This window comes from Mustelus asterias, chromosome 1, assembly GCF_964213995.1.
Source record: "Mustelus asterias chromosome 1, sMusAst1.hap1.1, whole genome shotgun sequence".
In the NCBI taxonomy this organism is placed as follows: Eukaryota; Metazoa; Chordata; class Chondrichthyes; order Carcharhiniformes; family Triakidae; genus Mustelus; species Mustelus asterias.
Window position 1 is genome coordinate 133,316,284 of NC_135801.1, and position 257,667 is coordinate 133,573,950.

Consider the following 257,667-nt stretch of genomic DNA (forward strand, 5'->3'; position numbering starts at 1 on the left):
CATGTAAAATAGAAATTCATGGGGACCTTTGGCAGACACCAGAGTTAATGTTGTGGAAGCAGTGGTGATGCTCTGGCTGTGATTAAGTAGATAAAAATGAAACGAGGTGGATGCACACCCATCCAGCTGAACAATGATGGGTAGGCATTATCCAAGGATTGTATGATCAACCATACTGAACGCTGCAGATAGGTCAAGAAACACGAGAAGCGATAGTTTACCACTTTTACGGTCATTCAGGATGTCATATATAACTTTGATAAGAGCTACACATGATTGAAGATCTGACCATTGAAGTCCTGACTATCCGCCATGTGTCTCACCATTTGATTATGTTCCTGACCTTAGATGTCTGCTGCTATCCTTCTCAGTGTTATTACAGTTCCAATATTTAAAACACAATTCAATTGTGCAAATATTTTAAAATGAGAGAAATATAGTATCGTATATCAAATTACATTTTTAACATATTGCTATAGTAAGCTAAGCAATAAGCTTGAAAGATCCACCTGTAGCTTGCAAAACATTAGCTGGAGAATCTTGATTTGCCAATTCATGACTACAACACTAACCCACCAGAATTGTAGGCAATGAAACTAAAACTCTGATTTCATGTCTGAAACTTTTACAAAAGTCTGCAATAAATTACACAAGGTTCATAGAATCATAGAAACCCTACAGTGCAGAAAGAGGCCATTTGGCCCATCGAGTCTGCACCGACCTGTGTGGAGTTTGCACATTCTCCTCGTGTCTGCGTGGGTTTCCTCCGGGTGCTCCGGTTTCCTCCCGCAGTCCAAAGATGTGCGGGTTAGGTTGATTGGCCATGCTAAAATTGCCCCTTAGTGTCCTGAGGTGTGTAGGTTAGAGGGATTAGCGGGTAAATGTGTAGGGATATGGGGGTAGGGCCTGGGTGGGACTATGGTCGGTGCAGACTCGATGGGCCGAATGGACTGTTTCTGCCCTGTAGGGTTTCTGTGATTTCTGACCACAATCCCACCCAGGCCCTACCCCCATATCCCTACATATTTTACCTGCTAATCCCTCTAACCTACACATCTCAGGACACTAAGGAGCAATTTTAGCATGGCCAATCAACCGAACCCGCACATCTTTGGACTGTGGGAGGAAACTGAAGCACCTGGAGGAAACCCACGCAGACATGAGGAGAATGTGCAAACTCCACACAGACAGTGACCCAAGCCGGGAATCGAACCCAGGTCCCTGGAGCTGTGAAGCAGCAGTGCTAACCACTGTGCTACCGTGCTGCCCCGTTATGTTTCTTTTCTGAGCATTTTATCTCCTTATGGAATTCAGATATTGAAACTACCCACCTTTTATGCAGACCTTTAAATGGAGAATAAAGCATCAACTGCTACAAAGCTGGAGTATAAATATAATGTAACAACTTCCACACATCTCTGTAACTACAGAAACAGGAAGAGGCAATTTTGTAAGGTCTGCACTTGATATTCTGGCTCTTGCTTGCAAGCTGTAATATAAAATTCAATAAGTGAGAAAGATTTCAAAAGGCCAGGATTAATACTAAATTATAAGGGGACTAGAAAGAGTAGATAAGGAGAAGCTGTTCCTACTCATAAGAACATAAGAACTAGGAGCAGGAGTAGGCAATCTGGCCCCTCGAGTCTGCTCCGCCATTCAATAAGATCATGGCTGATTTTTTTGTGGACTCAGCTCCACTTACCCGCCCGCTCACCATAACCCTTAATTCCTTTACTGTTCAAAAATTTATCTATCCTTGCCTTAAAAACATTCAATGAGGTAGCCTCAACTGCTTCACTGGGCAGGGAATTCCACAGATTCACAACCCTTTGTGTGAAGAAGTTCCTCCTCAACTCAGTCCTAAATCTGCTCCCCCTTATTTTGAGGCCATGCCCCTTCGTTCTAGTTTCACCCGTCAGTGGAAACAACTTCTCTGCTTCTATCTTATCTATTCCCATCATAATCTTATATGTTTCTATAAGATCTCCCCTCATTCTTCTGAATTCCAATGAGTATAGCCCCAATCTACTCCATCTCTCCTCATAAGCCAACCCTCTCAACTCCGGAATTAACCCAGTGAATCTCCTCTGCACCCCCTCCAGTGCCAGTATATCCTTTCTCAAGTAAGGAGACCAAAACTGGACACAGTACTCCAGGTGTGGCCTCACCAGCACCTTATACAGCTGCAACATAACCTCGCTGTCTTTAAACTCCATCCCTCTAGCAATGAAGGACAAAATTCCATTTGCCTTCTTAATTACCTGCTGCACCTGCAAACCAACTCCTTGTGATTCTTGCACAAGGACATCCAGGTCCCTCTGCACAGCAGCATGCTGCAATTTTTTACCATTTAAATAATAGTCCATTTTGCTGTTATTCCTACCAAAATGGATGACCTCACATTTACCAACATTGTACTCCATCTGCCAGACCCTTGCCCACTCACTTAGACTATCTATATCCCTTTGCAGACTCATAAAAGGATCGAGAATGATCGAGAATGAGAGAGATTTAAAGTGATTTGCAAAAAAAGCAAATGTGATTTGAGAAGAAATGTTTTCTCATGAGTGGTTTGTGTCCTGAATGCATTGCCTGGATGTGTGATGGAGGCAGGTTCAATCGAGGCATTCAAGAGGACATTAGATAATATTTGAATAGAAACAATATGCAGGGATATGGGTAAAGGCAGGGAATGGCACTAAGACATAATGCTCATCTGGAGAGCCAGTGCAGACACGATGGGCTGAATAGCCTCCTTCTGCACTGTAACAATTCCATGATTCCGTGAATATAGTTGTTGAATTTACGCAATCCTTGGCGCTAGTGTATTTTGAAGTCAAAAAAATAACAGGTATCAATGCCAAAACTGAAATTCAGTTCACATTCTGAATGTCCAAACATTCTGAATTCACCCTTTTTAAGATGAAGAATGATTCACGGTTTCAACCTCATCCAAATTCAATATCTGCATAATAGCTCTAACAAAGGAACAAGGCTAAAGTTACTTGCCGCATCTGTGCCTGACTTTCTTTCCTGTTTCTTATTTTTAACTTCCTAAACTGAGCTTCCTATTTTGGAAGTTGCTGAGCTTCCCCTTTGTTTCCATGTCAGCTTTTCACCTCCTTGTAGAATATTTATTGTCTTCAAGGTGATGAAAGTCCACCAGAAGCAGCTCAGTGCATAAAGCGTGTCGGATCCCACTCAGCAAACTCACGCAAGCAATCAACTTCTGTAAAACACTTTTCAAATCTGCATTGTAAATATCCTTTACATAGTTAAATAATCAAAGGGAGCTTTAAGCAAAAATCTCAACACTTTCACAGAAGGATCCATTAGCTTCATTCCACAATCCTCTAATTTCTGTTATGGCAGAAAACAAAATCAACAGACCAAAGAAGCGCAATAGCATTGAATAAGGAAATACTTACTATATGGTGAAAACAGTTCTTTATCTAATGAAAACAGGACAGCTAGATCAGGATGAGCAGAGACCAAATACAACACCCAAAATATGATTTCATCTCAGTTTCCATTCTTCCACAATCACTCTGAGACTGTGAGTTTGCTTGATTTAGTTTTGAGGAAAGGAGTAAAATTACAGGACTTGACCTAGGAGATAAAGTGGGCCAGATAGAGATTGTAATGGCATGGGCTGTGCAAAAAAGGTAAAGGAAAAGGTTAAAGGTTAAAGATCCTTAAAGGTTCTTAAGGATCTCTCTGCTGACTGAAAAAGTTTGCTGCAAGGAATGGCAGGTCTACAGTCCAAAACTGTCTCTAATTGATCAAAGACTAACAGAGCAAAAATAAATAAATCATCACATTGGCATAGTAAGAAATGGAATTAAAGTAAGGGATAATTGGACTGAGATTTCAGGATCCAAGCTCCACCACTGGGAATTTCATCTGCTAAAGTGCCCTGGAATTGACCATATTCCAAATTGCAAAGGTGAGTTCATGTAAAATGTTGGCATGGCCATGCCTTTAGAGAGGCAACAAAGCAACCCATTCCAAAAGTGAATTGGAAACCGTTATAACACCTTGCCACTCATTTCGGGGACATGGGGCATAGACTGCAACTACAACATTCATTTTTGGTCCTCAAAGGAAATCCATTGTTATTAGTCAATGGATTTCCTCTGGGATTAACTGGCTTTCCTCCTCAAAATCCTTGGGATCTCCTTCAGGCCCAGACTGGAACTCATAACTATTGTCAATATGTTTGACTTCATGACTTTGTAGAGCAAAGTGTGCAGAGGGCACTGAAAGTCTGCAGAGGTATACAGATAGTTTAAATGAGTCGGCAAGGATCTGGCAGGTGGAGTACAATGTTGGTAAATGTGAGGTCATCCATTTTGGTAGGAATAACAGCAAAATAAACTTATTTAAATGGTAAAAAATTGCAGCATGCTACAGTGCAGAGGGACCCGGGTGTCCTTGTACATGAATTGCAAAAAGTTGGTTTGCAGGTGCAGCAGGTAATTAAGAAGGCAAATGGAATTTTGTCCATTGCTAGAGGGATGGAGTTTAAAAAGAAGGAGGTTACATTGCAGCTGTATAAGGTGCTGGTGAGGCCACACCTGGAGTACTGTGTACAGTTTTGGTCTCCTTACTTGAGAAAGGATGTACTAGCATAGGAGAGGAGATTCACTAGGTTGATTCCGGAGTTGAGAGGGTTGGCTTATGGGGAGAGACTGCGTAGCCTGGGACTATACTCATTGGGATTTAGAAGAATGAAGGGAGAATCTTATAGAAACATATAAAATGATGAATGGAATAGATAAAGCAGAAGCAGGGAAGTTGTTTCCACTAGTGGTGAAACCAGAACTAGGAGGTATAGCCTTAAAATAAGGGGGAGCAGATGTAGGACTGAATTGAGGAGGAACTTCTTTACCCAAAGGGTTGTGAATCTGTGGAATTCCCTGCCCAGTGAAGCAGGTGAGGCTACCTCATTGAATGTTTTTAAGGCAACGATAGATAGATTTTTGAACAATAAAGGAATTAAGGGTTATAGTGGGCAGGCAGGTAAGTGGAGCTGAGTCCATGAAAAGATCAGCCAGGATCTTATTGAATTGCAGAGCAGGCTCAAGGGGCCAGATGGCCGACTCCTGCTCTGACTTCTTATAATGAGCCTAATGGGAAGCTAAATAGGTGAATTCCCAGGGTAACTGCAGGATCTTATCCCAGAAATTTCCTCTTAAATATCTGTAGACATAGGGGAAATAGGCAGAAAACAGCCACCTGCTTACTTCCTCCCACATTGGAACTGAGAATGCTTTGTGAACTGGAAACCCAGAGACCCAGCTTCCACTCCAAATTTCTCATCAGATTGAGAGTTAGGTAGTTGGGAGGGAGGTTGATCAGCCTGATTTGCATCCTCTCCATGAATTCTGGTTCCAAAAAAAATTATCGATGAGGTTGTGTGACTTGTTCTATCACAGTAAATATATTGCTTACTACATCCCAGATCTCTTAAGAAGAGTTGCTGATCACTCTTTAATTAACTTTGTTTATGATTTCCAGGCAGTGGTAATTGGAAGGATTGGTGACTACCAATTAGTATAACGAATGATAATGGTTTATTTACAAGCAGATAAAGTTACTGAGTACTTTCACGATGTTAACACTTCCAGATCTAGCGTCTACTCTGGCTAAAAAAGGCCACACTTGGCACTGAGATCCATCTGTTTGTTCCCCATTGGACAATCAAGTCATATGACCCTCCCAGCGTACACCCCTTAAAAGCCAGTATTTGCATTGGTTGTAGTTTTCCAAAATTACCTAGATTCTGGAAAGGTCCCATCAGATAAGAGAGTAGCAAATACAACTCTATTCAAGAAAGTAGGGAGACAGGAAGCTAAAAATTGTAAGTCAGTTAGCTTAACATCTGTCATCGGGAACATTCTAGAATCCATTATTAAGGAGGTTACAGCAGGACACTTAGAAATCTGTAATAAAATCAGACAGAGTTCACATAGTTTTCTGAAAGCAAAATTGTGTTTTACTAATTTATTAGAGTTCATTGACGAAGAAACAAGCTAATAAAGGGGAACCTGTGGTTGTGGTGTATCTGGATTTTCAAAGGTATTTGTAGTAACGAAGGGATACTACACAAAATGAGTGTAAGGGTAACATATTAGTGTGGACAGAGGATTGGTCAGCTAACAGGAAGAGGAGCACTGGGGTCATTTTTGGGTTATAAGAACATAAGAAATAGGAGCAGGAGTAGGCCATCTAGCCCCTCGAGCCTGCCCCGCCATTCAATAAGATCATGGCTGATCTGACGTGGATCAGTACCACTTACCCGCCTGATCCCCATAACCCTTAATTCCCTTACCGATCAGGAATCCATCCATCCGCGCTTTAAACATATTCAGCTAGGTAGCCTCCACCACCTCAGTGGGCAGAGAATTCTAGAGATTCACCACCCTCTGGGAGAAGAAGTTCCTCCTCAACTCTGTCTTAAACCGACCCCCCTTTATTTTGAGGCTGTGTCCTCTAGTTTTAACTTCCTTACTAAGTGGAAAGAATCTCTCCGCCTCCACCCTATCCAGCCCCCGCATTATCTTATAAGTCTCCATAAGATCCCCCCTCATCCTTCTAAACTCCAACGAGTACAAACCCAATCTCCTCAGCCTCTCCTCATAATCCAAACCCCTCATCTCCGGTATCAACCTGGTGAACCTTCTCTGCACTCCCTCCAATGCCAATATATCCTTCCTCATATAAGGGGACCAATACTGCACACAGTATTCCAGCTGCGGCCTCACCAATGCCCTGTACAGGTGCATCAAGACATCCCTGCTTTTATATTCTATCCCCCTCGCAATATAGGCCAACATCCCATTTGCCTTCTTGATCACCTGTTGTACCTGCAGACTGGGCTTTTGCGTCTCATGCACAAGGACCCCCAGGTCCCTTTGCACGGTAGCATGTTTTAATTTGTTTCCATTGAGATAGTAATCCCATTTGTTATTATTTCCTCCAAAGTGTATAACCTCGCATTTATCAACGTTATACTCCATTTGCCATATCCTCGCCCACTCACTCAGCCTGTCCAAATCTCTCTGCAGATCTTCTCCGTCCTCCACACGATTCATTTTTCCACTTATCTTTGTGTCGTCTGCAAACTTCGTTACCCTACACTCCGTCCCCTCCTCCAGATCATCTATATAAATGGTAAATAGTTGCGGCCCGAGTACCGATCCCTGCGGCACGCCACTAGTTACCTTCCTCCAACCGGAAAAACACCCATTTATTCCGACTCTTTGCTTCCTGTCGGATAGCCAGTCCCCAATCCACTTTAACACACTACCCCCAACTCCGTGTGCCCTAATCTTCTTCAGCAGCCTTTTATGGGGCACCTTATCAAACGCCTTTTGGAAATCCAAAAACACCCCATCCACCGGTTCTCCTCCATCAACCGCCCCAGTCACATCTTCATAAAAATCCAACATGTTCGTCAAGCACGACTTTCCCCTCATGAAACCATGCTGTGTCTGATTGATCGAACCATTTCTATCCAGATGCCCTGCTATCTCCTCTTTTCAGTTGGCAAACTGCATCTAGTGGAATGCCACAGTAATCCATGCTGGATCCTCAAGTATTTACAGCCTATATCAATGACTTGGATGAAGAGACTGAATATATGGTTGTGAAGAGTAGGTAAGGAGTTTGTAAAGATGGAATATAATTTGGGAAAATGGGAAATTGTCAACTATGACAGGAAAAATTGAAAAGCAATATATTATTTAAATGCAGAGAGATTGCAGAATTCTGTGGTACCGAGGGATCTGGGTATCGTGGTATATGAACCACAAAGTTTCATTTGAAGCAGTTTGGAGAAGGTTTACTCATCTGATTACTGGGCTTCAGGGGTTATATTATGAAGAACATTTGGACAGTTGGGCTTTTATCCATTGGAGTTGAGAAGAATGAGAGATGATTTTTTTTAAATATTTAAGATCCTGAGGGATCTTGACAGGATGGTTTCTTAAAATGATGTTTCTCCTTCTGGGGGATACTATAACCCAAGGACACAGTTATTTAAAAAATAAGTCTCCCATTTAAGATGGAATTCGGGGAAAAGATTTTCACTAAGAGGGTTGTTTGTCTGTGGAACTCTCTTAGAAATCATAGAATCATAGAAACCCTACAGTACAGAAAGAGGCCATTCGGCCCATCGAGTCTGCACCGACCACAATCCCACCCAGGCCCTACCCCCATATCCCTACATATTTTACCCACTAATCCCTCTAACCTACACATCTCAGGACACTAAGGGGCAACTTTAGCATGGTCAATCAACCTAACCCGCACATCTTTGGACTGTGGGAGGAAACCGGAGCACCCGGAGGAAACCCACGCAGACACGAGGAGAATGTGCAAACTCCACACAGACAGTGACCCAAGCCAGGAATCGAACCCAGGTCCCTGGAGCTGTGAAGCAGCAGTGCTAACCACTGTGCTACCGTGCCGCCCCTGAGAACAGTGGAGGCAGCGCTATTGAATATATTTAAGACTGAGCTAGGTAGATCTTGATTGACAAAGGAGTCAAGGATTAGCCCGGTAGACAGGAAAGTAGAGTTGAGGTCACAATCAGATCAGCCATGATCTTATCAAACGCCAAGGCAGATTTGAGAGATCAAATGGCCTACTTCTGCTCTTAACCTGTATGTATGTTCATATATCTATTTATCCATGATACCCATGAGCATCTCATGTGTTTTCTTCATTCTTTTATGCTTTATGATGCTCCCCCTTCATTGTTTGGCTCATGTTTCTGTTAGTTATTAGATGTGCTCATGTTGTCCTAGTATTTGATGTGCGTTCTCAAACACGAGGCCAGATGCTCGGGAAATAAAAGGTTTTTATTTACTGTAATGAAGCAGCCAATAATTATATACACTATCCCAGACTGAAGGGGTCCCAGCCAGAGCAGGGACTTTTATACCTCTCCCAGGAGGCGGAGCCCGACTGGGATGTACCACAACACTACAGTACAAAGGTGTAACAACCCCACCCTAACCCCAACAGCAACAAGTAGCACAACCCAACAGTAACATATGTACATCCTTGTAGTACTGGCCAGACCCTGGCTCAGTACTATCCAGTGGGAACCAACGATGGTTCACCACAGTATTCTCCGTTCTTTTAACCACCTATTAATCTATTCTTAAATGTTGACATGATTTCTGCGGTACTAAGTACAGTACTATATTCCATAGCCACATAAATCTCTGTGTACAAAGGTTTCTCCTGATCTTTTACATTTATTTTATATCCATGTGCCTTCATCCTAAATTGCTTAACCACCCCTACACCAACTACATCAATTCCCAGAAGCAGGCAGCAGTGTGGGCTGGTACTTGCACAGCATTCAACAATATCAATGAAGTAAGTTGCATTGATAATGGCCTGCACTGCTGCTTGCCCCTGATGAATCAACGTTAATTTCTGTAGCACCATGAGATGCGGTGCTATACAAACAAATTCCCCCATTGAGTGCCTATCTATTTTGTCCCATCCCTTCATTATTTTAAATATTGCTTTCAAATCCACTCAACTTCCTCTGTTAAAATGAAAATAGGTCAGTTTTTCAAATCTTTCTTTCTCTGATAAGTAAGTTTATTTATTAGTCACAAATAGGCTTCCATTCACACCAATGAAGTTACTGTGAAAATCCATTTCCTTGTACCAGGTAGCCCTCACGTCTCATCATCCCCTCTATAATGTGGAACTCAAAAAGGCACACAGTTCTTCAGTTGATGTCTGACTAATTTTTATGGAGGTTCATCTATATAAATTGACCTATTAATTTAATTATGTTTCCCATTACATATCAAATTGTATCTGTTGAAATACAGATGACAAACCTAACACTTCTGAAGTTTTATATTTTGGAGAAAGAAATCATTGTTTCCTCGACCTATTATATTATATTTGACAACGTTTCATAATTCAAATCTTTCATAAAAGCGAACTCTCATTTGTTCATCAAGGTGAGTATTTCTAATTTCAATGTATTTGGGTTTTCAGTATTCATTCTTAAGTAAACTATGGAAGTTTATTCTCCTTTGATAGTTTATGTTGTATACTTAATTGGTTAGGTTATGAAAAAAGATAGTTCACAAATGGCCCATATTACTGCGTTGTTGACATTTCTCTAGAGAACCTAGATGTCAGGAGTTTACATCTAAACAATAGCAAATCAAAAACAGGAAACTGTTGGTGAGAAATACCCTTTATCTTCCTGCAAACTCGCGTCACCATCGTCCTCGGAGACTGAGATGTGGGAACACCAGGGTAAATAATCAGGATTTCATAGGAGAACGTGCGATGATGTTTACAGCAACATAACAAAAAGGAATTGTTAACTTCACACATCCACATAACAGGAAATTATGCTATGTCTGGCTCTTTCGCAGAAAACAAATGTTTAGCGCTAAATAAAGTCATTACTTCTCGTAAGCAACTATTTACAGTTCACAAAGGGATATTGGAAAAAAGGGCAATTGTTTTGTCAACTGATGAAGAATGAGCCAGGATTGACCTAACTGCTTATATATAAACAAAATAATAATCTAAAAATAATGAATTGAATTTACAACATTCGGAACTATTTTTTAAAAAACATTAGAGGTGTTTTAAGGCAACATTGGAACTACAAGTCTAACACTGGTGTCTGTTGATTACAATATGCAGTCAGCAGACATTTGTTGCATGCAGCACTCACCATTTCCAGATCTCTTCACTGCTAATTTTGGGAGAGCAACTTCCATCGTTCACTTAAGAGTGAGTCCTAAAATCCCGAATACATTGAAATTAGAAATGCTCGCCTCAATGAGCAAATGAGAGTTCGGTTTTATGAAAGACTTGGATTATGAAACTTTATGAAATATAATATGATAGAATGAGGGAGAAATTACTTCTTTCTCTAAAATATAATCCAGTGTAAAAAGTTTCAGAAATGTTAATTTTGTCATCCATATTTCAACATATACAATTTGACATGTGATAGGAAAAATAATTAAATTAATAGGTCAATTATATTGATGAATCTCCATAAAACTTCAATAAGAGCACAAGTGAAGAACTGAGTTCTACATTAGAGACGGATGTTGAGACATGAGTGCTACCTGGTGCAAGGAAAAACCAGTAGAAAGAAAGATTTGAAAAAACTGCCCTATTTTCATTTTAATAGAGGAGATCGAGGGGATTTGAAAGCGATATTTAAAATTATGAAGGGATGGGACAGAGCAAGTAGGAATAATTATTTTCTAATATGAGAAACACACATTTTTAAGTTCTCAGGAGGCTTGAAAAGGTTTTAAAGCAGAGGGTAGCATTAGAGGGGTGCTTTTCTGAATGGAAGGCTGTAACTAGCGGTGTTCCACAGGGATCAGTTCTGGGACCTTTGTTGTTCGTAGTATATATAAATGATTTGGAGAAAAATGTAGCTGGTCTGATTAGTAAATTCGCAGATGACACAAAAAGTGGTGGAGTTGCGGATAGTGAAGAGGATTGTCAGAGGATACAGCAAGATATAGACCGGTTGGAGACTTGGGTGGAGAAATGGCAGATGGAGTTTAATCCAGACATTTGGATGAGAATATAGAAGGCATGGTTAGTAAGTTTGCAGATGACACTAAGATTGGTGGCATAGTGGACAGTGAAGAAAGGTATCTCCAACTGCAATGGGATCTTGATCAATTGGGCCAGTGGGCTGACGATTGGCAGATGGAGTTTAATTTAGACAAATGCAAGGTGATGCATTTTGGTTGATTGAACCAGGGCAGGACTTACTCAGTTAATGGTAGGGCGTTGGGGAGAGTTACAGAACAAAGTGATCTAGGGGTACAGGTTCATAGCTCCTTGAACGTGGAGTCACAGGTGGACAGAGTGGTGAAGAAGGCATTCGGCATGCTTGGTTTCATCGGTCAGAACATTGAATACAGGAGTTGGAATGTCTTGTTGAAGTTGTACAAGACATTGGTAAGGCCACGCTTGGAATACTGTGTGCAATTCTGGTCACCCTATTATAGAAAGGATATTATTAAACTAGAAAGAGTGCAGAAAAGATTTACTAGGATGCTACTGGGACTTGATGGATTGAGTTATAAGGAGAGGCTGGATAGACTGGGACTTTTTTCTCTGGAGCGTAGGAGGCTGAGGGGTGATCTTATAGAGGTCTATAAAATAATGAGGGGCATAGATCAGCTAGATAGTCAATATCTTTTCCCAAAGGTAAGGGAGTCTAAAACTAGAGGGCATAGGTTTAAGGTGAGAGGGGAGAGATACAAAAGTGTCCAGAGGGGCAATTTTTTCACACCGAGGGTGGTGAGTGTCTGGAACAAGCTGTCAGAGGTAGTAGTAGAGGCAGGTACAATTTTGTCTTTTAAAAAGCATTTAGATAGTAACATGGGTACGATGGGTATAGAGGGATATGGGCCAAATGCGGGCAATTGGGATTAGCTTGGGGTTTTTTTTAACAATGGCAGCATGGACAAGTTGGGCCGAAGGGCCTGTTTCCATGCTGTTAACCTCTATGACTCTATAAGTGTGAGATAATGCATTTTGGAAGGTCCAATGCATGTAGGAATTATACAGTAAATGGTAGAACCCTCAGGAGTATTGACAGGCAGAGAGATCTGGGCGTACATGTCCACCAATCACTGAAAGTGGCAACGTAGGCGGATAAGGTAGTCAAGAAGGCATACAGCATGCTTGCCTTCATCGATCGGGGTATTGAGTACAAAAATCAGCAGGTCATGCTGTAGCTGTACAGAACCTTAGTTAGGCCTCATTTAGAATATTGTGTACAATTCTGGTCGCCACACTACCAGAAGGATGTGGATGCTTTGGAGAAGGTACAGAAGAGATTTACCAGGATGTTGCCTGCTCTGGAGGGTATTAGCTCTGAGGAGAGGTTGGATAAACTCAGTTCGTTTTCACTGGAGGTTGAGGGATAACCTGATAGAGGTTTACAAGTTTATGAGTGGCATGGACAAAGTGGATAGTCAGATGCTTTTTCCTAGAAAAGTCAAGTATTAGGGAACAAAGGTTTAAGGCGCATGGGGAAAAATTTAGAGGAGATGTGCAAGGGAAGTTTTTTACACAGAGGGTGGTGAATGTCTGGAACACTCTGCCCGGGGAGGTGATGGGAGCAGGTACAATAGCGGCATTTAAGGGGCAACTAGACAAATACATGAATAGGATGGAAATGGAAGGATATGAATTCCGTAGATACATACAGTTTTAGTTTAGGCAGATATCATGATCAGCACAGGTTTGGAGGGCCAAAGGGCCTGCTCCTGTGTTGTACTTTTCTTTGTTCTTTGTTCAGATTCAATGGCAACTACTAAAAGGAAATTGGATAAATACAAAGGAAAAATATTTACCAAGTTATGGGTAGAGCAGAGGATTTGATTTGATCTATTATTGTCACATATATGGATATGCAGTGAAAAGTATTGTTTCTTGTGTGCCATGCAGACAAAGCATACCATTCATAGGATACATAGGGAGAAGGAAAGGGGAAAGTACAGAATATAGTATTACAGTCATAGCTAAGGTGAAGAGAAAGATCAACTTAATGCAAGGTAGGTCCACTCAAAAGTCTGATGGCAGCAGGGAAGAAGCTGTTCTTGAGTCAATTGGTAAGTAATCTCAGACTTTTGTATCTTTTTCCCGATGGGAGAAAGTGGATAGGTGCGTGGGGTCCTTGATTATGCTGGCTGCTTTTCTGAGGCAGCGGCAAGTATAGATGGAGTCAATGGATGGGCGGCTGGTTTGTGTGATGGACTGGGCTACGTTCACAACTCTTTGTAGTTTCTTGTGGTCTTGGTCAAGCAGGAGCCATACCAATCTGTGATACATCTGGAAAGGGTGCTTTTATGGTGCACCTGTAAAAGTTGGTGAGAGTCATAGCAGACATGTCAAATTTCCTTAGCACCTGATAAAGTAGAGGTGTTGGTGGACTTTTTTAACTGTAGCATCAGACTAATTGGTTAACTCTATAAAAGAGATCTCCTTCTGTACTGTATCATTCTATGATTCTATTCTACAAGGTGTTCTCTGAGGAGCTTCAGCTTGGGATTGAGGAGGTTGCTGGGAAGATAATGAGGGAACATGAGCTAGCTGACAACCTGAAAATGTCCCGATTCATATTGTAGAATCAGAAATTGCACTAGACAGGAGGGTGGCAGGGCAGCAAATATACTGTCCTGAGCGGACATAGCACACACCTCACTCACGGTGCCACTGCAACTTGCATAGAATGGAGCCCACCAGCTGTCAGAGAGCAGGTTTTAAGGCTGTTTTGACATTTGGAAGGTGCTTTCCTTTCACCTTAGTGACCTATAGGGAATGGTGGAACCCTGATAGCTTCAGTATATAAATCCCTGAGAGATTCTACAACTGGTGCCAAATCTAGGATAGCAGGCCCAACTGCAGTTTGTATTGAGATATGTGTGCTCACAGTGGACTGTTGTGCATCAATGCCAAGAGTGAACACTACAAACGAGTTGGATGTAGATGTCTGTTCTATATTACATAGCTTCGCCAAAAGGCAGTACCACAACATCTGCCACTTCCTGATAATAGTTATTTTAAAAACTGGTCCACGGAAACCATCATCCCTGCACCCTATAGCAGTGTAAGGATATGAGCTTGTATTGTGCCCAGCTGAGACCTGAGCCATACCTTCCATTTGAAACACCTGTGTTTGCTGAATAACTCAGTATTGATCCATCGATGTGATTGAATGGTGTGGGTACCAATTACTGTACTGATGCTTGTGAGTGCATGAATGACAAAGCACCTTCAGTTTCAATGCCCCCCCTTGCAATCGTCAATGGGCCTTGGATGTCATCAGGTCGTGAAAAGAGATAAGAGCGAATGGTATGCAAAATAGTGATTTCTCAGTGATGGCATCTCTCCTCTAATGTGGACACTCTCTCTCTTTCTCACACACATTAAGAGCTGGTTTGACCCATGAGAGGACTGAGAGGGTTTTAGCAAATGGTTCCAAAGATCTATAAAGAAATGTCGAGTATGTTCAAGGGGGGGAATTATTGTCAGAGTAGTTTGGATCATTAAGAAGTAGTATCAGGAAGGGGATCACTGAAGTGTGTTGCAATGATTAGATGAGAGGTAAGTGGGGTGATTGCTGGTACAAAATAAAGTACTGCGGATACCGGAAATCTGAAATAAAAACAGGAAATTCTGGAAAATGTGGGTCAGGCAGCATCTTTAGAGACAAAAAGAGTTATACTGTTAGAATTCACTGGTGTTGTTACAGTAAAGTGACGCAGGACTGTGCTGACAATGACAACAAAACCTTGAATGACTGACTTACCTTATCAGCCTAGGTAAGGCGATTGAACTTCTTTTTGCTTTGCACCCAAGTGTTGGACATTTACAGACTCGGCAGTCTCAGATTGTGCTTCTCCCATCTGATGTAAATTAAGAAATCCTTTCCTCTCCTCATTTACTCACCAAAGTCTCCAAGCATCAGTCAAATAATTTTGCTCCTTTCCCAGTTGGCAGGTTTGGCCCACTGGTACACAATCAGCGAGAAGGCGAACTCCACAACAAGGGCTGCACTCTGCTTTATGGAAGATGCAAGTCACCAGTAACTGGTGTTGAAACTGGCCAAAATGCACCCCACACCCCCCCGCCCCCGCCCCCACCACCTCTCTGAGGTTTAGCAGAATTCTATGTCACAACAAAAATGAAATATTTGTAGAAAGTTCAGAATTTAGATGGCTGTGGCATAAATTATAATTATTATATTTAACTGTATATATCTTATAGAAATATTTTTCCTTGTTGTTAAAGGTAGGAAGAGGAGTTATTTTCTTATTGAAAAGCAATTACTGCACTGTTTTAATGGTTATGGGTTATTCCACAAATGCTGTGGTTGTAAGGGCAGATCAGAGTCTGGGAATTCTGCAGCAGCTAAGTCAACATCTGATTCTCAGAGCCTCTCCAGTACCTACAATGCACAAGGGGAGGCAGTACTGTCGTGGTATTGTCACTGCGCCATTAATCCAGAGACTCAGGGTAATGCTCTGGGGACCAGGGTTCAAATCCCACCATGGTGTACCTTCCAAACTTGCAACTTCCATCAGTTAGGAGAACAAGGGCAGTGCCAACCTGTGCCGGGGGCAGTGCCAGGGGTGGACCCTAGTGGGAGCCTCATGGGAAGGAATTCACTTACTTATGGTGGTGGAGGGGAAAGCGGACGTAGGAGCTGGGAACGCTGGCAAGGGCTGTTTGGAGGGAGGGGTTGGGGGAATGGGGCTGATGGCAGCGTTCTTTTTATGATCAGCAAAACTCTTTTATTAGTTACACTGGCACATACAGAAAACATTTACTAATGTGACCTCTGCGACCTCCCTTTCTGCGAGTGCTGTCTGATGCAATGTGAGTAACTGGCTAATTGTCATCCTAGATCGAACCAGGGCTCTCAGAGCTGACTGAGCCCCGGGTCCAGGGGTTTCTTTTGCCTCCAGTGGCACGCAGTTTGGTGTCTAGTGTGGTGATGTCCAGCCCCTTGCATCTCTGAGACATCTCCTGAGTAGCCAACATGGAAGGAAGGACTCGTCTCTGTCCGCCTTCACCTTGATCTCCCAAGTGATGCGGCAGATGGTTTCCTTGCTAGATAGGACATGTTACATGGACAAAAGTATCGTTGAAGGAAGCAAAGATACGGTAAACTCTGAAAACATTCCATGGAGGGCACAGAGGTCACCAGGTCAGTATAAGTGCATAGGTTGGCATGGAGGGTGTGAGTGGCCAGTGGGGGTGGGCATGAGGTGGCAGGATTGGCATGGGTGGAACATTGAGAGTGCGTGGAGGGGTGAGGGAAGGTGAGGGGTTGTTTTTTAGCTTTATTCCTTTTCTTCATATCTTCACAAAGTGTGGGAGCATCAAGAATGGCCTTTCACCCTGACCCACCTCCACAGCCAGCAGCCTCCTAACTCTTTTCATGGGCGGCTGTTGGGACTCCCATTTTCACCCCCCCACCCCGCCCGGAACAAAAATACAAACTTCCGGGGCACTTTCTCCTGGGTTGTGTTTGTGGAGCCAGAAATTGTTCCAATGAAAATTCAGGCCATAGTGTCCAAATGTAAAGGTTTTCTTTTGCAAGCTGTTTGACAGTAAATATTATGTCTCCCTCTGCTGGTGATACATCAGTACTGTTCTGAATTTTTGAACCTATTATTCTGTGGGGCAACGTGTTACAAATTCAATTCAAAATAGAGAAAACTTTGTGTTAAACTATCAAAAGAATGAAGCATTACAAATGCAGTCTTTTCGTGCATTGTAAATAAGAAAGTTGATTTAGTATAGAGAAGAGGTTTAAAGTCATGAATAAGACCCACAACATTAAAGACTCGAGCACTAAAACCTGGCAAAAACTGAATGGGAAAAACTAATGGGTGGAAAAGGTTCTAAGGCTGAAAACACAATCCAATCATACTTCTTTTCAATTGAGAAACCATGATGAGCTCCATTTATGACACTTAATGAGTTGGATAATCAGCCATGATCATAATAAATGGCGGAGCAGGCTCAAAGGGCCAAATGGCCTCCTCCTGTTCCTATCTTCTATGAATCATAGAATCATGTTTCTATGTTAATCATGTATCTGATTTCAAAGCTATGTTCTTCAATGCAAAAATGTGTAATGGGCTTTATTCTGCTACTGAAAACACGTTTGATTTTTTAAAAATTGGTATAGATTTCAATACTTATTGAGGTAGTTTTCCCACAGAGCAAAAGACCACAAATGTTGATGAGACTTAAACAGAAGAGACGATGGATAAGGACGCAGCATTTGTGTGACAATATCTATTTATTCTTTCGTGATACATGGGCTGCACTGACCAGTTCAACATTTATTGCCCATCTCTAATTGGGTTTGAGAAGGTGATGGTGAGCTGCCTTCTTGGACCGCTGCAGTCCATTTGGTGTCGGTACATGCACCCATTTCCAGGATTTTGATCCAGCGACAGTGAAAGAATGGTGATATATTTCCAAGTCAGGACGGTGAGTGACTTGAAGACAGACTCCCTTGTTCTGGTGCTCCCATGTGTCAGCTACCCTTGTCCTTCTAGATGGTAGCAGTTTGGAAGGGGCTATCTAAGGAGCCTTGGTGAGTTCCTGAAGTGCATCTTGTAAATGATACACAGTACTGCCACTGTTTGCCGGTGGTGGAAAGAGTGAGTGTTTGTGGAAGTGGTGCTAAACAGGCAGGCTGCTTTGTCCTGGATGGTGTTTTGAGCTGCACTCATCCAGGCAAATGGAGAACATTGTGGACAGGCTTTAGGGAATCAAGAGAAGAGTTACTTGCCATAGGGTTCCTAGCCTCTTAGCGGTTTTTGTAGCTAAGTATTTATATCGCTCATCCAGTTAAGTTTCTAGTCAATGCTAACACTCTATGATGTTGACAATGGGGGATTCAGCAATGGTAATGCCATTGAATGTTGGGGGAGGGGGGTGGGGATTGGTTAGATCTTCTCTTGTAGGAGATGGATATTGTCCAGGTCTTTTTGCATTCGGACATGGACTGTTCAATGTCAGAAGATGCTCACCATTATTGTTGTAAAAACCCATCTGGTTCACTAATGTCCTTTCGGGAAGGAAATCTGTCATCCTTACCTGGTCTGGCCTATGTATGACAACAATGTGGTTGACTCTTAAGTGCCCTCAGGGATAGTCCAGCCAGCGATGCCCACATCCCATGAACAAAGGAAAAGAAACAATCTTCAGGCAGAAGTGTCAGTGGATGATCCATCTCAGCCTCCTCCTGAGTACCCATCAGCCTATGTGCCTATGACACTACTCTGAGGAACTCCTGCAATGATGTCCTGGGAGTGAGCTGATTCACCTCCAATAAGGGTCATCCTTTGTGCAAGGTCTGACTCCAACCAGAGGAGAGTTATCCCCGTTATTCCCATTGATTCCAGTTTTTCTTGGTCTCCTTGATGCCATTTTGGGTCAAATGCTGTCTTAATGTTAAGGACAGTCAATCTCGTCTCATGTTTTGATTTCAGTTCTTTTGTTCATGTTTGGATCATGGCTGTAATGAGGTTGGGGATTGAGTGGCCCTGACAGAACCCAAACTGAGTATCAGTGAACAGGGTAATGATAAGCAAGTGCCACATAATAGCACAGTCAATGACACCTTCCATCACTTTGCTGATGATCAAGAGTACACTGAATTGGCGATAGTTGGCTGGTTGGATCTGTCCTGCTTTTTGTGGACAGTACACATCTGAAGAATTCTCCATATCATTGGGTAGATGCCAGTGCTGTATCTGTACCAGAACAGTTTGACTAGGGGCATAGCTAGCGGCACAAGTCTTCGGTACCATTACCAGAATGTTGTCAGGGCCAATATCTAATGCCCTTATATTATCTGGAACGAACTAAATTGGCTAAATATCTGTGCTGATGGATACTCAGGAGGAGGCTGAGATGGATCATCCACTGACACTTCTGTCTGAAGATTGTTTTTTTTTCCTTTGTTCATGGGATGTGGGCATCGCTGGCTGGACCATCCCTGAGGGCACTTAAGAATCAACCACATTGTTGTCATACAGAGGCCAGATCAGGTGAGGACGACAGATTTCCTTCCCGAAAGGACATTAGTGAACTAGATGGGTTTTTACAGCAATCAACAATGGTTTCATGGTCATCATTAGACTTTTAATTCCAGATTTTTGTTGAATTCAAATTTCACCATGTGTCGTACTGGGATTTGAATCCGGGTCCCCACAGCATTACCCTGGGTCTCTGGATTACTAGTCCAGTGACAATACCACTACACCACTGCCTCCCCTGTTGTGACTGCTTCAGCCCTATCTTTTGCACTTACATGCTGAGCTCTCCCATCATTGAGGATGGGTGTTGTATCTTTCAAAGATGGATGACCACCAAGTAGATTAACGAATAAATGGTTTATTATGGTAAGTCACTGTTTACAGAGATTGATGTGAAGGCTTCTGCACTCCATGACTCTACATTCCTGACTAGCAAGGAAAACTCACACTCAGCCCCAAGATTCGCGCACTCCAGTCCCATTTGCCCTCTGAGAACTCACCCCTTAAAGGGGCATGCTACCACATCCCTTCCCCTTTAAGTTCCTGATTAACAATTCAATAACAATTAAACTATTTACAATATTATACAACAAATGGATCTCAAACACAATCCTTTATAAGGTCAATTGACCCGGAAACTTCCTGATCTTTCACAAGCAGGTGCTCAATCAGTAGAGGTAACTTCGCTTTGAATTTCAATGGGTTGACTCTCAACTTGTGGAAGTACGTCAGTGCAGACAACTCCTCCAGTTCCCACTGGAACATTACTTGGCTCTTCCTTGGGGTAGCTTGCTGCTGCATTACTTTCATCTATAGCAATATCAGTGACAGGCATAACAAAGGTGGATTGGCTGTCCTATTGGTTCCGTGTGCGATTCTCTTCCTCTAAAGTCGTCCAGACGTTTCTTCACCCTTTTTCCTTGGACATCTATTTCATACGATACCGGACCTGTTCTGGCCATGACCGTTCCAGGGATCCAATTTGAACCAGCACCAAAATTCTTTATGTATACCAAGCTGTCCACCTCCGATGCCCTCTCCATTTTTGTTGAGTCGTGATGTTTCTTCTGTGCATTCTGTTTTGCCTCAACCCTCCCCGTCAAATACGGAAATACAAGATTCAATCTTGGTCTAATACATCTGCCTATGAGTAACTCAGCAGGTGTAACGTCTGTGGTGACATGAGGTGTTGTTCTATATGTGATCAGCAAGCGGGCCAGTTTGATTTGTAGAGAGGCTGATGACTGTTTCTTCATGGTAGTTTTGACTGTTTGGACGTTTCTTTCTGCCAACCCATTTGAGGTAGGGTGGTAGGGTGCAGTTTGAATATGTTGAACTCTGTTGATTTTCATGAAGTGTTTGAACACTTCATTACTGAAAGCAATGGCATTATCGGATACTAGCACCTTGGGCAACCTCTGGGTCGTAATTTCTTGACTGTTGCTGACCGGGTCGTGGACAAAATTTCATGTATGTCCAGCTATCTGGAGAGTGCATCTATAATGAGCAGGAACATGGAGCCCATGAATGGGCCTGCAAAATTGACATGTAGTCACATCCATGGCGGACAGAGCCTCTCCCAAGGATGCATCAGAGCTGCAGACGGTAACTTTTTGCTCCATTTGACATTGGTCGCATTGCTTGACCAGATTCTCCATGTTGCTATCTATTTCAGGACACCACATGTAGCTTTGTGCGAGCGTTTTCATCTTTGTTTTCCCAGAACTCCCTCCCTAACAGCACTGTGGATTACCTGCACAATGTGGAGGTGCCGGCGTTGGACTGGGGTAAGCACAGTAAGAAGTCTCACAACACCAGGTTAAAGTCCAACAGGTTTATTTGGTAGCAAATACCATAAGCTTTCGGAGCACAGCTCCTTCGTCAGATGGAGTGGATTACCTGCACCCCAGAGACTGCAGGAATTCAAGAAGGCAGCTCACTACCACCCTCTGAAGGGAAATTAGGAATGGGCATTAAATGCTGGCCTACCTAGTGTTGTCCACATCCCATAAATGAAGAAAAGAAATTCTCAATCATTTCTGTTTACCATTTATTGACATAATGGGCCAAGATCTCCCAGCTCTGCCATCGCCAGGATTTGATTTGATTTGATTTATTATTGTCACATGTATTAGTATACAGTGAAAAGTATTGTTTCTTGCACGCTATACAGACAGAACATACCATACATAGAAAAGGAAATGAGAGAGTGCAGAATGTAGTGTTACAGTCATAGCTAGGTGTTGAGAAAGATCAACTTAATGCAAGGCAGATCCATTCAAAAGTCTGATGACAGCAGGGAAGAAGCTGTTCTTGAGTCAGTTGGTATGTGACCTCAGACTTTTGTATATTTTTCCCAACGGAAGAAGGTGGAAGAGAGAATGTCTGGGGTGCTTGGGGTCCTTAATTATGCTGGCTGCTTTGCCGAGGCAGTGGGAAGTGTAGACAGAGTCAATGGATGGGAGGCTGGTTTGCGTGATGGATTGGGCTACATTCACGACCTTTTGTAGTTTCTTGCAGTCTTGGGCAGAGCAGGAGTCATACCAAGCTGTAATACAACCAGAAAGAATGCTTTCTATGGTGCATCTGCAAAAGTTGGTGAGAATGTTGGTGAGAAGTTGGTGAGTTGGTGAGAATCCTCCAGCCCTGCCATTGCCAGGATCTTCCAGTTCAGGTGAGAATCAATAGACTTTTGACTGGCCTGTCACAACCACCAGGCCACCACAACAGGGCTGGAAAATTGTGGCATAATGGTCCATTCTTACATCATGCAGTGTAACCATCACCAGCTTGGAATACCTACAACTAAAAGATCAATGGATTTTGTACACTCATAAAGCACAAGGAAGAATAGATTGTAGCTAACTTTTTCCCTTCTACTGCGTAGTATTTACACACAATTAACAATCTTTATTGGTGCTGTACTTAGTTTTAATAGGCTTTAGTACTTCAAAGCTGATTGATCAACACACGTTTTGACATTTTGTTATGGTCTTCGTAGAGATGGATAACTTTTAAAAAATGATTCCAGCTTGCAGTTACTGACTCAAAGAATGACATAGCAAGAAATCACATTTTAAAACTTTTGCTCTGAAAATGACTAAAAAACACGATTGACTAAATATTTTTCTTTTCATAGAATCATAAAATCTCTACAGTGCAGAAGGAGGCCATATGGCCCATCAAGCCTGCACCAACAACAATCCCACCCAGGCCCTATCCCCGTAACCTCACACATCTGCCCTATGAGTCCCCATGACACTAAGGGGCAATTTAGCACAGCCAATCAACCTAACTCGCACATCTTTGGACTGTGGGAGGAAAGCAGAGCACCCGGAGGAAACCCATGAGGACATGAAGAAAACGTACAAACTCCGCACAGACAGCGAAACAAAGAAGAGTTTCCCCATCTAACTTTTAGCATGACCACAAATCTCCTGCTGCAGTGATATTTCACTATCACTCAAGTGAACACTTCATCCTTCAGGAACCAGTCTAAATTATTCTTAGCTCCCAATGGCTTGTTTTTTTTTACTTTCCCACCTGGGTAACTTTTGATTCCAGAACTGATTTTCTCTGTGAGGGTTACACTGGAGATGCCTTCCCTCTAGTCAAAGTTAGGTGAATCTTCCAGCCTCCTTTAAATCTTCACAACTCAGTCTCTTCAATCTGTGCAAGAGCTCATATCCACATTCAGCAAGGTAAACACAAGGTAAACATTTTCTTTGTTTCAGGACTTACATTCCCTGCTCTTTGCTTCTCAGTTGGCTGCAGACCACTCCAAAACAGCTGCTGCCTGTCTGTGATATATCCATTGATTTGATTTGATTTGATTTGATTCATTGTTGTCACATGTATTAAGATGCAGTGAAAAGTATTGTTTCTTGCGTGCTATGCAGACAAAGCATACCGTTCATAGAGAAGGAAACGAGAGAGTGCAGAATGCAGTGTTACAGTCATAGCTAGGATGCAGAGAAAGATCAACTTGATACAAGGTAAGTCCATTCAAAAGTCTGACGGCAGCAGGGAAGAAGCTGTTCTTGAGTCGGTTGGTACGTGACCTCAGACTTTTGTATCTTTTTCCCGATGGAAGTAGGTGGAAGAGAGTATGTCCGGGGTGTGCGGGGTCCTTAATAATGCTGGCTGCTCTGCCGAGACAGCGGGAAGTGTAGACAGAGTCAATGGACGGGAGGCTGGTTTGCGTGATGGATTGGGCTACATTTACAACCTTTTGTTGTTCCTTACGGTCTTGGGCAGAGCAGGAGCCATACCAAGCTGTGGTACAACCAGAAAGAATGCTTTCTATGGTGCATCTGTAAAGATTGGTGAGAGTCGTAGCTGACATGCCAAATTTTCTTAGTCTTCTGAGAAAGTAGAGGCGTTGGTGGGCTTTCTTAACTATAGTGTCGGCATGGGGGGACCAGGACAGGTTGTTGGTGATCTGGACACCTAAAAACTTGAAGCTCTCGACCCTTTCTACTTCGTCCCCGTTGATGTAGATTTGTAGGAAAGCCTGTAATCTGCTCTCAAAAATGGCTTCCTCTGCCCTCTTCAGCACCTACAATACCTTTCTGACATTTGGGAAACTCAAGATCTACTCAAAGCAAAATCAGAGACTGTTTCCAAGTGTGAATATCTTGCATTTTGTCTTGAATAAAACAACCTAAGCTTTCTTTTGATCTCTAACAATCAAAACATCAGGCGTACTGTCTGGCAGACTGCACAACAGGTCACATGACCCATTTTATTTATCCTAAATGTAAAGCTACAGTCCCAAATGTAATAATCTTATAAACCTCATAATTGCACCAATGCGAACAACTGGAGCTCACTGTCTCAGTGTGTCAACTGGGAAAGAGCTGGGTGGTACATCAATGTCAGATTTACAAGGCAAAGAGAATACTTAATGACCGCTAATGGGTTCTCTTTTTACGTAACTGTACACGTTATTCTCTGCAGGAAAGACTATTTGTATTAAGAGAATTTCATTCTTAACCTAGTGGCAAGAGCGGCTCTCAGCTATTGCCATGGAGTGGTTATGTTACAGAACTAATAAACAAGAATCCTACATAAATAATAAACAGATGTACAAGATCAAACAACACCATGAAACTCTGTGAATGAAAACATTCAATAAATCTGGAATGAAAATCTGGTGCCAGTAAAAATGACCATGATTGTTGTAAAAATCCAACTGTCTCTTAAATGTCCTTCAGGGAAGGAAACTTCCTGTCCTAATATGGCTGGTCTACAGTATGACTCAGCCCCACAGCAATGTGGCCAACTCTTAAATACCCCATGCTTGGTTGGTAGCACTCTAACCTCCGAAACAGAAGGTTGTGGGTTCAAGTCCCAGTCCAGGATAAAAATAAAGACCTACATTCAAGCATAATAGTGAGGGATTCCTGTGTTGTCAATGTCTGATGAGACATTAAGCTGATGCCCCATCTGCCCTCTGAGATGGATATGAATAATTTCAGAGCACTATTTTGACTAATATTTATCCCTCAAATCAACATCACAAAAACAAGTTTAGGGCAGCATGGTGGCACACTGCTGCTTCACAGCACCAGGGACCCAAATTCAATTCCAGCCTTGGGTGACTGTCTGTGTGGAGCTTATACATTCTCCTCGTGTCTGTGTGGGTTTACTTTGGGTGCACAGGTTTCCTCTCACACTCCAAAGATGTGTATATTAGGTGGATTGGCCGTGCTAAGTTGCAGCTTAGTGTCCCAAGGTGTGCAAGTTATGTGGATTAGACATGGTAAATGTGTGGGGTTACGGGGATAGGGCGGGGCAGAGGAGGTGGTAAGATACTCTGTCAGAAGGTCAGTGCAGCTCGATGGGCTGAATGGCCTCTTCTGCACTGTAGGGATTCTATGATTCTACGATCTGGCCATTACCACATTGCTATTTGTAGAACAAAGAACAAAGAACAATACAGCACAGGAACAGGCTCTTCGGCCCTCCAAGCCCGCGCCGCTCCCTGGTCCAAAATAGACCATTCTTTTGTATCCCTCCATTCCCACTCCGTTCATGTGGCTATCTAGATAAGTCTTAAACATTCCCAGTGTGTCCGCCTCCACCACCTTGCCCAGCAGCGCATTCCAGGCCCCCACCACCCTCTGCGTAAAATACGTCCTTCTGGTATCCGTGTTAAACCTCCCCCCCCCCTCACCTTGAACCTATGACCCCTCGCAAACATAACCACTGACCTGGGAAAAAGCTTCCCACCGTTTACCCTATCTATGCCTTTCATAATTTTATACACCTCTATTAGGTCACCCCTCATCCTCTGTCTTTCCAGTGAGAACAACCCCAGTTTACCCAATCTCTCCACATAACTAAGCCCTTCCATACCAGGCAACATCCTGGTAAACCTCCTCTGTACTCTCTCTAAAGCCTCCACGTCCTTCTGGTAGTGTGGCGACCAGAACTGGACGCAGTATTCCAAATGTGGCCGAACCAACATTCTAAACAACTGCAACATCAGACCCCAACTTTTATACTCTATGCCCCGTCCTATAAAGGCAAGCATGCCATATGCCTTCTTCACCACCTTCTCCACCTGTGACGTCACCTTCAAGGATCTGTGGACTTGCACACCCAGGTCCCTCTGCGTATCTACACCCTTTATGGTTCTGCCATTTATCGTATAGCTCCCCCCTATGTTAGTTCTACCAAAATGCATCACTTCGCATTTATCAGGATTGAATTCCATCTGCCATTTCTTTGCCCAAATTTCCAGCCTATCTATATCCTTCTGTAGCATCTGACAATGTTCCTCACTATCTGCAAGTCCAGCCATTTTCGTGTCGTCCGCAAACTTACTGATCACTCCAGTTACACCTTCTTCCAGATCGTTTATATAAATCACAAACAGCAGAGGTCCCAATACAGAGCCCTGCGGAACACCACTAGTCACAGGCATCCAGCCGGAAAAAGACCCTTCCACTACCACCCTCTGTCTTCTGTGACCAAGCCAGTTCTCCACCCATCTAGCCACCTACAGCATACAACATGGAAACAGATCCTTCAGCCCAACTTGTCCATGCCGCCCTTTTTTTAAAACCCCTAAACTCATCCCAATTGCTCGCATTTGGCCCATATCCCTCTATACCCATCGTACCCATGTAACTATCTCAATGCTTTTTAAAAGACAAAATTGTACCCGCCTCTGCTACTACCTCTGGCAGCTTGTTCCAGACACGCACCACTCTCTGTGTGAAAAAATTGTCCCTCTGGACACTTTTGTATCCCCTCTCACCTTAAACCTATGCCCTCTAGTTTTAGACTCCCCTACCTTTGGGAAAAGATATTGACTATCAAGCTGATCTATGCCCCTCATTATTTTATAGACCTCTACAAGGTCACCCCTCAGCCTCCTACGCTCCAGAGAAAAAATCCCAGCCTATTCAATCTCTCCTTATAACTCAATCCATCAAGTTCCGGTAGCATCCTAGTAAATCTTTTCTGCACTCTTTCTAGTTTAATAATATCCTTTCTATAATAGGGTGACCAGAATTGCACACAGTATTCCAAGTGTGGCCTTACCAATGTCTTTCACAACTTCAACAAGACATTCCAACTCCTGTATTCAATGTTCTGACCGATGAAACCAAGCATGCCAAATGCCTTCTTCACCACTCTGTCCACCTGTGACTCCACTTTCAAGGAGCTATGAACCTGTACCCCTAGATCTCTTTGTTCTGTAACTCTCCCCAACGCCTTACCATTAACTGAGTAAGTCCTGCCCTGGTTCAATTTACCAAAATGCATCACCTCGCATTTATCTAAATTAAACTCCATCTGCCATTCATCAGCCCACTGGCCCAATTGATCAAGATCCTGTTGCAATCCTAGATAATCTTCTTCCCTGTCCACTATGCCAACAATCTTGGTGTCATCTGCAAACTTACTAACCATGCCTCCTGTATTCTCATCGAAATCATTAATATAAATGACAAATAACATGGACCCAGCACTGATCCCTGAGGCACACAGCTGGTCACAGGCCTCCAGTTTGAAAAACAACTCTCTACAACCACCCTCTGGGTTCTGTCAAGAAGCCAATTTTGTATCCATTTAGATATCTCACCCTGGATCCCGTGAGATTTAATCTTATGCAACAACCTACCATGCGGTACCTTGTCAAAGGCCTTGCTAAAGTCCATGTAGACAACATCAACTGCACTGCCCTCATCTACTTTCTTGGTTACCCCTTCAAAAAACTCAATCAAATTTGTGAGACATGATTTTCCACTCACAAAGCCATGCTGACTGTCCCTAATCAGTCCTTGTGTCTCTAAATGCCTGTAGATCCTGTCTCTCAAAATACCTTCCAATAATTTACCCACCACAGATGTGAGGCTCACTGGCCTGTAGTTCCCAGGCTTTTCCCTGCAGCCCTTTTTAAACAAAGGCACAACATTTGTCACTCTCCAATCTTCAGGCACCTCACCTGTGACTATCGATGATTCAAATATCTCAGCTAGGGGACCTGCAATTTCCTCCCTAGCCTCTCACAATATCCTGGGATACACTTCACCAGGTCCCAGGGACAATTAAGCCACTCAGTCATAAAACCATAGATCATAATCATTTCAGTTACTTCATATTAAATCCATTCTTTTTTATTACAAATTCACTTCTCAGTCTACCTCTCTTCTAATTTTTTCAACTTTCAGAGCAGAGTGTAACATAGGCAACCTTTTCTTCTCTAATTTGACACTTTGAGAATTGGTACAAAGAATACATCAAGGTGGGCCACTCAGTTACAATGTAGGCAGCAGTTTCAGACACACCTGCCCTCCTCACTAACATCACAGGACAAGAGCCAAAGTTTGCAAACTATTCCACAAACTAGATAAGCAACAATCAAGGCCATCGATTTGAAATGTGGGCCAGATTTCTCCAGCCGTTAACATTGCAATGGATTCTCCAGTCCCGCCGGCAGTGCACCCCTGTCTGTGGGTTTCCCGCTGGCGTGGGATGACATCAATGGGAATTCCTACTGACCAGAGAATCCCGCTGCTAGCAAACAATGCGCCACCTCTCGTCGACGGGAAACACACGGCTGGGAGGCCGGAGAATGTCGCCTGTGATCTCTGTTCCTCTCCCCACAGGTGCTGTCTGACTTGCTGAGTATTTCCAATAACTTCCACATTGATTTCAGATTTCCTCCATTTAGTATATCTTGGATTTGCAGCAGCCTGATGGAGTAATGCTCACAGAATCATATCCATCAATCAACGTGTAAACATCTCCACCAGCATCGCTAGTGATCTAAACCCAGTATAAGAGGCCCACCAGAGATAAGGGCCGGGATTCTCCCAAAAGAAACTGCCCAACGGGTGGGAAAACGGGAGATTTTCCAGCCTGTCTTTTGGGCATCCTACCTTAACGAATCTTTGACATCACTGCCCCCGCCCTCCCATCACTGGCCTCCTGATCACTGGCCTTCCGTTATCTTCCCAACCCCTTCCTCTCCCGATTGCTGGCTTCCCGACATCCCCCCCCAGGTCACCAGCCATCCCGATTCCCCGCCCCCCCCGATCGCTGGCCAACCAAACCCCCGGGCCATCCCTGATCGCGCCCCCCCCCTCAATTGGCCAGCCATGATCAGACCCCAATGGTCAGCCCCAAACACCCTTGGCCAGCCCCGATCTCCACCTACCATGGCCAGCCCCAACACACCCACCAATGGCCAGCCTTGACCATGCCCCCCCCCCCCCCCCACAACGGCCATCCCCAATGAACCTCTTACTCCCTCCCACATTGCAGAGTGGCAGCGGGTCCCCTCCACCACCAATCAACCCTCCAGTAGCACCCCCACCCCCCAGAATGCCCCACTGCCTCTGGCCCCGCCTCTTTGGCACTGTTCGGTGCCCAGTGGGCAGTGCCAGTGTGCCCAGTGGGTAGTGTCATTATGCCCAGTGAGCCATGCCAGTATGCCTGGTGAGCAGCGCCAGGGTGCCAGGTTGGCACTGCCCAAGGGGCATTCCCCCATGCCACAACCTCCCGGGGAGGTCTCAATGGCCTCTGTACCCACCAATGAGGTGAGTACGCCTGTTCCTGTTGGCGAGGAGCAGTTGTAAACCCCAGCAGTGGGAACTTCTCCTGGGGATGATGGGACAGCGGGGCGGGGCGGGGGGGGGGGTGGGTGTTGGCGGAGGAGAGAATGAGACGCTAGCAGGCCTGGAGACAATCGTCCCGGGCTCGCTGGTCATATGGAAATATCTATTTCTATATGGTAATCAGCCCCATGCTGATTTCCAGTGCTGAGCTGATTATGCAAAAGAAAGGGCCTGGGAAACTCATGATCACAAGCTTGGAAGGAGCTTAAGGCTCCAAAAGCTTGTGGCTTTTGCTACCAAGTAAACCTGTTGGACTTTAACCTGGTGTTGTGAGACTTCTTACTGTGTTTACCCCAGTCCAATGCCGGCATCTCCACATCATGTCTACCATCAACTCGTGATCAGCCAGACACCAGTCGTGGGTCTCGCTAAAAGCTAATGTCTCCCGACCCGCTGCACTACTCGAGCAGCGCAGCAGGCTGGGAGAATCCCGGCCAAAGAATGTCACAAAATGGTAGGCTGTTATTAAAATGAATGTTTTTTTGCACAAGCTAAATCAAACTGCCATGTATTTATCAAACCATTTTTGGGCAGCAAGTAAAAGAAAGGAAAAAATAGGGAACAGGGTGTTATTTGCAATTGATACAATTAGTATTCAGAATGCTGTGAGCCAGAAATCAGCTTAGACACAAATGCGGCGTTGATGAAGCAGCAGCAAAGAGAGACAAAGAAGCAGCCATCCCCAGGAACAAGTTTGGCCAGAGATTCGGGGCTGAAGGCAGCAGAAGAGCAGGGAAGAGGGGTAGCCATCCTCAGGAAACAGCTCAAATAGGGATGAAGTGCTGGAAGCAAATGCCCGTTTGTGCAAAAGATTATTTTCTTCGCTGAACTGCAAACAATTCCCACGTCCTGGTCACTTAAGTTTATGGTGTGGTAATCACTGGCAAGATTTCAGCCATGATTGAATGGTGGAGCAGACTCAATGGGCCGAGTGACCTAATTCTGCTCCCATGTCTTATGGTCTTATAGTCTAAATTTGGCCAATAAGCTTATGGTTCAAAAACAGAAAATGCTGGAAAATCTCAGCAGGTAAAACAACATCTGCGAAGAGACAATAGAGCCAACATTTCGAGTCTGGATGACCCTTTGTCAGAGCTGGCTTATGGTTGCTGTTTGGGAAATGGGGTTGTGGCAGAGTTTAGGATTATGGGGGAAACAGATACAAAGAACAAACAAAGAACAAAGAACAGTACAGCACAGGAAACAGGCCCTTCGGCCCTCCAAGCCTGTGCCGCTCCTTGGTCCAACCAGACCAATCGTTGGGTCTTCAGTCTTTGAGGGACTAAGTGCTTATTGTTAATCTGCTGAAGTATAAGATTGTTTTTTGTGGAGTTTTATTATCTTCCATTTTAATTAAATGCTCTTTATTTGTTGTTTATGAAAGAGAGCTCTGAGTTCTCATTGCTCCGGAAATATTTCTTGCTCATATCCAAAATAAGAACAATGCAACATGCAAAACCAGTGTTTCAGGTTGGAATACTCTCACATATAACATCAGCAAGGTTTTGTAACAGGACACAGAGGTGTATAGACCACAATGGTATGGAGTCTTCAGGTGTGGCTTTGGATCCCATGCGGCCTCATGGCTGACACCACGTCGAACCAGTGAGAACATAATAAAGGGAGACAATGTGTACTGATATTGCTGCTGGACTAGTAATCCAGAGATCCAGGATCATGCTTTGGGCACCCAGGTTCGAATCCCACCATGGCAGATGGTGAAATTTGAATTCAATAAAAATTGGCAATGACCATGAAACCATTATTGATCATTGTAAAAACCCATCTGACATCTTCCCCAGAACGGAATCTGCCATCCTTACCTGGTCTGACCTACATGTGACTCCAGATCCACAGCAATGTGGTTGACTTTTAAATGCCCTCTGAAATGGTCCAGAAGCTACCCAATTCAAGGGCAATTAGGGATGGACAATAAATGCTGGCTCAGTCAGCAATGTCCACATCTAATGAATAAATAATAAAAAATGCCAACACTGGAATCAAAAATGGACTTTTCATGGCACTTGATGCACCTAGAATCACAATGAAAAAGAACACTCACAAAATAATTCTAATATATCTAGTAATTCATTACATAGTGGACTATTACTTCTGCAACTATACTGTTAATTGAAAAATGGGCTATGTAGGAGGCATTCATTCAGCTCTTTTACCTGCTCTGCATTTAGGTCTGGCTTGAGTTGATTTTAAAATCCCAGGTTCCTGGTCTCTCCCCACACCCTTCATATGTTTACTTATCCTTTATGCAATTTAACTAATCATCATTTGTGGCACACATTCCACACTTCAGTAACAATCAAATCTTCACTCCCTTTTTTGAACATAAAAACAATGTGCATTTATATTGCACTTAAATTACGAATCTAGAAAAACATGCCAAAGCATTTTACAAAGATGTAAGCAGTAAATGGAACTCAGGCCAAAGAAAGAAGCTGTGCTGGAGGAAGGTAATGAAGACTAGCACTACAGGCACAGTAAAAACAGGGGATGCGCAAAAGGCCAGGTTCGGAATAATAGATGGATTGCAGGTTGGAAAAAGTTGCAGATGTGGGATGGGATGAAGCCATTAAAGGATTGAATCACCAGGTTAAATGGATTAAATTAGAGGTGAATTTGAGACACTGGGGACCAAGTGACATGGGCCTTAGTGCAAGAATGAAATTCAAATGAAATTGAATGAAATTTACAGAGGGTCAGGGAAAAGAGCTGGCCCAGGAGAGCATTGGAATGACTGAGTCTGGATGTGACTTAGGCGCTGGTGAGAGCTTCAACAGCAAATGGACATAGTTAGGGGCAAAAGTGCTCAATATCACAGAGGTAGAAGTTGGTGCTTTGTGATGGAGAGGATAAGATGTCAGAAACTGGGGTTGTGGTCACACTGCTAAGGAAGTTGACAAGAGAGAAACTAGGAAATTATAGACCAATTAGCCTAACATCCGTGGTTCAGCAAATTACTGGAGTCAATAATTAATGATAGTGTGATTGGGCACCTTGGAAATATTCAACTGATCGCAGAGCCAGAAGGGTAAATGTAGATTATGCCTAACAAATCTGATTTTTAAAACATTTTCCTAAAGTAGTGGACAAGGAAAGTCTACAGATGTCATTTATGTGGGCTTCTAGAAGGAATGTGATAAAGTCCCTCATTAGAGACATTATTTGATTTGATTTATTATTGTCACATGTATTAACATACAGTGAAAAGTATTGTTTCTTGCGTGCTATACAGACAAAACATACCGTTCATAGAGAAGAAAACGAGAGAGTGCAGAATGTGGTGTTACAGTCATAGCTAGGGTGTAGAGAAAGATCAACTTAATGCAAGATAAGTCCATTCAAAAATCTGACAGCAGCAGGGAAGAAGCTGTTCTTGAGTCAGTTGGTACGTGACCTCAGACTTTTGTATCTTTTTCCTGACGGAAGAAGGTGGAAGAGAGAATGTCCGGGGTGTGTGGGGCCCTTCATTATGCTGGTTGCTTTGCCAAGGCAGCAGGAAGTGTAGACAGAGTCAATGGATGGAAGCTGGTTTGCGTGATGGATTGGGCTACATTCACGACCTTTTGTAGTTCCTTGCGATCTTGGGCAGAGCAGGAGCCATACCAAGCTGTGGTACAACCAGAAAGAATGCTTTCTATGGTGCATCTGTAAAAGTTGATGAGAATCATAGCTGACATGCCAAATTTCCTTAGTCTTCTGAGAAAGTAGAGGCGTTGGTGGGCTTTCTTAACTATAGTGTCGGTATGGGACAGTTTGTTGGTGATCTGGACACCTAAAAACTTAAAGCTCTCAACCCTTTCTACTTCATCCCCATTAATGTAGACAGGGGCATGTTCTCCTTTACACTTCCTGAAGTTGATGACAATCTCCTTCATTTTGTTGACATTGAAGGAGAGATTATTGTTGTCGCACCAGTTCACCAGATTCTCTATCTCATTCCTGTATTCTGTCTCATTATTAGGTAAAGATGAAACTCATGAATCAAAGAGAAATTATTGACCTGGTTAGGAAACTGGCTGAGCAGAAAGAGATAGAAAGTAGGGATAAGGGGCAGATATTCTAATCGGCAGGAGTGACGAGTGGTGTCCTGCATGATCTGTGTTGGAGCCTCAACAATTCAGTAATAACTTATAATGTGATAGAAAGCCATATATTTAAACTTGTTGCTGACACAAAAATAAGTGGAATTGTAGAAAGGAAGGAAGGATAGAATTATACAGAGATGTTGATAGATTAAACAAATCGGCAAGACTGTGGCAAATGGATGTCAATGTGGGCAAATGTGAACATCTTCAAGTTTCAACCTTGAAAGGATAGAACAGGCGACTTTCTAAATGACGGAAACAGGAGAGGTCCAAAGAGGGTGGGAGTCCAGGTACATTTCAGTAATTAAAATGTCATGAATAGGTTCAGAAAATAATCAGAAAGGCAATAGAATGCAAGCTTTTATATCTAGAGATATAGAATATAAGGGAAATAAATGTTATGGTTCAACCATACAAAGCTCTGATTAGATCACATTTGGAATACTGTGAGCAGTTCTGGGCATCGCATCTTAGGAAGGATATACGAGGGGTGCAACATAGATTTCTTAAAATGATGGGTGGGATTTTACGGTCTCGCTCATCCCGAAACTGCAAAATCCCGCCCGAGGTCAACGAACCTTCCCATTGTCCAGGGCAGGACTTACTCAATTAATGGTAAGGTGTTGGGGAGAGTTGCAGAACAAAGAGATCGAGGGGTACACGTTCATAGCTCCTTGAAAGTGGATTCACAGGTGGACAGAGTGGTGAAGAAGGCATTCAGCATGCTTGGTTTCATTGGTCAGAACATTGAATACAGGAGTTGGAATATCTTGTTGAAGTTGTACAAGACATTGGTAAGGCCACACTTGGAATACTGTGTGCAGTTCTGGTCACCCTATTATAGAAAGGATATTATTAAACTAGAAAGAGTGCAGAAAATATTTACTAGGATGCTACCGGGATTTGATGGTTTGAGTTATAAGGAGAGGCTGGATAGACTGGGACTTTTTTCTCTGGAGCGTAGGAGGCTGAGGGGTGATCTTATAGAGGTCTATAAAATAATGAGGGGCATAGATCAGCTGGATAGTCAATATATTTTCCCAAAGGTAGGGAAGTCTAAAACTAGAGGGCACAGATTTAAGGTGAGAGGGGAGAGATACAAAAGTGTCCAGAGGGGCAATTTTTTCACACAGAGAGTGGTGAGTGTCTGGAACAAACTGCCAGAGATAGTAGTAGAGGCGGGTACAATTTTGTCTTTTAAAAAGCATTGAGATAGTTACATGGGTACGATGGGTATAGAGGGATATGGGCCAAATGCGGGCAATTGGGATTAGCTTAGGGGTTTTAAAAAAAGGCAGCATAGACAAGTTGGGCCGAAGGGCCTGTTTCCATACGGTAAACCTCTATGACTCTATGACTCTATTGTCCACCCCTCGCCCACTCCGATTCCTGTGGTGGGCGGGACTGTAAAATTCCAGCCAATATCTGGTTAAATTATGAAGAGAGATTACACAAACTCGCGTTGCATTCCCTGGAATGTAGAAGATTAAGGGGTGATTTGATCAAAATTTTCAAGATAGTAAGAGAACGGCGGGTGGTGGGGGAGGGGGGGTTAGATTGGGAAAAAGTATTTCTTCTAGATGGGGAGTCTGGGACAAAGGAGCATAGTCTAAAAATGAGAGTCAGGAGTGAAATTAAGAAAACACTTCTTTCTGTAAAGGATGATAGAAATGTGGAACTCTTCTGCGAAAAAGCAAGTGATGTTAGATCAATTCATTATTTTAAAACTGAGATTGATAGACTTTTGCCACCAGAGATATTAAAGGTTATGGGACAAAGTGGGGTATATGGAGTTAGCTTGCAGAACAGAGTTAAATGGCCTACTCCTGTTACTATGTTGAGTCGGGCGCCAGTCTGGTTCAGCCTGAAAAAGAGGTGCAGTCAGGTGGGGTGAAATCAAGAACACATAACTTGTGGTAGGAGCCAAAAACAGCGGCACCATCAGTTCAATGTTTCACTGGATGAATTGCAGCTCATCTAAGGCTGAGTATCAATGAATGCAGGTGAACCAGGTAGCAGAGATGCTGTAACGTTTATCACTCATCAGTCTTTTGGCTCAGATCCCATTTCTAATGACATTTGGAAAACCATAGTTATCTCATTGTCCGCTCTATTTTCTTACTAACCTCCTTACTAACCTCTGGGCCGACACAGTGGCACAGTTGTTAGCATTGCTGCTTCACAGCACTGGGGACTTGGGTTCGATTCCCGGATTGTGATCAGTACAGACTCAATAGGCTGAATGGCCTCCTTCTGCATTGTAGGATTCTATGATTCTTTGACTACTCTGGGGTGCACACTAAGTCATCCTCGACGACACATCAAATTTAAGAATGATTTCCACATAAGTGAATACATTTGTCGGTTGCCATTTGATTTCCATGGACAGGCACAGTGGCATAGTAGTTAGCATTGCTGCCTTACAACTCTAGGGTCCTAGGTTCAATTCTAGCCTCGGGTCACTGTCTGTGTGGAGTTTGCACATTTCCCCGTGTCTGCGTGGGTTTCCTCCGGGTGCTCCGGTTTCCTCCCACAGTCCAAAGAAGCGCAGGTTAGGTGGATTGGCCATAGTAAAGTGTCCCAAGATATGCAGGTTAGATGTATCATAAATTTTTGGGCTATAGGGTGGGGGAAAGGACCTGGGTAGGATACTCTGTCAAAGATTTGGTGCAGACTTGATGTGCCAAATAACCTCTTCTGTACTATGAGGATACTATGGGTGGGATTTTCCAGCATCGCTCGTCAGAAAACCATAAATCCCACCCGAGATCAACGGACCTTCCCATTGTCCACCCCTCGCCTGCTCCGATTCCCATGGTGGGTGGGATGGTAAAATTCTGCCTTATGATTCCTCTTCCTTTGAACACCCTCTGCACACCGAACCAAAAACATTCCTTAAGCAATTCCACTGCCTTAATAATTTATAATGTAGCCATAATTGGGGCGGCACAGTAGCTAGCACTGCTGCCTCACAGCACCAGGGAACCGGGTTCAATTCCGGCCTTGGGTGACTGTGTGGAGTTTGCACGTTCTCCCCGTGTCTGCGTGGGTACTCTGGTTTGTTCCCATACTCCGAAGATGTGCAGGTTAAGCTGATTAAATTGCTAAATTGCCTCTTAGTGTCAGGGAGACTAGCAGGGTAAATACATGGGGTTGTAGAAATGGTGCCTGGGTGGGATTGTGATCGGTGCAGACTCGATGGGCCTAATGGCCTCCTTCTTCAGTGTAGGGATTCTATGAATTGCTACCCTCCAAAATTGCATCACTGGCTGTAAGGTGCTTTGAGAATTTGTGAGAAGTGCAGTATAAGTGTAAAATTAAAAGCGTGTACTATGTGGGTTTTCTGAACTGTATTCTCCCAATTACCTCTTTTTTAAAGAATGTATTTAGTGCCACTCCTTTGTGGTTATGACTGTTTCTTTGATGTTTAAACATCAATTTGTGAAGTGTGCGCCAGAGTTCCAAGGAGAGGAGGGGTGGGCAGCCCATCCCTGTCCAAACCCCCTCATTTGTCCCCTTGATTTATCTTTTGCAGCTCCTCACTTCCACTCCTCCCAGATGTGGGTGACCAGGTTAAAGAGCCATCAGACTGGAGAAATGACTGCGTGCAGCCCTGTTCCTGGCTGGTGTGGCTATTGGAGCAGGGGGCAGCTGTGCTGAGACAGACAGCCACAGCTGATGTGGGGCGGTGCTGCTGGGCCAGCCAGCCAGGCGGGACGCGCTTTGACGCCGTGCGTCGGTGGGGGACGGAGCAGGTACGGGGCGAGTGCAGAGTCAGTGCTGTGACTGACACAAACTTTTGATCAAAAAAAATGTAACAAAGCAAGTCGGAAGCAACTCGGCGATCAAGCATGGGCTTCTCGGGGAAGTTAGGAAGCGTCCTTTTCTCCTTGGGGATATGTGTGTCTGCGGTTGGACTTGCCTATGGAGGTAAGTGCATGCAGCTTTTCTGCTGTAAAATCAAGCAGTGGTTCTCCCCAGAGAATAATGCAGGCTTGGTCCCAGACCAGAAAGCAAAGCTTTCCACCAAATGAATTAATGTCTGCTGTGGCACATTTCTCTTCCCTCAACCTACTTGCTGGCCTTCCAATTGAGTTGTAGTTTGCATATTGTTGACAGATTCTTTTGTCCTGAAGGTTAACAAATCGACCCATCATCATTGTTATCAACCATTACCTTAAAAGGATATGGACAGCATGGGGTTAAAATATTGACCTTTATATGGCATTTATCTGTACTTAATGTTTTAAAACTCTCGAAAACATAGGGAGAAATGCACAATATGTTCATAAATACATGGTCCGTTGCTTGTTTCTTTTAAGTCTAGATCAGTTTAATTAAAAATGTACAAGGATTTTTTAATACTGGATTTTTAATGCAGGTGTGTATATGTGCTCAGGTGTCTGTGTCAATTGGTAAGATATGAGTTTGACTCCAGTAAATGACTCATTCAAACTTAGTTTATGGATCCTACAGCACTTGCCCTGCAGTTAGCTGTAGTTTCAGCAGCTGTCAGTCCAGTGATGTTTTCTGCTGTGATTCCTTTTTTAAACTATTTCTTCATGATATTGAGGATTCCGTAGAGTAATGAAAGAACACAATTCCGTTTTTGTAATCTGAATTATGGTGCATTTCATTGTGATCTATATCTTCCAAATATACAAGATGACAAGTAACATCTTGTCAAATGAAATTTAGCATTCAGAGTAATCTGCTGTCTTTCCAGTCTTCCATGGCTCACTGGATTGGATTGCCATTGCTGATTCTCATCCTGACAGCCTTTTATATCTTGTCACTTATCAAATCTATTGCAAAATTTTGGAATCCCTTAAGTGTCATTGAAGGAGGTGCTTGACCCACTAGCATAAGCTAATCTTTGAAAATGTGGAGAAGAAACTTTCAACATCTTAGTGACTTAAATTCTTGATATTGGGATTTTTTTGGAACATATTTGTTTTGGAGGGAGGATATTGGCGTTTTTTTATTGTTCTAATGCAGAATACTTTTTCACAAGTGTTTTTTTGACGGGGTGGGGTAGGCGGGGTAGTGAAATGCAGTGAGACAGAAGATGATTAAAATGGTTCGAGCTGGCTTTGAAATAGTTTCCCCAAGGCTAATCAATAAGCAATCCATTCGCTTGTCTGGGTAATTAACAAACCTCATACCTGTTGCATGGGGCGGTCTATGGCACTTGACAGGGGCCATCTGGGATAGTTGCAAACACTAGGGGGTTTTTAAAAAATAGATGGGTACAAGTCTGGTAATCGGGATTTTAAACAGAAAGCTGTGAGGCCAATCCCACCAGGCTTAAAAGGAGAATGCAAGACAGAACATGCATTTTTATTTCACCCTTTTCACATCTCTGGGTGTCCCCATGTTCTTTACAGCTCATTAAATACTTTTTGAAGTGTAATCAATATTGCAGCACTGAATCATAGCAGCCAATTTCCGCAGTCACGTCCTGCACACGCACTGTGATAATTACCAGATAATCTGTTTTTGAGTTGTCGATTGAGGGATAAATATTTGCTAGTACACCAAGGAGAATTCCCCAGCTCTTCTTTGCCATGGGATCTTTTACAACAGATGGGACCTCATTTTAACTCATTGGAAATATGGCACCTCTGACAGTAAACTTGCAGATAATGTCCCAGACACCATCATCACCATTCTTATGTATGTCCTGTCTCACCAGAAGCATGTACCTACCTGAGGTGGTGGTACAGTGGTGTTCAGTTGGGAGGGAATTGCCCTGGGAGGCCTCAACTTCGACTCTGGACCCCGTAAAGTCTCATGGCACTCGGTAAAATATGGGCAAGGAAACCTCCTGCTGATTACCACGTACCTTCCCCCTTCAGCTAATGAACCAGAACTCTTCCATGTTGAATGCCACTTGGAGGAACCACTGACGGTGACAATGTACTCTGGGTGGAGGACTTCAATATCCATCAGCAGGATTGGCTCAGTAGTACTACCTCAGCCTAGCTGACAGGGTCCTAAAAGACATAAAGGCAAAATACTGCGGATGCTGGAATCTGAAACAGAAACAGAAAATACTGGAAAATCTCAGCAGGTCTGACAGCATTTGTGGAGAGAGAATAGAGCCAATGTTCTTCAGAGCTGTCCTAAAAGACATAGCTACTAGACTGGGTCTTCAGCAGGTGGGGAAAGAACCAACACAAGGGAAAAACATACTTGACCTCCTCCTCACCAACCCACCTGTTGTAGATGCATCTGCCCATGACAATATTAGTAAGAGTGACCACTGCACTATCCGTCTTCACAGTGAGGGTACTCTCCATTGTGTTATCACTCTATTTCCAACTTCCATCGTGAAAGAGAAGAGTAATAATGACTTTTTGGACTCTTCAAAAACCTAAGTTACAGCCATTCGCTGATTCATTCCCCAGGGCAATGCCTTGAACAGTCAGGGTCAAGCTGCCTGGTTTAAATTTCAAACGCTTAGCAGCTATTGGTGCATTTTCCTTGGCAACACCTCGACCAAATCAGAGTCCACTTGCCAACCAGTCAGCATTCTCTTCTCATGCAGTATGAATTGTTGTTTTCTTGCAGAATGCCCTGATGAGTGTAAGATGAAAATCTTCGACACATCTCTTTTTTTTCAGTAACAATCAAGTATATTCTGCCTCTTTTGTAAACTATACATGCTACTTCTATTTAGTATGTATGTAGTCTTAAATTGTAGCTTCACCATGTTGGCATCTCGTTTTTTGGTATGTCTGATGCTGCTTCTGACATGCTTTCCTACACTTTTCATTGTTCCCTTATTTTAATAATGATAGTGAGGAATGTGCCAGGCCATAAGATTACAGATTATTGTGGAATGCAATTCTGTTGTAGCTGATGGTTTACAGTGGCTCATGAATGCCTGGTTTGAGCTACTAGATTTGATATGAATCTGTCTAATTTAACATTGTGGTAGAGTCACACAACACAATGGAAGGTGACCTCATTGTGAAGACGGGACTTTATCCCCAGAAGGACTGTATGGTGGTCACTGCTACTAACTGTCATGGACAGCAAGATCTGAGTGTTAGATGGGTGCGGGTATGTTCAGATACATTGTCCACTCTTGGTTCTCTCACCACCTGCTGCCCATTTTGGCTGATATGAGCTAGACTTGGTCGGGGTGGGGGGGGGGGGGGGGGGGGGGGGGCGTTATTAAGCAACTCTTTGTGATGGATAGTGAAGTCCCTATCCAGAGTAGAGACTGTGTCCCAGCTACCTCAATGCTTGGAATTGAATATGGGAGGGGCACCGATTCATCAACCATGGGGGAGTTTACTGGTAATCAGCAGGACATTTGATCTGGTGCCATGAAACTTCATAGGGTCTGGAGTCAATGTTGCAGACCCACTTAGCAATGCCCCCCTGTGTTATCACCTCTGGTGGGTCTGTCCTGCTGGTGGGACAGTATATATGCAGGGATTATGATGGACGAGTTAGGGCATTGGCTGTAAGGTATGATCCAATGAGTATGACTTTGCCAAGCTGTTTGTTGCTTGACTAATCTGTGAGACAGCTCTCCTCATGCCGACACAAGTTAGTGAGGAGGACTTTGCGGGGTCCACTGAACAGGGTGTTCCTTTGTCGTTTCCTGGGTTAACGCCAGATGGTTTGTCTTAACATTTTTGTAGCAGTTTGTTACAGTTGAATGACTTGAGAACAGTTAAGTTTCATGACATTACTGTGGGTCTGGAGTAACATGTTGGCTGACTAAGGGCTGCAGATCTTTTATCTTTCCTATCAGGTGTTTGTGGACAAAATGGGTTTGTACAATAAGCTTGTACTTTCATTATCATCATAACTGATACCACTAGCTTCTTATTCCAGACTTTGTGTTGTCTTTAAATTCCCCTGCTCCGGCAGTCGGATTTAATTTATGTCTGGGTTGCTGGATTACTAGTCCAGCAACATTCCCACTGGAGCCCAGCACATCAGTGCAAAAGATAAGGCTGAAGTATTCACAGCAATCTTCAGCCAGAAGTGCCAAGTGGATGATCCATCTCGGCCTCCTCCAGTGGTCCCCAGCAAGTCTCCAGCCAACTCGATTCACTCTACATGATATCAAGAAATGGTTGGAGACACTGGATACTGCAAAGGCAATGGGCCCTGATAATATTCTGGCAATAGTACTGAAGACTTGTGCTCCAGAACTTGCCGCTCTCCTATCCAAGCTCTTCCAGTACAGTTACAACACTGGCATCTACCCAACAATGTGGAAAATTACTCAGGTATGTCTGTACACAAAAAGCAAGACAAACCCAACCCAGCCACTTACCGCCCAATCAGTCTATTCTCGATCATCATTAAAGTGATAGAAGGGGTCATCAACAGTGCTATCAAGCAGCACCTGCTCAGCAATAACCTGCTCAGTGACGCCCAGTTTGTGTTTTGCCAGGGTCACTCAGCTCCTGACCTCATTACAGCCTTGGTTTAAACATAGACGAAAGAGCTGAATTCCAGAGGTGAGGTGAGAGTGACAGCCCTTGACATCAAGGAGCCCTAGCAAAACTGGAATCAGTGGGTATCAGGGGGAAAACACTCCGCTGGCTGGAGTTGTACCGAGTACATAGGAAGATGGCGGTGGTTGTGGAGGGTCAGTCATCTCAGCTCCAGGACATCACTGTTCAGCACCATTCACAACTCCTCAGATACTGAAGCAGTCCATGTTCAAATGCAACAAGATCTGGACAATATCCAGGTTTGGGCTGACAAGTGACAAGTAACGTTCGTGCCACACAAATGGCAGGCAATGACCATCACCAATAAGAGACACTCTAACCACCGCTCCTTGACATTCAATGGTGTAACCATCACTGAATCCCCCACTGGCAACATCCTTTAGGGTTACCATTGACCACAAACTCAACTGGGCTCACCAGATAAACACAATGGCTACAAGAGCAGGTCAGAAGCTAGGAATACTTTGGCGAGTAATTCACCTCCTGACTCCCCAAAGCCTATCCACCATCTACAAGACACAGGTCAGGAGTATGATGGAATACTCCCCACTTGCCTGGATGTGTGTACCTCCAGCAACACTCAAGAAGCTTGACACCATCCAGGACAAAGCAGCCCGTTCCCTCCACCACTGACGCTCAGTAGCAGCAATGTGTATTATCTACAAGATGCAGTGCAGCAATTTACCAAAGATCCTTAGACAGCACCTTCCAAATCCACAACCACCACTTCCATCTAGAATGACAAGGACAGCAGATACATGGGAACACCACCACCTGCAAATTCCCCTCCAAGTCATTCACCATCCTGATTTCGAAATAAATCACCATTCCTACGCAGTCACTGGGTCAAAATCCCAGAATTCCCTCCCTAATGGCATTGTGGGTCAACCCACAGTACATGGACTGCAGCGATTCAAGAAGGCAGCTCCCCAACACCTTCTCAAGGGCAACTAAGGATGGACAATAAATGCTGGCCAGCCAGCGACACCCATGTCCCACGAATGAATTTAAAATAAAGGCCACTGTTCTAATCTCTGTTGATGTAACATCTTGAATTATTTGACTGGTTAACATTTATACAAAAGAGCAGTAACATCCATTCTTGTATCAAAATATCTGTACTTTGTAACAAAACCTGGCATTTTTATAGTATCTCCTTTTGGAGGAAGACACCTAACAGGGTTTTACAAGAAAGAGAATAAATTTATTGGATGCAGTGCCAGAGAAAAAGAGATGATTAGAACAGCTAGCAAGTATTTAAACGTGAAACAAAAACAGTTACCAATTCTTTTTAAATCGGAACTTAGAATCATAGAATCCTTACAATGCAGAAGGAGGTCATTCGCCCCATTGAGCCTGCACCAACAACAATCCACCCAGGCCCTATCCCTGTAACCCCACGTGTTTACCCTTAATCCCCCTCTCACTAAGGATCAATTCAGCACGGCCAATCAACCTAGCCTGCACATCTTTGGACTGTGTGAGGAAACCAGACCACCCGGGGGAAACCCACTCCGGTGCCTGCTCGGGTGCACTGAGGGAGAATTTAGCATGGTCAATGCACCTAACCAGCATTCTTTCAGAGTGTGGGAGGAAACCGGAGCACCCGGAGGAAACCCACGCAGACATGGGGCGAACGTGCAAACTCCACACAGACAGTCAACCGAGGCTGGAATTGAACCTGCATCCCTGATGCTGTGAGGCAGCAGTGCTAACCACTGTGCCACCGTGCTGCCCACATGGAAAGCTTTTGTTAACAATTTTTCCCAAAAAGCCAGATAACTTAATTCCAAAATTGTTGGTAGGTTACTTGGTGACATCACAAATACAACTGTCAGGAAGACCACAATAAACATTGTAATATTTCCCCTGAAGTCAGATGTACTGCCCACAGCAGTGCTGTAATATAAAGTAGCATAAAATTTCAAAGAACATTACTCAACTTAAAATTACCATTCCTCAGATGCCATTATCCCAACAGTACAAGCATATAGTGTTCCATGGAGTATTTTAATACCTTTGCTAATATTTAATTATAAAGTCAGATAGGATCCTTCAACAGATTTTCAACCAGCCTTCTTTAAGTGTAGATAAGGTAGTTGCAGATGAAGAAGGCATTTCATCAACCCAAAATGTTCGTAAAGTTCCCCAGTTTTAGCTTCCAAATCTGAAATAATCCAGTGTTTGTCTCCCCAGTTTCTAGAAATCTATTCAATATGTTGATCACTTTTTATGAACAATTCCTACACCATTCAAACCATAAAAGGCAAATTTTGGATTAATGTTCCCTGTACTGCACTTATTTAATTTAATGATACCTCAGATTTATATTTAAAGTCATTAATCTAAGATCATTTCCCAGAAGCTTTTTCAGGCTGATGTTCTTAAGTTCTTCCAATTTTCCTCATCACTTGGACCTCTGGCTCTGGAGATCAGTCTTGCATATCTTGCACAAGGGTGGCACAGTGGTTAGCATTGCTGCCTCACAGTGCCAGAGACCCGGGTTCAATTCCAGCCTTGGATCACCGTGTGGAGTTTGCACGTTCTTCCCCGTGTCTGCGTGGGTTTCCTCCCACACTCCAAAGATGTGCGGGTTAGGTTGATTGGCCATGCAAAATTGCCCCTTCGTGTCAGGAGGACTAGCAGGGTAAACACGTGGGATTACGGGGATAGTGCCTGAGTGAGATTGTTGTCGGTGCAGGCTTGAAGGGCCAAATGACCTCCTTCTGCACTGTCTGTATGTATCTCCACTGAAATATGCACCAAGAGTTTCACTTCCGTCTCGGCAAGCTCAACAGGACTGGACACAATATTTGAGATGTGATCTGACCAGGATACTTACAGTTTAGTCTCTGCTTTCTCTGACCCAATATTCTACTGATTTGTTCAAAACTGAAAGATACTATGAATGTAAAGGAGCTGAACAAAAATGCAAGAAAATAGAGCTGCGACTTGCAGCCTATTTGGTAAAATATCTCTAAATCCAGATAACGAAAAAGTAGATTAAACAGAATAGAGAAGAGATTAGATTAATATGGATGAGTTGTGGTGTTTCTACTTGACCTCTGTTAGTATTGGTCCCGGATCTGTCCTCTCCAGTGTTTTCAATTGGTTCTGATTTCCTCAATCTGTACATCACTTCTTTCTGAAAACTACTGATAGTGACACCAAACACAAATTTTACTTCATCTAAAACTCTGCTTCAGATACCAACCTGCACCAAGGCCCACACATTCATCATTTCTAACATTGCTGAAGTACACTACCTCCCATCATGGCTTCATCCATCAACATCTCTGTAGGGTACTCACAGTTTAGTAAGTTAGCTCTATTTTCTTGCATTTTTGTTCAGCTCCTTTACATTTGTAGTATCTTTCAGTTTTGAACAGCCAAATCAGTGGAATATTGGGTCAGAGAAAGCAGACACTGAACTGTAATTTATAAACTATCATGTATGTGATTGTGATGTTGATCACCTCATACTAAAGCACATTATTTTTTCTTGAAATGATTTGGCTTTGATGCAGAAAGGCTGCACTAACAAAAGTCCACCTATTTTTGCTATCTGCGGGTCATTAGTCTGTGGGATTCTCTTCCTCAGAGTGTAGTGGAGGCAGTGTCATTGAATATATTCAAGGTTGTGTTAGATTTTTAATCAACAAAAGAGTCAAGGGTTGTGGGGAGGTTGCAAACATGAAAATGGAATTGAGGCTATGATCAGATTGGGCATGATCCTATCGAATGGCAGAGTAGGCTCAAGGGGTCAAATGGCCTATTCCTGCACCTAGTCCTTGTGTTCTTCTGCTCTTAACACTCCTGTCTACCTAATTACAAATTTCAAATAAAACTGTGCTTTATAGCTTCTTACTTTATAGCCTATAAACTCAGAAGCATGTTTCTTGCCTAAACATGTTGCAGGTTGTTTACATTCCAGTAAGAAAAATGTTTTAAGCTGCCGTGTAGTTTTCTCTTTGATTTTTTTCGGTCAAGTAAGTAATTTTGTTGGAATATGAAGTATTATGTCTAGACATAATCTGGTAATGTTTAGATAAATCTACCATATATGGGCTATACATTAAGATACCAGTCCTTGTTGATGGTGATAGAAGTCTGGAAGACCTGAGGTACATTGTTGGATCCAAAACATTTACAAGATGGAGAAGATAGAGAGCTGTGGATGCATACAATAACAATGGTCACAACAACTTGCATTTGTATAAAGCCTTTTACATCAAATTACCTTTGGTGATTTTTCTGAGATATAATCAGGCAAAAATGGACATTGGTCAAAAAGAGATATTAGGAGGGGGTGAACAAAAAGTTTGTTAAAGGGTTTTAAGGAGGGATTTCGGGAAGAGTATGTAGCTTCTGTGGTGGTGATAATTCCAGCAAATGATGGGCCAAAAGGGAATGCATAAGAGGCTAGAGTCAGAGAAAACAAGAATTTGTGGCTTGTCGGGCTGTAAGAGGCTATAGAGATGTTGATGGATGAAGCCATGATGGGAGGCAGTGTACTTCAGCAACATTAGAAATGATGAATGTGTGAACCTTGGTGCAGGTTGGTATCTGAAGCAGAGTTTTAGATTAATTAAAATTTATAAAGAGCAGAGGGTTGGAGGTCATTTGGAAGAGCTGAGACTGGAGGTGACAGTCTTGGATGAGATTTTGTCGTAGATAACAACAACAACCTATTTTATAAGTTCATAGGATATAGGAGGAGAATTAGGCCATTTGGCCCATCGAGTCCACTCCGCCATTCGATCACGGCTGATATGCTCCTCATCCATATTGCATCTTTAACATAACTACTGCACAACAAACAATATGTTTTATTATCTTGCACACAGCAAGATCCACATAGCCATGAGCTGAATGACTAGATAATCACAGACCTGAAAATTTCTAAGCAGAGAATTAAACAGACAAGTGGTACTGTTGGCCTCCTTGATAGTGCAGCAGGCTGATGCCGGTCTAACAGTTCCACTATTCCCTTGGCGTGACCTGCCTTAGGACTTCACAACACTATGGATCTTGACTGTGTGAGCCGAGCAGCTGTCGGGTATCAATCTGCCCCCCCAACCATTGACAGCCATCAGCACTATCTTAGTTTGTTTAAGTTGCACCAGTGATTTTATTGGGGGATTTAAAAAATATATATATACTGCCAAAGAATTTTGTCTTCTGTAGAACCGTCTAGCCTGATTTTATTACAAATTAAAACTCCTAGGATATTCTTAAAGGAAGGGACATAATTTTGTTGAAGATGAAAATTAATTCCACCAACAACAAGAAGCATTTAAACTCCACCTTCATCATTGGAAAACGTCCCACATGGGGTGTATAATCAGACGAGCATTGACTGAGCCGGAGGAGGAGATATTAGAAGCGACAATTAAAAGCTTGGTTACACACGTAGGTTTTTAAGAAAGGTCTTTGAAGGAGGAAAGAGAAATATGGAGAGACAGGTTTAGGGAGACAATTCAAGAGTTTAGGGCTCAGATGAGTGAAGTCATGTTCATAAATGATGTGATGAAAGTAGAGAGAATGTTATTGCATGTTTAGCATAATTCCTGACAGATTTAGAAAGTGTCCAAGATGCTCAAGGAGCCGTGTAAGCACTCCATTAAACCCAGGCTGACACCTCTGACACGCATTTTACCTCCAAGGAGTTTCCACATCATTTATCTCCAGAATCTGGCTGAGTCCTGATTCTAAATTTTTACAACTACTTTGGTGTTGCAGCAATGCTAAAATAAATGTTAAAATTTGCATTTGTACCGTGAAGAAGTATTACATAATGTCATAGACATGAAAGGAGCCAGGGAGAAAGAAAACTCGAAGCCAAACCCAAACTGCCTCTATGTTATTAAAAGTGATAACTGCTATGTGAAGCAAGCAGCTGTGCTATGTTATACTTAATAATTCAAAGACTCCCCAGTAGTTAACGGAAGAAATTACGCCTTTTGTTCATGCCCGTTTAATCTAAGGATCATTAAGAGGCATTCTTGGAGTAGATTATCTGTGGAAACCAACAATTAGTTGGTGTTGTGTACTTTTGTAGCGATAAATCAAAGCTAGATTTTAAACCTGCCAAACAGCTGCTAAACACATTGGGGGTAATTTTAATCTAACTCACTGGGTGGGAAACCAGTGGATTAGATGGAATTCTGATTTCACATCTACTCTTGAAAATGGCCATCTAAAAACAAACAAAAGGTACATTTTACTAAATAAAATTTCTGTGACTCATTAGTTGGTGTCATTCAGTATGATTTTGGCTGATCATCCAACTCAATAGCCCCCCCCCCCCCCACTTTGCCTCAAGTGCTATATCTAACTGCATAGAAACCCTACAATGCAGAAGGAGGCCATTTGGCCCATCGAGTCTGCACCGACAACAATTCCAACCCAGGCCCTATCACCGCAACCCCACACATTTACCCCGCTAATCAAAGAACAACAAAGAACAATACAGCACAGGAACAGGCCCTTCGGCCCTCCAAGCCCGCGCCGCTCCCCGGTCCAGGATTGAATCCTGAATCCAGGATCCCCGCCCAATTTTCCAGCCTATCTACATACTAATATCCTATCCCCGAGCTGTCCCTCACAGCTATGATGCACAACCTATTAACTCACCCCTACCCCCCCATTCCAGACCATGTGATCTCCAGGGAGAGGCGAAAACCCAGAGTGAAAACCCCTCTAACCTACACTTCCCAGGACACTACAGGCAATTTAGCATGGCCAATCAACCTAAACCGCACATCTTTGGACTGTGGGAGGAAACCAGAGCACCCGGAGGAAAGCCACGCAGACACAGGGAGACACCATTAAAAACTTCACACAGACAGTCACCCAAGACGGGAATCGAACCCTGGTCCCTGGAGCTGTGAGGCAGCAGTGCTAACCACTGCGCCATCCCAGGAATCAGTCTGGCAAACCTTCTCTGCACCTTTCTCAGATAAGATAAGAAGACCAAAACTTCTCACAATATTCCAAGTATGACCTCATCAAGGTCCTGTATAATTGCAACAAGACATCCCTGCACTTGAATCCTCTCACGATGAAAGTCAACATACCATTTGCCTTTTTTACTGCCTGCTACAATTGCATGTTTACCTTCAGTGACTGGTGTATGAGGACACCCATGTCTCGTTGCACATTCCCTTCTCCTAATTTATGATAGTAATCTGCCTTCCGCGTTTTGCTACCAAAGTGGATAACCTCATGTTTATCCAAATTAAACTGCATCTGCCATTCATTTGCCCACTCGTTCAACTTGTCCAAATCACACTGAAGGATCTCTGCATCCCCCTCACATCTCACCCTCCCACCAAGCATTGTGTCATCTGCAAATTTGAAGATATTACATTTAGTTCCCTCATCTAACTCATTAATATATATAGTGAATAAATGGATAGTGAATAGTTCTAGCACTGATATCTGGGGTACCCCACTAGTCACTGCCTGCCATTTGGAACAATGCCCATTTATTCTTACTCTTTGTTTCCTGAATGCCAATCAGTTTTCTATCCATCTCGATGCACTACCCCCAATCCTGTACGTTTTACTTTTGCACGCCAATCTCTTATGCGGGACTTTGTCAAAAGTCTTCTGAAAGTCCAAATAAACTACATCCAATGGTTCCCCTCATCAACTCTACTAGCTATGTCCTGGAAATTGTGCAGATGATTTGGCCTATATAACTCAATGTTTAAGTATGATTTTTTTTAAAGACTCAATCATTGGTGGATACAGATAGCTGAGATAAATGTGCTTGTTTTTAATGAAAAATTCAATAGATACCATTAAAAACAATAGTCAACAACTACTTTAGATGACTTGGAGCCTCTGATATCTATTTGTTGAAAGAACAAAATCCTGTTTCAACTACCTCCACTCACTTATCTGAAGTTTTGATGTGCTTTATGTGTTTCATATGCAAAACAAAATCTTTGTTTATCATGAAGACTAATGATAAATTAGTGGTTCTCAAACGGTTTTGGTTAAAATGCCCCTTTTCAAATGGATTTGTAATCACACATCCAAATTATAATACTATACGATGATCACAATACGAAAGTGTTGCATGTAAAGAATATAAGTTTGAGGTAATTAAATATTAAACTAAAACTTTTTCGACTTGAAGTAGACTACTCATTTAGCATCCACCACCAGCCTTGCAGGTCTGCCTGATGATCCTCCTGCCACTCCCCTCCATGCGCACTCCCCTCCTAGGTGAACTAGCCCACTCCGCACTGCACATGTGGCAGCTCAACTCCACTCCTGTCTCCCATCCCTCATCAGATCTGCCTCCAGCCTCTGCTCATTTGCTTACAGTTGGCCAGTTGTTTTACTGGCAGTCACCCATGTTACTCGTCTACTACTGACACATGTACATTAAAGGGTACAAACTAAGAGCTCTCTCCATGCTTAAGTCGGCGGCACGGTAGCACAGTGGTTAGCACTGCTGCTTCACAGCTCCAGGGTCCCGGGGTTCGATTCCTGGCTCGGGTCACTGTCTGTGTGGAGTTTGCACATTCTCCTCGTGTCTGCGTGGGTTTCCTCCGGGTGCTCCGGTTTCCTCCCACAGTCCAAAGATGTGTGGGTTAGGTTGATTGGCCAGGTTAAAAATTGTCCCTGAGATGTGTAGTTAGAGGGATTAGCGGGTAAATATGTGGGGGTAGGGCTTGGGTGGGATTGTGGTCGGTGCAGACTCGATGGGCCGAATGGCCTCCTTCTGCACTGTAGGGTTTCTATGTTTCTATGTTAAGTCAACACACATTTCAGTTCAACACCACACTGATGTCTGGGTCACGTGCTCTCTTGCATCACTGCATGGATGGTACTGTACGCAATCCCACATTAACCCTAAATGTGCCAGACCCTTATCTACAAGTTCTGAGCCAGTAGATTGTGGGTTCAAGGCACAGTCTGGAGACATGGACATTAAACTATAATTGATATCGCAATGCAGTACTGAAGGAGTTAGAGTTGTTTGTCCTTTGGAGGAGATGTTCTTGAAAGGTATCTCAAGGGCAATTAGGAATGGGCAGTAAATGCTAGCATTGTCACCAATGGCCACAGCCTATAAATAAATCAGGAAAATCCAAGGATTCCATCTAGTGTGAAATCTTTATTACACTGCTGTTTGTGAAGCCTTGCTGTGCACAAATTAGCTGCCACATTTCCCAAATTACTGGCTTAATTTCAAAAGTACTTAATTTGCTGTAAAGTGCTTTGGGATGCCCTCAGATTGAGAAAGGCACGATATAAAATGCAAGTGTTTTTTAAAGCAAACCGTCAAATCTTGTGCAGTTAATGGTGATTGTTTCTCAAAAAGTTTTATTTGGACACCAAACTTGTGTTACAAATGAGACTTCATACTCCACTCTCCTCCTGTCTGCAGCAACCTGCTGATCACCATTCTACTTCCTACCGTCATTATTCTTTCTGTAAGAGTCCTACTTTGTGCCCTGACCTTTTCAGTGGTACAGTGGATCCTTGACTATACTATCACCTCTAGAGCTTGGATTTTAATGTAACTAAATCTGTTGGGCTAGAAGGTTTTGCTGTTTCTAGCTCCTAAATTCAGTGTGCTTGGGTAATTGAGCGCTTCTTCACATGCACACTGGGGAGCTAAAGATAGGATTAGTTTTATTTAAAAGAATTAGGGGAAAAATCTTACTGATGCAATTGAACACTTTTCTACCGTTCAGACTACTGCATGTTTCTGGGGCAAAGTGGAAGCTGCAGGTGAACAAAAATCCCTCAAAAGAACAACTAAACTCTGGCTGAGCAGGTGTCATTTTGGGTGGCACAGTGGTTAGCACTGCTGCCTCACAGCGCCAGGGACCTGGGTGCGATTCCCGGCTTGGGTCACTGACTGTGTGGAGTTTGCACATTCTTCCCGTGTCTGCATGGGTTTCCTCCGGGTGCTCCGGTTTCCTCCCACAGTCCAAAGATGTGCAGGTTAGATTGATTGGCCATGTTAAATATACCCTAGTTTTGGGAGGATTAGCAGTGTAAATACGTAAGGTTATGGGGATAGAGTCGGATTGTTCCCGGTGCAGGCTCGATGAGCCGAATGGCCTCCTTCCATGCTGTAGGGATTCTATGATTTTTTATTTTGTCCTTAAACCGTGATCATGCAGGGGATGAGGCTAGCCCAGTGCACTGGGGGTGTGATCATGCAGATGATGCAGGGGATGAGGCTAGCCCAGTGCACTGGGGGTGTGATCATGCAGATCATGCAGGGGATGAGGCTGGCCCAGTGCTCTGGGGGTGTGATCATGGTTTGCCCAGGCTAGGGAAGATTAAACAATCAGCCCATGAGGTAAAACTGAGGCACTACCTGAAGCAATTCTTCAAAGCCATCTCGGCCTCTTGGCTAAGGTGAAGTGTCAGATCAAGCCCGGGATGGGATGCAGTGCCTCATCTTGTCAGCTTGGATCTTGTTTGATCGAGCCCAAGATAGGATGCAATGTCTTGTCTTGTCAGCTTGGATCTGGTTTGTCCCTCATGTGGGGACCATGATTGGATTTAATTTGAATTGGCTTTTTTGATTAGAAATAAAGTACCGAAATGTACCAATTTAAAAAAAAGAGGCTCTTTTGCAGTACTTCATCAGGAAGATTACATTGTGCTTTATAAACTTTCCTTATGAAATAATTGGCAAGATCTTCCGACTCTTCATACTGGTGGGCTCATCTGGGAGAAGACAGGGAATTCTGCCCAGTTTGTGTCATTTGACTTCCTAAGAGCACCAACATAGGAGTTCCAGTGCTCATTTCTGACATACAATGAGTGCATTCATTATTCAGTTCTCATCTTGTGTACAGACAAAATCGTTGAAATGCTCCCTATTTAATTGCATTTGCTGGTATAAATATTTCTCTGCAGAATATCTAATTTTACTCAGTATTATTCAGTATCTGTCATCACGACTGTTTTTAAATGCTTTCATTTAGTCTTTATTAGTGAAGAATAGGTATATATTTCATCTGTTCTTAATGCTTTATTGCCATTTATTTAATGAAACGTTTCAGACCTATCTCAATGGATTTAAGTCCAACTACCAATTGCAGGAACTGAGTTAATGATTAAGAGTGGAAATCATTTTAGGGTCAGAACCATATATGGGTCCCAACTCCACATCATTTTGGGAATAGTTATCCAACATGATTGTTGTAGGATTGGCCAATTAATATCCAGAGGGCATGCTTGCTATCCAATTAAGGATGGCAGGTAGGCTCCCAAAGCTGGAGGACCAATGGGAATCCCTTCTAGTCCTGCCAGAACAAAGAACAGTACTGCACAGGAAACAGGCCCTTCGGCCCTCCAAGCCTGTGCCGCTCCTTGGTCCAACTAGACCAATCGTTTGTATCCCTCCATTCCCAGGTTGGGGAGAGGATTGTGGAAGAAGTGATGTGGAGTGCTGGTCCCTCCGTCTGCTGCCAGGAGGCTGCCTCCTTTTACAAGGCATGATTCAGTCACTGAGTACCCACCTACTGACTGGAATATTCTGGTCAGTGTGGAAGAGGGGATTACTAGGTCTCTAACAGGCTATCAGCCGCTTGCAGCCAGGTAGCACCTCCGACCCAACCCTTGTGAAAATGGACCAGAGACAGGAAGATGCTAGCTGCCATGTCACATGCCAGTGGCTACTGTCCACCTGCCTCTGGTCCCACCCCCACCCGACTTCAGCAATCCTACTCCATGTTTCTTCATCCTGACCTTTCCAATTTTGTGGCTTTTGGCTGGCAGGGGTTTGATGCCCTCAGAATGAATGAATACTTTGGAGCATTATCCATCCTTTTACTGTTAAAATAGTTGAAGTTTCACTAGCATATTGGCTTCAATTTTCTTCCCGCAAAGTCAGTTTCAGCAACATAAATGCAAGGCTGGCATTTATTGCTCGGCCCCTAGATGCCCGTGAGAAACTGGAGATGAAATTTGATCCTCTGCAGTCCCTGTGGTGGAGCTACACCCCACAGCAGCACCATTGAATTGGGGGGGGGGTGGGAGCTGTTTTCTAGGATTTTGACTTTGTGCCAATTAAATAACTTCTGTGCGTGTGGTTTTAGGCAGTATTAGATTCTTTTTTCTCTTCTCTCACAGACATCCCCGAGTAACGTGGGAAGGTTAGATTTTGGTGCAGCCACACAAAATGTTAAACTGCGTTGCTGGCCTGTACAGCTGCTGCTGAGCATTGTGTGTCTAGAAAATTTGGTAGGCAGTGTTGTCATCTCATTAGTGTTCAAAGCACTGCCGCCAGAGTCCCCTGCAGTGGAACAGGAGTGTAAATAGTAATGTTAATTATTCTCTACATCTTTACTTTTATTACAATGGTGACTTGTGTTGCAGGTAGTCTTATCTGTTACATCAGATATCAGGGCAGCACAGCGGCAAGCACTGCTGCCTCTTATAAGCTCTGTTTGTGAACAGAATTCCCACTCACCTGAAGAAGGGGCTTAGAGCTCCGAAAGCTTGTGTGGCTTTTGCTACCAAATAAACCTGTTGGACTTTAACCTGGTGTTGTTAAACTTCTTACTGTGTTTACCCCAGTCCAACGCCGGCATCTCCACATCATGACTACCATCGACCTCACAGCACCAGAGACCCAATTTGATTCCCGGCTTGGGTCACTGTCTGCACGGAGTCTGCACGTTCTCTCTGTATCTGCGTGGGTTTCCTCTGGGTGCACCGGTTTCCTCCCACACTCCGAAAGAAGTGCTGGTTAGGTGTATTGGCCATGCTAAATTCTCCCTCAGTGTACCCGAACAGGTGCCTAGGCGTGTGGCGACTAGGGGGTTTTCACAGTAATTTCATTGCAGTGTTAATGTAAGCCTACTTGTGACACTAATAAATGAACTTTAAAAAATAACGTCTGTCGTTGAGTGCAGTGGCTCTCATGATATATTTTTATTTATTTCAGCATCATTTTTTGGAAACAGCTATGTCCATCTTAAAGTAACGGAGACCTCTAGCAAGACGTCATTGAGTTTACAATTTCACACCTCAGTGTCAAGTGGACTGCTTTTCCTTGCTGCTGGGGAAACTGACTACTGGTTGGTGGAGCTACAGTCGGGGCGTGTCCAGGTACACTGGTTAGAAAACTGGAGAAGTGTTTTGAAATGAGGCTCATTTACTCTTTTGCTTAACTTCTGATTTTGCTCTTTTAGGTGAAACTGGAGCTTGGTTCTGGTGAAAAGATTCTTCGGTCTGAAAGAGGAGTAAAGCTAAACGATTTGGCATTGCACACATTGGACCTATACCATGAAGGCGATGAAGTTACCCTGACAGTGGACAAGCACTTCCTAACTACTGTGAAGATGCCAGGGCCGGATCACGAGCTCGACGTCCAACATGGCATCTTGGTAGGTGGCACTGGCCCGTTTGACAAACCTTATATGGAAGGTGCAGCGAGTAACTTCCGCGGATGCATTGATGAGGTGGTATTCAACCAACACGACATCCTGTCATCTCTAAGGACATATTCTGGTTTTAAAGATGTGCACGAGGTTTCAGCAGGCTGCAGTGATGAATTCTTCGCTGAAGATGGCGAGCCAATCAGCTTATTTAGTTCCAAATCTTATCTTGAATTTGCTTCGTGGAGTGCAGAAGAGGAGGCAGTGCTTGAGTGTACTGTGCGCACCACTGAACCATTGGGTCTGCTGCTGTACCATGCTGGTCGACAAGGTGATTTTGTTGCTATGGAAATCACAGAAGGATTAATTCGAGTAATCATTGGAAAATCTGGAAAGAAAACACATCTTTCTTCCCTGAGTCACGTTAATGACAATAATTGGCATGACATTAAGCTGCGATTTACACCTAAGCATCTTCACCTTACAGTGGACGAGGAGACTGTAAAGGTTACTCTGAGCTTCCGCAGCAAAAATATTAAGTTAAGGGGCCCTCTGTTTATTGGCGGCATAGATGACAGCACTCGTGTCGAAGTCTTAAAGATTGGCCTTCTGTCCCTTGCAGGAAGAAAAGCAAGAGGAGGATCCTTCAGGGGTTGCCTCAAGGATGTGAAGGCTAACTCAGAAAACAAGAGTTTGAGGAATGCACTAGTTACGAAAGACATTTCAGCTGGCTGTGCAGCCGTGAGTAAAAGTTCTGCAACTGTTCAAACAACAACAGCTCAAGTGCTTGTTGTTCTGACAACTCCCATTTCTCAAACGACGGTTAAACCCACTGCAAAAGCACAGAGGACAACATTCCTGGCTCTCAATAATCTAGTGGTCGCAGAAGGCGGGCAGACAACACTGGAGTCGAAACACCTAAAGCTGAACCTAGATTTCAAGAAATTGGGAGTACGCCAGTCACAAATAATATTCAAGATAACAAAGCAGCCAAGCCATGGACTTCTGAAATTGAACACTGGTCCAGAACGTGAAGAGAATTCTTTCACCACGTTGGACCTCTGGTATGGGAGAGTTTTCTACATTCATGATGGATCTGAGTATTCCCATGATCAGTTCTCATTTTCTGTTTTTACCAGCAGTAAGAAGGTGGTCCCAGATTACCTGAAAGGAGACAAACAGTACCTGTTTAACATTACTGTTACTCCAACCAATGATGCTCCTGAACTTCTCCTTCCTGATGGAAATTTGTTCACTTTGCTGGAGAACTCCAAGAAATGTCTCACAACTAATGTGATTACTGCTGTTGATATTGACACAAATTCCACAGGCCTTCAGTTCTCCATTTTAGGTAATCCTAATGCAGATGCTGGATTTTTGGAAAATGCCATGAATCCTGGTACGGCTATAACTACATTCTCCAACACTGACTTGGATGAAGGAAATATATATTACGTTCACCACGGTGTTCGTACCTCAAGGATTGTGTTGCGTGCCAGTGATGGTGATAAAGTGAGCAACACTGTAGTTTTGCGAATAATGGCTGTACCCGTGGAGTATAAAGTGGTCAATAACACAGGTCTAATAGTGGAGCAGGGTGAAGCAGCCCTGATCACTAAATACAATCTGTCAGTCGAAACTAATGCTGTCAATCAGGAAGTAGAAATCCGTTATAATATTGCTAAAGCCCCCAGGTATGGTGAAATTCAACGACTTCATTCTCGTGCCGAGTGGAAGAAAATCACTTCATTTTCTCAACGGTCAGTGGAGCGGGGCCGCATCCGATATTTGGGCACTTTCCATGAACTTCAGTCTGCTAATGCAACTGAGATGTTTGTGTTTAAAGTTAATATAGGGAGCATGACGAGCGAGGAGCTAATTTTCCCCATTGTAGTGAAATGGATTCATTTCCAACTCGTAAAGAATAATCCATTAGAGATTGATAAAGGGAAGAAACAAGCTCTGACTTCTGAAAATCTCCATGCTGTGTTGGAAGGTGCAAGAATCTCTGAAAGTGGGCTGCACTATAGGTTGGTGACTGTACCTAGAAGAGGACAACTTCTGCTGAATGGTGAGGTTCTAAAGCAAAATTCTTCCTTCAGTCAGAAAGATATATCTGCATGGAAGGTGGAATATGAATTAATCAGAAAGCCTCATGAAGATATTGAGGATGTCTTCAGCTTTCAGCTTTTTTCCAAGCATTCAGTATCACTGATCCATAATTTCCATGTACTTATTAAAGCTGATGTTAACACCATTAACTTGACAAATAAAGGTCTTACCTTGATTGAAGGAGAAGGAGAGTTAATAACCCAGGCAGAGTTGTATGCAGAAACCTTGAACACCAAAAATGTCTTGTACACTGTTACGCAGAGTCCAAGATTCGGCAAGTTGAAGCGGATTAACCGCTCTGATTCCACTGACAGTAATGACAATATAACGACCTTTACGAATGAAGATATTATTGCACAGCGTCTCATGTACATGCATGACGATTCTGAGTCAACACGTGATGAGTTTGTCTTTGTTGCAGTTGCTGGAGGGGCCACAGACACTCCCAAAGCAGACCCAAACTCTGTTGTGGGAACATTTACCATATCCATTCAGCTGAGAAATGATGAGAAACCAGTCCGCGTGGTAGACCAGGTTTTTCATGTGGTTAGGAACGGCCAACGGCTGCTGACCTCTGAAGATCTGCGCTATCACGATCCTGATTCGGACTTCAATGATGCACAGCTATTGTACACACGCCGTGGTATTCAAAATGGTGACTTGGTTCTAGTTAATGACACCTCGGAAAAGCTTTTCCAGTTCTCTCAAGCAGACCTGGAGAAGAAGCGGGTTCTGTTTGTGCACCGGGGTGCTGACAGTGGCAGGTTTGTCCTGTTTGTAACCGACGGCAAACACTATACTTCTTCATTACTTGAGGTTAGTGCCTCAGATCCCTATGTTCGAATTGCGAACAGTACAGGACTCCTGGTGCAGAAAGGACAAGAAAAGCCTCTCACAACGGCTAATTTAAGCGTTAGCACAAACATTTTTATTGCAGATGACAGTGAGATTAGTTACAGAGTATTTTTGTCACCAAAGCATGGAGCACTGTATTTGAACGGTATACGCACAGAATCTTTCACTCAGAAAGACTTGAAGAATAGTCATGTGGTGTATCGCCATGACAACAGCAATAACCTTTTGGACCAGTTCAATTTCACAATAAAGGTGAAACATGTGGTGCTGGATGGAGGTGTGAATGTGCGTATATACCTGGAAAGCCATCAGCGTGCACCAACAGTCGTGCACAACAGCGATCTGTTGGTTGAGGAAGGGAAGCCTGTGAAGATCAGCAAAAATACTCTTCAGGTGAGATGGCTACAGGAAGCACAAATGTGCTTGAATATGTGCTGTTACCTTCTTCTTTAACTTTGCATCTCTGTTCCTTCTCCAAAAAAAACCAAAACATGCTTTTAAATTTTCTGAAATAATTTAAGGAATTAATTCAAAACTTTGCCTTATCCTGATGGAAATCAGAAGTTTTGACTGCCCACACAGTTTTGTCATTGAATAAGCAGGATGTTACTTATCTAACCTACTCACCTTTACTTCCAAGGCATTGAAGTATGATGTGCAGTGATGTGATGAAATAGAAAGGCTGGCTCCTTATTGAGACTATATTCCCTAGTTCTGGATGACTGGTTAAATTGTAATTGTGATGATATTGATCTAACTTTTATTCCCATGTTAACTGTAAAATTACTGGGCAGCAGCTTAATGCTTAACCATTTTTAAACAAAAATATAATTTTTATTAACAGAATTATAGAAGCACGATGGCTTTTTCTATCAAATTAACGCACATATTTTGTAAACTAACAAATGCTGTAATGTTTTAACATTTTATATGTACCCATGCATAGGTTATTTTAACTGTTCCTATAATCTGTTGCTTTAAGCATGTTACTTACAGTGAAGTACCAGTACAATAATATGAAGACTTAATGTACACTGCAAAAGTCTTTATCTAATTAGCAGCAATTTGGTTAGAATTGAAATGACCATTTCTTAACTCCTTTAACTTTGTGACATTTTTCACCAACTATTATCCATACTGATTCCAAACTCATGAGGAGGTGGTGACATAGTGGGAATGTCACTGGGCTAGTAATCCAGAGGCCCAGGCTAATACTCTGAGATTCTGCGTTTAAATCCCACAGCAACAGCTGCTAGAATTTAAACTCAGTTAATAAATCTGAAATTAAAAAGCTGGTCGGTAATCGTAAAAAGCCATCTTCAGACTTCAGACCCACAGCCATGTGTTTAATTCAGAAATATCTGGCAAGCCATTCAGTTGTATTAAACCACTACAAAGTCTAAAAAGAATAAAATTGGAAGGTCACCTGGCATTGGAAATGACAATGGCAAACCCAGCCCTTTCATTCCTGCAAAGTTCTCCTTATTAACATCCGGGGGCTCCTGCCAAAATTGGGAGAGCTGACCTAGTTACTAGTCTAGTTACTTGTCCAGAACTGTTAATGTCAAGTAACAGCTAACATTGCCCATTAGTATGATTCTGTGAGTATGACAATGTCTCAGATATCACCATGACAGAGATGGTGTTGGTACAATGGTATACAGTTGGGAGGGAGTTGCCCTGGGAGTCCTTAACATCTGGACCCCATGAAATTTCATAGCATCAATTCAGGGAGAAGAAAATCTCCTGCTAGTTACCACCCACCACTGACACCCCCACTCCCCCGCCCCCTCAGCTGGTGAATCCTCATGTTGAAGACTATATGAGGAAAAAGCACTGATGATGGCAAGGGCACAGAATATTCAGCATCATTTGTAACTCCTCAGATACCGAAGCAGTCTGTGCCCATGTGCCTGAACATTGGGTTTGGGTTGACAAGTGGCAAGTAACATTCATGTCGCACAAGTGCCAGTTAATGACAATCTCCAACAATATAAAATCCAACAATCTCCCCATGACGTTCAATTGCTGAATTCCCCCTATTAACATCTTTGGGGTTACCATTGACCAGAAATTGAACTAGACCAGCCATATATATATACTGCGCTATGAGAGGTCAGAGGCTGGGACTCCTGCAGTGGGTAACTCACCTCCTGACTCCCCAAAACCTATCCACAATCTACAAGGCATAAATCAGGAGTGTGATGGAATAACGTCCATTTGCTTGGATAAGTGCAGCTCCAACAAAACTCAAAGCTCAACATCATCCAGGACAATGTTGCTTATTTGAATTACGCCACATGCACCACTTTCAACATTCACTGCCCCCACCACTGGTGCATAGAGGAAACAGTGTACACCATCTATTTGATCCACTATAGCAACTCACCAATGTTCCTTTGACAGCATCTTCCAAACTTGTGACCTCTACCAGTCCAGAAGGAAAAGGGCATCAGATGCTTGGGAACACCACCATCTGCAAGTTGCCCTCCAAGCCACACACAACCCTGACTTGAAGCTATATCGACAGTCCTCACTGTCGCTGGGTCTAATCCTGGAATTCATTCCTTTACAGCACTGTGGGTATAGCTACACTGCCTGGACTGCGTCAGTTCAAGCAGCTCACCACCATCTTCTCAGGAGCGATTTGAGATGGGCAATAAATAGATTTTTTTTTAAATGAATGTTTTAAAATTGCAATCTGTCCTAGCCATATGATCAGGTAACTGTAATCCCTGCACCTTCTGTAACCAAATCGCGAAATTATTATTAGCCTCCCAAAGACTCTTTTCAGGAGTTTCACTTTGACAAGCACTTTTCTTGCCAAACTTGTGAATATTTGACATGGTTATACTGAGAGTTAATCTGATCTTTAAGCTGTACTTTGTTCCTGTAAAATTCAAGAGTTTCAACCGAAAGTACTGTTTTGCTTTCCTCTCATTTTCATCTGCATGGCATAACATTTTTATCCACCAGATGTCATCTAATCCTTTATATGTGAATTTTTGTTTTTGTGTTGCAGCTCTTTTTTTGTGCTCTGAAGTGATATGATCAGTGGGCCACATCAGAAAAAGAAAAGCTTTGAAAAGTCATGTGAATTTAAGAATGGAACAATGAGTTTGCATCTTGTTTAGATTTTGCATAGGTATTAGTGCAGTTTTAATGGGCGGATGAAGGCTCTGTTCTTTACTGCAGTCCATATTTAAGATACTTCTCTTGTGATAGCAACATTATTTTATAGCAATATATAAGTAAATGTCATGAAGAAAGATTATTCTGAATGTTATTTTACATTAAATGGAGAGAGGAATGACTGAGTTATACATGGAGGATGCTGGCTCATCCCAGTCAGTCCTCTAATTATGAGCCTGGGCTTCCATCCACCTTCCCGAGGAAGACCATCTCATAGAGCTGTTGAAGGCCAGCAGCCCTGTGCCACACCAAGATTGGTGGGCACTCCAGTAAGCAAGGGGCTCGGGTGGAAGATGAAACTTTTTTGCACTGAAACCCAGGTGCGTGTGGGCACTCAGCAGGGTAGGTTTAGCTGGCTGGTGCAAGAGGTTGGGGGAACATAAGAACATAAGAAATAGGAGCAGGAGTAGGCCATCTAGCCCCTCGAGCCTGCCCCGCCATTCAATAAGATCATGGCTGATCTGACGTGGATCAGTACCACTTACCCGCCTGATCCCCATAACCCTTAATTCCCTTACCGATCAGGAATCCATCCATCCGCGCTTTAAACATATTCAGTGAGGTAGCCTCCACCACCTCAGTGGGCAGAGAATTCCAGAGGTTCACCACCCTCTGGGAGAAGAAGTTCCTCCTCAACTCTGTCTTAAACCGACCCCCCTTTATTTTGAGGCTGTGTCCTCTAGTTTTAACTTCCTTACTAAGTGGAAAGAATCTCTCCGCCTCCACCCTATCCAGCCCCCGCATTATCTTATAAGTCTCCATAAGATCCCCCCTCATCCTTCTAAACTCCAACGAGTACAAACCCAATCTCCTCAGCCTCTCCTCATAATCCAAACCCCTCATCTCCGGTATCAACCTGGTGAACCTTCTCTGCACTCCCTCCAATGCCAATATATCCTTCCTCATATAAGGGGACCAATACTGCACACAGTATTCCAGCTGCGGCCTCACCAATGCCCTGTACAGGTGCATCAAGACATCCCTGCTTTTATATTCTATCCCCCTCGCGATATAGGCCAACATCCCATTTGCCTTCTTGATCATCTGTTGTACCTGCAGACTGGGCTTTTGCGTCTCATGCACAAGGACCCCCAGGTCCCTTTGCACGGTAGCATGTTTTAATTTGTTTCCATTGAGATAGTAATCCCATTTGTTAACATATTGGGCAGGGCATGGGGGGAGGGTGGGCACAGGGAGGGAGAAATTTCGGGTTTTGATTTGATTTATTATTATTGTCACACGTATTAGTATACAGTGAAAAGTATTGTTTCTTGCGCGCTATACAGACAAAGCATACAGTACATAGAGAAGGAAAAGAGAGAGGGCAGAATGTAGTGTTACAGTCATAGCTATAGTGCAGAGAAAGATCAATTCAGAGCAAGGTAGGTCCATTCAAAAATCTGATGGCAGCAGGGTAGAAGCTGTTCTTGAGTCCGTTGGTATGTGACCTCAGACTTTTGTATCTTTTTCCCATTGAAAGAAGGTGGAAGAGAGCATGTTCGGGGCGCGTGGGGTTTTTGAGTATGCTGGCTGCTTTTCCGAGCGGAAGTGTAGACAGTGTCAATGGGTGGGAGACTGGTTTGAGTGATGGACTGGGCTTCATTCACGACCCTTTGTAGTTTATTGCAGTCTTGGACAGGGCAGGAGCCATACCAAGCTGTGATACAACCAGAAAGAATGCTTTCTATGGTGTATCTGTAAAAGTTGCTGAGAGTCGTAGCGGACATGCCAAATTTACTTACTTTTCTGAGAACGTAGAGGCATTGGTGGGCTTTTTTAACTATAGTGTTGGCATGGAGGGATCAGGACAGGTTGTTGGTGATCTGGACATGTAAAAGCTTGAAGCTCTCAGCCATTTCTACTTCGTCCCCATTGATGTAGACAGGAGCATGTCCTCCACTACGTTTCCTGAAGTCGATGACAATCTCCTTTGTTTTGTTGACATTGAGGGAGAGATTATTGTCGTCGCACCAGTTCACCAGATTCTCTATCTCTTTCCGGGGACCCTCCAGTCGACACAGTGGAGGGCCTGGGATGGAGGCAACCACCCACCTCCACCCTCCTGTCACAGACCAATGGCCCACTGGATTACATGATGGATGCAAACCTCTCTCATGCTCAGTAAGTTGAAACAGCAGCAGGATGATGCCCTTATTTGGGCATTAATTGCCCACTTAAGGGCCTCAGTTGGGCTATGAGTGAGTGGCTCATCCCAATGTCTCCCTGCCACCTGTAAAATTGTGGCAAGGTGAGGGTGACAAGAACACTAACGATGGCACTGGGTTCAAATCCTGCCATGGTAGATGGTGCAATTTGAATTCAATAAAAAAAAATCTGGAATTCAGAATCTACTGATGACCATGAAACCACTGTCGATTGTCTGAAACACCCATCTGGTTCACTATAATGTCCTTTTTAGGGAAGGAAATCTGCCATCCTTACCTGATCTGGCCTACATGTGACTCCAGAGCCACAGCAACATGGCTGAATCTCAACTGCCCTTGGGCAACTAGGGATGGGCAATAAATATTGGCCAGCCAGGGACACTCATGGCCATGAATGAATTTTTTAAAAACCCTAACTTATGGGTCCAGCCACAACTGGCCAGTAAAATTCAGCCCTAGGACTCAGGTTCAAGCTCATTAAAATTATGGGGTAGAATGTCAACATTGTGTACCCCAAATATGCCACTATCATTTTGGTGACACATTAGTGAAAACTCCAAAAGAACAGCATAAGTAGCCATTCATTGTGTTTTGTTGGTTTCCACCTAAAATACAGTAGGTAGTCCTTAAGTCCCTTGTTACTGGCTCACATATTTGGAGGTTTGTGTGATAGAACTGTAACATGTATTTATTCCTGACGCAAAATACTGTGACTACTACAGATGTGAAATAAAAACAGAAAATGGTGGAAATCACTCAGCTCAGGCAACCACCTGTGGAAGACAGAACAACTGCTCATGAATATCGTTCTTCAAATGATGCTGTTACCGTTGTATTTTTTTTTTCTTTTGATTTTTTACTCCATCCTTACAGTTACAAACTCAATGCTCAGAGTGGAGTAGGCAATCCCAAATCTATTCCTTGCTTGCTCCAAAAACCAAATTCAAAATCCAATTGAATCTAATTCAAGCTTTCCACAAGACAGACAAACAAGATTCAAGCTGACAAGATCAATCATTGTGGCCCAAGCTGTTCCCCTGATAAAATACAGTTCCCAATATCGTACTCATTATTACCCAGTGGGAAGGCCATTCGCCCACCCCCACGCCTCAGATTGGTTGTGTTGAATGGTGCTAGTTTATTGACCTGGGCTGGGTAGACAGTAAGCTCACCTGAAACTGAAAAGAACATTTTGAATGACAAAAGACCACTCGATTAATCTTAAGTATCTCTATGACTGGCTGATTTAAATTCCCCTCTAATCCAACACGGTAAAAATCAGAAATGCAAGCCTACTGTATAATTTTTTCTTTAGTTATTTTAGTTAATGAATCATAAATGTTACATTCCACTAAGTGTTGATCTAGATTTAATTACTCGGCATTGATTATTGGCTTTGCAACTGGTGACTTTTTAAAAAAACATTACTAGTATCGGCCACATGCTGTTCTAAAATCATGTTTCAAAATTGAGTTTCACTAATTTATTCTCCTTCCTCATTCCAAGTTACTCTATTCTGAGTGTCTGTGGGGTTTTTTGTATTTGTAAGAATGTGGCTTTTCATAGGCATCTGCGTCATTTTTTCTTTTGCACAGTGGATCATTATTCTTATTCTTTGTTTTCATTAAACCTGCGACTATGAGGTGCTTCAAGCTACGCTGCTGTGAATTTTCCGGTGTTATTAAAGGTTAAGGCTCTTGTGCAGCCCTTCAAGGGCCAACCGCCACTGTTCTGCAGAAAGCAAAATCTGTTCCATATAAAATATACATCTTAGAAACAGGAGACCAATGCTGGTGTTTATGCTCCATTCAAAACTTCTTCCACTTCACTACTTCTCACATTTTCAACCTTTTCTTTCCTCTCTCTCTCCCGTATTTATTGAACATCCCTATAAATGCTTCTCTGCTGTTCACCCACACTACTGGCTAGTTCCTGATAGCTGCTACCTTGCTGGCAGTTAATTCTACATTTTAGTTGCTCTCTGGGTAAAATGGTTTCTCCTCAATTCTTTATTGGATTTACTAGTGATTATCTCAACTCTGGTTTTCAGTCCTCTAGTATTGACTCCCACACAAATGGAACTATCTTCTCCATGTCTGCTCCCTCAAACGTAAAACTCCAAAAATGTTTCCAAACTTCTAAAATGAGGATCATCCATCAGCTTCCCCATTTCTAGAGAGAAGAACCCTAGCTTGTTCAGTTTGTGAGAAACCTCATGAGCAGAACCAACCATACAGTCATTCTCTAATGGTACATTACCTTGAAGCAGTGCTGCTCAAGAGAACTTTGGCTTATTTGGCAGCAATGAATTAAGGTATGCCTGACATTTTGTAAATACTGAAAGCCATCTGAAGAAGTGAATTTCCAAGGGTATGTAAAGACCATAAGACAGAGGAGTAGGAGTAGGCCATTCAGCCCATCAAAACTGTTCTACCATCCAATGAGATCATGACTGATCTGATGTGATAATCCTCAACTCCTCTTTCCTGCCTTATCTCCATGACACTTGATTCCCTTACTGATTAAAAATCTGTCTGTCAGCTAGCAGCAATGTAAGTATAGTCTCCAGTCGTGTTAGCTGCCATCTTTTTCTGAAATACTTTGTCCTTCTAGCAGCCAGCATGTGGTTTTGCAATATCTGACCTGTCCTGAAATTCCCCATCTAATAGAGAAGGTCTCATGGCCAGAAAATAAAGTTACAAATTGTCTGCAGAGTGGTTTGTTTTGACAGTGCTGTAGATTCTGCCTTGCATTATAAACAGGGAGGGTTTCGTAACACTGGGAGCCAAGGCCAATAAACATCTGCTGATACTTGAAGAGTCCCACAAGAGAAAAGCTAATAAATGGTAGAATAAACTTAAGTTCTGTTTCCCACTTTTATTAGCATAATATCCTTAAGATCTGTCTCAGCTGCTATTTTGTGATGTTCTATTTCACTGCTGAGCTTGAAGTGGTCAATTTGCAAGCTAAATTTTTAGCAAGTATCAGCTGATTTCAGGTCTTTTGCTTCCAACCTCATCACTATATTTAAATGGAATGCATTGGGACCACATAAGACTGCAGAAAGTCACTAGTCATCTCATTATATCCATGCCAAAGCTTTGTTAGACATACAGCTTTTGCCACAGAACTGTACCTTCCTCTGCTCTGCATCTTTATTTTCTCTGCGATTGGTAGAAACATCAGTCTTTTTCTTAATTCCCTATAATAAAGAAAGCCATGTTCTTAACAATGATTGAAATAAAGGCACTTCACCTTGCTATCCTTGTGCCAATTTTAGATCGATAATCCTTTCAACGTTACTGGCCATTTAGAGGAAATAATCTTTCCTGGCTTCATTTTGTTCAATACAAATAGTGGCAAGTGAATTTGTTGTTGTTTTTTGACACTGGGACTTCCGTAGAGGTGTTCATATCTCCTTTTGTAACTTAAGGCCAGTTCACCTGAGTCTACATTGAATTTACATTAGACAATTGGGAAAACAGCTGCAGAAATTCCAGGCATGGGAGTTTATTTTCCCCGAATAAATATGTTGCTGATCTGAACGTTTTCACCTCTATTGCTATCTTTTGTTTCTTTCAGGTGATACATGAAGACAATCTGCCATCTGAAATAATTTACCGAGTGAAAGTTGCACCAACTCATGGCTACATTCGTCGCTTTGCTGAGGCAGAAGGATTTTATGTTGGAACAGAACATAAACCAGTTCAATACTTCACGCAACAAGACCTCAATGATGGCAGCATTCAGTATGTGCAAGTGAGAGCAAATCGGACAAAGGACAGTTTTACTGTAGATATTTCTAATGGAGTCGTAGAGCTGCCTGGCATTTTAATCCGGATTGATATTATTCCAAGGTTGATCCCAGTGGAAGTACACAACTTTACAATCAGGGAAGGTGCATCAAAGGCACTGACAGAGGACTTTATCAAAGTTGCAAGTTCACACTTTGCGGAGCTTAATTTTGAATATTTAGTAATGGAAAAACCAAACCATGGACATATAGAGAACTCCCGTTTTCCTGGTCTACCACTTCTGTCATTTACCAGAAAACAGGTAGCGTGAATATGTTCTAATTATTTTCGTTCTGAAAAGCCAATGTAGAGTTATATACTTAAATCTGTGTATATTGATAATAACACTGATTTTTTTTCTGCCACTTTGTTCATCTTTTTAGGTTGAACAAGAATTTATTTATTACGTTCATGATGACAGTGAGAGTCTCCAGGACAACTTCTCTATAATGATCAATGATACCCAACTGAGAAAAGAGAGTTTGCTTTGGACGGTATCTGTTAATGTCACATCAGTGAATGATGAACCTCCTATCATCACTACAAACAAAGTATTCAAAGTAAGTTAATCGTGTTTTGATATTGTAAAGGAGGCACAGAAACACCAAATGTATACAAAACAAATCAACTGGTTGATCTCCTTTGTGAAGCGTTGTCGTGCCTGGGGCCTTGTGAGGGTGGGGGAAGGGGCAGTCAACCTGATCCTTAAGACAGTGCTACAGCTGCAAGGGTGATCTGGGGTTGGAATGGCTGGAATGAATACAATCCAAGGACTTTACAATGACTCTCTCGATTGCAAAGTCAAAGTGATCATTGCTGGACTATGTTCATTCATGGATTTATTCAGAGAGGAGCAAGAGTGGATAGTAGATGGAAAGGCCATTGCTGCCTTTTTCCTGGCTATCAAGCAACTGAGGAGGAGAAGAAGGGCTCGTCACCGTCAGGGTGGGCAAAGGGGAAGAGCCTCATCCTGATGAACATGGTCCAGCTGGGCCCCCTCAAGGGCCTGAAGCTGAGGCTCACTGACCCATTCCATGGAGGTATTTGGTATGACCAAGGGTGTACTAAAGATGCTTCTAATAGTTGCAGATGAGCAAGAGACAGTACCATAGACACCTTCGCTTGTCAAGACATGTGGTGGCTCACATCAGCCACATTCTTCGGGAGGATCTGACTCCGCAGGCCCTGGGGGGCCTTCCATTGCCAGAGGCTCTAGAGGTGACAGTGGCTCTGCGTTTTTTGTGAATGGCTCGTTCCTGGACTCTAATGGGGACCTCTGTGGGATATCCCAAGCATCTGTGAGGTTACTGACTCCCTATTCAGTAAGGCATCCAATTATGAGCAGTTCCTGCTGGATGAAGCTAGCCATGCTGTCAGAGCAGTGGGATTTGCAATGGTCTCTGGATTCCCACAGGCACAGGGTGCCTTAGGCTGCACACAAGCACCTTTAAGAGCTCCCAGCCAACAGCCATGACGATTCATCAACAGGAAAGGATTCCACTCTCACCGTGCGGCCGTAACCTCCAGATGCAGATTATGCAGGTCTGTGCAACATACTTTGGGAGCTCCCAAGACTCTTGCATCTTGAGTCACTCACAGGTGCCACAGATGTTTGAGAGCCCTCAGCACTTCGAGGGCTGGCTCCTCGGAGACAGAGGCTACCAGCAAAAGACATGGCTGATGATGCCATTCCACGACCACAAAGTGCTTCAGGGTAGAGATACAAGGCTGCTCATTCTGCAGCACACTCCCTGATCGAGCAGATAATTGGCATATTGAAGCTGCATTTCAAATGTCTGGACTGGTAAGGTGGTGCACTCCATAACACACCTTGGCGGTAAGGTGGTTTACTCCATAATGCACCCCAGCAGTAAGGTGGTGCACTCCATAACATCCCCCAGGGATAAGGTGGTGCACTCCATAACACCCCCAACGGTAAGGTGGTTTACTCCATAACACCTCCAATGGTAAGGTGGTGTACTCCATAACACCCCCAACGGTAGGGTGGTATACTCCATAACACACCCCAGCGGCAGTTGATGTCATATACATGGATTTTAGTAAGGCGTTTGATAAGGTCCCCCATGGTCGGCTTATGATGAAAGTAAGGAGGTGTGGGATAGAGGGAAAGTTGACCGATTGGATAGGTAACTGGCTGTCTGATCGAAGACAGAGGGTGGTGGTGGATGGAAAATTTTCGGATTGGAGGCAGGTTGCTAGCGGAGTGCCGCAGGGATCAGTGCTTGGTCCTCTGCTCTTTGTGATTTTTATTAATGACTTAGAGGAGGGGGCTGAAGGGTGGATCAGTAAATTTGCTGATGACACCAAGATTGGTGGAGTAGTGGATGAGGTGGAGGGCTGTTGTAGGCTGCAAAGAGACATAGATAGGATGCAAAGCTGGCTGAAAAATGGCAAATGGAGTTTAACCCTGATAAATGTGAGGTGATTCATTTTGGTAGGACTAATTTAAATGTGGATTACAGGGTCAAATGTAGGGTTCTGAAGACTGTGGAGGAACAGAGAGATCTTGGGGTCCATATCCACAGATCTCTAAAGGTCGCCACTCAAGTGGATAGAGCTGTGAAGAAGGCCTATAGTGTGTTAGCTTTTATTAACAGGGGGTTGGAGTTTAAGAGCCGTGGAGTTATGCTGCAACTGTACAGGACCTTGGTGAGACCACATTTGGAATATTGTGTGCAGTTCTGGTCACCTCACTATAAGAAGGATGTGGAAGCGCTGGAAAGAGTGCAGAGGAGATTTACCAGGATGCTGCCTGGTTTGGAGGGTAGGTCTTATGAGGAAAGGTTGAGGGAGCGAGGGCTGTTCTCTCTGGAGCGGAGGAGGCTGAGGGGAGACTTAATAGAGGTTTATAAAATGATGAAGGGGATAGATAGAGTGAATGTTCAAAGACTATTTCCTCGGGTGGATGGAGCTATTACAAGGGGGCATAACTATAGGGTTCGTGGTGGGAGATATAGGAAGGATATCAGAGGTAGGTTCTTTACGCAGAGAGTGGTTGGGGTGTGGAATGGAGTGCCTGCAGTGATAGTGGAGTCAGACACTTTAGGAACATTTAAGCGGTTATTGGATAGGCACATGGAGCGCACCAGGATGATAGGGAGTGGGATAGCTTGATCTTGGTTTCAGATAAAGCTCGGCACAACATCGTGGTCCGAAGGGCCTGTTCTGTGCTGTACTGTTCTATGTTCTATGTAAGGTAATGCACTCCATAACACCCCCCAGGGGTAAGATAGTGCACTCCATAACAACCCCCAGCAGCTCTCTTGCATCATTGTTGTTTGTTTGCTGCATTCTACACAACTTGACGCTACAAAGGAGATGACCCGACACAACGAGAGATGGAGGAACTGCAAGTATCCTCTGATGCGAAGGATGGTGAGAGGGATGAGCTTGATGAGAGCGAGAAAGCTAAGGCTCCAGAGGAGGAGGCCATAGCATGGGCCAGATGTGCCCTTGAGATTTCTTTAAATACTTCTGCATGGGATGTGGCATTGCTGGATAAGGCAGCATTTGTTGCCCACCTCTAATTGCCCTTGAGAAGCTGGTGGTGAGCTGCCTTCTTGACCCACTGCAATCCATGTGGTGAAGGTACACCTGCAGTGCTGTGAGGGAGAGAGTTTGAGGATTTTGACCCAGCAACAAGGAAGGAGCAACAATGTCAACAGCATATTTGTTGGGTTAAGTGCAGTTAGCGATGGGTCCTCACACTCCTGACCTTTGGTGGACAGGCTTGGGGAGTCAGGAGGTGAGTTACTGCAAGATTCCTAGACTCTGACTTGTGCTTGTACTTATATGGCTAGTCCAGTTCAATTTCTGATGACTAGTAACCCTCAGGAGGTTGATGGTGGAGATTTAGCAATTGAATGTCATGGGGTGATGATTAGATTCTCTCTTGTTGGAGATGGTCATTGCCTGGCACTTGCATGACACAAATGTTACTTGCCTCTTGTCAGCCCAAGCCTGGATATTGCCCAGATCTTTCTGCATTTGGCCATGGACTGCTTCAGTACCTGAGAAGTCGTGAACAGTGCTGAACCTTGTACAATCATCAGCGAACATTCCCACTTCTGACCTTATGATGAAAGGAAGGTCATTGATGTAGCAGCTGAAGGTGGTGAGAATTAGGACACTACCCTGACGATCTCCTGCAGTGATGTCCTGGAACTGAAATGATTGACCTCCAACAATCATAATCATCTTCCTTTGTGCACAGAGTTTTCCCCGTGATTCCCATTGACCCCAGTTTTTCTAGAGCTTCTTGGTGCCATACTCGGCAAATGCGGCCTTGATGTCAAGGGAAGTCACTCTTGCATCACTCTGGAGTTCAGCTCTTTTGTCCACGGTTGAACCAAGGCTGTAATGAGTTCAGGACCTGAGTGACCCTGGCGGAACCCAAACTGCGGGTCAGTGAGCAGGTTTTTGCTAAATAAATGTTGCTTATAGCATTGTTGATGACCCCTTTCATCACTTTACCGATGATCGAGAGTAGACAGATTGGCGGGAATTGACCAGGTTGGAATTCAGATACGTTTGGTCTACAGGACATATCTGGGCAATTTTCCACATTGTTGGGTAGCCGTCCATGTTGTAACTGTACTGGAACAGCATAGTTAAAGGCACAGCTAGTTCTGCAGCACAAGTCTTCAGTACTACTGCCACAATAGTGATACGGCCCATTTCCTTTGCAGTTTCCAGTACTTTCAGCTGTTTCTTGATATCATTTGTATATAGTGAATTGAATTGGCTAAATACTGACGTCTGTGATGCTGATCCTCTGGAGGAAGAGGCCAAGATGGATCATCCACTTGACACTTCTGCCTGAACAACGTCCCAAATGTTTCAACTCTTATCTTTTGCACTCTCTCATCATTGAGGATAGGGATATCTATGGAGTTGCCTCCTCCACTTAGATTTCTAATTGTTCAACGCCATTCATGACTGAATGTGACAAGACTGCAGAGCTTGGAAATTATCCATTGGGTTGTAGGAACACTTAGCTCCCTTTACTGCATGTTGCTTTCACCGTTTAGCACAGAAGTAGCTAAACAGTAGTCTTGTAGCTTCATCAGGTTGCCAACTCATTTTTAGGCATTCCTGGTGTTGCACTTGATTTCCCCTCTTGCACCCTTCTTTGAACCAGGGTACCGTGGTAGCACAGCGGTTAGCACTGCTGCTTCACAGCGCCAGGGACCCAGGTTCAATTCCTGGCTTGGATCACTGTCTGTATGGAGTTTGCACGTTCTCCCCGTGCCTGCATGGGTTTCCTCCGGGTGCTCCGGTTTCCTCCCACATTCTGAAAGATGTGCTGGTTAGGTGCATTGACCTGAACAGGCGCCAGACTGTGGCAACTAGGGGAATTTCACAGTAACTTCATTGCAATGTTAATGTAAGCCATACTTGTGACTAATAAATAATCTTTACTTTAACTTTTTAGATCTGCTGGTTTGATAAGAATGCTAAAATGGGGGATAGATGAGGTTATGTATTGTGATTGTATACAATCCTTCTGTTGCTGGTGAATGCCCAGTTTTGAATTGCTGGATTTGTTTGAAATCTATCTCATTCAGCAAGGTGGTAGTGCCACACAACACAAGAGAGTATCCTCAGTGTGACATTAGGACTTTGTCTCCACAATGGCTGTGCAGTGGTCACTCCTACTGATAGTGTCATGGACAGATGCATCTGCAACAGATGGATTGGTGAGGATGAGGTCAAGCATGTTTTGTCTTTCTTTTGGCTCCTTCACCATCTGTCACATTCGAGCAGCTATGCAGTTTAGGACTTGGTCAGTAGTAGAACCACCTGGAATGCACCATATGAAAGTGTGTTGGACAGCGGTTCAATTGAAGCATTCAAGAGGGAATTGGGACGTTATCTGAAAACGAAGAATGTGTGGGGATACAGGGAGAAAGCAGGAAGTGGCATTAGGTAAATGACTTCAATGGAGAGCTGGAGCATACATGACAGGCTGAATGGTCTCCTTCTGTGCTGTAACAATTCTATGAATAGAAGCATGATTCAGAATCATTGTATCAACCAGCATCAAGTAGAACTTCCTTCAGAGCAGCCAGAGCAGAATTATTTAAGGAAACTGTTAATATAATGTTTCAACATTTAAGCCTGTGACCTTAGTATTTCTGGATGCAAGTTTGAATTTTCTATATAAAGACTCCCATCTAGAATGCTCCAGAAATGCAAATTTGATATAAGCCAAATAGGCACAGTGTCACCGTGGTTACTCCTTCCTGCTGTATTTATTACGATAAACATTTTATTACTCAAACAACTCGAGCAGTAAGACGAGAGGACACTTGGTTTGCACTTCCATTGTCCCTAAAAGGTCATGGGAAATTCCAGTCCACCATAAACCCGCAACTGAAGCAATTCCTCACATAGGAAATAATATTGACCTGTGGTCAGTGATTCAGCCACTCCATTTAGCTCAATGTAAACAACAGTGATTTATCATTGCAGTGGTACTGGGGAATGAGCCTGGTCAGGTCTTCAAAGTTTCGGTAGGGGAACATGTGGCAAATAGTAACCACAATTCTGTTAGCTTTAGGATAGTGATGGAAAAGGATGAGTGGTGTCCCAAGGGTAAGGTGTTGGATTGGGGGAAGGCTAACTTTAGTGGGATTAGGCAGAAATTGGCAGCTCTTGATTGGGAGAGGCTGTTTGAGGGTAAATCCACATCTGGCATGTGGGAGTCTTTCAAGGAACAGTTGTTAGGGCTGCAGGATAGGCATGTGCCTGTAAAAAAGAAGGATAGGAAGGGTAGGATTCGAGAACCGTGGATAACCAGGGAAATTGAGGGATTGGTCAAAAAGAAAAGAGAGGCGTACGTTAGGTCCAGGCAGCTAAAAACAGAGGGAGCTCTGGAGAAATACAAAGAAAGTAGGAAAGAACTCAAACGAGGAATTAGAAGGGCAAAAAGGGGTCACGAAATGTCCTTGGCAGACAGGATTAAGAAGAATCCCAAGGCGTTTTATTCATACGTTAGGAACAAAAGGGTTGTCAGGGAAAAAATCAGACCTCTCAGGGACAAAAGTGGGGAATTATGCTTGGAGCCCAAAGAAGTAGGGGAGATCCTAAATGAATACTTTGCGTCGGTATTCACAAAGGAGAGGGATGTATTGACTGGGAGAGTCTCGGAGGGGAGTGTTGACCCGTTAGAGAAAATCTCCATTACAAGGGAGGAGGTGTTAGGTTTTTTAGGGAATATAAAGACTGACAAATCCCCAGGGCCTGATGGAATCTATCCAAGGCTGCTCAGCGAGACGAGAGATGAAATCGCTGGGCCTCTGACGCAAATCTTTGTCTCGTCACTGGACACAGGTGAGGTCTCAGAGGATGGGAGGATAGCTAATGTGGTCCCGTTATTTAAAAAGGAAGGATAACCCGGGAAATTATAGGCCGGTGAGCTTGACGTCCATGGTAGGGAAGCTGTTGGAGAGGATTCTTAGAGATAGGATGTATGCGCATTTAGAAAGGAATAAACTCATTAACGATAGTCAACATGGTTTTGTGAGAGGGAGGTCATGCCTCACTAACCTGGTGGAGTTTTTTGAAGAAGTGACTAGAATGGTTGACGAGGGAAGGGCCGTGGATGTCGTCTATATGGACTTTAGTAAAGCGTTTGACAAAGTCCCTCATGGTAGGTTGGTGCAAAAGGTTGGATCTCATGGGATAAAGGGGGAGGTGGCTAGATGGGTGGAGAACTGGCTTGGTCACAGAAGACAGAGGGTGGTAGTGGAAGGGTCGTTTTCCGGCTGGATGCCTGTGACTAGTGGTGTTCCGCAGGGCTCTGTATTGGGACCTCTGCTGTTTGTGATTTATATAAACGATCTGGGAGAAGGTGTAACTGGGGTGATCAGTAAGTTTACGGACAACACGAAAATGGCTGGACTTGCAGAAAGTGAGGAACGTTGTCAGAGGCTACAGAAGGACATAGATAGGCTGGAAATTTGGGCAAAGAAATGGCAGATGGAGTTCAATCCAGATAAATGCGAAGTGATGCATTTTGGTAGAACTAACGTAGGGGGGAGCTATACGATTAGTGGCAGAACTATAAAGGGTGTAGATACGCAGAGGGACCTGGGTGTGCAAGTCCACAGATCCTTGAAGGTGACGTCACAGGTGGAGAAGGTACTGAATAAGGCATATGGCATGCTTGCCTTTATAAGTCGGGGCATAGAGTATATAAGTTGCAGTTGTATAGAACGTTGATTCGGCCGCATTTGGAATACTGCGCCCAATTCTGGTCGCCACACTACCAGAAGGACGTGGAGGCTTTAGAGAGAGTGCAGAGGAGGTTTGCCAGGATGTTGCCTGATATGGAAGGGCTTAATTATGAGGAGAGATTGGGTAAACTGGGGTTGTTCTCACTGGAAAGACGGAGGATGAGGGGTGACCTAATAGAGGTATATAAAATCATGAAAGGCATAGATAGGGTGAACGGTGGGAAGCTTTTTCCCAGGTTGGTGGTGACGTTCACGAGGGGTCATAGGTTCAAGGTGAGGGGGGGGAGGTTTAACACGGATATCAGAAGGACGTATTTTACACAGAGGGTGGTGGGGGCCTGGAATGCGCTGCCGGGCAAGGTGGTGGAGGCGGACACACTGGGAACGTTTAAGACTTATCTAGATCGCCACATGAACGGAGTGGGAATGGAGGGATACAAAAGAATGGTCTACTTTGGACCAGGGAGCGGCGCGGGCTTGGAGGGCCGAAGGGCCTGTTCCTGTGCTGTTTTGTTCTTTGTTCAGTCGCTACATGCCGGAGGGCGGCACCGTGATTAGCACTGCTGCCTCACAGCGCCGGCGACCCAGGTTCGATTCCTGGCTCAGGTCACTGTCTGTGTGGAGTTTGCACATTCTCTGTGTCTGCGTGGGTTTCCTCCGGGTGCTCCGGTTTCCTTCTTCAGTCCAAAGATGTACGGGTTAGGTGGATTGGCCATACTAAATTGCCCTTTAGTGTCAGGGCGACAAGCTAGGGTAAATGCATGGGCTTGTGGGGATGGGGGCTGGGTGGGATTGTGGTCGGTGCAGACTCGATGGGCCGAATGGCCACCTGCTGCACCGTAGGATTCTATGATTCTATCTGCTCAGGATAGAAAGCGAATAGAAACCATAGTTCAGTTGTGCCACTTTCAACATAAAGTGATCTTTCTTGTGAGTATAAGTGCTAATCAACTAAATTTTTCAATGATAACTTTAATGAGAAGAAATTAGATATAGCTCTTGGGGCTAAAGGGATCAACAGATATGAGGGGAAGACGGGATCAGGATATTGAATTTGATCAGCATGATCAAAATTAATGGTGGAGCAGGTTTGGAAGGGCTGAATGATCTACTCCTGCTTCTATTATCTATGTTTCTCGGAACTTAACAATGTGAGGTCATTTTTCTCACTGGTGACTAATTACAACAGATGCAAATTTGATTTCACTGTTCCTTTGTTTTTACTCACTTAGGTTTGGGTGGGCTCAGTTACAGAGATAACAAAAAATGATCTGAATGCAGAAGATAAAGACTCTTCCCCAGGAGACCTGGTGTATTCTGTCACTCCTCCTAGCAATGGCCACCTTGCTCTGAAGTCTTCTCCAAATAAACACATTCTGAACTTCACCCAACATCATATCAATAACGGCCAGCTTGTGTTTGTCCACAATGGTAAGTCTTCCTATTATTCCAACTTTCAAATTTGCTTTAGAAATGTTAAATTCTGTTAAGGGAGAACAGAGTCCTAGACCAAATGAGGAGATTCTTGATAATACCTATTTGGGTATTGGAGACCAGTTAGTTTGATATGGTTATCACAGATATGGCCGCCATTTCACAGGATTCACGCTGGGCACCGGGGTCTCCGGGTGGGTCCTAGGCACTTTTGTTGAGCGTAATCTGGTGCAGACCTGATTATCATATTGAAATGAGCATTTCAATATGATCAGCAGATCTGGGACGGTACTCTCCAGGCCCGCTAGCATCTCCCTGCCCTCCTTCCCTTGCCAGGAGTGGTTCCCTCCAGTGGCATTTACGACTGCTCCTCACCAACGGGGAACAGGCACCCAAAACCTGCTGAAGGGAAGAGAGACCATTGAGGCCCCCTGGGGGCTCAGGTGTAAAGGGGGGTGTCCCTAGGGCGGTGCCAGCCTGGCACCCTGATTTAAAAGTTTTAAAGTTTATTTATTAGTGTCATAAGTAGGCTTACATTAACACAGCAATAAAGTTACTGTGAAAATCCAGGAAACTGGAGCACCCGGAGGAAACCCAAGCAGACATGGGGAGAACTTCCAAACTCCACACAAGCAGTGACCCGAGGTTGGAATCGAACCCAGGTGCCTGGTGTTGTGAGGCAGCAGTGCTAATCACTGTGCCACTGTTCCACCCCAATGGGCGAACTGGCACTGCCCACCAGGCACTGGGCAGTGGCAAGAGGGGGGCCTACTGGAGGGGGTGGGGCCTGTTGGGGGCGATGATGTGGCGGGGGGTGGGGGACCTCCTGCCACTGTGCAAGAGGATCGGTGGTGGAGTGAGGCCTATCGGGGTTGGCCGTCGGGATGGGGGTCAGGGCTGGTCATCGGTGGGGGTAGGGGGGTGGGACTGTCAGGGGGGCATGGCTGGCTGGGTGGTGGGGGCGGGGTGGTGGGGCGTTCGGGGCTGGCCAGGGTTGGTGGGACATAGGGCCTGGCCCGGCGAAGTCCGGGAGACCAGCAATTGGGAGGTGGGAGGTTCAGAAGGCCAGCAATGGCGGGGAGTGCGGGGCTGGCAAGCATTTTGGAGGCCGGCAATGGGGGGGGGCGGCCTTTTGGGCAAAAATTGTCCCCACCCCCACAGTGAGTCCCGCTGAGGCACTCTGCAGTGCTCAGAGTTTCAGAGATCCGGTCTGGTAATCTCATGAGAAAAAAAGGGAGGGAAATACTCCCCATTTTCCCGCACATTGGGAACCTAGATTTTTTTTGGGAGAATCCCGGCCACGGAATATGATCACAGTTTGTCTTAAGGCCATAAAGATTGTTCCTACATCCTATGTTCTTATGAATAGTCAGCATTTAGAAGCTGTGACTCAGAAACATGCAGGGATGACTTGAGTTAATAAATGGTTTGAAATTCAGTGTAGCAGATATTCAGTTTTCAGGACATTTGATAAATTATAACTAATTGGATTCAAAATGAGCTCATCAACAGGGAGTGAAGACTATGTGCCTGAAGTTCCACTGGGGGGCAATCAGAGTCAGATTGTCACTCCACCCTGGGTGACTGAGCTGGAAATCCAGCTGCTGCTTTCTTGCCCGATCTTCCGACCCAGGCTGAGCAAGAACTGGGCAGTACAGTGAGTTCCCAAGATCTTTGGTCGACGGGCTGGAGAGTCGCAAGTAAAATAAACCACGCCCTGTTTTTTACAGCACTAGCTGCCATAAGGTCGATAGGTTTGAAGGTCCAACCACTCTCAGAAGCCAGGGAGTAGGCAGGTTTGTAAGGTGAGTGAGTAGGATTGGGGAGGAAGCGGGGTGGGGGGTAGGTAGCGTTGGGGGGTCGTCAGTTGCTAAGTAAGGGATTGTTTGTTGGTCAGTGAGGGTGGGGTCAGTTGTTTGGGCGTCAGGTGGTCAGTGGAGTTGTGGGATGGGTGGTCAATTGGGAAGTTGCGTGCTTGGGAAGATTGGGTGATCAGTGGGGGGGCGGTTTGGGAGGTCAGTGTGCGGGGGTAGTTGGATGTGGGAGGCAGGTGGTCAGTGGCAGGGTGGGGGGAGATGCATGGGAAAATCGGCAGGGGTTGGGGGGAGCTCCGTGGTGGGTTAGTACTATAGTTCCCCAGGAGTTGGAAGTGGTTTTAATTCTAACATTTCCTGGGTAATTTACTGTAAGGCAGTTGAAACCATCTGACATTTGTGATCTATATTGTACATTCGGATGGTACCCGTGGCAGGGCCGTTGCCCAACAGATGTTTGAACTTCCCGCGCAATTTCAAGCAATCCTTATCTGGGGACTTATGGGGTGGGGTTCCTCAGCGCAGCTTTGGGGAACCCCCACACAGTTATGACACTCGGAAGTTGAGTTGTTCTGGGCCACTGTGTGACTGAAAACAGCATGCTGGAGTTGCATGAGGTTTGGGTTCCTTGCTGTCGAAACTATTGACACAGCCAACATTGTATTTTCTGATCCATAATTTCCTGCTGGGTTAAATCTTTCCATCCATCTCCCAAGTGTAGAACGCACTGATGGCATTTAAATCTAATTCAACAGATAAGCTAAAGGACAGACTAATTTTAACATCCAGAAATTTAAGTTAAAGCTCAGGAGCATAATGAAACAACATGATTAGTTAGGGTGGAAAATTTCACGTGTAATCCTTATTACTCCTTTATGTTTACCTTTATGCGAGAAACGTCAGCAAGAAAGGAGGTTACTCCGTTCGTTGTGCCTGTATCATAAGAACATAAGAACTAGGAGCAGGAGTAGGCCATCTGGCCCCTCGAGCTTGCTCCGCCGTTCAGTAAGATCATGGCTGATCTCTTTGTGGACTCAGCTCCATTTACCCGCCCGCTCACCATAATACTTAATTCCTTTACTGTTCAAAAATGTATCTATCCTTGCCTTAAAAACATTCAATGAGGTAGCCTCAACTGCTTCACTGAGCAGGGAATTCCACAGATTCACAACCCTTTGTGTGAAGAAGTTCCTCCTCAACTCAGTCCTAAATCTGCTTTCCCTCATTTCGAGGCTATGCCCCCTAGTTCTAGTTTCACCCGCCAGTGGAAACAACTTCCCTGCTTCTATCTTATCTATTCCCGTCATAATCTTACATGTTTCTATAAGATCTCCCCTCATTCTTCTGAATTCCTATGAGTATAGCCCCAGTCTACTCAGTCTCTCCTCATAAGCCAAGCCTCTCAACTCTGGAATCAACCTCGTAAAACCTAGGTGTGGAACAGCACCTAGTATCGGTGCTGTTCCACACCAGAGATATTGGCTGGTTTCAATTTAGAATGAATGAGATAAGCTGCATAATAGGGTAGATCTTACATTAGTGGTAGGAGCGAATGGTTTGATAGGTCAAATAATTTTTTGGTCTTTGCACGTTTTATGTTCTTGTAATAGACCCTGAGCTGACAGAACAGTGGAAATGTCACAGAAAGAAAGGCAAAGCAGTAAAGGATGACTCATCGTGAAAGATTGGGTTTAGAGTTGTCACTTCGGGTGTAATTTGGATGCAGATTGCTCTCAAAATTGTTTTAATTTTCTGAATTGAATTTTTGTCAGGTATCTGCTCGAACTTATTTGTATATCACTGAGTGTAAATTTTTCCATGAATCAGCAGAATTGGACTGCATTTTAGACTATTCTTTCTAAAAAAAAAATTAGTTTGCATTAAGCAGGTGACCAAAATTGTACACCTTGCTTGGGTGTGATCTCATCAATCCCCTGAAATTGGCATCTATCATTTTGGTGGGGAATGGAGCGAGTTCCAAATGATGTACATAAGAACATAAGAAATAGGAGCAGGAGTAGGCCATCTGGCCCTTCGAGCCTGCCCCGCCATTCAACAAGATCATGGCTGATCTGAAGCGAATCAGTTCCACTTACCCGCCTGCTCCCCATATCCCCTGATTCCCTTATCGATCAGAAAACTATCTACCCATGATTTAAACATATTCAACGAGGAAGCCTCCACCACTTCAGTGGGCAGAGAATTCCAGAGATTCACTACCCTCTGAGAGAAGAAGTTCCCCCTCAACTCTGTTCTGAACCGGCCCCCCCTTATTTTGAGGCTGTGCCCTCTAGTTCTGGTTTCCCTTCTAAGTGGAAAGAATCTCTCCACCTCTACCCTATCCAGCCCCTTCATTATCTTATATGTCTCTATAAGATCACCCCTCATCCTTCTAAATTCCAACGAGTACAGACCCAATCTGTTTAATCTCTCATTCCTGGTTCACAGAGGCATCTGTGCATAGTTGTTTGGATGGGTGGGATACCCTTTTCTAGAAGTAAGAAATCATTTTAGATATGGTCTCAGTATGTCTTTGGGAGAAGTGAGATGTCCTTTGGGATTGTTAAAAGTAGATATGTTTGCACATAAAAAGTGCATAAATTCATTAGAACTATCAAAATGAACTGTAAACCGTCTACGCATTTAAAACTCTTGCCCTTTAAATATTGGGAAAATAGTATGTGCAACATTTTGGAAAAAAAACACTCTGTCTGTTGACATGAGGCTCACTGGATTACTGCTGCATGACTGATTTTACAATATTCAAATGTTGCAGTGGGGTGCCTGTCAGTACCCTGTTAGGATGAAAGCTCCAAGTAGTTATAGACACTTTGAAGTGGGATTATGAATTCTAATGCTTGTTTTTTTATATAACGGATTAAAGGAAGTTAAATATAATGAATGGGTTTTTATCAATGGGAGGGTTTTATTTTAAAAGTGACTTCTTCAGTAGATATTTAGTTTGATTTTATCCCAGCATGGGTCTGAGTTCTGCCCATGGTGGATACGGGGTGAGTAGGCATGGTAGGTGTAAAGGCAAAGAAAGATGGTTGGGGGGACAGGGGTTGGCATAATTCAGCACTGGGTCTATAAAGGGCCATCGGGGATGGGTGGAGGGGCATAAAATGTCATGGTGGGTATGAGGGGCCAAGGGGAAGTGAGTAGACACATATAGGTTACCAAGGCGGGCATGAGGGGGCATGAGTTGGCATGGATGGAGAATGGCTATTCCATGTCCTGAGGCAGAAGCAGTTAAAGAAAACATGGATTTTAGTAGCCCCAGACCAGCACTTCTGCACCACTGGGACCCACAGCGCTCTGGCTTCAGTTTGGATCTAGATTTTCAATGGGAACACTTGTGCGGGAGAGGGAAGCAGTGAGAGGGTGAGTCGGGGAATGGAAGACTTGGCAAGCGGGTGGGTATGGCAGCTTGAGAGGCCACAACTCAGAGGTTGGGAAGGGGCGAGGCTGCAACTTGGAGGGTTGGGGAGAAAGAGGATCTGCTGGTTTTTCTCTTTTATATTTTTAAACATGTTTGATTTTCAAAGTTATTTTAGTATAGGGGGTGTAGGAGTAGAGTTAAGAGAAAAATCAGGAGGGCAAAAAGGGGACATGAGATTGTTTTGGCAGATAAGGCGAAGGAGAATCCAAAGGGCTTCTACAAATACATAAAGGCCAAAAGAGTAACTAGGGAGAGAGTAGGGTCTCTTAAGGATCAACAAGGTCATCTATGTGCAGATCTACAAGAGATGGGTGAGATCCTAAATGAATATTTCTCATCAGTATTTACTGTTGAGAAAAGCATGGATGTTAGGGAACTTGGGGAAATAAATAGTGATGTCTTGAGGAGTGTACATATTACAGAGAAGAAGGTGCTGGAAGTCTTAAAGTGCATCAAGGTAGATAAATCCCCGGGACCTGATGAAATGTATCCCAGGACATTGTGGGAGGCGAGGGAGGAAATTGCGGGTCTCCTCGCAGAGATATTTGAATCATTGATAGTCACAGGTGAAGTGCCTGAAGATTGGAGGGTGACAAATGTTGTGCCTTTGATTAAAAAGGGTTGCTGGGAAAAGCCTGGGAACTACAGGCCAGTGAAACTCACATCTGTGGTGGGTAAGTTGTTGGAAGGTGTTTTGAGAGACGGGATCTACAGGCATTTGGAGAGGCAAGGTCTGATTAGGAACAGTCAGCATGGCTTTGTGAGTGGAAAATCATGTCTCACAAATTTGATTGAGTTTTTTGAAGGGGTAACCAAGAAGGTAGATGAGGGCAGTGCCGTTAATGTTGTCTACATGGACTTTAGCATGGCCTTTGACAAGATACTGCATGGTAGATTGTTGCATAAGGTTAAATCTCACAGGATCCAGGGTGAGGTATCCAGCTTGATGACAGAAGCCAGAGGGTGGTTGTAGAGGGTTGTTTTTCAAACTGGAGGTCTGTGACCAGCAGTGTGCCTCAGGGATCGGTGCAGGGTCCATGTTATTTGTCATTTATATTAATGATTTGGATGAGAAGATAGGCGGCATGGTTGGTAAGTTTGCAGATGACACCAAGATTGGTGGCATAGTGGACAGGGAAGAAGATTATCTAGGATTGCAACAGGATCTTGATCAATTGGGCCAGTGGGCTGACGAATGGCAGATGGAGTTTAATTTAGATAAATGCGAGGTGATGCATTTTGGTAAATTGAACCAGGGCAGGACTTACTCAGTTAATGGTAGGGCGTTGGGGAGAGTTACAGAACAAAGAGATCTAGGGGTACAGGTTCATAGCTCCTTGAAAGTGGAGTCACAGGTGGACAGAGTGGTGAAGACTGCATTCAGCATGCTTGGTTTCATTGGTCAGAACATTGAATACAGGAGTTGGGACGTCTTGTTGAAGTTGTACAAGACATTGGTAAGGCCACACTTGGAATACTGTGTACAGTTCTGGTCTCCCTATTATAGAAAGGATATTATTAAACTAGAAAGAATGCAGAAAAGATTTACTAGGATGCTACTGGGACTTGATGGTTTGAGTTATAAGGAGAGGCTGGATAGACTGGGACTTTTTTCTCTGGAGCGTAGGAGGCTGAGGGGCGATCTTATAGAGGTCTATAAAATAATGAGGAGCATAGATCAGCTAGATCGTCAATATCTTTTCCCAAAGGTAAGGGAGTCTAAAACTAGAGGGCATAGGTTTAAGATGAGAGGGGAGAGATACAAGAGGGTCCAGAGGGGCATTTTTTTCACACTGAGGATGGTGAGTGTCTGGAACAAGCTGCCAGAGGTAGTAGTAGAGGCAGGTACAATTTTGTATTTTAAACAGTGTTTAGACAGTCACATGGGTAAGATGGGTATAGAGGGATATGGACCAAATGCAAGCAATTGGGACTAGTTTAGGGGATTGAAAAAAAGGGGTGGCAGTGCCTGTTTGCATGCTGTAAACCTCTATGGCTCTGCTAAATTTCTACATTGTTAAATTAAATAATGTAAAGTATTTCATCTTGGAGGATGTAATGTTTGATTTTTTTTTTCTGGTAAGGAACGTCCTATAGAACCTAACTACAGTTTTAACATTGATTAATATGGGAACCAATGTTTCACTTAAAGTCATTTCACTTATAATTGCAATTTTCAGGAATGCAGTCACCAAATTAAGTGAGAAATTACTGTACTTCAAAGCATTTCTTGCTAGTTTTCTCTCATACTCCAGTTTCTTCTCATTATTTTTTGGTCATTGCTTGCTGTTTTCATAATTTTTTCCAGTCCTATGGCCTACCACTAATGCTTACAGAATTGTACTTTTTTTCAGTTTGATACCATCCTTAGTTATCCACAGACGGTGCATCCTTCTCATTGAGTCTTCCTCTTTGAGAGTTATAAAATTTCTCCTTAAATATCTGCCACTTTTTCCCTACTTTCTTCCTTTCAATCTATTTTCCCATTCCACTTCAGCCAATTCTGCCTTCATATCCTTATAATTGTCTTAATTTAAGTTTAAGACACTAATTATGGACCCACATTTCTCACTCTCAAACTGAATGTGAAATTCTGTCATGTTATGATAACTCTTGAGAGGATCCTTTACAATGAGGCTATTAATTAATTACACATTATCAGATCCATGATGGCCTGTTCCCTGCTAGGTTCCAAGCGTATTGTTCTAAGAATCTGTCACAACCACACTCTATGAACTCATCCTCCAGACTACTTTTGTCAATTTGATTTGTCCAGTTGATGTGAAGATTAAAGTCACCCATGATTTTTTTAAGGTATTCATATTTTTTGGTGACCATTTGCTCCTAGAATGTGTGGTAACTGCCATCAAATTATGGAAATGTTTCTGCTATAAGTTGAAAGGTCGCAGTACATGCTTTTTCTACCACCAGATAGCGCTGGTTTGCACTGTTTATGGAGTGACTGATATCAATCAGTTTTACAGTTTGACAAAACCTAGGAAAACGCCTTAAAATTTGAATGTTAACTTTGTCAGGTGCTCGACCGGGGAATAGCCAAACCTGATCCCACCCTTGTCCCTTAAGTAGTGCAGAAACTAGTAAGGTATAGCTAGCTTAATTTGAATAGATTTTCATTACCATCTGTCTGCTCTGTGCGCCAATGATCTGATCTAGTCCCAAGGGACTGAAGTCATTAGTTTCACAGCTGATGACCTAATGGTGATCTTTTGTCCTCTTAAGGGGGATGCATTATTAATAACTAATTTCAGAAAGAAACACTTTGCTTAATGTCCTCAGACAAGGGGATATGCGTTAAAAAATGGCTTAGGGATGGAAGGTAGCAAGTAGTGATATATTGTTGTATTTTTCATACTGGAGAATGGTAGACAGTGGTGTTCTCAAAGGCTCAGTCCAAGAAGCACTGTTTCTTCGCTACACATAAATGACTTGGATGTTGGAATAAATATTAACATTTCAAAATTTGCTGAAGGTTGGCAAACAGTAACGTTTACACTAATTAACAGTAAAACAGGATATAGATAGGTTAGCAGAATGACCAAGGAATGTCAGAGGGATAGGGAGAGGTGACATAGACCGAATGGCACAATTCTAAAGAGTGTGCACAGACCGAGATCTGGGGGTGCATGTGCATAGATCTTTGAAGGTGAAGGATAGTTTGAGAGAGTTAGTCAGCATAACATATTGGCTCTTGGGGCTTCGTAAATAGAGTTGCTGAGTACAGAAAAGGAAAATTATGCTGAACCTTTATAAAGTTCTGGTTTAGGCCACAACTATTGTATCGTGTCCAGTTCTGTTCAGCATGCTTTATGAAGGATGAGGTGTGGCAGAGAGTTACAAGAATGGTCCCAGGGATGAGGGTTTTGAGCTACAAGATGAGGTTGGAGAAGCCAAGGTTGTTCTTCTAGGAGATCAAGGGGAGATTTGATAGTGATATACACAATTGTTACAGGTTTGGACAACATGGTCAAAGAGAAGCAGTTCCTATTAGCCAATGGTCTAAGAACTAAAGAACAGATTTAAGGTTTTGGGCAGGAGATGTGGGGGTTGAGAGCACATAGTGATTTTCGGACAGTTTTTAGAGCAGCACACTCTAGAGCCAGCCAAGGAGCAGGCTATTCTAGATCTGGTAACGTGCAATGAGACAAGATTAATTCATGACCTCATAATAAAGACATCCCTAGGGAACAGTGATCATAACATGCTTGAATTTCATATTCGGCTTGAGGGAGAATGTGTCTAAGACTAGTGTTTTAAACTTAAATAAGGGAAGTTATGAAGGTATATGAGTTGGCTAAAGTGAACTGAGTAGTGGGCACTGCCAGGGCTGCAGAGAGAACATCCAAGAGGAACATGGCTGCCCCGAGAAGATAATTATTTAAAGTTAAGGTTTATTTATTAGTGTCACAAGTAGACTTACATTTACAATGCAATGAAGTTACTGTGAAAATCCCCTAGTTGCACACTCTGAGGGAGAATTTAGCTTGGCCAATTGACCTAACCAGCATGTCTTGTGGGAGGAAATCGGAGCACCCAGAGGAAACCCACGCAGACACGGGGAGAACGTGAAAACTCCACACAGACAGTGACCCAAGCCGGGAATTGAACGCGGGTCCCTGGCACTGTGAAGCAGCAGAGCTAAACACTGTGCCACCGTGCCGGGATTTAGGGCAGGAAAGGATCTCCGATCCCAGGGAGGGTGAGAAGCCGTGTTCTGTCAGGCAGATGATGTGGAAGGAAAGGGGGGTGAGGATGGGGACGCCCACAGCGCATGTTGGTCACACCTTGAAGGAGGTGCTTACTTTTGTTCATGCTGGCCTTTAAAAACCAGCCTGCCCACACTCACCTGATTGTCCACACCATCTGTGTTATGGCATGTGCTGCATAATAATCAGTCAGTAGGCTTGTTAAGTGGGATGGGGGAGGGATGGGGGGGTGACTGAAGAATTCCATCCCATGTTATCTTTGCCTTTAAGGACCTGGAGGCTATACATCTTAAAAGAGCCTCCCAGCCTGTTTCCAAAAGTCCATCTGTAAAGGAGTTTGACCTCCCAGCTTTGTGACCTGCTGAGTGATCACCTCTTCAAGGAAACCCACAGCAATCCATACATCTGACCTTGGCGATTGGAACCCATCTGAATTACAATGAAGGGTAGAAGACTCCATCCTTTACCAAACCTGCCAAAATAATTCTCCCACAAGCTAAACGCCTGAACTGTTATTGAGTTTGTGGTGTGTGAACGATGAAGCAAATAGATTTTCAAGATGTGTGTGAATAAATAATCCTCTTCATTTAAATCCAGGAAAGCTGCTGTTATTTAAATTGACCACACACTCTGGGGGCTAAAAGAACCACATATGTCTTTCTCTCCAAAAAACACGACGGTTGCAGACAACAGGGAAAAGGGTACGAGGTCTCTCCTTCCCTGTCCATAACAATGGGGTGGCCAGAGAAGGTAAGGGGGGCGGTTTGAGGCTGAAGTTGTAACTGATGGGTAGAAAGGCAAAGGAGTAGTGATGGGTTTGGGTAAAGTTTAAAGAAAGAAATTAAATGGAAGGCCAGAAATGGACCAAATGGGTTAAATAAAAAGCGATGGAAGTATTGGGGATGGATATGGAAAGGATATGGATATGTATTCACAAATGGTCTCTGAGGGATTTGGGATTCTATTGGCATGAATGAGATGAGAAGCAATGGGTGGAATTTTCCAGCCCCCTCCCCCACTCCGTGGCATATTTTCCAGCTGCATCAAAGCTGATGACAAAGAGTGGGTTTGATGCCTTTCCTGCCTCACACCCACCCAGAGTGGTCCCCCACAGTGGTTCTTGTTAGGTGTTTCAGCTTGAGGGACTGTGTTAGATTTGCCTATATTTATATTCTTTTCTGTGCCTTCAATTTCCATTCCCTCACTTTTTCCCTAGTTACCCTATTATCGTATTTGCATGTTCTTTTTGCTTAAGTCTTTGAATTGACTCATCATTGCAATGAAAATACTTCATTTTCAGCAGGTTGCAGGTCACTTAAACCATGAACCTCCAGAATGGAATATACCTGGTGAAGTTGTGAATCTTGCTTTGTGGTGTGCTCTAGATTTTGGTGAAGTTCTGTGCCTTTTGGGGGTGCTAACTGGTTAATTAGATATAGCAATATTTTACTGCAGCATCCAAAGTACCTGGGGTAAGGGGTATTTTCCGCTTTTGAACATTGTGGCTGAAGTTTTCCAGCCTTTCCCGCCAGCGGAATTTTCTGCTCCCCTGATGGTGACCCCACGCAACACATTCCCTGATGACGGAGGGTATGGGGCACACACAACCCAGTACACATCGGCGGGAGTGGAAGATCTCACTGCTGGCCAATGGCACACCACCTCTGCCACCGGATAAGATGCCATGGCGGGGGGAGGATCTGGAAAATCCCACCCAATGTTTTTCATCTCATTCATGTCAATAGAACCCCAAATCCATCAGAGACCATGGCCGGAATTCTCCCATCCCGCATGCCATTGGAATTTTAGTGAGTGCAATGTAAAACCCCATTGACAATCGGGCGGGAATTTCCAGCTTTTAGATCAGCGCGGCCGGAGAAGTCTGCCCCATTTGTGAATACTGTGACTCCCTTTCCACATCCAACCCCATTACTCCCATCTCTTTTTATCGAACACATCTGGCCCATTTCTGGTCTTTCATTTAATTTCTCCCTTTAAACTTTACCTAAATCCATCACTACTCCTTTCCCTTTCTATTCACTAGTTACAATTTCAGCCTCAAACTGACCTACTTTAACTCCTGGGTTCATTTACATCTTGACAACCAGCTGACCTCCCAAAACACGCAGTAAGACGAAGCTGGCCAGGCCATTAATGTATAACTGCCTCCACAGTCCTACAATTACCCTCCTTTGTCTGAGAAATATGTTATGATGAGGGTTCTATATCTGGCATGTCAAATTTCCTCCTTTCCCTGAACGCTCTCCGACCCGCCCCACATTCCCGAACTCAGTGGTTCCCAAACTTTTTTCACTGGGCCGCACTTTCGGAATAAAAATTTGCTCGCGCCACACCGAATTTTTTATTGATAAATACATTCAAAAACAAAAAAAAGCAACTCCTAGCAGTGCTTGATTCATAACAGAACACAACTACTTTATAATATGATCATGGGACATCCAGAAAGTATAAAACAATGCTTGTTTAAAACATGTTTAAATGTTTCTTTGATTGTCCTTGAATCTTCCCACCACACTTGCCATCCTCTCTCGCCGCACCAGTGTGGCGCGCCGCACCCTTTGGGAACCACTGCCCTAACTCAAAAAAATGGGCACCAAAGTGGAAGTTGCTTATGTTAGTGTCCAAAACCAAAGAGCTGCACAGTACTTAGGAGGAAAATGCAATCATGTTTCTGAAGCCTGGCTGGAGGCCAGACATGGAGAAATCAGAGAGGGAGTCAGAGAGACAAAGGGCAGAGAGGCTAAATTGCATTTGCAGACAAAACAAAGGTGTTCAGCAGTGGAAGGTGATGAACTATTTGGTCTTCCCATTTAGAGAAAATATTGCAGGGCCCAATGAATACAATATAATAGATTGGAACGAATACATGCAAATGTGGGGTTTTGGACAATGATGAGGGTAGAATTGAATTAATAGGTTTAGCACCTGCTAGATATTCCTGGTATTTTCTGATTTTGTTTCAGATATCCAGCACTTGCTGTCGTTCTTTCTCTTTAGTTTTCATGTTACTTTGCATTGGAGTATTTTCATTCATATACTTCCAGTTGAATTTCCAGGTATTCCAGGTACTCTCAGAAGGTATGACTACTCCAAGATTATTTTCCCCATTAGTTTGAAAATGCCTGATGCAAGACATGAACACAGTAAGAGTTTTAACAACACCAGGTTAAAGTCCAACAGGTTTATTTGGTAGCAAATGCCATTAGCTTTCGGAGCGCTGCTCCTTCCTCAGAAGGAGTGGATATCTGCTCACAAACAAGGCACACAGAGACACACACTCAAGTTACAGAATACTGATTAGAATGCAAATCTTTACAACTAATCAAGTCTTAAAGATACAGACAATGTGAGTGGAGGGAGCATTAGGCACAGATTAAAGAAATGTGTCCACCGTGTCCCGTGTTTGTCTTCTGAGGGTGTCGGTGCAACAGACACCTCCAGACGCTGAAAGATGCCCTCATAAGAACAGGATATGGCGCTCGACTCATCGATCGACAGTTCCGACGCACCACAGCGAAAAACCGCACTGACCTCCTCAGAAGACAAACACGGGACACGGTGGACAGAGTACCCTTCGTCGTCCAGTACTTCCCCGGAGCGGAGAAGCTACAGCATCTCTTCCGGAGCCTTCAACATGTCATTGATGAAGACGAACATCTCGCCAAGGCCATCCCCACACCCCCACTTCTTGCCTTCAAACAACCGCACAACCTCAAACAGACCATTGTCCGCAGCAAACTACCCAGCCTTCAGGAGAACAGTGACCACGACACCACACAACCCTGCCACAGCAACCTCTGCAAGACATGCCAGATCATTGACACAGATGCCATCATCTCACGTGAGAACACCATCTACCAGGTACATGGTACCTACTCTTGCAACTCGGCCAACGTTGTCTACCTGATACGCTGCAGGAAAGGATGTCCCGAGGCATGGTACATTGGGGAAACCATGCAGGCGCTATGACAGTGGATGAATGAACAGCGCTCGACAATCACCAGGCAAGACTGTTCTCTTCTTGTGGGGAAGCACTTCAGCAGTCACGGGCATTCGGTCTCTGATCTTTGGGTAAGCATTCTCCAAGGTGGCCTTCACGACACACGACAGCGCAGAGTCGCTGAGCAGAAACTGATAGCCAAGTTCCGCACACATGAGGACGGCCTAAACCGGGATCTTGGGTTCATGTCACACTATCGGTAACCCCCACAGCTTGCCTGGACTTGGAGAATCTCACTGGCTGTCCTGTCTGGAGACAATACACATTTCTTTAATCTGTGCCTAATGCTTCCTCCACTCACATTGTCTGTATCTTTAAGACTTGATTAGCTGTAAAGATTCGCATTCTAATCAGTATTCTGTAACTTGAGTTTGTGTCTCTGTATGCACCAAATAAACCTGTTGGACTTTAACCTGGTGTTGTTAAAACTCTTACTGTGTTCACCCCAGTCCAACGCCGGCATCTCCACATCATGCCTTGTTTGAGAGCAGATATCCACTCCATCTGACGAAGGAGCAGGGCTCCGAAAGCTAATGGCATTTGCTACCAAATAAACCTGTTGGACTTTAACCTGGTGTTGTTAAAACTCTTACTGTGTTTACCCCAGTCCAACGCTGGCATCTCCACAGCAAGACATGAAAGCAGTGTTAATTTACCACAAAATTTTTTTTTAGAATTCCTGCAGTGCAGAAGGAGGCCATTTGGCCCATCTGCACCAACAGCAATCGCACCCAGGCCCTCTCCCCTATTTACCTTGCTAGTCCCTGTGACACTAAGGGGCAATGGAGCATGGCTAATCAACCTAACCCCTATATCTTTGGATCGTGGGAGGAAACCGGAGCAGCTAGAGGAAACCCACGCAGACATGGGGAGAACGTGCAAACTCCACACAGATAGCCACCCAAGGCCGGAATTGAACCCAGGTTCCTGGTGCTGTGAGGCAGCAGTGCTAACCACTGTGCCACCACTCCACCAACAAAATGGTTACTTATCAACTCAGCAGATCGAGTTTTTAACTATCCTGCACTAGAGGTGAAGGAATTTTATTTTTTGTAAATCGCAGTTTATTTAAAAGAACAGAAGCCAATCTCTAATTCTCTTGATATATGGTGTAAATATCTTTAACAAATGAAATGAATGTTATTACTTCTACATTTTAATTACTGTGATAGCCTTACGGTGAGCTCAGGAATCTTGAGTAATTAGATGTGTTACATACAATCCATTGGAGTGATTCCTTTGTCCTGCGACTGCTGCAATAGCGAGTCTTGCCTTTTAATGAGGGGAAATTCTGACCCTAAATAGAAGAGATGACACATTTATGAAAACCAGTGGGAGAGGATTCATGTTCCACAAGTGCCCTGACTGCCGAGTGAGTTATTTTCACCCACTTAACAGATATGAATGGCGTTCCGTGGGTTTTCGTGGTATATTCTGTTTACGTTATAAAATGAATTTGACAACAGCATTTAGGCAAAAATATGACGGGTATAATGGTGTGCTATAATCAGTCACAGTGTGGATTCAGAACAGCTGCAGGAAGTATGAGTCAGAGTAAGGTGATGGTTGAGTAGCATGTGCCTAGAATGGTCACACTTTGACAAATTTCTTCAAAATGATCATTGGAGGGAACCACCTCCTGGTAATTGGGGTGTGATGTGTGTGCTCTCCAGTCAATATGAAAAATACTTAAGTATTGATAGAATGCTTTTATAGTTCTTCTACTGTCAGGCTTTATTTTCTAAAATGCAGTTAATGAATTATTTTTTTAAGCAATATTAATCATTATCAGTCTGAACTTAACGTCTTACTGTCACAATAAGCTTTACTCCATAACCTGCTGTCCTATAAATATATATATTATGTTCAAGATATTTATACCATAAATCAAGAAAAATAGAGGTTTTGCTGGAATCTGAAACAGAAAACCCTGGAAAATCTCAGCAGGTCTGACTGCATCTGTGGAGAGAATCGAGCCAACGTTTTGAGCCTGGATGGCCCTTCATCAGAGCTCAGGATTATAGATGAGGAACAGTCCTGTCAGGAATCTATTACTTTCTTATTTTGGAAATCATTATCAGTATTAAACAGTCTCAGGACAGTTACAGCACAGCTAAATTCAGAATAAATCTTCCCATTGCAGGTTAGGTGAATTGGCCATGCTAATTTGTCGCTTAATGTCCAATGATGCATGGATTAGGTGGATTAGCCATGGTAAATGCGCAGGGTTACGGGATAGGGCAGGGGAATGGGCCAGGGTAAGATGCTCTTTTGAAGAGTCAGTGCAGACTCGATGAGCCGATTGGCCTTGTTCTGCAATGTAGGAATTCTATGGTTCTTTGTTGAGCTCCAAAAGGGTGCCTTAATGTAAAGACCCTACTTGCAAATGGATCTGAGTGAATTTTCAATTTTCAAACCCAGCTGTTTCCCTGAGAAAGTGTTTCTTTTACTGAGTTATGGGAAATGTGCTCCGATTGTTTCATCAGGTGGAAGTTGAGGAAATTATGTTTTTAATGTATTTCCTTATTCACCCTACATTCCATTTTACTGTCTACTGTTAGTGTTAAAGATACGTGGATATCAAGTGCACAGATAAGTGTTTGGGAGACACACAATTCACACACGCGCGCGCACACACATATGTAAAAGAGAGGGGGAACGGGGTGGATCAGGAAAAAAAACGGAACAATAAATCTGGACAGAGTGACATATACACCACGGGAAGAAAAGTCAGAGAGAGAGGGAGAAAGAAAAGATAGAAGACTAAAATAGAATTTTCACCGCAAATAATGCGAGTGGAAAACATAGAACATAGGCCATTCGGTCCATCGAGTCTACACTGACCACAATCCCACCAGGGCCCTATTCCCGTAACCCCACACATTTACCCTGCTAATCCCCTAACACTAGCGTCAATTTAGCATGGCCAATCCACCTAACCCGCTCATTTTTGGACTGTGGGAGAAAACCAGAGCACCCGGAGGAAACGCACGCAGACACGGGGAAAATGTGCAAATTCCACACAGACAGTGACCCGAGGCTGGAGTCGAACCTGGGTCCCTCGCACTGTGAGGCAGCAGTGCTAACCACTGTGCCGCCCTGGTAGCACAGTGGTTAGCACTGCTGTCTCACCACACCAGGGACCCCGGTTCGATTCCCAGCTTGGGTCACTGTCTGTGTGGAGTTTGCACATTCTCCCCGTGTCTGTGTGGGTTTCCTCCGGGTGCTCCGGTTTCCTTCCACAGTCCAAAGATGTGCGGGTTAGGTGGATTGGCCACGCTAAATTGCCTTTTCGTGTCAGGGGGCCTAGCTATGGTGGATGCGTAGGGTTGTGGGGATAGGGCCTGAGTGGGATTGTGCTTGATGCAGACTCGATGGGCCGAATGGTCTCCTCCTGCACTATAGGATTCTATGAAAATGAGAGAGGCAGTTAGTTAAACTGTATATTCTTCTAGCCTGTGGCATTGTTCACTGACAATCAGCCTTTATAATACACTGAATGGTACAATGCCTCTGTAATTATAAATGAGCTTTTATTCCATCCAACTCAGAGAATCTTGCCACTGGAGAGGCTATAATTTCCATTTGCCTTTGGTTTTCTGAAGAGTATCGATGCCTACATGTTTTATGTTTTAGGGCAGCACGGTAGCACAGTGATTAGCACTGCTGCTTCACAGCACCAGGGACCCGGGTTCGATTCTTGGCTTGGGTCACTGTCTGTGTGGAGTTTGTATGTTCTCCCCGTGTCTGCGTGGGTTTCCTCCCACATTTTGAAAGATGTGTTAGTTAGGTGTATCGACCCGAACAGGCGCTGGACTGTGGCGACTAGGGAAATTTCACAGTAACTTCATTGCAGTGTGTAAGCCTTACTAGTGACTAATAAATAAACCTTACTTTTTTATTAAAGGGGGTATATTTCTCAGTATGTGATGGAAAAAGTGTAGAAAACCACAGGAAAATAGAAGGTGAAATTGATGAGTGGACTTGAAGTCCCAGTTCAAGATCATGACTGGTCTAAATGAGACAGATAAGGAAAATCTGCTCCCGTTGGGCGGAAGGGTTGAGATTCATATGATACCGATTTAAGGTGATTGGCAAAAGAAGCAACGGTCACATGAAGAAAAGCCTTTCATGCCATGAGTGGTTTAGATCTGGAATGCACTGCTTGAGAATGTGGTGGAGGTAGATTTAAATTTGGATTTCAAAAGAGATTTGCATAAGTTAACTAAATAGAAAAAAGTTCAGGGCCACGGGACAAGGGCAGAGTAATAGAACAAGCAGAGTTGCTCTTGCAAAGTTCTAGTCTGGACACAATGGGCCGACTGGCCTCTCTGTGTTGTAACTATCCTATAATTTTATGTGCTGGGTTTTCGGGCAAGCTTGCTCATGTCAGCAATTCTTATGTCCCTTTCCCCATAAGAAAACACCAATTCACATTTAGCTTCAAAACCTTTAACGCACACCATAATAATGTCATTAAGAGTTTATGTTAAATAAATTTAAACAAAAGAGTAACGTCAGTTTTATCTTTAAAGGTGGATTCTCGTGGTTAGGTTAAAAAAGCTAACATTACATGAAAGCTGTGTGACATTCTGTGCTTATCAGCGCTTACCCTCTGCAGAGTGAAGTTAGTTCCATTATGTATATACCTGGCCAGTGGAGTTAAGAACAGCAAATTAACTATGTGGGGATTTTAAAATGTAATTATCTGAATGCGAGTTAACAGGAGGTGTCTCAACTGGATTGCTAACCAGACACTGACAGTTTTGTGGGCTTAAGCGCTCTGATTAAGAAATTCAAGGGAGGAACCCTTAGGCTTTACTGCACTTCAGCAGTACCCATCTCTCCCAGTGAGGCTGCAAGCCTGACATTGCTGCGTGCCCTCTGAGTCTGCAACCTGGGGAACCTGATACCATCCTTAATGGGTGCAGAAGTAGCCAATCTGAAGGCACCTCCCGTTAACTCGCATTCAGATAATTACATTTTAAAATCCCCACATAATTAATTTGCTGTGCTTAACTCCACTGGCCAGGTCTATACATAATGGAACTAACTTCATTCTGCAGAGGGCAAGTGCTGATAAGCTCAGGATGTCACACAGCTTTCATGTAAGGTTAGTTTTCTTAAACCTAACCACGAGAATCCATCTTTTTATAAAAAAAACTCTTAATGACATTATTATGGTGTGCGTTAAAGGTTTTGGAGCTAAATGTGAATTGGTGTTTTCTGGGTAAAGGAACATAAGATTTGTATTGACAACAAATAGGTACTCATTTAATTTCAGCACTAAAGACATAGAGAGCATGACTTAGAAGAAACCATTACCATAAGTGGGAAGGTAGAGATAAGCACAGCATTTAAGAGGAGGACTAAACCATTTTAACATTAATAGGGACTAGGAAGGAGCAAGAAAAATGGGATTAAATATAGCTCTGGTATTGGGTTTACAGTGATGCAGGACAATGAGCTAAAATGCCTCCTTTGCACTTTTTATTTCTGTGGTTTCAACAGTGCAAGAGAACTGAATCAGTCACCGTCTTTGTTAGCCCTTGACACTTAATCTGTGTTCATTTTTTTTGTAGGCTCATTAATTCCTTCAAATAGGTTCCTCTGATATTGAGCACCACTGCATTCAAATACAGGCTTAAATAATCAGTAGAATGACAGGCAAAAAACAAAGACAACTAAACAAATCCTCTGTGTTTTCATTATTTTCAAATCTTAATTGAAAATAATTCTCCTGAGTTCCTGATGGATGGTATTGGAGAGTATACCAGCAGTGGCTGGGGTGAAATTTGGGACAGGATCTGATTGTAATGGGTCCCCAACCCTTCATTCCCACAAGCAATAGTTTCAGCAGGAGGGAATAGCTGCTTTTAGCATCTGCCTAGTGTTGTTGAAAGAGGCAAGAAAGGCAGAGCGACATTATCCATCAAAACGTTCCACCAGCTCTGCTTTTCTTGGAGTCAGTGACTGGAGTCAGTCAAGTATTTGTGTGTGACTGTGCAAGTAGAGCCCCAGTACCAAATCCTAAAGGCAATGGTGTCATCTATTGGGTTTGTTTTGAAGCAATTCCAACCATCAGTTGACCTGATTTGATGCTGCTCTGAAATCCTTAGCCTCATGTTGTGATCACCTAAAGAGCATCATCCTAAATGTAATAGGTGTCTGCCCACTTTGTGCAAGTGTCAGAGAGACATACAGTGCAGAAAACGTCCTTCGGCCCATTGAGTTTGCACTGACCAGTGAGGGGACGCTAATCCCATTTTATATTGTTCTTTGAAATTTAGGAGGGTGTCGATGCTGAGGCGAAAAAAGTTTTGGAGTCCTCCTGATTAAATACATTTCTTTCTTATCGTAAATCTGGGAAGTTTTGAATATATTCAGCTTGTCTTTGTGTTTTTACAGGAGCCATGTCAGGCGGATTTAACTTCCAGGTTTCAGATGGATTGAATTTTGCTCCTCGGCAGATCTTTAGCATTACTGCTGGGGCGCTGGTCTTAAACATGGAAGAAAACAATGGTTTAAGAGTCTTTCCGGGTAAGCAATCAGTTACTCAGTGTTTTTTATCAATTTTATATTGGGTGCAAATTGTCTGCCATTCAACAAATACAGATTTATTTTCAAATATTTTTACATGAAGTGTTAGTGCCATGTGAGGAGGGGTAAAAATTGATACCCATCCTGCCAATCCCAAGTCTGACCATAACAGGGTGCTTTTGTGAATTTGTAAGGATGAAGGTATTTACTCACTGGGCAGGATTTTCCTCACCTTCCGGGGCGTGTTTCGTGGCTGCGGGAATCGGTGCGTCACCTACTGGCAGCGTGATCTTATTGCCAACAGGGATTCCTGTGGAGTGTACCCCTTGCTGCCGGGAAACCCCTGGCGGGGATGCGCCATTGGCAGGACCGTAAGATCCCGCTGGTGTAAACGGCAGCAAGATTTTGGCGAATGTCTGTGCTTAACCATTTACGTGCTGATTGCAAAGAAAATATCTGGCAGACTTTCTTGAATTTAACACAAAAGGATTAGTTTTTATTGAGTTTAAAACCCACCCAGTTAAAAAATTTTTTTTAATGTAATCCGTCTTCTAGAAGTTGATGATTTTTGAGCCTGAGGTCCCTTTTGATGTAAGTTCACTGGGTGGAATTTTCCAAAAAAAAAGGCAGTGTCAGGTTCTGGTTGAAAACTGACATGTTTCACTATAGAAACACAGCTAGGTTTTCTCACCAGATCTTCTGACACTGTCAGAACAAAATCAGAGGGTGTGGTTTGCGCTGTTACTCTGGGGCCTGATGGAGCCAGCAAGGCCAGCTCCATGAGCAAAAATAATAGACTCATTCCGAAACCCCCCCATGCCCAGGAGGACCCCCCACCCACACAAACTTTGAGGTGATCCCACCTCCAGGGAGGTCTCGGGGGCACTCTCACCCCTTTCCGCCCCCCCCCCCCACCCAAGCTTTTGTCAGCACGCACCCCTCTCTTCCCACACCCCCAACCACACATAAGGGGAACCTCCCATCATGATGTGACTAGTTTTAGCAGCTTGCATGCTGTATTAAATGAGATTTCAAAAATAGTTATTCCAATCACGTAACCTGTCTCCCCATAATGATTTCAGAATATATTTGCTTAGTTGATGTGTGAAGCAACTGTGGCTATTATGGGGCTAGCCATCAACTTCTGAATGATTTATTGTTCATCTTAATGAGATAGAAAAACACCTTGCATTTAACTATTGTCCTGGTAGACTTTCCCTCTCTACTTGAGGGGTAGCCTTATAGAGATGCAAATGTGGGATTCCGTAGTTTCAGTAAATCATTTCAAGTAGTTTTTGACATCAGCAGGTGTGAAATTCCATGGAAGGAATTTGTGACATGTGTGAATTGTAATTCCTATTGGAATCTTCCAGGAATTGGTCAAATTGCAATACAGATGTCACGTGACTTGTGGCAGCTATCTTAAGTCAGTGGCTTTTCTTTTAAAAAGTCATTTTAAACAGTTCAATAGTGTTTGATCAGCCCAATGAAACTACAGCTTAATATCATTCATGCACAGGTCCCATCATCCTGACACAAAAGCTTGTTTTTTTTAAAGAACACTATACATGCAGTTGTTGACCAAGGCCCATCAAATGCTACCCATGTGCCACAGAAAAAAAGCTATAAAATTTATAATTAAGAGCCCCTGCATTGGAAATTGTGAATATAATCAGCAAGCGGGGAAAATTCTATATTTTATCAATAATAGATTTGAGTATCATTTGCGCCACCATCATGAGTACTACATCTTCCTATGTAGTAATCTATTTACTGAATGTTTATGATCAAGGTCATTTTTTTTTAGTACCTGAACTAATATCTTTTAGCAAATATTACTTTGGTCTGGTGTGGCAATCTTTCAGTATAAGCTTGATCATATGAAAATGAAAGGTAGAAAAAGACTGATCCATTGACCTTTCTTCCAATATCATTGTGTAATTTCTACATATCATCCTCATCTCTCCCCTCCACCCATCATCCATACAAATTCCAAGGAGAACCACATAAAGGAAAACAAGGATCAGCTAGAGAAAAGGTCATCCCAAAGGCAATCAGATGAGACCTGGAAGGCTTATTTCCCTACCCCCAACCCAGTATCCAGCTGCTTTCTATAAGCAGGTATGTGACCACACTCAGAACTCCAGCTCCCTTTTGACTGTTTGCAGTGAATTTGCTCTCGCTGCTCCCTATGAAGTGGCACTACCAATGCAGCAGAAAATATACTTCAAATTCAGTCTTTCATTGGCCGAAAACTAATTCCATAGGCCTGTTCTCCAAAACGTTGGACAATATCAAAGTTTCAGCATTACAGTGACAGAGTCAAGCTCTGATCTAATTTTTGGGCTATCCTTCAGTTAGAAAACAGTTAACTTGTTGACAGGTCAAAAATTAAGGACGTGTATTGCAATAATATTTTTAGTCCAAAAAGGGAGTTTCACCATTAGTGATAATTGCAAGAGATTATGATTTATCTTAACACATTGCTGATTCAACTTTTGTTAATGTTGCATCTTCTGTTGTATGCTATAATCTCCCCTAAACTTTCAGGCTGAGCAAATCTTACAAACCAATACCCCTAATAATGTCAAAAACACTTGGCGCTTTAAACAACATTTATAAACTATTTTTAACCCAGTGTGCAGATGCTAAGATACCCATTTTTAGTCAGCTGCAATTAAATAAATCCTTTCTAAAAAAAAATGCAACTTCTTGACTGTCGACAAGAATGACAGTAAACTTTCTAAAAGATTGGAAGAGTAATCTTTAAAAATCCACAAAACAATAGTGCAACGGCGAGAGCAGCACAGCTGTTGTTATATGATGATGATAGCAGCAACAGCACGCATGTATCTGTTACTATGTTGGTCAAAGGCCATAGATTGCAGAGATAGTGCTGAGTGAGTGGAAAAGACTGCATAGATTTTCTCAGAGAACCATAAATTTTTTTAAAAACTTGTTTGGGCATTGGGTGACTTATCCCTCTGGGAACCAGGAACACAAACCCACAAGCTTCCACTCTGTGAACATTTAAGCTCCAATGTAATGAGTTGTCCTCCTTATATTTTTTTTTTCATTTGTTCGGCCATCTCCGTTCTCTGAACAGACTTTAAAATATACCATGTTTTTGTTTTAGTATTTTCAGTAAGTGCAGAACTTCTTAAAATAATTGCCCAGAAATGTGGTTATTTTTTGTATAGTTGTCTTTAAAATGGGAAACAGTCATGTTGCAGCCTTTATGTTTACATTCTGATGTCTTTGCGCTTAAAGCAAATCTATTTTGAACAAGCAGTAATATTTGGCAAACAAGCCTGTAGGCCAGAACTGTTTTTAATAAAAATCTCTGCAGCCAAAGCAAAGAGGGCATCATAAGCATGTCAACTCAGTGGCTTGTCAGTTGAAGAGCCTGGTAAGAGATTGAGTTACTCTATCCTTTAGTTACAGTATCCTGCACCAGAAACCATTTACGATACCCACCACGCTCCCATTTCTGCCTCAAAGGGCAATAAATACTACATTGTCAGCATGCTGCATTCAGAAAGCTAGACAAACAAAAAGACACAGCTTGAATTATACAATCTGTAAACTGAGTCGAAAGAAAATAATGTTTATAGTTTTTAGTCGCATTTGATTGAGTCTCAATGGCAGGTTATGTGGATAAGACTTAACTGTCATAGAATCCCTACAGTACAGAAGGAGGCCATTCGGCCCATCAAGTCTACCAACCATAATCCCCTATTTCCGTAACCCCACACATTTACCCTGCTAATCCCCCGACACACAGGGCAATGTAACATGGCCAGTCAACCTAACCCACACATCTTTGGACTGCGGGAGGAAACTGGAGCACCCGGAGTAAACCCACGCAGACATGGGGAGCAAACTCCACACAGACAGTGACCCGAGGCTGGAATTGAACCTGGGAGCCTGGCGCTGTGAGGCAGCAGTGCTGACCACTGTGCCGCCCATAGGCAATGCAAAACAGGAAAGTGGCATATTTGATCAAATTAATTCTCAATAGTCAGATAGTTGAGATGTGAGCCATTTCTAATACAATGGGAACTGTAGTTTCCAAGCCAAGTGCTACAGTGTTTGACTCTTCAAAATAATTCCTAGGCTGAGAACATGGGAAGCAGCACCTGGCAACAAGTGAAATGCTACCTTGCCCTTTGGTGGCCTTATCATTTAAAATATAGCGTTCATATTCCGATCCATTTCTAAAGGGATAGATTTGAGAAAACGGAGGAATTGAATTTGATCTCATCTCTGCTTTACAAAAAAGGATGTGGAGGCACTGAAAAAGATACAAAAAAAATTTACGTAACAAAAAATAGTTTGGGGTTCTTGAAAAGAGAAGACTGGGTGGTGATCTGGTAGAGATCTTTTGAGATTATGAATGGATTTGATAGGGTAGGCATGGAGAAGATGTTTCCATTTTCAGGCAAGACCATAAACATAGGAAGATCATTAGTAAATTCAATAGGAACTTCGGGAGAAACTTCCTGACGGAAAGAATGGTTAGAATATGGAACTCACCATCACAAGCACTGCTGAGGTGAATACCAAAGATGCATTTAAGAGGCAGCTAGATTGGCAAATGAAAGAGAAGGGAATAGAAGGAATTTGAAGGGTGTGGGTGATAGATGAAGAAGGGTGGGAGGAGGTTCATGTGGAATGTAAACACTGATACAGACATGTTAGGCTGAGTAGTATACCTCTATGCTGCAAATACTTTGTAATACTTGGTAAGAGTAGCATCATATGTTGACAGGAGCATTAAAGACACTTTTTTATGAGCTGTCGACTGAAAACAAAGCTACAGTGCTGCTAATCGGTAGGTATATTTGAATAATGTACATTTTCAGCCTCTTTCAGTACAAGTCCTTTAATGGCTCAGCAATTTAAGATATAATGATTTTATTTGTATACTAGCTGTGTGGAAGTTTCTAAGCATCTGTCTAACTGGCATGAGTTGAAATCAACAAATAAAATTACCACCTTTTAATGCAACAACAAATTGATTAGTATCAAGCCTCAAACGTTTGCATTATCTACTGATCGGGAATGAGCCTGTGACTTTCAAACTAGGTTCCGCTCTGCACTTTGAATTTTAATAAGAAGGGATTACTTCAATTTGACATGTTAATTCTGAAACGCTGTATATCTAGGATCTTACGCAAATGTAAAGCAGAAGTCTCCCAAAACATTATAGCCAACATGAGAAACATTTTCTGACACGATATATCTAATGGAGTATGGGACAGCCTAGACTGATGAAAATGAAATTTTACCTCAGCTACATGTCATCCTGTAACTGAAATAACGCTGTAGTCATCATCCGGTTCAATATAAAAGCTGAATCTTTATGGTGGACAGTTCCCAAAACAAAAATTGTTGAAAAAGTGTCCAGAGGGTCTATAAAATAATGAGGGGCATAGATCAGCTAGATAGTCAATATCTTTTCCCAAAGGTAGGGGAGTCTAAAACTAGAGGGCACAGGTTTAAGGTGAGAGGGGAGAGATACAAAAGTGTCCAGAGGGGCAATTTGTTCAACAGAGGGTGGTGAGTGTCTGGAACAAACTGCCATAGGTAATAGTAGAGGCGGGTACAATTTTGTCTTTTAAAAAGCATTTAGTTAGTCACATGGGTACGATGGGTATAGAGGGATATGGGCCAAATGCGGGCAATTGGGATTGGCTTAGGGGTTTTAAAAAAAAGGGCGGCATGGACAAGTTGGGCCAAAGGGCCTGTTTCCGTGCTGTAAACCTCTATGACTCTATGAATCTAAAACATTCCATAGGTGCTGCCAGACCTCGAGAGAGGGAGAAACAGAATTAATGTTTCAGATCAATGACCTAAAAAAGATCATTGATCAGAAAGGTTAACTCTGCTCCCTCCATAGATGCTGCCCAGGGACTCGGAGTGTTTCCAGTATTTTCTATTTTTTGTTTCGGATTCCAGCATCCGCAGTATTTTACTTTTATCCAGCTCTGACGAAGGGCCACATAGACGTGAAACGTTGGCTCTATTCTTTCCCCACAGATGCTGTCAGACCTGCTAGGCTCTTCCAGCATTTTCTGTTTTTGTTTCAGATTCCAGCATCCACAGTATTTTGCGTTTATCCACGGTATTTTACTTTTGTAACCTTAGAAGTAAAGTGGCCCTTGAATCACAGTATTTTCTGCCTCCCACAAAGTTGCAAATAAGCTGGAAGCTGTGTGAGCTGTTCTGTGCACTTAGCCTGCCCGTGGACCAGCAGAAATGGCAGTGCTTCGCTCCATCAGCAACATATATATTTGACATTTGGAATGATGGTGACATATATATTTGACATTTGGAGATGAGCTTGGCTCAACACAAGTTGTTATTGTTGGTTGCAGATATACAATACGATTAAGTGACTTTTGGCACAGGATATACCCCCATCGCTTATACTGGTGCCATAATCTTCAGAGGGTATGTTGGTAGCAGTTTTTAAAAAATCTGTTCCAGAACAGTAATTAGAGGAAATTCATGTGTTTAATATTGGGAGGACATGAAGTCGTTGTGATGGATCAGAATGGATTTGGGTACAGCAGTTAATGGTTCATGTGCCCAGACTTTCACTTCCAGGTTGTGTGTGCAGAGACAGGAAAACTTTGGGCTCGGCAATCCAGCCAGGACATTGGATTTTCAATCCTGGTGGACTGGTTGATCTAGAAGGTTAATTTAAAGTTAAAGTTTATTTATTAGTCACAAGTAAGACTTACATTAATACAGTAATGAAGTTACTGTGAAATTCCGCTAGTCGCCACAGTCCAGCGCCTGTTCGGCACGAGTTTTCCAGAATGTGGGAGGAAGCCGTCTTTCAGAATGTGGGAAGATTTAGGGTGACTCTGGAAGAATTGAGGAAGATTTTGGGTGCAGGTGGGGGTGCTGTAGGATGGAAGGTCTGTCTTGGGGCTACAGCACTGTGTCCAGAATGTTTATTAAAAAAAAAGAAAAATTCCTCCAGCCCCCCCACCCCCCCCCCCCCCCCCGCCCACACACACCCGCCTCATGCCCTATCCATGCCAATTCATGTTCCGCACTCACCCCCATGGCCCTTTATAGACCTTATACCAACTTTGAGCAAACCCATGCTACCCCACTCAACATGCCAATTCACCTAATGCAGATGTGAGGACCCATGCAGAGATGACATAAAATACAGGGGTGACACCTTGCCAGCTCGTCATGCCAGTCACAGGTATAGATTGAGAGGCAGTGGATTTAAAACTGAGGTGAAGAGGAACTACGTCTTGCAGAGGGTGCTGAATTTGTGGAATTTGCTGCCCCATAGCGTGGTGGATTCTGAATCGTTGAATGGTTTCAAGGAGGATATAGATATATTTCTAATTTTAAAAAAAGGATGAGGAAAATGGGGAACAGGTGGGGAGGTGGATTTGAGACCAGGGAGAGATCAGCCATGATTTGATTGAATGGCGGAGCAGGCTCAAAGGGCTGAATTTGCCTACTTCTGGTCTTCGTTCCTATGTTCCAACGTGTGCACATTCCAACATGCACAGGCCTCAACCAACTGAGAAATGATACACCTCCCTCAGAAGCAATTACTGTGCTGTAGGTCCCTAATTACAGGGGAAGCTTTCTTGTAAAACCAGAAACGAGATTTTATAGAGAAAGCAAATTACTCCTTTAAACATCCTGCATCCAGTGTTGGGAATTCCGCCGAGCTTGAATGGTTTTGGAGAAGCCACATGCTTGGCACACACAAAATAATTTTGTGAGGAAGATAATATGTTGTATGTGGTCTATTGGTCCCATATTGCATAAAGTCCCACGATATTTGCCAAATTCTTGAAACATTGGGCAATAATACAATAGCTGGTTTGTACAATTGTTGATGAATGTGATTATGTTGTGAGTTTAATTTGGTAAAGTTTAGAAATTTGTGAGCTGGCACCAGGGAAGAAATTACCATGAGAATTTCCAGAAAGTCATAACAGCCCATTGGATCACAAATGTGTTTAAGACAGGGAAAATGCCATCCCTGTCAAATCAGGTCTTGTATGTACACCCAATCTCACCGTAGGGCTTTGCATCAGGCGGTCTGCCCATCTTTGGAACTGTTGTGGCACTTGAGTGCCAATTAATGGCCACTTAAGTGCCTCAGCCCATCTACCTGGTATTTTACCCATGGCAAGGGGATGCCTGCCATTCAGGAAGCCTGGCATGCTTTAGCATGGTATCGGGAAGGGCAGGAGATCCCTTTGGCCACATTTAAGCCTCCCCCTAGCTCTTGAAACTGTCCCTCCAGGCCCCTCACTCTTTTCTGCTGAGACCCCCCTGATCCTGAATTTATCTAAGCTCTTCGCTGTGGTGGGAGTCTTTGTAGTGGCCACCACTCCTGGCTGCCACTGTTCGGACTACAGAGCTGCTCACCACCTGATTGGCCATCATCTCTCTGAGACACTTCCTATTGAGAAAGGGGTGAATGTTTAACCTTAAAGCGGTGAACCCTGCTCTGAACGTTTAATCGCTGCGAGGCAGCCTTCTGGATGCTGGGTGGGTTCCCCAACACTTCAGTGTGGAAGGTGTGTGGCGGGGGGAACCACAGCACCCCATGAAATCCAGCACTTAAATTCATTTTAACTCCACCAACAAAGCCCCTCTTTTGTGTTTCTAGTATTTTTATTCTCGGGACAACTAAAGATGTGCAATAAAAGTTTGGCCTTGCCAACATTGGAAACAAGTTAATGCTTTTTGGCAAAGCACAGCTGCACAGTCAGTACCTACACTTGGGCATCAAAGAGCATTTACCAGGAAACTGCAAGGTATTGCTGTAACTTTCCACCCAGGATGCAGAGTGTTGGTGCAGAGGCTCAGGCAATCTCACCTAGCTAATGATTTATAAGGGTTACCTATATTTAATTATTAGTTGTTGTGAAGATTTAGCACTGTCTGTTTGCTTTTACATTCTTTTGACTATTTAAGAATCTAGAAACCTGAAGATCTTTGCAGCTTTTGAAGCTTTGAATATCTAAAACCCTGAGTCACTGCTTAGTGCGTATTTTAATCTTTTTACCTTTTCAATTTACATATGTTATTTTCCTAATAGGAAGAGTACAAACTCTTGTCTCCCTGCATTAAATTTCCTCTGACGTGCAGCCATGTCCTTCTTATGTCGCTTACAATTGCATTGGTTAGCCACGCTGCCCATTTTTTTGTGCCATCAGCAGGTTCAGATTTTGCACCTCCTATACTTGTGGAATCCCCACAGTGCAGAAGAGGCCATTCGGCCCAGCAAGTCTGCACCGACTTTCTGAAAGAACATTCCACACAGGCCCTTCCCTCCACCATATCCCCGTAACCCCGTTCATTTACTGTGGACACTAAATGGAATTTAGCATGGCCAATCCACCTAATCTACAAATCTTTGGACTGTGGGAGGAAACCGGAGCACCCAGAGGAAACCCACGCAGACACGGGGAGAACGTGCAAACTCCACACAGACAGTCATCCAAGGCCAGAATTGAACCCGGATCCCTGGCAGTTAGGCAGCAGTGCTAACCACTGTGCCACTGTGCTGTCCATGTTCATACCATTTTGAAAAGAGCAGTGGTCCCCGTCTGGAACACTTTTGCTATGTCCCTCCAGGCTAAAAACCATCCATTAACTACTGTTTCCAGACTACCCCTCTCCCTTTAATACAATATACTTGATTTCATCAACAAGACCCCTAAGCATACATTTTATATAATATTCATTATTTTTGAAAGTTCATATACTCCACACCCCTGAAAATCCTTTGGATTTTCTACCAGTTTCCTACTGTAGCTCCAGTGGGAAAATGGTAGAGTCAATAAAGAAATAGCACCAAAGGCCTGATCAGCGATTTACACAAACTCCCGATGATTTTGCTCGTCTCTTGCTATAGTTATTGCAGAAAGGCAACGGGATTTCAGGGTCAACATTCGTGCATTTCCTTTATCATTTTCTCAGCTTGCCTCTTACAAATCCACCTTGGCTGTGTTAAATTGTCCCACGTCATTTCAAAGCGAGTATGGATATGATACCTCATTATTGTCTATGGCAGCTAACTGACTACAGAGTTAATAGTCAATTTTATCCTGTTTTTGTTTTGTGGAAAATATTTGGGTTAGTTGTTTCCATCTTTTGAGTTTCATCAACTTATTATTTACTATTACTTCACACTTAGCCTATCTGATTGCCCAATCCCACCATCATTAACATGTGTGAATGTTTGGTCAGTGCTTTCAGACTGAAACAAACTGATGCTTGTCCTCTGACTGCTGTACAGGGAGAGGACACCACAAACAGCCCAGTGTTATGACAACACTTTTAAACATGTGCTGAGCTATTCACAGAGCCAGTCAAGATTTGTATGTGGGATATGCTAGTCAAGGGAGCGAATCTTCTCCTCCTATGTACTCTATGAACAGTATGCTTTGTCTGTATAGTGCACAAGAAACAATACTTTTCACTATAACCCAGTGCACGTGACAATTATAGAACAAAGAACAGCACAGGAACAGGCCCTTTGGCCCACCAATTCTGTGCCGACACTGATGCTTCTCTAATCTGATATTTTCTTGCCTCTATGGGGTCCATATCCCTCTATTCCTTGCCTATTCATGTATCGATCCAAATGTCTCTTGAATGTTGTGAAAGAATCTGCTTCCAGCACCTCCTCTGCAACGTGTTCCAGGCATTCACCACCCTCTGTGTGGAAAAACTTGCCCCTTACATCTCTTTTACTTTCAACCTATGCCCCCAAGTAATTGACCCTTCGACCAGACTCTGACTATCCATGCCTGTCATGATCTTGTAAACCTCTATCAGGTCCTCCCTCATCCTTCGAAGCTCCAATGAAAACAATCCAAGTTTGTTCAACCTTTCTTCATAGTCCATATCCTCCAAACCAGGCAACATCTTAGTAAATCTCTTCTGCACGCTTGCCAATGCATCAACATCCTTTCGGTAGTGTGGCGACCAGAATTGTACACAATACTCCAAATGCGGCCTAACCAGAATTTTATACAGCTGCAAAGCATATTTTTAAATTCAGCATGCCTTGTAACCAGGGAGCTGCCTCGCACCCATCCTCTCCTTTTAATTTTTTCAGAGGTAGGGTAATCGACATCTGACCAATCGGCTGGTGGAAAGTGGGTTGGTTATTTAAATATTATAATGAGGCCTTTGTTTTAATTTTCATTCTATTTTTAAACACAGGCAGCCAGATTTCCCGAATCTTGGGAAACTCATGTGCTTATAGGAGGGGTGATAGGATGAGCCCATCAGCTAACTGCCCTTGTAGCAGTGCTTGTGAACCAATGGTTCCATCAGGCCCAACAAACTACCCAATAAAACACCCGCTTCCCCCGACTCTCTCACTACGTGAATTCCGGTTCACTGGGTTTTGGTCAAAAATGCCTGTGTAAAGGTGGATGTTTAACCTTACAGTTTAAGCAGTTGCCACCGCATTGAACATCTCTTTGCCCCCTCACACCTGCTCAGCTGGTTAGCAGTCCACCTCAGGGTCACATGAAGTCCGAGGCATTAAAATGGGATCAGACCAGGAATAAAGTTTGGGAAGGGCGTACATATACACTTTAAACACAGATGTAGATTTATTTTTATGTTCTTGTCAACACGTTGTGCTAGAATAAAATTTGACATTTCCTACCTTTGGAAATCCTAATAATTCCCTGATTAAGGTAAATTAGGCGTGTTGGCTGGTGCAGATTGTTACAATATTTGAAGTGAGAATGTGTGTTTTTTGGTTCAGTTGAACTGTTTGACCTGATCGCCAGTGAACATTGAAAATAAATCTAATGTTTTGGTCAAACACTGGGAAAGAGACTGTAAGCAAATAGATTTTATTTATTTTTATTCATTCACTGGATGTGGGCTTCGCTGGCTGGGACAGCATTTATTGTCCAAGGCGGTGTGAGCTGCTTTCATGAGCCACTGAATTCTCTGTGGTGTAGGTACACCCACAGTGCTGTTAGAACGGAGTTCCAAGATTTTGACCCAGTGACAGTGAAGGGATGGCAATATATTTCCAAGTAAGAGTTTCAACAACACCAGGTTATTTCCAAGATATATTTCCAAGCCAGGATAGTGAGTGACATGGATGGAAACTTGCAGATGGTGGTGTTCCCATGGGTCTGCTGCCCTTGTCCGAGATGGTAGTGGTTGTGTGTTTGGAACGTGCTAAGAAATCTTGATGAGCACCTGCAGTGCATCTTGTAGTTAGTACACACTGCTGCCAAGACGTGTCAATTACTCGCCACAAGGGGTGAATGACTCGCCACAGGATTCCTCGCCTCTGACCTGCTCTTGTAGCCACAGTATTTATATGGCTAGTCCAGTTCAGTTTCTGGTTGATGGTAACTCCAAGAACGTTGATAGTGGGGGATTCAGCAATGGTAATATCTTTGAATATCAAGGGGCAATGGTTGGATTCTTCCTTTCTTGGAGTTGATCATTGCCTGTCACTTGTGTGGCATGAATGTTATTTGCAGCTTTTTAGCCCAAGGCGGAATATTGTTCAAGTCTTGCCGCATTTGGACATAGACTGCTTCAGTATCTGAGGCATCACAAATGGTGCTGAACATTGTGCTGTCATCAGAGAATATCCCCATTTCAACCTTAATGATGGAAGGAAGGGTCATTGATGAAGCAGCTGAAGGTGGTTCGGCCTAGGACACCACCCTGAGGAACTCCGGCAGTGATGTCCTGGAGCTGAGTTGACTGACTTCCAACAATGACAGCCATCATCCTTTGTGCTAAGTATGTCTCCAACCAGCAGAGATGTTTCCTCCTTGTCCCCACTCCCTGTTTCCTTCCCATTAGCCAAACCTCTATCCATACTAATATACTGTCTCCAACACCATGGGCTCTTATCTTATGAGTTAACCTGTTATGAACTACCTCGCCGAATGCCTTCTGGAAGTCCAAATACAGCATCTACCAGTTCCCCTCTTTCAACTCTGGTTAAGACTTCCTCAAAAATCTTTTAAGAAATTAGTCAGACATGATTTCCCTTCCATGGAGCCATACGCACTCTGCTGGATTAGATTATGATTTTCCAAATGTGCTGCTACAATTTCCTTAATAATTGATGCTGACATTTTTCCAACAATAGATGTTAGGCTAATTGGCCTATTGTTACCTGCTTTCTGCCTCCCTCCCTTTTTTAATGAGCAGTTTTCCAATTCTGGAACATAGAACATAGAACAGTACAGCACAGAACAGGCCCTTCGGCCCACGATGTTGTGCCGAGCTTTATCTGAAACCAAGATCAAGCTATCCCACTCCCTATCATCCTGGTGTGCTCCATGTGCCTATCCAATAACCGCTTAAATGTTCCTAAAGTGTCTGACTCCACTATCACTGCAGGCAGTCCATTCCACACCCCAACCACTCTCTGCGTAAAGAACCTACCTCTGATATCCTTCCTGTATCTCCCACCATGAACCCTATAGTTATGCCCCCTTGTAATAGCTCCATCCACCCGAGGAAATAGTCTTTGAACGTTCACTCTATCTATCCCCTTCATCATTTTATACACCTCTATTAAGTCTCCCCTCAGCCTCCTCCGCTCCAGAGAGAACAGCCCTAGCTCCCTCAACCTTTCCTCATAAGACCTACCCTCCAAACCAGGCAGCATCCTGGTAAATCTCCTCTGCACTCTTTCCAGCACTTCCACATCCTTCTTATAGTGAGGTGACCAGAACTGCACACAATATTCCAAATGTGGTCTCACCAAGGTCCTGTACAGTTGCAGCATAACCCCACGGTTCTTAAACTCCAACCCCCTGTTAATAAAAGCTAACACACTATAGGCCTTCTTCACAGCTCTATCCACTTGAGTGGCAACCTTTAGAGATCTGTGGATTAGGACCCCAAGATCTCTCTGTTCCTCCACAGTCTTCAGACCCCTACCTTTGACCCTGTAATCCACATTTAAATTAGTCCTACCAAAATGAATCACCTCACATTTATCAGGGTTAAACTCCATTTGCCATTTTTCAGCCCAGCTTTGCATCCTATCTGTGTCTCTTTGCAGCCTACAACAGCCCTCCACCTCATCCACTACTCCACCAATCTTGGTGTCATCAGCAAATTTACTGATCCACCCTTCAGCCCCCTCCTCTAAGTCATTAATAAAAATCACAAAGAGCAGAGGACCAAGCACTGATCCCTGTGGCACTCCGCTAGCAACCTGCCTCCAGTCCGAAAATTTTCCATCCACCACCACCCTCTGTCTTCAATCAGATAGCCAGTTACCTATCCAATCTGCCAACTTTCCCTCTATCCCACACCTCCTTACTTTCATCATAAGCCGACCATGGGGGACCTTATCAAACGCCTTACTAAAATCCATGTATATGACATCAACTGCCCTCCCTTCATCAACACACTTAGTTACCTCCTCAAAAAATTCAATCAAATTTGTGAGGCACGACTTGCCCTTCACGAATCCATGCTGACTATCCCGGATTAATCCGCATCTTTCTAAATGGTCGTAAATCCCATCCCTAAGGACCTTTTCCATCAATTTACCAACCACCGAAGTAAGACTAACCGGTCTATAATTACCAGGGTCATTTCTATTCCCTTTCTTAAACAGAGGAACCACATTCGCCACTCTCCAGTCCTCTGGCACCATCCCCGTGGACAGTGAGGACCCAAAGGTCAAAGCCAAAGGCTCTGCAATCTCATTCCTTGCCTCCCAAAGAATCCTAGGATACATTTCATCAGGCCCAGGGGACTTATCGACTTTCAGTTTATTCAAAACTGCCAGGACATCCTCCCTCCGAACAACTATTTCCTCCAGCCTATTAGCCTGTAACACCTTCTCTTCCTCAAAAACATGGCCCCTCTCCTTGGTGAACACTGAAGAAAAGTATTCATTCATCACCTCTCCTATCTCTACTGGCTCCATACACAAGTTCCCACTACTGTCCTTGACCGGCCCTAACCTCACCCTGGTCATTCTTTTATCAATTCTCTGATACTTTTCCAGAATCCAAGGATTTTTGGAAACTTGCAACCAAATGCATCCACTATCTCTGTAGCTACTTCTTTTAGGATCCTAGGATGGAAGCCAACAGAACCAGGAGACGTATCTGCCTTTAGCCCCATTTGTTTGTCGAATACGACTTCTCTAGTGATGGTACTAATTCCTCCCCCGTATTCTTCAGTATTAATGGAATATTTGAAGTATCTTCCACCGTAAGGACTGATGCAAAATATTGCTTAACTCCTCTGCCATTTCCTTGTTCCCAATAACAATTTCCCCAGATTCATTTTCCAAGGGGCCTATGTTCACTTTGACCTCTCTCTTCCTTTTTATATGTTCAAAAAAGCTCATATTATCAATTTTTATATTCCTTGCTAGTTTGCCCTTGTAGTTTATTTTCTCTCTTTTTAGTCCTCCTTCGCTGGATTCTGAATTTATCCCAGTCTTCAGAACTATCGCTGACTTTTGCCTCCTTTTTATGCTTTTTCTTTCAATTTAATACTTATTCATCGTCCTAATCTGATTTGTCCTCTGCCAATTTGCACGTGGCTCAGTAATAATCCAGAGATTATGACCTTTGAACTGCCACCAGTCAACAACAGCTTCCTCTCCCAAGCCAACATATCCAACATCCAGGCTTTAATCACCCAAAACCAACTCCAGTGGAAAGGACATGTCATTTCTATGCCCGACACCAGACCCCTGAAACAACTGTTCTACTCTGAACTCTGTCACAGCAAGAGACTCCCAGGAGAACAATGGAAAAGCTTTAAGGATGTACTCAAAGCATCCCTGAAGAAGACAAACACCCCTGTCAACTCATGTCAGTCATTGGCCTGTGACCAACCTAAATGAAGATGATTTATTTGGGAACGCACCAAACACATTTAAGTGACTTCGTTGGGAGCACGCAAAGGCAATGTTAGGGTGTCGGAGAGAGTAAACAAACCTCCAAACAATTCCCTTCAAGCACCACTTGCCCCATAAATGACAATGTATGCACATTGCACTTTGGATTTATCAGCCATTTCAGAATCCATCAAACTGAGTGAAAGCAAATCACTTTCGATCGGATTTCTGCATTACCCTACCTACTGGTTTGGAACTTAGGAAAAATCTTTGTCATAACATGGCCTCACTTATAATGCGATTTTGAGACATGATCCCCCGGACCATGTTGCATCAGGCCCCCATAGCCTTTTTTGGAAGAGGTACATGAAAATTACTATTTCCCTGGATTGAGTCTTTGAGGTCCTGAATAGTGGGAAGGAAGCAAGTAAGGGGCAGGTGTTGCATGTCCTGAGCTTGCGTGTTAGGAGTGATTGAAGAGTGCGGTAGGATATTGCAAGAGGAACCATCTTTTACAATATTGAAGAGGAGAGATGCGGGAGATCAGCTTGGTGGTGGTAGAAATGGCTTTGGATGATATGTTGAATGTGGAGGCTGAGGACAAAGGGAAGCTGTATTATGGATCTGGGAGGGAGAGCAAAGGGTGAGACAGTAAGTACGGGAATTGGAAAAGACAGGGTGGAGGACTACGTCAACTATGGTGGAGGGGAATTCTTGATTGAAGAAAAAGAAAAGTATATTGGGCCGAATTACCCTGGCCCTGGTGTGGCTTGCTGGGAAATGGAGGGTACCAGTAAAATAGAGGGGAACAGGTTGAAATGCCTTCCTGACACAGCCCTGTTACTGAGCATGTTTCCTAGCAACAGGGTAGGCTGCATATCAGCTGCCCACTCAACAGGCCAGCAACCCATATAAATGGTTAAAAACCCTGTAAGGGCATTATTACATATTACAGCGGTGCAGAGGGAGGACAATTCGGAGGAGTCGTGTAGCGAGTCACTCTGGGTGGAGCTTAGAAACAGGAAAGGCGCAGTCACTATGTTGGGGGTGTACTACAGGCCCCCCAACAGCCCAAGGGAAGTGGAAGAATGGATATGTCAGGAGATACTGGATAGGTGCAGGAAATATAGGGTTGTTGTAGTGGGAGACTTCAATTTCCCTGGTATAGACTGGAAATCGCTGAGGGCAGGGACTCTGGATGGTGAGGCATTTGTAAAATGTGTACAGGAGGGTTCGTTGGAACAATATGTGGACAGCCCAACTAGAGAGGGGGCTATACTGGACCTGGTGCTGGGGAATGAACCCGGTCAGGTCTTCAAAGTTTTGGTCGGGGAACATGTGGCAAATAGTGACCACAATTCTGTTAGCTTTAGGATAGTGATGGAAAAGGATGAGTGGTGTCCCAAGGGTAAGGTGTTGGATTGGGGGAAGGCTAACTTTATTGGGATCAGGCAGAAATTGGCAGCTCTTGATTGGGAGAGGCTGTTTGAGGGTAAATCCACATCTGGTATGTGGCAGTCTTTTAAGGAACGGTTGTTAGGGCTACAGGACAAGCATGTGCCTGTAAAAAAGAAGGATAGGAAGGGTAGGATTAGAGAACCGTGGATAACCAGGGAAATTGAGGGACTGGTCAAAAGGAAAAGAGAGGCGTATGTTAGGTCCAAGCAGCTAAAAACGGAGGGAGCTCTGGAGGAGTATAATGAAAGTAGGAAAATACTCAAACGGGGAATTAGAAGAGCAAAAAGGGGTCACGAAATGTTCTTGGCAGACAGGATTAAGGAGAATCCCAAGGCATTTTATTCATACGTTAGGAACAAAAGGGTTGTAAGGGAAAAAATCGGACCTCTCAGGGACAAAAGTGGGGACTTATGCTTGGAGCCCAAAGAGGTAGGGGAGATCCTAAATGAATACTTTGCGTCGGTATTCACTAAGGAGAGGGATGTGTTGACTGGGAGTGTCTCGGAGGGGAGTGTTGAACCGTTGGAGAAAATCTCCATTACAAAGGAGGAAGTGTTAGGTTTGTTAGAGAATATAAAGACTGACAAATCCCCAGGGCCTGATGGAATCTATCCAAGGCTGCTCAGGGAGACGAGAGGTGAAATAGTTGGGCCTCTGACGCAAATCTTTGACTCGTCACTGGACACAGGTGAGGTCCCAGAGGATTGGAGGATAGCCAATGTGGTCCCGTTATTTAAGAAGGGTAGGAAGGATAACCCGGGTAATTATAGGCCGGTGAGCTTGACGTCCGTGGTGGGGAAGTTGTTGGAGAAGATTCTTAAAGATAGGATGTATGCGCATTTAGAAAGGAATAAACTCATTAACGATAGTCAACATGGTTTTGTGAGAGGGAGGTCATGCCTCACGAACCTGGTGGTGTTTTTTGAAGAAGTGACCAAAATGGTTGACGAAGGAAGGGCCGTGGATGTTGTCTATATGGACTTTAGTAAAGCGTTTGACAAAGTCCCTCATGGTAGGCTAGTGAAAAAGGTTGGATCCCATGGGATAAAGGGGGAGGTGGCTAGATGGGTGGAGAACTGGCTTGGTCATAGAAGACAGAGGGTGGTAGTGGAAGGGTCTTTTTCCGGCTGGAGGCCTGTGACTAGTGGTGTACCGCAGGGCTCTGTATTGGGACCTCTGCTGTTTGTGATTTATATAAATGATCTGGAAGAAGGAGTAACTGGGGTGATCAGTAAGTTTGCGGACGACACAAAACTGGCAGGACTTGCAGATAGTGAGGAACATTGTCAGAGGCTACAGAAGGATATAGATAGGCTGGAAATTTGGGCAAGGAAATGGCAGATGGAGTTCAATCCTGATAAATGCGAAGTGATGCATTTTGGTGGGAATAATGTAGGGAGGAGCTACACGATAAATGGAAGAACCATAAAGGGTGTAGAGACGCAGAGGGACCTGGGTGTGCAAGTCCACAGATCTTTGAAGGTGACGTCACAGGTGGAGAAGGTGGTGAAGAAGGCATATGGCATGCTTGCCTTTATAGGACGGGGCATAGAGTATAAAAGTTGGGGTCTGATGTTGCAGATGTATAGAACGTTGGTTCGGCCGCATTTGGAATACTGCGTCCAGTTCTGGTCGCCACACTACCAGAAGGACGTGGAGGCTTTGGAGAGAGTACAGAGGAGGTTTACCAGGATGTTGCCTGGTATGGAGGGGCTTGGTTATGAGGAGAGATTGGGGAAACTGGGGTTGTTCTCCTTGGAAAGACGGAGGATGAGGGGAGACTTAATAGAGGTGTATAAAATTATGAAAGGCATAGATAGGGTGAACGGTGGGAAGCTTTTCCCCGGGTCGGTGGTGACGTTCACGAGGGGTCATAGGTTCAAGGTGAAGGGGGGGAGGTTTAACACAGATATCAGAAGGACATATTTCACACAGAGGGTCGTGGGGGCCTGGAATGTGTTGCCGGGCAAGGTGGTGGAGGCGGACACACTGGGAACGTTTAAGACTTATCTAGACAGCTATATGAACGGAGTGGGAATGGAGGGATACAAAAGAGTGATCTAGTTTGGACCAGGGAGCGGCGCGGGCTAATTGTTCCTGGTTTCTCGTTTCAAGGCTTCATTCTACGATCATCTTGCTGGTGCCAGTACAGAGTGAGACTGCGGATAGTTGGGAACCTGTCTCGGGGGCAGGGGATTCATATGGTGTTCGTGGAAGTGGAAATGACTCGGGTTGGGAAGCATTTTCCGATCGGGGCCATTGTGATCTCCTGGACTCGTTTTGATCGCCTCAGGGGGTCGGAGAGGAATTTCCCAGATTTTTTTTCCCCATATTGGCCCTGGGGTTTTTCACTCTGGGTTTTCGCCTCTCCCTGGAGATCACATGGTCTGGAATGGGGGGGTGGGGGTAAGTTAATAGGTTGTAATGAACAAAGCATCGTAGCTGTGAGGGACAGCTCGGTGGATAGGATATTGGTATGTAGATAGGCTGGAAAATTGGGCGGGGATCCTGGATTCAGGATTCAATCCTGGACCGGGGAGCGGCGCGGGCTTGGAGGGCCGAAGGGCCTGTTCCTGTGCTGTATTGTTCTTTGTTCTTTGTTCTATTCCTGGGCCAACAGCACTTGGCCCCATGGGAAGGTTTCAAGCTTCATAGAAGCATCTTTGCTGCAATCATCAGAGGCTCAATAGAGCCAGAGGCTCCATGGTCTAAGGAGGGACAAAAGGGAGGCAAGGCTGGTTCTACAGCCCCATTGGGTCTTCGAAAGGGGCATGAGGCTGCACCTAAGCTCTGCCTCTCATTGTAATGCTGCTGATGCCCCAAAGGTACCAGCTATTTGAATGGTGGCAGGCCCACATGCAACCAATGAGGCAGTAATGTTGTAAACATATTGGGGGTACTGGTGTGAGAAGGTGGCATTGATGGTCTGAGCAGATTAGATGAAAGAAACATGCAATATGAACTAGAGACTTTACAGAAAACCAAGTGAGAAGAAATATAAGTCAGGGTAGCTTTGATTTGATTGACTGCAAATCCAAGGGGCTGTTGCCTTGTGGATCCAGAACTGGCTTGCCTGCAGAAGGCAGAGTGTGGTTGTGGATGGGTCTTTTTCTGAATGGAGGTCGGTCACCAGTGAAGTGCCACAGGGATCTATTCTGGGACCCTTGATGTTTGTCATTTTCATAAATGACCTGGATGAGGAAGTGGAGGGATGGGTTGGTAAGTTTGCCGACGACACGAAGGTTGGTGGTGTTGTGGATAGTTTGGAGGGATGTCAGAAGCTGCAGCGTGACATAGATAGGATGCAAGACTGGGCGGAGAAGTGGCAGATGGACTTCAACCCAGATAAATGTGTAGTGGTCCATTTTGGCAGGTCAAATGGGATGAAGGAGTATAATATCAAGGGTAAGACTCTTAGCAGTGTAGAGGATCAGAAAGACCTTGGGGTCCGGGTCCATAGGACTCTTAAATCGGCCTCGCAGGTAGAGGAAGTGGTTAAGAAGGCGTATGGTGTGCTGGCCTTCATCAATCGAGGGATTGAGTTTAGGAATCGGGAGATAATGATGCAGCTTTATAAGACTCTCGTCAGACCCCACTTAGAGTACTGTGCTCAGTTCTGGTCACCTCATTACAGGAGGGATGTGGAAATTATTGAAAGGGTGCAGAGGAGATTTACAAGGATGTTGCCTGGATTGGTTGGCATGCCTTATGAGGATAGGTTGAGGGAGCTCGGTCTTTTCTCCTTGGAGAGACGAAGGATGAGAGGTGACCTGATAGAGGTGTACAAGATGTTGAGAGGTATAGATCGGGTGGATTCTTGGAGGCTTTTTCCCAGGGCTGAAATGGCTGCTATGAGAGGACACACATTTAAGGTGCTGGGGAGTAGGTACAGAGGAGATGTCAGGGGTAAGTTTTTCACTCAGAGGGTGGTGGGTGAGTGGAATCGGCTGCCGTCAGTGGTGGTGGAGGCAAACTAGATAGGGTCTTTTAAGAGACTTCTGGATGAGTACATGGAACTTAATAGGATTGAGGGTTATAGGTAAGCCTATATATAAGCCTAGGTAGGTAGGGACATGACCGGTGCAACTTGTGGGCCGAAGGGCCTATTTGTGCTGTATTTTTTCTATGTTCTATGTTCTAAGATGTAGAAGCCAGTGGTCTTAAAGTAGATAATGGTTGACAGCCTGTACTCAAAATGGAGACAGAAAAGTCAGGGAAGGGAAGTGACAGTTACAGATGAGGAATGCAATTCATCATCCAGAAAGACCTTAAACTTTCCCCATTTCAAATTAATTCCAGGATTTTGCCTTTACCATTCTATTTGGAAGTCTATTCCCTGGATTGCTTCATCTTTATGTGGCAAAAACTTTTCATTCGTAAATTTACTTTTTGCTAGTTTCAATCTAGGTTCCCTTGTTTCCCTTGCACTATTTAATTTAAATTAACATTCCCCATGTAGTTTCTTTATTCCCTGAACGATCTTGTATATCTATAGATGCTATGACAGTGTTGAGATGCAGGGTCATTATAGTCTTCACTGTCACTTTGTTTTCTTCATCATGTGGACTGCACTACATTTTGATTGTGTATTCCTGACCAGTAGACTTCCAAATTGGTTTATTTTGGGATTGGTATTTTTCAAAATTGTTCTGAAACCATCCATATTATACTAAAATGTTTAGCTGTTCCAATCTTCTCCCCTTCTATCTCAAAGGTGCTGACTCGACAGCTCAGCAATCCACCGGCAAGTCACTCAAGTGTCCATTCTTCGTGCGCAAGCTCAAAATGAATGTCACAAAGCTATTCCACTGTGGAGGGCATTACAACTGAGACCAATCCTGTCTTTAGCTGATGCCTGGCACCTGCATGCTTTCCTCCAGAGGTTATTGGGTAGTAGACAATTTGCAGGAAGCATTGCTGATTTTCCATTTTCTCCTGAATCTGGGATGCGGAAACCAATTCACCAGCTACTTCTTCGAGGAAAACTCAGGACAGACTCTTATACCAATAGTGGTATCTGTAGATTTCACAAAGTAGCATCAAGGAATGTGGCCTGTTCCAGTGTGTGTGACCTTTCTCTGAATCAACACAGTGCCTATTTTGACCAAATTCCACAGAGGCTTATGGAAAGATTGCTGGCGCCACATGCAGATATAATTAAAAATTCTCAAATGATTGTTTTTTTAAATGACTTTGGCCATTTCAACATGATGTTCATTTTTACACTTGAGGAAAAATAGTAGTGAAATCACCAAATGAATTAGGCAAAAACAATGACGACATACTGGGGGTGATTTTGACTTTGTCCAGTGGTGTAACTGAGGTGGTGACACATCAGAAGCCCATTTCACATCTCCCAGCAAATACTTCAATTGATTTCGATGGAAGTGAAAATCTGAAGAGATGTGAAGCATGCTGTTGATTTGTTATAGCCTATTGTATACTAGCAGACAAAGTTTAAAGAAAAAATCACAGCGTCTCTCTATTAAGGCTATTGTACCTTAACACTTGCGATATGTTTGGGTGAATTGTGCACATTTTGCTGTGATGGTGTGCCATGGCATAATTATGTTGAGATTCCAGGATGATGTACTATGTTCTTGTTCACCAATATCAAAAATTTCTTTATGGTTAATTATCATGGTGTCTTTACTAGAGTTTGTAACATAGAACTGCTTGTAGCGAAATGTTTGGGCATTGCTATTTTCCTTTGGTTTCAAGTTTTAAAAACAGTGGAAAATGTATTTTGTGGTATTTCTCTTATCGAATGAGTGGTGGTTGCATTCAAGCGTAGATAAGGAAAATTTGCAAGCAGTAAGATTGTTCAGTGCATTGTGTAACTTGACAATTTGTGTTCATATCTAATCATTGTAGAAAGTTCAGATGTTGGAATTGGTGAGTGGACTGGAATTTGGATAGCCCAAGATGAGTGTCCCATGCCCAGCCATCAGTACACAAATAAGACCCTGCTGTTGTCATGTTCAGTGCATCCTCCTTGAAATACAGGGTGCGCCCAGTTTTTTTGCGGGGGGGGGGGGGGGGGGGGAGGCATAGAATGTATGAAGCTGCAGATTTGTTGAGGGCTTCAATAGCTATTTACAGAGAACAGTTCACTTCAAACTGAGTGGAGAAAAACAAATAGGGCTGGGAAAACCAGTCAGCTTGATGAAAAGAAGCAGATGGCAACAAAAACGTGGAGGCAGGGACTAAGCCATCAGGGGACAACTAAAATAAGCGACAAAAGTACAAAACAACACAACCGGAAAAAAACTCCTCTGGTCTTCATGAGCTCCTTCACGCCACTAACCAGCACTGGGCTGTTCTGTATCACACATCCCTGTTGTGAAAAAACAAAAAATCAAGCATAGACCTCTTTCGATGACATCTATGTAAAATTCAGTGTGGTAATGAAACTCTGGCTGATTCTGCGTTCTAAAATTCAAATTCTGATCTTTTGCACATCGCTCCCATTTTCATTGCTGTACTGTTGGCGGCCCCACCTTAAGCTGCCGAGGCCCTAAATGCTCCCACGTCCACCCTGCCCCAATCTTAATCCAAAACTCTCCACGTCTCTATGCCCCTGTGCTGCGTTAAGATGCTCCTAAAACCTATTATTTTCTTGTTCACTTATCTCTTAAGTGTCTTATTGTCAAATTTTGTTTGATAAAGCTCCTATGAAGTCTCTGGGGACGTTTTATGAAGTAGCACTGCGTAAATAGAAGCTTTTTTGCTGTTGATTCCAAAGTCACATGTGAAATTTAAGCGCAGCAGAATATTGCAGCTTGATTTCACAGCTTCTGCACACACATTGCATTCTTTCCATCAACTAAACAATCTAGTCCATAGTGTGCAGGCAAAATAGAGTGATCCTGTTTTAGTGTCATGGCTAAACATCAGTGCTGTTTATATTAATGCACTGTCTCCACTTCCAATCTTCATAAATTTCAGTTCAGCCAAAGCTTTGCTATCCATATCCAATCCTGCATCATCACCCATCAGCCACTGTACTTGCTGACCTACAGTCACAGACCCTCAATGCCTCCAATTTAAAATTTGCATCTCATTTTAAATCCTGCTATGGTCTCATCCCTTCCAATGTCTGCAATGTCCTGTAAAAACTACAACTCGCCTTAAACTCACTGCTCCTCCAAATCCCTCCAAACTCACTGTTCCTTTAGCCCCCTGCGCCCCCCCCCCCACCCCGTCAGTGTTCCTTCAACTCCCGTCAAACTCACTGTTCCTCCAACTCTCTCTAAACTCACCGTTCCTTTAGCTCCCCCAAATTTATTGTTCTTCCAACCGTTCCCCCCCACTCCAAACTCGCTGTTCCTCCAACGCCCCCCAAACTCACTGTTCCTCCAACTCAGCCTCTTGTGCATTCTCTTCCTTTGTTACACAACTGGTTGCCATGCTGTGAGCCTTCCCTCAGCCTCACTATAGCCCTCTCCATCGTTCTTCCTTAAAGCCTAATCCCACTTCATTTGGATCTGTATCTATATTTGTCCCATTATTACCATCCTGTAGCAGTATAGGACATTCTGCTTTATATAAATACAAGTAGTTGTTGCTCTTATGAATCTCAGCTGCAAAATCTCTGGCGCTGATATTCTGAGGGGGCTGTAGAACATTGGGCAGAATCAGGTTCCACTGGGAGTCAAATGAAAAGAAAATCTTCCACATGTGGTTGGGTTTCAGTGGAAGCTCAGGAAAGTGCTGATTGGAACTCACCGGGGCAAAAGCACCCTTGTACCATTGGAGGCCCACCCAACCATGCAACTTACCGAATCTCAGCATTTAGGGCAAAACCACTGGCTTGGAGTTAGGGTGAACAAGGTTCCCTTCTACTGTAACTGCACTAAAGAGGGAATCCAAGGACCCTAATTTTAATCTTCTTGAGCACTGTTTGTCGCACTCTGTTCAAAATAAAGTCTTTATTTAGTTTAAATGAAAATATCTTTTGTTTTACTTTATTTGCCCTTTATACTTGTTGCCTATACTTTGACACAGAAATGTTTGAGGATATTTGCAAAAGGAAATTTGTGGTCGATTGAAGAATGTGTATTATTTCAAACCACTCATGAGCTCATCACATTCCATGGTGCTATAGTCAATGCAGTAATTTTGAAGTGTAGTCATTAAGGTAGTGCAGAAAATACAGCAGCAGCTCACACAGACCATCAAGCAGCAGTGAAATAAATTTCCAGAAAACCTTAACAGTGATGTTATTTGAGGGATAACTGTTGGCCAAACGTTTGGGAGAACTTGATTCTCCTCTTATTTATATAGCAGTGGGCAGGGGAAACTCATCATTCGAGGAGGCTGTCAGACTTGCCTTTGACCTTTTAGGGGAGGCCCCTCATCCCATGGGCCTGGCAGGATCAGGAAGGGGACCTGCAGGAAGCCACACCCTTCCCTCATTGTGGATCCCCCCATCCCCAGTCAGCCCTGCCGTCCCGTGGGAATACCATTCAGCCCACTTGCCTGTCTCCAGGGATCCATTGTCGATCCTGTGGGTAGGCCCCAGTGCTATACTCTCAACAGCCACCATCACGGTGGTGCTGCTGGTACTGCTGTAAGGCAACTGACCTCTGATTGTCCACCATTTCTGCCCTACTCAGGACTTAATTCATTGGGAGACCCAACTGTCCAGCTAAGTACCGAATTACCTCGAAATATCATCGGGCCTCCTGTGGGAAGGCAATGCGGGACTCCTACCAGTTCTCCAGCCGGTGGGTGGGACCCAGGTTGTTTCCTCTAAATGCCATCCATAGTATTTCTTTCAGCAGCACAAAAATGATCAAGTTGCATAAGATTTTGATCATGATGAATACGTGGACAGACCGTTGTGGAACAAGAATCCTTAATAGCTTTCAGAAGGGAATTAGACAGGTTCTAGCCACAAACTGAATTCAGGGATATTGGAAAGAGAATCACGTCGGTAAATAAAATAGATGGACGAAAGGTAGCCACCTGCATGACATTTACTGGCCCCAATATACACGGTGAAGTGGAGACATTACCAACAGAAAATCCAAAAGGTGGTTCGAGGTCCTGCCAGATTTATACACAGGATCTCTTGTATTGAAACAAATGAAATCACCAGTTTTCTGGCCATCAGTCTGCCAGATTAAGAGGCTGCTTGTCAAGTGGGAAGGCCTGTGCCGGAAGGCCACAGCTCAGGATCAAAGGGAAAGCAGTGATAGCACACAATGGCCAGAGGAGGAGGGCGATACCGTGGATGTGTGTTGACAGTGCGAAGGGAATTGGATCACAGGAAGAGAAGCGGGTTTGCAGCGATGCTCCCAGCAGCTCTCTGGATCCAGTCGTTCTCACCTCCCCCCAGCGGCTGCATTTCCTGAACTTTGAGAAACCCGCCACACAACAATGAACAAAGAACAATACAGCACAGGAACAGGCCCTTCGGCCCTCCACGCCCATTCCGCTCCCTGGTCCAAACTAGACCATTCTTTTGTATCCCTCCATTCCCACTCCGTTCATGTGGCTATCTAGATAATTCTTAAACGTTCCCAGTGTGTCCGCCTCCACCACCTTGCCTGGCAGCGCATTCCAGGCCCCCACCACCCTCTGTGTAAAATATGTTCTGATATCCGTGTTAAACCTCCCCCCCTTCACCTTGAACCTATGACCCCTCGTGAACGTCACCACCGACCTGGGGAAAAGCTTCCCACCGTTCACCCTATCTATGCCTTTCATAATTTTATACACCTCCTATTAAGTCTCCTCTCATCCTCCGTCTTTCCAGGGAGAACAACCCTAGTTTACCCAATCTCTCCTCATAACTAAGCCCCTCCATACCAGGCAACATCCTGGTAAACCTCCTCTGTACTCTCTCCAAAGCCTCCACGTCCTTCTGGTAGTGTGGCGACTAGAACTGGACGCAGTATTCCAAATGCGGCCGAACCAACATTCTATACATCTGCAACATCAGACCCCAACTTTTACACTCAATGCCCCATCCTATAAAGGCAAGCATGCCATATGCCTTCTTCACCACCTTCTCCACCTGTGACGTCACCTTCAAGGATCTGTGGACTTGCACCCCCAGGTCCCTCTGCGTATCTACACCCTTTATGGTTCTGCCATTTATCGTATAGCTCCTCCCTATATTATTTCTACCAAAATGCATCACTTCGCATTTATCAGGATTGAACTCCATCTGCCATTTCTTTGCCCAAATTACCAGCCTATCTATATCCTTCTGTAGCCTCTGACAATGCTCCTCACTATCTGCAAGTCCTGCCAATTTTGTGTCGTCCGCAAACTTACTGATCACCCCAGTTACACCTTTTTCCAGATCGTTTATATAAATCACAAACAGCAGAGGTCCCAAGACAGAGCCCTGCAGAACACCACTAGTCACAGGCCTCCAGCCGGAAAAAGACCCTTCCACTACCACCCTCTGTCTTCTGTGACCAAGCCAGTTCTCCACCCATCTAGCCACCTCCCCCTTTATCCCATGAGATCCAACCTTTTTCACCTACCATGAGGGACTTTGTCAAACGCTTTACTAAAGTCCATATAGACGACATCCACGGCCCTTCCCTCGTCAACCATTCTAGTCACTTCTTCAAAAAGCTCCACCAGGTTAGTGGGGCATGACCTCCCTCTCACAAAACCATGTTGACTATCGTTAATGAGTTTATTCCTTTCTAAATCCGCATAATTCCTATCTCTAAGAATCTTCTCCAACAACTTCCCCACCACGGACGTCAAGCTCACCGGCCTATAATTACCTGGGTTATCCTTCCTACCCTTCTTAAATAACTGGACCACATTAGCTATCCTCCAATCCTCTGGGACCTCACCTGTGTCCAGTGACGAGACAAACATTTGCGTCAGAGGCCCAGCGATTTCATCTCTCGTCTCCCTGAGCAGCCTTGGATAGATTTCATCAGGCTCTGGGGATTTGTCAGTCTTTATATTCTCTAACAAACCTAACACTTCCTCCCTTGTAATGGAGATTTTCTCCAACGGTTCAACACTCCCTTCCGAGACACTCCCAGTCAACACATCCCTCTCCTTAGTGAATACCGACGCAAAGTATTCATTTAGGATCTCCCCTACTTCTTTGGGCTCCAAGCATAATTCCCCACTTTTGTCCCTGAGAGGTCCGATTTTTTCCCTGACAACCCTTTTGTTCCTAACGTATGAATAAAATGCCTTAGGATTCTCCTTAATCCTGTCTGCCAAGGACATTTCGTGACCCCTTTTTGCCCTTCTAATTCCCCGTTTGAGTTCTTTCCTACTTTCTTTGTACTCCTCCAGAGCTCCCTCCGTTTTTAGCTGCCTGGACCTAACATACGCCTCTCTTTTCTTTTTGACCAGTCCCTCAATTTCCCTGGTTATCCACGGTTCTCGAATCCTACCCTTCCTATCCTTTTTTACAGGCACATGCTTGTCCTGTAGCCCTAACAACTCTTCCTTAAAAGACTCCCACATGCCAGATGTGGATTTACCCTCAAACAGCCTCTCCCAATCAACAGCTGCCAATTTCTGCCTAATCCCACTAAAGTTAGCCTTCCCCCAATCCAACACCTTACCCTTGGGACACCACTCATCCTTTTCCATCACTATCCTAAAGCTAACAGAATTGTGGTCACTATTTGCCACATGTTCCCCGACCGAAACTTTGAAGACCTGACCGGGCTCATTCCCCAGTACTAGGTCCAGTATAGCCCCCTCTCTAGTCGGGCTATCTACATATTGTTCCAAAGAACCCTCCTGTACGCATTTTACAAATTCCTCCCCATTCAGAGTCCCAGCTCTCAGCGATTTCCAGTCTATACCAGGGAAATTGAAGTCTCCCATTACAACAACCCTATTTTTCCTGCACCTATCCAGTATCTCCTGACATATCCATTCTTCCACTTCCCTTGGGCTGTTGGGGGGCCTGTAGTATACCCCCAACATAGTGACTGCGCCCTTCCTGTTTCTAAGCTCCACCCAGAGTGACTCGTTACACGACCCATCTGAATTGTCCTCCCTCTGCACCGCTGTAATATGCTCTCCAACTAATACTGCTACTCCCCCACCTCTTTTGGCCCCTCCTCTGTCTCGCCTAAAACACTTGTACCCCGGAATATTCAGCTGCCAGTCCTGTCCCTCTTTCAACCAAGTCTCTGTTACCGCAACCACATCCAAATTCCTCGTGAGCATTAAGGCCCTAAGTTCGTCTGTCTTACCTGCTACGCTCCTTGCATTGAAGTATAAGCACTCCAGACCTCCAGGCCCAGTGAGGTCATCCTCCCCGAGAGTGCTCTTCTTCTTTGCCAGCCTTGTCCCAGCCCCAAGCTCGTCCCCAGCCTCTACACTTGTAGACCTAATATTTTGATCCCCACCCCCCTGCCATACTAGTTTAAACCCCCCCCGAACTGCACTAGCAAAACTCCCAGCCAGGATATTCGTGCCCTTCCAACTTAGTTGTGACCCGTCCTTCTTGTACAGGTGCCATCCTCTCCTGAAAACTTCCCATTGATCTAGGAAAATGAAGCCCTCCCCCCTGGACCAGTCCTTTAGCCAAGCATTCAATTGTACTAACTCCCTATTCTTAGCCTCACTGGCACGAGGCATTGGGAGCAGCCCAGAGATGGCCACCCTGGAGGCCCTACTTTTTAGTCTGTTTCCCAACTCCCTGAATTGTTCTCGTAGGATCCCCCTGCTCTTCCTATCTACGTCATTTGCACCAATGTGTACAATGACATCCGTTTCTTTATCTTCGCTTTTTAAGATACCTCCTATCCGCTTGGAGACATCCATTACCCCAGCACCAGGTAGGCAGACTGCCATTCTGGAGTCCCGTTCGCACCCACAGAATCGCCTGTCTGTGCCTCTAACCGACGCATCCCCCACCACTATTGCTCTCCTAGCCCCTCTCTTTCCTTTCCAGGCCACAGAGCCTGACTCTGTGCCAGTGACCAGGTCACTGTGGCTTACCCCTGGAGAGTCATCCTCTTCCACACTATCCAAAACAATATACTTGTTTTGGAGTGGGACAACCACAGGTGACCCCTCCACTAATTGCTCACTCCCCTCCCCTCTCACACCTGTCGCTGAGCCCTTCCTATTATGAGAGACAGCCACTGGAGTACTCTCTGGTACGTCACCCTTCTGACCTTTACTCCTCCTAACTGTGACCCACGTGTCTTCCTCCCGATGCCCCGGTGTAACTAGTTCCCTATAACTCATGTCAATTATTCTCTCATTTTCCCTGAAATGTAGAAGTGCAGTCAAACTTGAGTTGGGTAGCTTCATTGTCACATGGCTGTTTGCCCCAAGTCTTCCTCATTCAAAGTCGGAGGGGAGTTGTGATAGGAATTGCAATTTTAACCCTTGCCCTGCCCCAAGGGGCTGAAATGCAAAAATGCAAATCCAACCCAACACCCACCTACCTCCCCCAATATCCCCACGGTATATCTGTGTTAAACACACACTCTCGTTCCCTCTTCATTCGCCTCCCCTCCCCCGCCACTTCCAGTACCAGCCCCTAAGAAGGTGTTGGCGACCATGAGCTTCCGTATGTTGCTCCATGGTTATGCTTGGCAAGGTACTGCACTGCTTGCCCATTACCAGCTGCAGGGTTTGACTGATCTCGAGACTCTCCCGCTTGCCATGGGTGAATTGGAAGGACTTACAGGTTGATAATTGACCTGTCTGGCCATGTTATGAATGCACCTTCAATGGCCATCAAGCCCTGTAGTGGAACTTGAACTATACTGAACACTACACAGACCTGAGATTTCAATGTGTAATTCTGGCATAGAGGCTGGGAATTTGGATTGGAAGTCAAACATGCCAGAGTTACACCCATTCTAAAATAACACATCACATTTCAGTCAAATTGGCTTCTGTCAGAGGATGTGCCTAGTCTAAAATGTTGCATTTATGTAAATAACAGGATAATGAGATTAAAAACTGCTTACCCAGAAATTCCACCATTTACACCAGAACTATGTGTATTTTAAAACAAGAAGTCAAACCAGGAATTGAGTTCACAGGCTTTGAATATTTACGAATTTTATCTGAAACATCGACTCTGATCTGATCTCAGAGGTGGATGGGATGGAGGGTTGGGGAGTGGTGGTGGCAATCAGCATTCCTGGAAGAATGAGTTTTCATCAAGTTCTGAGGAACTGATTGCAGCTTTTGTCTCCATTTCCTGACTGTTACCAGTTAGATTGAGAGGCTGCCGGGCCAGCAGGCCTTTGGCAGCAGGCCACAACTATTAACTTGCTACAACCTTGTAGTGGGGATTTTCTTTTAAGATGGTGGCCGATTTCTAAAAACTTAGATTCTATTTGAAAAAGGCAAAGTCTCTGTTCAAAAAATGTAACCAAAATTTATTTTAAAACCCAAAAAATCATACAAGACAGACAATACATTAACCTTCAGAGGGTCAGATAGCCCAGATTCAGCGCTATGAGACCGCACCAAAGATCTGAGGCACTCAGCCAAATTACAGAACAATTATACTTTTCGTTATCTAAGATACACCTCCTCATTAGTTAGATTCAATTTCATTCAGTGTTGACATGTCAGTCCAAAACAAGACAGATTACCTCAGTCAATCGCAAAATGTCACTCGATATAATGATATTTCATTTGTCCGTTTAATTCCGGACATCTTCCCATTTGGCTAAGCCCACTTCCTGGTTGCTATGTAGTTAGGGATGCTTCTATAGATAAAACCTTCCCATAAGCACATTGCCAAGACAGAGAGATATGCGCCTCTCTGGGCCCGTAGGAAGACACTTTCTTATGCCTGGATAATGGATGCCTCTTTAATATTACAATATGTTCCAATATTTGTCCCAGGACTTGAAACTTCTAATGCTTATTCTGCTGACTAATGGACTTCCAGCTCTGAACTACTGACCTTACCATTATATTCTGCAGCATTTGCATTTTTGACTGAGATGAAGAATACAGTTATATTAAAAATACACTTAATACTTCACTGTACACTATGAAATCATATTCATTTAATTTTAATAGCGTTATTGCATTCACATATGAGCAAACTGTTAACATTAACTCGTTAGATTCATTTAACCCCTTCTAGCTACACTATCACTATAAGATTAAATCTGTCTGTGAATCTTAACTTGCTGATTTAAAATTCCCTTCCAAAAACCTGGAAACAGAGACAAAAAAAAACTATCATTTCCTCCCATTACAGCTGAGAGCAGAGAGATGGCATTGGAAAGGCTGGGTGTTGGTGGGCACGGTGGGTGAGAGGGGAACTCAGAAGGATCATGGAGGAGTAAATTGGAAGAGTCAGGGAGGTATCCAATAGTGGGCATAGATGGAGCAGGTACACTGATTCCAGCAAGTTAGTGGAAGTGAACTTCCTTCCTGATTCCACCAATTCTCATCTCCCTGCAGTTGCCGTATTTAATGAAGCCAGTGAAATCTGGCCGGGCAGTGTTAAATTTAAAATGGTGGTTAATTCTGAGTGCACAGCTTCATTATAATAGTTACAGGATCAACCCACCTCCTGTGAGCTGGCTAGTTGCCTGCACCCTCCCCCCTCCATTAACACCAGAAGCAGGTGGATTGAGTGTCAGCGCTTAGATATTATAACTTGTCCTGTCCCACTTCTCCCAAACTCACCTTTTTTTTGGTGGGGTGGATAGACTAAAATTCTTACAAACATCTTTTCTCTACTACTGTGAAAGGATTCTGCATTTTGTCTTTTAGTAGCTTTGGACAAGGAAATCTTTACACTGTTTTGGCCTTTACCATTGGATTCATTAAAGGCCTTTCCAGAAGCTGAACAGGAGCAAGGCAAGGTCTCCGTCATACTTTGCACAGCTTCTTCCTAGTATATCCGAGATATTGTAGGGTGTATTTGAACAATTTATAACAGTCATCACCACCACTAGGTTCAGGCCATATAATCTCAGTCTTATTCAGAGACAAGCAGTGGTTCAGGGATGCCAGTTTGTCCATCTGCTGAAATAGAATAATTCAGATTTTTGAGTTTTCTCCCCAATTCTAAAAATGTTTGAGAAATTTGTTGCCAACTTCAAGAAATACATAATAAATTATTTTTTGCTTGTTTAGCACAGGGGGAGATAGCGATATTGTGGAGCAGCCCAGGCTAGTGCTGTGGGGACATGGGTTCAAATCCTACCACAGAAGCTGGAATTCACTTAACTAACACATCTCGATTTTCAAACTAGTATTAGCAATGGTGACCATGAAACGATCATTGATTGTTGTAAAAACCCCAACTTGTTCACTAATGTCCTTTAGGGAAGGAAATCTGCCTTACCTGGTCTGGCCCACATGTGACTCCGCGCCCACAGCAGTGTTGTTTACTCTTAACTGCCCTCTGAAATGGCCAAGCGAGCCATTCAGTTCAAGGGCAATTTTGGAAAGGGCAACAGGTGCTGGCCTTGTCAGTGATGCCCACATCCCATGAAAAATAAAGAAACAAAAGTGATATAGTGGCGTACATCATGTCTAACAGTATTTCATGTTGGTGGTTCAGTGACGTGAATGCTATATTGCTCAGTTATTTTAAGATGCCATCCCAAAAATAGTTTATGCAGTAACTGATGGGAAATTGACACTTCCTATTCAATGTTCCTGAGGACACTCAGTTCCTTTTTACAAGTTCTTTCATAGGATGAGGGGGTTGCTGGCAAGGCCAGCATTTATTCTGTGGCCAGCATTATCAACAAGTTCCATCCCACCATCAGACTCACCATAGACTACTCTCCGGAATCGGTTGCATTCTTGGACACACGCATCTCCATTAAGGACGGTCACCTCAGCACCTCACTGTACCGCAAGCCCACGGATAACCTCACAATGCTCCACTTCTCCAGCTTCCATTCTCCAGGAATGTGTTGCCGGGCAAGGTGGTGGAGGCGGACACACTGGGAACGTTTAAGACTTATCTCGACAGCTATATGAATGGAGTGGGAATGGAGGGATACAAAAGAATGGTCTAGTTTGGACCAGGGAGCGGCGCGGGCTAATTGTTCCTTGTTTCTCGTTTCAAGGCTTCATTCTATGATCTGCCAGTACAGAGCGAGACTGCGGATAGTTGGGAACCTGTCTCGGGGGCAGGGAATTCATATGGTGTTCGTGGAAGTGGAAATGACTAGGGTTGGGAAGCATTTTCCGATCAGGGCCAGTGTGATCTCCTGGACTCGTTTCGATCGCCTCAGGGGGTCGGAGAGGAATTTCCCAGATTTTTTTTCCCCATATTGGCCCTGGGGTTTTCACTCTGGGTTTTCGCCTCTCCCTGGAGATCACATGGTCTGGAATGGGGGGGTGGGGGTGAGTTAATAGGTTGTGATGAACAAAGCATCGTAGCTGTGAGGGACAGCTCGGTGGATAGGATATTGGTATGTAGATAGGCTGGAAAATTGGGCGGGGATCCTGGATTCAGGATTCAATCCTGGACCGGGGAGCGGCGCGGGCTTGGAGGGCCGAAGGGCCTGTTCCTGTGCTGTATTGTTCTTTGTTCTTGTTCTTTGTTCCACCCTAAACACGTTAAAGAAGCCATCCCCTACGGACAAGCCCTCCATATACACAGGATCTGCTCGGATGAGGAGGATCGCAACAGACACCTCCAGACGCTGAAAGATGCCCTCATAAGAACAGGATATAGCGCTCGACTCATTGATCAACAGTTCCAACGCGCCACAGCGAAAAACCGCACGACCTCCTCAGAAGACAAACACAGGACACAGTGGACAGAGTACCCTTCGTCATCCAGTACTTCCCTGGAGTGGAGAAGCTACGGCATCTCCTCCGGAGCCTTCAACATGTCATTGATGAAGACGAACATCTCGCCAAGGCCATCCCCACACCCCCACTTCTTGCCTTCAAACAACCGCACAACCTCAAACAGACCATTGTCCGCAGCAAACTACCCAGCCTTCAGGAGAACAGTGACCACGACACCACACAACCCTGCCACAGCAACCTCTGCAAGATGTGCCGGATCATCGACACAGATGCCATCATCTCACGTGAGAACACCATCCACCAGGTACACGGTACATACTCTTGCAACTCGGCCAACGTTGTCTACCTGATACGCTGCAGGAAAGGATGTCCCGAGGCATGGTACATTGGGGAAACTATGCAGACGCTGCGACAACGGATGAATGAACACCGCTCGACAATCACCAGGCAAGACTGTTCTCTTCCTGTTGGGGAGCACTTCAGCGGTCACGGGCATTTGGCCTCTGATATTCGGGTAAGCGTTCTCCAAGGCGGCCTTCGCGACACACGACGGCGCAGAGTCGCTGAGCAGAAACTGATAGCCAAGTTCCGCACACACGAGGACGGCCTCAACCAGGATATTGGGTTCATGTCACACTATCTGTAACCCCCACAGTTGCCTGGACCTGCCGAGTTTCACTGGCTGTCTTGTCTGGAGACAATACACATCTTTTTAGCCTGTCTTGATGCTCTCTCCACTCACATTGTTTTGTTTCTTAAAGACTTGATTAGCTGTAAGTATTCGCATTCCAACCATTATTCATGTAAATTGAGTCTCTGTCTTTATATGCCCTGTTTGTGAACAGAATTCCCACTCACCTGAAGAAGGGGTTCGGAGTTCCGAAAGCTTGTGTGGCTTTTGCTACCAAATAAACCTGTTGGACTTTAACCTGGTGTTGTTAAACTTCTTACAGCATTTATTGGCCATCCTTAATTGCCCTTTAGAAGATGGTGGTTAGCTACCTTCTTGAACCACTGCAATCCACGTGGTGTAGCAACACTCAGTGCTGTTAGGACACAAAGGAGAGGAACAGATCGGAGATGCTGGCTCTCTCATCCCTTCACCCTGCCCAGGGATTTTTGCAATTTCCCCCAGTATGAAACCACTTTGAAGCTACACAAAGGTCTTAGGCCTGAACGTAGCCCATCTCTGATCAAAAAGGGGAAAGCAGCACATACCGGAGGACAATAAAAATAGCATTTATAAAGCACCAGAAAATGTCCAATCGTACTTCACCGCAACATAATAAATCAAAAATTGAAATCAAGCCAAAGAAAGATACTGAAGAGACTAAAAATTGGTGAAACTGGTTGCGATAGAGGATTTGAATTTCTTGCCCATTTTAATCTCCAGATCATTCTGGCTTGTGTGGCCTCACTCCGAGAGCTGCTGGCCCAATCAGAGCGCCAGCAGCTCAGTAGCCTAAGCTGCCCCACTGAGCCTACAAGGACAGGGCACTTCAATGATGGGGTGCCCTCAAACACAGGTGAGGTAGGCTGACGAAAGCTGGGGTATGGCACTCGGGGAGTGGAGGTAGTCATTGAGTGTTGGCTGTGTCGTTTCTGCGAGGGCGGCCATTGGCACGGGGGTGGGGGGTGGTGGCAAGGGGAGGGTCCCCTCTAACAGCCAGAAAGTACCCATAAGGTTCCCTTCAGGAATTGGCTGGGAGCCACAAGGTTTCACACAGCGCTCTCTCACAGTGGACTTGCCCAACATGGACAAAATACCTGTGGAGGGAGTAAGTGTCTCTTAACTGTGCAATTAAATGGCTGAGTTGGCCTCCTGTGGGCAGTCAAGCCACCAACCTTTCCATTGCCATATTGTCAACAGAGAGAAGACATCAGGCTTTCCTCCTGCCGTTATTTTATCAGCTCTCTGACCGAGGGTGGTGGAAACAGCGTCAGTGAAGGATTTCAGAATGAAATTGGACGGGCACTTGCAAATACAGAGATAGAGTCGAGGAATGAGACCCAATTGGTCTACTTTACATGGGCTTGATAGTCCCTGTCATCTCCTCCTGTAAGGAGTCTAACAACACCAGGTTAAAGTCCAACAGGTTTATTTGGTAGCAAACGCCACTAGCTTTCAGAGCACTGCTCCTTCGTCAGATGGAGTGGAAATCTGACGAAGGAGCAGTGCTCCGAAAGCTAGTGGCGTTTGCTACCAAATAAACCTGTTGGACTTTAACCTGTGTTGTTAGACTCCTTACTGTGTTCACCCCAGTCCAACACCGGCATTTCCACATCATCTCCTCCTGTGCCAGAAATGACTCCCACTTCCCATTCACTTGTCAGCCTGGAAAATTTCAGTACAAATATAACAGAGGAAGACTTACCATGCGGGAGATTTCCTAAATTAAAGTCAAATGCTTTAGTGCCTGGAGTTACTCAGCTGAATCCTATTCTTTCCATGGGCAGCCAGAATTTGAACGTTAATCTTATTCACTGAATCTTATTCTCCAGGAACACTTAAACGTATTAAGCCCGAACATTTGAAAGCTGTAACCAATGATGAGAACACTGGAAATCGAACCATCATATACACTTTGGTTGGTTTTCCAAAACTCGGTAGAGTGGTAAAGATTGAGACTGACAACGTAACAACTGAAGAAACCAACTTCACCCAAAGCATGGTAAGTGTTATAGTCGGCACCCTTTTTTGGTCTACATCCTACACTTGTATTGATTAAATTGTCATTTTTATGCTACATCCAATAATTAATAATTTGTAAGAAGAGGGGACATTGCACCTTTCAAATCCTCAGTACATCCCCACATGTATCACAGCCAGTAGTTATACTTTGGAAGTTTAGTTTACCCAACTCAATTGTTGTCCTGCTCCTCTTTTACATTGCACTTCAAAGGAAACTGGAGCCTTAGTCTCATCCAATAGATACCACCAACAACAATGCAGCATCCACTTAGTATTGCATTGGAATCTTGGAGTGGCCCTTGAACCCATGATCCTCTGTGTCAGAAGTCAGAGTGCTACCACTGAGCCAAGGTGACAGTTGATTTGGTATTTAGTCATTAAAATCACCATTTTCACTTGGTAAAATAAAACACTTAAAAGCACATTTTAGTCAGAAAAGCAAAATATTGGCATATTAGTTGTCCCTTTAAAATACACGAGGGGGTAGAATTTCTGCGATGGTGTTATGTACTTCCCACCAAAACTCTGGAAAAGGCCCCGTTTATCCTGTCAAAAATTAGGAGAACATCCACAAAAGTTATACACCGGGGAGTTTAAAATGTAGGGGTGAATTTCCTGGCCACTCGCCGGTGCGTTTCATAGAATCATAGAATTCCTACTGTGTAAAAGGAGGCCATTCGGCCCATTGTGTTTGCACCAAAACTCTTGTGTTGAACTGAACTTGATTCATGTTTCAAGTTTCATTCATTCGTCCGAGTTAACATTTTCCTGATTCTTTTTTCTTAATTTACTTTTCATTAGGATTGCTTTATTTTGGCTTTTGGGAAAGCAGAGGGAAGTACTGTAAAATCATTCCTCAGATAATATTTATATTGTTCAACCAGCATTAAATCATTGAATACGGATAGTATTCTGATGACTGTGCTTGATAACCCATATCTATTCTTAAAAGCTCTCCATATAGTTGCTCTTAATCTTTGCCTGATTTCCAGCTATTTTGTTTAATGCAGTGTGATATACTGAGCATGTCTAAATGTTTGTCTAAACGATGTGCATGCATTGGCGGAATGGAACAGAGAGTGAAAGGTAGAGAGAATAAATGGGATGGCCGATGATTCCATTTAGTTTAAGTACTGTAAATACATCTTAAATAATTCATACAGACAACATTAAGAACTTATGAAATATTCAACCAGTAAGTTCGAGCTTTGCCAAGGGGGGCCTGTATATTCAACAAAAATAAGAGAGGGATCAGTCAGACACAATAAATAGTTTGTTTTCACAACCTAGAATAATTCGCTGATTTTTATTTGATCAGTTCTTCACAAGTTTGAAATGGGAACCACTTGTTTATCTGAGTCTGGAGCAGATGTGCCATTATTTCTTTGTTTTTGGATTCCCCGTCCATATGTTTTGACCTTGGGCCTTGGATTTTTTTTTAATAAACTGAAGTACACAGATGTTCTAAAGAACAAAGAGGAACAAAGAACAATACAGCACAGGAACAGGCCCTTCAGCCCTCCAAGCCCGCGCCAATCAAGATGCCTGCCTAAACTAAAACCGTATGCACTTACGGAGTCCATATCTTTCCATTCTCATCCTATTCATGTATTCGTCTAGATGCCCCTTAAAAGCTGCTATCGTACCTGCTCCTATCACCTTCCTGGGCAGCGTGTTCCAGACATTCACCACGCTCTGTAAAAAAAAACTTGCCTCGCACATCTACTCTAAACTTTTCCCACGCACCTTAAACCTATGTCCCCTAATACTTGACTTTTCTACTCTACGAAAGAGCATCTGACTATCTGCTCTGTCCATGCCGACACGTAACAAAGTCAAATCATTTACAGAGGAGTCACATACGATCAAGTCCAATTGAATTTTAGCAAAGCTATATACTTCATTAGGCAATAACCCAAACATTGCGAACTTTCTGGTACAAACATAAATGATGTAGCGTTCAGATAGAAAATAATGGGCCATAACCTCCAACTAGCTTCGCAAAACTATGGCCTGCTGGAGTTACAAGACTTTGTGTACTTACGTACTCTTGATAACTACACGGAAACCTCTGATGGTCAGAGCTGCTTGGGGCCTGTATCGAGCCCCCACCAAGCCCAGGGCAGTCCAGCTCTGGCAGATTCAGGGAGACCACACTCCTGTTTTTGCTGCGCTAGCTGCCGGAAAGCAGGTAGATGTAAGAGGCCCAGTGAAATTGACAGCTCAAGGAAAAGGAAAGTGTCCAAGTGGATGGGATTTGGGAGATCAGGGGAGGGGGGATGATAGGGGAGGTTGGGGGTCATGGAGGTGAAGGAGGATCAGCAGTCAGAGGTGGGAGCATAGGAATTTGGGGAGGGGAGGGAGGCAGGAGGTGGAGGGGATCAGATTGGGTGGTCCAGCCAGTTGAGAGGGGTCAGGTCTGATTGGAGAATCGAATTGGATGGGAATCAGCCAGTTTGGGGTTCTGGTTAGGGGGATGTCCGGTCAGATCGGGGATGAGTGTCGGGTCTGTGGGGTGAGAGGTTCCCTTGCAGGTGGGATCGGGGATGGGAAGAATGCTATGGTGGGGGGAGGGGGGGGGGTATGGGGGGGGGGGGGGGGTTGACGCAATATGACATATGACGTGAGGGGTGATTCGTCCGAAAGACATGCTGGTTAGGTGCATTGGCCATGCTAAAATTCTCCCTCAGTGTTGCCGAACAGGCACTGGAGTGTGACAACCAGGGGATTTTCACAGTGACTTAATTGCAGTGTTAATATAAGCCTACTTGTGAGACATATAAATAAATAGATAGATCTATATATATATTATATATAGAAATGTATAGATTTATTTGAGGTGGGGTCAAGCGTGTGAGGAGTGTCCCATGGGAGGATATATCCGGCCATTTAAAATAGTTACACAGAAGTTAGAAGATTTATTTCTTCTAGCCTTTTCTGAGTAATTATTAGCATAACACTGGGACAGGCTCCAGGACAATCACTAATTGCAAGTTAGTGATTCTAATCACTTTGTCGGATGTTTCCCAGCGCACGGCAATTGTCCAACATAAGTTAGTGCTTCTGGACAATTACCATGCACATGCTTACCGAGGAATGTCCGGGAGGGATTCCCCAGCACAATAATTTTCTGTTTTTGTTTCACATTCCAGCATCCGCAGTATTTTGCCTTTATATTTCATACTATATATTTGTCACATGGGTTTTAGAGCAATACAGTATTGATTTTTTCCCCTACATTTAAGGAAAAAAGGCTGAACAGTCTTTATTATACTCACTGGTAACATTCTTATGTGAGGCCATTATTCCTGGCTTCAATACCCACTCAGAAACCTGAAATCACTCCAGTGCAGCAATGAGAGAATGCTGCAGCATTCGAGATTAGGATTTGGGTTTGTGTGCATATGGGGCCTTTTATCCCCTAAAAGTGAGTTTGAGATCCCAATATCATCTGACCATTCCCAGATTTCACCCGGATGTTTTTAAGGCGAGCGGTAAACCTCCATGTAACTGCCGAGGAATGCAATCAAAAACTCCAAGAAGACCATAAGGAATAGAAACAGGAGTAGGCCATTCGGCCCCTCAAGCCTGCTCTATCAGTCAATAGGATCATGGCGGAGTCATTAAGTTCTGCTTTAAACAAGGATTCTGTCTTCAATAGCCAGTACACAGGTTTCCCAAACTATCAGCAACTCACCAGTATCACCAAGGTGAAAGCGCAGCCAAGAGTGCTGAAAGGCTTGGAAATCTTTGGTCAGTGACATTGAAGAGCTCCAGCCATAGCCAGGTGAGAGGCTGCTGGTCACAGCACTCCTTCTCAAAGTGTACTTTCAGTGCTTTTGACACCTTGGAAGCCATTTCACCAATCTTGCACCTCACTCATCATCAGTTCCATTTCCGGCGCAAGTCACACTGGTTTTCTCGCCCAAAATGACATTTAGTAATTTTTTGGGAAAATTCCACCCCAATTGTCCATCCATCCCAACTATCTTCTTCACTATTGTCTACACTTTCAAATTCCATATCATCTGCAAATGTTGAAATGTGTCAAGGCCAAGTCATAAGTTTATGAATCACAGAACAAGCTTCCCCACAACTGGCTTTAAAATAGTTGATGTGTAATTGTCAGGTTTAACCTGTTCCCCTTTTTTGAACAAAGGTGACCATTTGCATTCATTTAGTCCTCTTGCTTCACCCCTGTATCCGAGGAGAATCAAAAGATGCAATTACTGTCCTTACTGTCTTCAGCAACCTACAATGCAATCCCATTCGTACATGGGTGACTTACCACATATATTAATGCTATAGGAAATGCGTTCAACCGCTTGCATTGTTACGATCCCAGCTGATGTTAATACTGCGCAAGTCAGGAGTGAAACCTGGCTTGATAGATTCTAGCTGATTTTTTTAAGAAACTGTGGAGGAACTTGCTGAACAAATTCACAGGAGTTTGTTGATGAATGTTTAACCCAAAGAACCAAATATTTATTAAACAAGGAAAAAAAAGAACTATATTACACCAATAAAGAGATTAGAAAGATCATAATATGAACACAAGATCATTCCAACAGTCACCATTCCTTCACTCCCACAATATCTTTACAGGCACATATAAATTCAGGAAGATAAAACAATTTTCAGTATTTGTCTTATACTCTAATACTCAGGGTAGGTATGAGGTACTTGTGAATTAATAGATCTGTGGTCAGGTATGAGGTACTTGTGAATTAATAGATCTGTGGTCAGATACACTGCACTCCAAAGTAAATGACAAATGCAACCAAAGTAGATTCCATGAATTTCTCTAAAAACCCATGCCGTCATTTCTCATATTACCAGACATCTTTGTTTCACGTGAGGGTTTCCAAGCTCCACTTTATCAGAGAATCCCTACAGTGAAGAAGGAGGTCATTCGGTTCATCAAGTCTGCATTGACTCTCTGACAGAGTACCTTACTCAGGCCTTTTCCCCACCCTATTCCCGTAACCCCATACATTTACCATGGCTAATCAATCTAACCTACAGATCTTGGGGCACCAAGGGGCAATTTAGCATGGTCAATCCACCTAACCTGCACATGTTTGGTCTGTGGAAGGAAACAGGAGAACCCAGAGGAAACCCACACTGATACGGGGAGAATGTGCATTTGAAGAAGTCGCCTTGGTATTCTCTCCAAATGTTGCATCCAATGGCCCACTTTACAGGATTTCTATGTCACCTTCCTAGATTTCTTTCCCTTGGATCTCTAAGCACACCTGAACTCCACTTTCCAAGCACAATTTCAGATCCTTGGTCATGCAAAGCTGAACACCGAAGCTCCAAAAAGCCTGCAGTAACAAGCCAACAACATACGGCTGCCTGTTCAAATCTTCAGGGCTTCTCTCAAGTGTGCTTCTCCTCATGTCTGCTCTATGCAGCTCTCCCTTTATCTCTGAGCCTATTGCTCCGCTCCCTTCTTTTAACTTGACTTCTAGGACCTCTTTCCGATCCCTGTTTTTGTCCCTGCCTGGAACTTTCTTCTGGGACCTCTCCCCCTCCCATGTCCTGCTTCCTGGGAGACATCCCTCAGTAATGGTGCTCCATCATCAGGTCACCTGACCTGCTTTTCATGCCGCTTGTCTGCATCTGCAGAGGATCAAAACAACTCATGATGTTTTGTTTCTTAAAGACTTGATTAGTTGTAAGTATTCGCATTCCAACCATTATTCATGTAAATTGAGTTTGTGTCTTTATATGCTCTGTTTGTGAACAGAATTCCCACTCACCTGAAGAAGGGGCTTGCAGCTCCGAAAGCTTGTGTGGCTTTTGCTACCAAATAAACCTGTTGGACTTTAACCTGGTGTTGTTAAACTTCTTACTCTGCAGAGGAGCGCAGAACTGGTTCACGGCCTAAAGACAGTAAAAGACACTAACTGCACACATCCGGTCAGTTCCCAGCCAGTGCATATGCAGGAGACCCAAATACCCAATTGTGGGCGGCACGGTAGCACAGTGGGCGGCACGGTAGCACAGTGGGCGGCACGGTAGCACAGTGGTTAGCACTGCTGCTTCACAGCTCCAGGGTCCCGGGTTCGATTCCCGGCTTGGGTCACTGTCTGTGTGGAGTTTGCACATTCTCCTCGTGTCTGCGTGGGTTTCCTCCGGTGCTCCGGTTTCCTCCCACAGTCCAAAGATGTGTGGGTTAGGTTGATTGGCCAGGTTAAAAATTGCCCCTTAGAGTCCTGAGATGCGTAGGTTAGTGGAATTAGCGGGTAAATATGTGGGGGTAGGGCCTGGGTGGGATTGTGGTCGGTGCAGACTCGATGGGCCGAATGGCCTCCTTCTGCACTGTAGGGTTTCTATGATATGATTCTATGATTCCCGAGCAATCTTTTTGGGCCAACCAAATAAACTAAATCAAATTAACAAAGGGATAAATTAAAATGGGCAGCTTCCAAAAGGAAGGGAACCGCCCGAAACAAAGGTGGAAAGGAAACTTAAAACATCAATCAAAATGTGATCAAAGGGGTCAATAATGCACCCCAGTCCCTGCGGTGCTCAGCGGGCACAGAAGGCGGTAACGGTGCCCTTGGACACCGCATGCTTCCTCTCTAGGGACACCTGGCCGCGAATATAGCCGCGGTAGAGGGGCAGACAGTCGTGTCGGACGACCCCCTCGGTCGCCCGCTGCCTGGACCTGTTTATGGCAAGCTTTGCCAGGCCCAGGAGCAGGTTCACAAGGAGGTCCTCCTCCTTCCCCGCCCCCCTCCGCACCGGGTGTCTGTAGATCAGGAGTGTGGGACTGAAGTGCAAACCAAAACATCAACAAAAGGTTTTTGAGGAAACTAAAAAGGGTTCCAGTCTATAACATTGAACGTAGACATGGTCCACGGACTCCACAAGGTTGCAAAAAGGGCAGGTTGCTTGGGAGGTGAATTCCCGACATTTGACTGCTGATTTAAAATTAAGGTAAGTATGTGTCCATTAACAACATCTCCACTCAATAGTTGCATTTCTTTTTCTGTGCAGCAGAAAATACCAAAGTCAAATTGCTACACCAGTTGGAAAATGCACAGATAATTTGGTTTGCATCTTAACAAATACAAAGTAGATGTTCCTATCCCAGTACTGTCCTGGAACACTTTGGGTGGAGCAACCTGGTCTCGCACTCCCCGAGGCTGTTGAATTTTGCCTGTATTCATCCTGTCAGTCGCACAGGTGCATGTATAGGCACATGACACAATGCTTTGCAATCCAAGCGCTAGTGTTCTGTGCACTTCTGGGGATTTAGCAGTAAAATATAAAAGCTAGTTCAGGAGAAACCCTCAGAAAAACAAGTTTGTTATGATGCCGAAATAATTAAACAAAAAAATGCAGTAGGTTCATAATCTCCACCATGTTGGATAGATGCTGTCGATAATAACTTAAGTTTCCTGAGTTACCACATTACCATACAATGACTTTTCTTTTCAGCTTTGCCAATAGCCATTTTCCCCACCTTAAACATTCCCTGAAGCTGTTTTCAGTGCATGACTCGTGGCATTCCACCACTGAAGATATCTCTCAACAACTTTGGAAGCAGCAATGGCATGTCTCGGCACTCTACACCAGCATCCCCCACAACGGCCTCAGTACTCAATGCCGTCAACTGCCAGTTTCCAGATGCAATTTTACAACTCATCCGCTCCATCCTGGACCACAATATCTTCACCTTAAACAACCAGTCCTTCATCCAGACACACGAAACAGCCATGGGGACAAAATTCGCACCTCAATATGCCAACATCTTCATGCACAGGTTCGAACAAGACTTCTTCACCGCACAGGACCTTCAACCGATGCTATACACTAGATACATCGATGACATTTTCTTCCTTTGGAGTCATGGTGAGCAATCACTGAAACAACTATATGATGACATCAACAAGTTCCATCCCGACATCAACAAGTTCCATCCCACCATCAGACTCACCATGGACTACTCTCCGGAATCGGTTGCATTCTTGGACACACGCACCTCCATTAAGGACGGTCACCTCAGCACCTCACTGTACCGCAAGCCCACAGATAACCTCATGATGCTCCACTTCTCCAGCTTCCACCCTAAACACGTAAAAGAAGCCTTCCCCTACGGACAAGCCCTCCGAATACACAGGATCTGCTCGGATGAGGAGGATCGCAACAGACACCTCCAGACGCTGAAAGATGCCCTCATAAGAACAGGATATGGCGCTCGACTCATCAATCAACAGTTCCGACGCGCCACAGCGAAAAACCGCACCGACCTCCTCAGAAGACAAACACGGGACACGGTGGACAGAGTACCCTTCGTCGTCCAGTACTTCCCCGGAGCAGAGAAGCTACGGCATCTCCTCCGGAGCCTTCAACATGTCATTGATGAAGACGAACATCTCGCCAAGGCCATCCCCACACCCCCACATCTTGCCTTCAAACAACCACGCAAACTCAAACAGACCATTGTCCGCAGCAAACTATCCAGCCTTCAGGAGAACAGTGACCACAACACCACACAACCCTGCCACAGCAACCTCTGCAAGACGTGCCGGATCATCGACACAGATGCCATCATCTCACGTGAGAACACCATCTACCAGGTACACGGTACCTACTCTTGCAACCCGGCCAACATTGTCTACCTGATACGCTGCAGGAAAGGATATCACGAGGCATGGTACATTGGGGAAACCATGCAGACGCTACGACAACGGATGAATGAACACCGCTCGACAATCACCAGGCAAGACTGTTCTCTTCCTGTGGGGGAGCACTTCAGCAGTCACGGGCATTCAGCCTTGGATCTTCAGGTAAGCGTTCTCCAAGGCGGCCTTCACGACACACGACAGCGCAGAGTCGCTGAGCAGAAACTGATAGCCAAGTTCCGCACACATGAGGACGGCCTAAACCGGGATGTTGGATTTATGTCACATTATCAGTAACCCCCACAGCTTGCCTCCTGGGCTTGTAGAATCTCACTAGCTGTTCTGTCTGGAGACAATACACATCTCTTTAACCTGTGTTGAATGCTCCCTCCACCCACATTGTCTGTACCTTTAAGACCTGGCTGGTTGTAGAGATTCGCATTCTAATTAGTATTCTGTAACTTGACTTCTGTGTCTGTGCACTGTTTGAGAGCAGATATCCACTCCATCTGACGAAGGAGCAGTGCTCCGAAAGCTTATGGTATTTGCTACCAAATAAACCTGTTGGACTTTAACCTGGTGTTGTGAGACTTCTTACTGTGCTTACCCCAGTCCAACGCCGGCATCTCCACATCAGGTTTAAATGAAGGCAGTCTCCCCTACCCCTCAGTCCCTCTCTCCACCTCCATGATTTGCAACCTCACCATCCATGCACGTGCAGGACCATCAGATGTTCAAGTACTCCACAATGTCCACTCTTTTCATTCTCAGACAGATCTAACCACCTGAAAAGCCACACAGCAAATTTAGAAGCACTTGATGCTGAAGTACAAATGGGGAAAAAATGATTCTTGTTGATTGTTCCTGTGTATTATGTCCATGTTTAGATGCTTTTTGGCTACCAACAAAGGTAAATAAACCCTATAAAGTCATTTTGTCTTCTGATTTTTACACTATGTCCTTTAGTGAGATATCATTTCATCTATGCATTGTTGTATAACAAAATTGTAAACTTGTTTTTATGGTTTCATCGGATGTTGCAGAGAAGAAATGTCTTGATTGGGATTTTTATTTAAACATTAAATTCTCTTGAAATGCTGTATATTTTTATTTTGTTTTAGTATCTATGTCGCTATTGCTCATGATGAAATGATTAACTAAAGCAACAGGAAATCACCAAAACAATCGAAGAATTTAGATCAAATGCAACTATCTTCTTAATTAAAAAGGATAAATGTATCTATCCAGAAAACATAAACTTGCAGAGATTTGGAATCCAAGCATCTAATTTATTTTAAATTTAAGCAAATAAGGATATAGAGAACTGACTTAAATCAATAATCAAAACTAATTCAATCTAATGCCACTAATTAGCTCAGGAAGATGTATATCAAAATACATGACAACAATGTTTTACATCTATTATACATTGTATTCACTACATGAGGCACTATTTCATTGAAAACTTTGGGAAATTTGTTGCTTCTGTACACTGCAGAGCCTTTAGTACCAGTAATGAATGAACATGAAGCTATATTAGGAATATTTGGTGTCCAGGAATCACATTTTGTTTGTCAGATACTAACTCACCCTAAATCCCATATAGTAGAAGTGATTAGTTTTTCCTCTGAAAGTCCTAATAAAGGTGCATTAAAGTCTGTAAACTTTATTAAGGTTTATGAACCCTCATGAGCTTTTAGTAACAACATTTGTCTCAGCCATCGATCCATTTTTAAATGGGGATTAATGGGTAAAATAAGTTAATAAAACAGGTAAAATTATAATAGAAGAATAGAAAATTATGTAAATCCTGTCGATTAGAATGTGTCTACAGTATTGCACTTTTTTATGTGAACCCTTTCCAGTTTTCAAAGTTAAACCTTTTTTTTGTTGGAAATACCACTTATTTTGCATTGTTTCTTACAGATAAATGATGGTTTGATTGCATATAAACACACGCACACTGACAGCATAGGCTGGAGTGCTGAAGACTTGTTTCAGTTTATAGTGTCTTCACCACCAGCCTCTTTGGAACCTCAAGAGTTTCATGTCACCATCTCCTATGAGAATAGTGGGCGATCCAGTTGTCTACTTGCAAATACAGGTGAGATATTCAAAGTACATCTCTAGTGTAGAAAAATATTAGAGCCTGCCAAATGTTATCCGTATGACCTTCTTTAGCGCTTTAAAAAAATTTAGTCCTGAATTTCCTCACGCAAACAAGATTCTGCGACACCTCAACTGAAGCTATGATAAAACAACAGCAGAAAGGCTGAGAAAATCCAAGCCAAATTTCTTTTAGCTATTATTAAAATGGCATTTTCATAAGTTGACACAGTGAAGGTGAAATTGGTTTTTCTGTAATCAAAAGTAAAATGGGCTGTTGGTTTATTATCACTAATGCGAGTGGCACGATAGCACAGTGGTTAGCACTGCTGCTTCACAGCTCCAGGGACCTGGGTTCGATTCCCGGCTTGGGTCACTGTCTGTGTGGAGTTTGCACATTCTCCTCGTGTCTGCATGGGTTTCCTCCAGGTGCTCCGGTTTCCTCCCACAGTCCAAAGATGTGCGGGTTAGGTTGATTGGCCATGCTAAAAAATTGCCCCTTAGTGTCCTGAGATGCATAGGTTAGAGGGATTAGCGGCTAAATATGTAGGGATAAGGGGGTAGGGCCTGGGTGGGATTGTGGCCGGTGCAGACTCGATGGGCCAAATGGCCTCTTTCTGCACTGTAGGGTTTCTGTGATTCTATGAATTTTGCGCCACTGCCCAAGACCAATTGCATCCCAAATTCCAGTAATAAGAAACTGTTTTGACAGAGATGCCTTTATGTATTTGATAAACTCTGAGTAGCTTTGATGGCCTGTTTCTCTAGATTGGTATATTTAGAGGTTATTCTTGATTCTGCACTTGTCCAACTACCATTTACAAGCATTTGAACACAACATTTTTCCTCCTGTACCCTTCTGAATTTAAGACTTTTGATCCTCATCTAAATTTTCCATATCAATAGTTGCTGTTCTAAATTGAGAGAGGGTAACGTGCAATGAGACCTGGGTGTTCTTGTGCACCAGTAACTGAAAGTAAGCATGTAGATGCAGCAGATGGTTAAAAAAGTCAAATGGAATGTTGGCCATCATAGTGAGAGGATTCGAGTACAGGAGCAGGGATCTCTTGCTGCAATTATGCAGGGCCTTGGTGAGGCCACACCTGGAATATTGTGTGCAGTTTTGGTCTCCTCATCAGAGGAAGGATGTTCTTGCTGCAGAGGGAGTGCAGCAAACGTTTACCAATCTGATTCCTGGAATGGCAGAACTGACTATGAGGAGAGATTGAGTTGGTTAGGATTATATTCTCTGGAGTTCAGCAAAATGAGGGAGGATCTCATAGAAAGCTATAAAAATTGAACAGGACTAGGCAGGGAGGTGCAGGAAGGATGCTGATGGTGGGGGAGTTCAGAACCCGCGGTCACAATCTGAGGATACTTTTAGGACTGAGAAGGGAAGAATTTTTTTCACCCAGAGAGTGTGGAATTCGTTACCACAGAAAGCAGTTGAGGCCAAAACATTGTCTGTCTTCAAGAAGGAGCACTTGGGGCGAAGGGATCGAAGGATACAGGGGGAAGGTGGGATCAGGCTATTGAGTTGGTTGATCAGCCATGATCATAATGAATGGCAGAGAGGCTTAAAGGGCCAATTGGCCTTTTCCTGCTCCTATTTTCTACGTTTCTCCAATTGCACATCAAGATAAATTTAAGGAAGAAGCTCAGGTTTTACTTAAATGACTTTACAGTTCATTCATCAAGTGGAGCAGAAGAAAATCATAGAATCCCTACAGTGCAGAAAGAGGCCTTTCAGCCCTGCGCTGACAACAATCCCACCCAGGCTTTACACATAACCCCACACATTTACCTTACTAATCCCCCTGACACTAAGGGGCAATTGAGCATGGCCAATCAACCTACCCACACATCTTTGGACTGTGGAAGGAAACCCACGCAGACAAAAGTATTTGTTGAAACTATTCTCTCATTTTATTTGGGGAAATTACGCTCTTACCTAGAATTTCTTGATTGTTTTTTTAAAGAGACTTAACATTTTCGCAGTAATGTGACATTATATAGCCTTCCACCCTCCTACGCTATTGATGATGGAAAATGTCTCAGAGCGACACCATTGAAATCACCTTTTTTTACCTTACTGAGATAACTTTTTATATCATCTAATATCTTTCTGTTGAACAGTTCACAGATAATTCAATTCACAGATCATTCAACTAAACAATGTTCCATTTGTGATTGGAGAATTCGTTACTTCTGTCTCACCTGCCCCTCACCCTGCTGTCTTTTTTCAAATGACCATAAAACTCATTTATCATTCTCAGTTCTGATTAAGTTATACATGAAATGTTAAACATCAATGTCTTTTTTTTTTCCTTTACATAGATTGGCTAACCTGCTGTGCATGTCGGGGTATTTTATGCTTTCATCCTGGATTTCTGTATCATTTCAGCCAATAGCACGGAATGAAATCCTACAATCTGATTGATGTTGCTCCATCATTAACTTTTCTCATTTCATCAAAATCATTACTTGTTTAGATTGTGTATTTTTTTTTAAATGTCGTGGATTCCTAGATCAAAATTTTATCTGAATTCCCATTACTACATTGATTTTCAGTTTATTATTTAGTAGGTGGTAGAAACAGGCAGAATAGATAAATAGAAAAGATGAAAGACTCCAGTGGAATTTGTGTATAGACCTCCAGATTGCAGTAATAAAAAAAAGGCAGGATGCACAAATGTGGAGGTGAGAGAAGCTTGTGAAAAAACAAGAGTGGTTAAAATGGGAGACTTTAATTTTCATATGGACTAGGAGAAGCAGAGCAGCTCAATTCCCAGAAACAATGAGTTTCTTGGGTGTTTTGGAACAATTTTCTGAAATAATTGTGGTTCTCTGATCCATTTTAGACTACTTGCCTGCCATTCCTCTCTCTAGACCCCTGGGGCTTGGTTTTCCATCAGGATTGGGAAGCTGCTGGCAGGACAATATTTTAATATACAGGTCTCTTAATTGGGCTGAGGTTGTTGTGGGGTGTACAATACCATTGGGTAGATCTTAATTAAGTCTTTTTAGTTTTACGCAGGCTACCTGTATGTATTTATTAACTACAGGAACGATGTATGTATATATACAGTAAAGGGTTCAAGCTAGGAGCTGTCTCCAGCTCTGTCTAACACTAGACTGATCTCTAGGTGTGGGTCATGTGTTCTCTTACATCGCAATATAGGCAGTACTGTACTCAGTCCCACATTAATGCTATCTGTGCCAGTCCTTTTTACTACATTGAGCTTGTTAGTGGCATTGGGTGCTGCCAGGATGCTGGGCCTGAGTGTGATTCTTAAAGGCAGATGGCAGCCATTACTGGGCTTGCCATTGCCTTGCAGGAGGCAGGAGATCAGAGGGCAGCAGTCTCATGGTGCAAACTAGTGACCAAATGTTCAATGAAAAGGGATTAAGACTGCTCTGTGTGAATAATTCCTTTTTTCGAAAAGTATTTCTACAGCAGAAGCATCACTTAATTGCTTCCCGCATTGTACCAGACGGCAGAGCACTAATGTGCTCCATATTGTTCGCCTCCCTCAAGCTGTGATATAAAAATGTCTTCTGACTCTCTCCAGCCCATTAACAATTTTTCAATAAGCATAAACCTAAATGCCACCATGTCAATCTGCCCACCCGTCAACCGTGAAAGTAGACGTGCAGTGCTTTCAGTTGGGCCCCTTAATTGGCTAAATTGCCTGCTTGATTATGGGTGGATGTCCTTCCAACACTTGTGTGTGCCCGCTGACCAAAATATCACGCTAATGTGCAATGACTTCGGGGGATGCGTGCCCAATGTCTTACATAGAACAGCACAGAACAGGCCCTTCGGCCCACGATGTTGTGCCGAGCTTTATCTGAAACCAAGATCAAGCTATCCCACTCCCTATCATCCTGGTGTGCTCCATGTGCCTATCCAATAACCACTTAAATGTTCTTAAAGTGTCTGACTCCACTATCACTGCAGGCAGTCCATTCCACACCCCAACCACTCTCTGCGTAAAGAACCTACCTCTGATATCCTTCCTATATCTCCCACCACGAACCCTATAGTTATGCCCCCTTGTAATAGCTCCATCCATCCGAGGAAATAGTCTTTGAACGTTCACTCTATCTATCCCCTTCATCATTTTATAAACCTGTATTAAGTCTCCCCTCCGCCTCCTCCGCTCCAGAGAGAACAGCCCTAGCTCCCTCAACCTTTCCTCATAAGACCTACCCTCCAAACCAGGCAGCATCCTGGTAAATCTCCTCTGCACTCTTTCCAGCGCTTCCACATCCTTCTTATAGTGAGGTGACCAGAACTGCACACAATATTCCAAATGTGGTCTCACCAATCTTCTCACGTGATTTCACACACTTCCAGGACAGGCACACGCCCACCCAAGCCAAAGTAAAATTCTAGGCAAGCTTTAAGCAATAATTGAGATTTTTATCTTCCTAAATATGAGTTTGACTGAATTTAGGGTTATCATTAATTTGACTCATTGTTAATATTCTCACCCAAGTCAATAAATTGTGGCTCAAGTGTCATTCCAGAACCAAAGCACATAACCTGAGCTGACATCTCTATGCATAACTGAACAATTGCTGCATTGTAAACTTTCAGTTGAGACATTCAACCACGGCACTGTCTGTTGTCTCAGTTGGATGTAAAAGATTCCACGGTACTATTCAAAGAAAAGCAGGGCGATTCTTCCAATATCCTGATCAATATTTCTACAGCAGTTAAAAACATCACTTAAAAACGAACATATATCTATTGCTAGTTTATGAGACCTTGTTGTGTGTAAATTGGCTGAATAGTGACTCTACTTCAAAAATATTATCGATGGTGTGAAGCATGCTAGGATATCCTTAAGATGTGAAAGGTGCTACATAAATGCAATGTATAACTTAGCATAATTTGTTTAACTTAAGGCAGTTTTTGTTTTCCTCAATAGGTGCTGTTGTTGCAGAAGGTGAACAGATACTAATTGACAAATTTAAACTGGATGCTTCAAACCTAATGGTCAAGTTGCCAGAATCCAAACGCTCACTGTATGAAGTATGGTATCAAGTAACAGCTTTGCCTAGTCATGGTGTGATCATTGTTGGTGAGCGTAACATCACTGAGCAGAAACCCTATTTTTCTCAGTTTATTGTTAATAAATATGGAATAACTTACTTACATGATGACTCAGAAAGTCCTAAGGATAATTTTACCTTTGCTGCATGGTTAAACCTAAAAAGCAAAGCTGCTTCAAGGTCACTGAATGACAGTGAAGTGGTACAGGAAATGTTCAACATTACCATTACTCCTGTTAATGATCAGCCTCCAGAACTGAGAACCAAGGCCCCCAGTTTGAAGGTGGTGCAGGGTTACACTGCAGCACTTAATTCATCCCATGTAAACGTTGTCGATTTAGATAATCTACCAGAAGAAATTCAATACAACATTATCAGTGGACCCAATAATGGCTATGTTGCAAAGGCAGAGAACCTGAATATGTCTGTCAAGCATTTCACACAGGCTGATGTCAACAATGGTAACGTTTGGTTTGTCCAGGATGGAAGCTCGTCATCTGGTGTCTTTTATTTTAGTGTCACTGACGGTAAACACCGGCCATTGTATAAATTATTTAATCTGGAGGTTATACCCATTACAATCATGCTTATAAACAACAGTCAACTGGAGATTCAACAGGGACAGAGTATCTCTACCATCACCAATGAACACTTAGCTGCAGAAACTAATGGAAAGGTCACAGTGATAAGTTATGAAATTACGAGCCCTCCGCAATTTGGACATATAATGATTGGAAACAAAAGTGTGACTTCCTTTGAGCAGGAAGACCTTGTGAAAGGACTTTTGACTTATCATATGACCAGCCTCTCGACATCGCAGGATAGCTTTGAGTTCACAGTGCTGACTTCGGAGAGTAATGTTTCTGAGCAGGTGGTTAACATTACAGTAAGACCTTTGCTGAAAATGGCAAAAGACTTCAGGATCCCCACTGGGGCTACCTGTCAACTTGGAACAGCTATGTTGGATGCCAGTGCATTGGCCAACCAGACCTCAAGTGTTCCCAAGTTCGAAGTGAAACAATTTCCATCGTACGGCAGACTTCTGATGCCACGCCACACCTTCAGAGGTCGCAGAGAAGTTGCAACGGTATTTACTCAGAAAGACATCGAACTTGGCCTTTTGCTGCTTGAGGTTGAGGCCAATATGACTGGATTGGACTCACTGAATGACTCTTTCACCTTTATGTTGACAGCAAATAATGTGCAACCAGCTGAAGGCACCTTCCGATACAGCATTATTCCATTTAATGGCTCCAAAGTACAAAACATCACATCAACTGAAAATCCATCACTTTTTAATTCACGTATGTCGACCACTTCAGGACAGTTACCACTGGGAACTCAAACAGAGGTGACCACTGTAACGTCCACTAAAACTGTGCCACGATGGCGAAACAAGTCTCGCTGGGGGAATCAGAAAAGCAATACTTCCGCTTTTGCCCCAGATGTGACACTGGCAAGTTTTGCACAACAGACTACAATAGAACCACTCAATCGAAGGCCACTTGCTCAACCCCTCCAGGATCCCAACTCTCTCCAGATAATTTTACCCTTAGCTTTTCTAGCACTTTTGCTTATCGTCATCATCGTTCTTGTAGTTCTGATAAAACAGAAGAAGAAACCGAAGCACAAGCCTCTAATTAGTAACTGCCCCAATAATGGTGGATCAAACAGTCCATCCTTTCAGCCAGTGGAAAGGAGCCCAACTATCCCAGCTGTCATAGTCACCCGTCTTAATACAGGTAGCCCTTCCAGTCCTTCACCGATAGAAAGACATAATCAAATAGCCACAACAAGCACCAGTTCAAAAGAAACCTCAACTCTACTTTATAATTGTAATCAGATTAATGCAGAAATGGTTCAGCATTGTCGCACAACCCATCCAACCTTGAGGCATAATCAGTACTGGGTATAACAAAGCAAGAGATGTATTTATACCCACCAAGGAACCCTGTTGGGTAGAGATTAAAGCAGACAAATTGCTGACGGAATTTCAGTTCAATGTTCATTTTTACAAGTGTTCAGAACCTGAAAATGACTCACCATGCAGCATCTTTACAAGTTTCACTGCTAAAGCAAGTTCGGAGAATAACTTTTTAAAAAGCAAGTAGATAACACAATTTTTCAAATCAGTATTTTAACAGGTTGCCATGATGCTTTGAAATCCTCACTTTAAGGGTGATTTTTATTTTGCTACCCAGCTTCATTTGGGAAATTTCCTGACCTGGCAGACCTGCTTTAATTCAGACACAATTTTCACTCCTGGAGGAGAGGGTGGGATCATGTTAGCATGCCGAACCTTGAAACAGATCCAGGAGGGCAATGAGGGTGGTCGATGCTGAAGCGAGCTGGTTAGAAAGCCCATCGCAGTTATCTGGGACTTTGTCCCACTTGTTTTAGAAGTGGTTAGAGCCTCTGCCCCTCAGACCACCTCATTTCCCGAATCATTCACCACCCCATGGCGCCTCATAAGCCACCCATGCCACCCGACCTCAAGTCATCTAATACCCATAATGGGCAGACATGAAGAACCATTTCGCGAGGAATTTTTAACCATTCTAATACAACACTCATTTTTCACACTTGATGATGAGAAAAACACCCACTCATGAAACCCATTTGAGGCTTTAAAATCTGGTCAAGTGATTAATGTCTTACAAGAGCAAACAAAGTTCTATTTAGATCATACATCAAAGATAGCTAATCCTTTAATAGCCTCCTTAAACCATCCATCAAAGTGAACTCAGAACCCCATACTGAGATAATTTAATCTTTTGAAACTCAGCTAAGCATTCATAATGACATAATAACTTGCAGAAATGTCAACAAAGAACTCTGTTGCAACTGCACAGCTGGGTGCTGATGTTTTTTTCCTAACCATTACCAGATGACCTGTCAAGCAAAATACTGCAGCTGAGGGTTTATTATTAACTTTCGCTGACAGCTTCAGCCTGTTTTTTTCATGTATAAAGAATGGGGATTTAAAAAAAAGTCCAGATCATGACCTTATCCACCCTTCAAGTTTTCATCTACTGCATAAATGTACAAGTTCCACACAGTAGGTGAAAGCCCTGAAACAGTCATAATGGGGGTCGATTTAAAGGCTGCACGAGGTTCAAATGACCCTGCTGAGCTTGTGTTTCCCTCAAATATGAGTCAGGTCCCATCCCCTCCCCGCAGCAAAAATTGGATCTGTCGGAAATGGGTTCTCCCCCCCACACCATTTTTAAAGTTCTATGGAATCTTCCTAACTCCACAAAATCTGGTCCTTACAGTCTTTCCCTTTTTAATGGATCTGTTATCAGAGAAATTATATGTGGCTTGTTTTCAAAATCTAGATGTGCTTAATTCAAATACACTTGATAATTCACTGAGATCCATGTGAATAATTAACTGAAAATGAAAGGAATTATGATTTTAAGGCTAGGTTAACTTGATTCTGAAGACTTTGAAGAATCAGTGAAACATTTAACATTAGTTGGCTTGCATTTTGTAAATTATGCAAGGCAGCATCTGTAGTAACTATGCAATATTGAAATATAAGCAAAGTTTGGTGCCTTCATTTTTACAAGGAATGAATTTTTGTAATGTGCATACAGAGGTGAGGGATGGGCAGTAATGGGAATTGAATATTTCCTGTGCTTCTGGTCACTATGTGGCAATATCAAATACTCCAAGGGCTGGGCGTTACGGTATCCCGTCAGGCATGTTTTTGGTGGGGGAAGGGGCAAGTAAAATATGACAGGTAGCTAGCCCACTGTCAACCAACTGGGACACCATTATATAGTGGGCAAGCAGGCACCAAAATCAGTATTCTGTCCTCCATTGAAAAAATCATTAATGGGCAATTGAGCTCTTAACCATCTGGTGAAAAGGTGGAAGGAAGGACATGGCGTGTCCTTCAGGGGGTGTCCTATTGGTGACAAATATCCCAAGATGATACTGCATTTTGTGCCTCCCTGCCTGGCCTCAAAAACCCACCTCCCCCGCCTCAGCTGCCCTTGTCCCCTCCCTAGGGTGCCTGATCCCTTGCTCTCCAGGACTCACCTTGGTCTGGGATCATTTGCCCTTCTTCTTGGGCCTGCATGCGATTCCAGCAATGTCCAATACCTAGTTCTGGCATTGTGGGGACTGCTAAAGCTGCCAGGCAATCTCATTGTCCAGCACCTCTCAAGGTCAGGATTTCCTCCCACTGAGGGACAGGCAGTCCCACTTTTTGCATCTTTAGGCGTCTGCTGTGTGTTGTCGCTGCAGGGCAGCCATTTTATAAAGTAACCGGATTCTGCAATAGGCGACGAGCAATACGCCCGCCTCCATGGAATTCAGCCCCAATGTCCAAGCATAGTTCAGATTAGATGCAGTGCAACACTCTCGCTAGTCCAATTTAACAATGTGCACTAACAAAAGTAACATCCACTTTTGCACCAGCATGAAACTTTTCACTTTCAGATTAAAGCAATGCAAGTGGCATTTTTAAGTACATGATTAATATATACCAGTGAAAAATGAATAATACATGAGGGCAATTTACTTTCGGCGGTAAAGAATCAGTTTGTTACTTTATCAATTGCAGATATATAATGGCGGCATGGTGGCACAGTGGTTAGCACTGCTGCCTCATAGCACCAGGGACCCGAGTTCGATTCTGGCCTTGGCTCACTGTCTGTGTGGAGTTTGCATCTTCTCCCCGTCTCTGTGTGTGTTTCCTTCAGGTGCTCCAGTTTCCTCCCACATATCCAAAGGTGGATTGGCCATGCTATATTGCCCCTTAGTGTCAGGGGGATTAGCAGAGTAAATATGTGGAGTTAAGGGGATAGTGTGGGATTGCTGTTGGTGCAGACTCGATGGGCTGAATGGCCTCCTTCTGTACTGTAGGGATTCTATGATTCTGTGATATTTTTGTGATTGTTAGCAAAAGACAGGAGTTTGTCTCCTGAACTTGTTTCAGGTTACAGATTGAAAAAAGCAAATCATTTTTCCCAAGGATAAATATAAATAAGTCAAAACACTGGACAGGAATTAATTCTATTAAACATAACACTGTAGCTAATTATTTGATGTGCCTTTATCTGTGCTGATCTTGTATAGTGGTTGTGAATGACCCTGTTGTTTAAAAAAAACTTCCGCTCGCATGCAATCTTTTTACATCTATTTCATTCCCCAGAAATTAGGAGTGGATTTTATGATGTCACGTGATAGAGACGACGTGAATTTCAGAAGTCTTATATATGTACTGAAGAAAATGATGCCAATTTTCCAGTGACTCATTAGGTTCCAGAGGATATTAGTCAGTGTTACGCAACCCTGTATAATTTTGACTTACTATAAAAAGGTTACACATACATCTCCACTCCTTAAAACTCAGAAATACTTTTCATGGAGTATTGAAACTTGTCCAATCCTCTGATTCTGGTCTGTTGAGCATCCTGAATTTAATCGATCCACTTATAGTGGCTGTTCTTTCAGCTGTCTAGGCCCTAAGTTCTGGAAAACCTTCCCTAAGCCTTTTTATCGCCATACCTCCCTTTCCTCCTTAAAGAAGCTCATTAAAATCTACCTCCTTGAATACCTCCTTATGTTACTCCATGTCAGATGTTACTTGGTAATGCTCTTGTGTCATCTTTCAATTTCAAAGGCTATGTGAGACCATTCCTCCATTTGACAATGTAAAAACATGCCGAAATACTTGAACATGATTTAATGAGTATTGAGTAACCTTCATTTCACATTGCCAAAGAAAATTGATTAGTAACAAGGTTTTATTTAATTTGTCCCCAGGATGTGGTAACACTGACACAGTGAGAATTTTCATTGTTCATCGCAAGAGTGGGCGGTACAGTGGTTAGCACTGCTGCCTCACAGTGCCAGGGACCCGGGTTCGATTCCCGGCTTGGGTCACTGCCTGTGCGGAGTCTGCATGTTCTCCCCGTGTCTGCATGGGTTTCCTCGGGATGCTCCGGTTTCCTCCCACAGACTGAAAGACGTGCTGGTTAGAAGCATTGGTCATGCTAAATTCTCCCTCAGTGTACCCGACCAGGTGCCAGAGCGTGGCGACTAGGGGATTTTCACAGTAACTTCATTGCAGTGTTCATGTAAGCCTACTTGTGCCACTAATAAATAAACTTCTTTTTTAAAAAGTTGCTGTGAGAAGGCTGCAGTGGCCTTTCTACAAATGCTGCAGTTTATCTGCTGATTGTGCTGTTATAATGATCTTTAGTAGCAAATAACAGGATTTGGATCCAGTGATGATGGAGGAGTGATGGTATATGGGGGAAGATGGTGACACAGTGGTAATGTAACTGAACTAGTAATCTGTAGGCCCAGGCTAACGCTCTAGGGGCTGAGATCAAATCCCACCAAGTGATGACTGCACACTCTTCAGCACCATTCGTGACTCCTCAAATACTGAAGCAGTTCGTGTCCAAATGCTGCAAGACCTGGGCAATATCCAGTCTTGGGCTGACAAATGGCAAGTACATTCCCACCACACAAGTGCCAAGAAATGACCATCTCCAACAAGAGAGGATCTAAGCATCACCCCTTGATATTCAATGGCATTACCATTGCTTAAGTCCCCACTACCAACATCCCGGAAGTTACCTAACTGGACTAGCCATATAAATATTGTGGCTACAAGAGCAGGTCAAAGGCAAGTGTGATAACTCACTTCTTGACTCCACAAAGCTTGTTCACCATCTACAAGGCACAAGTTTGGAGTGTGATTAAATACTTTCATTTTGCCTGGCTGAGTATAGCTCCAACAACACAAGAAGCCTGACACCATCCAGGACAAAGCAGCCCACTTGATTGGCACCCTGTCCACAAATATTCACTCTCTCCAACACCAACACATAGGAGCAACAGTGTGTGCCATCTTCAAGATGCTCTGCAGGAACTCACCAAAACTCTTTGACTCTCTGCAAGAGCAACTCAGCTAGTCCCACTCTCCCTTGCCCATCCTCCTAGCCCTGCACTTTTTTTAGGTGATTATCCAATTTCTTTTTGAAAGTCATGATTGAATCTGCCTGCACCAAACCCTCAGGCAGTGCTTTCCAGATCCTAACCGTTTGCTGCGTGAAAATAATCTCTCCTATGATGCCATTAGTTCTTTTGCTGACTTCCTTAAATTGCTGTTCATTGGCTCTCTGCCAATGGGAACAATTTCCCTCTATCTATTTTTCTCTACCCTTGATTTTGAACACCTCTATCAACTCTCAACTCAACCTCCTATTCTCAGTCATTCAGTCCAACGAGTCTATATTGACTCTCCGTCACAGCATCCTATCCAGGCCCGCCCCCTGCACTATCCCCATAGCCCCACACATTTATCCCACTAATCTCCCTTACCTACACATCTTGGGTGGCAATTTAGTATGGCCAATCCACCCAACCTGCACATCTTTGGACAAGGAGGAAACCAGGGCACCTGGAAGAAACACACTCAGACACGGAGAGAATGTGCAAACTCCACACAGACAGTCGCCCAAGGCTGGAATCAAACCCGGGTCCTTGATGCTGTGAGGCAGCAGTGTTAACCACTGTGCCACCGTGCTGCCCTGTTCTCCAAGGAGAACCATCCCAGCTTTTCTAATCTATCCACGTAACTGAAGCTCACGATCTCATTTGCCTTTTTAACCATTTTTTCAACCACCCTGTCACATTCAATAATATGTGTATATTTCCTCTCAGCTGCACCCCTTCACATGTGCATCCTTTAGCTTCTATTGCCTTTCCTCATTTTTCCAAAATACATCAATTCACACTGCTCTGCATTGAATTTCATTTGCCATGTCCCCCCCCCCCGCCCTCAACATTCCACCAACCTACGTCCTCTTGATAGTCTCTCACTTTTCTCCCCATAGTTCACAGTAATTCACAGTTTTGTGTCATCTGCAAATTGTGTACACCCAGGTCTAAGTCACAAACATATACCAAGAAAAGCAATGGACTTGCATTGCTAACCCTAATCCTGCAGGACTCTAATGCATAGATTTCCAATCTAAACAAACATTTACCACTACTGTGCTTCCTGTTAGTTCGATAGCTTCATATCCATGCTGCCACTGTTACTTTTTCCGACAAGCCCATTATGTGGCATTTTATTAAATGCCTATTGGTAGGCCATCTACTCCACATCAACCATATTATTCTGAGGATTCAGGGTAGACCATTTAGGACGGAAATGAGAGACATTTTTTTCACCCAAAGAGTGGTGAGCCTGTGGAATTCATTACCACAGGAAGTAGTTGATGCCAAAACATTGAATATATTCAAGAGGCGGCTAGATATAGCACTTGGGTCAAATGGGATCAAAGGTTATGGGGAGAAAGCAGGATTAGGCTATTGAGTTGGACGATCAACCATGATCGTGATGAATGGCGGAGCAGACTCAAAGGGCCAAATGGCCTCCTCCTGCTCCTATCTTCTATGTTTCTATTACCATGATCAATTCTCTCTACCTCATCAAATAAATTAGTTAATTATTCACCTTTCCTTAATTAGTCCACATTGTCCGAGTGATTGTTAATTTTGACCATGGATGATTATTTAAGCTATTTCACTACTGAGGTTAAACTGACTAGCTTGTAGTTGCTGGTTTTATCCTGCATTTTTTAAACATGGGTGTAACATTTTCAATTCTGCATTTCTCTGGCACCCATGTATTTAAAGCATATTGGAAGATGATGGTCCACATCTCTGTCATTTACACCCATACTTCCCTCAGCATTCTTTAAGTAGAACCAGCCTTTCTAATATCTCCTATTTATTAATTCTTAACTCATCATGTAGATCAAGCACATGGACAGCATTTTCTCCCTTGGTAAAGGCAGATGCAAAATACTCATTTAGGGTCATCATGACTTGAAACATGAACTCTGTTTCTCTCCACATAGATACTGCCTGACCTGCTGAGTGTTTCCTATATTTTCTATTTGTATTCCTCATTTATTACCTTAGACATGCTTTTTGATTCAATGTGTAGATCCTTTTTTGGTTCCTAATCAACTCCACTCTTCCTGTTAGTAACATTTTAATATCTGAAAGGCCAAGGCCTGTATTTCAGGGCACCATGAAATTAAAAAGAGTGGACAAGAAAAAAAGTAAGTTAGGCCAGTGGTTAGATGGCGCCAAACATGGTTTTAAAATCCAAATAGATAATAGGACTTCAGAAGAAATAACGAGTTCAAATGTTTTGTGATGTAGGAAAAGAATGGACTGGACTTTCACTATCAAAGTTTGTAGCTCGAGTTAGAAAATTTCCCAACTTGGCAGATTTCCCCCCCACCCCACCCCCAAAACCCCTTGGTTTAAAGGCTCCAATAGACCCAATTTTCACTCCAGAGAGGCAAGATTGGGATCGAGACAGGCCCACTGACCCTTGGAAGCAGATCCTGGGTGGTCTTGAGGACAGACAAATGCTGAGGTAGGCTAGTCAGAAGGCCCATATTGCTTCTGTGGAACATTATCCCAGTAATTTATCAGCCTTTAGATCCTCTAATCTTCTCCCCATATACCCCAATACCACCTTGCCAGCTCATATTTCCTCAAATTCCCCCATGCCACCTCCATAGCCTCTCACCCAGTATCCATAGCGAGTAACCTCAGGAGCCATGTGGAAATGGAAAATAATTCTAATGCAGCTCTTACTGCTACGTGCTTGATGGCTAAAAATGAAACATTCATGCAATCCATTCGGTGCTTTTAAGTATCGACTGGTTAATCTCTTAGAAAAACAAACCTCTATCAAGACCTGACAACTAATCATTTAATAGCCTCTTTAAACTGTTAATCAAACTGTGAACTCAGAGCAAAAGCAGAAAATGGTGAAAAAACTCTGCAAGTCTGGCAACATCTGTGTGGAGAGAACGAGAGTTAACATTTTAAGTCCAATATGGCTTCTTCAGAACAATTAATTTGTAGCCCTGCTAAGGTAGTTGTGTAACTGTTGAACTCAGTCAAGCCTTAGTAATGACATAATAACAGCACTTGGGGGATGTCAACAAAGAACTCCATGACCAGATGATAATTTTTTTCTAACCTACATCAGATGACCTAAAGTTAAAAAAGTTAAAGTTTATTTATTAGTCACAAGTAAGGCTTACATTAACATTGCAATAAAGTTACGGTGAAATTCCCCTAGTCGCCACACTCCAGTGCCTGTTCGGGTCAACCAGTATGTCTTTCAGACTGTGGGAGGAAACCCACACAGACATGGGGAGAACGTGCAAACTCCACGCAGTGACCCAAGCCGAGAATCGAACCCAGGTCCCTGGCACTGTGAGGCAGCAGTGCTAACCACTGTGCCACCGTGCCGCCACTTATCAATCAAAGTAATGTAGCAAATAGTTTTTATTAACTCTCACTGACAGCTTCAGCCTGTTTATCTTTTCATGTTTAAAGAGCAAGAGATTTAACAATACTGACAAATCATGACACTTAAACAGAACTTATTCACCCTTCAAGAGCATATTCGTAAATTCATGACTCTCACGTGGTGGGGAACGGCCCTTTGAGTTGCGAAAATTGTGTCTATTTAAATGCTGCACTGAGTTCAAATTGCTCCGCTGAGCTTGAGTTTCCTTCCTCTTTGAGGCAGAACCCACCCTGTTCCCCCACTCGCAAAAACTGAGGCAAAGCGGAGGTGGGATTTCCACATCCGGGTTCCATTCACCATCGTTAAAGGTCAGTAGAGTCAGGAATGTCTCCGGAGTCAGCTTTTCAAAAGTGTTTTCCGGACTTGGTGAAAATCTAGCCCGATGAGGTAAAGTAGAAGACAAAGCTATGAACATCGATGTCAATGTAATCAAGAATAGGGAGAATGGAGGACATTTGAAATGTAAGGAGAGGAATCAGGAGTAATATGCAAAGTAGTATTGTTAAAATAAAGCCAAGAGAAGTTATTCAGGGAAGAAAGTTTAACAGAGATGAGAGGAAGATTGTTTATGAGAATACCTATTATTCTTTTATGGACTTTATAGAGAGTTGGGAGTTATTCTCCATAACCCCTATTTATTTAGTAAGTCACTGATATGTAGTGTGACACTAAACCATTCAGACCAGAAGGCCCTAGTCTCAGTCCTTTGAGCTGGGTAATGTCAGCACCTCTAAGGTATGGAGTTTTGGAGCATAACTGACACCCATTGAACTGAATCCCAATATTCTGGAAATAAGAGCAGCAAAGGAACAATATCCAGTGATATGGGCAACACCATGATGTTCTGCGCCCATCTACTAATACCACTGCACCTACATCTACAGACAGTTGCACTGGCCTTACTTTGGCAGTTCCCAAGGAATATGTCTATAGTAGTTTCACTGGCATGAAGATGACGTGCAAGTCTGACCGACCCATATAGCTGAATGACTCTTGGATGGCATTTTATCTTCACACACTGCTCACAAGATGAGCATGAAGCAGAAGAAGGATTTGCAATATGGTCACTCCTTCAATGGTGTAACTATCATATAACAGTTGGGTAATTAGAACAATACTAAGGGTTCTGTGGATTTGGTTTGATTTGATTTATTATTGTCACATGTATTGGGATACAGTGAAAGGTACTGTTTCTTGCTCAGTATACAGAGAAAACATACCATTCATGGAATGGTTAGGGGAGAAGGAAAGGATAGGGTGCAGAATATAGTGTTGCAGTTACAAATAGGGTGAGAAAGATCAGCTTAACATATGGTAGGACCATTCAAAAGTCTGATGGCAGCAGGGAAGAAACTGTTCTTGAGTCGGTTGATACGTGACCTCAGATTTTTGTATCTTTTTCCTGACGGAAGAAGGTGGAAGAGAGTGGCTGGAATTTTACCGCCCCACCGTAAAATCCCGCCCAGTATGTCTGGAGTGCATGGGGTCCTTGATTATGCTGGTTGCTTTCCCGAGGCAGCGGTAAGTGTAGACGAAGTCAATGGATGGGAGGCTGGTTTACATGATGGACTGGGCTTCGTTCACAACTCTTTATAGTTTCCTGCGGTCTTGGTGGGAGCAGGAGCCATACCAAGCTGTGATACAACTAGAAAGAATGCTTTCTATGGTGCATCTATAAACATTGGTGAGTGTCGTAGCGGACATGCCAAATTTCCTTAGTCTTCCAAGGAAGTGGAGGCGTTGGGATGCCCAAACTTGTAGAATTTGTCATGGGGACGGGGCACACCATTTCCCTGGTCCACTGCCCGGCACACCGCTCCCTGGTACACCATTTCCCCTGAGCCTAAATTCCCCGTTGCTGGTGTTTGCACGCTGCCAATCATAGATTGTTTCTTTCCCACATTCGCTGCTGATTGGCTCAATCGGCAGCAAGCACGGGGGAGAAACAACCTGAGATTCGTGCAGCTTCCCTCTGAACAATCTCCCTTTGAAACTTGCCTGTTTGATCAGCTTTTCCAAACCGGCTCCAGGGGCTGCACAGGGGCTTTGCGGGCCACATCTGGCCCATGGGACAAGCTTGGGAACATTAATGGAATTGGAATCCACAGATTTGGCTCTGCTGCACGATCCACGCTTCTTGAAAAACGATCCGTTCATACTTTCTGTATTAGTGCTCTCTCTTCATCAGTGTACACTAAATGGGCAGCTACAAAATATGTAATTATATAAACCAAAATATAACTTGCAGTAGATTGAGAATGAAGCTTTATTAGCTTAAGGTGCTGCATCTGATAGCTGAAGTTTTCAGAATTAGATTTGTTGAACCTCTAATAAAAGCAACACACTAAATCTATTGTAATCTGAATACATAATGCAGAATACAGTATATATTTTAAAATTATTTTTAATCTTATTTAATAATCTTATTTATCTTTCTGAAATTCTGGTGAATGATACACTTCTTTAAACTAACCTGAATGGTGGTCAGTGACTTGCTGGTATTTTAGTTGGTTCATTTCAACCATATAGGTCAGTGAAGCTATTTGAATTGACACTCATGTATCAGAGTTCATATAAGATTGAACTTGTGTCATTTGTAAATACTATATCAATGCACCAGCTGGAAATTAATCTGAAGAATTATTACCTCACCAATTAATATGTAGACTACACAATATTCTTTTTCTGTTGTCAATGTCAAACAAAGCCTTGAATAAAAGCCAACATTATTTACCTTTTTGCTTTTTCTACGAGGAGAATGCACATTTGCTGTACTTCATGTTCTCATTCAATATATTTAGTCAGAATAATAGGCATTTGTTGTTTGGAAGGTGTTTTAATATGCAACTGTATAGGGGTTTAATCTGATGCTCTGATTTTTTTTTAACAACACCCACTTATAATATCTTTTATATGTTTTTAAATAAAGGAATTGCATAAATCTGTTCAGTGAACTTTAACTTTGTAGTAATTTGGCGTCATAGGCTGGATATGAATGATTAATTTTTCCCTTGCCAGCTCCATGGGGAGATCTCTGGTAAGCTCTGTGTTGCCTCTTTAGGTTTGCCGCATGAGCTGGCACAAGCTGGAATACAGTTTACTGTCAGAGCAAATCTCTGTCAGCTGTTCAGGAAATGGTGCTGTGTGGTATGGGACTAGTCCATATGGTTTCTTTGTTCCTTTTCAGCTGGAGCTCTGTTACCAACAACTCAGCCGAGGTACCTCTCCACAAAATTGAAAAAAAACACAACTCCCGTCCAAATATGGAATAGAAGGCGCAGGAACGATAAATCTCCCGGCATTTTGGTCAATTAACTCTCCCATCTTTATTGACAAAATAAATAAAGCATTCACAAGAAAATAATCACAACGCCACACAGTTTGGTAATCAATTCTCTTTCGCTAAATTCCAGATTTGGCCTTTATCTGGTAATGAAAACTAAAGCTCTTTAACAAATGAAACAAATGCAAGAGATACATGAACAACATACATAAATTTATCATTCTGAGGCAGAATTTCCTCTTTGCAGAAGTTACTAAAATTTCTCATTTTTATTTTGATCTTCACCAGCCAAATATGAGAACAGTGAACTTTGTAGAGCTCAAATGGGAAGTGCCGGGCTCTCAGAGGAACCTGTTTGCACCAAATGTTAGCATTGGATCAATCTGGATTGAACTGGTTCTCTGATAGTCAATCACTTTCCCCAGCTCGAATTTGCAAGGTCCAACTCAACTTCACTACTTTACATTTATTGACTGTCCAGAGGTTAATGCTCATCTGAACTTTCCTGCCCAGCTCCTCAAGACAGTAATATGTTTAACAACACCAGGTTAAAGTCCAACAGGTTTATTTGGTAGCAAAAGCCACAAGCTTTCGGAGCCTTAAGCTCCTTCTTCAGGTGAGTGGGAATTCTGTTCACAAACAGGGCATACAAAGACACAAACTCAATTTACAGAATAATGGTTGGAATGCGAATACTTACAGCTAATCAAGTCTTAAAGGTACAAACAATGTGAGTGGAGAGAGCATTAAGACAGGTTAAAGAGATGTGTATTGTCTCCAGACAGGACAGCCAGTGAGACTCTGCAAGTCCAGGCAAGCTGTGGGGATTACAGATAGTGTGACATGAACCCAATATCCCGGTTGAGGCCGTCCTTATGTGTGCGGAACTTGGCTATCAGTTTCTACTCTGCGCCGTCGTGTGTCGTGAAGGCCGCCTTGGAGAATGCTTACCCGAATATCAGAGGCCGAATGCCCGTGACCACTGAAGTGCTCCCCAATCGATCGACAGTTCTGACGCGCCACAGCGAAAAACCGCACCGACCTCCTCAGAAGACAAACACGGGACACAGTGGGCAGAGTACCCTTCATCGTCCAGTACTTGCCCGGAGCGGAGAAGCTACGGCATCTCCTCCGGAGCCTTCAATATGTCATTGATGAAGACGAACATCTCGCCAAGGCCATCCCCACACCCCCACTTCTTGCCTTCAAACAACCGCACAACCTCAAACAGACCATTGTCCGCAGCAAACTACCCAGCCTTCAGGAGAACAGTGACCATGACACCACACAACCCTGCCACAGCAACCTCTGCAAGACGTGCCGAATCATCGACACAGATGCCATCATCTCACGTGAGAACACCATCCACCAGGTACACGGTACATACTCTTGCAACTCGGCCAACGTTGTCTGCCTGATACGCTGCAGGAAAGGATATCCCAAGGCATGGTACATTGGGGAAACTATGCAGACGCTGCGACAGTGGATGAATGAACACCACTCGACAATCACCAGGCAAGACTGTTCTCTTCCTGTTGGGGAGCACTTCAGCGGTCACGGGCATTCGGCCTCTGATATTCGGGTAAGCGTTCTCCAAGGCGGCCTTCACGGCACACAACAGCGCAGAGTCGCTGAGCAGAAACTGATAGCCAAGTTCCGCACACACGAGGACGGCCTCAACCGGGATATTGGGTTCATGTCACACTATTTGTAATCCCCACAGCTTGCCTGGACTTGCAGAGTCTCACTGGCTGTCCTGTCTGGAGACAATACACATCTCTTTAACCTGTCTTAATGCTCTCTCCACTCACATTGTCTGTACCTTTAAGACTTGATTAGCTGTAAGTATTCGCATTCCAACCATTATTCTGCAAATTGAGTTTGTGTCTTTATATGCCCTGTTTGTGAACAGAATTCCCACTCACCTGAAGAAGGGGCTTGGGGCTCCGAAAGCTTGTGTGGCTTTTGCTACCAAATAAATCTGTTGGACTTTAACCTGGTGTTGTTAAACTTCTTACTGTGTTTACCCCAGTCCAACGCCGGCATCTCCACATTAGCTCCTCAAGCACAGCCCTGTGGAAGTTCCACCTCACTACATTCTCATTATATTGTCAGTAAGTCAAATCACACCTTTCCCTGCTCTGATACTCTTTCCCAGGATTGATGAACCTGGGGTAGAAATTAGTCTGTGTTGTGTCTGTTTTCCACCAAAAAAAAAGGGCAAAGCTGACCAATTTAGCAGTGACAGTTTGCACTAAGTCTATGCAGGTGCTCAGCTCACTGCTAATTTCATCAGGTTTTTTTTTTCTAATGAGTGGAGTGGACATCAGCTCTGCTTTGTTCAGGATTCTTCAACTGCCCCTGGGACCACACTGAAGGCAAGTTTTTTTTTTAAAATTATTTATTTTTGAGAAACCTTCCTGTGGTACCAGAAAGAGCTTTTGGGGTGGCACGGTGGCACAGTGGTTAGCACTGCTGCCTCACAGCGCCAGAGACCCAGGTTCGATTCCTGGCTTTGGTCACTGTCTGTGTGGAATCTGCGTGTTCTCCCCGTGTCTCTGTGGGCTTCCTCTGGTTGCTCCAATTTCCTTCCACAGTCCAAAGATGTGCAAGTTAGGTGCATTGGCCATGCTAAATTCTCCCTCAGTGTACCCGAACTGGCGCCGGAGTGTGGCAACTAGGGGATTTTCACAGTAACTTCATTGCAGTTTGAATGTAAGCCTACTTGTGATTAATAAATAAACTTTAAGGACAAAAAAATATATAATTCCCTTAATGTTGCGAAACCTCCCAAGGGGCTTCACATGATTTGACACCAAGGGTGGGATTTACCTGTCTCACCTGTCACAGAAATTGTAGCGGGCGGGACACAGAGCGTGCAACGGTCTGCTGACCTCGGGTGGGATTTTCCGATCTTGGGGCGAGCACAGCCGGAAAATTCCACCCTAAGTCATGTGAGGGAATAAGAGGTCAGGTGACGAAAGGATTGTTCAGGAGGTAGGTATTAAGCAGCATCTTAAAGGAGGAGTGACAGTTAACCAGGTTTAGAAAGAGAATTCCAGAGCACAGGGCCTAGCAGCTGAAGGCATGAGGTTACAGGAATAGGACACATTTGCCCTGGTTAAGATATTCTGTGTATCCTCAATGGGTTGTAAGGATTCTATGATTCTAATGGTGGAGCAACTAAAATTGTGCATGCGCAGGAGGCTAGAATTTAGATGATTCAGATATTTCAGAGGGCTGCGGGGCTAGAAGAGATTACAGCGATAGGGCAAGGCCAATGAGGGATTTGAAAACAAGGACGGGAATTTAAAAACCTAGGCATTGCTTAACCGAGAGCTAATTCACTAAGCTGTGATGCTTGTTTGGAAAGCCGGAGCAGACTTGATGGGCCAAATGGTCTCCTTCTGTGCTGTAACAATTCAGTGATTCTGTAAATCATCAACCATAGAGCCATCTTATCCTTCAGGAGAGAAGGAAGAATGTCTCACTGTGTTTGGCTAATGTGCCTGCCTTAGGTGAATAGTTGTTGGGTGTGAGTCTGGCAGCATTGGTCAGTGGATAAAGTGAACTACCTGGATGTTCGGAATGAGTCCAGAGTACCAGGAAGTACTACTGAGTGAGTGATGTGGTGCACTGAGCAGTGACAGGTTGGTGAAATGATGTGTAGTGATGTCATGTGAATGCATTCTTAACCACTCATAAAGCCATTAGACTTATTTTGTCACTGCTCCCAAATCCTCAATTCCAGACACTACACCCGAGCTACCTGACCCCATTTCCTTCTGAGGGTGTCCTTGAGAGCTTTCTGCATCCTGCGGAAGCATGCCATCCCTTTGATTTGATTTGATTTATTGTCACATGTATTAACATACAGTGAAAAGTATTGTTTCTTGTGCGCTGTACCGTTCATAGAGAAGGAAATGAAAGCGTGCAGAATGTAGTGTTACAGTCATAGCTAGGGTGCAGAGAAAGATCAACTTAATGCAAGGTAAGTCCATTCAAAAGTCTGACAGCAGCAGGGAAGAAGCTGTTCTTGAGTCGGTTGGTACGTGACCTCAGACTTTTGTATTTTTTCCCGAAGGAAGGCGGTGGAAGAGGGAATGTCCAGGGTGCGTGGGGTCCTTAATTATGCTGGCTGCTTTGCCAAGGCAGCGGGAAGTGTAGATGGAGTTAATGGATAGGAGGTTGGTTTACATGATAGATTGGGCTACATTCACGACCTTTTGGAGTTCCTTGTGGTCTTGGGTAAAGCAGGAGCCATACCAAGCTGTGATACAACCAGAAAGAATGCTTCCTGTGGTGCATCTGTAAAAGTTGGTGAGAGTCGTAGCTGACATGCCAAATTTTCTTAGTCTTCTGAGAAAGTAGAGGCATTGGTGGGCTTTCTTAACTATTGTGTCGGCATGGGGGGACCAGGACAGGCTGTTGGTGATCTGGACACCTAAAAACTTGAAGCTCTCGACCCTTTCTACTTCGTCCCCATTGATGTAGACAGGGCATGTTCTCCTTTACGCTTCCTGAAGTCAATGACAATCTCCTTCATTTTGTTGACATTGAGGGAGAGATTATTGTTGCCACACCAATTCACCAGATTGTCTAAGTACAATATCCTCTCTGTACAACCCTATTGCTGAGGTCTCCCACACCAAATCTGTAACTCTGGAGCCTTCCCTCTATCTTCTTCATAACCAGTCAGGGCAGGTTGTCAATCACAATCTACCTTACCTGAAAAACAGTACAAACCACTTTGAGATCTTTATGTTATGTTTCTTAGTCAACCAGAAGGATCAGGAATGCTCCTCCAGATCTGACAAGGAAGCTTTGGCTCCCTTGCCCCAGGCTCCCCACATTTTCTCACCAAACCCCACTCTTGATTACAGCCAAAAAGCATCCCCAATTGCCTCTAAAGCCTATTCCAATTGGTGGCCGGGGACCATTGCCAGGGTTCCACAGCAGTGCCCTTCCCTTGCTGAAATCCTGTTCATGCATCCAGCAACTACGTGACCAATAAAGCCAAGTACTTACTTAAAATTTTTATTCCATCCCAATTGAATGTAATTCATGGTCCCCACGAGAGAGACAAACAAGATCCAAGCTAACAAGATGAGGCATTGCACCCCATTCCGGGCTTGATCTGACGTTTCATATTAGCCAAAAGGCCAAGATGGCTTTGAAAAATTGCATCAGGCAACCTCTCAGATTAACCTCATCGGCTACCCTGAACATTGAGTCTACCCTAGCCTGGGTGAACCAGCGGCATGATCATGCTTTCACCCAGAACCCACAACAGAAGGGACAGGACTCTGGGAATGGTTGTACAAGTATCACAGCCAAGCTCAAACTTGTCTTCATCTGGTATCTACACAAACGTACACTTTTCAGTCGTGATCAGAAATGGAAACTTGTCAATTTTCCCTTGCTCTATCTCAAGGTTAAGAAAACCAAATGTAGCCTCTCAGCTGCTACCCCAGGTAAAAGCTAACTCCGAACAACATCTGGAATCAAATCTTGAAGTATCATTGATCTATAATTCATTAACATTCTGGGTAATACATTTATCCATTCAAATATCAAGGGCACAACAGCTTTGCAATTGCAAGTTTCCAAGTCACTTCTTTCCTTAATATTCTGAAATAACAAAATTATAGAAAAAGTAAAAGACAAGATTACAGCAGTTTCTGAATTTTTTTGTAGTTTGTGGTGATAAATATATCAGTGACAACATTGATACAAGATTCCTTCATCAGCCAATGAAACTAAAGGGAATTTAACCAGGAGCAAACTCAATTATGTGAAAATTTGATGAGTACTAAACACGCCAGATCTCAGCAGCACGAGGACTGGGTGATTTGAGCTTCAACCATTCAGCTGATCACTCAAAATGAAAGCAGAATTGGGCAGGCAAGCAGGGTTAGAGGTCAGAGGTTCAGGCAACAGGAGGTCACATGCTGGTACCAAAGGATGGCTGTCCTTTCAGAGGAGTAATGATGTAGGGAGGAAATTTCTGGAAACGAAAGAGAAAATGCTGGAAAATCTCAGCAGGTCTGGCAGCGTCTGTAAGGAGAGAAAAAAGCTGACGTTTCGAGTCCGGATGACCCTTTGTCAAAGCTTTTATCCAGGGAATTTCTGGAGACTATTGTGGAAAGGATAAGGAGGAAGCCTGGATCAACGCAGGTCTAACAGCTCATATTTTTGTGCAAAACATTAACTTCAATGGTCCTGGATCTGCTTCTCACTGTCTTCACCTGGCCAAGAGAGGTGCAGGGTTTTTCCTGCTCAGGCTAGAGTTAAAATTACTGTCAGCCATTGTCGAACTGTAATCTGCCTAGCTAAGGAAGGATCCTGCCAATTTCGGGCAGGTGCCCAGAAATGCAATTTCACACAATCCCTACAGTGCAGAAGGAGGCCAGTCAGCCCATCGAGTCTGCACCGACAACACCACCCAGCCCCTATCCTTTACCCCATATATTTACCCCGCTAATCCCTCTAACCTACGCATCCCGGGACATTAAGGGGCAATTTACCATGGCCAATCAACCTCTTCCACATATCTTTGGAGTGGGGGAGAAAACCACAGCACTCGGAGGAAACCCACGCAGACACGGGGAGAATGCAAACTCCACACAGACAGTGACCCAAGCCGGGAATCGAACCGGGTCCCTGGCTATGTGAGGCAGCAGTGCTAACCACGGTCCCACCGTGCTGCTATTTAAAATAGATTGGCACAAAGCAAGTGGGAAATCAGTTGCTAAGTCACATGGCGTATTTTAACTGCCCATTCACCAGATTCTCACTGTGCAGGTAGCGTTAACATAAGAACATAAGAACTTGGAGCAGGAGTAGGCCATCTGGCCCCTCCAGCCTGCTCCGCCATTCAATAAGATCATGGCTGATCTGGTCATGGACTCAGCTCCACTTACCCGCCCACTCACCATAACCCTTAATTCCTTTACTGTTCAAAAATGTATCTATCCTTGCCTTAAAAACATTCAATGAGGTAGCCTCAACTGCTTCACTGGGCAGGGAATTCCACAGATTCACAACCCTTTGTGTGAAGAAGTTCCTCCTCAACTCAGTCCTAAATCTGCTTCCCCTTATTTTGAGGCCATGCCCCCTAGTTCTAGTTTCACCCGCCAGTGGAAACAACTTCCCTGCTTCTATCTTATCTATTCCCTTCATAATTTTATATGTTTCTATAAGATCTCCCCTCATTCTTCTAAATTCCAATGAGTATAGCCCCAGTCTACTCAGTCTCTCCTCATAAGCCAACCCTCTCAACTCCGGAATCAACCTAGTGAATCTCCTCTGCACCCCCTCCAGTGCCAGTATATCCTTTCTCAAATAAGGAGGCCAAAACTGTACGCAGTGCTCCAGGTGTGGCCTCCCTAGCACCTTATACAGCTGCAACATAACCTCGCTGTTTTTAAACTCCACGCTGTAGCAATGAAGGACAAAATACCATTTGCCCTCTTTGCACCTGCAAACCAGCTCCTTGTGATTCTTGCACAAGGACACCCAGGTGCCTCTGCACAGCAGCATGCTGCAATTTTTTACCATTTAAATAATAGTCCATTTTGCTGTTATTCCTACCAAAATGGATGACCTCACATTTGCCAACATTGTACTCCATCTGCCAGACCCTCGTCCACTCACTTAGACTATGTCCCTTTGCAGACTTTCAGCGTCCTCTGCACACTTTGCTCTGCCATTAATCTTAGTGTCATCTGCGAATTGTGACACACTACACTTGGTCCCCAACTCCAAATCATCTATGTAAATCGTAAACAATTGCGGTCCCTGAGGCACACCACTAGTCACTGATCGCCAACCAGAAAAACACCCATTTACCCCCACTCTTTGCTTTTTTTAGTTAACCAATCCTCTATCCATGCTAATACATTACCCGTAACACCGTGCATCTTTATCTTATGTATCAGTCTTTGGTGCGGCATCTTGTCAAATGCCTTCTGGAAATCCAGATACATCACATCCACAGGTTCCCTATTATCCACTGCGCATGTAATGTTCTCAAAGAATTCCACCAAATTGGTCAAACATGACCTGCAATTCATGAACCCATGCTGCGTCTGCCTAATGGGACAATTTATATCCAGATGTCTCGCTATTTCTTTCTTGATGATAGATTCAAGCATTTTCCCTACTGCAGAAGTTAAGCTAACCGAACTATAGTTACCTGTCTTTTGTCTACCTCCTTTTTTAAACAGTGGCGTCACATTTGCCGTTTTCCAATCTGTGGGAACCATCCCAGAGTCCAGCAAATTTTGGTAAATTACCATTAGTGCATTTGCTATTCCCCGCCATCTCTTTTAGTACCCTGGGATGCATTCCATCAGGGCCAGGAGACTTGTCTACCTTTAGCCCCATTAGCTTGCCCAACACTACCTCTTTCATGATAATAGTTTCTAGTTCCTCACCTGCCATAGCCTTCCTGTCATCAATTTTTGGGATGTTATTTGTGTCTTCCACTGTGAAGACCCACACAAAATACCTGTTCAATGCCTCAGCTATTTTCTCATTTCCAGTTATTACATCCCCTTTCTCATCCTCTAAAGGACCAATGTTTACTTTAGCCACTCTTTTTCATTTTATATATTTGTAGAAACTTTTGCTATCTGTTTTTATATCCTGAGCTAGTTTGCTCTCATAATCCATCTTACTTTTCTTTATAGCCTTTTTCGTGGCTTTTTGTTGACCTTTAAAGATTTCCCAATCCTCTAGGTTCCCACTAATCTTTGCCAAACATCACCCCAGTAACATTTACTCTAGCGGTAACAGAATTTCTATTAGTTTCATAGGACATCTGATTGAAATAAATGGTACATCTTTTTATTACTATTATTCATTCATGGAATGTGGGCATCACAGGCAGGACCAGTATTTATTTCTCAGCCTTCGGTCAATAGGTTTCCCTCTCGAAAGAAAATTTATGAAACCAAAGAACAAAGAACAAAGAACAATACAGCACAGGAACAGGCCCTTCGGCCCTCCAAGCCCGCGCCGCTCCCCGGTCCAGGATTGAATCCTGAATTCAGGATCCCCGCCCAATTTTCCAGCCTATCTACATACCAATATCCTATCCACCGAGCTGTCCCTCACAGCTACGATGCTTTGTTCATTACAACCTATTAACTTACCCCCACCCCCCCATTCCAGACCATGTGATCTCCAGGGAGAGGCGAAAACCCAGAGTGAAAAACCCCAGGGCCAATATGGGGAAAAAAAATCTGGGAAATTCCTCTCCGACCCCCTGAGGCGATCGAAATGAGTCCAGGAGATCACAATGGCCCCGATCGGAAAATGCTTCCCAACCCTAGTCATTTCCACTTCCACGAACACCATATGAATTCCCTGCCCCCGAGACAGGTTCCTAACTATCCGCAGTCTCACTCTGTACTGGCACCAGCAAGATGATCATAGAATGAAGCCTTGAAACGAGAAACCAGGAACAATTAGCCCGCGCCGCTCCCTGGTCCAAACTAGACCACTCTTTTGTATCCCTCCATTCCCACTCCGTTCATATAGCTGTCGAGATAAGTCTTAAACGTTCCCAGTGTGTCCGCCTCCACCACCTTGCCCGGCAACACATTCCAGGCCCCCACGACCCTCTGTGTGAAATATGTCCTTCTGATATCTGAGTTAAACCTCCCCCCCTTCACCTTGAACCTATGACCCCTCGTGAACGTCACCACCGACCCGGGGAAAAGCTTCCCACCGTTCACCCTATCTATGCCTTTCATAATTTTATACACCTCTATTAAGTCTCCCCTCATCCTCCGTCTTTCCAAGGAGAACAACCCCAGTTTCCCCAATCTCTCCTCATAACCAAGCCCCTCCATACCAGGCAACATCCTGGTAAACCTCCTCTGTACTCTCTCCAAAGCCTCCACGTCCTTCTGGTAGTGTGGCGACCAGAACTGGACGCAGTATTCCAAATGCGGCCGAACCAACGTTCTATACATCTGCAACATCAGACCCCAACTTTTATACTCTATGCCCCGTCCTATAAAGGCAAGCATGCCATATGCCTTCTTCACCACCTTCTCCACCTGTGACGTCACCTTCAAAGATCTGTGGACTTGCACACCCAGGTCCCTCTGCGTCTCTACACCCTTCATGGTTCTTCCATTTATCGTGTAGCTCCTCCCTACATTATTCCCACCAAAATGCATCACTTCGCATTTATCAGGATTGAACTCCATCTGCCATTTCCTTGCCCAAATTTCCAGCCTATCTATATCCTTCTGTAGCCTCTGACAATGTTCCTCACTATCTGCAAGTCCTGCCAGTTTTGTGTCGTCCGCAAACTTACTGATCACCCCAGTTACTCCTTCTTCCAGATCATTTATATAAATCACAAACAGCAGAGGTCCCAAAACCAGTTGGGTTTTGACTGACAATCTGAGTTTAGTGGTCATTTTTAACTGGTACCAACTTTTTAGTTCCAGATCTTTTAATCTAAATTTCAATTCCCCTTCTATCATCGTGGCTTTGCTCTACATTGGTCCAGGTTTCTGGATTACACTCCCCAGTAATATAACCACTACGTTGCAATGCCCAACATACCTATTCGAAATGCATATGTTATATATTAACTATACATGCAATTTAGTAAGTGAGAACAGATTAGAAGTAAAACACATCTTGAAAACATTCTAGGAAATGAGCAGCTCCTGTCTGATTGCATTTTTATCCAATTTCTCAACTTCCCGCATATAAAGTTACTTGTTAAAATGTAAATCATACAAGTACAGAGCTAACCATTTCAGCTTGCAGATTGTGATCAGCATAGTTTCCATAGAAGTTTAAATATGGTTAGAGTTAATTTTAATATCAGATTTTTGGCATTTTTGCTGTTGCAGGTTTCTGAAACCAGTCAAAATATAACATAAGACAGATGAGACTGAAATCTCCCAGCATCCTCAGACTCCAATTTGCACTTACTGCTCAGCGTGAGCACTAACTAAGGATTCATTTAGTTTCTCTCTATTTGTGAGATGTTTGCTCAGAGCACTTTCTTTGGGAGGTTGAGTGTATTATAAGAAAGCCACAATGAGCTGCCAATCTCAACAAATCTGTGTACTGCAGCTGATCAGCAGTTAACCATCCTGAAAGACATGAATCTGGCTGTGAAGTTTACAAATGGAGGGACTGGTGCCAGGAGTGAAGAAACAAGGGAACCACTTCACAGATGACACCACAAATGATAATGGATGGTGTAAGGAAGTGGCAAAACAGCCTTCAAGAATCCAAGGACAAAACAGAAGCTCCAGTACATTAGTATGGTGTTATCAGTCCACAAAGTTTGGACTAGAAGAGCTTTTTCTGACCCAGAGATATGTGCCAAGGTAAGCAATAAGAATCGCAGTCAGTGACCTCATGCTGCTATACATAGTTATGACTGTCAAACATCTAACTTTCCCAAATTTGGGTATGAATGCTGATTCTCTGACAATAATAGACAAGGCAGTTCAAGAATTTTGTAAGTGCCAGCCACGTTGTCCTGAATAGTTTCAGTGAAGAAAATTGTTAACCTGAAGTGAAACGTAAGTGTGAAGAGATGGGGGCATTGAGAAGGGTTACAATTGGCTAGAAAAGTCAGCCCTGTTTATAAGCAATTGAAAAAGATTCTTCCTTCAATATCCTAATGCTAAAATATATTCAGATAACAAATATTTCACATTTTATTGTATTAGGCCTGCCCATATATAGCTTCAGTGAAGTTCAGACATCAAACAAATCCTTCAGTATCCTTCAGTCTCGCTGGCCTGCTACCTGTGATCTCCATAATAACCTCTTTGTAATGGATAAAGAGTTTTATTTCCTATGTGCAGTCCCCAGATACATCCATTGAAGATCGTTTTCTTCCACAAGATCGGTCAGACATCAAACAAATCAGACCGATCTTGTGGAAGAAAACGATCTTCAATGGATGTATCTGGGGACTGCACATAGGAAATAAAACTCTTTATCCATTACAAAGAGCTTATTATAGAGATCACAGATAGCAGGCCAGTGAGACTGAAGGATACTGAAGTTTGAGGAGATACCAGTGCCTTGTGATTGTACAATAGTAATATTAATTGTGGCAATGATCTACATTTCCACTGTTTCCTTTTTTATGGCCCTTTTTGGACTCACCCCCACCTTTGAAGATATATATGCCCATATCCCTCTGTTACTCAACGCGATTGAGAATCTTACAATTTTGCATACACCTTCTTTTGCTGTTAATTTCCCCAAATGTACTATTTTATATGTCTGTGCATTCAGCTGCACTTGCGATCTAAGTGCAGATTCCACTATTAGATTTATGTCCTACAGTCTTACACAATCTTCTTCACAGTGTACAGTACTCCCTCATTTTATGTTTTAAGCAAATGTTGGTATCATTCCTCTTCTACCAAGTCCAAATCATATATATAAATGACCACGGACAAGGATCAAGAGGGCTGTGAATGAAAAAGCCTGACCTCATTGTGCTGCTTTGTGATCTCAACTTATAAGGGCCACAAATGAAAATGAAAACTTTCACAAATCCAAGCTGTTGAACATGATGCTCAACTCAGAGTTCTGTTGAACATTGGTCTAGGTACTGCGCAGATCCATTGAATACATACAATAGGCAGCCTTTAAAGAGGAAATAGTTCAGGTGTAGTCATGGCACATTCCCATGAGAGGGAAAGATAGGACAAACAAAGCCAGAGCTCCCAGGAGATTGAGAATGAGATGAAGCAGAGAAAAGGTGTGCCTATGACAGATGGGCAATATCAATCAGAATCCAGCTGAATATAGCAAGCTCAGAGGCAAAGTGAAAAATGAAATGAGAAACAAGATTACGAGAAGGAGCTGGCAGTTTATATAAAAGGAAATTGTTTGATAGTACTGAATATGAATATTGCTGAAAAGAGAAACATGTTGCCGAAGCTTTTCTTGCACTCATCAGGACAAATGCAAGAATGCCAAATTTTAAATGATCACGACAATTTATACCATAGGAGAAAGGGGTGCTGATTGGCTGGCAAGTTGCCATGGAGAATGCAATGAGGAACCATAGGCTGACCAAGCTCCAGGGTAACTAAAAACAAAGTGTAAGGCTCAAAGATATTCCTTTCATTTGCAGAGAATTGTTCCTTTGCATTTATTTATGTCGCCTCCAGCAAGTGTAAATGAGTTGAGTCCGACTTGGTTAGTGTAGCTATAAGCACACTCAGGGTCCCAAAAATCCAGTGATTGGTTGATGGAATCAAACAGCATGTTCCTTTGGTTGCTCATAATAGACACAGTACAGACCACCCTCAACCTGCCCTCGCTTACAAACTCCAAAACAAAACATCTACTGTTCAATATGATACCTGCTATTGTGCAGCACTTGAACAATTCTGAATGTGCCAGCACAATACATGTTATTTGCTGCTGCTCCAGAATATCCTCTTCACCAATGCCCCCCCTCCGAGGTTCAGCATCTAAGTCCAACTGGGCAGGGCTTCAAGTGCCCTGCAGCCTCCAATGTGGATGCTTCAATGCTGTCCCCAATTTTCCTGCTCATGTGTGATGTGTGAGTCATGAGGTAAAAACTCAACCATCTCTGTAACTGGTCCCACTAAAATGTGAGAATCTAAAACACACTCTACATGATTCACCCTCTGAGAGAGCCATCTCCTTTGAAGAATTATCGTCGTCCTCCTGGGCCACCTTCTGTGGATACTTGAAGGCCCTTTGAGAGCCTACAAACATGAATTAGAACTATCAAGGTTAGAAAGTTTTAAGTGATCATTTTGTACATAATATTTCACCCACTGCTGACATTAAGCTACCATGACAGAGTGACATGCCCTGCAGCTGTTCAATATTTAATTCCATCACTGGCTAGCTGGGAAACCCTCATCTCTAACAGTGAAGTATGCAAGATCAACATCTCCTCTGCAGCTTTCAATTGAAAGATGTCTGGAGGACCACCTCTGGTTCTCTGCCTTTTGTTCCATGCTCTCTTCTACAAGGCAGAAAATAAAACCCATAAGTATGGGTAATGGAAAGTGTTGAACGTGTGGATGAAGAATATTTTGTTGAGGGTGGCTGTGAGGGAAAGGTGTGATATTACATAACGATGAGTGTGAGTGTCAGCAGTGAATAGACAGAGAGGGAAATGAGAAAGTGCATAGACAGAGAGCAATGGGTGTCTCGATAAGGTTAATTGGAGTGAGGACTGATGGGTTGAAGTAGGCTTGAGAAGGTAGAGTGAGGTGGCTGGGTATTATACACATCAGGAAATAAAAACAGAAAATGCTGGAAAAACTCAGCAGGTCAAGCAGCATCTATGAAAAGGGAAACAAAGTTTTGAGTCAATGTGACTTCTTTAAAGCTCTGAAAAAGCTCAAAAGAGCTCTGAATAAAAATCATATGGACTTGAAACGTTAACTCTGTTTTCATGGCACAGATGCTGCCAGACCTGCTGAGTTTTTTCAGCATCCACAGTATTTTGGCTTTGCTTTCAGATTATTAATGAACATGGTTCAGTTCTCTTCTTCCCTGTCCTGCTTAAATCATCGGATTCTTTGACATTGAATCCATGAGTGTGGCACCATTTTCCTGCTGCTGCTGATCTCATGGGAAACACCCAACCAGGATTCCTTTATTTGACTGGCAGGCTTCTTCCTCCTGCCAGTAGAGAAGAGTATCTGATCTACAGGCCCAAATAGGGAGACATCACGAATGTGAGGCAGTCGTTCACTTCCATTCCGGCCATCTCTTCTGTAGTGACCCAAACTCCATCAAGTTGCACGTTTGGATTACAATATGTACTGGAGTTGAAATCATCCCATGTGGGTTAGAACATAGAACATAGAACATTACAGCGCAGAACAGGCCCTTCGGCCCACGATGTTGCACCGACCAGTTAAAAAAAATGGTTGTCATCATGCCCGCTCTCACGAATTGCTCAAGGAAGTTGGAAATGAAATGGTAATGCTGTGACTGGGTCTAGAAAAAATCCACTCACATTGATTCCAGGTTTCCCACACAATATCAGCTGCACCTCCCGCCCCCTCCTCTCCCTAATCCCCACACTGTTCCCAACACATCCGAAACTTAAATCCAGCCCACACTCATCAGGTGGAAAAGTTACGGGTGGGTTATCAGCTCACGAGTCATAAATACTCCAGGATGACTTATATTTTTATGTTTATTGTCCACAGTTGGAAATTGCCAGATGGTTGCAGCAAGTGTTTCTGTTTTGTGGTCAGAATTCTAGGGTATGTTGCTAATGACCTTTATCAAATATAGCCCAGCAAGTTATTCTCATACAAAGAGGAAAATGGTTTAATTCCTCAGCACTGTGTGTGTGACCTTTCATCTTATAAAGAAGGCAAATAGCAGATCCCAATTGAAAAGAAAATAATGCAACAAACTTATGTTTTGGATTGCTTTGCTCTAGTTGGTGATTACATCTCGTCAATCACTCTCTATGGCATGAATAGTTCAGGAAAGTCTTCACCACAATTAGTCATGTTTTACTGTTCACCACCATAGGGATTTTTAAGCCTAGATGACCAAAAACCATACATAAGCAATGGATTTTATCAGCTCCTCCAGTATTTCTTTTGATAAGTGCACAGCCAACAAGAAACTGATCTTCCTGCACCACTCTTACCTCTCATCGACACGGTTAAATCTCCCAAGATTACCTTGTAGTGACTGCCAGACATTTCTTTACTAACTTGCCTTAATTTCTTGGTCTCACTTATAAATGTTTTGAGCATTACTATATCTCTTTACTTCTTCCTTCTGGGCTTTGTAAATTCAAGCTTGATGTCACCAAGTCACAGCGTAATGATTAACCTCTACTCTGTTCAAACTTTCAGTACAAACACAGAAGCTTCTGGCAGGATTTGAAACATAATTTAAGATGAAATAATCAACCCTCTCTCAACAGTCCTGCAGAACCACTGACCTAGCCCTGTATCCTTTTACACAGTAGCTTACAGCGGTTTTGCTTTTTGCTTTCATTCCTAAAAACAAGAGAGCTTGAGTAAATTTCCGGTATGGAGAGGGAACAGGAAAAACTAGATGGAGTAAATACAACTTGGAGAAAAAGTAGATGGCCTAATTAATAGTGAATTTTAAGATAAGTGTGCTTTGGCCATTTGCTGTTTCTTTCAAAGCGACAAAAAAAGGCCACTTCCTTACACTTGGTACCTTATCTTTCTCATTGTCACCCTTTGAAATTACCAGCTCATGGGAAGAAAATTTAAACTCGCTGAAAGAAGAAAATATAAATTGTAGAGAAGGTGATTGGAGTCATTATCGTCCAGCCCATGTGATACAGGATCACAGAATTGTTACCGCACAGGAGGCCATTTGGCCCATCCGGCTGAGGTCTAATTAGTGTCTTGTACAAGTTCCGCATAGCCTCCTCGCTCTTGTACTCTATGCCCCTAATAAAGCATAGGATACTGTATGCTTTACTTACTGCTCTCCACCTGCCCTGCTACCTTCAATGATCTGCGCAAATAAACACCCAGGTCCCTCTGCTAAGGCATCCCTTATTTTATATTGTCTCTTCATGTTCTTCCTACTACAATACATCATCCCTAATCGGCCCCACTCCTCCTTTTATTACTACTTTATTATTTATATGTCTATAGAAGACTTTAAGATTCCTCTTTATGTTGGCTGCCATTCTTTGATCACAATCCCTTTTCGCTTCTCTAATATGCTTTTTCATCTCCCCTTTGAACCTTCCATATCCCTCTTGGCTCTCTACTGCATTCTCTGCCTGACACCTGTCAAATACATACAAGAACAGGAAGAAAGTATCGCCATTCTCACCCAGGCAGTTTGGATGAATTACCTTATCTTTCTCTTTTAAGGGAATATACCTTGACTGTATCTGGGCCATTTCTGTTCTGAAGTTAATCCATTCTTAGGCTGCAGTTTTTCCCACCAAGCTTTGGCTCCAGCCCAACTCCATTCTTGCCCTGTTGAAGTTGGTTCTCCCCCAGTTAAATACTATTATTCTGGATCGCCCATTGTCCTTTTCTATCATCATCCTAAACCTTATGATACAATGATCACTCTCTCCTAAATGTTCCCCCACAGATCTACTAAGCTCTCCTCATTTCCAAGAACCAGGTCCAAAAATGCATCCTTTCTTATTGGACTGGACACATACTGCTGTAGAAAGCTAAGAACATTTACCCCTCTCTGCCCTTTACTCTACCACTATCCCAGTCTATATTCAGGCAATTAAAGTCCCCCATTAAAAATACTCTATGTTTGCATCTCTCATTAATTTCCCTGCAGATTTGGTCCTCCAATCCTTCTCAGTGGTTGGTGGTTTATCATGGACTACACCAAGCAATGTAATCGTACCCTTTTTTTCATTTGCTTTAGCCAAATTGATTCTGTCCTTGAATCTTCTGGGACATCCTCTTTCTCCAGCACTGTAATGCTCTCTTTAACTAATATCCCCACCCCTCCTCTTTTCCTTCATTTCCTATCTGTTCTGAACACTTGTATCCAGGAATATTTAACACCCAGTCCTGCTATTCCTTGAGCCAGGTTTCTGTTATCGCCAGTACATCATAATTCCACATGGTAATCTGTGCCTGTAACTCCACAATCTTATTTACTATATTCTGTGCATTCATACACAGTAACTCTGATTTAGACTTCATTACATTCCCCCTTACTCCGACTCTGCCTATTAACGTATTATTGTATACACTAGTACTATTTGTCTCTCCCAATATTTTGAACACCCTAGTACTCCTCTCTGATATTCTTTCTTGATTGCTGAGTTAGTTTAAAGCCCTACCAACAGCACTAGCAAAGCATCCCCAAGGAACTCAATCTCAGTTCTTTCTAGATGCAATCCATCCAGCTTGCCACCTTCTTCAGAGCCAGTCCCATTGCCCCAGGAATTAAAAATTCCTTTTCCAGCACCATCTTTCCATTCATTTTCTTTATTCTGCTATTTTTGTACTCACTTGCATGTGGCACTGGAAGTAATCCGGAGATCACTACATTTGAGGTCCTGCTTGCTTAATTTTGTACTTAGCTCCCTAAATTCTGATTGCAGGACTACATCACCTTCCCTACCCAAGTCATAGGTACCAACATGGACCTCAACCCCTGGCAGTTCATTCTCCTCCAGAAGAATATCCTGCAACGGTTGTTGGCATTCTTGATCCTGGCACCAAGGAGTTGCTTGTGGTGACACAAACCTGGCTCTGACTGCACTCCTCTGAGGAAAAAGATTTGTGAGCAACACCCCAGTGGTTTCCAGCACTACCTGCCTTGTTCTCTTTGCCTCTCTGGTGGTATCAACTCTCTGGTGGGCTCGCTGGTGCTATCATCGTAGCTCTCAGTCTCTGGGATGTGCCACAGGAACTCCAGCCTCTGTTCAAGCCCTAGAACCCAGAATTCAAGTTTCTGAAGCTGGCAGCACTTCCTGCACAGATGGTCATATAAGACACCAGTAGTATCTTCCCACATATTACAGGACACTCATTCCACTGACTGTGCAGCCCTGCCATGTCTTAACATTACTTCCCTTACATTTAACATTATTTTTGGTTTCTCATATTACTTTATTATACTGGCCTGACTTTCCCTTAGTCCTGGTGTTTCTCACTGAAATCCAAGTATAGCTACTTCTTTAAAGATAATCGGCTTCTCGAATTTACAGCAATTTAAAGACATTCCCTCACAGCAGTTTCTTACCAACCAATAAATTTATAGATTTTCCTATGATGTCTCTATTTGTTTTATTCACTCTCCTTTCAAACTCTACATGGTCCGATTTCGACAGGTTCACAGCCCCTACCACTCCCAGCTAAATGGAGCATAACTGCTCCACTCTGGAGCCACAGAATGGACTAAATTGAATTCGCCCACTTTTCTTGGTCGTGGTCATTGCCTCCGGGTCTTCTTTTCACTGCTCTACATGCTGCTCTTCGACTAATTGCACCAATCTGGAACATAACAGTGCACCAGCTTAATGATACCTACCACATACTCCATGGCCTTCGAAAGTTTCCAGCCACATCATTTAAAAACATTTCAATAAAGTGAAAATATAGAATTAAAAATGTGAGCAGTGAATGTAATATATTACATTGAAAGAAAGAGATCATTTATTTGGTGTACAGGAGGAGCCTTAGATGTCAAAAGGCAGATATTACACTCGTATGCTTGACTGGAAAGGTGCAGTGGGAAAGGATGGGTGGCTTTGGGGATAATTGAGCCGTGGACCATGATATCACGAGGGAATGATCCCTTTGGAATGTTGAAAGGCCAGGAGATGCAAAGATGTTTATGGTGTTGGCATCATGCTGGAGGTGGCAGAAGTGGTGGTGGGTGATGAGTTGAATGCAAAGACAGGTGGGGTGAATGGTGAAGGAAAAGGGAATTTTATCATGGTTCTGTGAGGGAGAGGAAGGGGTGAGAACAGAGCTGCATCGTGTAGACTGTCAAGGCCTCTGTCAACCATGACAGGGGGGATCCTTGGCTGAGGAAAAAGGAAAACCTGTCATAAACACTGGTGTGGAAGGTTGTTTCATCAGAACAGTTGTGAGTGCAATGGAAAAACTGGGAGAATGGAATTGAGTCTTTACAGGAAGCGAGCGGGATGTGAGGAAGTGTGAACAAGTAGCTGTGGGATTCAGGGGGCTTATAGTAAATATTGGTTGATAGCCCATCCCTAGAAATTACAACAGAGAAGTCAAGGAATGGAAGGGAATAGTTAGGAGATGGACCATGTGAAGGTGAGGGAAGAGTGGATATTTGAAGCAAATTTCATGATATTTTCTAGTTCAGGGTGAGAGCAGGAAATGGCACCTATTGACATCAATATACCAGAAGTAGCGGTAAGGGAGCGGGCCTGAGAAAGACTGGAAAATAATGTTCCAAAGATTCCACAAAAGTACAGGCATAGCCAGGACCCATGCAGATACCAGAAAACACCTTTTATTTGGAGAAGTGAGTGGAGTTAAAGGCAAAGATGTTCAATATGGAAATAAGATTAGCCAAGAGAAGGATAGTGAGGGTGGGTGGGGAGTCATTCAAGGAAGAAGTAGAGAGCCCTCAGACTGTCTTGGCGATGGATGGAGGTGTAGAGAGAATGGACATCCATAGTGAAAAGGATTTGATTGGATTTATTATCGTCACATGTATGAACATACAGTGAAAAGTATTGTTTCTTGCGCGCTATACAGACAAAACATACCGTTCATAGAGAAGGAAAGGAAAGGGTGCAGAATGTACTGTTACATAGCTAGGGTGTAGAGAAAGATCAACTTAACATAAGGTAGGTCTATTCAAACATCTTATGGCATCAGGGAAGAAGCGGTCCTTGAGTCGGTTGGTACGTGACCTCAGACTTTTGTATCTTTTTCCCGACCGAAGAAGGTGGAAGAGAGTATGTCCGGGGTGCGTGGGGTCCTTGATTATGCTGGCTGCTTTCCCGAGGCAGAGGGTAGTGTATTCAGAATCATGGATGGGAGGCTGGTTTGCGTGATGGACTGGGCTTCGTTCACAACCTTTTGGAGTTTCTTGCGGTCTTGGGCAGAGCAGGAGCCAAACCCAAGCTGTGATACAGCCAGAAAGAATGTTTTCTATGTTGCACCTGTAAATGTTGGTGAGAATCGTAGCTGACATGCCAAATTCCTTAGTCTTCTGAGAAAGTAGAGGCGTTGGTGGGCTTTCTTAACTATAGTGTCGGCATGGGGGGACCAGGACAGGTTGTTGGTGATCTGGAACCTGGAAACTTGAAGCTCTTGACCCTTTCCACTTCATCACCATTGATGTAGATAGGGGCATGTCCTTCACTACGCTTCCTGATGTCAATGACTATCTCCTTCATTTTTGACATTGAGGGAGAGATTATTGTCGTCGGACCAGTTCACCAGATTCTCTATCTCTGCCTCATTATTGTTTGAGATCCAACCCACTACCGTGGTATCATCAGCAAACTTGAAAATCGAGTTGGAGGGGAATTTGGAGATGGTTATGGTCAGGAAACTGTGTGGGAGAGCACCGAAAGAATCATGGATATAGGTGGGAAGAGATTTTTTTTTTAATAGATTCAAGATAGCATGAAATCAGTTCACTCGGGTAGGAATGGACTGCAACTGTGGGCAGGATCTTTGAACCCTGACTTAGTGCGTAGGATCGCTGGCGGGGCCGCAAATTTCAGAGAGAACCAGTAATTGCGATCTTGCCAGCGAGATTGCGATTTCTGATTTTCCCCGCCCCTCGCCATTGACCTAAATAGGTACACACCCATAATGGGCAAAGAACTGATTTTAATACATTTAAATAAATTTCAATCTATTTATCCAGCTCCCTTATCACATGATCTCCCTCATTAAATTCATACCTCACTGAGATCGCGTCACGTCGACAATGTTTACAATAAATTTGGCCAGAAGTAAACCTGTCAAGGGGATCCTCTGAATGCACAGAGTTAAGTATAACCCCTGGGGGAGAGAGACATGGTCAGACAGTGCCCTGGCAATGCCCCCTGACATTGCCCCAGCACATGTTGGCTCTGTCAGGTTGATAGTGCCAGGGGCAGGTCCTAGTGGGAGCCCCATGGGAAGGTGGGGGGCGGGGGTGGGGGGGGGTGGGGATGGAGGGAAGAGAGTGTTCACCAAGGGGTTGAAATGCCAGTGATAATTGTGTGCGGTGGGGATGGGGGGGGGAAGGAGATCCCTCGATATTTCAATATGGGCGGGGGGGGGCGCAGAGTTTATTTTTATTTCTGATCGGGGCACCATCTTTAAAGATGGCAGCCTGATCTCTGGGGACACTGTTGCCGACTCCGAGTCCCCACCCTGCCAGAGTGACAGGGTAAAGTACACCCATTCATTTTTTTTCTTTGAAAAGACTCAAAACCTGGAGAGAAAACTGGTCTGTGCAACTGGAGAGAAAACACACCAGTTTTCTGTATGAGCCTGGCCCTTTGACAAATTCTGGTAAGATCGCCCCCAGTAGGTCTACCAGGGCAGCCCTATTTGCGGATTTTGGGAAGGAGATAGAAATGCGTTGCATGAGGTTAGAGGACGATGATGCTAGAAGCTGTGAGGCAATGTCTTCAGTGAGCTTTAGAAGCAGTGGCTTGATGTTCAGTGGAAAGGTCATGGCCAGGGGAGGTAGGAGGACATATCAGAGAGTTGGCCTTCAGCCTCTGCTCGATAAAGTTGGTTCACAAACAACAAAGTGAACAGTTCCGATGACTATTTTATATTTGGACCTGAGAAAATGGAATGTGGCAAGTCCTGAAGGAGATAGGTTAGAGTGCGCAAGGGGAGCAAGAGAAATTGAGTTGACTGATGAACAGTCCTCGATTAAAAGATCTGGAAAGGGGAAAGGCCAGTGGGAGGGGTCAGATGGAGGGAGCATTCTGAAGGGGGTAAAACTGCACACTGTGATAATTGTTCATGTTCCAGATCACAGACATAATTTGGTTTCACCTTACCCAGTTGATTCTCAATCTCTCCTCGAGCTCAGCATAATTTTCACTACACACCTCTGAAGCATTACGAGACATTTTTCTAAACTTAGCGGCACAGTGGTTAGCACTGCTGCCTCACAGCGCCAGGGACCCAGGTTCGATTCTGGTCTTGGGTGACTGTATGGAGTTTGCACTGAAGGGGGAAAAATATACAGATGGGGCACACATAAGATGGCTGCCTGGCACACAAACAGTCACCTGGGAAAGAGGCATTAAACAGGCACTGACTTTCAGTACAGACAGCCACCTGAGATTAAAACATAAAGGACAGACAGCTATTCAAAGTTAAACATGCAGGAATCAAATCCTACAGGAAGCTAGCCAGGGCTTAAGCATAAGGACAATAGGGATAGATAAAGAGATTAGCTACAGGTGGGATCAGGAATACATAACTGCAGGAAAACCAATTACTGTAAATTACTATATAAATAGGCTGAAACTAAAACCATTGATAGCCACTGACATAGGAAATGTATCCATTCATAAGACAATGCGCTGTTAACATGTACATGTCTGTATCTGTCTGTATTTGTCTATAACGATGTGTTAACGATCGATCACCTACTTGATTACAACGATGTGATAATGGCTAGATGTCCGGTCCATCTATTGTGTAAAGGGTATAAAGATGGACCGCTCCTATTGTCTCATTGAGAGAAGGTTTGCTGCTTGTTTGTGCCTTTTCTCCATGAAGCTTCGTTAAAATAAAACTGTATTCTTGAAACCTTCAAGCCTGACTCAGTGGTACATTTCCCATAACAGCATGTTCTCCCATGTCTGCGTGGGTTTCCTCCGGGTGCTCCGATTTCCTCCCACAGTCCAAAGATGTGCATGTTAGGTGGATTAGCTATGCTAAATGCATGGGGTTACAGGGATAGGGCGAGGAGTGGTGGTCCCAGGTGGACTCTTTTTGGGAGTTGCTACAAATTCGATGGGCTGAATGACCTCTTTCTGCATTGTAGGGGTTCTATGATTCTATGGGTTCCATATTCAATGAATAAATCTGGGATAGAAAGCCAGTCTCAATAATGGTAATTATGGGATCATCATTGATCATTGTAAAAACCCATCTGGTTCACTAATGTCCTTTCGGGAAGGAAACCTGGTCTGGCCTACTTGTGACTCCAGAACTATAGCAACGTGGTTGATTCTAAACTGCCCTTTGAAATGTTCAGTTCTAAGGACAATTAGTGATGGATAAATTAGTAAAAACAGCGAGATTATGTTGCAGCTGTATAAGGTGCTGGTGAGGCCACACCTGGAGTACTGTGTCCAGTTTTGGTCTCCTTACTTGAGAAAGGATATACTGACACTGGAGGGGGTGCAGAGGAGATTCACTGGGTTGATTCCGGAGTTGAGAGGGTTGGCTTATGAGGCGAGACTGATTAGACTGGGGGCTATACTCATTGGAATTTAGAAGAATGAGGGGAGATCTTATAGAAACATATAAGATTATGAAGGGAATAGATAAGATAGAAGCAGGGAAGTCGTTTCCACTGGCGGGTGAAATTAGAACTAGGGGGCATGGCCTCAAAATAAGGGGAAGCAGATTTAGGACTGAGTTGAGGAGGAACTTCTTCACACAAAGGATTGTGAATCTGTGGAATTCCCTGCCCAGTGAAGCAGTTGAGGCTACCTCATTGAGTGTTTTTAAGGCAAGGATAGATAAATGTTTGAACAGTAAAGGAATTACGGGTTATGGTGAGTGGGCGGGTAAGTGGAGCTGAGTCAACGAAAAGATCAACCATGATCTTATTGAATGGCGGAGCAGGCTGGAGGGGCCAGATGGCCTACTCCTGCTCCTAGTTCTTATGTTCTTATGTAATAAGTACTGGTTTTGCCAGTGATGCCTACATGCAGTTTTCTCTCCTGTCTCTATGATAGTACACATTTGCCACTTGGATCTGAAGTTAAAATGCAATAAGTGGAACAGTCCTTTAGCTCACCCACTCTAACCATCTGGCAGCTCCTATATCTTCAAAAGCTGCTGCACTGTAATGCTTATGTCTCTCATTTTTTTGTCACTTCAAAAAATTCCAAATTCCTGTTAAGTCTGCCAGCACCATCTGCTTCCACTGTCTGCCGGGACAGTCTGTTGCACACATTCACCACTCTCTCTGTATGAAACAGTTGGAAGGAAACAATTTGTTCACCCTCCTACCTCTGAGGCACAAAAGTGACATTTCTTCATTTATTTTATATAATCCTGGATCATTAGGGTAAAGCCAATTTGTTTTTAAAAATGGCTTCAGCGAGCTTTGTCCCAGCGATGGCTTTGTGCCAGGGTTCTTTTCTTCAGTGGCTGTATTGCAATTACACTTCATCTGACTCACCGCTTGTGAACTCTCTTCCATATCCTGGGACTTATAGCCCTCCTCAGGCAATGCCGCAGACAAATAATCACATTTCCTCCTTTATCCAGTTCCTTGACCTAGTACAGCTGGGGAAATGAAAGCATCAGTCACAGGCTTGTTTCTTGCTGAGATTGTTTTCTATGATCCCATGAGATCATATGATCATAAGAAATAGGAGCTAGAGTGGGCCATTCAGCCCATTAAGCCTGCTCCGCCATTCAATGAGATCATGGCTGACCTGATTAAAGCCTTAACTTCACTTACCTGCCTGTCATCCGTAACCCTGGGCTCCCTGTCAAGAAGCTGTCTAACTCAGCCTTCAATGTATTCAATGACCCAGCCTTTTCTGCTCTCTGAGATAGAAAATTTGAAAAATTACTGAGATTCAAAGACAAAATTCCTCCAATGTGAGCCCCCTTCCTTTTAAACTGTATCTGCTAGTTCTAGACTCCCCCATGAGAAGAAACATCCTCACAGCATCTATCCCAATAAGCCCCTCAGAACCTTAATGTTGCGAGTCCTGGGACCTCTGCTATTTGTGATATATATAAATGATTTGGAAGAAGGTGTAACTGGTGTTATCAGCAAGTTTGCGGATGACACGAAGATGGCTGGAATTGCGGATAGCGAAGAGCATTGTCGGGCAATACAGCAGGATATAGATAGGCTGGAAAATTGGGCGGAGAGGTGGCAGATGGAGTTTAATCCGGATAAATGCGAAGTGATGCATTTTGGAAGAAATAATGTAGGGAGGAGTCATACAATAAATGGCAGAGTCATCAGGAGTATAGAAACACAGAGGGACCTAGGTGTGCAAGTCCACAAATCCTTGAAGGTGGCAACACAGGTGGAGAAGGTGGTGAAGAAGGCATATGGTATGCTTGCCTTTATAGGACGGGGTATAGAGTATAAAAGCTGGAGTCTGATGATGCAGCTGTATAGAACGCTGGTTAGGCCACATTTGGAGTACTGCGTCCAGTTCTGGTCGCCGCACTACCAGAAGGACGTGGAGGCGTTAGAGAGAGTGCAGAGAAGGTTTACCAGGATGTTGCCTGGTATGGAGGGTCTTAGCTATGAGGAGAGATTGGGTAGACTGGGGTTGTTCTCCTTGGAAAGATGGAGAATGAGGGGAGATCTAATAGAGGTGTACAAGATTATGAAGGGTATAGATAGGGTGAACAGTGGGAAGCTTTTTCCCAGGTCGGAGGTGACAGTCACGAGGGGTCACGGGCTCAAGCTGAGAGGGGCGAAGTATAACTCAGACATCAGAGGGACGTTTTTTACACAGAGGGTGGTGGGGGCCTGGAATGCGCTGCCAAGTAGGGTGGTGGAGGCAGGCACGCTGACATCGTTTAAGACTTACCTGGATAGTCACATGAGCAGCCTGGGAATGGAGGGATACAAACGATTGGTCTAGTTGCACCAAGGAGCGACACAGGCTTGGAGGGCCGAAGGGCCTGTTTCCTGTGCTGTACTGTTCTTTGTTCTTTGTTCTTTGTTGAGTCCATTATGACCAATCTTCTGAACAGTTTTAAGGAAGAGTTATATTGGACTTGAAAGATTAACTCGGTCTCTCTCTACTCAGCTTCTCCTGCACTCTGTTTTTATTTCAAATCTCCAGCAGCCACAGTATTTTACTTTTGTTTTCACCTCGGAATCTTGTATGTCTTTAATCAGATCATCACTTATTCTTCTAAGCTCCAATGAGTATAGACCAAAACTTTCCTTATTAAAGAACCCCTTCATCCCAGGAATCAGTCTAGTGAACAACTGTATCAAATGCAAGTATATCCCTCCTTAAGTAATGAGCCCCAAACTGCATACAGCTCTCTAGGTGTGATCATACCCATGTTCTGTACATTTGTAGCAAGACTTCGCAACCTTTTATACTTCATTCCACTTGCAATAAGGGCCAGCATTCCATTTGCCTTCTTAATTCTTTGCAGTGCCTAGATGCTGTTTTGTGATTTACGTAGATCACTTTGCAGCATTCTGCAGGCTCTCTCCATTTAAATAATACTCTGCTTTTCTATTCTTCCTACCAAAGTGGACAACCTCACGCTTCTCCACATTATATTCCATCTGCCAACTTGTTGCCTACTCACTTAACCTATCTAGATCGCCTTTGCAGGCTCTTTGTATCCTCTTTACAGCTTGTTTTCCTACCTATTTTTGTATTGTCGGCAAATTTGGCTAATGCAATGGGTTCCTTCATCCAAGTCCTTGATATAATCATAAATAGTCGAGTCCTGCACTAGTCCCTGTGGCACTCCAATCATTACAGCTTCCAGCATAAAAATAACCCATTTATCCAGACACTGTTTCCTGTTAGTTAGCCAATTTTCTATCCATGCTAATATATCACCTCCAACACAATGAGCCCTTATCATGTGCAGTACTCTTTTACATGTCACCTTATTGAATATGTTTTGGAAATCCAAATACACTACATCATCTCCCTTATACACCCATGCTTGTCACATCCTCAAAGAACTCTAATAAATGTGTCTGTCATTTGGCAGCATACAACAGCATTACTGAAAAAAAGAGACATGCCGTCAAAGCTTTGCAGCTTATCAGAACAGATTCAGAAGAATACCAAATTACAAAGGGAACAATAATTTATCACTGCATGAGAAGAGGGTGGTGATTGGTTGGGAAGTGGACTCTGATGGGTAGAGGCATTGTCATGGAGAATGCACCAGGGAACAGTTAACTGCCAAGCTTTTATTAAAATTTTAATCAGGTGTGTCAACTCTGATTGATCAAGGCATTGTCATGAGAAATAAACTCAAAAATGGCTGACCCCCCCAGACTTTTGTTTAGTTGAAAAAGGTGCAATGTACGGACATGTTGTTTCTGTTCACATAAATGAGCCACACTGAGTCTGACTGATAATCTTAAATAGATTGCCAGTGTAATTCACAGCACATCCAGAAATGTTTAGCAATTGTTGTCCAATTGCATCCAATGTTGGACACTATATTCTGGATATACGCACTGGATGAGTACAGTTAGTATCTTGCCTGTAGCAAACAGCCAAAGGGACGTGTTGTTTGATACAATCCCCCAGTTGTTGGGATGTATGGCCTACTTACCAAGCATCACATCGGCAATGAAATTCATATACCACATTATTCATCTCTCTGATAGGCAGAACTTCTGTTTGGCTTGATGGCAGCGTTAGTGGAGAATACCACTCCTGTTGCTGCTGCTTGGTGGCAGTGTGAAACGGCTAGCTTCACCAGTTGCTCAGATTTTTGAGACACCTTAGCCTTCCAGGGGAATCTAAGATAGACTAGGTCCTTTTCAGACTGAAAGTGAAAGCCCAATGCCTGTCCATAAGTTATATACAGCAAGCAATGATCCGATCAGGGTAACCATCACCCACAGGAAAGCATCGATGTACCCTATTTTGGCATCAAGCCTGCATGGTGAGCATATGGCTTGGATCCTATTTATGAGTTTGTCAGCAAAGGCAATCGTACAGTGCATGCATCTGGAAGAATCCCAATGCATAAACTGACCAGTTAAGGTAGGCTTGCAGTAGACCATAGCAAAGAACCCATTAGCAGATTTCACATCTAACTGTTCCATTTCACAGAATCCTACAGTGCAGAAAGAGGCCATTTGGCCCATCTAGCCTGCACCAACCACAATCCCACCCAGGCCCTATCCCCATAAGATGTGTGGGTTAGGTTGATTGGCCATGCTAAAATTGCCCCTTAGTGTCCTGGGATGTGTAGATTAGAGGGATTAGTGGGTAAAATGTGTGGGGATGTGGGGGTGAGGCCTGGGTGGGATTGTGGTCAGTGCAGACTCGATGGGCCGAATGGCCTCTTTCTGTACTGTAGGGTTTCTATGATTTCTATAACCCCATGCATTTACCCTAGCTAACCCACCTGACACAATGGGCAATTTAGCATAGCCAATCCATCTAACCCACACATCTTTGGACTGTGGGAGGAAACTGGAACACCCAGAGGAAACCCACGCAGACATGGGGAGAATGTGCAAACTCCACACAGACAGTGACCCAAGCCAGGATTCGAACCCGGGACCCTGGCGCTGTGAATCAGCAGTGCTAACCACTGTGCCGCCCTTTGAGTGCAGGATGGAGCCCATTAAAATGTGTAAGGAAATTTTTTTTACATGCAATTGCAGATTCAAATACAACAAGCGTACCATCCACATTTTGAAAATAAGTAAGGGATTGAAGGTTGGGGGTAATTCTATCAAAGACGTATTTCTTGTGGAAACTGACAAGTTGGCGAGAGCTGGGCCTATGGAGATCCCATGGCAAAACCATCCATTTGAACATATATGGTGCCATTAAAACTGAACTCAAATGTGCAAGTTGCTGAGTTCATTGAATACTGGTTCAGACAATGCAGTTAGATGGTCATGATATTGTCGCATGGTGCAAACGATTATGGCTTCTTTGAATGGTACATTAATGAATAGGCTAGCAATTTCGGACAAGCACATGGACACAGCATTATTATCAATATGCAAACCCTGTATGGACTTTTCAAGGGGAAGGAATCCATCACCGTGCATGTGGAAAACTTGCTCAGAACTGCTTGCAGCAACTCAGCCAACCATTTGACAAATTCATATCATGCAGAACCAGTTATAGATAAGATAATACATAATGATACATTACTCGTGTGCCTTGGGCAAATTTATCAAACACAATTTCTCTTTCACAAACCTTGTTGATGCTATTTGAAAAATGTGATTTCCTAAATGCCCTGTGATCACCTACTTAATAATTGATTCTAGCATTTTCTCAATGGCAGGTGTTAAACTAACTGGCCCATAATTTACTGCTATCTGTCTCCTTCCTTTCCCTGTCCTGAAGTGTTACATTTGCAGTTTTCCAATCAACTGGGACCTTTCCAGAATCTCGGGAATTTTGGAAGACTTCAACCAATTTATCCACTATCCTCACAGCCACTTTTGTTTAAAGACCTCGGATACAGGCCATCAGGTCCAAAGGACTTGTCAGCCTTCAATCCCATTAGTTTTCCTAAAGCTTTTTCTCTAGCTGATTGTTTTCAATTCCCCCCTCCTTTTGTCTCAGGCTTTTCTACTGTTCTTGGCATGCACTGTGTCTTCCACTGTGAAAACAGATACAAAATACTCATTCAAAGTCCCTGCCATTTCGTTGTTTCCCATTATTAATTCCCAAATCTCATCCTCTAAAGGACAAACACTCACTTCAGAAACTTCTTTTTCTGTACTTGCAGAAGTTTTTACTGTCTGTTTTTATATTTCTGCCAGTTTTCATAGAATCCCTACAGTGCAGGGCCATCGAGTATGCACCGACCACAATCCCACCCAGGCCCTACCCTCATATCCCTACATATTTATCCGCTAATCCGTCTAACCTACGTATCTCAGGACACTAAGGGGCAATTTTTAGCATGGCCAATCAACCTAACCCACACATCTTTGGACTGTGGGAGGAAACTGGAGCACCCGGAGGAAACCCACGCAGACACAAGGAGAATGTGCAAACTCCACACAGACAGTGACCCAAGCCAGGAATTGAACCCAGGTCCTTGGAACTGTGAAGCAGCAGTGCTAACCACTGTGCTACCGTGCCGCAATGCTAACCACTGTGCTACCGTGCCGGATTTCTCTCTTAATCCAATTTCTTCCTTTTTAAAAAAGATTTGCTGGTTTCTAAAAATGTTCCCACTCCTCTAGACTACCACTAGTCTTTGCAGCTTTGCATTCTTTCAATTTTAAACTACCCTTAACTTCCTTAGTTAGCCACAGATGGTCCTCCTGCAGTCTTTCATTCTCAATGGAATATATCTTTATTGAGAGTTATGAAATAGCTCCTTAAATGTCTGCCACTGTTTCTCTACTGTCTGACTTTTTCATATTATTTTCCAGTCCACTTTATCCAATTCTGTCTTCATAACCTTGTAATTGTCTTTATTTAAGTTTCAGACAGTAGTTTCAGATCCACATTCCTCACTCTCAAACTGAATGTGAAATTCTATCACGTTATGACCACCCCTACCTAGACGATCTTTTGCTATGAGGACACTAATACGTTACTGGGTCTAAGATAGCCCACTCCATTTGGTTCCTGAATATACTATTAAGTCATCCATCCACCTTTGCCCATTAGGGGAGGCGGTGGCACACTGGTATTGTCACTAGACCAGAGACCCAGGATAATTCTCTGGGGACTGGGGTTTGAATCCCACCGCAGCAGATGGTGAAATCTGAATTCAATAAAAATCTGGAACTAAAAGCCTAATGATGAGCATGAAACTATTGGCATAAAAATCCATCTGCAAACCTTACCCGGTCTGGCCTGTAATGCCCTCTGAAATGACCACTAAATTCAAGGGCAATTAAGGATTAGCAATAAACACTGTCCCAGCCAGTGATGCCCAGATCCCATGAATGAATGAAAAAAAAAAGAAATCTGATTCATCCAATCTGTGTGAGGATGATTCTTGCGGTATCTTTCCTCTGAGCCCATTATCTCTTGATTTATACTCTACTCTACAGCGTAATTACTGTTGGAGGCGGGGGATGCGTGCGCAGAAGAGTAATTCTTCATTATTTCTCATAACTATTAGGTAGCTATCCAATTGAATGACTGATGTATTCTTTTGTCCTGGATTTGGTAAATTTTGAACAAGACCTATAACTCTCGACTGAAGGAAGTAATTAGACGGTGGAAGAAAGGATAATGGTAAGATTTGTGTTGACTGTCGACGAAGATTTACGGCATTCACTTGTTTGTAATAACTCCTCAATTGTAAATCACTTTAGGTTCTACAGACTCAACCACAGAGAAAGAACATTTTAAATGGTGAATTGAGTATATCTATTAACCATTAAACAGGTAATAAGTCAGAAAGATAAAAAGCGGTGTCAGCAGTAATTAACAGTAAGAGGAGAAAGTTTAACTTTAACAATTGAACAGACTTCTCACCAGCCGTCTCACACCAGGATGTGAAAACGTGGAGAATGTGTTAACCCAAGATGGCTTCTCAGGACCTTTTGTTTTGTAGCTTCAATCATTTTATTGACAAGAGTTACGGAAATACCGCTTTGGTCAGAAAAAAAACAACTGGGAGTTTGCAATCGCAGGAGTTCACTGTGATGACGCCATGGTGAAATATAGAAAATAGGTGAAGGAGTAGGCCATTCAGCCTTTTGAGCCTGCACCACCATTCAATATGGTTGGTCATGCATTTTCAGTATCCCACTCCCACTTTCTCTCCATTCCCCTTGATCCCTTTATGCTAGTCACATTGTCAAAATCTATCTTTTCCACAATGTTTTTCAGTTTGATTCTTTCTTCTTGATTGCAGATGAAGATTTTGCCCAGTTTGGCCTCCATCCAGCCAAACTCATCCAGACTTACAACTGTGCATCTGTCAAATCTCTGAATATTTCAGCCAGCAGCCATTTCTCAATTGTTTGATAAGCAATTGCGATGACATGGCAGATAAACTTCTGTACTGAATCTTCAAAGCTTGTTCTGCCATCAGTCAGCTCAGAGTTTTCTTCCGGGTTGTGTCAGAAACCCTGAAAGTGGCAGGTCTCCAGCAGATCACCGAGATTCAGGATCTGTTAGATCGGTCGCTCCTCCTGATGTATCTGGTCGATCCCAGATTTGCAGAGTGTGCAATCTGTGTGTCGCATGTTTGTCAGAGCTCTCAGGAAAATCTGTGCAGTTACAATGGTCTGGAAGAAAGTGGGATTGAACTGATACAGTTTAAGAACAGCCAGACTGGCCTCCAGATCATACGCATTCTCCCTGGCCTGTGATTCCACGTCACATTCCAATGTTGAGAGATTCCAGGATTATACCGATCGATGCCTTTCAGCAGCTTCCCCACGTTGGCCCTCATCTGCTCGATGGCACTCATGGCTGGACACAGGCCCCCTTCCCCACTTCACGCTCAGTGCCTACAGGCCTGGAACAAACAGCGAGGCCTCAGCACATGCTGCTCCACCACACCAGAAAGGTCAAAGGGGTCTCGGGACCCTTTTTGATGCATTAAAGATGTTGAAAGCCCACCTTGGTCAATTTCTGCTAAATAGCCAATTGATCTATAACTTGTCAATAATTAAATAAGAGCAAATTCATTGGTTTTTAGCTAATTACACACATTATAAGATTAAGAAAATAACTTCTCAAGCTGTATCTCTTATCTTGAGTTTGCCTAAGTGTTGAACAATAATTGGTTAACGTAACAGTCTGTCATTTATAACTAAGACATTGTGAATAAAGGCCTATTCATTCCTTCAGTCAAGGTTAATAGAAGGTCTAGAATTCATGTTATCTTTCCAGCCTGTCTTGGACGGCAGCATTTTAACATTCTCATGATTAAGAATATGATTATTGAAAGTTAAGTGCAAAATATTTATAATTATAAAGTTATAAATATTTTGTGTTGCAGGTTCTATTACCAGCCTCACTAATATATCAGTCAATTAATTGCTTACTCTGTGATTGTCTCACACTTAAGGCTGTCTATTTAACTAATCTGGTTGGTTTCTAATAATGCAGTAATGGGTTTCATTTTTAAAATGGCATCTGACCATATTACACTATGATGCTCAGTAACATGTTGATTCAGACAACTAAGCAATAGTCACACTCAAACTACTGACTTTGAAACTACCAATATGTTGGAGTACCGGGCTGAGATGGTTGATTTGGGTGGAGCAGTCTTGATGGGCTTGTCTCTGAGAGATCTGGTTACAAACAGCACTGATGGCTGCTGCCTTTCCTCCTATTCTTGTTCTTCCTCCAAATCCTCCTCCTCCTCTTCCTACACGTGCTACTGCACGGGTGGTAAGGTTCAAACTTGATGAGGAGAAAGTTATGCAGCAGATGATCACAAATCTGGATACGCACTCAGAGTGTACTGGTCCAGGGAGTAGAAGAGTTGCTTGTGCATGTTAATGCTTGCTCAGTGATGTTTCTTGTGGTTGCATGGCTATTGTAGGTGTGGTCTGCAGCTGTGTATGAGTTCTTCACAAGAGTCATGAGCCATTACAGAAAGCACTTGTTGCTCAATAGTCAGCCTGTAATCTGTCTTAATAATCTTTTCAGCAAATGAGAAACAGATGCTGCGCAGCTGATTTTCTAGATCACTCTTCCAGATGTGGCCTAACTATATGACGACAGTGGCCAGGATTTTTAGGATGGCAGAGTTTACTTTCACACCACTCATGGAGTTGGAGGAGAATACATGTCTGCTGATACTGTCCGACCCGTGGCCACTTAATGCTCCCACAAGAGTTAATTGGCTGGAGGCAGGATTGCTGTCTCCCACTTGGGAGGAAGTCTTGCCTCAGTGAGCTGCCAGGCAGTCAGTTTGGCCAGCAGTTCTCTCGTCCATGCAGCACCAGAAGCTGCAGTGGACAGGATTGGGATTGCAAGCAGTCCCTGGAGCCAAAATCCCAGGAGTCCAGGACCAGGAGAGGGTGGGAGTCTCAGGGCAGGGTGGTGAGGTGAGCACCTTGGGGGTGGGAGGAGGGATAGTGCAGGTGTAGGCAAAAGGGCTGTGCGAGGGGAGGGATGACTTGCAGGGGCCAGTCCTTTTGGAGGGGTGAAGGGGGGAGGGGAGTGTCTGATGTTGGTGGAGGCCTTTCCCGTCCCAGCATAAAATTGAGCAGAGCTCAGGGCCAGAGGGTCACTATCCACCTACAAACCTACTGGTAGGGAACATAAAATTTTGCCCAATAATATGTCTGGCTTTTACATTCTACAGAATACCCCTGTGATGAAGTTCAAGCTCCTATGGTCCTTCTGACCACATTTTTGCATAGTTTTGGAATCTAGGTTAATACTTCCTCGTCCCTCAGTACAGGTTTTGGGGGTTATTGCAGTCTTTCAACTGCTTCCTTGGATGAGGCCAACTAACTGAATATAGAACCAGAATGGAACCTGTGACCTTTGTATCTGTATGTTCAGCTACATGGTGCCTTTATCAACCAGGCCATTTAAAAGCTGTGATAAGATTTTAAAGCTAATACTTTACGTAAGTCGTTTGACAGAATTACAGCCACACTCAGTCACCAATAGCTTATTGTTCGTTGGTGCCTTCACACATCATCAACAAAAACAATTTACAGAGTGCATTTGTTGATGGAAAGTTAAACATTACTGTTTTCCATTGTTAGTCGTGAAACAGCATGAGTCACAAGATGAGCTCTTTAGAAAGTCAGCACTGAGGACACAAGCAGGACGTTTGTTTCACACCTCTTTGCAATACAGATGACTGTCATGTTGTAGATATTAAATTTTAATACATTCTTGGCATTAAGAGTCTATATATAGAAAGTGACTAGAGAATAACAGAATGAGGACTGGACAAAAAAAAATCTATATCACAATTCTTTTTTTTCCATCCTGAAAGGGACTTCCACAAGCTCACAGTCCACAAGATTGACAGATCGTAATGCGATAAAATTTTATACTGAGTCTGAAGAGTGAGTTAAGTACAAAACTAGCATCTTAAATCTGAACAAAGTAAACTACATAGGTATAAGGGGCAAGTTGGATGAGGTAGATTGGTAAACTATAGATATGATAGTTGATAGACAACAAATGTAAAAAGAAATTATAATTTACAACAATTACATATTCCCGAGGGGTGGCACGGTGGCACAATGGTTAGCACTGCTGCCTCACAGCACCAGGGACCCAGGTTCAATTCCAGCCTCAGCTCACTGTCAGTGCGGAGTTTGCACGTTCTCCCCATGTCAGTATGGGTTTCCTCTGGGTCTTAAGTTTCCTTCCACACTCCAAAGATGTGCAGGTTAGGTGGATTGGCTCTGCTGAATTGACCCTAGCATCAGCAGGATTAACAGGGTAAATGTATGGAGTTGCGAGAGTGAGGCCTGGGTGGGATTGTGGTTGGTGCAGACTCGATAGGTCAAACAGCCTCCTTCTGTACTGCGGGGATTCTATGAATAAGTAAAAACCCCATTTGAAAAAAAAGGGGTTCAGCCACGGCTAACAGGAAAAGTTAGAGGTAGCATCTGATCAAAGGATGAGGCTTATAATGTGGCCAAAGCAGCAGTAAATCTAAGGATTGAGGGTTTTAGAGTTCAATCGAGGATCAGGAACCCACCAAGGCTCCTTAGACAGCACCTTCCAAACCCATGCCCACTGCCACCTAGGACAAGGGCAGCAGATATCTGGGAACACCACCACCTGGAAGTTCACCTCCAAGTCACTCATCATCCTGATTCACTGTCACCAAGTCAAAACCCTAGAACTCCCTAACAGCACTGTGGGTGTGCCTACACCACATGGACTGCAGTGGTTCAAGAACACAGCTCCCCACTACCTTCGAGGACAATAAATGCTGGTCTAGCCAGTGACACCCACATCCTGGGAATGAATTTTTTTTTTAAAATCAAATTTACTGAATAACCCCCAAAATGAAGAAATTACCAAAAAGATTCCACTTTTTGTAGCTTTTAATTTAAAACAAGTCAGAACCAATGCAAATTACACACAAAATAACAGACAGATAATATCTCTAATATAAAGGTAAATTTCACTTAAATGGTAGATACAACAGATAGGTCTAATGCAACCACAAGGAATCACGTCACTCCCCACAAATGTGGCACTCTGTAAATACGCAGTTCCACAATATGCTGCTCCTTATCCACAAGGGTAAGTCAGGAGACCTATCCAGCAACAACTTTCACTTTCAGGTTTCGTGGATACAATCATCATCAGCAAGGCACACTTCCAGGAACCCTCTTTCCTCAGGTCATGGCAGTCCTGATGGCATGGCTGTCCAGAGTTCCTTTTCAATTAACCAAACAGTAACCCAGCTCTTTAGCATGTCGGAGTTATTCACACAAATTTCCAGATCTTAGACTTCTTTAGCCAGCGCACAGTTTCTCCAAGGGCTCCAATCTCCTTTGGTAACAAACCAAAAAAAAAACCAACCTTTAAGAGGATGATTTGCTTCTTTTCCTCAAATGTGTTCCTCTTTCTGTATCCGTCTGCTTTCTCTTTGTGTCTTATGAGCTTTTGATAATTCTGCTAGTTGGAATGTTTTACAGGAGGCAAGTTATTTGTAAAGAAATAAAGTTGTTTTATCTTTTATGACTGAGTTCCTTTCAGCCTCGAGCTGAAGCAACTGTACAGGCGGAATTCTCACAAACAACCCATGGCAGCTTTGCTGGCCATGATGTGGAGATGCCAGCGTTGGACTGGGGTGAACACAGCAAGACGTCTCACAACACCAGGTTAAAGTCCAACAGGTTTATTTGGTAGCAAATACCAATCTGACGAAGGAGCAGCGCTCCGAAAGCTTATGGTATTTGCTACCAAATAAACCTGTTGGACTTTAACCTGGTGTTGTGAGACTTCTTACAGCTTTGGTGGCAGCAGGCGCAGAGAATTTAGTGGGAGCCCAAAGGTTGGTAATCCACCAGCATAAAATCCCATTGCAATTTTCCCAATGGCAGTTCAATGGCAAGTCAGTCCACCTGCTCATTAAAACTGCTGCCCACTGACATCCCATCAGGCCTTCCAAGCTTACATCACACCAATGGGAAACTATATTGGTCTAAAACCGAATTGATAAAGAGTGGTATGCACAAAGTGGCCCTCAGTTCACCAGAGACTTTGAGGTGATTGCAACAAAGGCTACCTGCCATGGGGCTTCACTGAATACACGCTGCCAGGGCAGACCATTCCTGCCCACCTTCTTCATGCTTCTAGACCAATAGCCCCTCCTGTGTCATTGTCTCAGATCAGTACTGTGGTTGGAGAGTACAGGGGTCCTCTTCCCCCTGGTACCATACACCAGTGTCTATTTGGCGAGCACTTTGCTGCAGGACTCACGCAGCCACCACAACAAGAGTCCAAAGTTCAACCAGGGCTGGAGTGCAAATCCCCCTATCCCCCCCACCTTTATTGTTCCCTACTTTTTACTCTCATGATTTGAATAACCTCCTACCACAGTGACAGGGTCAGTTTGCTCATCCTCCCTGTAGACTCAGCTGCAAAAACATTGAACCTATTGAACAATTGCAGGGGCTACAGCTCTTCCATTGCTACTTCTGGATGCCCATACCTACTTCATCCATAGCCACGCCCACATGCCCTTGATCAAATCTGAAGTCCTAACCGAAGGGGGTGCGACTGCCTCCTTGAACAAAAGTATCCCAGTACAAAGCAGCTAACCCAGCCACAAAGCTGGTAGCCCACACAACCAACCATTAACTTTCCCTTTAAGGCCTCCTCTCTTAACTGGACTCAGCATTCTGCTTATATAGTCTGATAAGGCTGCACAGCTGATCCTTGCACTGATTACTTATCAGACTGTCATGTGACTTCCATTTTGGTCAGAATGGTTGCATTTAGCAGCCATGATATAACAGTAGGGTAAAATTAGAGTTATCCTTTCTATCAACTACTATGTGCTTCTGCCTTTGATTCCATTAATCTGAATTCCTTCCTGCTGTGTCAATGGTGCATATCATTGTACGTTGTTTGAGCTCCTTCCTTTCCCATGTTCATTCTGCCACTGAAGTATTAGCTGTTAGTTGACAACCTTGGAATCACATCTCAGCCTGAATCAGCTTCTTCATGGGAGAAAAAGACAAATTGGACAGAGATTTGTTTTACTAAAAGGAAATACTACAATACATTCCATCCATTTTCCATTTTCCTGTGCTCCTTTGTTTTGAACAAAAACTCTCCATATTACTGTGCCAGATCAAATAATCAAACACAAACAGAAAGTGCTGGAAACTCTTAACAGGCAGGGCAGCGCCTATAGAGAGAGAAACCTAGGTTAATATTTCAGTTGACGATTTTTCATTAAAACCAGATGTTACTGATGGGGTTTGATCTCTAACACATTCTGGTTCTGAGGAAAGGATATTGACCTGAAATGTTAACCCTACATTTCTCTCGCCTGACCTGCTGAGTCTTTCCAGTATTTTCTGTTTTCACTTTTTTCCAGCATCGGCAGGGTTTTTTTACAATTTGAATCAGATGTTGTTCATTTCCAAAATCTCACTTTGGCTCAAGCTCTCTGTATTCATAAAGAATCATGAAATCCCTACAGTGCAGAAGGAGGCCATTTGGCCCATCGAACGACAATCTCACACAGGCCCTATCCCCTAACCCGATGTATTTACCCTGCTAATTCTCCTGACACTAAGGAGCAATTTAGCATGGATAATCCACATAACCCACACATCTTTGGAGTGTGGGAGGAAACTGGAGCACCCGGAGGAAACCCATGCAGACATGGGGAGAATGTGCAAACTCCATACAGACAATGACCTGAGGCTGGAATTGAACCCAGGTCCCTGGCGCTGTGAGGCAGCCGTGGTAACCACTCTGCCACCGTGTAATGCAGCTTAGCAATTAACTAAATTTGCTACCTTATAGCCTTTAGACATCTGCAGCATCTATCTACATCTTCAGCAGAAATCTCGTGAAATCCTTTACTGTCCGTCTGTACATTAATTTAACACTGAAGAAACAGCATTCAACATTGTCCAAGAATTATAGCACCATGAAATATTTCAGTAACTAAAGCTACTTCAACTGAAAAGTTGACAATCTGTTTGCATGCTTGAATTATATAGCGCTACAACTATCACCGTGATACTTTACTCTGTATCTCCATGAGGCAGACTTAATATTATACATTGGGGAAAATTTTAAAGTCTGGGTAGAGATTCGCATGACTCATCATGGTTGAATTCTATGGCTATCCTGCCATGGGGATGTGGTCAGCCAGCCAGCCAAATATACATTGACTTTTGGCGGGACCGGAACATTCCGGCAGTGCCGGAAAATCCTGACTGATGTATTAGATTGTTTTACAGCACAATACGTCGTTTGGGTTTGGATGATACGTCAGCAGACTTGACAAATTTGAAAATATCCCTTGCTGGTGAAAGGGAGAGGTGAGTAAAAATTGTTTGGTACAGTCGGCATTAGAGCTTCGACCAAACAACCACCCATTCTTTCTTTAAAAATATATTTTCTTTTAATCTTATAATCTCTTCTAATGAAGGTTCTAACACATGCTGGGATAAAGTGACTGAAGTAGTAGACAGGGGAATGTCTATAGATTTTATTTATATTGTCTTCCAGAAGCCATTTGATAAAATGCCTCAGAAGAGACTATCAGCTAAAGTTGAAACTCAGGGCAGAATTTTACAGTGCTCTGCTGGCAGGTTTGTAGGATGTAAGATTCCACACGTGGCCATCCCACCCCCCTCCTGTCTGCCTACAATCTGTCTGCAACTTTGTCGGGGGTGAGCGAGGCCTACAGAGGCTTAATGGGGCCATAATTGTCACTTCCTAGCTGGTTGCAACTTTCCGGCTGGCGGGAAGAATTCAAAGCTGCAGGGGAAGCCCAACAGATCACCCTCCATAGGACTCGGGCGGAAAAGGGGTGGTCACCCTCATCACTGGCCTCCTGTCTAGATCGAGTAGGCCTTCCCTCTCAGATGTGAAATCCCACCTCGGAGAGCTGCCGTTCAGTCAGATAGCTGGCAGCTCCCGAGCTGGGATTTCCTCCTGAATGAAGGGCAGAAATCCCACCTCCAGCCAGTTAATGCTTCTCTGAGTGTAACTGGCTGCCAGGTACAGGACTCCTTGGGTGGTAGATCAGAGACCCTTGGAATTAAAGACAGATTCTTGACTTATTTAGGAAATTGGCTGTGCAAAATGACACAGAGTGGGGCCAATAGACAGGTACTCTAATTAGCAGGCTGTGACTAATGGCATCCTATCTGTTGGGGTCTAACTATTTACACTATTCATTAGTGTCTTAAAATATGGGATAAAAAGTCACCTATCAAATTGCTGATGACACAAAGATAGGTGCTATCACAAGCAGTGTAAATGGGACGGTAATATTACAAATATTTTAATAGATTAAGTGAATGGGCAAAATTATGGCGAATGGATTTCAATGTAGACAAATATGAGGTCATCCACTTTGAATCTAGAAATTAGAGAATAGGATACTCTAAATAGGGAAAAACTAGAAGTTGTCAAGATCCAAAGAGAAATTTGGGTATCTAGGTACAAACTTAATCAAAATGTCATAAACAAGTACAGAAAATTATCAGAAAGGTTACTGAGATGTTGGCCTTCATATCCAAATAATAGAATACAGAGTTAGAAGTCATGCTTCAACTATCCAAGCCCCTGGTTAGATCACAGCTGAAGTACTGAGGAGTTCTGGGCAGCGCAGCTTAGGAGGGGTATATTAGCCTTGGAGAGTGCGTAGTGTAAAATGATACCTGGGCTCCAAGGTTTAAGCTATGGTTAACCAAGGATTGTATTCCGTTGAATTTCAAAGATTAAGGGGTGATTTGATTAAAGTTTTTAAGATAGTAAGGGAAACAGAGTAGATTGGAAGAAGCCTGTTCTGCTAGTTGAGAAGCCTAGTACTAAGGGCATAATCAAAAAACTAGAGCCAGACCTTTCAGTAGTAAAATTCTGAAACATTTCTACGTGCAAAGGATGATAGAAATTTGAAACTATCTTCTGCAAATGGCTATTGATGCTAGATCAATTACAAAATTCAATGTTGCAATTTAGTTTTGTTTTAGTCAAAGATATTAAGAGATAATAGGTTAATATGAGTGTAGGAGATAGGTTGCAGATCAGCCATGATCTCATAGAATGGTGAAACAGGCTTGAATGGCCTTCTCCTGTCCCTATGTTCCCATGATACTGTTCGGAGGGAGGAGCAGTTCCACGATGTAACTGAGCAATTTCCATATATTCTGCATTTCGTTTCCACAGCTGTTTTATTACTTTTATTTAGCATACCAACATATCTATTTCTCTCACACACAGTGAAGCACAAGAATCAGCCAGATACGGTTAAAGTTACCCATCTGGCATTTTCATTATGTGGAGGGGCTGGGGTTGAGGGAGGTCTTTCTTCTAATCTGCTGTCAGAACTTGGGTGGGAGATTGTCAGAACCCCTAAAGTAACAGCATAAACAGCCATTTAGGCCATTCATTTGGACTTGTGCTAAATGTTAGGGCAATAGATCAGGAGAACCCTGCAGAAATCCACCCTAAGTTGTTCTTTAGAAATGTGGTTAGTTTAATTGAGAACAGACCAACGATACCAGCTGCTATATCAAATAAGCAAATGGTTAGAAAATCAGCAATTTTTCAGGGCTATTCGTAATATCATGGTTTAATTTTAGCTCATGGCCTGTTTTCCATAAACTAGTTTTATGCAGTTATATGCAGGAAGTCTATTCCTCCATGTACTTGGTTTATACAGATACATGGCAAAAACAATGATGGAGCAAACCTGCAGGAAATGTGGAGTTGTGTAGCCCAGGACTTACTTCAGTTTTTTAGGCCTGTATTATGATGGCCATTAGAGATTGTCAATAGATCTCCCTGTGGGCCTCGTAGAGTACGATCTCCTGTATTATGTGAGCAGAAGCCCGCTTATTAGACAAGGAGCAGCAGGAGTTTAAAATCAGTTGCTTCTACTCAGGCCAGCAGTCAAAGGACTCCTGGGCTTGATCTGTGTACTGTAGCTGCAGAAGCGGTGCTTTATTCACTATGTAAATAGAGGGTGTTTGTGACGGAAGACTAGCCTCAGCGAAATTATTGCAGCCAACTACCTGGTTAGAGAACACTTGGCTACTAGCACTTTTCTGTTGCACAGTTGTAGCCTCTTATTTTTCACATTCAATGTGCTTGAGATAGCATCCCCCATAATTATTTTCAGATGTTAGCAGAGAGAAATTGAAAGCAGCAGCAACTGTTCACTACTTCAAGATCATCCTGAGGAATATAAATAACTATTCACTGCCCATCAATCCACTTCCTCAAACTTCCTTCCTCTGCCCCAGATTCTAATCTCCCTTCTCACTTACCACTACTCTGTCCATATTCCTGTTTGGTCACCACTTCCATTGCTGCAGAAACCACTCCATTTACAGAGGTGTCATTTGGCAGCCAGATGCAGTTTAAACAGCACATCAAAGATCAGCAATAGCAAAGCCACTCTGCTGATTTATGCGGAACAGGGCAAGAGAACGTAAGTCATTCAGCAAACTGGCAGCCATGATTTTTAGCTACCATGGGACTGCATACCTGAGACAGTTCAATTATTGGCATCATCAGTTGATGCTGCACGTTGATTTAGGTGATCGGAACATCATTCCATTTGCTTTGCAGATTTGCAACTTCAGAGGTTTCGTTGACATCATGTTGTAATTCAGCAATAGCCTGTAATCAAACATGGATGGCCCATAGCACTTGACATAGTGCACTGATCTAATGAGTTATGCAATAACTCCAACAACAACATGCTGCTGGCCAGCCTGCTGTCTCTTTATTATCGGACACTCAATTCAGGAACTTGAGTGTTATGACTATGGGGGATCGTCAATAGATTGTAGATTACGAGCTCCCCTATTAGACGAGTGGAGGCTCCGGATTGAAGATCTGTACGCCAGGTTAACTGGGGGCCATTCGTATTTCCAACTTGAATTGGACGAGCCTTCCCAAAGTACGTGACAATTAATACGCACAAAAGCATGCACTCGCCTGTCCTTCAGGGTCTTGTCTGTGTGTGCCATTTTTCAACGGATCATGGAGAACATACTGCAAGGGTTACCTCGGGTAGTGGTGTAGCTGCAACATTTGTCCTCTAACTTATGGTCCATTTTGACCTCAAAAAGGACCTTATCTTGACATCATGGGGTTGGGGCAGTACTGGCATATTGCTGGAGAGATGGGACAGAGAAGCCTATTGCGTGTTCATGTAGGATCTTCTCAAATACTGAACAGAGGTATTCCCCCAGATCACGAAAAAGGGGTTGGAAGAGAGAGATTGAAAGCAGCAGCAACTATTCACTACTTCGAGATCATCCTGAGGTATATAAATAACTATTCACCCCCCACTGCCAGAGCCAAGCCACGACTGGATGTCGACCCCATGCCTGCCCCCCTGGGTGATGAGGTCTTCAATGTTAAAAAATTCCATCAATACATCTACGGTAGATGCTTCATAACTGTGACTGATCATAAACCATTGCTGGGGCTTTTTAAAGAAGACAAGGTAACATCCTCCATTGCCTCCACCCAGATAAAGCGTTGGTCCTTGTTACTGATGGCTTATGAATACTTTCTAGAACACCGCCCCAGGACACAGATAGCTAACATCAATGCTGTCTGCTGTAAGCCTGGCTTTGCCGTAAGCCCGGCTTTGCTACCGGCAGTGGAAAAGGTTATGATGACCCTCCATTTTTTGGCACCTTGCCGATCTCTGCAAGGCAAATCAAGGATTGGACACAAAAGGACCCAATCCTGTCTAAATTAGAACACATGATATTAGATGGGGGATTGAGAGAACAGCCCTCAGATGAAATGAAACAATACTGGATGAAGTAAGACATGCTCAGTGCTGAGGATGGCATCATCCTTTGTGGTTTCCGTGTAGTTATCCCTCTCTCTGGGCAACGTCCAATACTTAGGAATTACACCATAAATAGCTTGGGATTTCGGAGATTAAAATGCTAGCCAGGAGCTACGTATGGTGGCCCAGCCTTGACACAGACGTTACTGACTTGGTTAGATAGTGTGAGTCATGCCAAGAGAATCAAAAACTGGCCCCTTAGCCTCCCTACATTAATGGGTGTGGCCTGATAGGCCCTGGGTGCGAGTGCATGTAGACTTTTTGGGCTCCATGTTCCGAATTATGATTGATGCGCATTCCAATACATCCAATAAACTCCATCACTTCCCATGCTACCATTGAGAAACTACGACAAAGTTTCTGCATCCTAGTCTCTGACATTGGCACTGCCTTTACTAACACAGAGTTTCAGACCTTCATGCTTTCCAATGGAATCAAACACATTAGGACACCATTCTATCACCCGTCATCGAATGGGTTGGCTAAACGAGCATTGCAGGCTTTTAAGCTCAGTATGAAGAAGCAACCCACAGTATCCGCAAAGATTTTTATTCAACCGTGGGATTACCCCTCACACAATGACAGGAATCGCCCCAGTGGAATTATTAATGGCATGGAAGTTTCAGACAAGATTAAGCTTACTGTTCCCAAACCTGGCAAGGAGGGTGGAGTCCCAACGAGAGAACCAGAAGAAGAACTAAGATTTTGTAAGGACAGACAGAATATTCAAAACTGACAACCTAGTCCGTGCAAGGAACTTCGGAGATGGTCTCAGTTGGGTCCCTGCAATTATAATGGAGAAAACGGGGTCCAGGGCTTATAAAATCCAAGTAGCGGGAAAAATTGTCAGGAAAGACGTGAACCATCTTGGGATAAGAGAGCCGGTGTCAGTGCAGGCCTCATTACCAGCCATGGGGATGGCCACTGCCAGCGCCAAGCCACGACTGGATGTCGACCCCACGCCTGCCCCTCTGGCTGATGAAGACACGGATTCTGAGATGGAAGTGCAAGAGACTGGCACCCCCACTGAAGTGGGACCTCAAGAAGAACCAGAGTCAGTGCCTTTATGGTGCTCCCTTCAGAAGTGAAGGTCTCCAATCCATTTCACACCCCCTGATCTAGTCCTGCCTCCAAGGCCGATCGCTAAGTGGCAGAAAAGGCCCACCATTGTGGTGTAGGTCCGGGGGAAGAAATTGATTTGAGGCGGGAGGGGATGGCCACAAGGGATCATCAATAGATCTCCCTGTGGGCCTCGTAGAATACAAGCTCCCCCAATAGGTCAGTGGAGGCTCACCCAATGGGGAAGGAGCAGTGGTTGGGGTGGGCAGCGTGGGGGGAGGTGTTTAAAACCAGCTGGTTCCACTCAGGCCAGCAGTCGGACGGCTCAGGGCTGACCTGCACTCTGTAGCCGCTGAACGGCATTTCAAACGCACTGTACATAAAGGGTGATGGACAGCTGGCCTCAGTAAGATTGTTACACCGAGGTAGTGGGGAGGAGTATTTTTGGAGCAACTCTCTCCTTGGCAAGCTTGCTTCCAGTTGGCCGAACGCAGAGTCATGGAAAACTGACCTCGATCTTGGAGAACTGGGTCCAGACCATCGAATCCTCTGGCTTGGAAACAGCCATTTGTCAGGGAGCAGCCAATAGGGAAAAAGAACATTTCAAAACACATTTACAGAAAACAAACATATTTCACTTTGAAAAACGCAAGGTGCAATTGTTCATATTGTAGCTGTTTCCTGGGAGGCAGTAAAGCATTAACTTCTCAAATCCAGTTTGATACTCATAACCCATTCAGCTGCTCCCAAAAGTATTCAGGGAAAAATGAAAGGCTGATTTAGTGTTTTCAAGCATTGTATTTCAGTCATCACATGACTACATCTTGGCCTGATTTATCACAAAGAGCTGAGCCTTTATTTTGCTTTTCAGACATCTGCTCCTTTTTAAACGACAGGAAACAGCTGACTCATAACGATTCTGTCAGTTACAACCTGCCAGCTTGCTTTTCTCCAAAGAAATTAAAATTTAGGCTGATATGCTCTTTGTTCATTTATACTAACCCATTACTAAAAGCTTTCCTGGAGTTACTTCAGCGAACTCTGAAAAAAGGACACATCTTTAGGCATTTATCTTTTTATCCATGCAGTAGGAAAGCATCTCACGGAAGAGTGCTTCTCCTACAGCTGCACTGTCGTTACGCACTTGGAATACAGGAACATTTAAGAATGCAGCTGGTAGGTCTAATAAGCCCTTAATAGGCCAACATCATTTGCCAGCCTTCACACCTTTTCTTCTATGTCCTTCTCTTCTGAAATATATTTAACTGTATCTTGAAAAAAATGAATTTATTGCTATCTTACTCGATTTTTAAAAAATTCATTTGTGGGACATGGACGTCGTTGGCAAGGCCAACATTTATTGCCCATCCCTAATTGCCCTTTCTGGATTAATAGTCTAGCGATGATACCGCTAGGCCTTTGCCTTCTCTTATATTTATCGCTGAGTTGTGAAAGTTTCGCACTTCTGGCTGATCTCCCAGATTCTAACTTTCATAAACGTGAGGTCATCCAAAATGCTGCCGCCCATGTTTTAATTCGCACCAAATCCTGTTCCCCTTCCACCCCTCTGCTCACTGACCTATGTTCACTCCTGGCCAAGCAACATCTGGGTTTTAAGATTCTCATCCTTGTTTTCAAATGGCTTCCCTATCTCTGAAATCTCCACCAGCCCCATGACCCTGTGAAAAATCTGCGTCCTTCCAAATCTAATCTCTTGTGCATCCTGATTTTAATCACTCCACCATTGGTGGCGACACCTTCAGTTGTTCAGACCCCCAGTTCTGGAAATCTCTCTGTCTCTCAGTCGTCCTTCAAGACACTCCTCAAAACTTCCCTCTTTGGATGAGCTTTAGGCCATATCACCTAAGGTTTCCTATGTGGCTTGGGGACATTTTTTTTTGTTTCAGAGTGCTCCTGTGAACTGCCTAGGAATGTTTTATTATGTTAAAAGGCGCTATGTAAAAAAATGTTGCTGTTGTTCTGTCTGGCTTCTCCATTGCTCCATAGTTGCTCATTTGGAACATTCTGTCTTCCTGGTATGTAAACAATTTGCAAAAATCAATTATACCAGTTCTTTCCTCGTCTCAAAGTCTTCCACTTTCCACAAAACCTACGCCAAACTCATTTAACTTGCATAAAACGTTAGAGTTTGTGCTAAACCAGTAAAATATCAGTCCAAGAAAAACTTCATCATACAAACGCTTGTGAAAATGTGGAATTTACTCCGGCAGAAATCCAATGCATTCAATTGAAGTGCTTAAAAGGGGAATAGATACTTGGAAAGTCAGGATATTAAGGAATAGAGAGAAAAGGTGCAACGTTGGGATTGAAAAGACTTCTGTGTGGATGATAAAATGGTGGAGCAGATTTAGTGGGGGGGGGGGGGGGGGGGGGGGGGTCAAATGGCCTATCCCTGATCTTATTTTGCAGTGTTCTTATCATTTCTTCACAGCTTTAAAGTATTTTTCTTTGATGACTCTGTCGTCTCAACAACAATAGGATTTTTCAGACAATTAGGCTAGGGGAACTGTGCACAATGATAGACCAAAACCTTCTCTAATCAAAATATATAGCCAAAGTGTACTGAGGGCAGTAGCTTGTACACCATTAGATTTTGTTTTCCTGACCTGCTCATTGTGATCATTTTTGTGCCACAACTTGCTGCAAACACAAGCTGATAATGGCATAGCGAGGGCAATGGGGCATCTGAAACCTGAGTGAATGGCAGAACCAATAGGCTATTTCCTTAATCAATAAGATTTAAAGATTGATAAAGAGCGAGAGGATTGACAAGAGGATGAATTAGTCACTGGATTAGTGTCAAAGAAGGTACAAAAACCAAAAGAAAAAGAGAACTACTGAAGTACTTTCTGAAGTGTCATTACTGTTGTAATGTAAGAAACACAGCAGCTAATTTGTGCAGCAAGCTCCCACAAACAGCAGCTAGACAATGACCATGTTTTAATAATATTGGTTGAAGAATAAATGTGGACTAGGACACCTGTAGGAACTCCCTATTTTTCTTCAAACACTGCTCTGCAATCCTTTAGGTCTGCCCTGCATGTGTAGATGCCTCATTATAAGACTTTTAAATCAATGGTGCTTACCCAGTTGTTGTGAAATGGAGAATGACACTCTGAACACTCGATAAACGAATGTAACTTTATTGTGGTGTGTTCTCTCTCATAAGTGCTGCTTCTCTGTTTCCCATTCTGCATCACATTACATAATTTCTTTGCATATATTACGACAGCAGCGCTCTATGCTGAGTCCAACGGGACAAATATATAACATTTCCCCCCCCCCTTTGATTTGAATGTCCCCAAAACAAGTTCAACATGGGCAGTAGTCAATGGGGGGTTTGTCACTACTATAAATTCAGACAGTCTGGAGGTCGTCGCTCTCAGAATGGTGACAGCGAACCTCTGGCATTTTCATCTTCACACTGATATCAGCAATGGCTGGTTCAACACTGACGTTGACATGGCATTGTCTCTGCGCCTGAACAGAGGGTGAGCGTTGCAGGAAAGTCCTGACTCAGTAAGGCGGAACCTGAATTCTCAATACACTCCAATCTTAGCAGATCAATTTTTCCAGTCAGTAACTGGTCTGCATGTCTCCTCCAGATAATGTCATCTGAGGTCTGGACAGTGTAAGAAAAAGGTCCAGTTCACGCAAAGACAGCGGCAGGAACCTATTTCTCCCCTGAGGAATAATGCCAAGCCAAGACTTCTTGTCCCTGCTGGAAAACTCTGCGCTTTGCCTTGCCTTCACACCATTCCACTTGTGCTTATTGTTATCACACAATCTCCTTGGTTTTTGGAGGTTTCAGAAGATTGAATGTAGAACACAGCTGCCTTTTCATCATAAGTAATGTAGGAGAGATATTGGTGATGGCATGTGTGGTGTTCTGATTGACCAGTTCGAATTCGTTGAGGTGTTGGATAAGTGAACCTAGTTCGTTGGTTGTTTTCAAAGCATGTTTCATAGTTTTGAAAGAGCATTCTGCTAATCCATAAGTGGCAATGTGACATAGCATGGATGTAGTTAGTTGAATGCCGTTTTATTGGAAAGTTCTCAATTTCCTATGAGACAAATTGAGGTCTATTGTCACTTACCAGTTGTTCTGGAAATCCAAAGCAACTAAACACTTCTCCCAGCTTCTGAATGGTTTTCACAGATGAGGTAAATGTCGTCACAGCGACCTCTGGACATTTGGTGTGAACGTCAACAGTTACTAAAAAGTTGTGTCCTTCAAAATGTCCTGCAAAATCCACATGCACACATTGCCAAGTCTTTTTAGACCACTCCATGGATGCAGCGGTGCTAAGGGTGGCAGGTTTGATTTGATTTGATTTATTATTATCACATGTATTAGCATACAGTAAAAAGTATTGTTTCTTGTGCATTATACAGACAAAGCATACCATACATAGAGAAGGAAAGGAAAGAGTGCAGAATGTAGTGTTACAGTCAAAGCTAAGGTGTAGAGAAAGATCAACTTAATGTGAGGTAAGTCCATTCAAAGGTCTGATGGCAGCCAGGAAGAAGCTGTTCTTGAGTCGGTTGGTACATGATCTCAGATGTTTGTATCTTTTTTCCAACGGAAGAAAATGGAAGAGAGAATGTCCGGAGTGTGTAGGGCCCTTGATTACGCTGACTGCTTTTCTGAGGCAGCGGGAAGTGTAGACAGTGTCAATGGGTGGGAGGCTGGTTTGAGTGATGGACTAGGCTTCTTTCACGGCCCTTTGTAGTTTATTGCAGTCTTGGGCAGAGCAGGAACCATACCAAGCTGTGATACAAACAGAAAGAATGCTTTCTATGGTGCATCTGTAAAAGCTGATGAGAGTTGTAGCGGACATGCCAAATTTCCTTAGTCTCCTGAGAAAGAAGAGGCGTTGATGGGCTTTCTGAACTATAGCATCGGCATGGAGGGACCAGGACAGGCTTTTGGTGATCTAGACACCTGAAAACTTGAAGCTCTTGACCATTTCCACTTCATCACCATTGATGTAAATGGGGCATGTCCTTCACTACACTTCCTGAAGTCAATGACTATCTCCTTTGTTTTGCTGACATTGAGGGAGAGATTATTGTTGTTGCACTTCATTACAGAAAAGAACATGTTCTAGCTTTTTCTTCAATTTCAGCATCAAGACCAGGTCATCAGAAATAACCTTTTGTTATTTCCTTCACGGGTACGATTCTGCAGTGGCCTTCATGTAGCTTCTCTAACACCTGTTTCCTCAATGGCGGTGGAATAATCACTTTGAGCCCCCATAGAAGACATCCTGACTGAATTGACAACTCCAATATCATGGACTCTGGGCTTTCAGAATTGTTGCCAAGTTTGGGACAAATTTTCCATAATAATTCAACAATCCCAAGAAGAAACGTAACTGGCTCATATTCTGAGGCGCAGGTGCCTCTGTGGGTTGCCCTTAACTTTAGAAGGAGATTTGTGAAGGCCAGTGGCATCAATCACATGTCCCAGGTACTCAATGAAGGATTGGAAGAACTCACACTTGTCCTTATGGACTCTCAGACTATAGTCTTCCAACCTCTAAGGAGTGGCATCCAAGGTGTTCCTCTTCATCTCTTCAGTCCACTCAGGCTCTGATCCACTGCCCTTTGAAACAATGCAGGAGTAGATGTGATACCAAATGGCAATCTTTGATACCTGAACAAGCCTTTGTGTGTCACGATTGTCAGAAGTTCCTGTGACTTCTTGTCCACATTCATCTGCAAGTAGACCTGGCTCAGGTCAATTTTACTGAAATTCTGGCCTCCCGCCAATCCTGCAAATAGGTCCTCAATGAGAGATAATAGGTACTTTTCAGCACTTAACACTGGATTTATGGCGACGTTAAAGACCCCACGAACTCTCATGGAGCCATTTTTCTTGATGACTGGAACAATAGGCACAGCCCATTCACAGGTGCCAATGGTTCCAAAACGTCAGTCTTCACAAGCCGCTCCAAATCAGCCTCCACCTCCAGCTAATAGCATATGATACAGGCCATGCAGTCAAATAATTTGCTTAGCTTCCGTCTTTTATTTTTACTTTTAGTCCTTCATGCTCCCTAATTCCCCATTGTAAACAATAGTGTGCTTTTAAAAAAATGTTTGAGAGGCCTGATTCTCTATTGGCCATCATACAGACTTCAGCACAGTGCAGGTGAATCTTCTCCAGCCATGCACGACCCATCAACATTGGGTAATTTCCCTTCGCTACATAGAGTCATAGAGGTTTACAGCATGAAACAGGCCCTTCGGCCCAACTTGTCCATGCCGCCCTTTTTTTTTAAACCCCTAAGCTAGTCCCAATTGCCCACATTTGGCCCATATCCCTCTATACCCTTCTTACCCATGTAACTGTCTAAACGCTTTTTAATAGACAAAATTGTACCCGCCTCTACTACTACCTCTGGCAGCTTGTTCCAGACACTCACCACCGTCTGTGTGAAAGAATTGCCCCTCTGGACCCTTTGGTATCTCTCCCCTCTCATCTTAAACCTATGCCCTCCAGTTTTAGACTCCGCTACCTTTAGAACATAGAACATAGAACCCTTTGGGAAAAGATAGTGACTATCTAGCTGAACTATGCCCCTCATTATTTTATAGACCTCTATTAGATCACCCCTCAGCCTTCTATGCTCCAGAAAAAAAAGTCCCAGTCTATCCAGCCTCTCCTTATAACTCAAACCATCAAGTCCCGGTAGCATCCTAGTAAATCTCTTCTGCACTCTTTCCAGTTTAATAATATCCTTTCTATAATAGGGTGACCAGAACTGTACTCAGTATTCCAAGTGTGGTCTTACCAATGTCTTGTACAACTTCAACAAGACGTCCCAACTCCTGTATTCAATGTTCTGACCAATGAAACTAAACGTGTCGAATGCCTTCTTCACCACTCTGTCCACCTGTGACTCCACTTTCAAGGAGCTATGAACATGTACCCTGAGATCTCTTTGTTCTGTAACTCTCCCCAATGCCCTACCATTAACTGAGTAAGTCCTGCCCTGGTTCAATCTATCAAAATGCATCGCCTCGCATTTATCTAAATTAAACTCCATCTGCCATTCGTCAGACCACTGGCCCAATTGGTCAAGATCCCATTGCAATCCGAGATAACCTTCTTCATTGTCCACTATGCGACCAATCTTGGTGTCATCTGCAAACTTACTAACCATGCCTCCTATATTCTCATCCAAATCATTAATATAAATGACAAATAACATTGGACCCAGCACTAATCCCTGAGGCACACCACTGGTCACAGGCCTCCAGTTTGAAAAACAACCCTCTACAACCACCCTCTGGCTTCTGTCATCAAGCCGATTTTGTATCCATTTAGCTACCTCACCCTGGACCCCGTGAGATTTAACCTTATGCAACAACCTACCATGTGGTATCTTGTCAAAGGCCTTGCTAAAGTCCATGCAGACAACATCAACTGCACTGCCTTCATCTACCGTCTTGGTTACTCCTTCAAAAAACTCAAATCAAATTTGTGAGACATGATTTTCCACTCACAAAGCCATGCTGACTGTCCCTAATCAGTCCTTGCATCTCTAAATGCCTGTAGATCCTGTCTCTCAAAATACCTTCCAACAACTTATCCACCACAGATGTGAGGCTCACTGGCCTGTAGTTCCCAGGCTTTTCCCTGCAGCCCTTTTTAAACAATGGCACAACATTTGCCACCCTCCAATCTTCAGGTACCTCACCCGTGACTATTGATGATTCAAATATCTCTGCTAGGGGACCCGCAATTTCCTCCTAGCCTCCTACAATGTCCTGGGGTACATTTCATCAGGTCCTAGGGATTTATCTATCTTGATGCGCTTTAAGACTTCCAGCACCTCTTTCTCTGTAATATGTACACTCCTCAAAACATCACTATTTATTTCCCCAAGTTCCCTAACATCCATGCTTTTCTCAACAATAAATACTGATGAGAAATATTCATTTAGAATCTCACCCATTTCTTGTGGATCCGCACATAGATGACCTTGTTGATCCTTAAGAGGCTTTACTCTCTCCCTTATTACTCTTTTGCCCTTTATGTATTTGTAGAAGCTCTTTGGATTCCCCTTTGCCTTATCTTCCAAAACAATCTCGTGCCCTCTTTTTGCCCTCCTGATTTCTCTCTTAACTCTACTCCTACACCCCTATACTCTTCAAGGGATTCACTTGATCCCAGCTGCCTATGTATGTCGTGTGCCTCCTTCTTCTTCTTGACCAGGGCCTCAATATCCTGAGTCATCCAGGGTTCCCTACTTCTACCAGTCTTGCCCTTCACTCTAAGAGGAATGTGCTTACCCTGAACCCTGGTTAACACACTTTTGAAAGCCTCCCACTTATCAGACGTCCCTACGTACATGTAGAGGCAAATCATCTGTTTGACCATTGAGTTGCATAGCCACTTCAATGCATCCCTTCAGGGGAACCATTTCTCCTGTGTACATCTTCAACATTGTCCTTGATGGCTTTAAGGGAATGTATTGGAGTCTCTCATTGTAGATTGTCTCTGGCACCAGCGGGACTGCTGCTCCAGTCTCAACTTCATTCTTATTGGCTGTCCCTCCATGTGTAGTGCCCGGCGATGGTTGGTGCATGTATTGATAGCTTCTCCTTTGTGAGTCATTTCACTCTTCTCAGCCTTGTTGTACAGCATGGACATTTCTCCACAGCTTTGATATTCCATGTCCTTATACTAGCATTCAGCAGCAGAATGCCCTGGCTTTGCACACCAGTAACATGTACGGGCCCCGGCGGTTTTGGATATTGATACAAAGAATAGCACAACACAGGAACAGTCCCTTCAGCCCACCAAGTCTGTGCCGACGCAGATGCCTCTCTAATCTAATATTCTCTTGCCTCTATGTGGTCTATATTCCTCTATTCCCAGCCTTTTCATACATCTATCCAGTTGCCTCTATGACAAGAATCCGTTGTTATAGAATCTGCTTCCACCACCTCCTCCGGCAGCGTGTTACAGGCATTCACCACCCTCAGTGTGAAAAACTTGCCCCTTACATCTCTTTTAAACTTCCCCCTCTCACTTTCAAACTATGTCCCTGAGTGATTGACTCTTCAACCCTGGGAAAAAGACTGATTATCCACTTTATCCAAGCCTGTCATAATCTTGTAAATCTCTATCAGGTACCCCCTCATTCTCTGACGCTCCAATGAAAACAATCTAAGTTTGTTCAACCTTTCTTCATAGTCCATGTCCTCCAAACCAGGCAACATCCCGGAAAATCTCCTCTGTACCCTTTCCAATGCCTCAACATCTTTCCGGTAGTGTGCCGACCAGAATTCTGCACAAATTCTCCAAATGCGGCCTAACCAATGTCCTATACAGCTGCAACATGATTTTCCAATTCCTATACTTAATGCCCCGACCGATGAAGGCCAGCATGCCATACGCCTTCTTGACCACCTTGTCCACCTATGTTGCAACCTTCAGGGAACTGTGGATCTGCATGCCTAGGTCTCTCTATATGCTAATATTTCTAAGGGCTGTACCATTTAGGGCCATGTTTTTGAGGATAAGAGTGTGATACAGGCTGATAGGCTGGAGGAGGTAGATGTTCTGAGGGAAGATATATTAGCAATTTTGAAAAACTTGAGGGTCGATAAGTCCCCTGGGCCTGATGGGATATATCCTAGGATTCTTTGGGAAGCAGGGGATGAGATTGCAGAGCCTTTGGCTTTGATCTTTGGGTCCTCACTGTCCATGGGGATAGTGCCAGAGGACTGGAGAGTGGCAAATGTTGTTCCTCTGTTCAAGAAAGGAAATAGGAATGACCCTGGTAATTATAGGCCGGTTAGTCTTACTTCGGTGGTCGGTAAGTTAATGGAAAAGGTCCTGAGGGATAGGATTTATGACCATTTGAAAAGATGCAGCTTAATCCGGGATAGTCAACACGGATTTGTGATGGGTAAGTCTTGCCTCACAAATTTGATTCAATTCTTTGAGGAGGTAACTAATTGTGTAGATGAAGGTAGAGCAGTTGATGTCGTATACATAGATTTTAGTAAGGCGTTTGATGAGGTTCCCCATGGTCGGCTCATGAAGAAAGTAAGGAGTTGTGGGATTGAGGGAAATTTGGCCAATTGGATAAGTAACTGGCTATCTCATAGAAGGCAGAGGGTGGTGGTGGATGGAAAATTTTCAGACTGGAGACCAGTTACCAGCGGTGTACCACAGGGATCAGTGCTGGGTCCTCTGCTATTTGTGATTTTTATCAATGACTTGGAGGAGGGGGCTGAAGGGTGGGTCAGTAGATTTGCTGATGACACCAAGATTGGTGGAGTAGTGGATGAGGTGGAGGGCTGTTGTAGGCTGCAAAGAGACATTGATAGGATGCAGAGCTGGGCCGAAAAATTGCAGATGAAGTTTAACCCTGATAAGTCGAGGTGATTCATTTTGGTAGGACAAATTTGAATGCGGATTAAAGGGTCAACGGCAGGGTTCTGAGGAATGTGGAGGAACAGAGAGATCTTGGGGTTCATATCCACAGATCTCTGAAGGTTGCCACTCAAGTGGATAGAGCCGTGAAGAAGGCCTATAGTGTGTTAGCGTTTATTAACAGGAGGTTTGGGTTTAAGAGCCGTGGGGTTATGCTGCAACTGTACAGGACCTTGGTGAGACCACATTTGGAATATTGTGTGCAGTTCTGGTCACCTCACTGTAAGAAGGATGTGGAAGCATTGGAGAGAGTGCAGAGGAGATTTACCAGGATGCTGCCTGGTTTGGAGGGTAGGTCTTATGAGGAAAGGTTGAGGGAGCTAGGGCTTTTCTCTTTAGAGCGGAGGAGGATGAGAGGCGACTTAATAGAGGTCTATAAGAGGATGAGGGGGATAGATAGATTGGACGTTCAGAGACTATTTCCTCAGGTGGATGTAGCTGTTACTAGGGGGCATAACTATAAGGTTCATGGTGGGAGATATAGGAGGAATGTCCGAGGTAGGTTCTTTACTCAGAGAGTGGTTGGGGTGTGGAATGGACTGCCTGCTGTGATAGTGGAGTCAGACACTTTAGGAACTTTCAAGAGGTTATTGGATAGGCACATGGAACACACCAGAATGATAGGGTGTGGGATAGCTTGATCTTGGTTTCGGACTAAGCTCGGCACAACATCGAGGGACGAAGGGCCTGTACTGTGCTGCACTGTTCTATGTTCTATTTACTGTATACTTTCCTTCTGCAGTAGACCTTCCAAATCACATCACATTTGTTCAGGTTAAATTCCATCTGTCATCTTTTAGACCAGGTTCTGCTCAGACAGCCTGGGAAGTCAAGGAAGTGTGCAGAAACCAGTAGAGGCATGCTTATATAAGACGCAGGCTTGTTTTACATTAATAATTGTTTAGTCAAGGATACAAATATACCAGTACTACAAGCACACAGTGATTATTCTGCTGGATGGCCAGGAATTATAACAGGGCAGTTGATCACCATAAAGCCTGCTTCCTAAGTACCTATGCCACAATGAGACCCCTTTCAAACAAAGCCCCTGCTCTGGGAAGGAGGAGAGATGCTATGATTCACATGAGACCAGGAAGCCATCAAAGGCCATGGATGGCTGTTAATGGTATGTTAATTATATTATTAAAATGCCTGTGAAGGATATGCTTTAATTAATTGCATACACACTTTATGAGACTGGAGGTAGTAGGTAGGAAGCTGACACGTGTAATGCTGCTTTGTGTAAATAAACCTATTCTCAAGGAAAGCATTAGTGTCTTGTTTCATATTTTACTAACTAATTTGGGATAAGATGAACCTGACCAAGGAGGTCAATTCTCAGAGTTTGGACACAAAGACCCAGTGGCTGTGCCATAAAAAATCATGCAGTCATAGAGTTTTACAGCACAAAAAGAGGCCCTTTGGCCCATCATGTCTGTGCTGGCCATCAAGAATCTATCTATTCTAAAGCCATTTTCCAGCACTTGGTAGTCTTGCATGCTATGGCTTTGCATGCTTTGTCAATGAATATATCTTCACACGAGGCATCTCTTACCACCGCCCCCCTCCCCCCACACCAGACCACCAAGCTCTCATGCTGCTCAATGTACCACAATGTCATCACTCACCCAGCAGCACTACTTGGCATTCAGGAATCACACCTGGCATTCAGAGACTCCACTCCACCTTCACAACTCTGTCAAACTCATATCTACCTCTTGTTGCTTTCGCATAAAGAACAAAGAACAAAGAAAATTACAGCACAGGAACAGGCCCTTCGGCCCTCCAAACCTGTACCGACCATGCTGCCCGACTTAACTAAAACCCCCTACCCTTCCGGGGACCATATCCCTCTATTCCCAACTCATTCATGTACTTGTCAAGACATCCCTTAAAAGTCACTACCATATCCGTTTCCACTACCTCCCCCAGCAATGAGTTCCAGGCACCCACCACTCTCTGTGTAAAAAATCTGCCTTGTATCTCTTTTAAACCTTGCACCTCGCACCTGAAACCTATGCCCATACTTCCAGCCAATTAGGCATGGCAGGCACAATGTCCAAACATAGTGCTATAAAACCCTTGTCATCCTGCCCTTCCTCTTTAGGACAAGATGACACACTAAAGAGGGGTGCAGATCTGAACCAGTGGGAGACAGGGATGCCTGCATCTCCTGAGCCTTAGAGTCATAGAGGTTTACAGCATGGAAACAGGCCCTTCGGCCCAACTTGTCCATGCCACCCCTTTTTTTAACCCCTAAGCTAGTCCCAATTGCCCACGTTTGGCCCATATTCCTCTATACCCTTCTTACCCATGTAACTGTCTAAACGCTTTTTAAAAGACAAAATTGTACCCGCCTCTACTACTACTTCTGGCAGCTTGTTCCAGACACTCACCACCCTCTGTGTGAAGAAATTGCATCTCTGGCCACTTTGTATCTCTCCCCTCTCACCTTAAACTTATGCTCTCTAGTTTTAGACTCCCCTACCTTTGGGAAAAGATGTTGACTATCTAGCTGATCTATGTCCCTCATTATTTTATAGACTTCTATAAGATCACCCCTCAGCCTCCTATGCTCCAAAAAAAAAAGTCCCGGTCTATCCAGCCTCTCCTTATAACTCAAACCATCAAGTCCCGGTAGCATCCCAGTAAATCTTTTCTGCACTTTTTCTAATTTAATAATATCCAGTTTGAAAAACAACCCTCTACAGCCACCCTCTGTCTTCTGTCATCAAGCCAATTTAGTGACTAAGAGGAGATAGTTTTCTTTATAATGGGGATGGCTGCAACATGGAATCTGAAGTTACAGAGAACATTGAGGATCATGGTACTTTCCCGCCTTATGTTTGTTCCCAACTCCCAGTGTACCCTCATCCTGCTATCTGGCATTAGGAGCATTAGGATCACTTTCTGTCCACGCCACCTGTCCTTCCCTAACACCAGCCTTCCCCTTCTGAGTTCCTGCTTTCAGATACTCAGGAAGTACCACCTACATAGACACGACAGCCAAAGAGAGAGAAAAAGAGTGACAGGACAGCACTGATGAAGAAGCCCGATTAATTGCCCTGACATTCACAGCCACCAGCTCAGTCACTGGGACTGCATACACCTTGGAGGCTAGTATAGAGTTGGGATCAGTCTCTGCTCCGTGTCCCTGTCCTGTCGAAGACTCAGAGGCACTGATGATGCTGCCCCCATCGTGTAGCCTTTGTGTGGACAGGTCACCCACTCCTCTGCCATCCCAAAAAGGGTACAGCACTCCCTGACAAATCCAGGAGCTCACCAGAACCACTTCCAAAACACCCCAGCATATTTCCGTACACTTTGCAACAGAAAATGTTCTCCAGAATTGGCTTATCCAGAATTTGGGTGTCTGGTCCTTTGAATGACACAAATGCAAGGCTCAACTTGCTGCAGAACACTTGTTTGCAGTATGATCGATGAATTTGTTGCCAGACGAGTGTTGCCCAGATAGATATCTTGGAGTTGGATCGGATAATTACCCTATGTGGCATCAGGATAAAGGTGGTTCGAGGCCTTCTAACACCCTCTTTTCCAGACAGATTGTTGCAAAGGGCTGTGCCGGAGGAAGCCACAAGTGCTGGACAAGGGAGTTTCTGGCCCATGTCATCCGAGTCGCTGGTCCAATATCATAACCACAAGCCTGCGTTTGACCTTGCAAGAAAACTTCGGCATGAAGGTAGTTTCCAGGCAAGTCTGTGCTAGGAATGACCGAACTGAGGCATTCAGCCACCAACAGGATGCAGCTAACCACACAGCTGATGTGTCAGAAGTATGATTGCTGATTGGGCAGGTTCAACAGACCGATGACATGGTCAATGATTTCTATGACTCTGCAGCAGTTACATGAGGTCATGAAGCAACTGGGGCTGGAGCCAGTTCAATGCTCATTCACCAAGCAGTATCCAACGAAGGAAACTGCGGAGAAAAACAAGCCTTCATTGAAACCTGAGGGCCTTAAAGGGGGCACTTGAAGTCTCTTCTTGCAGGAGCTGCTGTGAAAGTTAATCAGCACAGGAGGGGTATTGAGAAGATGAAGCAGAAGCAGTTGCGTTGGGTTCATTCTTAAGATGTACAATTTTTACAAAGCTGTTCTGAAATATTTTTCTCCGCTCACGCCGTCAGCAATGATGCTGAAAAACATTTCTGAGCCGGTGTTAATGATTGATTTTTCAGGTGCTCTCTGAAAAACCTGTGAACATCATAGAAGCATACAGCGCAGAAGAGGCCCTTCAGCCCATCGAGTCTCTACTGGCACATTAAAAACACCTGAACTCCCACCTAATCCCATCTGTCAACACTTGGCCCCTAGCCCTGAATGTTATGATGCACCAAGTGTTCATCCAGATTCGTGAAGGGCAAGTCGTGCCTCACAAATTTGATTGAATTTTTTGAGGAGGTAACTAAGTGTATTGATGAAGGTAGGGCAGTTGATGTCATATACATGGATTTTAGTAAGGCGTTTGATAAGGTCCCCCATGGTCGGCTTATGATGAAAGTGAGGAGGTGTGGGATAGAGGGAAAGTTGGCCGATTGGATAAGTAACTGGCTGTCTGATTGAAGACAGAGGGTGGTGGTGGATGGAAAATTTTCGGATTGGAGGCAGGTTGCTAGCGGAGTACCACAGGGATCAGTGCTTGGTCCTCTGCTCTTTGTGATTTTTATTAGTGACTTAGATAGAGTGAATGTTCAAAGACTATTTCCTCGGGTGGATGGAGCTATTACAAGGGGGCATAACTATAGGGTTCGTGGTGGGAGATATAGGAAGGATATCAGAGGTAGGTTCTTTACGCAGAGAGTGGTTGGGGTGTGGAATGGACTGCCTGCAATGATAGTGGAGTCAGACACTTTAGGAACATTTAAGCGTTTATTGGATAGGCACATGGAGCACACCAGGATGATAGGGAGTGGGATAGCTTGATCTTGGTTTCAGATAAAGCTCGGCACAACATCGTGGGCCGAAGGGCCTGTTCTGTGCTGTACTGTTCTATGTAGATACTTTTAAAAGGATGTGAGGCAACTCCCCTCTACCACCCTCCCAGGCAGCACATTCCAGTCCGTCATCACCCTCTGGGTAAAAAGATTTTTCCTCACATCCCCTCTAAACCTCCTGCCCCTCAGCTTAAAACTATGTCGCCTCATGACTGACCCTTCAACTGAGGAGAATAGCTGCTCCTTATCCACTCTGTCCATGTCCCTCATAATCTTGTATTCCTCAATCAGGTCGCCCCTCAGTCTTCTCTGCTCCAATGAAAACAACCCAAGCCTATCCAATCTCTCTTCATAACTTAAATGTTCCATCCCAGGCAGCATCCAGGTGAATCTCCTCTGCACCCCTTCCAGTGCAATCACATCCTTCCGATAATGTGGCGACCAGAACTGCACACAGTACTCTAGCTGTGGCCTCACCAAAGTTCTACACAACTCCAACATGACTTCCCTGCTTTTGTACTTTGTGCCTCGATTGATAAAGGTAAGTGTCCCATATGCCCTTTTCACCACCCTACTAACATGCCCTTCCGCTGTCAGAGATCTGTGGACAATACAGATCCCTGTGGTATACCATTGGACACTGGCTTCCAGTCACTAAAGCAGCCTTTTGTCTCCTACAACTGCGCCAATTTTGAATCTACTTTATCAAATTACGCTGTATCCCATGTGAATTTACCTTCTTTGCAATCTCCCATGTGGGACTTTGTCAAAAGCTTTGCTGAAATCCATATAAACTACATCGACTGCATTACCCTTGCCTACACACCTGGTCACCTCTTCAAAAAATTCGATCAAATTATTTAGGCATGACCTCCCTCTGACAAAACCATGCTGACTATCCCTGATCAAGCTTCGCCTTTCCAAGTGGCGATGGATGTTCTCCTTCAGAAATTTCTTTAATAGTTTCCCTACCACTGACGTGAGACTCACTGGTCTGTAGTTCCCTGGTTTATTTCTATAGCCCTACTTAAATAGCGGAACACATTAGCTGTTCTCCAGTCGTCTGGCACTTTCCCTGTGAGAAGTCTCACAACACCAGGTTAAAGTCCAACAGGTTTATTTGGTAGCAAAAGCCACTAGCTTTCGGAACAGGCTGTCCCTCTGTCAGGTGGGTGGGAGTTCTGATCACAAACAGGGCACAAAGACACAAACTCAATTTACATGAATAATGATTGGAATGTGAGTCTTTACAGCTAATCAAGTCTTAAAGGTACAGACAATGTGAGTGTAGGGAGCATTAAGCACAGGTTAAAGAGATGTGTATTCTCTCCAGACAGGACAGCTAGTGAGATTTTGCAAGCCCAGGCAGATTGTGGGGGTTACAGATAGTGTGACATGAACCCAATATCCCGGTTGAGGCCGTCCTCATGTGTGCGGAACCTGGCTATCAGTCTCTGCTCAGCGACTCTGCGCTGTTGTGTGTTGTGAAGGCCGCCTTGGAGAACGCTTACCCGGAGATCAGAGGCTGAATGCCCATGACCGCTGAAATGCTCCCCAACAGAAAGAGAACAGTCTTGCCTGGTGATTGTCGAGCGGTGTTCATTCATCTGTTGTTGTAGCATCTGCATGGTTTCCCCAATGTACCATGCCTTGGGACATCCATTCCAGCAGCGTAACAGGTAGACAACGTTGGCCGAGTTGCAAGAGTATGTACCGTGTACCTGGTGGATGGTGTTCTCGCGTGAGATAATGGCATCCGTTTCGATGATCCGGCACGATGATCATCGACATGGATGCCATCATCTCATGCGAGAACACCATCCACCAGGTACACGGTACATACTCTTGCAACTCGGCCAACGTTGTCTACCTGTTATGCTGCAGGAAAGGATGTTCCGAAAGCTAGTGGCTTTTGCTACCAAATAAACCTGTTGGACTTTAACCTGATGTTGTTAGACTTCTTACTGTGTTTACCCCAGTCCAACGCCGGCATCTCCACATCACTTTCCCTGTGGCCAGAGAGGAATTGAAAATTTGAGTCAGAGCCCCTGCAATCTCCTCCCTTGCATCCCACAGTAGCCTGGGGACCAATTCATTTGGACCTGGAGATTTATCCACTTTTAAGGCTGCCAAAACCTCCAATACGTTGTCCTTCCCCATGTCAATTTGTTCCAGAACCTCACAGTCTCTCTCTCTGAATTCCATACCATCGTCCTCATTCCCCTGGGTGAAGACGGATGTGAAGCATTCATTCAACGCTCTACCAATGTTCTCTGACTCCACCCACAGATTGCCCCCTTGGTCCCTGATGGGCCCTACTCTTTCCCTGGTTATCCTCTTCCCATTGATATACTTATAGAATATCCTCTGATTCTGAAAATAAAAACACATTTTTGATTCTAACTTAGAATGTTTCCTTACAAAAAAAAATACTTTCATTTATATAACACGTTTCATGACCTCAGGACATCCCAACGCACTGTTGTGAATTTAAAACTCTTGCCATGTGTTTACTAGAGCTGGGCGATAATTGCTGGCCTTGCCCGTGACACACACTCCCACGAATGTGTCAAAAGAAAATGTTGTAATATCAGAAACATGACAACCAAATTACACACAGTAACATTGCAACCCCTCCCATGCCACACTTAGCATCGGGACTAGGGCTGGATATTCTGTTTTAGTATTGTTGGTCGAGGGACTATTATTGGCAATGTCATTGGTCACTTCAATAAACAGAGTTTGAATGCCATATTTGCCATTATCTGCCAGATGCTGAGAGGATGTTTCCCCTTGTGAGAGAGACTGGAAATGGGGACACAGTTTAAAAATAATGGGTCTCCCAGGTAAGACAAGGATGAGACTAAATGTTTTCTCTCAGTGGGTTGTTGTGGAATTCTCTTCCCCAGAGAGAAGTGAAGGCTGGGACATTTAATATTTTCAAAGCTGCATTAGTTCGATTCTTAATTGACAAGGGAATCAAAAGCTATCGGGGAGGAGGGGTTGTGGGGGGAGTGTGGGGGTGGGGATGGGGGCGTGGAGAGAGAGTTGGGGGAAGGGGCAGTAGGAAGGAAAATGTGGTTGAGGCCACAATCAGACTAGCCATGATCTTATCAAATGGCGGAGCAGGCTCAAGGGGCCGAATGGTCTCTCCCTGTTCCTAATTGGTATGTCTGTGTGTAAATAACAAAATAAATGTAATGTGAATGCATCCTTGCCTCTTTACTCCGATTTATTAAAGTGCCACCAACCTATCTCCTTAACTTTGGAAGGGGAAAAAAATTGCATCATACTGTGGCTCAAGCTAAAAGCTAACAGTAAAAATGATTTAACATTAAACAGTAATTGAACCATATTCAGTGCAAACCACTCAAATTACACTGGCATCTGGGGTAACACAGATAGATGAGAGTGAAACCTGTTTGGCAGCCACTTACTGGACACACAATATGACCACTCATAGATGAAAGGTCAAGGGGGTTGTAATGCTATTCAACTGGCAGAAATAACTGATCCACTCTACAAAGCAGCACAAATGAAAGTAGCCATGTTACGTTGAGTCAGGTCCCAGAAGGACATTGACTGGTCCAATGACGAATGACTGAGAGAAAGTCAGCCTTGGATATATTATTCAAGATCATGTATTGGTACAAAGAACTTAAAATGCTTTGTTCCTGAGGCTACATTGATGTTGTTATCTGTGTGAGTGCAATAATCTTACTGAGGCCAGTCTTCCATCACCATCATCCTTTATTTACAACGTGCTGAAAATACCGCTCAGCGGTTACAAGTACAGGTCAGCCCCGAGTCTTTCGACTGTTGGCCTGCATGGAGCCAGATGGTTTAAACCTCCCCGCTGCTCCTTCCCTATTGGGTGAGCATCCACTTACCTAATAGGGGAGCTTGTATTCTATGAGGCCCACATGGGGATTTAGTGACGATCCTTTGTGGCCATCATAACAATGAGTTAAAGCAATGGTGGGTTATTTGGGGTGGGACTAATTACGCCAGATCTCGGCTCTTTTCTTTTGAAAGTTCAAATTCACCTGAAAGAGGAACAGAAGCTTTTAGTGTCTTCCCCATTCCATATGGACACCACAGACAGAGGCAGGACTTACAGAATGACATTATCAGAATACTCACCTGCCCAACCCCAATTTGACAAGAAGGAGCTATAACTTTAAAATTATTACAAGTGTTGTACCTGTTAATTCTCAGATACTTTCGACCAGTTTGCTTACTCTAAGGTTTTACCCCGATGCCCTTATTTGCAAGATGGACAAAGGACAAACACAAGTAAAGGTTCAACAAGTTTATTAATAATAACACTATTAACCCTTAAATTACCCACAGAAAACAAGAGAATACCCCAGATTCAAGTATACTACCCGCAAAGATGATTTGGTTAAACTGCAGGCCCGATTCTCTGAGTCCCTCTGGTCCGTCGTCACGAAGGTGAATCTCGATGGCAGCTTCTTCCTTCCTTCCTTCTCTGGTCAGTCTTCCGGATGGTCAAGGTCACCTCCCTCGTCGAGCCTTCGCTTCTGGTGTGTCTGAAATGTGTCCCTTTATCCCCGTGCCTGCTTGTCTTTCCAGAAACTTCACTGGCTTCCAGCCAATGAGGTCCCAGGAGGGGGTTCCAATACCCAGTGGGTTTCTTGATGTCTGCCTGACAGGACACCAGGGTCCGCACCCCAGGTGTCCACCTCCATGCTGTTGCTTACATGTAACCTGTTATCACATAAGCTAAATGCAGGAACTCTCGGTGACAGAAAGTCTGGCCCAATCTGGGCTTCTAACAATAGGCCGGTGCATTTCAATGGGGTGCAATGATCTCCTGCTCAGTATCAGCAGAGTGCAACGACCTTTGATGGGTGGTTGATGGGTCAGGCCCAGACATGTTTGTGTATTTGTACAATTGGCCTGCCCGAGGTTTGACTGTGTTTGATTTTAATATGCCCAATTCTTTAATTTAGGATATCCAATTTTATCAGCCTTAAAACTAGGCCCTGTTTATATTACCACACAAGTCCCTTCAGGAGTGGTGTCAGGAAGCATTCTTCACACATAGGGCAGTGAAGCAATGCTCTTTTATAAGCCAATGTGGCTAGTTCAGTCAAAAATTAGAAAACTGAGATTGATAGATTTTTGTTATGCATGGGGAATAAAGGGTTATGGAACTAGTGTGAGTAAATAGAATTGATACAGATCAGCCATGAGGAATTGAATAGTGAAACACCCTTGAAGGCCTATTCATGTACCTATACTCCCTGTGAGGATGCAGCTACACTCCTTGTCAAATCCAAGAATTCCCAGTACATCTCTAAAGCCCCCTGAGTACTTTCAGACAGATTGCAATTGCAAAGTCCTTAAAAATGCAACTTGCAATTTAGGTGTCTGGCCCTTTAAGGAGAACTTGTACATTGACAATCTTGCAGAATCATGCTTGTTGCTGCGAGCTGAATTTAGTGCCTGGACCTGCGTTGTCCAAATTTAGTGCCCTGGCATTGCATTCACAGGCATCCAGCGCATGCCGGGTGCCCCCATATGCGCACACTTCCTAATAGAATATCATGAATCCTGCAAAGATCCAGTGGCGCATCCTGCCCCAGCAAAGCATTGCGAAAGTAAAAAAATTCACCCTTTATATGTCCCATGTGGCCACATCCTAGACTAATGCACATTCCAAGAAGCTTGAAAAGCAGTCAGCGATAACTGATTTCCACCCCATGTGTACTGTCACAGCGCATAAAGAATCCAACCAAAACAACAAAATACTTCATTTTTGACACAAGTTCAATTCCTAGTTGGTTTCTGATCCAGCAGCCATCGTTAGAACCCGGTTGTACAGAGGTTGGAAAGATCAGTGAAGTGCAGAAGATGTAATGAACAAGTTTAAGGAGTCTTTTTTGAAACTTCATGGAAGCCTTATCTTCCAGGAGCACGCAAGGAAAAGGGGCGCATAATTGGCACAGTTTTTCATCCATTCAATTAAATTGTTGGAAAGTCACACATGCTCAAATTCCAAAGTGCGTTTCCAGTAGGTGAGAAAATCTTTAACAGGAGCAATTGAGTAGCGCACCGTGCCAAGCATCTCATGATACGAGAGTAGATGTATTTGGTATTTGGGTTGAATTTTAAAGCAAGGGTTAATGGTTTTGGTGCTCATTGCCAGGAACTCATTGAATCACCTTGGACCTCCCCTTCTGAGGTTGGTGAAGACGTCTGAGGTGCTCAGAGCAGCCGTGTTTCAGAGAATAGCTGTGGTTTCTGCCCACAAAGAGAAGGGCTCTAGTGGACCAAAAATTTGAGAACAAGAAATTTTGTTTCTGTCAGTGGCTGTTAAAATGAGTTTCTTCAGGTTGCCCTGGAGACCCATGTAAAGAAAGAACTTGAATTAATACAACACCTTCCATAATCTCAGGACATCCCAAAGCACATTACAGTTAAATAAGCACTTTTTGGAGTTTAGTCACTGTTGCATTTTGTAGGAAATATGGTAGTGAATTTGTCCACAGCACGATTCCACAAACAGTGGTGAAATAGTGACGAGATAACCTGTTTCAGTAATGTTGATTGAGGGAGAAATATTTGCCAGGATACCAGGCATAACTCCATCATTTGGCTTTGCTTGGTGCCATGCAATTTATTTATCCACCCGAACAAGCAGGTGGGAGCACAGATTCAGGTCTCATCCAAAAAGCAGCATGTCCAACTGTGCTGCACAGATGTGGCAACTTAGATTTTATCTCTAGATTGAGACTTGAATGGACAAATGTTAGGAGTCAGAGGTGAGAGTACTCCAAATGAGCCAATACTGCCAGGAATAAAACAAGTTAGACCTCATTCTCATGGGAAGTGCGTGGGATAGGCTTCAACTTTCAATATGATCTCAGAGGACTGTAGAGTTCAGTGGAAAATCATTTGCATTGTCCATTGATAATTCAGTTTGATATGTCAGATGCTCCAGGCAAGTCATTGCTTCTCCCTCAGATGGTTAGGTAGCTGTAAGCTATCTGACTTTAACAAGCTTCCACTGTTAGGAGGAGCTCCTGGGCATATCTCATTTGTATTATTAGTTCTGCTATCATTTCATTCAATAGTCTTGGTGAGGCTGTACCTGGTAGCATGAACAGGGCTGAGACTTGCACAGATGCTGTTGAAGCTCTCATACCACTCAGACTCCTCTCTCTCACCTGGATAGGTGCCTGAAAGTAGGCTGCCTCCTCAATAGAATCATAGAATCATGAAATCCCTACAGAGCACAAGGAGGCCATTTGGCCCATCGAGTCTGCACCAACAACAATGCCACCCAGGCCCTATCCCTGTAACCCATGTCTTTACTCTGCTAGTCCCCCTGACACTTAGGGGCAATTTAGCATGGCCAATCAACATAATCCGCACATCTTTGGAGTCAAGTGTCAAAGTTTGTTTGACAGCCCGCCTGTGAAGCACCTTGTGCTGCCTTACTACATTAAAGATACTGTATAAAATACTCAGACTGCCCCGCTGTACATAATCCTGGGAAGATGGTAGTGTAATGGATAATGTCAGGAATAAAAGAATGACCAGGGTGAGGTTAGGGCCGGTCAAGGACAGTAGTGGGAACTTGTGTATGGAGTCAGTAGAGATAGGCGAGGTGATGAATGAATACTTTTCTTCAGTGTTCACCAAGAAGAAGGGCCATGTTTTTGAGGAAGAGAAGGTGTTACAGGCTAATAGGCTGGAGGAAATAGATGTTCGGAGGGAGGATGTCCTGGCAGTTTTGAATAAACTGAAGGGATTAAATCCTGTGGGCAGATTTTAGGGAGCTAGGAAAGAAATTAAAAAGTTAGACCTCAAAGGTAGTAACCTTCAGGTTATGTCCAGAGCCATGTGTTAGTGAGTACAGATTTGGAGGGGAACTTGCAGGTGCTAATGTTCAGAGGTATCTGCTGCCCTTGTCCTTCTAGATGGTAACAATTCCAGCTTTGGAAGGTTACTATCTTGGTTATTATCTCAAAAGGATTCCAATTATACTTTAGTTCAACTCTGACCAGGGAATCTGCTATAGCTTTTCAGTCAACCTGAAAGAGATCTTTGCCCACTCTGAGGGTGAGTATAAAACTTCCTTTTGGCCGGAATTTTCCGGTTGTTCATGCCAGCGGGATCTTCCATCCCTGCCGTGGGAATCTGTTGACAACAGTGGGACCAGAAGAGCAGGTCAGAGTCTAGGGATCCTGTGGCAGATAATTCACCTCCTGACTCCTCAAAGACTGTTCACCATCTACCAGGCACAAGTCAGGAGTGTAATGGAACATTCTTCGCTTGCCTGAACGAGTGGAACTCCAACCACACTCAAGAAACAACACCACGTAGGACAAAGAGCCCACTTGATTGGCAAATCGTCCACAAACACTCACTCATTCCATCACTGATGCACAATAGCAGCCATGTGTACCATGTGCACCATGTGGCGTTATGGTGGCACAGTGGTTAGCACTGCTGCCTCACGGCGTCAAGGACGCGGATTCGATTCCTGGCTTGGGTCACTGTCTGCGTGGAGTCTGCACGTTCTCCCCATGTCTGCGTGGGTTTCCTCCGGGTGCTCCAGTTTCCTCCCACCCTCTGAAAGACGTGCTGGTTAGATGCATTGGCCTTGCTAAATTCTCCCTCAGTGTACCTGAACAGGGGCGGCACGGTAGCACAGTGGTTAGCACTGCTGCTTCACAGCTCCAGGGTCCCGGGTTCGATTCCCGGCTCGGGTCACTGTCTGTGTGGAGTTTGCACATTCTCCTCGTGTCTGCATGGGTTTCCTCCGGGTGCTCCGGTTTCCTCCCACAGTCCAAAGATGTGCGGGTTAGGTTGATTGGCCAGGTTAAAAATTGTCCCTGAGATGTGTAGTTAGAGGGATTAGCGGGTAAATATGTGGGGGTAGGGCCTGGGTGGGATTGTGGTCGGTGCAGACTCGATGGGCCGAATGGCCTCCTTCTGCACTGTAGGGTTTCTATGATTCTATGATGAGGTGCCGGAGTGTGGTGACTCGGGGATTTTCACAGTAACTTAATTGCAGTGTTAATGTAAGCATACTTGTGACTAATAGATAAACTTTAAATTTTTAAACATCTATAACACGCACTGCAGCAACTCACCAACGTTTCATCACCAGCACCTTCTAATCCCACAACCTATACCAGCTGGAACAACAGGGCAGCAGATGCATGGGAACACCACCACTTGCAAGTTCTACTTCAAGTCACTCACTTTCTTAACTGGGAAATAAATTGTTGTTCCTTCATTGTCACTGTGACGAAATCCTGGAGCTCCCTCCCTATCAGCATTGTGGGTGTACCTACACCACATGGATGGCAGTGATCCAAGAAGGCAGCTCACCTACGCCTTCTCAAGGGCAATTAGGGATGGGCTAGGTAATGCTGATATCTCATGAATGACTACATTTTTAAAAAAATTATAAAGCATTTTCAAACTTGCAAATCATCTCAACCCACTTCACAGAAGCATTATCAAAAAGTAATATGTCATTGAGCCATATAAGAATATGTGAGCTCAGATGAACAAAAGCTTGCTCGACAGGTATGTTTTAAGGTGTGGCTTGAAGAAAGCAAGGAGGTAGCAAAGTAAAGAAGTGTTGTGAGGGAATTCCAGATCTTAGGGAGTTGGAACTGAAGATAAAACTGGCAATAATAGATTAAAATTGGGGTTGCTCAAGATGCCAGAATTAGAGGAGTGCTGATATTTTGAAAGTTTTGTGGGGTTTGAAGAAAGTACAGAGTTAGGAAAGAGTGAGACCATTTGAAAACATGGTTGAGGATTTTAAAAGGAAGACCCAATAGTGCTTTGTGTGTCTGGCCAGATCGGGCAGCGAATAGCTAGACCTACTGTTTTTCATTTCTATTCAAGTCTGCACCCCTTGGCCTTAAGGGAGCCACGATGAGCAGGGGAACAGACGTGGCGAGAGAAAAAAATGTGACTCGGGCATCAAATGTGGAGATGAGGGTGTGGTTGAGTAGACCAATAGCTGCAGAAATATCCTGGTGAATTGGAAGATCAGAGAGCAGTCCCACACACTGGTGGGAATTGCTGGTGCTGCTGAAGTCAATGGATTGCTGTTTGTTGGCTCACTGACCTGCCACAGCAGGACTTACCACACCGGGACCAGAAGAACCTGGTCCGGGTACTTTGGATTTTGACAGTGCCATTTTAATTGGTGTAACCTGCATCCTGTGTTTGCCATAAAAAAATAGAAACTGTATTTCATGAAGACAGTATCTCTAACAAAAAGTTCTGTTAACTTTAAACGAATCTTAGCAAGGACATGCTGACAAATTAGATATTTTTGCAAAAGATGATTCCGTCTGACTGAATTGTTCCCTTAGGAATATGTGACTGTTACTGAAAAATTAGAATGTTGGACAAGAAATGAAGGATGTACTGGATCTTTCAACAATTACACAGCATTCCATTCCCAGGACCACACACACACACACACACACAAATAGTAGCTAATTCTTTTTTTCAATTCCATGTACTTTCCCCATAATTTCTTAAAGAAAAGTTATATGTGAATTGTTTTTGCAAACGCACACTGTTGGAATCTTAATTTAAAGATGAAGTGAACCAGGAAATATAATTTTCAGTTCGGTCCTTCAAGTGGATTATAAACACTTGTATATTACCCTCAACTTTATGAGCCTTTATCTTGCATATTAACTCTCTGTTTGGAACCTTATTGAATGCCTTTTGGCAATCCCAAGTATACTACATCTACGAGTTCACGTTTATCTATCCTCCGAATCACATCCTCGAAAAACTCAAATAAATTTGTCAAACGATATTTCACTTTTGGAAAACCAAATTGACTCTGCTGATCATACTATGATTTTCCAAGTGCATCAGTAAGATTTCTTAATATATTCGAACATTTTCTTGATGACTAATGTCATCAGTCTGATCTTACCTGTACTCTCTCCCTTCTTTCTTGAATTGAACAATATTACATTTACTAACTTTCAGTCTCCTGGGACTCCCTTCTGGGACCCCTTTCTAGAATCTAGAACCAGTGCATCCCCTGTCTCCACAACTTCTTACTGCAGTGATACACAGACTTGTGCCGATTCCCTGAGGTCAGACAGTGTCGTGGGCTGCTAGCTGCAAGGCCAACACAGCACTCTTCATTGAAGTACAGTGTGTGAGCCATACAGATAGCAACCTACTCCACTGCCTACCAGCAGGAATTGACTAAGTCTGTGTAGCACCACAAACAAATTTCTCCACCCTTGTAGCCAGAAATATTGGCGGCGATTCTCCCATTGCGACCCGCAACTTTTCTGTCAGGTCACGGTGGGAGACACGCATCGCCGGCCTTGAACAGGGATTTGCGCATGCGGCGGGAACGCATGCGCATCTCCCAGAGCCGGCGAACAGTCGCTGGTCAGACCACGCTGGAAACCAGCAGGAAGGCAGGTAAGTCATTTAAATCTTTTTTGCATGTATTTGAAATATGTTGATGAGTTAATTATCGGGACCTATTGGATTTCCCATCCCGCCAGGATTACTTCATTCCGGCGGGATTTAGAGAGCTTCCCACGTTTGGGAAACTAGCGGGAGACCCTGCTGGAATGAAGCGGGGGGCAATCAGGGCCCCCCAGGGGGTCGGGCAGCGGGGGATGGTGCCCCTGGGCATGGGCACCCTGGCAGTGACAGCCTGTGCCCCCAGCACTGCCCAGGGGGCAAAGTACCCATGCCCGTGGGCACCTTGGCACTGCCCATTGGGCATCGGGCAGTGTCAAGGGGTGGGGCCTATTGTGGGCAGGGCCTAGGGGCAATCGGTGGAGGTGGGGAGTCCCGCTGCCACTCTGCATGGGGTTAGGTCTGGGATGGAGGGAGGGCAGCGATTGGGGTGGGCGGGGGGGGGGGGGGGCGGGTGGGGGTGTAGTCTGCCGAGGGGGGGGGCCTGCCTCCCGGGGTGGGGGTGGTGTTCTGACCCCGTGGGGTCAGCAGGGGAGGGGGGTCAGCCAGGGTGAGCGAGGTGGGGGATCGCCACTGCTGGGGGTGGGGGGTGGGCTGGACATCGGGGCGCTCCGGGGCAGGGGGAATCAGGGCTGGCCCGGGAATTTTGTAGGGGCGGTGATCGGGCGGTGGGAGGGGCTGGAGGGGCAGCACTACGGGGGTCCCAGCGATCGAGCTGGCCGGCAAACGGGGGTCTGACAGATCGGGGCCACTGCACATGCGCAGAGTTCCAGAACTGTCAGATTCCGGCATCAATAGGCACCGGCCACCCCCCCCCCCCCCCCCGGATTTTTAATGAGATTCACAACTGGGACCTCTGCAGTGCACAGAGTGCGGAGATTCAGGTGAGAAGTTGAACTGAAAAAGTCAGGATCTAGAACAACTTTCCCACCAATTCAGTGCTTTTGGGAGAATCACGGCCTTTATGTTCCCGGTCCTGTCTTCATTCAAAGTTTCCATTATTGCTGCTCTTTCAAAATCTTATGCAGCAATTTGAGCATCCAGCTTACCAACTTCATTAGCCATAATCACGCACATGCACTCCAGGCCCTTCCAATGCTGACTTGTATTTTTCCACTTGATCCCACCTAATTCTGAACTGCTCTTTATTCAAATACTCTGCTTGTCTCTGCAGTTCTCTGTGCACCTTGCTTTTTCTCTGCAAACACTTCATCCTGCTGACCCTCAAAGTAATCCGTGTAAATTGATTTAAATTATTCTACATTATATAAAATATACAAAACATTATGGATAGAAAAGATCAGATGAGCCATACATCTCTCTGCAGTAAATAGATTCAGCTTTTTAAACATATGAACTATGCGTGTGCGTCTGCGTGCAGATACATGTATGTTTTGTATTTCAGTTTAAGAGAATAAAACAGGCATGATTCATCTATACTTTCAGAAACTTTTAGTTTTGTGGTTAGTGATAAATACATTTAGAGCCATGCCCATTTCCTGGCTGAATGTCACTATGTGGAAACATAGCAAAATATTATTTCTTAAGATAGGATCTGTTTTATCTCAACATGATGTAAGTTCAGTATCAGTGTGTAATTTGCTGGGCGCAATTAGCCAAACATAACTCAGTTGGCCAGAAAGCTAACCTTTGGAGCCATTTTTCAGCAATTGACTAACTTCTCTAGATAAAGGCCTCAACTTTGGAATCAAATTGTGATTTGAAATCAAATAACGTAGAGGCAGGAAAATAAGAAAGCATAATAGTTGAAACTAAAGCAAAAAATGGAATTGATAATAAATAAATAATGTATTTGAACTAAATTAGGAAAGGTAGAAATAATGGCCTTACAAATCCATGGGCCACAATCCTAGCAGTTATATCAGCACTTAACCCCGCCTGAGTTCTTGGGCAAATGGGAGGGCAGCTAATTTGTGTGTAGTAGGCGGGTACAAGCTCCACTTTGGGGGTATCTCATGGCTCTGCTCGCTTCAGGAAGCTGGAAAACCTGACTCCCGTCCATGAAGAAATGGGTGGGAGGAGTGTTGCCTAAAATTCCCCTCCCATGTCAGATACAAAAGGAACCAGTGAGGTTATCGAGCTGACAACCACTAGATCATCCTTTCTAATCACTTCTACAGCTATGTGGCAATGATTTTAATTGTTGTTTAAATATTAGGCATTTGAGATCCTCAAACGTTTGCCTCCTTGCTTGGCTCACTTTTTATAAACCAATTACTCCAATTACATCTAGTTATGACCTTCAATTCGGTTGCACAGTACTTACTGTGTTAATGGTGTCGGTTGCATTTACTGGAGGTTAAATACTGTTTTGTCAACAGCCTGAAATGTCTTACAAAGTAATTTACTTTAATGGGTGACTAGTGTAAACATTTCAAATAAAATAAAACTGCTGTTGATTTCATGATCATGGCTGTAGTGTGCACTCTGTCAATTTGTTATCACGATGCAGATTTAATCAGCATTATTTTTAAGCATGTGCTTTTCCATGTACACATGCTTAGGAAAAACATTTTGGATTAAGGGATATAAAAATATCTTTGCAGTTGGGTGATTACTTTTACCAATATTTAAACATTTCAAAAAGTTATTTAAACAGAAGATAAACTCTGGCTTGGCCACATAAGGTAATACTTTAAAATCACGTAGGTTCGTCCTCAAGGGCAAAAATGTACCTTGGCTCCTTTCCTGCATGATCAACTACCTCCTTTAACCTCTTCTCTCATCATCACTCCAAAATGCAACCGCAAGGTCATCTATGTAACTGCCTCCCGTCCTAATGCCCATAATGACACAAGGTACCTTCATTTTTGAAGCTACTTATCCTCTCCAAGCCCATTTTGGACATTCACTTCCTGCATCCATCCCCCCCCCCCCCCCCCCCCCCCCCCCACCTGCCTCATTAACTGGGTATCCAAATCCCATTGCTGTGCTGGCTGACCTTGTCAATGGCCCCCTTTCCTGAGGCACTACCCATCTCTCCTACAAAATTGCCCATCATACCACCTCAGCCTGTCCACCCTCCCCACTGACAACAAAACACAACATTCTGTAAACTCTCACTAGATCTTGCAAGCAGCATGTGTGGGTTGAATACACAAGCTTAATGATTCAGCTGCCTGACACACTGAGTGCTTCCATCATTTGCTGCTTTTGTTTCAGATTTCCAGCATCTTGCAGTATTTTATTTTTTATTTCCTCCTCAACTACATTCCCAACCTCAGTCTCTCTTTCCTGTCCAAGGCTCCCAGATTAGTTATTGTCTGCCAGCTTTGTGCCCATGTCTCCCAAAATTAGCTTGAACCCTTCCAATCTTATAACTTATAACTATTAACCTTATATATTTACAATACTAAGCTGCTCCAAATGTCTTATTTGTACTGACTGTGTTGGTTTTTGTTCAAGCACTGCTGTTTTAAAGTCACAGCTCAAGATTTTATTTTTGGCTGGTGTAAATTCGTACAGGCAGCCGAGGAGAAATGCTTTGCTGATCCGTACTGGAGAGCTTACATACTCAGTGGTAGCTGGCAAGGGAAAATGGCTTCCTGCAGGCCAACAATGTTTAAAGAACAAAAAGCTATGGTTCTCTCTTAAAACAAAAATTATCTCTTTTGGTGAGCTGAATCTTCCAGAACTATAGAAATGGCTCATTTACTTGACAACTTAGTGAAAAAAAAAGCACTGAAGCATCAGCCTTGGCCTTCAGTAATTGTCAATAACACAGTGGGTGAAAGTACTGAACGTGAAGTGTAGATTAATACTCATGCAGATAACACAACTGTTGTCTTTGGAAGCCTTTCAGGAATATAGCTCAGTTTCTCGGTTTCTTTGTTGCTAAACCTACTTACAAAACATATGTGGCTTTGGCTGTCTTACTATGATATTCCCCGATGTTAAGAAGCTGAATTAGATGAAAAGAACACCACATGCTAGCAATACATTAAGAAAAACTATTTAATCATTCTCAGGATGTGGATGTTACTATCAGGGCTGTGTTTATTGCCTATCCCTAATTCTCCTGAGATGGTGGTGTGGTTTCCTCTTGAACCACTGTAGTTCTACTTGGTGTGGGCACCACTCTGGCACATAACAACATGCTCAAGGGCCGCACTGATAGGGATGGGGACCTCTAATTGAACTTTCTCATATCAGAGAACAGCCTCTTAAAATTCATCTTGAGTGTTTGATAGTAAACCATATTGGCAAGCTTGCTGTATTTTATGCAAAAAAGAAACAAAATTAGTACAAAATAAGTAAGCTACTAAAAATTACAGGATAAATGCTTGATTCTTTTTTAAATATTATGAGGCACTTCTTCACGATTGGAACAATTGGGAAACAGATGTGCAAGATTCTAGGGCAATTCCTGCAGATGGTGTCCTCCAATGAACTCTTGCTCATTCACAGTGGTGATAAAGCATAGATTAACTATTGAACACCCAGTTCCTGCAATGGACTGAAAACATAAAGTTACTTGCAGATAGTATTTCTCACTCTATATGAAATTAGGAAATTCATTCTTTGAGTTTTTTAAAAACGTGTATGTCCGGACTTACAATATCTCCTTTTTTTCCCTTGGGCCATTTTACTCCTGTGACAAGCCCCAAGGAGCTTTGAACACTTCCTCAGTAACAAACACACATGTCGTTGAGAGGGGCAGTCCAAAGACCATCCCTCCTCCCTTATCATCCATTGTGATTTTCAAGCCAACTCTGCAACATTTTCCAGCCCTGTCCAGCAGCTATATCTGAGAATTGCACAGGATCAGAAAACCTGCCCCGCGTTTCAGCTCTCCCCTTGACAAATCCGATTTCTAGCCATATCCTTTCTCATTTATCTATTGCTCTGGCTTTTCATTTTGCTAGATCCTCATTTTTCTCTTTTTGAGCATTAGAATTCCTCTTGTTCAGAAAACACACTCTCTCCTTCCTCTTTCTTTCAGTGAAGGCACCACATACCAACTCAAGTCAGGACAACTGGCTGACAGGCAGCCTAACCCAGAGTCTCCACTGGTGCACTGTTAAAACAACTTCATCAGATCTAGTGCAGAGTGTGAGCACAGACACAGCATCAGACAGATCTTTAAATTTCATTGTCTCCATTCCCGTATATCTTTAATTCCATTTAATTGTTCTGAAAGATACAGTCCAAAATATCAAACTATTCCCCCCTTTCAATTGCTGCATGCATTTCCAGCATTTGTATTTTATTACATTTTATACCACAGCAAGAATCAAAGCTCTACCAATTTGTCACTTTAGTCTCTAGCCTTAGAAATATATTAACAGATATGAGAGTGCCTTTAGTTAAGTCCTGGAAGCAGTTTCTTTCACCCTTACCCCAGTCTTCTCTCTACTTGCTGAATGCAGTGAACCAGACTATAGTATTACACAATTCCATTGGTGCAGACTGCCTTCCGATAGCTTATCCAAGTGTCTGTCCTTGGGTGAGCCTGACAGTGAGCTTCAGCAGACTATTTAACCATAGCATGGAGTGAATCATGGCTTCTAGCCACTTTATTTAATATTCTCTTGCATGGAGATTAGGGGAAATAGCATTGGCTAATTTATTCAACGTGCTGTCCCAGCCTCAGTAAAACTATCTTCAGCAACACCATTGTTGAGATTGTCTAAATCAGCATCGACTTGGAACTGAACCTGGAACCTTCCCTTTTTTGTACAAAATCGGACTTTTCATTGATGGGGGAGTCCTGAAATCTAATTGATGGTCAAACTTTAGTCATCATAACATCCAAAGAACAACCTTTTCCTATACTATGATCTAAATACTGATCTACAATACCATGCACAAATTTGAAGTAACTGCTTTTATTCAAATATTTCAAAGTAGATAAACCATCACCATTTGTACAAAATGAAATAAACTGGTAAAAATAATGGAAAGAAGTAGTATAACTGCAGGGTGCTCTGTATTTTTTCAGAAAATAACCTCAAGCCCATCCACCTTCTGCTGAAGATCATTGAGCTTTCCTTGATTCTATTTATTTCTGTTATATCCCTCAACTTTCCATTAGGAATGCAAAAAGTAAGAAATTAGCAAAAATAAGCATGGTTCCCTTCCAGTCAGAGACAGGGGAAATTGGAATGGAGAAAGAGGAAATGGCACAGACATTGGCAAATGCTCTCATACCAAAATATTCCAGAAATAATGGGGAACTGTGGGTCAAGTGAAAATGAGGAACTTAAGAAAGAAACTAAGTATTAGTAAAGAATTAGTACTACAGAAACTAATGGGGCTAAAATCTTGGCACTTCCTCCCTAACAGCACTGTGGCTGTACCTCCATGGACTGCAGTAGTTCAAGAAGGCAATTCATCACCACCTTCTCAATGACATTTTGGGATGGATGATAAATGCTAGCCTAGCCAATGGTACCCACATCCAGTGAAAGAATAAGAAAAACTAAAAGACAACAAATCTCATGGGGCCTGATGCCCATGGGGGAGGTGGGGGTGGGGGGGTGGGAGGTGGTGGGGGGGGGGGGGGGGGGGGGGGGGTTGGTGGGGGGGTGGGGGGGTGCCGGAGGGACCAGAAGATCCTGCTGGCGTGTACAGTATGGAAATTCTGGCCACAGGATACATTGGCTTTGAGCTTCCAGAATTCCATAGATTTTAGAATGGTCCCAGTGGATTGGGAGATAGAAAACACAACCCTGCCATTCAAGGAAGGAAAAAGCAAGAAAATGGAATATGAGTACGAAAACTACTAGAATCTATTATTAGGGATTTCGTAACAGGGAACTTGGAAAATTATAATCTGATTAGGAAAAGGTTACTGCACAAAATTAGGACTCATAAGGTTAGGGTGATATATTTACACAGCAGGAATAAACAGGCTAATTTTGGGTGAGCGGATTTTAACTGGTAGGATACTGCAGGATCTGTGCTTGGATCTCAGCTATTTACAATCGATATTAATGTCTTAGAGGAGAGAACCGAGTCATAGAGTCATTCAGCAATGCAGGACAGAAACAGCCCCTTCGGCCCAATCGGTCCATGCTGACCATGGTGCCCTCCCAGCTAGTCCCAATTTCCTGCGTTTGGCCCATATCCCTTTAATCCTTTCCCATCCATGTACTTCTCCAAATGCTTATTAAATGTTGCTACTGTACCTGCCTCAACCGCTTTCTCTGGCAGCTCATTCCATGTATGCACCACCCTGTGCAGGAAGACATTGCCCCTCAGGGCCCTTTTAAATATTTACCTCTCACCTTAAACCTATGGTGGTGTGGTTCGGGTGGGTTTAAGCTAATGTGGCAGGGGGGTGGGGATCAAAACAATAGGTCAATAAGCATAGAGGCTGGGGACGAGGTTGGGGCCAAGACAAGGCTATCTAAGAGGAAGAGCATTCTGGGGGAGGATGACCTCAGTGGGCCTGGAGGTCTGGAGTGCATCTGCTTCAATGCAAGGAGCGTCACGGGCAAGACAGACGAGCTTAGAGCCTTAATGCTTGCGCGGAACTTGGATGTGGTGGCAGTGACGGAGACTTGGTTAAAAGAAGGACAGGACTGGCAGCTGAATATTCCGGGGTACCAGTGTTTTAGGCGAAACAAGGAAGGGGCGAGGAGAGGTGGGGGAGTAGCAATGCTGGTTAGGGAGCATATTACAGCGGTACAGAGGGTGGACAATGTGGAAGGGTCAGGTAACGAGTCACTGTGGGTGGAGCTCAGAAACAGGAAGGGCGCAGTCACTATGCTGGGGGATACTACAGGCCTCCCAACAGCCCACGGGAAGTTGAGGAACGGGTATGTAAGGAGATTCTGGACAGGTGCAGAAAAAATAGGGTTGTTGTAGTGGGAGACTTTAATTTCCCTCTCATAGACTGGAAATCGCTTAGGGCTGGGGGCCTGGACGGGGAAGAATTTATAAAATGCGTACAGGAAGGCTCTTTGGAAGAAAATGTTGACAGTCCAACTAGAGAGGGGGGCTATACTGGACCGAGTACTGGGAAATGAGCCCGGTCAAGTCATCAAAGTTGCAGTAGGGGAACATGTGGCAAATAGTGACCACAATTCTGTAAACTTTAGGATAGTAATGGAAAAAGATGAGTGTTGTCCTATGGGTAAGGTGCCGAATTGGGGGAAGGCTAACTACAGCCGGATTAGGCAGGATTTGGTGGCTGTTGATTGAGAGAGGCTGTTCGAGGGTAAATCCACATCTGGCATGTGGGAGTCTTTTAAGGAGCAGTTGATAGGACTGCAGGACAGGCATGCACCTGTAAAGAGGAAGGATAGGAAAGGTAGGATTCGAGAGCTGTGGATAACCAGTGAAATTGTGGGTCTAATCAAAAATAAAAAAGAGGCATACATGAGGTCCAGGCAGCTAAAAACAGATGGAGCACTGGAGGAATACAGAGAAAGTAGAAAAGAACTCAAACAGGGACTTAGAAGGGCAAAAAGGGGTCACGAAATGTCCTTGGCAGACAGGATTAAGGAGATCCCTAAGGCATTTTATACATACGTTAGGAACAACAGGGTTGTTAGGGAAAGAATCGGACCTCTCAGGGACAAAGGAGGGGAATTATGCTTAGAACCAAAGGAAGTAGGTGAGATCCTAAATGAATACTTTGCATCAGTATTCACAAAGGAGAGGGACATGTTGACTGGTAGTGTCTCAGAGAGATGTGTTGACCCGTTAGAAAAAATCTCAATTACAAGGGAGGAAGTGTTAGGTTTTTTAGGAAACATTAAGACAGACAAATCCCCAGGGCCGGATGGCATCTATCCTAGACTCCTCAGGGAGGCGAGAGATGCAATTGCTGGGCCTCTAACAGAAATCTTTGTCTCTTCACTGGACACAGGTGATGTCCCAGAGGATTGGAGGATAGCAAATGTGGTCCCGTTATCTAAGAAGGGTAGCAAGGATAACCTGGGTAATTATAGGCCAGTGAGCTTGACGTCCATGGTAGGGAAGTTGTTGGAGAAGATTCTTAGAGATAGGATATATGCGCATTTAGAACTGAATAATCTCATTAGCGATAGACAGCATGGTTTTGTACGAGGGAGGTCATGCCTCACAAATTTCGTTGAGTTTTTTGAGGAGGTGACAAAAACGATTGACAAGGGAAGGGCCGTGGATGTCGTCTATATGGATTTTAGTAAAGCATTTGACAAAGTCCCTCATGGCAGGCTGGTACAAAAGGTTAAATCTCACAGGATAAAAGGTGAGCTAGCTAGATGGGTGGAGAACTGGCTTAGCCATAGAAGACAGAGGGTAACAGTGGAGGGGTCTTTTTCCGGTTGGAGGTCTGTGACTAGTGGTGTTTCACAGGGCTCTATACTGGGACCTCTGCTGTTTGTGATATATATAAATGATTTGGAGAAAGATGTAGTTGGTGTGATCAGTAAGTTTGCGGACTACACAAAGATTGCTGGAGTTGCGGATAGTGATGAACATTGTCAGAGAATACAGCAGGGTATAGATAGGCTGGAACATTGGGCGGAGAAATGGCAGATGGAATTTAATCCGGATAAATGCGAAGTGATGCATTTCGGTAGATCTAATGTAAGGGGGAGCTATACAATAAATGGCAGAATCATCAGGAGTATAGACACACAGAGGGACCTGGGTGTACAAGTCCACAGATCCTTAAAGGTGGCAGCGCAGGTGGAGAGGGTGGTGGAGAAGGCATATGGCATGCTTGCCTTTATAGGACGGGGCATAGAATATAAAAGTTGGCATATGATGTTGCAGCTGTATAGAACGATGGTTAGGCCACATTTGGAATACTGCGTCCAGTTCTGGTCGCCACACTACCAGAAGGACGTGGAGGCTTTGGAGAGAGTACAGAGAAGGTTTACCAGGATGTTGCCTGGTATGGAGAGTCTTAGCTATGAGGAGAGATTGGGTAAACTGGGGTTGTTCTCCCTGGAAAGACGGAGGATGAGGGGCAACCTAATAGAGGTGTATAAAATTATGAAGGGCATAGATAGAGTGAACAGTGGGAAGCTTTTTCCCAGGTCGGAGGTGATGAACACAAGGGGTCACGGGTTCAAGGTGAGAGGGGCAAGGTTCAACACAGATGTCAGGGGGACGTATTTTACACAGAGGGTGGTGGGGGCCTGGAATGCACTGCCAAGCAAGGTGATTGAGGCGACACGCTGGGATCGTTTAAGACTTATCTAGATAACCACATGAACAGACTGGGAATAGAGGGATACAAAAGAATGGTCTAGTGGGCACTTGAGCGGCGCAGGCTTGGAGGGCCGAAGGACCTGTTCCTGTGCTGTATTGTTCTTCGTTCTATGCCCTCTAGTTTTCAATTCCTCTACCCTGGGAAAAAGACTAGGTGTGCTCTTCCTATCTATGCCCCTCATGGTTTTATACACCTCAATAAGGTCACCCCTCATTCTCCTATGTTCCAAGGAATAAAGCCCTAGCATAGCCAGCTGCTCCTTATAACTCAAGGCCCACTAGTCTTGGCAACATCCTCGTAAATCTTCTTTGTACTCTTTCCAGTTTATCAAGTATAAAGTTTGCTAATGAAATAAGATTGGGTGGTAGAGTAAGCAGTGAAGAGGATGAAACAATGCTGCAAAGGGACATACAACACATGTAGGAAATCTGAAATAACCTGAAAATGGTGGAAATTATCACCATCAGCAATCTTTCTTATGGAGAATCATTCTTTCTTTCTTGCAGATGGCTGAGGTTGGGTTTAAGTGAGATGTCTGTGTTATCTACGGGTTAGGTTTGTATCCACTAGAGTTTAGAAGAGTAAGAGGCGACTTGACCGAAACCTTTAAGATTCTGAGGGATTGACAGGGTGGCTGTGGAGAGGATGTTTACTCTTGTCAGCAAGTAAGGGGTCTCTCATTAAAGACCAAGGTAAGGAGAAATATTTTCTTTGAGGGTCCTGTGTCTCTGGAACTGTCTTCCTCGAAAGACAGTAGAAGCAGAGCCTTTGAATATCTTTAAGGAAGAGCTAGATAGATTCTTAATTAACAAGTGGATGAAGGGTTGTCGGGGTAGGCAGGAAGGTGAGGTTGAAGTTCCAACCAGATCTTATTGAATGGTGGAGCAGGTTCAAGGGGCTGAGCCTACTCCTGCTCTTAATATGTATGTTCGTAATTTCATAGATAGCCCTTCCTTCACCATCCAGTCTATCCCACAGCGAGGAATTTGGTTGTCAGCTGATAGAGGTGGTGGTGGGTTGTTGGCTCCAACAGCTGCCCTCTCTATCCCACCCTCCATTCTTAGTGGTGGCTCTTGTCAACTTGACACGTTTTTGATGATGGAACGCCATTTTGGTCACAATTGGAATCTGCTTCCCGTGTGACAATGGTAATAGAGCAGACTTTTAAGATTACCTATGAAATGTTTCCTTTGGTCCCTGGCATAGCTCTAAGTAGAGCACCTGATCGGTCAGTCTTCAGTCAGGCATTCTGGTAACAGGCACCATTCATCTCAGCTGATGTGAAATTATCACAGCCTCTTTACTTAGTATATCTGCGTCTTGGCGGACACTCATGTTTGTTCTTTGGTCCTCCCACTTGATCTGCAAGATCTTTGTAAGACAGCATCAAGTATGTCTTGTTGAATCTCAACCCAAACTTTAAACTTGGCTTTCTCAGGTCTTCAGTCATCATGGGTAGTTTGTGCTGGCCATTAGGAGAGTGTCATCGGTATATCTGATGTTTTAGATGTTGTGCCTATCAATACTGACCCCAAAATGTTCTGCTACAGCAGAGCTGACTTCTCTCATGACTGCTTCTCTTATGCCATTAAAAACGTGATGAAAGCAGACCTCCTTGTCTGACTCCTTTGCCAAAGTTGAAGAGCTTTGTCTTGTCCCTAAGTTCACATACCACACCTTTTGCCTATTGAGAAAGCCTCTGAATGAGCAGATGAAATGATATACTCCTCCAAAGCCACTCAGCTCTGCATGGTACACTGAGTCAAAGGCCTTGGAGTGGTCTACAAAGAGTACCCATAATTCCTTGTCATTTTGCTTTTTGACATACTTCTCAATAATGTTGCAGAGCACGAGCATGGCTTCTGATGTTCCTTTGCCTATGATCCGTTTGCCTAAAAAGGATATAGTTACATAGGAGGCAGTCCAAAGGAGATTCACCAGGCTAATTCCTGGGATGACAGGGTTGTCCTATCAAGAGAGACAAAATAGTCTGGCTCTGTATTCCTTGGAGTTTAGAAGAGTGAGGGGTGACCTTATTCAAACATAAGATTCTGAAGGGGCTTGACAGGGTAGATGGTGAGATGTTTTCACTAGTTGGAGAGTCTTGAACAAGGGGACATAGTGACAAGATAAAGGGTCAGTTATTTAAAACTGAGGTGCATAGAAATTTCTTCTCACACAGGGTGGTGAATCTCTGGAATTCTCTACCCCAAAGGGTGCTGGAGGCTGGATCATTAGAAATGTTTAAAGTGGAGGAGGATAAGTATTTGATGGATTGAGAAATGAAGCCCTGCGGGGAAATGGTGCAGGAGAGGAGTTGAGGCTGGCATAGATCAGCCATGATCGTATTGAATGGTGGGACAGGCTTGTGTTGTGCTCTTGTGTGAAACCTCATTTATTTCTCTTGTGATCAAGTATGACAGCCCTTGTCAGTTAATTTCTAGGAGGGTTTGTGAGGGATGGCTTATGCAAACTAATTTTTCTCTGCTTTGAGCAGTCTCGGGTGTTGTGAACTTTTGACAACGTCACCAGCTCTGAAACCAGTCAATCATCTGGCCAAATGCCACTTCTCCATATCAGATCAATTATTTTTTTTAAATGGCTTTTGCTGCAGCCACCCCTCTGACCTTCAGAGCTTCAACAGCTGTGAGATCGAGGCCTTTCATTTTGCTCTCCGCCGGCGTCTTAATTTCACATTCAACTTCACTAACCAGCATTTCTGGCTCCATCTCCTCCCCTCTTACAGGCTGTGTACTTACTGCATTCAGATCTGGATCATAGAGCTGGGCGCAGTACTGCTGCCACTGTTCCTTTATCTTACTGAGCTCATCGAGGATATTCCCACCTGCCCCTTTCACAGCAATGCCAGCTGTTAACTTTATCCAGCAGGGAAAAAGTGTGTGACAAACTTATACACTTCCTCGGGCTGCCCTTTGTAACCTGCAGCTTCTGCTGCCTGGGGGCCTTTCAATTCTGGCTGCTCTGCAAACATCTTACACTTTCCTGCAGAGACTTTTGTAATCCACTCCTTGATGGTCTATCTGCTTTGCTCATTGACCCTCCTCTATCAGCTTCAGAAAGCTGGCTGCTAGCCAGGGCTTCCTGCCAGCCTCAGGTTTGGGGCACTCTTCATTCAATGCAGTTTTTATAGCAGAAAAAAAAATGGTTTTGTTTCCCTGTTTGAAACCATATCCCGCTGTATGTTCAAATATACTGGAATTCTTTTCTAAACAATCTACCTGCCATCTGGGAGCGTTTCTGTCTCCACCAGATGCCCATAACCTTGGCGCAGACAAGCTGATGGTCAGATTGACAATCTGCCCTAGCGAGGACTCTGGAATCAATACATTCTTCATGTTGTCATCAAAATACAACAAATCATGTTTTTGTACTGTCCGTTGGGCCCTATCCACTAATAGGGTTCTTTTTCATGATACGGTGGCACAGTGGTTAGCATTGCTGCCTCACAATGCCAGGGACTCAGGTTCAATTCCGCCCTTGGGTCACTGTATGTGTGGAGTTTGCACTTTCTCCCCGTGTCTGCGTGGGTTTCCTCCGGGGGCTCCGGTTTCTTCCCACGATCCAAAGATGCGCAGGTTAGGATGATTGGCCATGCTAACTTGACTCTAGTGTCAGGGGGATTAGCAGGGTAAATGTGTGGGGTTAAGGGAATAGGGCATGGGTGGTCGGTGCATACTCGATGGGCCGAATGGCCTCCTTCTGTACTGTAGGGACTCTATGGTTCTATGAAAGGCATATGTTCACAGCAACAGTTGTCAGTTATCAAATCCACCAGCTTTTCCTCTCTAGCATTTCCTTTAGCCAAGCTGAATTTTCCACTGAGTTCCCTCACATTCCATTTTTGCATTGAAGTCTCCCACTATGATCAATCTCTTGCATTTGGAGATGGCATTGACTATCAGTCCCATACACCTCCTCAATACATTCTGCACAGTGGTTAGCTGCCTCACAGCGTCAGGAACCTGGGTTCGATTCCCGGCTTGGGTCACTGTCTGGGTGGAGTTTGCACATTCTCCCCGTGTCTGCGTGGGTTTCCTCCCACAGTCTGAAAGATGTGCTGGTTAGGTGCATTGGCTATGTTAAATTCTCCCTCAGTGTACCCGAACAGGCACTGGAGTGTGGCCCCTTGGGGATTTTCACAGTAACTTCATTGCAGTGTTAATATAAGCCTAATTGTGACACTAATGATTAAACTTTAAAATATATTTGGATGAGATTCACCACTCTCGGTTTAGCTTCAATTTGAATCAATATCACTGTGTTGTTAGTTCCACACCCGTGCTGGTATGTCGCAGGTTTGGGGAAGCCAAAAATCCTGCGCCAAATTGGTGACCACCCCTCCAGAAAAGTCATAGATTCTACCTCCACCATGTTCAGTTGTCTGGAAGATGGTTATCTATTTTTGATTTGATTTATTATTATCACATGTATTAGCATACAGTGAAAAGTATTGTTTCTTGCGTGCTATGCAAAGCATACCATTCATAGAGAAGGAAATGAGAGAGTGCAGAATGTAGTGTTACAGTCATAGCTAGGGTGTAGAGAAAGATCAAATTAATGCAAGGTAAGTCCATTCAAAAGTCTGACGGCAGCAGGGAAGAAGTTGTTCTTGAGTCGGTTGGTACGTGACCTCAGACTTTTGTATCTTTTTCCTGACAGAAGAAAGTGGAAGAGAGAATGTCCGGGGTACATGGGGTCCTCAATTATTCTGGCTGCTTTGCCAAGGCAGCAGGAAGTGTAGACAGAGTCAATGGATGGGAGGCTGAACTAAAATTCACTTACTCTCTCCACAGACTTACTGAGTATTTCCAGCATTTTCTGCTTTTACTGCAGTGGGATATACACAGGTTAAGTGAGTGAACATGAAGATGGCAGATGACTTGAAGAAATGTGAAGTTATTCACCTTGGAAGGAAAAATAGAAAGTCATTTTTTTAAAATGGTGACATTTAAATGGAAATGTTGGTATTCCGATGAATTTGGGTATTCTCGCACAAGAATCACAAAGTTAACATGGGGGCATAGCAAACAATTAGGAAGCCAAATATTATGTTATTTTTGCTACAAAGGGATTGGAGGATTGAGTAAAGGAGTTTTACTGAAATTATATAGCGCCATGATGAGCTGACACCTGGAGTGCTGTGTACAATGTGATGGCCATAGCAAGCAAGGAGGAAAATAAAGGTTTATTGGACTGATTACTGTGGTGAGAGAATTGATCAACGAGGAGAGAACGAGTAAACTTGGCCTTTATTCCTAAGAGTTTCAGAAGAATGAGAGGCGAAACTAAGTGAAAATAAAAAAAATACATTCTTGGAGAGCTTGTCAGAACGGATGTTGCATGTGTTGTGTGTGGGCAGTCTGGAACACAGGCCAGAATGAGAGGTCAGCCATCTAGGACTGGGATCAGCAGACATGTATTCGCTCAAAGGATTGTGAATATTTGGAATTCTCTAGAGAGCTATGAATACTCGGTCATTGAGTATATTCAAGGCTGCCTTAGATTTTTGGAAATTAAGGGAATACAGGAAAGCTGAGTTGAAGGAGCATATCAGCTGTTAATCTGTTGACTCATGGTGAACAATCACTGAAACAACTATATGATGACATCAACAAGTTCCATCCCACTATCAGACTCACCATGGACTACTCTCCGGAATCGGTTGCATTCTTGGACACACGCATCTCCATCAAGGACGGTCACCTCAGCACCTCACTGTACCGCAAGCCCACGGATAGCCTCACGATGCTCCACTTCTCCAGCTTCCACCCTAACACGTTAAAGAAGCCATCCCCTACAGACAAGCCCTCCGTATACATAGGATCTGCTCAGATAAGGAGGATCGCAACAGACACCTCCAGACGCTGAAAGATGCCCTCATAAGAACAGGATATGGCGCTCGACTCATCGATCGACAGTTCCAACGCGCCGCAGCGAAAAACCGCACCGACCTCCTCAGAAGACAAACACGGGACACGGCGGACAGAGTACCCTTCGTCACCCAGTACTTCCCCGGAGCGGAGAAGCTACGACATCTTCTCCGGAGCCTTTAACATGTCATTGATGAAGACGAACATCTCGCCAAGGCCATCCCCACACCCTCACTTCTTGCCTTCAAACAACCGCACAACCTCAAACAGACCATTGTCTGCAGCAAACTACCCAGCCTTCAGGAGAACAGTGACCATGACACCACACAACCCTGCCACAGCAACCTCTGCAATACATGCCAGATAATCGACACGGATGCCATCATCGCACGTGAGAACACCATCCACCAGTACACGGTACATACACTTGCAACTCGGCCAATGTTGTCTACCTGATACGCTGCAGGAAAGGATGTCCCGAGGCATGGTACATTGGGGAGACCATGCAGACGCTACGACAACAGATGAATGAACAACGCTCGACAATCACCAGGCAAGAGTGTTCTCTTCCTGTTGGGGAACACTTCAGCGGTCACGGGCATTCGACCTCTGATCTTCGGGTAAGTGTTCTCCAAGGCGGCCTTCACGACACACGACAACGCAGAATCGCTGAGCAGAAACTGATAGCCAAGTTCCGCACATGAGGACGGCCTCAACCGTGATCTTGTGTTCATGTCACACTATCTGTAACCCCCACGACTTGCCTGGGCTTGCAAAATCTCACTGACTGTCCTGACTGGAGACAATACACATCTCTTTAACCTGTGCTTAACCCTCTCTCCACTCACATTGTCTGTATCTTTAAGACTTGATTACCTGTAAAGACTTGCATTCCAACCATTATTTTGTAAGTTGAGTTTGTGTCTTTATATGCCCTGTTTGTGAACTGAAATCCCACTCACCTGACGAAGGAGCAGCGCTCCGAAAGCTAGTGGCTTGTGCTACCAAATAAACCTGTTGGACTTTAACCTGGTGTTGTGAGACTTCTTACTGGATCTATTGACTGGCAGAGCAGCTCGAAGGGGCACATCATAGAATCATAGAATTCCTGCAGTGCAGGAAGAGACCATGTGCCCCATTGAGCCTGAACTGACAACAATCCCACCCAGGTCCTATCCCTGTAACTCCATGTATTTGCCCTGCTAGTCCCCCTGACACTAAGGGACAATTTGGCATAGCCAATCAACCTAACCCGCACATCTTTGGACTGTTGGAGGAAACCCACGCAGACACAGGGAGAATGTGCAAACTCTATACAGTTACCTGAGGCTGGAATTGAACCCGGGCCCTGGCACTGTGAGACAGCAGTGATAACCAATGTGCTACCGTGCTGCCCTACAGCCCCTATTTCTTATGTTTTTGACGTTGCATAAGCATGCTGATAGCTGAGCACTTCTGTTTCATAATAAAATTCTTTTATTGTGGCTGACTGCCACGGGAGCCTACCATTTACAACATTCGTTTGAAACCAATCAGAATATGCTTGAAATGTGTAAAGGTTTCAAATGAAGATGAACTGAAAGGCATGCTGTAACCATAATGCAGGCTATTGCCAGTAGAAGGCCTTACTAAGCAAGTCAGATTAGGTTTCATTGACCACAACATACATGGTGATACAACTCCTGTCTCCCATAATAAAAGTTTTATTACCCAAAAAAATGCAAATAAAGCATGTATATTGCACTAATTATCTACAAACAATCTAACAAACGACGCAACACAATAAAGCAGATTTTGTTAAACTTGGATAGCCTAAGCTGTCACCCTTTATGTGAGTAATATGAATGAGGAGCTACAACTCTACCCATCTTTCTCATGTGTAATGCCACACCAACATTTGCTTTTATCTCTGCTCTGCTCTAACGAAGGGACAACCAGACTTGAAATGTTGGCTCTATTCTCTCTCCACAAATGCTGTCTGACCTGATGAGTTTCATAGAACCATAGAATTCTACAGTGCAGAAGGAGGCCATTTGGCCCATCGAGTCTGCACCGACCACAATCCCACCCAGGCCATCTTCCCATAACTCCATGCATTTACCCTTAGCATGGCCAATTCGCCTAACCCACACATCTTTGGACTGTGGGAGGAAACTGGAGCATCTGGAGGAAACTCACGCAGACACGGGAAGAGTATGCAAACTCCACACAGTGACCCAAGTTGGAAATCGAACCCGGGTCCCTGGTGCTGTGAGACAACCGTGCTAACCCCTGTGCCACCCCCTGGAGTTTCTCCAGCATTTTCTGTTTTTGTTTCAGATTTCAGCATCCGCAGTATTTTGCCTTTGCTTTCATCTCTCTCTGGGATTTCTTGTTCTAAATCAGGCTTGTCCAACCCATGGCCCACCATGCCGCTCTACTGCTTCACAAAGCCAGTCTTCCAAATACAGGTCAGTGAAACATTCTAGAAGGAGCTCCTCCTCCAATCACAGGCTGGTTCTCTCCCATGTGAGCCACCAGCAGTAAATGGAGGAGAGAAACACTCTCTGATTGGAGGAGCAGCAAACAGTGTGCTTCATACACCTGAGGCCTGAGCAGCTTGTGAGCCTGCTGGGGTTGGAACGGAGGCTTTGAGTGGGTGAAGAGAAACTGTCTGGCCATTTTGTATTCCTATCAATGTGTCTTGTCTTCACCTGGATATCTCAATTTACCATTCTCTGCTGAATCAGCAGGTGATCCAGTTCCTTTTGATTTGATTTGATTGTCACATGTATTAGCATACAGTGAAAAGTATTGTTTCTTGCATGTTATACAGACAAAGCATACCGTTCATAGAGAAGAAAATGAGAGAGTGCAGAAAGTAGTGTTACAGTCATAGCTTGGCTGTAGAGAAAGATCAACTTAATGCAAGGTAGGTCCATTCAAAAGTCTGACAGCAGCAGGGAAGAAGCTGTTCTTGAGTCAGTTGGTATGTGACCTCAGACTTTTGTATCTTTTTCCTGACGGACGAAGGTGGAAGAGAGAATGTTCGGAATGCGTGGGGTTCTTAATTATGCTGGCTGCTTGAATACTGGCTGCTGGCTGTGGGGTTGGCAAGGGAAAGAGAGGAGGAGCATGGTTGCCATTGGTAGGGGAGGGAGAGACTGGCTGCCAGTGAGGTGGGGGAAAAGACCCTTATACGAATCAAGATGGTGGAGCATCAGTTAACAGCAAAAACAGAACCTGAGACATCTGGAGTATTAAACAAGGCAGGGAGATTTGATTTGACTTGTCATATATATTAGTATACAGTGAAAAGTATTGTTTCTTGCACGCTATACAGAATATAGAGAAAGAGAGAGTGCGGAATGTAGTGTTACAGTCATAGCTACGGTGTAGAGAAAGATCAACTTAGTGTGAGGTAGGTTCATTCAAAAGTCTGATGGCAGCAGGGAAGAAGCTATTCTTGAGTCGGTTGGCATGTGATCTCAGACTTTTGTATCTTTTTCCCCTACGGAAGAAGGTGGAAGAGAGTATGTCCGGGGTGCGTGGGGTCCCTAATTATGCTGACTGCTTTGCCAAGGCAGTGGGAAGTGTAGACAGAGTCAATGGATGGGAGGCTGGCTTGCATGATGGATTGGGCTACATTCATGACATTTTGTAGTTCCTTGGGGACCTGGGCAGAGCAGGAACCATACCAAGCTGCTATACAACCAGGAAGAATGCTTTCTATGGTGTATCTGTAAAGGTTGGTGAGAGTTGTAGCGGATATGCCAAATTTCCTTAGTCTCCTGAGAAATTAGAGGCATTGGTGGGCTTTCTTAACTATAGTTTCGGCATGGGGAGGGGAGGGGAGGGGGGGGGTGGCGGACGAGGACAGGTTGTTGGTGATCTGGACACCTAAAAACTTGAAGCTCTCAACCATTTCCACTTCATCCCCACTGATGTGGAAAGAGATCCCAACCCAAACATCTCTTCAGAGATTTAATATCCAAACCACCTGGGTCTGGCAGGCACATGAAGAGGGAATGTGT

At 43.8% G+C, this 257,667-nt stretch overlaps 1 protein-coding gene and 1 pseudogene across 1 annotated transcript; one reads left to right on the forward strand and one right to left on the reverse strand.

Annotated features, from left to right (window-relative positions):
• Positions 1-37,618: 37,618 nt before the first annotated feature.
• cspg4ba (chondroitin sulfate proteoglycan 4ba) lies at positions 37,619-164,872 on the forward strand. The gene is made up of 10 exons (XM_078219345.1): positions 37,619-37,779; positions 55,273-55,436; positions 55,520-59,065; positions 67,612-68,085; positions 68,207-68,383; positions 77,317-77,515; positions 97,928-98,059; positions 135,624-135,793; positions 146,379-146,556; positions 151,496-164,872. Exons 1-10 carry the CDS (start codon positions 37,701-37,703, stop codon positions 153,532-153,534), a joined length of 7,158 nt encoding a protein of 2,385 aa, XP_078075471.1. The 5' UTR covers positions 37,619-37,700; the 3' UTR covers positions 153,535-164,872.
• Positions 164,873-197,390: 32,518 nt separating this feature from the next.
• LOC144511028 (eukaryotic translation initiation factor 3 subunit K pseudogene) lies at positions 197,391-198,078 on the reverse strand (annotated as a pseudogene).
• Positions 198,079-257,667: the final 59,589 nt, after the last annotated feature.

Coding starts and splice junctions, on each gene's coding strand:
- cspg4ba (XM_078219345.1), top strand. CDS start 37,701: ATGGGCTTCTCGGGGAAGTTAGGAAGCGTCCTTTTCTCCTTGGGGATA. Junction 68,086..68,206: donor TGTCATTTACCAGAAAACAG/GTAGCGTGAATA, acceptor TCATCTTTTTAG/GTTGAACAAGAATTTATTTA. Junction 98,060..135,623: donor TGGTTTAAGAGTCTTTCCGG/GTAAGCAATCAG, acceptor CTTATTCTCCAG/GAACACTTAAACGTATTAAG.